Below are 284,012 nucleotides of genomic sequence, written 5' to 3' on the forward strand. Positions count from 1 at the left end.
TCTCGTCATTCCATTACGATGTGCTTAGTTCTTTTTCCGGACATTCACTGCGCCAGACACAAGCCGCATCCTGTTGCGAATATTTGCTCAGGTATGTGTTTTTTTTTTTTTGCCATCAAGCCGCAAGTTCGGACCTCAACTAGCCAAGCATTGCCCTTTGTGTTATCGCACAGATTTTCGCTCCTGATTTCTTTCTTGCCGTTCTGTAAATCTGCATGGTACTTTTCTTTCGTTTCAATCATTTGCATCCAATTTACCGTCTCCGTTTCTCTCACTTTCTCTTTAACGATTCCGGTTGTCCATCTGCCCTTTCAATTGCCCTCTACTTGGCTGTCCACCTTCTTGATCTCTTCCTCCATGCTGTGTCCACGCTTTTGAGGTACAGATACTTGTGAACTTTAGCCGCCCATTTCTTTTCATCCGTGTTCCTGAGTCTTTCTTCAAAAACTAATTTTCCTCTGCGCATCTCTGAATACTTGGACACTGAACCCCAATCCATTTTTAAGAAGAGCCACATCGCTCTCCTTAGAACCTGGCACAGTTGTTGCTAGCCAGACGCCGCAGTCGCACAGCGCTTTCCTCTCGAGGCTGCTGGGCTGTACCAGCGCTATCTCTAGTTTCCGCACCGCTGCACGAAAATGACGAGACACAGTGCAAACGCCAGACAGGCGTGACGGCACTGAAAATACTGGGCACGACGGCGGCTGCAACATTGGTGAGAGAAAGAAAAAACAGACAGTTCAGGGGACATCAAAAGTATCAAAAGAGAACGCTAAGAACAAGATGCCACATGACGATAAGAAATTTCATGCACCGATGCTCTGGCAGCCCAAGAAGCGGAAGAGTGTGAGAGACAGCAATGAGAAGAAAAGAAGACATAGTAGAGTGAAGAAAGGGAGCGAAAATCCAACGTATAAGCGCGCATGATCCAGCCTGATATAGCTGCCGAGAAGAAAAAGGTGAAAACCTGATGAATTAACGAAATGAATCTAAAACGAAAGCTCCGCTCGCAAGGAACGTCGTCGTGTGGGTTGTAAGATGTGAATGTCTAAGAAAAGAGGGAGACGTGGTAGTACACAAGGCTATAAACGAAAAGCAACTTGCGATGGGCTATATTGGCAACGAGAGGGAGGATGGTGGCGGCAAGTGAAAAGGCTTCGAGCGCGTCAGATGAAAAACAAGATAAAAAGAGCTGAGGCAAGGCCTCCGGCATGAACAAATACAGAGGTGGGCGAAAGAAAGATATAGAAGAAATGCGATAACAAGAAAGATGGGAACAGCGAAGCCCGATGACCCGCTAAGATTAAGACGGTAGAGGAGAAATAGAAGACGTTGCCTTGCGACAAAGTGCAGAAGTATAAGAACGTGAAGGCGGGAGGATGGGAGGACCGAACGAACGAACGATCAGTGGAACGGAGGAGGAGGAGGCTCGCTAAAATGATGCAATTGGAAGAACACGTTGGTAAACGGAAATAGAACTTTTACAGGTGCCGTAAACATCACTGTCGACATCCACAGCTAACACGCCTGCTGTGTTTATTCGAGGAAACAGCGCTTATATGACTGTTCGACTGTCTAGGTTGCAACACTGGGGCCAACAGAGACGCCATAGTGCTCCGGAAATAATTTGGCCACCAGAAGTTTGTTAACGTGCACTTAAGTATGTGAGCGTCTGTACATTTTGCCCCCATGGGAACGAACCTGACACGCTTGGTAATCGCACCTGTGAACTCGGTCCACATAGGTTTCAGCGTTCGTTCAACTCATTCTTTACGCCTAACATTTTCCTTTGCGTCATGAACGCATGGAAGAGGTACAATAAGCGCAGTTGGTATACGACACTTCTCGTGACTAATTTTTTGAGCGGTTGAATTATGCAATTGATGTGACTTTCTTCTACTTCTGACAGCACATGTCATATGAATTCACTATATGCACTTCTGGTCCTTGTTGGGGTCCAAGAACTCCTTCCTGAACTGCGCATGTTCCACGTTAACGTCAGATCATCCCTGAGGTTTGTTCTACGCCGTCCTTCGTTTTCCCTTCCTTCAATCAGGACCCAGTTCTTACGTAACTTCATCCACGCAGTGCAGTCGCATTGTTGTGGATAACGAGGCTCGTGCGGGACCCCGCGCCCAAGCATTCGTCACGGGGCGTTGTTAGGCGCATGGCACGCGCGACATTGTGACGACAGCGACGTCGGCGGCAAGGGAAGAGAGCGGGGGAAGCCGGCATGGGTTGACTGAAAGGCGGAAGGCGGGTGATGGAGCAAACCCGGGGAGGGGCGATGCTAATAGAACGAAAAACGCGAAAGCGACGGGGGAGCCAAGCCGCGCGCGGCCAGAGGCGCCACGAATTAAGGTCACGCTCAATGTATCCAGAATAAACTGGGAGCGAGCGAGAGAGCGGCGTTTCTCCAGCCTTTCCAACGAAAGAGGAAGAAACGAAGAGAAGAGAAGGGGAAGAAGAAACACGGGGGAAGTAGCGAATGGTGGTACGATCCTGGCAAAACAACAAGAACAGAAGCAAAAGACAGACTAAAGAAGAATTTGCACGCAAGTGTATACAGGAGGAGGTTGCGGCGGTATTTGCGCGTGTGTTTGTCAGGGGAAAGAGAGGAGCAAGAGGAGGAAAGTTCTGGCCATGGCGGTGTTAAATGGTGCTTGCGGCAATGGTTCGGTGCCAGGAACATCCTCGGCGTAATCCGCTGGCTACCGGTGGTGAAGCCAGGGGCGCGCGGTGACGAGAGGGTGGGAAAACGGGGCGGGGGGTGGGAGGGGGGAGGGAAGGAGGCGAGAGGGATGAAGGACTGTCGACGACAACACACGGCAAAGTTTTTTTTCCGGGACGACACAAACACGGAGAAGTTAGCGAGGAGCGCGACCCGGATCGAGACAACAAAGCACTTCTCGCTCGCCACTCCGCAGGGACACACGGAATCAGCCAGAGGAGCTGCGCACGCCGCACGATGGACCGAGAAGCGAGAAGCTTGTTCGTAAACTACGCCGTCCTCATCGTCCTGCTGCTAATCTTATGGGTACTCTACACGGGAGTGAGTTTCGGCAACTTGTTTTCTCGTCACCGTTATTTAACTCTTAAAGGTCCGCGGCTTTGAAGTTTAGAGAGATCAACCAAACTTTTTTTTTTTACAGAAAGACCACTCTCTGTCGTTCCCTAAACACACTCGAGTAGAAAAATCTGCGTGAACTTATATTTAGCGGGAAATAATGCTGCGAAAATGTCTCTCAATGTGGACCTTTAGTAGAGGCTGATATATACCTCCGGCGATATCTGGAAAGCTTAGTATTTTAGAAGAGGCGTCGCAATGTGCACTTGAATTTCTTCCTGTTCTGACAGCGCATGTTTTTAAGCATTGACTCTTTTGGTCCCCGTTGCGATAAGATTAACTACGTGGCCAGAAAAGTGGCCGCAACTACTAAACGGATGTAATATAATCAACAATTTTATAAAGCTTGAATTGCAGAAGAATAGTACTAAGCTTACCCGCAATACTGTGCGGAAGCGCCTATTCCCATAAGCGTGAGGTGCGTTTGAATGAAGTAAGGACATTATTACCTATACGAGCGTTTGAGGGTTAAACGGATCTTTATCAATTGCGTACAACATCGTAGTGCGCTCTCAAAAGTACATTAACAGCGGGTGAATTCAGCGCGGTTTCAACTAGTGCGAACTCTTGAAAACAAACAAAAAAGGAGAAAGAAAAAACACGGCTTTCGCTTGTTATTCACCAATAGGTGAACCCCTAAAGAGCACGCCCGCGTCTTCCCGAAGTACTGCTATATCGAAACTTTCTTGGTTTGTAATTTGAAGCGATGGTGTTCTGTGCCGAATTCATAATATAACTATCAATGTTCGTGATGCGCCCTGTTAATACCGCCCACTGGTACGTGTTCCGTGCGTTGTATACATTTTATTACCATTCCAACCGAATTGTTTGCCTCATGGGAAACGGTGATATCAAGAGCTCCGTACAAGTATATATAGTTATAGGAAACACCTAAATATTCAAATACTTACGTTTATTGCTCGATCGCTTCCTTTCGAGGATGTTGATGTAAGGAAGAAAAGAAGTGAAGATATGAGACGAAAACATTTGCGGTGCAACAGAAATTGTTCTGCGCCAGCGTGCGACGTCGTTTGACGGCGTGTCCGCGTCGTAGTATCCCAAGGTCCCGGTTCGACTCCTGCCAGGGCTACAACTAACAGCTCAGCCACATCACCTACGCTAAAAGGGGAATATCGCAATGCTAAAGTAATCAAAAGCGAAGAAAATATCAACAAGCTCTTGGAAGCCGCATGCACTGGTTTGCTACTAAAGGACGCAATAGCTGTCAAGTTGGCACATGCTTTCTTTATTAAGCATCGATCTTAAACCGCGGTGCGTCCTAAGATAACACTTTCCAACCCGTCAAGCAGATTCGCTTCATAAGCATAGCCGAAACTTCAGGCGATCGTCTGTTGCGCGATGAGCTATAAGCTGCCGTACCATATAGCCAATTGCTAATAAGAAAAGCAGCTGACTACTAATCCTTTAAACGGACTATCTACCGTTTTTCAAGGACATTCTATATTGTAGCACAAAAAATAAAAAAGTCTACCATTGGAAGTGTCTAAACGTGCAGTAGTTTCTCTGGAAAGGGAGCAGAAATTTGTAAAACAATATTTCGATCTGCGTGGTCTAGCTCTTCTTAAAACTGTGTACGAACGCAGACAACGCCGATTACCAGACGTCAAGGCAATATCGTAAGTCATGCATCAATACGCCACTCCGTTCGCTGTGACTCCGTTCGCTGTGACTCCGTTCGTTTGCACAAAGTGGCGCCATGTTTCAACACGCGCTATCTGGAAACAAGAAGGAAATTACTCTCTCGCGCAAAGAAAAGCTAGCAGAGGCGCGTAAAACACAATTTCAGGACATACAATATTGTATCCAAGCAAAATAATTTTCCTTGGGCGGATTTTTGGTCCCGTGATGGTACACAGACTGATTTCACTTTTCACTGCTTCACCGTCGGACGACGCGATATATATATATATATATATATATATATATATATATATATATATATATATATATATATATATATATATATATATATATATATATATATATATATGTGTGTGTGTGTGTGTGTGTGTGTGTGTGTGTGTGTGTGTGTGTGTGTGTGTGTGTGTGTGTGTGTGTGTGTGTGTGTGTGTGTGTGTGTGTGTGTGTGTGTGTGACACCCAATCTTCTCATTCCCACCACAATTCAAAGACAAGTTTGGAGCGGTAGACCAGTCCCTTCAACACAGGAATTTCAGTGTAAAATAATTTGTCACTAGCGGTCGAAGACAAAGTAACTATACCAGGAGCCCTCAAAAGAGGTGCATACGCCTATGAACAACGGTGTGCGTTTATCCATGGCCAGTATAGTTCTATTAGTTCCAGCTTGTTTTAGTACTTGTTATGCGATTCAAAATTAGTCCACAAGTGCAGTTTCCCAAAAAATTATGTCGTCAAAGCGTGCTTCTCCGCTATAACAGGCTTTGCAAGGAGAAGCCTACTTTACAGCTAATAGTCTGTGTATTAGTTTGAAGGTCTGAAATGTGGTCCTCCCGTTCCTGAAACGGACGGTTCAGCTAACTGCACATTCATTATACCGTGTACTAACGTTTGCTAAGAAAATAGCTTAAAAATTGTTTCTGAAAAAAGAAAGCTCGAATGTACGTCGGCATACGTGTTGGTATGGAATACGAACACGCCCGACGTATATTCCTTTCAAAATAAATTTAATATCGGCCTGTTGGGTCCACGTGCTTTAAGAAGCAAACGCGCAAAAAAAGACAATACCACAAAAGAAAATCCGCCTCAATTCCTGTGAAAGTGGATGTACAGCGAAGCTTTTGCCTACGTTACACAAGCACGACCACCACAAGCGATGTACGTCGGGTGAGCACGCACCTGTGCGGAAGTGGAGCCTACATCCTCATTCTTCTAGGCCTTTTTCACCAAGCGCCAGTGCATTACTGAACTATAAATGAATGTTTAATAGCAGATTTAGCCAGAAAAAAGGATCGCACGGCTTGCACGCAATCTGCATGACATGACAGCTTCGTATTGTTATTCGAATACATGAGGAAACATAATTCTGTTACGCGGAAACTCAAACACGGAACCTTCCAGCTGCCGTTTGTTTTGGGGTGAGCACGCCACGAAAAATCCGGGCCAACTAGAGGCTAACAGCTTCGCTGTAAAACGCGGAACACACAAACACATGGGCAGTGTGATTGCGTGCGCTGATTTCTTTACCCTGTCATTGTCACGCCTTCAGTTCTTAAAGAAAAAAAGACATAGTGGCTCCTCTCGCCAATCACTGTGCAGTGCACGTGCCGTGTTTTAGGCCAAAAGCGTGGCAGTTTGGGCGAGTTGATATGTCATGACTGTTTTAGGCTTGTAGCGCAGCTCAGGAAGAGCAACAAAGGAAGGAGGTAGGGGTAATCAAAGGGAACGGAAAAACAGAGTGAGCGCTAACTTCCAACTGATGGTTTATTTCGTGACACAAGACTACTTATACACTCGGCAAACCATATGACATCAAGAGATAACAAAGAAACCAAGCGACAAAACCGATAGTAACTAAGTGGTAACATATTCAGACAGCCTGTGGCTGCAGTCGGAGATACGCCAATTCATTGCTTGATAATGATAATGAAGGTGAGCTTACACATGCATGGCCCAGACCAATGATAGACTTTGCTTCGATGATTTCTCTTGTGAGCTGATTACGACTGCGACCAAGAATGACGCATTCCTCTAAGACAGGTTCGCAACCACACGTTTTGCAATGCTGCGCAAGAAACCCCCCAGCTGTAATACAATTCTTGGCATTGTAACCGTGTTCGCGCAGCCTGTCATTCAGGCATCGGCCTAGACGTCGCCTAGACGTCGCCATGTCAGTCAACCTTTATCAGACTAACATTTTTAAAATATTTCGATACGTGGATGATTTTTTGTTTTGTGTTCAGTGTTCTGCGGCTGACCTTGAGACTGAGGTTGCCTCGGTAGTGCCAATAGTCCAAGAATGCCTTGCGCCCCTTGACGTTACCTACGAGCTCCCACAGGATCATAAGATCCGGTTTTTGGATTTGCGCTTAGCTTGTTCGGATATTCATACGTGTTGGTACTATGAACCTCGTGCTAACAAACCACTTCTTCCGTTTCATTCTACCCATTCCAAGTTGATCAAGAGAGGCATTGCTAACCTTTGCCTTAATAATGCTTTGAAAAAGTCGTGCCACCATAGTGTTTCGTCTAGCTTTGCCTCGCAGTGCGAACGGCTTTCGCAGGCTGGTTATCCCGTGTCCCTACAAGTGTCAATAGCAGAACGAATTCTAAGAGAGCGTAGAAAAGACAACCAGCACGCAGATAATCCTGTAACTACTCGGGGTAGGACTAGCGTCATCCCTTATATTCACACCGTCTCACACAATCTTAAGAAAATCGCCCAGCGAGCGAATGTTCGTGTAGTGTTTTCTGCCCCTAACAAGCTAATGAGGATTTGCAAACTCACTAATCCCAATAAGGTAGCTCCTCTTTCCTGTGACAAGAACCACAAAAATAAGTTTGTCAATTGCGCACATTGTGTTGTTTATTGTTTTCCACTCAAGTGCGGAAAACGTTACGTTAGTCAAACTGGCCGATGCCTGAATGACAGGCTGCGCGAACACGGTTACAATGCCAAGAATTGTATTACAGCTGGGGGGTTTCTTGCGCAGCATTGCAAAACATGTGGTTGCGAACCTGTCTTAGAGGAATGCGTCATTCTTGGTCGCAGTCGTAATCAGCTCACAAGAGAAATCATCGAAGCAAAGTCTATCATTGGTCTGGGCCATGCATGTGTAAGCTCACCTTCATTATCATTATCAAGCAATGAATTGGCGTATCTCCGACTGCAGCCACAGGCTGTCTGAATATGTTACCACTTGGTTACTATCGGTTTTGTCGCTTGGTTTCTTTGTTATCTCTTGATGTCATATGGTTTGCCGAGTGTATAAGTAGTCGTGTGTCACGAAATAAACCATCAGTTGGAAGTTAGCGCTCACTCTGTTTTTCCGTTCCCTTTGATTACCCCTACCTCCTTCCTTTGTTGCTCTTCCTGAGCTGCGCTACAAGCCTAAAACAGTCGTGTTTTAGGCAGCAACAAGGAAAGCGCAAGAGAAGTGAAGAAACAGAGCACAGTCGAAGACCTCCCGGCTATAACCTGTCAAACCATGCTCGCTATATAGTATGTAACGCAGCCCCAACCCCCCACCACTCCCCGCTCTTTTGCGCACAACACCGGACGAGCGGGAAGACGGCGCCCATGAAGCCCGTCTTACCCTACCCTTCTCGGCCCACCCACTTACGCATTCCCTCAGACCTGCAAAATACGGCGCCGCGGGGCAGGATAAAATCTTATCGTAGTTGAACTTTGTACGAAAAATGATGGCGACGGCGACGACAGAAATACGCCTGGTTTGTCCCTACATCTGCTATCGTAATGAGAAAAAAAAACATGTATTTTCACTTATATGTCAGAAAGACACACAAAGTGGCACGATGATTACATTGGAAAAGAAAGCACCGGATCAGTGTGAAGAAATACCCAAGAAGATAAAGATATGCAAGACTTAAATACCCATCAACAGAGGGTAAACGAGCAAGCAAGCAAACAAACAAACTCGTTTTCAAGTGGAGATGAACACGGTTCTGATCTGGGTAAGTTGGAAGTGTAAATTAATCGCAGACAATTAGAGCACAAAGAACAAGAACCACGGGAACAATAAAAAAAGGACATTCGTTGTTTACACCTTCCTTTTAAAGCGAAGCTTCCTTTCCCTCTTCCCCCACTTTGCGGGTATTGACTACTGCTGTCTGGCCGAGTGAAGTCAGACAACACTGGGTATGCTCGTTAAAACAGACGTTTTGGCGAGTTGGTAAGACATATGGTAAGACAGAAACGACACGGACCAGCGCTGGTCCATGTCGTTTCTCCCTGTTTGTCCCCGTGAATACCGCGCTGTTCTGTTTCAAACTGGGTACGCGCCATCGAGTATGTGGCACAGATTACATGGGCTCCGAACACGCAACTGGGTACACTGGTTATGTGCAAATATAAACACGTGCCACTGAGTATGTAGCTATTCTTGGCCAGTCCCCCATACTGAGTATGTGCCGCTGTGTATGAGGCCGAACAGACGAGCAGAACAGCAGACGAGAAGTGAGCAAGTCGGCTGCAGAAGATTAAAGTCGGCTACAAAATATTGAAACATAAGTGAAAAGAGAAGTGAGGAACCCGCCGTGGTGGCTCAGCGGCTATGGTGCCGCGCTGCTTATAAGCACGAGGTCGCGGAATCGAACCTTCGCCACGGCGGCCGCATTTCGATGGGGACGAAATGCAAAAGCGCTCGGGTCCCTCGCACTGGGGGCATGTTAAAGATGAAAATTAATACGGCACTACGGCGTGCCTCATAATCAAAAAGTCGTTTTCATCAATAATTCAATTCAAGAGAAATGTAGAAAAATAAGTGAACAAAAAAAAATGTGCGCGAAGTTGACATCATGCATGAAATCGAGACGCTTTAACATTTTCCTGAACACTGAAGGCGGCTTCGCTTATCACAGATTACCACACACGCGCGTAGAATCCGTATTTTACTCGTCGTGGTTGTTCAGTGGCTATGGTGTTGGGCTGCTGAGCACGAAGCCGCGGGATCGAATCCCGGCCAAGGCGGCCGCATTTCGATGCGGGCGAAATGCGAAAACACCCGTGTACTTAGATTTAGGTGCACGTAAAAGAACCCTAGGTGGTCGAAATTTGCGGAGTCCTCCACTACGGCGTGCCTCATAATCAGAAAGTGGTTTTGGAGCGTAAAACCCCATAATTAATAAAATGCGTATTTTTTTTTTCTAATCGCTGTTGTGGTTTTCTTTTTTTCTAAGCTGGCTGCCTGCGACGGAGACGAAATAAATGCGCACAGAGTTGTTAAGAAATCAAAAAAGTAAGCTTCACATACCAACCACCATGATGGCCAGAATTGGCGGGCGCCTATTTGCGGCCGAGTATAAGCTTGACAAGCAAAATGCAGCCGCTGTCGTTAAGCAAAACGAGCCCGAAGACTTGTTTACACTGTTCCGGCGGCCTCCGCAAAGCTGGCGAGGTATGCGTTGTGGATGCCCGCGAACCATGCTGTTCGGTGAGCTTCAACAAAGCCGTATTTAAGGTATACACAAGCAGGGAATGCCGAACGCTAAACAAGCGGGAAACGATTTACCAAAGGTCAATATTCGCTTGCACAAAAAAAAAAGAAAAACGCTGACGGCGACGGGCATGTTTGTTTCCCCTTTAACAGTGTATCGGCATCCTCCTGTTCTGCAGTAGTTACGCATTCATATTTGGTGGACATACATACGTGACATATTTGCTTTCCCTGTAAGCGTATAACGACATTATCTAACAATTTAGTTATGCATCCTTTTGTGCCTTTTCAACTGTGTGCCATTATTCAGACGTCTGGAAAGGGGGTTAACCGAGGGGCCCGATCTTTATTAGTCATAAGAAGCCAACAAACACTGACACCAAGGACAACATAGGGTAAATTACTTTTACTTAATAAATAAATAAATAAACGATGAATTATGGAAATGAAAGTGGATGAAAAAACATATTTGCCACAGGTGGGGAAAGATTCCCACCTGTGGCAAGTTGTTTTTTTTCATCCACTTCCATTATTTCATCGTTTCTTTATTTCATTCATTAAGTACAAGTAATTTCCCCTATGTTGTCCTTGGTGGCAGTGTTAATTAGCTTCTTATGATGTTCAGACGACTGGTAATTTATGAAATGAATGAAATGAATTCTGGCGTTTTACGTGCCAAAGTCACGATTTGATTATGAGGCATGCCGTAGTGGGGGGACTCCGCATTAATTTTGACCACCAGGGCCCCTTCATCGTGCCCCCATTCCACAGGACACGGGCGTCTTGCATTTCGCCCCCTTCGAAGTACGGCCGCCGTGGCCGGGATTTGATTCCGCGATTTGAACCCATGCTTAGTAGCACATCATAGCTGCTAAGCCACCACGGCGGGTAATGAATGAATGAATGAATGGTTGGTTGGGATTGCTGCGCGCGCAAGACGGCAATCTCGAAAGTACAGTTGTGCAATATATTTGGACACACTGAGGTAGTTATGCAAACGGGTGTCTCCAGCCAATTGGCAGCCGCTTCCCTGTCAAGGTGCTGATTTCAGTAGCCTTGTTGTGGTCATTCCTGCGTTATGTGTTTCGTTCAAAGAGAACATAATGTAGTCTGTGATGAGGCATGAAGTGAAGCTGTGTACACGAGTGAGAAGCAGTGGTACATAGTCGCTTAAAAAAGACAAACCAAACTACAGTTCACAGCAAGATGAGACAATACGGTCGTCTAAACAGATTACCCGTGCGCTCGGAAATGTGAAGCGCGTGAACTAAACCGCATTCCTATTAAAGCAAATAAATATAATGATTTTTAATTCGCTCGTAAATGAATTCCACTGAATTTATTTACGAGCGTAAAGCATAATTTGAGCATTTATTTAGCATATCTTGAGCATAAGCATTTATTTGAGCATAAAGGAACTTGGAACTGTCCTCTTTAAAATATTGAAAATGCTTGAATTTCTCAAGAGGTATGAAATTTTAGAGCACATTCAGGACCCGAACTCCTTATGAGTTATATGTATGAGATTGGCAAGGCATAAAGATATACTTTATCAATCATAAATTTTTTGGAGAACGTCTAGACGCAAAAAAAATAACATTTTTAATAAAACGCGTTCCTTTAACCTATTGACTAAAATATGCGAAAAAAAATCATTAAATGTCTGGTTTTACGTGCCAAAACCTCGATCCGATTGTGAGGCACGCCGTAGTGGACGGGAGTTTCGGATTATTTTTTGCCGCCTGGCGTTCTTTAATTCGCCGCCATCGAAATCGACAACAAGTAAACAACGTGTCCGAATATACAGCTTGGTCCAGTATATGTATGTGCAACAAGGGCATATGGAACTCGATAGCATTCAAAGATCCCTGAGTGCTTCTCACGCTTCCTGGCCACTGCTGCTTATGTAGGTATTTGAACATTCTTGGCCAATACTCCATCGTAAAGGACAGCCTGGCAGCCTACGTAGCTTAGCCTCCCTTATGCCTTACCCCTTCTAATAATAAAGGTGACACTCAGTCACTCCATAATGCATATGTGCCACCGTGTAGATGCCCGAATCGACTAGCGGAACAAGGGGTAAGAATTGAAGGAGTCGGAAACACAAGAATGAAGAAGTCAGCTTCAGATACGTGAAAAAGCCGGCATAAGCCGATTATGGAAAAAGAAGTGAAGTGAAAAAAAAATGGTCTCCTCCAATCCGCGCTGTGAAGGTGGTTGGACAGCGAAGCTGTAATCGACAACTAGAACGAGTACCCGTTGCGACGTATAGGTGGAAATTAATCACGTGGCGACATTCACATCTACTCTGCCGAAGCCTAAGACGTTTCGACGGCCTGCGACTTCGCTTGCGCCGCTACTTCGTGCGTCTACAAAGAGTGGACTGGAGAGAAGATAAATTCGCCGCGCCTTCTATACGCACGCTGCTCTTCAGGAGTCATCACTATACGTGGCCTTCCCATAGCGCTAACACCACACAAATCAGTTGCTAGGCGGGTTCTCCTATTACATACGAAAGTGTGCTTACGTTACTCCCTGCTTCTTATGCTACAGTTAAGCTGCTGTCGCCACGATAGCTTGCGCAAATCTTTACCGGGAAACGTATGCGGGGAGCGCTAAGTGTTTCGCATTGCATGTAGGCTCAGGAGCGTTTTATCATCAATTATGTGGTTTGGATGCTTGTTTTGAGCTTCTTCTTTATTGAAACGTATGCTGTTCTGTATGTTGTATGCGTGATTCCAAAGAACGTATGCACGGTTCGCTTCACTTTGCCGAGTGCTTGTAAGATTAAATTATGGGGTTTTACGTGCCAAAACCACTTTCTGATTATGAGGCACGCCGTAGTGGAGGACTCCGGAAATTTCGACCACCTGGGGTTCCTTAAAGTGCACCTAAATCTAAGTACACGGGTGTTTTCGCATTTCGCCTCCATCGATATGCGGCCGCCGCGGCTGGGATTCGATCCCGCGACCTCGTGCCCAGCAGCCCAGCACCATAGCCACTGATCAACCACGGCGGGTCTGAGTGCTTGTAGCCTCTGCCTTACGCGGGTGTGAGCTATAGATGATGATTGTCTCTGTCGACGTTAGACTACGAAGAAATCCCGGGATCCTAGCCATAGACAGCTTCGCAGTAAAACAGAATGGGACCAAAGCGTGCATTGAGTGAGGAGCATCGAACTTACCATTCCGAATTTAGCGGGACTGTCCGGACGTCTGAGTACACGTCCCGAGTCCCGGCTTGTCCCAGTCGGGACGCGTCTAAATGTCTCGACATTTCCAGTTTTCTACCGAACTAATAAATCAGAATTCCTTTTTATAATGCCTGAAAGTCTAGTTGCACGCCTTTTTCTTGTTTTCCATTGCACTGTCATAAGCATAAAGGCGGCTTTGTTTCGCTTGTGGTTTTAGTTCTGTTGTAGGCCCTAGTTCAGTTCTCAGTACCTCTATCTGTATCGGTAACCATCTTAGGCAGGAAACTACCGCAATCTGCTTGCAAATCACGACGTAACAGCGCTGATAGAACCTTCACTGTTGCACGCACAGACTGCCGGCTCCTGGGAACAAAAGATTGAGGAAGTCGGCTACACAAATGCGAAGGGGAAGTCGGCAATAGAAGCAGTCGGGTATCGAGGAAGCGAAACGAACGAAATAGTTTTGTTCTATGTCACATTTCAACAGATTTCTTTCTTTCTTCTCTTTTTTTTCTTGCTGCCTTTAAATAAACACAGAACTTATACCGTCAGCGTCTGACTATTCAATCACATTGCCTAGTTTCTCTTTTTTCGTTTCACTTACGAAGCTTCAAAAGCGCGCTCAGGTAATGCATTTTGCCTTTGCCACTCGATTCTTGGCCGATATCCCCGCTACTTTGTACGCGCCATGGTTTCGCATCATAATCGTCAGTTTGAAAACCGTGCAAACAGGTGAAATCGTCACTCTGATCACATTGCACCGTCGTAAGCCCTTCATCAGGTCACGTTTCGAATCTTTCAAACTTGGTTCGAAGCTCAGCGCACGGCGTGTAAACATGCGCTATATTATGACCACTTTAAACGGTACTGCTACATGTCCATGAGAACAAATTCCTGGCTCAGAAAAAAACATAAATCGTAAAGCGCACTCGGCAGCTATACGGTAATGCGGATCGTAAATGTACACAGCAACGGATCATGAAAAGTATACGAGACACGGTCGTATCTCCAAGCAAACGAAAACTTTAAAAAAAAAGGAAAGGAAAGGGAATAAAGAAAGAAGAGGATCTGCGTGACCGTTATTTCTTACGAGCCTTGAAAGTGATGCGCAGTGCAAGAGAACTGGTTACGTGCGCCGCATTGAATAACTTTAATGTGAATTCGTGTCGCGTTGATATGGAGGCCGCCCCTACGTCGAGACGTTTGGGTCGATCAGTTTACATTTGCGTGGTGGCGTTGAATTCGCATAAGCGTTACGCTTCATTTTGGGGCATCAGCGCTATACGTTTGCTTAACATTGTATCGGATTTGCGCCACTTCCCACAATCATTGCACCACCGGCGTTAACGTTTGCGTAACAATTGCTTTTACATTTCCGCAAACAACAAAGAAAGCTTCATCTATCACCGATTCCCACGTAAGCGTGGGATACGCATATGTGGAAATTGCATTTATTCGAAAGAAAGTTCTTCTATCTGTCCCTGTGTTCCTTATATCTCCGAACATACGCGCATTTCTATGCGTTAACTTGGGTGTTACCTCTATTGAGGACATCCGGTTAAAGACGCTGTTTTCGATAGTCATTACATACGGTGCCTAGCCATTGCTCACCATATGTGGACACAGTCGGCATGGAAAACTAGCGACCGATTTCTTGAACACGCGGAAGCGTTTGTGAGGACGCTTTGTGTTGGTTGCTAATCTTGTTGGCTCTATTTCCCATGTCTCCGCACGTGATAAATAACTGTAAATAACGTAAAACGTTATGTAGTGAAAGTGCGCATAAAACAACAGGTGAATTCCAGAATACACGGCATCAGCATTGGTCAATGTCGATGTTAGCGCGTAATCTATCGGCTTGCGTGTAAATATTAAACGGATTCGTCTCTTTCTCTTCTTTCATTCATTCTATATGTAAAGAACGTGACTTACACAGTTTTGCTTTAAACCTTCTTGAGGACCTCGCTGGTATGCACACATTTGGGTTGAACTCGTTTACGTTGCTTGCGGAGCTGTTTGTCTTCGAGCGACGTAATAACATCCTGCGCATAGCGCTTTTAAGTGCCGTAATAAAGTCGTGGTGCGCAGAGCGATGCTATCCAGGTTTCGTACGTGAATGCACAGTCAAAAGGCATTTGAAAAGGATAAAGAAGGGAGAACAGAAACAAAACAACAACAACAAAAAAAAAAGAACGAGAGAGAAGCACACTAACGTCGACGCTGTAAAAGAAACGAAAAAACACGTAGCTAAACAGCGCTAGGAATGTAAGCACTTGCTGCATCCTGCCCCTCAAACAGCGTCTGGCTTTCTAAATATTGCTCGGACGACCTCGACGAGAACAGGCCAGTCGCGGTTGTGGGCGAGACGCGGGGTTCTTGAGAGACGCACCGCTTCGCGACGCAAGAGGTTCAGATATGAGGGGGGTAAACAAAAGCAATAAAACACGCCACTGTGAAAGTGCAGTGAGCATGCAGAAAACACACACACACACACACACACACACACACACACACACACACACACGCACGCACGCACGCACGCACGCACGCACGCACGCACGCACGCACGCACGCACGCACGCACGCACGCACGCACGCACGCACGCACGCACGCACGCACGCACGCACGCACGCACGCACGCACGCACGCACGCACGCACGCACGCACGCACGCACGCACGCACGCACGCACGCACGCACGCACGCACGCACGCACGCACGCACGCACGCACGCACGCACGCACGCACGCACGCACGCACGCACGCACGCACGCACGCACGCACGCACGCACGCACGCACGCACGCACGCACGCACGCACGCACGCACGCACGCACGCACGCACGCACGCACGCACGCACGCACGCACGCACGCACACACACACACACACACACACACACACACACACACACACACACACACACACACACACACACACACACACACACACACACACACACACACACACACACACACACACACACACACACACACACACACACACACACACACACACACACACACACACACACACACACACACACACACACACACACACACACACACACACACACACACACACACACACACACACACACACACACACACACACACACACACACACACACACACACACACACACACACACACACACACACACACACACACACACACACACACACACACACACACACACACACACACACACACACACACACACACACACACACACACACACACACACACACACACACACACACACACACACACACACACACACACACACACACACACACACACACACACACACACACACACACACACACACACACACACACACACACACACACACACACACACGAAAAAGAAATAATTCTCGGCTAGTGCGCGAGGAGCTGCCTTTTAAAACAACCCGAACCCGAACGTGCACTGGTTTTAAGGGGAAGCTTGAGCTCGGTAGCTTCTAAGTTAAATACATGGGAAAGGAGAAATCATTTTCATCGGCACCCACTGCACAAAACTTGATGAAGTTCGTTGCATTTAATGTAGTGATGTTAAAATGTAATGACTACGGAAAGCATATATATTTTTTTTTATTTAGGCCGTCGATTTCTTTCCCGATCGGATCGTTGAAAGTTGAAAAAAAGAAAAAGAAGAAGAATCAGGCACCACGTTTTCACCTCTGTAACTCAGTAATTATGACACCACAATTATGCAATTTACCTATTAAGACATTTAATGTAGACAGAATTTACGTGTTATACACCACTCTCAAATAGACCAGTATAATTTGTGAGTAGGACTATTGCGAAATCTTTGCAACCAATGTAAACGCTTCACGTGTAAGCAGCAAACTCGCAAATCAAAATTGTCCGCTTTATGTGCTCTAAGACATGTAGGATACAGAGCTGCGATATCTATTTTTAATGCAGAATTGAGCATGTGTAAACGCTGTTCTTCATTTTTTTTTCCCGAGACATGCAAACTTTTTAGCAATTTTCGTAAAAGGTATAAGCTCATAAATCAAAATTTTGCTTCCTCCAGCTGCTATAGAGCGTAACTTTCTCCCTCAAATGCAATAAATTTGGTTCATCATCGCTCGCTCCTATGGTTGTCATATAAGAGTAATTCTGCATTTTATAAGTGTTTAAGTAGGAAAATCCTAGTTGGCTTTGAGCTAAAACTTCCTCTTCAGTGACATGCGAAACGGCGGTGGCATAAGTACCGTTGGTGGCATAAGGACCGGCGTAGAACCGACCACTAACCTGCCGGAAATGGGTACAAAATCCTTCAAGAACACGTGGTGACATGAGTGCTCCTCAACCAAGAATCAGGATCCAGGATCCTGATATCTGCGTGGGTACCCATTTGGAATTTCGACCGGAGAAGCTAGCTCGACAACCATCAGGGCCAGAGCCGAAAAGCCTGGCTACTGCACGGTATGCCCGAAGCAGGGCGGAGAACCTAGGTAACTAGGTGAGACCTAAGTGCACTCGATCCATCCTAAAGCCCCTCTTTCGATTCCCTTTTGCCGCAAAGCGAATCTCGGCAGTCCAGAGCGAAAGCAGACATTTAAAAAACACGACAAAGACGCTTTCAAGCAAGAAAAAACAAACAACGCTATCCTAAACACGCGTAGCGGCGATCAAGTCATAAACAACATTACGACGAGAAAGTCGCTATAAGGAGGTCCTTTCTTTTTAATTTTTCACAGTGATGTTTTTGTTGAGACGGTAAAAAAAGGACAAGTGTCCGTACGTGGGTCCCTGGTTGTACGAATGATGAGCAAATCTTCGTATTCATATTTGAAACAGAACAGCGCGGTGTTCACGGGGACAAGCAGGGAGAAACGACACGGACGAGCGCTGACTTGCAACTGAAGTTTATTGCTTGGAACGAAGCATACATAACAGCTCCAATCAACAGAAGAAAAAAAACATACATATATTCACAATCATTCCTACACGCTGCACTGATTCATTTTACAGCAACTACTTATCACAGGGACCTTCCAGTTATACATAAGCAGCCTTCCTTCAAGTGAATCGCTGTTGCTCTACATGAGTCGCCCAGTGTGATCACCCCCATGACATCGTAATGACGGTGATGAGAGGAGACATTAGATGTTTTTCTTTACTAAAAAGGAAAAAAAATGCACAATCACTGGAGGGAGTTGAGTGACGAAGTACAGGAGGTAATTGAAGATGAATGATGACGATAAGGATAATGATGATCTCTTGAAAAAAAGGAAGCACCGCAACCAGTTTGACTATTGGGCTTAGCGCTCCAAGGTCAGACAGGAACTGCGAATTAATTTTGACCGCCTGGGGTTCATTGTGTGCACCTAATGCTTGGAACCCAAGCTATTTATGGCACTCCGTCCCATCGGAATGTGCGGCCGCAACCAGTTTGAAAACTTCAATTCAATTCCATTCAATTCACTTTGTTTTTCAACGCCAGAATGGCGAGAACTGCGAACAAAAAGCCTTTTTATTGCTCGACGTGGTCCGCGGCCCTTTTTAACAGGCAGTGGCGAAGCATAAGGTGAGGTGTTACGTACTCAGTCTACTCATCGCAGTGCCAGTAAAATGAGTGACAAGCATAACGCACATATATAGAATTTATACAAGTGAAACAGAAGCTGACATATTTACCTTGAAAGATTTGCACTCCAACCGCCTGCGGCACTGTGAATATCTTTTTTTCCCCCCAGGTTGCTAGCAAAAGAAAGGAAAAGAAATGAAAACGAACGCCTGCGGTGATAAATTCCGGTAGCCATTATCCGGAATAGAAATTAAGGTTAGACGAGTTGGTGCCCATACTGTTTCAAAAACTGGAGGAACGTGCGCAGCAACGTTCTACAGTGAAAAACACTTTAAAGAAATAAGGTAACCGGCGTCAAGAATCGCAAATATGCAAATAGCGCGCACCCCCACTCCTTTCCTCAAGACCCCGCTCGCATCGCGAGGCACGGAGCTGAAAAAAATAATAATAATAACGATAAGGAGAGAGAGAGAGAGAGAGAGAGAGAGAGAGAGAGAGAGAGAGAGAGAGAGAGAGAGAGAGAGAACAAGCAAACGAGGAGACTGAAAAATTGAAGACAGGGGCGAGACGTTGCGATGCGACGCGTCACAACAGAAACGTTAACTAAAGAAAAAAAAATGACTTTCAACTTACAAGTGGCGAGGGCGAGGCCCCCTTCTCCGTCAGAGACCAATCATATGAGAGAGATGAGCGCGCTCTCGAGAGGGCAGGCGGCGGTGCGAGCGGGAACGCTTGTCTGACTGCGGGCGATGGGCCAATCGTATTCCCAGATCGCCAACGAAACCCCCTCAAAACGCAGGCCTCGTCGGGTCTCCGCAGGAACGCGGCGAGGCGAGAAGGGGGGAAAGGGAGCATCTCCTCCACGTTCCGGGGGCTTGCCTTAAGACGGGCACTTGCGACGCTGCCGCATCCGCCGCAACGGATTGACTCCCGCGCGTAGTGCAGGGGCCTTGCAACTTCTGTACTCGCAGCGATGGCAGGAATAGACTCACGCGAGGGGCAAAGCTTATTAATCAACTACCTCATCCTGATCGTGCTCCTGCTTATCTTATGGGTCCTCTACGTCGGAGTGAGTACACAACCTTGGCTCGAAATTCAACGTTCGAGATGCGTATCTTACTTCTTTGTATTTGGCTTCGCCACCGATGAGCTCGCCTTAGGACGATTTCTTCTGGCAGCCGAGCTGTTCTCGCGAATTGTGCCGCTGATGCATGACGCACGCCTTGTTTGCCGGCACAAATATGGCAAAGATTTATCCTCACATATAAAGCTCGATCTTGATGCGCGAACATCTTTGTTCGCATCTTTACAATCGGGACAGAGCCCAGGTACTTTATGAAGCTTTTCGATGGTCACTTCGCGAGTAATATAATTAATCGTCAGGTGTGATCTCACTCGATGCCACTGTATGGAAGCTTCACTTTGTATTTGCACTCGCACATTGGATTGGCAAACAGGCTAGAGAAGCCCTTGGGAATTGCACAAGTGCTCTAACGTATGTAATAGAAGTATGGGGAGGTCTGGTGCTAGTGAGTTTCGTGTGCCCTACAGATTGTGCAAGAGTACCAGAGACAAAAGAAAAAAAAAGATTTTCTCGGTGCGGATTGTCTTACTCCTTCCTGTCTCTAACGCCACTTTAATCGAATTCGCGATTTAATCTTGCCGCGGCAGCTAGCCCTCGAAAGTGACTCATTTGTGCATTGCTTGATGTGTGCAGACAAGAGTGCCGTGAATATCGGTAAGCCTCGGTGCAACCTACGCTCTTGTTCACATGGGTTCACGCGGTTATATATGCCACTTGAAACAACGTTGAGTTGCAGTGCACTAAGTAAGGAAAACATTCGCATTAATAACGCACAAATCGTAGAACTGCAGGTACGTCCGTCTTCAACAGAAATGTTTCTACCCTCGTCACGCTACCGTGTGTCCCAGCTAACATAACGCCAAGCTGTTTAAAGAAGAAGAAAGAAAAAAGGAAGACTAAGAAATCACGGTGTAAGATACGATTGGGACAAGATTCACTTCAAACGCTTTAAATAAAGTTTATTACTGCTACATCTTTCACCGTGTTTATTAAATATTTTTTTTTATTTGCACAGCTTGGCTAACGTTAGCTGGGACACCCTATACATAGACAATACCAGCTAGAACATGAGGTTTCGCAATTCGTAGAGCATATTATGCAAGAAGACGTTTTTTTTTTTTCTGCCATAGTAACAACAAAAAAAGAAAGGTAGCGGACACCAATCAGTTTTTAGATCAATAGATCTGATGGACTCTTCTTGGAACACATATCTTCATGGAGCGCCGGAACGCGGAGACCTCATGTCTTATCAAAGTAGAAATGATGACATTGTTACGTAAAATTAAATTAGGCGTGAGACTATTTACGCGATATACCTACAAATCTGAAGGCCAAAACGCAAGAGGGGAGGGGGGGGGCAACGCGTTGTCACCTTCATGCAGTTCAGTATAGCCGCTATCTTTGTCGAGAGCTACGTTTCTTTTACACTCAAATTGCAAAAACGACTGGCTTCAGGGTTCCAGGCAGGAAATTAGGTGTGAAGATGCAGAACAGTAGTAGCATAAAAAAAGAATGTGAAAAATGCTCAATATTTTTCATGAGAAATTTGCTATAAATGGCCTAACGTAACGCGCTTATTACAGGGTAAACAACGCAGTTATGCAAGTCAACTCCGCTTTAGGACAGTCTTGGTTGCGACGGTAACAGGGCATTACATCAACACGAGAAAACGACGAAGCAGTATCTGCGACTCGCTGCAGAACTTTAGTCGCTGTCGGAAAACCTGAGCGCATTCATTTTGTAAGTGGGCCCGGACCCTGTCAAGCTGCTCCAAGGCAGCTTTTTGTCCCGGGCCTTTTTCTCTTGGAGAAATAAGTGAATCTTGAATCTGTTTGTCCACAGGTGTCTCCCCAATGTTCGGAAATCGCCTGTTTCTTTTGCTCATGTGGCTACCTTAAAAACTTCGCTTGGTTATATTTAGTGGATGACGTCAACCAGTTAGCGCGGTTTTGCAAAAAAAATGTCAATAATATAGTCTGCCCTTTTCTTAGTGCCCACAGCGAGAGGACAGATTGAGCACTAAGATTGTGCTCCGATGACAGCTTTATTTAAACACTACTATTGCGACAAACACCAGTCGAGGAACTCCTATTGGCCAACATACGATCCGATGTCGCCCGTTCTAGTGGTTACTACAGAATTTTTTCTGACGTATACGTATACATGCGTTGTCATAACACCGTGATACCGCTGACTTGGAAAAAAAGACAGGGCGCTTGTGGCCACATCTTGTGACGTTGCGCTCCACCACAGCGTGAAGTACCTCCGTTCATTTAGTGTGGTTTTGTGTGTTCAGCGTAAAGCAGTAAAGCGTAGAGGTGTCTGTAAAAGGGACACTCAAATGCATAAGCCTTCGTTGTCCGAGACTAATTCCTTCACGGTTCTTCCTTTCTTTTTCTTTTTACTTTCCCCTTCAGCCCCCTGGACGACACTGTTGAACGCAGTATCGTCGGCGAATTCGGTATCACATTTTATAACTACAGTGCTAACGCGCATACGTCAAGGTAAATCTCTGCACCGATGGTCGCGCTAACTTAGTCGTAACATGAAAACCACGTTCTGCAAAATGCTGGCATGATATTTGTGTCAATGGGGAGTTTAAATCGTCCATACACGTCGTACACAAGCAGTATTTGCGGAATGCCTATACGATGTAGGATTTGAGCAGCAGTGGAACCATTTTGTGATACGCAGTTTGACCAGAGCACACGCAACTATTGTTACAATGACGTACTATGCTTTACCTAGCTGCTGGCATAAACGCGCACCGGTAGTAACGCAGTCATTAAGATATAGTCGCTTCCCTTTTCCTTTGACAAGGAGGCTCGATCGCACGACACAATGAAATGTCTAACGCATTGTGACTGAACAAATGGTTTCAAGGTGTCGCTATCAGTGCTGTCGCTGTCGTCCACGTTTCCGGTGCTCCGATCCCGTGCAAACGGTAATTCGTATACCGACGTGGCTAAAACGCTCAAATGCAGTGCCCGAACTTTGGCATTAATCGCGAAGTGGTCGGTTTCTGTAGAACAACGGAGTCCCCGCAGAGCTCCCGCAATTTCCGCGAAGCCCACGCTTCGACCTCTTTCGTAACCTAACGACACCCGTGCTAACCGCGCCCCCTTTGTCTCCAGGGCGACGCCCGAAGTCACAGCCGAACCTGGACCCGTCCCACTCCCGTCCTATAGGCACCCCGTACCCACTGTCCTCCTTTCGGGTATGTGGAACCGTGTAGCGGTAACCACGACAAGACAATTTTTCACGGGTAGCGCGGCTGTCCCGTATCACGGAGCACAACGTGCTCCGACCAAGCGTAAGTTAGCAATCTTTCTTCTACGACTGTCCGGCTTCGCCTGCACCGTAAAGCGCAACACAGGTCTGGTTGCTCTTACCACCGAAGAAACAGCAACTGCGTAAATCATTCCCGTTTTTCTTCCTCTTCAGCTACAGAAATTCGGAACGAAACGTACAATTTGAGGCTTCTTTCTTTTTCAACGCCATAACGCGCTAACATTATTTATTTGGCTGGCTTAACTACTCAACAAGTTGAATGTAGAGTAACACACACAAAAAAGGAAGCAAGTTAAAAGGGAGCCAACGGTTCAAGCAATGGACAATGTAAAGGTTTTCAATGCACTATGCCAGCACAGCTTGTCTTGGTGAAGTACGCACTTTTCGCTCCTTGATTCACTGACCTCACTGACGCAGCTAGTGCTCTCTTTTTTGTCTGGTTTTTTTAATCAGACAACTACACATAAAACAAAATAAAAATTAAATCAACTTTATTCTGTCTAGAGAAACTGAGAAAGACGAGAGCTGGAAAAAAAAGTTCAGATATATCTATTTCAAAAGCTTCTAGTCCAGCAAGCAATAATTACTCGTTGGTTGAAAACAACGTACCACGCGTGTGAGTTGTTTTATTTTTTTTTCACATTAATTGAAGAGAAAACTTCTGGCAAGTGTTTCCTTTGTTGTGATCTAGAAAAAAAAAGGTAACGTTACGTATTCTTTGAAATGAAGGACAGAAATTGTGCGTACTTTGCCAGAGTACAAAGGCGAGAAATTCGCGCCCAAGTTCTTGCGACGAGCAACCAGACATGCTTGCTAAGGCCGTTTAATCGACTCGCACTTCCTCACACGCTCACATATGTGCACTGACGCAAGCAGCGAGACTTACAACGTCGTCATGACTTGAATTCTGACAACGCGCTTGGGCAAGTCACTTCGATCATTTCATAACTAGCTTCATAAGGCATTATTATTGCACAGCTTTTTTTTTTTTCAAGTTTGCATGTCCTTACTTTTCGTACTGTCATAGTTATAGTATTGCCACAGCATATATATATATATATATTTCACTTTTAGCTCCAATGTCTGTCGCCAAGCGCATGTTATATGCATCCCACTGACATGTCCTTATATGGCTTCTGCAATCTATCTCAGCTCTAGTAGCAAATGAAATCTCACACCCCTCTTCAATGTGCACGGAATAGAAACTTGTTACAACACTGACAGCGGCCTTGGTAGTGAGCGAGGCCAGAAATAGTCTGCTGGCAACAGCTAGCAGTTCTTTTCTTTTTTTCCCTCTGAAAGCAGGTCGATGTCAGAACTGCGTGCCTCTGTGCACCAAAGTTTTTTTGTCGGCCTGATGTCGCGCAGCTCTTTCATTTGCTTTCACTGATCGCAAAGGGAACTTTTTTTAACGAACCTGGAACTATTCAGGTAAGGAAGGAACTATTCAACTAGTTAGAGTAAGTTGGTGGGCTGAAAGTATTTGAAGAGAACGCCTCCTTTTCATGCTAAATCATTTTAGCCCAAACCTTAGTTGCGTGACGCGAAGTCGCCGATACTAATGGGAACTGCGAATAATGGTCTCAAGTAAAGTGAAATTCGCATGAAACGCAGATTGATTTCATAGCCTGTGAACATCTGTTTTTCTTGTGCAAGCCGTGCTTGCATATTTCAGAACAGCCCCCACATTGCCCTACTAACACCTTGCCCTCACACTACATAAGCCTGTAAAGCGTGCTTTGTCTGTTAGACGGAGCAGCGTACAGGCGAAGCCAACTTGTCAAAAACGCCTGTTGTTAGATAATTAGTGAACGGATTGCACTGGCTTTTATTGCAAATGATGCCCGTCCGGGCAGATAATTCTTCTTGTAGGCTTTAAAATATGCTCCAAGTAAAGCATAGAAATATTCTTATTAATAATAAAATTACTGTATTTAGTAACAATTACGAGGAGCACCGGATAAAGAGATGAGGTAGCTTGAGTCTATGAAAGCCCTTGTCACTACCCCTCCGTCCTGATTTGCTACCGCTACGACACAGAAATTCAAACAAATACAATATATATATTACAGTGGCCGCTTAACATGTCGATGTCATTCGGCAAGAGAGCACCAATATAATCAGTACGTTTGTTCGCTCCAAATTGCTTCATGTGCCGTCCAAAGGAAAGAAATCGAGCAACGATGTGTCGTCAGTCACAAGCAGCAGAAAATGACACCAAGCCACACATGACGAGATGGACTCTTCGTTAATCCCTATAATTGATGTCGAGGCGAGCTCGTCACAAACCGTTAAGGGGTCAAAGCGTTTTCTGTTACAAGCAACAGCATTTACGCCCATTCACTCGTCCCCTTCTGTGATCAGTTCGTCTTAAAGAAAGCAAAAAACAGTTTTGAGATTTACGGGTCCCATTCTTTCGCTGTAAAAGGGGTATCGATACTCGAGGCTGGGGACTCCCGCGGCCTTCGCCTTAATCCATATCGTTCCGTTGCAGGCTCGTTTAACGGCATCGGCAATATCTCGTCGCCGTGCTCGTTTCTACAGAAGGCGCCGTCGATCAAACATCAATCGTCTTTTCGCGTCGAGCACCTGGCAGAGCACGTCAAGAACTGGCACTCATGCTTCTGCGCAAAACGCTTGGCCGCGCACACTCGCTGAACCTTTGCAAACCCAAACAAGCAGCGGTTGGGAAACGGGGCTATGGCTGGTCGCGTTACGAGAGCCAAGAACGCCGGGCCCGCATCTCAAAATAAACGCCCTTCCACCCCTCCAATTCCCCCCCCTCCCCGCATCCTCCTCGCTTTTCCCTCCGCTATTCTTCTCTCGGAGAGTGGGCTGCGCTTCACGAAGCCCATCTGTCAGGCCGTGAACAGGCTAGGAGCGAACAGGAACGCCGAGGTCGCGCGGGAGCAAAATAAGACCGAGCAGCGAGCACGTCGCTTCGCTGCCCACCGTCTTCTACGGTGCTGCAATGTCAGTGCTGGCCCACTTCTGTTCCCTAGAAGCTGCAGTGGACCAGTTACATAAGTGGCGGTGCATGGTCCTCCGGAACGGGTGCTCGAGACGTGTGCGAGGCACCCGACATTCCAGAACAGTTACTGCTAATATGCTTTAACGATCCAAAGTTGCCTGGATGGTAAATTGCGCTACATAGTTCTGACAGAACGCACACGAAGGAAACACGGTCGCACACTTGAGGTGATGCGCAAACAAGTGCTGGTTACTAACATGTACAGTTGTTAATATGAACAATCGACTTGTGTATGTGTGTGTAATCGCGTTTTTCTTCGTGAGTGTTCTGTTGGAACTACGCAGCGCAAACTTCGCATCTGTGATAAAGGGCCAGCTAACCTATACACGTTACCAATTAGTCAATGTTACGCACTGGCTAAAGGACACAAAGGAGCGGAGGGCATCGGATTAAACGTAAGTACGAGTACCACATGGGCTCCTTTCTCTGCTGCTTCGGTGAGAACACGACCACCGTGGTAGGGATCGAACCCGCGACCTTGAACGTTACAGCCATTGAGTCAACGGTGTAGTTCGATTTTTCACAAGGAATGAAAATTGGGCTAGTTGCAATGGTATGCGGGTCCATTGCTGGCGTAATAGTGTAACGAGTTGTAATTTTCTTATACACTTCTAACTTACAGTAAATGAAAAAAAAAACATTCAGTCACCTTACTGTGGCGACGGCCGCTTCTTTTCGCGAAGCGATGAGGAAGAAGACTATTACAAGATAAAAAGAAAGAAACGTTGCAAGCTCAGTAAAGAAAACACTAAGAGAGCTGAATAAAATCGCATTAGGTCCCGGTGTGGTTCCAGACATTACATTACTAAATTGGCCCACTAAACAATAAGCTAAAAGTTCAGATCCTAAAAGCCAAAGCAAGTAAAAAGCCTGTTACACGCATTTATGGAGTGTTTCCTTGGGTTTGCTGGAGCACGATGCTCGAATTAAAAGATTATTCAGGACTCTGAACAGTCGTCGACTAAGCATGCGCGTGATTCGTTAGTACTTTTCTAGAAATTGGCTCGAGACCAGTAAACATTGCTCGAACCGTCAAGGGCACTCCATAGCAAGCGCGCCTCTATCGGTCTCCAGACTAGTCAGAGCCCAGAAGCTGCGAGCGAGTTGTGCAGACTGCAGAGAATAGTTTTTTCTTTGTCAGGTATAGTTTGCACGCGAAAGCTGCGCACAGCGATTCAGGCTTTGCGCACGGGCTGTACGGTGCGAGGGAAAAAAAAAACGGATCTACGACGCCACCTGCAGGAAACACGAAGGGACGATTCTCGGGTCCTCCCATTTTAGACTCGTGACACTTGGAGACAGGAAAAGTGAGGGGTAAACGGCTGGCGCCAGGCGAACTCTCTCTTTCTCCTTTGCCGTGCGAGGCTCTGGCTCTCACCCCGTTTCTAGGCCACTAAAAATATGAAGCGACGCGCTTCCGGTACGCATGCCTTGATGGCGGCTTCATGGAAGAGCCACTCGGCGGGACAAGCGGTACAGAATTGGGAGGAGAATGGAGTAGCATATATTCTTAGAAGATCATATATCTGCAATCCTTCCGTTGGAAATGATGGTGTACAACAAGGCAGAAAACGAGGACGGCAAGGTCACAGAGTCATTGCATACTTTGTATCTGATTAACACACACACAAACACAGGGAGAGAAAGAGAGAGAGAGGCACGACGGGTAACCAGAAAGGAAAGTACAGTTTGATACCCTGCAAATGGGAACTGGTGAGAGGGTATTAGGAAGATAAGAAAGTATATATATATATATATATATATATATATATATATATATATATATATAGAGAGAGAGAGAGAGAGAGAGAGAGAGAGGCGCAAGATCATAGCCTGTCCCGATCATAGCGCGCTCTCTCAGCACATGAGTATTCTCAGCAAAACGAGCACCAATTCAGGCTACAGCCGCTTGTCTTAAAGAAACTGTAGCAGTACCAGCAGAGCCTTTGCTGTTCTCTGCTGCGATGGTTCATGAGGTTGGCATTCCGAAATAGCTTGTTCCGACAATTGCCTTTCATCAAAACAAGCTAGCACATTTCTGAGCGATCGCCTTTCATTAAATAACGAGCTAAATGCATTACATGAGTTATGGAGCTTACGCGATGGATGAAAACACAGTTCCCTCACTTTTGCTGCTGACAACAAGCAACAAAAGTGACTCTGTGACCTTGCCGTCCTCGTTTTTCTTTCTTTTTGTTCCAGCGTATGCCGACGAGTAGCAGCCGCTTGTATCTGAATTGTGCGGGCAATTCCCGTTCGACCAAGTTTCAAAGTTCTTACACTGTTCCTCGTATACCATTTTATCTCTCCCTCTCTTTCGGTCTCTCTGCAAATCCATGACGATCACTCACTAGCTGCATCGCGAGACTCGCACTCACTTCACCGGCGCGTTCGCACCGTCGGTAGCTGTAGCTGCGACAGACGTACGGCACTGTACCTCGCTTGACAATCTGCAACGCGACTGGGGCACGCGGCACGATGGTGGCTGAAAGACAAATACTTTCATACTTGACATCCATGCAAAGAGCCGATACGAGGTACCTGCGGGCACAAAATCTTAGCCACTATATAGCCACAACTAAGACACACTCGCATATATACTAGAACACGCAAGAACTACGGTGTCGAACCTGAACAGAACAGGAACACACAAAAAAATGCACGTAGTCATTGCGTCAATTCCGATCATTCCAAAATACTTGGCTCCGGTCGCTTTTCCGGAAAACAAACAAACAAACAAACGAAAATCGTTCAACACCTTGTACAGTATAGAGTTACTGCATATATGCTAACTTTGGTAGCATATGCAGTAACTCTGGTACAGTATACGCACTGATGCCATCTTGCGGTCGATGGCAACCAAGCGGCGCGGACGAAACAAGCTAGCATTTTCGGACTGCCGTATTAGAGCGACGATCGCCAAGCAACGTGACCTGAAGACGAGGCTCAAGCGAATAACGATTAATATTAGAATCAGCGCAAGAAAACGAAATCACGCAATCAGACAAGACACACGTCAACTTGCCCGGTGTGCCTTACCGATTGCTGACGAACGAAAATGCTGGGTAGTTATTTATTTATTTATTTGTTTATTACTTCAAACATCTCAATCTATAGTTCAAGAAGGCCTTCGTAATGGTGGATATGCGTTAATGACAGAGAACCCCAACCAAACGCGTAGCGAGGAACAGATCGTGGTGATACGCCGTATAAGCGCATACACTCGTGTATATATACGCATCTCTGCATGCGCTCTGGACAACCAGTACAAATACTCGCGCAGCGCATAAGAGCCCGTGCAAGCTTAAAGCCGTTTTAAAGCCAAAGCGTTCGATCCAACAACGACGGAATCAAGACACGAGCCACGGAGCGGGGCCAGGGTAAACAGTGCGGTTTATATCCGGCCAGCGGCGCAAAGCTTTGAATGCGAATCCGCGGTGACGTTGAACTCCAGCTGGCGTAAACAACGCGCGGTGCCGCGTAAATACTCCGTCGACACTGGCGTTCCTCGAGAGAACGCGGAGGCGAAGGAAATTCTTGGCACGGGCGTCGCAATCAAAACACAAGGCAACGAGACCCGACTCCATCAAGCGGTGCGGGGTCGCGCCTGTCTTAGCATAGCTGGAGCACATGCTCCCTGGCGCGCTCGCTGCCGTGGAAAAAGAAAAGAGAAGGCCGCGCATTTAATTACCGGAAGGGGCGGCAGGTTCACGTCACATACTGATACATCACATAACAAAGTACTAGTTTCTTAAGTGGAAAGTGCGAGAACCATTTTATATATGTATAAACGATGTGGGCGCGCACACACACAGACACACATATGCAAAGAAAGAAAGAAAGAAAGAATGGCGGGAGGGGTGTTGTAGTAGCAGGTATATACGCAAACTCTTAACAGACATACATCAAGAATGGCGTGAGCTGATAGCAAGCCCCTAAAAGACCTAACGTAGTTTAAAACAGCTTAACGTCGTCCTAGCAACAAACACGCTGTGCGATATACGCTGTGGGGAGGGAGAGGAAGGGGTTGATTCGAATTAATTTCGACGACCTGCGGTATTTATTTGCCGTGCCCCAATAAGCACAGTACACGACCAAACTCCTGAAAACCCGCAATATAAAACCCAAACGCTGTTGTTTATAGTATCTGCGCACTTGGTCCACATCTGCGAAGTTTACCTTCCCTAACGTTATACTGTATAGTGACAGTGTGAATTCTTTTAAATACGCTTACACCCACCGAAGTCGCTGGTTGGTTATGGGGTTGCTGAGCTGACCACAAATTCGCAAGTTCGGTATACGGTAAAGAACCGCAGGTGGTCCTAATTAATCCGGAGTCCCCAACTACGCCGTATTCCCTGTCGGTCCCTGCGTGGGAGACGCCCACTGCGCGCTGACGTGCGTCCTGCAGGACCTTCATTAAAGTTTGTCCAATCCAAACCCCAACTATACAGCTTTCCTCATAGTCCAATTTACAGCTTCTGAATTTAAAGTCAAAATTTTAATTAATTAAATACGCTTACCAATATAACCTATAGCTTTGTTGACGCCTGAAGTGGGACGTCGACAATGGTTGTTCCCTCGCGTGTGACCGCCCGTGAATTCGAAAATTTTGTTATTTATTTATGGGCTTGACTTGTGTGGGTCGATAATTTGACTGACCCTTGAAGACGCACCGACGAATGATGTTTTTTTTTTTAATACTTAATTATCTCATTTGAATGTAAGTGTGTCGGTAACGCAAACACGAACTGAAATCGCAAAGGTCGGCTTCAAAGACGTCGGGCGGTCAAGAAACAAACGCAGCTAAACAAGCAGATAGAATCGTTCGCAAAGGTCTGGTTCCGAGTCGACGCTCGCCCCTCTTACGTGCAGCATGTCACGTAAGCCCTTCTGTTGGTCAGCAGCAGTATAGCATGCGTCCGCGCCAGCACTGTCCCCTGCGGCGTTCATCATCCTCCTGGGCCCCTCGCGGCTGTCGGCGCGTGCTTATTTTTAGCTGCTCCCCACGGGCGTGCGGCAAGAGACGACCTCAGAAATAACTCCACAGAGAATCGGCTCGAGCGGTGTGGTGTGGGCGGGCGGGACTGAATGCATCGTTGAACACCGTGCGACTGAGTACAGTTTAGGAGCGGAACGTGTGATATACGTGCAGCTGAGGCGCACTTGCCGCGTAAGAACACTTGCTTGGGTTAACACCTTTGGGAAATTCCGTAATTTCACGCGGGAAAGTTTCGAGAAAACGACGTGTGTTGGTCGACGGCACGAATACTTCCAACCTAGTGCTCTTCCATCCTAGCCTTCGACAAGGCCCAACGTATATCATATTTGATACTCTGACCTCGAAATGCTCGTTTGAAAGCGGGAATCTTAACGCAAAAGCCACAGTGGCGTTCATTGCACGCTGGGGCGGAAGTTCATTTGCCAATAGTTAATTAATTAATAATGAATCAAAATAAGATCACTGTTTGTTTGTTGTACAAGTACATCCCTATTGAAAGAGATAATCAGCCTTTATGTGGAACGGTGTTTGGGTTTTCTGGGGTTAAAGAACGCCGGCATGATACCGCGCACAAAACATGCTAAAAGGACGAACTGAACGTGAACCGTTCGGCATCGCGACCACAGATGTACAACGCTAATTAAAGCCTGCTATCGTTGTTACGCATGTGACTTTGCTCGCAAATGATGACGGAAGTGACACAAAGCAACATTTTTTTTTTTTTTTTTTTTACGTACGGTCAAACTGCCAACGCGTTCAGCATGTCCGAAAAGCGGGCGATAATGCTTCTGCAGTGCGCCTTCTGTAATTAGGCAAAAGCAGAACGTGCTATATGAAGCTCAATTAAATGTAACATGTCACAGCCCAAGCAGTTATAGAATGTTTTGCAATCGAATCATACTATAATGTTAATCAGATTACCATACCTAGGTGTCATGTTTGTACACAGCTTTTTCTAAGAGTTGTCGGGGCGAAACTTTGAGATTAGATATTGCTATCATATCAGATATGCAGCCACGTGAAGCCACGTGAAGGTTGCCTTGACGTGGATGAATTCAGTACCACAAAAAAAAAAAAAAAAATTCGAGACAAAAAAAAATCGCCGTGGCCCAAGCGCCACCGTCTATCATACAGACACGATTGTTCTATCAACACAGCTAACCAGGAAGATAACTGACTGCAAGCTAAGCACGAATTAGTAGACAACTCAAAGCGGTGGAATGAATGTTTGAGCTATGGGTTAACCAAATGACTTCTGGAAAAACCCACAAGGTTGGTGGTGTTCCTAGAAAGGGGAAGTTGGCATCCATTTCGGTATCACAATAAGTTTATTCGTGTCAACGTAGTCCTGTAGTTGGAAACTGAGCTGTCACCACCGACCCATTGTCGCGGGTATCATTACCTTGTTTACGCAAATTTTGGAGGTGCCATTTTGGTGCGATAATAGAGGCAGCGTACATGCTTTCTTCTAGTGGGTTTCTAATTGTCAGCTTTCTCTTTATTTGCCTGTGGAACATTGGAGAGCTTAAAAAACAAGAAACTAGCTGCTTTAGCAGCAACAAACTTCATTCAAATCAGTTCAGCGGTTGACAAATTAAGTAATTTCTGTATTTCACGTGTGTAGGGAACGTACGAAGCAAATCTCAAAACATTACCGAGACTGCGATTCCTTACATCTTACATAATCTGTTCCCTAATGGAGTCGTCTATTTGCAGTAAATAAATTAATACAACAAATTATTTATTAATTTGCAATGTAGAAAGCTTGCGCTATATATATATATATATATATATATATATATATATATATATATATATATATATATATATAGAGAGAGAGAGAGAGAGAGAGAGAGAGAGGGGGGGGGGGAGGGAAGCGGAGGTGGAGGGTATGGCGAAAGCGTGAGAAAAGCGTAGTGCTGCGAAAGACGGGCTCTGCGGTGACGACGATGGCTACGGGATGGCGCCAGAGCAGCGCGCGTAGTCTGTTCACCGATGACGCCACCGACACCATATATGGAAACAAAGCGCTGCATGAGCGGAAGTCCGTCTGCGGCGGCTGCTGTGAATTGCGCCCACGCGTCACCCACGCGATGCCTCTCGAGATCTCCCGATTAGCGAGGCAGTCGCGCCACAATTCGCCCCGTTTGCAACGTGCCGCACGCGACATATCAGCCGCGCCACCCAATATATGGGGAAATAAAAAACCCCTATAGAGCTGCGCTCAAGTATCACGTTAAGGAGTAGCGTGAATGAAATCGTCAGCCCAGGACCCGGCGAAATGAGTGTGTCTTGATTGAATCGCTTTACACTCTATAGGTCTACAGATTGTACAAGCAGCTTGCACGTACCGCGGTGGACTTACGCACGCAGACGTCGCCGCGCCTCAATTGCATCGCTGCTTATCCACATTCCACCTGGGCTGTGACCTCGCTACTTCAGTAAACAACTAAAAAAAATGAAAGCTCCACAATGTACTGCATGAATCTTCCTACGCAAGAGATACGAAACAGGCGCGCTGCATCTACAGTCGCGTTCAATATGGGCAGCAGCACGGCGGCCGTGGTGGAAGGGGCTCGAAGACAGCGTGGTGGCGCCGACATACAAAAAAAAAAAATTTTTGTAATAATAAATACTATTAATTGGAACGGTGTTCAGTTCTTCAATCTTTCGTATGACTACGGCCCCGTGCAGTCTTGGGCCCCGTGCAGTCTTCAGTATGAGCTGTACGTGAACGTGCGTACATAATCACCTAACTGCGTTAGCTAGATCGCTAGCGCTTGCCGAGCCCGCTTTCGGGGCTCCAGCAGCAGCGTCGCTGAGGCCGGTGTTATTTCGGACTCCCTCCGGGCCAGACCGTGCGAAGGGACCGCGCGGCGTGCCTATATTTAAGAGCCACCTTATAGAAAACACACGTGCGTTCGCGCACTGGATCGAAACAGAAGACGGCGGAGCACGGGGCTTGTAGATGCGCGCTCTTTGCGTCTCACGAGGCCGCCATCAAGACGGTTCCCGGCCGCAAGCTAACATTTATAGTATGCATGTGACGTCACATCCGCTGCTGTCGTCTGCTTCCGCTACCTTCCACCATCTTGGGGTACCTTAACAACAGGCGCGCGCATAGTTCCCCAGCATGGCGCTGCCGTAAACCGGAAGTCGCGGAGTATCGTTGAATGACGTACGTGCATACTATGTATACATGCGTCGCAACGCCTTCTCTCCTTGCATTCCTATTCGGGTCGGGACAGCTACGTCGCGATAATGGGAACATTACCCGGGCACACTGAACACGTGCCCACCCACTCCTTCCCCGAAATTTTTGTGTCAGAGAGTAGGATAGAGAAAGTGAGGAAGAAAGTTATGAAATTTAGTGGACAGCTTGGCCGGATGGGAGCTCATGTCCGCAGAGCTAGGAGACGAGGCGGAAAGACAACAGGGAGCGAGTCAAGATGATGCTGGTGATAGAGAGAAGCTATCGATGCATACCAAGCGCTACGTCGGCTTAACCATGGCTTAGAGCCGGCCACGCTAGTTTAGCGCACTTGCACACCACGCCCAAAGCTATACGATGTTAACTGAAAGCAATTAAACATATTTTCTGTTTACTATGTATTCTAGCTGGGTCCCAAATGATTTACCGTTACGGGGTTCTACTGCACTGCATGATCATTCTTATACTATTATTACGTATAATCAGAATGATGAGGATTCACAACAGATTACAATTTACTGGCTTAATGAAGAGAACATAAAAAAGAAAACAGCGCGCGATTTTTGTTTGCGAACCTCACTGTATACAGGTGTGAAATCTTTTAAACTACTTTCAATACCGCTCACGCTCTCTGGGTGCCCCGCATCGATCAATCGGTAACTCAATTTTACAGCTCTTTTTTTATTTATTTATTTATCTCGAGAAGAAACACTCGGACGCGTTTCGAATAAAGCAATTGTTGGCGATTTGATTTCCATCATCTGCTTGGAAGACGTTGAAAAACAGAAAACGTTTTTCTGTCCCTTTGAGTTCCACTTAAGCGAAGTCTACTGTACTACACGTGATGTATATAATGGGCTGCATTGAGACGAACTCATCGACGAGTTTCAAACGTACAGTGTTTAAATTTATAACGCGGTGCAGCTCATCGAAGCTGTTCCTTATATCAGTTGCGTTACTCAAAAGTGAGAGAGCCAGGATCGAGGCATTCAAACGCGAATCAATGCAGCCATTGTGCTATAAATGAACTCACTCTTTAGCACCTCGGCAACGATTCACTAAGACGAAAAAATAAAAAGGGACACTAAAGGGAGGCACATATTTCTGCGATAAAAGCAAAGTAGCATAGTAGCGCACATAACTGACGAATTTGCATTCTTGAATTTCGCGCAGAAGCCGCCCGACCTGTGATGTCAGTGTGACATAAAAATTTCACGGCACTTAGGCGCATTTCAACTATTTTTGTGCCGGGAAAGCTTACAACTTGATTCTGCATCGACTTTCCAATGCAGCGTAATCTTTCTCTATCAACAAAAACTGACTGAAACCGACACTCAAAATTCATGACGTCGGGAACGTCTGGTGTGAAAATGACAAGGTGGCGGTGCCACCATTTAATTTTTTTTTGTGCGTCCTTTCCTGCATAAGCTTTCGCTCATGGTAAGGGGCTTATAAAATGTAATATACCCTATAGCTCAATTTAACAGCTCTCTTTAAATGTTGGTTTAAATGTCACAGCAGCATCAAGAATTTAAGTAGGCATTGGAAAATTACTTGTCCAGAGAAAATCACACCTGAAGGTAAGGCATCTCTGCCTCAGTAATTCCTATCGAGGCAGCGGTGATGTCAGAACCTTCGATACCCTGCATAGTATTGGCTACTCTTTATGCCAAAGAAGCCTACCAAGAGTTGCCAACCTGATCTTTTTTTTCTTTCATTTTTGAAGATGATGCAAAACGTCTTTATTTAATTCAGCATTTATCTGGATTCAGCCTACCCCCACTCCAACCTGTTAACGTCAGAGCTAGCCATCTCAGGAATATATAAATCATGTCACTGCCTGTCTGATTTTTTATGCTTTCTGGCTTACAAAACATCTGCCTATTGGAAAATTTTCAGAACTGTGACCTAAAAGTATGGCCCAACGTTTTTCTTTTCTATCTTCTTTCTTTCTTTTTAGTGTTCCTTTAGATTCCCATAGCAAGCTGAATTACTGCATGTCTCTTGGTTCATAATAAATCATAACTGATCAATATTTATTTTTTCTCTCTCAAACAACTTGACAGCAGTCAGTGTAAAAATGCAGAACATCACTTGATGCAGCCAAATTTATCCTTCTTGTACAATTTTTCAGCCTGAAAAACTTATAGCTGTACACAGCTGTATGTTATTGTCAAAAAGTTGCAATGATGCTGTTGTTGGTGCCATAACAGGACAGTTCTGAAGCCTAACCGGAAGTTGCACAATGTAGTGCTGGTTGACTGTGCATCGGTTGGGATATTCAAAATGCAGTCATCTGTTCGGAACCATGTGAGTATAGCGTTACCATGGGAGCCACACAATCACTGGTCCCTCCTTGCACAAGACTCAAGAAACCACTGCACCTATGTTTCCCCAAGCCATCTCTCACACTACTGATTAACGAAATGTACTATACCTGGCGTGCCATTTTCCCTGGCTTATCTTCACTTACAATCAGTCAGACTGTTCACATTGCCAGCTCCTAGATAGCCCTCCTCTGCGACGCTCGTAACACAGTCGGGTTGCACTACACTAGTGTAGTGTACACTGCACTAGTGTTCACAACACTACCAGCTCCGCAAGTTATCTTCCTCCTCTACAATGCCTGCAACATATGCCCTGGTTACACTGAGCAACTGCACAATGCATAGACATTAAAACTAAACAATGTGATCATGCAACTGTTAGTAGTTCTGTGCTTTGCTCACATTGCTATTTCTTCATAGATTCATGATCACCCTTTTCACCAACGTCTAGTTGTCCCTGTACCTATAATCAGTTAACCACCCATCAATGCCAAGCTTACATCCAATTTGAACTCCAATTAATGTCGCCCTAATTATCTAATGTGATGCTGCAACTGAGTTGTTACCCATGATGCCATGTTCTACGGTTGAATTTTCTGGCTGAATTTTCTGGCGCCCAGCCACCACTGTTGCTGACATTTTTGTTCATGAGCTTCAACTCGCAGAGGGAGGTATTCTCAAAAGGGAAAGGTTGCAGGTTTGATTATTGCTTAATGGATGATTATACAAGCGTACTAGATAGGATAACACCAGTGACAAACAAGCACAGAAAAAGAGATGGAGATACGGACAGGACAGATTAACAAACATTTTACTGAAAAAACTGCCAACCACTTTAGCAATGCGAAAGGGATGTGCAAATCAACACTACGCACAGACCTGTTGACAATGCTTTCCCATAAATCAGCCATTAGCAGAGGTGGTCTGCAATTGCCTCTGTGAGTGTTTGTTACTGGTGCTATTTGTGCGACAAGTTTCGACCATCCTGCCCGTCCTAATCCAAGTTGGTATGCAATCTGCAGCAAACTCATACGTCTGTTTGATTGGCTAACAGCATCGCTAGCCACAATTAGTCTTTGACATTTGCATGGATAAAACTCAGTCTCACATAAGATGTAAAAAACAACAAAAAAGTGGCTGCATGTGAGCCTGCCATTAAAAATAAACTGTTGTGCTTTAACAGGATGCTGCCACGATTGTTATTAAAATATATCTCGTGCAGGTAGGAATGCTTCCTTATGTAAGTACTCGGCGTGGTGTGCTGCTGCATCAATTTTGAAAAGGCCCCCCTGAGTGTCTCTGTTTCATAGTTCTTGTGCTGATAATTCTTGAATATTGTATAAAATCTGTAACTGTGTATTAACACTTTATTTGTAATTGTGTTTCTTTCTTGTTTTGTTTTGCCCTCCTGCAATAGTCCCCATTGGGATTGGCAGTATGTAATAAATAAATAAATAAATAAATAAAAAAAAATAAATAAATAAATAAATAAACCTTCATAATACCCCAGTGTTCTTGTTGCACCAGCATGCTTTGTTTTACCATGAAAAATTAAAGCTGCTACTGGTCACTTTCTATAAACTGGAAGGCCAAATAGAGCAGCACATCTGTAAATTGCAAGATAAAAATGAAAAGTAGGCACTGGCACAACATGCGAAGGACACATAGACTGTTCTTTTGGCTCTTCCGAGAATGCAAACATCTGACTATGTTCATTGCATGGCTTTGAATAAATCTGAACACCAATTTAAGAAAGTCTCCCTTAGCCATAAGCACTGCACGCTATAGTATTTAAAATTCAAAGCCCTGAACAATACTTCTATTGCTTCTGCAATAGAAGTAGCATAAATAAATAGCATAAAAAAGCTTTAGGCTGACACCAGAAAAGTGTTCTTGTAATGACAAGGAGAAACTTTATAATAAGATGTAAGATGAACATCAAACTTGCCACATGGGTTGGTGGGTGTTTCAGTTCAGTAAAAGTAGCCACTAGAGGTCTTTTTCACAGGAAGTGTACTTGGAAGTGAACTATAACTCAATCAAGGATTGAAAACCTTAGCCACGTAGTCCCTTATACTGACTGCAATAAACTCTCACATTCACTCCACATTCATCAACCTGCTACTCCAAAATATTGTGGCCCCATGCTTGCATTTATATTTACACACTGTACCCTGTATTTTATAAGCATTTGTATTAGCTTGTATACTACTCAATGTCTTTTTATTTTATTTTTATGCTAGTTTGTATGTTTGTAACTTGTATGTTCTGAGAGTGCATGTACATATGTCTATGCACGAACACACTCATGTGTTTGTGGTTCCCTAGTGGTAGTGCGCGAAGCGAGAACCATGAGAACCAAAGATGTGGCACTGCTTTCTTTACTGGCATTCAGGTGTGCAAACATAGGAGCCCTTTATCTGGCAGCACAACAAACATTGCAAGTCATTTTCACTGGGAGTGACGTCTAACTAAAAGCCAGAAGTGCACAGTCTTGAGAAACAAAGCCATTTCCAGCACATATGGTCGTTTCGCTATGCACACACATCAGCTCTCTTGCAGTGAAGCATGCGGAAGCGTGCCATAGCACAACCGATGCCTACTTTGAATCCAATTCATAGTGCAAAGACATGTCAAGGTTCTTTGCTTGTTAAACCATGTTAGGGTCTGTAAGAACAATGGTGAAGAATGAGGGACGGAGAAAGGTATGCATAATGTATGCACCGACATCTCATGTGTAGTGCTGCAAGTTCATGTCCAACATACCACTTATGATGGCACACAATACACAATGGTTAGCGTAAATGCAGTGTTCTTTGGTGCGGGTCTTGCCTGCAGCAATATAAACCAGAACCAATCTGCCTGGAATGAAGCTTTGTCTGTAGCCTGCCCTCTTGCTGAAACATATATCCCTCCTATGGTCAATATTGCAACTCATGCTGTCACCCTTTTCTTTTGCAGATGTAAACAGGACACACGGACTCTCAAGCAGGTGAGATGTTATTGACTCTTAGACCTGTTGCACCACTCCCTGTACATGCATTGAAACCTTATTCACTAAATAGAAAGATAAGAAAGTAAAGATAAGGTGCCCGGGAGTACAGCCTCAAAGGGACACTAAAGGCAAATGTTCAGTCAAGCTAAAGTGATAGATTAGTGCTAGGGAATCTCTGAGGTCTCAATATTATCATGAACAAAGCCTCAATAATCGTGAAATTAAGGTAAATGCAGGACATGATTAGAGATTTCCCCCGGGACATTCAAGTAGTTGCCCGAGGATGAAAGCACTCCTCAGTTAAATTTTGTCACTAGTACTTAACCACTTGTTGCAAATAACATCCTTGTATTGTAAGATGAAATAAAATGCTACTTGCCTAGCTCTATTTCATTATTAGAAAACTTCCAGGCTCGCAAAACTCGCACAAACTGCAAGTAGCAGAGAATTCAACTTCCATGTGATGTCACAGGATGCCTGAACAGTCTACGCCACTTGATCAAAAGCAGCTGCAGCAGCGAATCCACTGCTCTGTCTCTGTCCACTGCTCTGTCCACTGATATGTCGGGCGCCGTTTTACTCACTGACGGCAGCAAAGGGTGGTGATGGCGTATGCAACGTCACCACTCCCTCGGTTTTCTGGTGGGAGATTTGAATTTCAAAAAAGGTATTCAGATACTTCAGATGTAAATTTCTCATAAACTGCTTTTCTTGGCCCGAAACAAGCGTTGCGAGGTTTCTGCAATCGTATTTAAACAGTCCACGTCGACTTATTATTTGCCTTTAGTGTCCCTTTAAGCGTGTCCAAGCTTTTGTAGACATCAAAACAAGTCTCTTTCCTGGGATTCTGTCATTAGCAACCAGTGCACTCTGCTGGGTCCTAAGAATGAATGAAAGCAAGCAGATATGAAACAAAGAGGTCTCCTTATCTTTTACTAAACAGGAGAGTACATTATTTTGGTTCATTACTTCATTAGGGAGAACCATTGGTAAGACTGCGCCGTCTGGAAATAAATAAGACATGTCTATCTCCATGCTCAAGCACATCGCCGCATGTTGTGTGTGCACAGCGGTAAAGGGTGCAACAAACATGGGTACTGCTAAACGTATTGGAGGAAAGCGAGGGGCTCTCCAAATGAAATAGTGAAGATTCCACAGGTCATCGATCTCACAAAAGGACAATATTAACTCGGTGGTTTCGATTACCCAGAGCAAAAGGGAAAGAATGTAATGACACTGCATCTTCAGTAGAATCCAAATCCATAATTTTGGTGGTGCTCTATGAAGCCACAGTGGCGTAGGTCACCCCATGCTCTACATTTGCGGGTGTGCACTAAAGAGAACCAAGATTTGCAGACCACGCATGAGTATCAACAAAAGCGCGCCACTGTGTCATCAGGGCACCCTGGAGATCACTGGTAGCCCAGGGGATTGATTTTAAGGCTCTTTGTAGTGCATTTATTTCGCACGCACTGGGGCAGCTGGGCAATGGTAGTAAGTGTAAGTAAGTAATGGTAGTAAGTAAGTAAGTATGGTGATCCAAAAAGTGAGTGTGCTTCATGCTGTGCGCTGCTTGTCTGATAAAGTTTCTCGTGTGCCTCTGAGTTGAGCTCAAATTAATTTAAATTGTTTTTTTTTCAGTCGCCGACGGATTTCATGGACTCCAAAAATTCAGACTTGGTGGACATTCCAGACTTCATAAATGTACAGTGCTCACGGAATGAAACGCGACACGGAGCATTTAGTAGAACCCTGCATACGTGCAAAGTGCGCGAGAGCACTATGTCATGCTGCAAGGAATTTGGTCACCGAAGGTGACGAGGACTACAATGTTAGTGTACGCGCCAAAATTACGTCGGTGTGACATGAACTGCAGCCGGTGGAAACGAAAGTATGCGCATTACTTCGCCCTAAATTGACGCATTTCATTCCATGAGCACTGTACCGCCAGGGTTCCCATAGATCTAATGCATTTTCATGACCAGTTTTTCGGACGAATTTAGACCCCAAAGTTCAATTTTCTGTACTACATCGCTCGTTCCGAGCCCTGCAACCCATAGAGGAAGGAAAGCATAGGAGAGGCCCTGGGCAGCACAGATGTGCTGGAGAAAGTGTGGTGGAAGTCATGAGCTGTTTTTCACAAAGGAGCACTGGGACTGGTACACCAAATGTCAAAGTTGCCATAGGAACCGCGCTCCTGAAGCTCTTGCCGCTGCTCTCAGGCTTTGAAAAGTGAGATAAGATTTTTTGGCCCGTGTCTTTCTCGCAGCACATTCTATTCGCAAGACAAGGTGACCCTGGAGCATGGTGTGTAAGCTTGAAAGTTGTGTTTAGGGTCTGAGTGTGAGCGTCAGCCAGCATCAGACATGCTCGAGTAATCACAGCACAGGTCTTCGTCGTCATGTTCAATGTGCCTAGGAAAAACACAGAAGTGAGTCTGCTTCACTGAAACTGTTACAGAGGTTTTGTAGGCTTTGTTCTGACACATATCGGCAGCCCACGCATCCGGCAACTCGTAGCAATGCAAGTTCAAAGCTCGCGTCTATCTGCTCCGGTGAGCTGACTGGAGGCGCAAAGGGAGATGGCACACCAACATGGCTGCATTTACGGCTTCAAAAACTTGATGTCAGGGCCTCTCCTATTTTGTTTTTTTCCTCCATGCCTGCAACCCTATCTTGGGGGCCGCCATGTTGGATTTTCCGCTGGGTTCACTTTCAGTGGCCCGCCCTATGGCCTCCAAGATTGGGAGGCGCACGCTTTCAAAAGAGTGTGCGCAACATTTTCCAGTCTCGGAGGACATGCTCGCTCTTCCTTGGCTGATGGAACGCTCCAGGGGACAGCACTTTTTCTTGTTTCTTACTTTTTTCAGTCAGCACTATCATCATAATCACCTTGTGCGGAATCCATTTTTGTTTTTAAGTTTTGATTGCTATCTTGCATGTGGTGTGCCTACAGGGCAGGCGTCTCTCGGAGACGTCGCATCTTTGTGTGTGTTTATGCGGCGTCGCATTTGCGTGAACGGCCCCACCTTTGCGAGTCAAGCGGTGTGAAGAAACGTGGCTGGTTTCTTCAATCTCCATGGCTATCTCCGGCAATTGAGATGGCCAATGCGGTGACACTTCTGTCAGACTGTATATGCAGGTGTCACTCCTGTACAAATCCAGGCAAATCTGATCCCCTCCAATCATAGTATGTTGCAGGGTATTGGTACAGATTTTTTAAGCTGCTCTAAGCCTCTATTTTTCTTGTGTGTGTGTATGTGTGTGTGTGAATGGATTTTTCGGATTGTTCAATTTTTCAGACTATTTTTCGGTCCCCGAGAGGTCCGGAAAATCGGTCGGTGTCTGTATGAATGAAGCCTGGCAGACGAAAAGTCACCTTGTTGGTTTTCCCCAATGGCCACTCTTTGCAGCACAAAAGGGACATGCCAAATGTGATCTCAAAATCGTAGTGCCAGGCCCATAAGGTTATCCAGCAACACAATGTGTTTAGCACTTGTGTGGTGTGAAAGCTTCTGCCCCGAGTATTACAGACAAGCTACAGAATGTGACATTACGACAACATAGTGTTACTGTCAAATGTGCAGTCTAACGATAATGTTACTTTATATGCCGCCCCTTCAACATTATGTGAACACTGCTAATAGGAAGGCTCCTCATGGTCTTTCTCATTACAGCAGGCAAGAATCTATAGTTAACGACATCTCAAAAAATGCTTTAATAGTGTCCCACATGAGCTCGAATTTACATAAGTAAAGACAGATGCATAGGTACATCTCTACTCCAATGTAAGCCAGTTGGCATGCAGGACTAATTCGCCGCTATCAATGTGATTTTCATCCAGCAGTGGCCATCCTCTGCAGAACCTGAGGGCTGCCAAGAACTGCAGTTCTGACAAGAAAAGATGAAGGGGGCACCTCTGCCAAGAAAGCATCGAAAGACGCACGCTCGCAAATTCCACTTCGATGGGGCCAGACATGTTGGCCTTGCATAGTACCAAGAACATTGTCAGCAGCACATAAATTTACAGGAAAAAACTAATTGGCACAAGCGCAGATAAGCCCACAGAGGAGCATCCACAGAGGAAGCAAGCGGCCTGTTGTTCATGTATATATAAAATGTGTGCCTTACACCCTACAAGAATGTTCTGTAGATAGAGTTCAAAGCAATTATCGCTTGTTCAACACATGCTTCTGCAAGACTCATTTAGAGGCCTCTTGAGACCACCTTTGTGCTTGGACATCATCAGTGTATGTATCGTGCCACATCTCTCATGTCAATAAAACGTAGAGGCTGTTGCGCCATCCCGCTAAGGTTGTAGAGAATCGACGTCAAATAAATAGGAGAGCTGAAATAAAATTTGTTACCAATGGTTATCGACGGTAAACAAATGCTGCTTGAATTGTTCTTCACCTAATGGAGCCCAACACTTGAGCTCTTCAAACAACCCATAAGTCACGGTTGCAAGCAACAGTGATGAAATCACTAGCCTGTAGAAACTCTCACTTGAATCTTGTGTTCCAGAATGTTTTAAGCCAGTTCTTCCTGGTGTAAAAATATTGGCAGCATGGCTCCTCCACAGCATCCTCCGAGACTGCTGCATAGGGCACAAAAGCCTCGTATCAACAGATAATCTTGAGGTTCACGCACCAGGCCAACATTTCCCAGAGGAGACAAAAGCGTTCCCAGAGACAATGAAGGCAAAATTCAGAACAGAAAAGTGCATGTCAAAATGCACAATTCACAGTGATCATAGAACATATCATTTTTTAGTTTGTTTTGCCGTATTTACTTGATTGTGACATGCGGCCAATTTTCACTCCTCGAAACTAAAAATGAAGTGCCCTTTATTTTGACATGCATCTCGACCCCGAGAAATTACAAATGTGATGCTCTTGATTGTTCAGTTAGCAGTACTTCATTGCGAGAGACATAGAGTTATGACAATTTGATTTTACTTGTAGAAACAAAATGTATGCATCCGAGCTGCAATTAGTCTGGCACCACTAATCATCACTGTTGGAGGCCTCTTAGTCATTGTCAGAAGCCCAGACCATCTTCGTTTTTAGTGCTGTTAATGGCACTCGAAGTACTGCATCTTGTAGACTATGGCAGCCTAACTAGGACGGTTTCACGCGTGCGATAGCAGCAGTGAGAGTGTAGCCCAAAGAAACTTCCAGTCACGTGCCTTATTAGTTGACTACACTACAACCAAAAAACGTGCTTTTGATTTGTTTCAATGTACACAAAGTCTTATTTTACATTTTCAGACAAAAGAAGTATGCATAACGCCTCAAGACTAATAATTCTTCTATAGCTTACGGCAAACTTGATAGGATAATTGTGGTTATGTACAGGAATAATGCACTCCTGCTACTCATCATTGCCTTTTTTGCCCACGATATTTAGCGGGCAACATCAGTGGGCAAAACCTGAAGCCATCCAGGACCCATGTTTGTAAACAGCAAAACTGTCTACAGCATCTAAAATCTGCTAGAGCCTAACAAAGTCGCAGAGTGGGCAAAAAGCTACTGTGGCTCCTATAGCTGCAACTACATGCAGGCTGGATTCGTTTGGATTGCAGGAATGTTCAATAACAATCGTGGTGGGCTGTCACTATTGCAATTTTGATATTTTACTTGAATCTGAAGTATTTCCAGAATAAAAGTGTACGTTGGAATCTAGTAAATACGGCAACAATCATCCCTTCAAGATAGTGGCCAGTGCACTATAATGATTGCGGCAAGTTTAGCTGTGCTGGTCCAGTACAAGCTTTACTAGCTCAAGCAGGATTACTTAAACGCGCGCCAGTAATGTGCAAATTCACAGCATTTCCTTGACAAAATTGCTTCTCAGTTTTATTTGCTGCTGCATTTGGCAGCTTGACCAATGTATCAATACGAATTCACAAGAGAATGCAAAGACCATAGCAGCAATGCTTCACTTGAGCCCATCTCTGGAGTGGCTGTTATTGTATACCACAGAGGAAGGAAACAAACCTTTACAACTGCTTGTTACAACTGCAGTACAAGCATGGACACATACGAACTTCTGTGCAATAGCCCAAAATAAAGCTCACATGTGCTTAGTAGACATACTCTTAGTACATACTCTTAGTAAAATGACACAACACTTAATAAAAACTCACGCACAAAGCATTTATTGATTCACACCAGGGTGCTCGCAAACAATTGTACGCATATGCACACACAAAAGTAACACCTTCAAACACTTGTTTAAAATTGTCACGATTAGATGCTTTGTTGAAGCACCATCGTGTTTTGTTACCCCTCTCCCTCCATCAAACCTGGGACACAGGTGAGCACGCACCTTATATATTATGTACACTTTTAAACCTCCCTAAGGAGGCAGACACCTCCAATAACCCAGAAGTTGAGTCACCAAAGCCGTCTCTCCAGCGTACTAAAGGGGGTATGGCTTTGGCTTGTCAGTGTGCAGAATTAAGAATCGAGATGGAATAGACATGCAAAAGAATAAATGAAAACGAACAATAACCTTGAAGAGAACCACTCTGAAACATTACAGTAGTGTGACATGGCATGTTGGACTCCATTCCCATGACAGCTGGCTTCACCTGGAAAGCGCACTGACAGTGTTGTTCAACTAACTGCTCAATGCCAAATCAAGCTAATCAACTTGCATGTAGAAAAGAACTGAAAATAGTGGATGAAATGCAGAGCGTAAACAACATTCACAGAAACAAGCAGTCACACCTGACCTGCCACAAGGTGCTCGTCACAGACGCTTGTTAACTTCAGCTGATGTCGTCTACACATCTTAAAATAGGAGCGCTAAGAGGAAATTTCAGAAAGAATATATTTAGATGCTATATTTTCTGTAAGGATACCAATCCTGTTTGAAGACAACTTGATGCGACCTATGAAAAAGATTGTGTGCACTCAGGTTTGCAAAAAAATTTCTTGATAAGGCTGACTACTTTCAGATCAGGCAAGAAAACACTTCAAGCTGTACAACAGACATTGCTGGTTATAAACAACTGTTTCAAGTGTGCTCCAAAGAAAAAAAATTGCCGCCGTCTAGAGGAAGGTATTGTGCTGAGTGCAAGGTGCTTTATACAACGCTGTCCAAGTTTATGACGCTGAAGTGCAAAGTGATGGCACATTCACGTTTCACTCACAACGCCACTTAACCTGACGCAGCTTCCCTAACAGCTTCCTGGTTTATCTTTTGGCACGAGTAACAGCTCTGGGCGGTCTTCAGTACATAAGCCAACATTGTAAAATATTTTGCAGAGGTAATATACAAATAACCTGTACAACATAATTCCTTAGTCCACGTGGCAGGTCTAGGCGCCTCAATCTATGTCATGGCATTAGGTGCTTTGGGTAAACCACAACATCAAAATATATGAGACTTGCACTTATTGATCACAAAGGAGTAAATACTTGTGATATGCATGCAGCCATGTTTCAAATGAATTGCAAGACGTGCACTTACTGTTTATGCACGAGCACATTTTTATGACACTCATCCCGCCATGATTCAATGTTTGGCAAAACGTGACCATTGACTCAGCCCCCAATACCCCCCAGGTATCTTTGCTGCATCTAACAGCTGTGTCAGAGCGTCACGTCAAGAACTGCTCCAAACTGAAGCTTTAAAGGGAATCTAAAGTAGGTTGGTATGCAAACAACCATATCCAGTTGAAAAAGTTGAGGCATCCCACAATAAGTATGACACATGCGCAGCATTTAAATTTATATAATTGGAAAAGCAAGACAACCTCTCATTAGTACAGCTAACTTCAGACAACGCCGCCTGGTCTATCCCCTGGAACCATGCGATGTAGCACTGTACAATGTGTCTTGAAGTCGAAAGGAAGTTGGTGCTTTTAAAAGGCACAAAAGTTTTAGTCATTCGCTTACTGCACATGCCCTCTGGTCCAGAGCATGCCAATGTTCAGCTGGGGGGAGGGGGGGGAGGAGGCGCTGTGACAATGAAACACTTGACAGTGCTATGTAGGGCCCCTTTATCACACATATCGTAAGTGCAGCATGTGACACATTCACATTGCAGCCACAGGCTGCCATACGGGGGCCGTGTGGTGGTTCTTTGCGAAGTGTGTCAAGTTCGACACATTAACGACGGCTGAACATCCAACAAGTGATGAGCTTTCCTCTGAGCCAAACAACTGTCCTGTACAACAAATAGATTATGACATGCAATAGCAGACTCTAGTCACAGACCCCTGAGAGCATAATTTCAAAGTCCCTTTTCTATGTACAGATTTGATGACGGGGCAGAGCAGTTGCAACCAGACCACAATTTGCATGACGCCATACAAAGAGGTCCACTTTGCAGAGCCCGACGTTGTTCGGTGAGAGTTTGATGCTGTCCTTCGACATATGACACTTAGTTGACACCATGCTTCCAAGAGTATAGGGACAGGGTGTCTTTAGCGAGCGCCGCCAGACCCCAGCCGAGGGGAGTTGTCACAGGGCACACATCCAGCACAGGGTTGGTGACTGGCAGCTGGTGAATGCGCTTGCCCGACGAAGCATCCCACACAAGAACCTGCGCAGATAGGGCAACTTGTACTTTCATTTCCTTTCACTGTACCTTAAAAGAACACGAGACAAAAATGAGGTTGTACAGCACCAACATCAATGTCACAGGGTATGAGAAAAGGAGGAGAAAGCACTGACTCGCAACTCAATTCAGAAGCATACACGTGCCAAAAGTGGTCAATTGGTAGCCGACAGCACCGACAGCTGCCTTCGCCAGTGGCCGTCGGCGCAGTCACCTTGTGTTTCGGAGGGTTGACACGGAGAAGAGAGAGAGGCACATGAGGCTGCCAATATGGTGTGCACGGCGCGCATGGAACGCAGGCAGGTGCGGAAGCTTGAGTCCTTTTACAGTGGAGCTGTTAGAACCTCGCTGGGTTTCTCTTTGCGTCCGCAGCTTCACCAAGCTGGGGCAAAGAGAGCCGAGAGAGAGCAAATGCAGAGTATAAAAATAGCATTGTGCAGCATAGAGATGCGGCGAGTGTGGGTGGAGCTTTGTAGGGGAGAAGGAGCAGCGCACATGTGAATGAGGAACGCGGCCAGAATGCGTGCCCTCTCCTGTGGCGCGAGAGGCAGTGGAGTCAGGCGATGAAGGAGGGGCATTCTTTTCCGGCGGCTGCTAGGGTGCCTCGATGTCCTCCTCGCCCGTTGCCCCGTACAGAGTGGAGACAGCTGCGGCGTCTACTGCAGCGTTGGCCACACGAATCACGGACGCTGTAGTAGACGCCTTTGGCGGACGCCATAGCGATGCATTGCCGGCCCTCGTGTGTCTTGTGTGTGGTTCGGCACTACTCCACTGGCCTTCCCCCAGCTCCACTGGTCTCTGGTGTTTGCAATAGCAGAGCCACGTATAAATTCTTTTTCTTTTCAGAGATTTCATGTTCCTTTCCTTTTGCAAGATCCAGTAGCCAAATTTATTTGCTATAATGAATAACACGGCATATGAACATTATAATAATCTATTTATTTTAGCATAAAACACACAAAAGTTCACGGTTCCACAGATACTCTACGTTACAGTACATCCGAAAAATTGGGCAGTCTGAAAAAATGAATGCATGCCTTTTACTGCCCCCCTGATATACATTGTCACAGCAACTAAGCATGCTAGCGGTATGAGCCTTTGCATAGAAGATGAAGACGCGCAGGAACCTGGGGACGGGAGATAAGAAGGATGAAGCTGGAATAAACGCAGACAAGGTGGATGCCTGTTTTGATGCAACAACAACAACAACGTGGACGCCCATTCCACAGCAAAGCTTTAAGTGTATTTTGTCCTTTTAACTAGGAACGCTACATTATTTTGGCACAGCCGGCAACTGACTCCAACATTTGAGTGGCATTTTCCTTGAGGAGACCTCCACAGAGAAGGTCTTTTTTAGGTACCAAGCTGAAAATAAACCAGCGGTGGAACTACCTCGTGAACTCAACTCGGCAGAACTCGTGAAACTGTTCTTGGAAAAGGCTTCCGTGGACACTGCTGAACCACGTCGGAAGGGTGCTGTGGAAGTAAACTTGCGTCTGGTGACCTACGACGAACTAGTTCTTTAACCGATGCGTTGAAAGGACTCTGGATCACGGACTTCAATGGAAGAGGTGAGCCTCATTTCGAAAGCTCTTCAGGCACAGCAGGAACAGATTATGCAACAGAACCAACTGGTTACATCACCTTGTAAGCTCTCTAAATGCTAAGAAGCTGGTGGCTAAATTTGTAGAACCCGATGCGTTCGGTGACATGTGTTAAAGTCTGGAAAGTTGGCTTGAATTCCATGAATATGCTGCTGGGAAGAACAACTAGCGCTCCGATGAGGACAAGATTACTAACATGCGCAGTTATCTGAGAGGTGTTGAATGCAAGTGGTACAATCTGCATTATATTGAAGACGATGACAACTCTTGGAACCAATGGAAAGAAAAATTCTTGATGACATTCCGAAACAACCCAGTACAAAGGTGGGATCCCACGCTTAATTTCAAATTCAAGCAGGGCTCCCTCATCAAATATTTCTTTGAGAGACAGCGCCTTCTAAAGCTGGCCGAGCCTATGCTTTCATCTGTTGTAATAGCCCTAATAATGCACGGACTGCATGCTGAAGTTCTGAAGCAAGGGCCAGTATGATCACTTAAAACTATAGACAGGCTCCTGGAGTACCTTCAGGATGTACCATCTACTTCAGAAGAAAAAATAACTACTAACTCAAGCAGTTGCTTCAGACAGACCGGCACAGGTTGGTCAAGCCGTAGTCAGCGAGAACTAAGCCAAATTGCAGGCAGCACAGAGAACTTGGGTTGGTGTGCTCCCAGAGGTTGGGTGAATAATGTCAATGACGATGCTCAAGAGTTTCCAATGACAAAAAACTGATAATCAAGGGTGATCAGTCCGACCCGATGACCACAACTGAGCAACTAGCTCTAACCTACATCACATTCCTATCAAAGTGGGAAACAGACATATGATGGCTTTGGTTGACAGTGGTGCTTCTGTATATGTAATAAATGCCAAGCTGGTGGATGCAAGTCACCTGCGTAGTGAAAGAGTGCTATGGGTACAAGGTTACGATGCAAAATTGACATTGCATAATCAGTGGGCCTCAGTAAACATCGAGTTCCGAATCATGAAATAAAGAGTGAAGTATTGGCGATAGAGGGTGTGACATATGACTTTCTGCTATCCAGACCAGATACAAAGAAACTGAACATCAACGTATACTGGGATGATGCGGTTTTAGTTGAAGCACTACCAAGGGTTGAGACACAGCAGGGTAGACAAGGTAACCTACGAGTTGTCAAGTGCGCGGAGGATATTGCAATGACCTACCCTGAATTTGTATGCATAGGAAGCCGTTCGCAAGTGATGAAGTCACACAATGTGCCTTTCAAACTAAATGACAAGACCGTCACCCGCAAATCACCTTATAACATGTCAAGAGAGTGAAAGATATGGTTGAAGAAACAATTGGAGGAGATGCTAGACGCCGATATAATCTGACCTTCGGTATCGCGCTTTGCCTCTCCCATAACAATTGTGCCAAAGGAAAATGGAACTTTCAGACTGTGCACAGACTACAGGGTTCTCAATCATCAGACTGAACTTGTACCATTTCCCATGCCAAAGACAGACACAATCATAGATGAGACAGGTTGTTGCCGACATTTTTCACGTATTGACTTGTGCAAAGGTTTCTGGCAGATCTTGCTAACTGAAGAAACAAAAATGTCTACTGCTTTTATCATGCCCTTCGATTTGTATGAGTATACCTGCTTCCTTTAAGCTGGAAGAACTTGTCAGCATGGTTCCAGAAGACACTGATTGAAGTCCCGAAGCCTTTCCACGGTGTCTCTTGTAACATGTACATAGATGATATTATCGTCTTCTCCAAAACAGAGGCTGTGCATCAGGAACACCTGTCTCAGGTATTAAATGCCTTGAGCTTGGCATACCTCAAAGTCAATTTTAAGATAAGTGCATTCTTTAAAAGAAAAGTTGTGTTTCTTGGAAGCGTCGTTGGTGGGACTACTACTAGTACAAAACAATATTTCGTCGAGAGGATCTCCCAACTGGTAAAACCATATGACGTCCACTCATTTCAAGTGTGTTGGGATTAGCAGGACATTGCGGACCTTTGATAAAAGACTGCCGTCAAAACTAGATGCCTCACGTGCCTAACGCAGAAAGAAGTTCCATTTAAGTGGAATGACAACTGTGAGAGAGTCTACCATGATCTGGTGCACAGAATCTCTGCTGACCCTATTCTACGCATACCAGATTTTACTTTATCCTTTGAGGTAAATACTGATGCCTGAAACTATGGACATGTGCAGCTTTGCATCAGAAATGTCCGGAAGCATCAGGCCAAAAAAAGCTACATATAGTAAGTTACTACACCTACACCTTCAAGCCGTCTGAATTTAACTACACCACTACTGAAAAGGAAGATCTTGCAGTCCTTAAAGCAATTCAATACGTAGAACGGCGAACTACTTGCAGCAGTTTGACTTCACCATCTCCCACCGACCTGGACGCCTTTTGACTGATGCCAATGCTTTGTCTAGACTGATGACACAATCCACCAAAGAACAAACAGAAAAAATCAATGAAGTAAAATTGTGGGAGGCACTGAACAACTCATTTTTATTGAAGCTCGGCATCAAGTCCGGCCAACGCTGGTTTCCAGGGTGCTTTATTTGTACCACAATAGCCAAGAATATGGAGGACACAACAGATTTTGGTGCATCTACAATTTACATGGCCTCACATGAACGAAGTTAATCAATACGTTCATTTATGCCATATTTGTCAAGTCAACAAAGTTAAATATAAGCAGCCTACGAATGCCATGATAATACCTTGTCACTTGAACGTGCCTTTTTATGCACCTGAAGTTATACACTTGAATTTTGCCAAGCTAATCAAGAAACAAGGAGTCAGAAAAATACAAGCTTTTCTTTGGCCATAGATGAATGCGCCAGGATGGTCGTGGCACGGGCAGGAAAAGAAGATGCAAATAATGTTATCTCATTCCTCGAACAGGATATCGTAAGGACAACCAGGACAATCGTATGTGACAACAGTCCAGCGTTTAAGAGTGAAAAACTAGCAAGAGGGGCTTGAGACCACAATATATATCAGATCAATTTCTGTGCTCCATACTACCCAGCGGTGAGTGGCCTAACACAGCGTGCTATACGAGATGTGAAACAGTACATCAGAATGTACAAGGTTCCCTGGTGGATGGAAATGCTCTTTGAAAGCAGCTGTAGAACATCAAAATTGCTCCTACACCAGTGGCTTGGGATGCACCCCACAGTTCGCTTCTTCAGGAGAAATCCCTATTCTGCAGGCAGATTGTGAGTTGGGGTGCTTACGAAATCACTAAACCAACTTCTCCAAGGTGACAATGAACTTTCTGAATACATAGTCGCTTATGCCAGTCCTGCCTTCACGAAACCTGAGGCCAATTACTCAGTAACAGAAAAAGAGTGCCTGGCTATCCTATGGGCTCTTCAAAAATTTCGCCCATACCTCTACGGTCAATGCTTTGACGTGGTGACGGATCATCACGCTCTTTGTTGGTTGTCTAACTTAAAAGAAGGATCGACATTTGGGCGAGTTGGTACTGGTTGAACATCTTGAAGGGGCAGCTCAAAAAGACGATGACAAAAGGCAGGAACACACAGGACAGCGCTGAAAGCGCTGTCCTGTGTGTTCCTGCCTTCTGTCATCGTCTTTTTGCGCTGCCCCTTCAAGATGTTCTAACTTAAAAGACCCGTCGGGCCGCCTCGCTCGGTGAGCCCTCCGAATCCAGGAATATATCAGTGTCGTCTATCACTCTGGACGCAAACACTCTGATGCCAATGCCCTCTCGCGCTTCCCAGTTACTTCAGAAAGCAGTACTTCTAGCTACAGACATGACATCTCACCACTTGACATCCTGGACATGGCATCGGAGCAACGAAAAGACCCATGGATCGTCATCATATTCAACCTTTTGTCAAATCCTCCGGCAGCTTCGGCACCTCGAGCGTTACGCTGACAGCCGCAACATTTCACAATCCGTGACGGACTTTTATACCGCCGCGACTACCACAATGACGGCCGCAAATGGCTCTTAGTAGTGCCCCGCCACCTACGACAAGATTTATGCTCCGCTTTTCATTCTGACCCACAGTGTGGTCACGGCGGAGTGTCAAAAACCTACACACGGCTTCACCTACGATATTATTGGCGAGGGATCTACACCTTCGTCCACAAATACGTATGCTCCTGCATTGTCTGCCAGTGACGCAAATGTGTCCTGCATCTCTTTACCACACCTCTCCAACCACTTCCCTGCCCAGCTCAGCATTCTGACTGTGTCGGCATTGATATATACGGGCCTCTTCCACCTACTGGCGCTGGCAACCGATGGATTGTTGTCGCCGTAGATCATTTGACATGGTATGCTGAAACCGCCGCCTTGCCTGCCGCATCAGCAAAAGACGTCGCCTCGTTCATTCTAAAAAAACTTCGTTCTTCGCCATGGCGCACCTCGTGAACTGTTGAGCGATCGGGGCCGCATATTCCTCTCAGACGTCTTGCAGTCACTCCTCTCTGAATGCCAAATTATTCACCGCGCTACTACTGCTTATCATCCACAGACCAATGGCTTAACAGAACGATTCAACAGAACTCTTGGTGACATGCTATGAATGTATGTTGCGTCTGACCACTCCAACTGGGATCTTGTACTTCCATTCGTCACTTACGCATATAACACTGCCTCTCAAGCCACTACCGGATTCTCACCAGTCTTGTTGCTTTACGGCCACCATCCCTCCAGCACTTGATATTGTTCTCCCATACCGGCTGGACCCTGCTTAATGCTCGCCTATTTCTGCGGTAGCTTAGCACGCCGAGAAATACTGACAACTGGCACGTTTTTTTGACACCTACTCAACAGTGCCTCCAAAAAGAACGCCATGACCTCAATCCTCCCCCTCACCCCTTCCCCGTCGACTCAATCGTGTGACTGAGTCCCACCGGTTGCTGCTCCTGGCCTTTTGTCCAAGCTCCTCCCGAGGTATCACGGGACCTACCGCGGGGTTGAGCAAACATCACTAGTTAACTACGTGGTCGAACCCGTATTGCCATCTCCCGATCTGCGTCGTCAGGGGCGAGAGACTTGTGCACATTGACCAGCTGAAGCAGTATTACGATCTGCCCACCTCTTCCTAGGTCGCCAGGATGGCTACTCTTCCATTCCGGGGGTGATTGTGGCGAAGAAGATCGGCAGGCTGAAAAGCCCTGTTGCCATCGTGTGGCTCGTACCCAGTTCGTTCGCTGGCTGCGCCCTACCTGCTGGTGCTGAGCTTTTCGCTGCTGCTATACAAGCCGAATAAACCCCCCTTACAGCAGGATTAACTGTATAACAATTCAGGATTGGGTGCACAACATTCCCAGACAGTTACCGGGACGGTGTTCTCATGAGATCACCTTTGGGGTTACGCTCATTTTTAGGAGACCTCACCTGACTCAGCACCTGACGCATCAGCATTCCTGGCACCATGCCAAGCTTGCCATCTTCTTACAGTGCCAGGAACACTGCTGGCCATATACATCGAGAAGTCCAGTTCAGAGTCACGTGAAACCTTGCGAAAGCAATTGTATTCCCAAAAGTGATCGTATGAGAACACTGCCCCTTGTAACTGGGATAATTAAACTCAATTCGCAAGACAGAGACATACTATCCATAGAAAAAAAAAAGAAAGAAAGTGTGCCACTCTGTGAATGGTACACAGAGTTCTGGTTCTTGCATGCCAAGTGCAATTACTCCTCCCTACCTGTTTGTACGACTCATCACCAGCTACAGCCCAGAAGTTGGCAGCATCATCAGGGTCAAGGCAGATGCACGATCTTGACAGCTGCACCTGAGTGGGACCTCCATTGAACACATGGACAACGTTGAAGGCACACTGGCTGCCTTCATCTGCCATCGGGAAGAGCATGTTGCATATCTGCACGGAAAGAGTGTTGCCTAGGTTGAACAAAGTGACAGAACTATTGAAATTTTACAGTAATAGAATGCTTAGTTTTACTTATCTGCATATACGTGCTCTCACTGTGAGGCATTGTAGAAGGAAACACAAAAACTCAACATATAAGAAGTATACACGGTTCAAAGCGGGGAACCAACAAAGTTCGCACGGGAGAACAAACATAATTCGACAAGTCGCACGTCCAACATGCAACATTTAGGACATGACACAACAGCATTTACAACAGCTTCTTTTTGTTTCAATGCAATGGTCTTCCGCAAACACTTCCCATTTGGCTTGCTCATACTGTCAAGAAACTAGCAAAACAATACCGTGGTCAAACGCTACAATGCGAATGAAGTGTGTCATTTTATTGCAACACGTCATTTTATTACAACACTTGTCAACAATGCGAATGAAGCGTGTCATTTTATTACTACTTTGTGACTGGGACAGTGTTGGGTTACCTCCATGACTTTCAAAGATAGTTTCACTTTCATGAGACTTTGCAAACCTGTCGAAGCATACAGCCTACAGAGCTTGGCCCAGCACCAGAACCACTGTCAGCTGCATACGTGGGCGTGTTTGGCCCATGAAAGTGAAACTATCTGATACACCCTTCTCTTGTGGCCCCGCCGCTGCTGTGGCCCCACTCTGCAAGCCTGCACCGGCTTGACTTGGCCGCCTCATTCACGCAATCTTGGAGGTCTCGCCTAGCTGCGTCAGCCACCACAGCGTGCCACAATGACAGATAGAAGTAGAGGCACTGGTTTCATAGCATGCCGATTGCCATTATGACTGAACTGTTACAAATCACCACTCTTTAGCTGAATTTCAGAGTCAGCGGCGAAAGATACGATTTCATGTAGTGTCAACGATATCCTCACATCAGTGGTACGAAGTGAAGCCAGCAACGCTTTCAAGTCCCCTCCTCCCCCGCAGCTGATGGTATCGTCGACAGTGGGATGATGCAATTATGACAAGCGCCGGCAGCGGGAAGCGAATGCTTTGTCTGCCTCTCACCTAAACAGATCTCCGAAACTCAAGATTACGCAATCTCCAGCACTAAACATGCAGCAAGATAGCACACAACGACACGCCATGTCGGCTCGCCCAGTTTTTGCACGCGCAGCAGGTTACCTCCAAAACAGTGCGGCCGGGCTGTAAATGTGCTCAGCCACACTGACAGCCATACACAGCTACAGCCACCCTAGAAAAGGAGATGCACGCCAACCTGCCATACCACCCCCTCCCCTCCCCCCACTTTTTTGTTATAGGATTTCATTATGTTAATGTTTGTTGTATTGAGGTTTAACTGTACTTACACTGGCTCCCATCGACTGCTGTGGCAGCAACAGTACAATGCATGTTGGTGATGAGTGAGCAAATGATATGTTTAAAGTTGAAAAGCTGAGTTAGTTGGCTCTAGTTGAGAGTAAATATTTTTCTGGCAGAAGACATGGACAAGCAAAGGGAGGACAACACGATGCACAATTAAAAATTTAAGTGAGAACAAGGCAGAAGCAAGTGCAAGATATTTGGTTAGCATTGTCAGAATTAAAAAGAAACATCATTATAATGTATGTAATTGGTGGCACAAACCTGCTTAGATGCAGTAGTCCTTGTCTCCTTTACCACTCTACATGCCTTTTTTTTTTTTTTTCTCTTCATGTAAGCACTGTGATGCACAAAAATACGACACTACAAATTTTAGCATACAGTGGTTATGATAACAATGCCCCACGCAACAAAGAATGCTTTAGGATATACAAAGCATCATAAGAAGAGGTAAAAAGAAAACTGTGAGGCCTTTGTCACATCCTGACCACAATTATAGACCAAATATGAGACAGACAACAGGTCACTCACAGAGTGTGTCATGTAAGGAGTCCTAGCACTTGGTCTGCAGCTCATCAGTAGGTGTCGTGTATTGTGCTCATAACTGATAGAAATGCAGTTGCCTGTGGGAGAAGAAGACAGAGGGCAATCAATAAATCAATCAATCAATCAGACAAGTCAATGCAACAACTGCACAATGAAGGAAACGAAGCACATGTTCACATTTTTAGACTTGCAAGTAAGCATCAATTCACTGACAACAAAGCTGAAAAGCTGCTCATTACCAGCTGATAAACTCAACTGAAACAAACTTGTGTTAACTGAACTGAGGTTCAGACAGTCAACACTCTACCAATGCAGATGGCCACAGGCATTGAAGCTAAAGTCACTGCTTCAACAGCATGCCATCACTTCTTCGACATGTTTTCTTGCACAACGAAAAAGAGCTGCATGGTTGAGGCCTTACAATGTGCCTAACCGAATTCTGGAAGCACTGTAAAAGATAGTGTCAGACAATTGAAATCCAAATTTATTAATCCTTTTTATCAGACAGCTGTTGAAAGTTGGAAACTGAGTCCGCCTTATCCGTTACATTTCTTGATCCATTCTTTCCTTTACACTGATGAGGACGGCGACAGTGAGCTGGTCAAGAACTAGGTGAGCTGAACTCTCAGCAGTGCTCTCGTGAACCATAGTTCAGTTGAACCTCAGTGATGCAGCTTTCGCACAGACACTCTGGTGCCTTGGAGGAAGAAAAAAAAGAGACTAGAAGGGAGCATTCCGAGTGAATAAGGTTGAGGAGAATTCTTGCCAGTCCAAGTGAGCCCAGCCTGGCTGAGCAGGATTTTGGCGAGTCCGAGTCCGAGTGAGCCCTAAGCAAAAAATATTGTCACGTGGTAGTGACTGTCAAGAATACGGTAGCAAAACTGTGAACTGCGAAACTAACTCTTTATTGGGCGAACCTGTGCCCAGAAAAACAGGCTACACTCAAAGCACAACGATAGCAGTGAACGCAGTCAGCGATCGACGAAAATCTGTTCAGCGGGTCAAGCGCACTGGCTTTTTACACAAGTCATCGAAGGTTCCAGAGTAATTACTGGCGCCCACGTGTCTTTCAGAAAGTGCTACACAATTCATGTTGCGCATACATGCAATCAGATTACACAAGGTTCGGTGACAAGAGACAGCAGATAGAACCATCGATAACATTCGAGAAACTTCGGATACATGCAGGCGCGACCTGCACTGAGCGATAACATTTGTTAGATGTTGAAACGCGGTCACCCAATAAAGATAAACAAGTACACATATCAATGGTGTGGCAGAAGAAGCGAGTCTTTTCCTCTGCAAAGATAGCAACGTTCTCGTTCACCAGCTGCGTGCGGGTTTCCAGCAGAGCTTGGGCTTGCTCTTTGCCAAGATGCTCATGAAGGTCTGCAGTAAGCCGTTGCAGAACAGGTCCCATGTAGTCAGGGTCAATGCTCGGTTTTGAAACCTCGTCCTGGCGGCGTCTTCTAAGGCGAAGTACACATCCCGCAGCTTGTCGTCGGAGTTCCAGTTTTTTAATGCAGCGACCCTTTCGTATGTTTCCAGCCAGTTATCCAGTCTTCAAATGATGATCCACGGACAGTTGGTGGTGGCTCCCTGGGCTGTTGCAGCACGATGGAGGACACTGGCGCTGCCATTGGGGTCGTAGACTTGGCCATGATCTTCTTGGTTGTCTCAGGTAGAAGTCCGTGTTCAGCGGGCAGCTGTTTTAGCCTGTGGTTGCTTGATGGTTTGGGACAACGTTGGTGTTTTCTTCGCGGTCCGGGCTTTGACCAGGACTAGTCGGGGTTGTTTGGCTCATGAACGGAAAGCACCTCTACCAGATGTCACGTGGTAGTGGCAGTCACGAACACAGTGAACTGTGACTCGTGACGCTAACTCTTTATTGGGCGAACCTGTACCCAGAAAAACAAGCTATACTCAAGGCCCAATGATAGCAGCGAACACAGTTGGCGATCATTGAAAATTTGATCAGCGGGTCAAGCACATCAGCTTTTATAAATAAGTCATCGATGGTTCCAGAGTAATTGCTGGCACATGCATGTCTTCCAGAAAGTACTACACAATTCGCGTCGTGCATACATGCAATCAGTTTACGCAAGGTTCGGTGACAATAGACAGCGGATAAAACCATTGATAGCACTCGAGAAACTCCTGATACATGCAGGTGTGTCCTGCGCTGAGCGATGACATTTGTTAGATGGTGAAATGCGGTCAACCGATAAAGATGAACAAGTACACATATGAATATAATTTGTGAGAGAGTCTGAGCAAGTCCCATTTATTTTGCCGACCTACGGCGCCACGTGCAGCAAGAGTGTCACAATATTTAGCCCAAACTGTCCTTGTTTCAGAAACATCAATGTCCTCACCTTCCCTTACTTTTTTCTTTAATGCAGGAAACTCACTGAGATGTCAATTGCCTGCTTCTTTCATTGCTAAAGGCTATAAGTATGAAGTTGTAAATTATGTAATACAATGTGAATGCAAGCGCTCTTTCTGACAAAAAAACAAAAACAAGAAGTGCACAAAAAAAAGGGATCCAGCACAGAACAGTGCAGTCGGTGTTCATATTGTTGGCATCTCAATGGCCGGTTCTGCCCTGCATCCTCAAGGCCACTTAATATAGTTTCACTCGAATACTATAAGGGATAACGAGTTCTTGCAGTCTAGAGGAAAATACACTGATGTAAATGGGAGGCTTGTGTGAATTGTGATTTACCAAACCACAGTTGTTGTTGAAGCTGACATAGTACATATTTTAGCACCTGCTTCATCGCAAACAGCTCAGATACCATGTTGATGACCTTACTCGCTCTTGATGCCAATAAAATGTCTGGTCTGTGGAAGGAACAAAAATACCACAGGAAGAGCTATGTTGCATAGAGGAGCCGTCAGTAAATATGTGCTTCGTAGTGGAGTACTTCACACTCATGTAGGCCAGTGCTGTGTGTAATATAGCTGCTTGAGGCATGTTCTTCATGGACTTTATTCCAGGGATGTACTTTCGAATGTGTAGAGGAAACAGATCCACGGAGGGAACTGTAGTGGCATGATCTGTGGTGCCTGTTTGAGAATAGCAAGTCGAATTTTGCCAACAGCGTGCCCAAATCAGGAACTGTTTTGTGTTCCGATATTACTCAAGAAAGGATTCTTGTGTCGGACTATGTGCTTTATATGTATGCGGGTCGTTTCCTGGATTCGTAGCAGCTTAAGACATACACTAAGCCTCAGCTACGGTCCCTATATAAGATGAACCCTTCAGAAGACTGCGACAAGCATGCAAGTTACTGTTATGTGCCGCTTCCAAGCTTTTCTTATTAGTTGAGGACAGTTGCTGCAGAATAGGAAGTCTATAGTGCAAGAGGCCATCAACATAAGCATTATGAAGCATCACCATTGACCGGCAGTTGCTACCCCACCAGGGTCCAGCAAGAGAAATAATAATCTGGAATTCACCAGAGATTAGCCCTCGTAATATTTTCACTTCCGGTGCCCAGCAGAGGTTACAATTGATAACGAGACTGAGGAGGTGTTGTAGGGAAGGGCTCGATCACCAAGTATCAGTGGGTAGCCATCCATACGCTTGCAAGTAAAGGCCATAGCAACGTTCTTTTCTGGTGATAAATGTAGCCCTCGTGATGTAAGATACGATGACATGTTGGAAAGTGCTCGCTGTAGTCACTGCTGAATTACTCAACGAGATTGTGACGCACTCCATATACAGATGTCATCAGCGTACGGCGTCATATGTAGCCCAGTTGGTAGGCTCTTTTTCAAGCAAATGGGAGTGGTGTTGAATAGTAAAGGGCTAAGGACTGCCCTTGGATTGTAGCGCGAAGTGACACAGACAGGACGAGCTCCTGTCTGCTCCTTTCTGTGTCCGTGTCACTTCGTGCTACAATCCAAGATCATGTTACCGTACCAACTCGCCCAACTTTCTATCCTTCTGTAAGGACTGCCCCTTGCAGAACTCCTTTTTTAACAGCATAGCAAGATGTCAGGCCTCCTGAAGTTGCCATGCAAAGCTGCCATCCTTCAAGATAGTTCAATAGCCATGTATAAAGGTGTTCTCCAAAGCCTACAGCTTCAAGGGCCTCAAGAACTGAATGATATAAAACAAAATCAATGGCGGCTTTGATGTCAAGGAACATGACAATTGGAATATGCCCAGTAGTTAGATGCTCTTCTACGGAGGAAATCAGGGATATTATATTGTCCAGTGCTGATCTACTCTGCTGAAAGCCACTAATTTCCTTGGGATGGATGCCTCACAATTCAAGGAACCATGTTATTCGCTTATGAATCATTTTTCTATTAGTTTCCCAACCAGGCACGTACCCGGGGGGGGGGGGGGATGGGGGGGTGGCCCGCGCTCCCACCCCCTCGAAATTTTTGGCATATCCCCCTCCTCCCCGCCCACGCCACTACTCCTCGCACACATTCCTAAAGCACTGCAAAATCAATTTTGAGACTTGACAGCTATTCGGCGATCAACATTTTGCTGCCTTTTCCACTCCTTTTGGATGGCGGTAGTTATCGGCATCTCTTGGGGTGTGAAGGCTAGTTTTCTCACCGATTCGGTGCCCGCGCAATTAACTCGAGATGCGTTCAATTGTCACCATGTATTCAATGGTTGTGCACATCGCTGTTGCTTCGTTAGTTCAACCTTCTTTGTTTAGACTAATCCAGGGACCAGGAAAGGGATTCGGTTCGTAGTCAGCTGGTTTGTATGCTCATGGAGCAAGCTGCGGTCGGAGAAAACGCCAGTTGCGTTTAACTTCTCATTTTGCTTCATTATTTCCTCAAGTGAAAACTTGCCGTGATGCTGGCAGATCCTCAGAACCATATACCCGCAATATGGGTTAGGTAAGGTGGAAAATAAAATAATGCAAAACAGCATCCATCATCAAACCCTGCAATAATCGTTAAACCCATAAGAAACATAACTGTAATCCATTACCTTGTCTGGTTTTTCCCTAATTGTACAGCACTTCTTGTGTGAAATTGGCAGATGGAAACAAGAGTCGCAAGGAATTGAGAAATTAAGCAATCTACTCAGGGAAAGAGCAGAGGCAACAGCCAAACAGGTATGAAAGGCGAAAATTAACACAACCGTCGTTTGTGAAAATATTTATGAATCAGCATCTGTTTATTTAAAAAGGAATAGAGAAAACGGCGCTGGAAGTGGAGAAGAATTCTGCATATTTTAAATGACAATTACACAGTTATCAGTCAACCTGCCTGACATAGCAGCTTCTCTGCTGTGCTTATGTAGGCGTTCTTGTAACCTTCCACGATGGGCGCAGTGCGTTTAGAACCTCAGCATCCTGCCCTCTATACGGTTGTATGGGACTGGCAGCCACGCATTGTTATGCAACTTCCCAAATAACAATGCGAGTCGGTTTTGGCACTTAACTTGGTAGAGCAGTAAATGAGGAATCTAAAAGAAGCTGCGATTTCCACAAATATATATTCCTCTACAATTCTTCTAGAGCTAATTCAAAATATGCTACTAGAAATCTTTATTTTACACTTTCGCTTCTTTACTTGTTCATGCCAGTGTTTTTCTTGCATTTCTTTTCTGCGCGAGTCCATTTGATGTGGTTCCTTGTTTTCCAAGTATTCACATTCACATTATTCACATTTGTACTAGTAAACGTACCCCCCTCCCCTCATTGGTATAAAAAGGTTGCCATATTTGTATAAAAAAGTGATGGGAAAGGCGCGCTACAGCTTGATAGCCGACTTTGTCGAGGCCGGGAGGAGACTTTTTGTTGATATTAGCTATAGCCGCTGAAAGTTCTTCCATTGTGAAGGCGAAATCCGTGCCATCCATAGAAGTTCACGTAGGTTGTTTGTCAGCTGAAGACGCTGCGTGTACCACGATACCCAGATCCAGAAATAAGCCTACAGTATTCTTCTCCAGTTTGTTTCACGGTTACTCCGTGTTAATGAGAGCGCGATCCCACGGATCGCACATGGAGATGACTTATGCATACCAGTTACCAGCTGTCGAGCAGGCACGTCTCGGCTTAAGCAACCTATGGATTCGCTGTCTCGTTTATACAAAGCAATTAATTATTTGACCCATCTGAACATGTTTGGATTTCCCCAATACAATGCTTGGTGCCGTAGCATTGCCTTTAGCTCTTTCAACGAGCACTACACTCTACCAAAGGTATCTGGGTTGTGCCCTTCCTGTATTTCATTATTTTTATCATTGTGCATCAGATGTGACCATATTGTATGACATCTGGTGTGCATGTATTAAATAAAGAAATAATGTAAACAAGCCCATTTAGTGCCACACAGAACTTGCGAGACTTTTCATTTAACTTTTTTTAATAGAAATTGTCAGTATTTAATAGTTGGTACGGTATTCAATGACTGTTTTTCTGGAGTATTCATATTAGATTTAAAAATTTCACTATCTGAATGCCTCTATAAATATTTATTGCTGCCATGGGCCAGGGAGCCCATTTCTCCCATTTCATGAGAAAACCTGCACGAGTTCTTGTAAAACTTCATTTCTAACCGGAACAGAACCAGAACAAAATCAGCGCAATGAACCTGAACCAAACCAGTATTTTTTAATTTCGACATCCTAGATAACCTTCAAAAAAAGGACTTCAACCCCAGAACATTGGCAAAAATGAGTACTGCTCATTACATGCTGACAAAGGGAGTAGCGCTGCTTCCTGGCATAGCAAGTTTCTCGCACATTATCTACACACATCCACTCCAACTCACACTCAAGCTTACACCCACTCTATCGCCCACATGTAAAAAATAAACTGGGCACAGTCCTGAATCAATGCACCGAAGCATGGGTGACAAACTACATCGAGAGCACTCAAATGTTTGAAGCTGAACCTTTCACAAGTCACAGAGTAAGCAAGTGACCAGTGGTAATGCGTCTTTGCTACAAGCTATTACAAAGTGCAGAACCTCTACGAGAGCCTGGCTGCTGTTGCTGTAAATGAGTTCAGTGCCAAGAGAAACGTTTGAAGTCTGCTGCTCTTTGTGTAGGAGCTACTTTTGAACTTCGCAAGCCTGCTTAGAATCATGACTAGCCAGCGCAGAGGCAGCAGCCAATCAGAGACTGCCTAGCATTGCAAACTGTGATATTTATTGGGCTGCTCATTGGTTGCACCAGCTTTGCAACACGAGATGATGCTAGACAACACCACATTTCTGCAAGCTTTTCATGACGCATATACTCATATTTCAAATGTAAAACCTTGCACAAAGGCTGCTCTAAACCATATGAAACTAGGCTTCCTGTGCACTCCAAGATTTCAATGCAGTTGGCCATTAACCCTTTCACTGTCGGGTGTTTCTGGCCGTGATGCATCCCCAGTGTCGGCTTGGTTTCGGGAATATCAGGGAACGAGCATAGCGATTCATTTTGATTATGATGACGATACAAATAACACAGTCGACGGAATACGCACATTTTAGTCTTCAGCAGGTGTCGCTAATAAACAAGATTGAGACAAATAAGGAACACACAAAAAAAGAACCACTGCTCTCAGTACTTCTTCAGAGTGTGGTAGATCCTGAAGTATGACTCCAAGCACAAGCTTTTGTCGCACTCGGCGCACATAACACAGGTGTCTTTCCTTTTCTTTTCCCCTCGAACAATGTTCGGACACACGTGACACCTCCACTGGGCGCGGCTCCCTTTGGCTTCGCTTTGAGGGACCATCTGGGGAAAGTGTCATGCTGCGAGCCTCGTCACCGCCCTGCTTTCCACCTCTTCTCCTAGCAGCATGGTACTCTTGTATCAGTTGATACACAACATTCAAGCGGAATTCACCAAATGTTTTGCATCCACCATTTTCATACAACAGGACGAAGGCATTTAGGAGGCATATATCCATATGAAAAAAAAAAAAACTTTTTGTTCCACTTGAAGCTCTTCCTAATGCTTTCAGCGAAACTTATCACTATGTCCGTCTTGCGACACATGCGTTCTTTCACTTGTTCTCATCTATGACCCTATCCACCTTGCCCGTGTCTTCGAGACGAGCATCATGCATCGACGTCAAGACATGTACATGCCTCTTGTCATGCCATTCGAGCGCAAAAAGAGTCTTGATATGAAACGAGTCCACTTCCCCTTTTTTCATCTTTTTTGATAAATTTGGAAGCCCCTTTCTGTTGGTCCGGAGAGTTCCACATTCGTTGTTTTTTTATCTTGAAGACAGTTGAACAATGCTGGACTACGGTACCAATTATCTACAAATAGTGAATGTCCTTTTCCGAGGTAGCCTTCAAGTAGTTCTAGAACAATACAGTCAGAGAATTCCAATTCTTTGGCCATGGTCAAATTTGTCGTGGCTCCAATATACACAATAAATTTCAGAATGTAGCCGGTTTTGACGTCGCATAGAACAAACAACTTGGCATCAAAGTGGTGCCCCTTTGAAGGAATGTATTGCCGAAATGACAGCCACCCATTCTATAGCATCATAGACTCATCATCTGTGCACAGGTCTTGGTGCGGAATTAGTAGGCTACTAAGCTTGCTCTAAATTGTTTACACAAATGGGCGCACCATTCTCAGCTGATCTCCAATATCTGTGGGGGCGCTTAGATGCAGGAGCTGCAGGAGGAACAGGAAGCAGTTCAACGAAAAAATGGTTGCGAAAAATGGTGTGTGCAACCAAGGGTTCGTGCTCCCATAGTCTTGCAAGGCATTCTTTCTGACCAGGCCCATCAGCAGAATGAGCGCAAGGAAACAGTACATTTCTGCCACATCTGTCTTCTACCTAAGCTTTCAGCGGCGACGGGGGTGCAACTACTTGTGCGTTTGTCATCAGTCGCGTGAACCGGTTCGTTTTGCTCACGATGTGTGAAACGATTGCAACATCGAAAAACAGCTTGGAATAATCAACTTCTTGCGAATCTGGTTGAAGAGTTGCGCTCGCGGACAGTCCGGAATGTGATGCGTCGCAAGGAAACAGCGTGGTTGAAAAATCGCTTTTCTTCCGCATATTTTCGATTTGCCGTGCACGCTTCCTGGATGACGGCCCCACCGTTTTAACATCAGAATCTGACGCTGCGGAACTTGCCCCTTCCTCAGATGAGAAGCTCTCACAATCCGAATCTGAGCTCGACTCGTATTCGGAATTGGAAGAGCCATCGCTTCAATCCACAGTTGAAGGCCCCCCCGCGGTCAGCCATCCAAAAGTAACCCCGTGCACGGAGGGAGCCCTTTCAGTGGTTCACACAACACAGAGAAATGGCACGTTGTGAAATGAACATGACAGAGATGGAAAGGGGATACAACAACCTTGTTTGCCGAGGATAGAAGCAAGCGAGGCCACAGCGAGCAAGTGAAAGCAGTGACCGAGTCCTGTTTCGGTCTATTGGAGAGGCAACAGCGTGCGCCCCTGAACTTGAAGCGCAGTAGCAGTCACGCCAACAGAAAAAAAAAAAAATTGCAAACCTGCGACAGATGGCAAAACAACCCTTCTATTAGAAATTACACCATGCCCTCCAGCAAAAAAAGGGTGTGCGCGGTCGATCCGTACTCTTCAATATGCATACCAGCTGTGGGGATGCGAGACTCTCCCGCATCCCCTGATACATTATTTTCCTGCATAGTTGTCGTCTCCTGTAATCCGGCTTCACCATGTTGCTTGACGACAGTGGTCAGTATGCTTGCAGTGTAGTACAAGAGATGGCACAAGTGTCGTGCTGCTAGCGCTACCTAACGACAGAGTTAGTCACGTACGACAAGGAGTAGGCTCTTCTTCCTTGGCTAGGGGTCGGCTCTGTGACGCGGACGTTCTGCGCGTGCACCAATCCATGCTTCTGTGAGACCGTCTCGCTAGGCCTACCCCAGAATGGACGAACATGATCGTTCAAATGCGCCATAGTTCACGTTACCGTACGCGCGAACTAGCGTTGGTGTCCAGCATGGGGCGAACATATCCGCTCATTATCCGGTCGCTGTGAGCCGGAATTCCGCAATTTGTCGCGCGCCCATCGACATGTTTTGTGGATAGCAAGTCGGCTAGCAGGCATTAGTCTATGAAAGGTGCAATAAATGCCCTTGCGATTGTTTGCACTACTCTGTTGTCGTTCCTTTGTCCCAAGAGCACGGGTGAGAACCTCAAACAATACAGTGCAGAGCAAAAACACAAGATTCCAGAATGATTCGACAGATGGCGCAACCAGTTCAAGCATGCCAGCTTTGTGCTTCTGCACAAATTTTTGAACGTACAATGGAGAATGTACTGGTACGTCAGTGACACTGCAGGGGGAGAAACTAAAAGATGTACAGATATGTCAGTGACAGCAAAAGGGTTAATGGCATGGCCAGTACGAATGAAATCCTTATGGGGATCAAAATAAGAAATGTACGTCTTGGTCTTCATGACTCAACTCCCGAATGGCCAATACAGTCGATCCCGGATATATCAAACCTGGATATAACGAATTATTGCCTATATCGAACTGTTGAAAAACCCCCTTGGGAATTCCATGCAAAAGAATAGCGCTATTGTTGGCGTATATAGAACTCCCGTGCCCCGGCATATCGATGTATCTAACTCCGTGGTGAGCTGCGCCCCGGCAAGTGCGCTTCTCCCATCGCATCCTATCCTCGCAAGTGCGCTTCTCCTCCTCACCATAATCGTGATGCCCGCGATCAAGCGCGCGCCGCCCCCGCACTCTGAGAAAAGGGGTGTGGGTAAAAGGCACGTGACGAGGAGCACATGGAGTGCGATTGGGTGTGAAAGGGAAGCGGGAGGGAGAAACCACGCTTACCGCAGATGCCCGTTTCCTGTGTTTTGGTTGGCTGACACTGCTGGCGCAGTGAGACGAACGAGGTCAGTGCAGCTTGGGCTTGTGGTAGTGCGGAGACGCGGAGCGGTGCCTCTTTCGATTCGCTTTGTTCCTTCTGTTCACGAGGCCAACGCGAAGGCTTGAGACTCGTGTGGTGCAGTGCGTTTTTCTTTCCACTTTTGGCACGTGTTCTGGAGCCATGGCCGTAAAGAAACGCAAGAATTTGGATTTTTCAACAAAGGCGGACATCATTCGACGGTGGAGGCTGGTGAGAAAAAGTCGTCGGTCGCCGCGGCCTTCGGAATTCCTCGCAACACCCCGAGTACGATAGTCAAGCACAAAGCCGATGATAAGCTGAAGGCAGTGCAGTCCAGTCGCCCTGGAGCATGTCATGTGCGCATCCCAACTTTTGACAAGGTCGAGAAGGCATTGTATGCCTGGTTTTTGGAGACGTATGCCAAGAACATACCTGTTGACGGCCCAATGCTCATGGAGAAGGCCAAATGGTTTGCTGTGGTCTTTGGAGAAGAAAGCTTCACTGGTGGCACTGGTTGGCAGTAGCGATTTAAGAGTCGCTACAGCATCATCGGAAAGACCCTCTCGGGCGAAAGTTAGGCGACTAGCACAAGTCACCTAGAGAAGTGGTTGTCCAAAGAGTGGCCAAATATTTCCGACAGCTTTTCGCGTCGCAAATATTCAACACAGATGAGACGGCACTGTTTTGGCAAATGCTGCCAAACAAGACTCTGCATCTGAAGGGCACTGCATGCCATGGTGGAAAGAACAGCAAAATGCGCGTATCAATTTTGCTTACTGCAAATATGGATAGGTCATGCAAACTACGGCCGTATGTTATCGGAAAGAGCAGGTCGCCAAGCTGCTTTAAGAACGCGAAAGGCCTCCCGGTTCGATACGCATCCAATAAGAAAGCTTGGATGACACTCGATTCTTTCGTTGAGTGGCTGCAGGCGTGGGATGCCGAAGTGGAGAAGTCTGGCCGCAAAGTTTGTCTTCTTGACAATTGTTCGGCCGATCATGTTGTCTGCCCATTAAAGCAGATCACCCTCAAGTTTCTGCCGCCAAACACAACGGCAAAACTTCAGCCTCTCGACCAAGGCATTGTGAAAGCGTTTAAGGTTGGGTACAGACGACGACTGGCGCAGAGGCTCCTAATCAACCTTCGATTACGAATCAAACTCAAGGAGGACCTCCTCGGAGCCATTCAAATGCTGGCTGGTGCTTGGAACGATGTGAAAAGCACAATTGTGAACTGCTTCCGCAAAGCAGGCTTTGTGGTAGCTGCAGACGACGGATGTCTTGACAGTGAAGATGACGACGCCGGATGCCTGGACAGCGAATTTTGCGAGTTCTTGGCATTCCCAGGTGCCATCCCAGACGGCGTTACAGCACGCAATTTCGTCAGCGCTGACAACGGCATGCAAGCTGTAGCGGATCGCGCTGATGTGGAGATTGTGGCTGACATCATGAGTGACGAGGACGCAGACTCGAGCAGCAGTGAAGGTTCCGACGAAGAGGACCAACCACCATGCACTGCAGCTGAACTTGCATCAGCTTTCAGCAGTATTCGCCTCTGTTGTGGCACAATGGAAGAAGCTGGCCTTTCTCATTTGGACATTGTCAACAAGCTTGAGGACAGCTTAATGAACTTGATGGTGCAGAAGAAAAAGCAAGCAAACGTCACAGATTTTTTTTCTTCCGAAATAAAGTGCTCTAGTCATCGCACTGTGTTTTTGTTTTTTTATGTGCCTCGGAGGCACAGACCGGTAAGTTCCCATTAGTCACGACATCGGGAAACTGCCTTGAGATGTGTGGTGTTGTTAGAGAAGCTTTTGACATGCATATTTTATATTTCGAATTATCGATATACCAAACTATTTCGCAATCCCCTTCAAGTTCGATATATCCAGGATCAACTGTATATTGTAGTACTCACCTTCCATGTGGAGAGGGTGCACCTTAAACGCAGTGTCAGCCTGCTTTTCGAAGAAGGAGCACATCTGAAACTGGGACACCAGCAGGCCTGACGGGCTTCTGTAGCAGAGAAATGAAGGAAAATGTACGAGCAAATGTATGAACCATTCCAGGTGTAATTACAGCTCAAAGGACTTTGAAGCGAAATAAAATGATAGGGAAATAAACAAAATAAATAAAAGGAGGCTGCGAGGCCAATAAGGAGGGAGAAAGGAGAAAAGGAAGAGACCACTTTTAAATACAAGCACAGGTGAATATAGAACACTCAAAAAAGTAAACATGAAAAGTCGTTATATAGAATTATCCCTTATGCAGAGGAATTTATAAACATTTTTGAAGCTGCATCAAGAATTCGAATCAATACAAACACAACAAAGCAAAACAAAGCTGCATCTAGCAAGAATCATGCCCACACCCTGATTGGCCAAGTCCACATGGTGGCAAATGGCTCTGTAAGCTGGTCTTTCTGCATGGACAGACCACTTTTGTACCCTCTGCTGAAAACCGAACACAAAACAAAAAAATCATGTAGGTCCCATGCCCTGTAGGAATTGGTGTAAGAGAGGCTTTCATGAGCTAGCAAGACAAACCGGAGCATCACAATAAGAAATGCACAGTGGATTTCAGCGACGGACATATCCTGTAACGTTAGGTCATCAGCCACAGCAGCATACCGTGCAGAGCAAAGCAAGTTTTATTCAGGAGCAATGTTCACCTTTGGGAATACTATCACCTTTGCGAGATTTCACGTGACTCAGCACCACATATGTCAAAGTATACAGCCACAGGCATTCTGGGCACTATGCAAAAATGGCAAGCTTGGCACAACACCAGGAATGCTGTCAGTTGTATACACTGGCATGTCCAGTGCCGGGTCACAGGAAACATCGCGAAAGTGATTGTATGTCCGATAGTGACAGTGTCTATTCGGCAAGACAGCTGACGATGATGATGGCAATGTCGGCCTCCCCCGCAACTACACGCTAAATCGCAGGGAGGTAAGCAATGAAAGCTTCACTTTAAAGCAATTCCTTCCACCATGATGTGCATGGCGTGCATCTTTTCTCCTTGCGGCTGTGTACCAAGCTAAGTCATGCCATGCCAAGAACCCCTAAAAAAATTTTGTGTACTGGTATTGTTGAGAACTTACTCTCTCGCCATCCATGGTTACTATCCTGTATTGGAAAGAGCAAGACGCTTGCTAAGCTGGCTCTGACGGTAGACTGTTGCAAATACTACACATGTGGTTTTTGTTTAGTATCGTATTACATCGCAGAAGCTATTTCAGGACGAATTTTCATTGGGAAAAAAATGCACGCATTAGAATCAGGTAAATGCTGTTTTAATTCATACTGAGTTACCCTTCTCGCCTTAAAATCTCTCTGGGCCAGGCCAAAAATAGGTGTTTTTGACAGAAGATGACGTGTGTTTGGTGCATTCACTGTACCCTAAGCATTGCCAAGACAGATACTGCCACTACTGTAGTCACCAGTGGAATCGCCAGTGCAGTCATCCATGTGCATGCTGACCAGCCAAGTTCAAATTATACGGCGAAAATCAATTTCAGGGTTGAAAAAAAATGTTTGAGCCCACAGAAAAGTGTGGGTGCTGGCCGGGACCTTCAGTCGGGATTGATTAACTGAAAAATTGAATTAACCAGAGTCGTATTAACAGAAGTTTATCGTATTCCTTTGAAGGCGAACTGAAACGAAATCTTGGGCAGCATGAAGAGCCTAGTTCCCTAGATACAGTGCAGCCCCTTTGCATGACCTATGAGATTGGCCGCTGCCCATGATGCGCTGAAAAATGTCGAAGCCGATGTGCTGGGACAAATGTCCTATCTGCTAACCATCAGGTGAACACGTCATCTGCTTAGGTGCTATTAAAGGCTGCTAATCACAAAATTTGACAATTACCAACCCTGCAACATTTACAAGATTACTTCAGTAGTATACACTACTCATGTATTACCTATTTAGCCAATGTGAAATTTGGCAAGTCAGTTCTGCAGAATTCCGCAAAGTGGAGGAAGGTTCATGAAAGTAAAAATTGACATCCACCTGCATGTAGCACGAAGCTACAAAGAAAACCCACACAGGTTTCCTTTGTAGCTTCGTGCTGGTACATACGGGTGGATGTCAATTTTTCCTTTTGTGAATGTGAAATTTTGTTGCATTGGGCTTTTGGACCACACTGCGCTGTTATGGTCTAAGTGGCACATGTACATTGTGCCATTCAATATCAGGCTGCATGTCTAATACGGCAAAGAAAACAAAATCTTTCACGACACCCGTGGTCTCCAAAGCTCCTGCTTGCCATTGTATGTGCTTCCTGTTGCATTAAACAAATTAGGTAGAGATGCTCAAACGTTTTTAATGCTGTTGTCTAAAAACTTCTGTGAACAGCTACACTTTACAGCTGCTACAGAAGCTGGCCTCTGGCAACCAACAAACATGAAGAATGTGAAAGCTATGTCACCTGTCTTCGGCACATGATGGCCCCTTGGGAATGTGCTGCATGGCCACCACGGGCTCATAGCGATTGGTGGTGGGCAGCTTGCAGACAGGCTCGGATGTCACGCGTATGTCGTACTTCAGCACCGCGCCGTTTCGAAGGCCCACGTAAAAGCAGTTGCTGTCGTCCTTGTCCCACGCACAGCTCCAGGCTTCCACAGGCTGGTGGTAACTGAAACACGAAGGTGTCGCCATGTCCCCGACATGATAAAAAGGCGTGGGATGTAATAAAGCAGTCTTTCTCATTCCAAGGATTTCAAATTTCCGGGTGCGTTTCAGGGAGCTCAACAAAGTTTGTGGCCGTCATACTGGAGATGTTACCATCTACAAATGCCGACTACGGAAAGGATGAGCAAGAGGCAGTTACGTAAAGTATTCATCCTGGATATGTAGTCAGGTGAATGTGGAACTGTAGGGAAGTGGTTTGTTCACATTTTTGTAGTCGCTTCTTGAGAAAATTGACACTAGTTTGATGTACACTGTTGTGTCGTCGGACAGCAAAAAGCACCCACGATGCGAGTTTTAATTACCATGAGATCACATAAACATCTAGGACGTTGAATCAACGTGCCAGCCCATTAGACAAAGTTGCATCATTATCTATACACTGTAATCAGTTTACACCATAACAAACATGAGGAGAGGCTCACTTTGTCTCCGTATATGGAGATGCTGCCTTCCCAACCTGAGTTTGGTGTTAAAATAAAAGACAGGTTTTCTTGCTTGTAACATACCAGTAAGGAACAAGAACTGAATTAAAAAGTGGTTACTTCCCTCTGAACTGTCTTCAGGTCTCGGGAGATACAGTTAAACCTCGATGTAATGAACTTAATGAAAATCTCGCTATAACAGAGTATTTAACCTTTTATAACTTCTTGTCCATAGGGCGCCATGTATTTGGAACCTCAATATAACGAAGTTTGTTTACACTCGATTTCAATGTAACGAAATTTCACTGCCGCCGTGAAGGAATACAGAGATAATAGATGGAAACTTCTGCAGAAGCAGATGGTAAAATGGTTGAATTAGAAGCCGCTACTTACGAACGCACCTCTCAAATCGCGCGCCGCACGACCAAGAGTGGCGTGACCATAAATTCAGGCAAGCACCGCGACACTGCTTCGCTTTTAACATTTTTCCCTATTTCTCTGGATGCATAGGGAGCACAATCGCGGACGATGCATAGCACAGACACGAAGCACCTGGTGTCATCTCGTGATGTGCTGCGTCGACCTGCAATGCTCTCCGTGGCTTTCACAATCGGTGCATCGGTGCACGGGTGGTAGGCACTGCGTGGCAATTTTCCACGCAGTGCCTTTCCACGCAGTGCCTTTCCACGTGGTAATTTTTGTCATGTCTTGACATCGTTTGTTAAAGGGAACTTCGCAACACAAATGTCAATCTGCATGGAAAATGCCGTATAGAAGCCAAAATTTTGATCGTTGTGTCTGACATACGGTCGTAACATATTGTTATAAAATTACAGCTCGATATAATGAAGTCGGTAAACCGGCAATTTGCATTATTATGTCAAAATCTTTGTTTATATGTTATATTGTTTATAAGTTATATATGTTATACATGTTATATCGTTATATGTATATTGTTTAATGTTATATCAATATTTTATACAAATAAGTACAGTCCCCGATGAATTTTATTACATGAAAAGGGCGGCAATATTTTCCTAATCATTGAACAACTATAAAAAGCAACTTTGAGTGAGAAAAAAAAAACACATCTTGTTGAATTTGAGAGTCGGCGACGAAGGATACAGTTTCAAGCTTTACCGACAATGTGTTCACATCACTCGTAAGAAGAAAAGCCAGCCGCGCTTCCCCGTCAACTTCGACCCGACGGCTGATAGTATAGCACGCAGTAGCATGAAATTTATCACTACACTCAAGCACTTCTGGCACACAGCAAGTGTTGTCTGCTTGTGTTACAATGTGCTCCGTGTTGACGTGAGCTGTGCGGTCTGTGTTGGTCTCAAGCACCATGGTTCGCCCTTGCGTTGCAAGCTGCAAACGTAGCGATCGGCAACAAGCCAAGCTGAAATATTGTGTCCCTTTGCAAGGTAAACATGCGAGCAGAGTGGCTGAAGCGCTGGTTGTTGTATACGATCTGCACAGGCATCTATGTCTTTGTGGTCGTTACTTCATGCCATAGGATTACTATATGCCACACTAGTGTTTCACTTGTCCGGTATTTGGGTAAAAGGAAGCGCAAGTGGACAGGGCTTGGGCATTTTACGGGATGAGCAGAGGCACAAACGTGAATGTCCTGCACGGTAGCTGCCTGGTGGTGCAGAGCTCAACTAGACACAGAACTAATATAGCAGTAAACGAGTGTATTCTACTTCACTACTGGTGTAAATTTTTGGCAGGAGCATAATCATGAACATGTCTCTATTTTTAATGTTTAAAATGTTTTGCACTTCGTTAAAGCAATATTAGCTTTGTTTGGCTGGTTAAGCTCTGCGCCAGCAGGTTGCTGGACTGCGCAGACCGATCAGGTCACTCATGTACATCTACACTAAAGCTCCTTCATCCCAGCAATAGTAGAATGGAGGGGCTTTAGTTTACGCCTCCATCCATCCGTCAAAATGCGCAGCTCGCCTGTGATTATCGTAATAACAGACACACACAGCGTTGCGACAGAATGCTTGCAATGCACGCTGCTTCAATAGCTCTAGCTTGGAATCAACTGCCAGGTGGCTGGCGAAGAGGTTGGAGAGGCTTTGCGCGCCTGCTTCAAGACAACCAGAAGTAGACGACATGATCTCCCATAATGACACAGAGCCAGTAAAGGCGGAGCTTAACCCCGATCACTCTGTGGACGAGTTGAGGAGAAAAAGCATGGCTATGGAGGAGGGTAACTTGTAATCATCTGTGGCTCTTTGAATAGGAGATGCTTCACATAAATTGTGGTGCGTATGTTTTACTGTAGCTGCACGCTACGCGTCTACAAAATTTGTCCGAGCAGTTTGAGGGACCCTTTAAAAGAGTACTGACACAAAAATTTTCTATCATGTTTTTTCTGCTGCGATAAGTAGCTAATAACCAAGTAAACAAGGCACAAAACATCACTGGCTTCACAGCGCGACAGGTAATTATCTAGTCTTGTTTGTAGTGACCAGTACAAGTTTCGGTTTCAGAGAGCAACAAGATGGGCCAAAGAAGGAACGTAAACACAGCTGGGCACATGATCTCACAAAACTAAGATGTGCGCACGCCAGGGCACGAGTTTCATGTTGCTAGTTCGTCTGCTACGCCTGCATGTACTTTGTGATGCCCTCGCCATCATCGTTGCCCTCGTTTTTGTTGTCCAGCGGCGACTATTTCCTGCAGATGGCAGTCACCACCGTATTAGATGTGGCCAACCACTTTTGATTGGACCCACTACAAAGCAGTGACTTGGAAAGTACAGCTAGCGACAGCTATCAACACAGTGCAGTCCACTTATAACGATATCAAGAACAAAAAATCCAGTCATTGTAACCGATCATCGCTGTATCGGGACTGCTGTGAAAAAAAAAAAGAAGGCTGCCGAAGGTACCTTCGTAGCTCTGAAACCAAATTTGCCACCTACGATAAAAAAATTTATGTTGTAGAAAGAAGGCTGTGAAAAATGAAACATTTATTTATACCTCTAAACAGCGAGTCAAGCGTTAGGTGCGCTGAAATAATCAGAAATCTGCACTTGCTTTCACGGAAGTTTCAGGTTATCAACCACGGTGTGCATCGCATCTAGCGGCTGCAAAAACATTGGTGGCTATAATTTAGCGCACATGAAATCAATGAGCGACTCTATCAACGACAGTACACTTTGTGTGAACATCGGGGTCTGTGTCAAAGACAGGCCACTATCAACAGCGCCACTGTCTGTCGCAACAATGATCGCCCCATCGGAGATTCTTCGCAGAACGAGGCAGCGCTGTCTGCACTCAGAAACTCCTCCATCGAAGCACCACCCATTTTATCGCCAGCAGCAATGTGCTCTCAGAGTTCAGTAATGTCAGTGGCTGCCACCATGTTGGTTTCACACATGGGGGTTTCAACCGGGCGCACAAAGCCCGCCATTTCCGTTCATCGGCATGGTCACTGGTTCTAGCCTTCATGATCGCAGCACTCGCAGTTTTTAGAATCGTCGATATCCTTGACTGCGCGAACTGGCACTTTGAGTCTTGCAAAATTTGCAGCTTTGTCTCAAGCGACACAGCTTAACGCTTTGTCGGGGCACCTACCACTGCTTCCGTGGTGCATATCCATGCTTGCGAGGAGAAAGGGTGTGCAGGCACGGTTTGCTTCTCGCTCTCTTTTTTTTTTCTTTACTCTTTCTTTTTTTTCTTTGGATACTCATTGGCAAAGCAGACAAGAAGCAGCTGGTGGCACCATCTTGTGGCACGCGGTGCCAACTTGCAATGTTCTCCGTGGCTATTGTAATCGGCGTGCTGGTGGGACATGCTGCACGGTAATTGCAGCAGATACGAACTCACGTTGGCAAACTTTTCACCCTGTCTAGGTTAAGGGGAACTTAGCAAAGCAAATTTCTCTATTATTCTGCATGAAAAATGCTGCCCAAAAGGCAGAATTTCGGTCGTTATATACAATACGTGATGAATAACATATCGTTATATATGTGTTCTTTTCTCAAAACCCTAATGCATAAGTTGATACTCTGAAGTCAACTGATTGCTATAACTGATATATCGTTATATGTGGTATCATGATAAGTGGACTGCACTGTATACGTATGCACCGCTACTAGTAGTATGAACCATTCGTCAAGGGCACTTTGGAAATGAAGCATATTCCGGTGTAGGACACCAGGTGGGGTAAAGGTCGGCACAGCATCAGACTTGGGGGTACGTAGTCTCGGTGGAAGATCATCGGACTGCTCTAAGCTCGGCGGGTTTTGTTTATGCCAGGCACGCTCAAAATGAAACGAGCAGACCTGGCTGCTTTTCAATGGAGTCTATTCTAAGCGTCCAGTGGCGAGCACGAACTTGGACCACTTCTGCAGCTTATCGGCACTGATGGTAGCGAACACGCAAGCCAGGTGAGCTGGTGATCGCTGGGAAACGGTATAGGCCTAGTTCGCTGGCCATCAGATCCGAGGCCGACAGCCCTTTCGATCAGTCAGCATCACGTAATAAAACCTATATTCGCCAAAACAATCAACGTCTGTACATTTATGTCGCTCATAAGTGACACTACAATTAGTTTCCCCAATGCCATTGGAAGCGATGAGAAAACACATTAGCCAGGCAAGCCACTTCGCGTAGACGATCGCTGTGGTGGCTGCGCTGGCCTCTTGCGAGTCAAAATCAAGCCAATGACTTACTATTTTGCACAACATTTTATAACACACGCACTTTTGAGGCCACTTTACTCTGCGAGTTATATTGTGTCAAAACAAATTTTAGCCGATTTTTGTGCTGCCGCCAGCAGTGAATGAGGTCAGTGTCACAACCCGGGAAAAAAAAGAAAAAGACACCGGGACTATCAGAGCGGTGAGAAACTTGCTTGCCGGGCCTGTCCCGACGGCAGCATAAACTCATGACGTAGGGTTTTCTCGGATGTTTACAATCCTTCCTTGATGTTGATGTCACGAGGCGCTACGTTTTGCGGTTGGCTGCGCGCACATACTTTAATATTAACTTTAAATATGTTCTAAGCTATATTCACCGTTGATATTTTGCAGACGATGTCTGCGTACCCACATAAATCAATCTCACACGTTACCTAGACTTCGAGATTTAGTGTCAGTACTCCTTCAAGTCGACTTCTACATCTAGCAAATATATTGTTACATGAGGTATCGTTATAAGTGGACCGCACTGTATTGTTAAAATCAGTATCACTTTAAATGGTTTTGTCTATGAACAGGGCATCAGTGATGTATCATTACTAAGAACAGCCAGCAAATAGACCCATAGAACTCACTTAAGCTTCACTATCTGATGAATCGGTAGCTCAATTCTTTTTAATTTTTTTTTAGCACTGATTGCTTATTGTTTATTTCAGTGCCTACCAACCGCTCATGCCTTGGCAATAGGTCACTAGCACATGCATGTGCATGAACATCATAAAATATGAACACAGAACTGCATTTCCACCAGTATCGGGGCTATACACTTCTGACACCACAAAGCGAGCTTGAGTGGTGCACTTACTGCCGCATGCGCTCTACAGCGAATGTCACTAAACCTTTCTGGGTGGCAGCCTGCCACCAATATTATTAGCAGGGAAGTGCACCTGCTCAAGGCAACACTGAGTAGGCCTATCTGGCAGGGGTGTCAGTTGTTGCCCCGACGAAGACAGGTTCCCGTGTCTAAATGTTTGCTTCAGCAGCAAACATCGCTCCTTCAACCTTTGTTGATCATATCATCTGTCTTCTTATGAACCTGTCTTGTGTGGAACTAAAGATTGAAGAAAATGAATAACCAACTTCTCCAATCAGTGAATTAGTTGAACCATTGTTCATAGTACTTACGTCTGAACAATCGCGTCGTTTATCATGGTAGTAAGCTTGACCGTCTTGTCGTTGGAGGCTGAGAGCACAAGTGCGTCGCGCTGATGGAATGCGATGTCCTTGATTTCACCCTTGTGTATCAAGATGTACTGGGATGACTTCAAGTCGAAGAGTGAAACCTAGCAAAAGCAGATACGAAAAGAGTGGGGCAATTTCAGAGGAATGGCAACAGTGACTAAGTGAATTAAATTGGTTCAGATGAGATTGTGGAGTTTAACACTCCAAGGCAACATACTGGCAACAAGAGACACCATATTGGAGCGGGGAGGGGGCCTCCGGATTAATTTTGATCGGATGAAGTTCTTCAATGTGCATCTAAATATAAGTATGCGAGAATTTCTTGTATTCCCCAGTGATTGGAATATGGCCACCATGGCAGGGAATTGAACCCATGACCTCGTGCTCATCAGCTGAATGCCGTAGCCACAAAATCACTACGGCGGATACGAGGTGAATCAACTCGAATCGAATATCTTCAGGAAAATGCCTGGGATTATTGTGCTGATGCATTAAGAGAACAGTAGCTTCTGTTTGAGAAGCTGTTTGATCAACTGGCTCGGATTTATTAATTGTGGTCCACAATTGCAAAGTGTACTTTCCTGCATTCCTAACCATTGTCAATATTTGCCCTGTAATTACATTAATTCATTTTTTCTTCCCTCCCATACAGCAGCAGCATCTAAACTGACTTCCTCAAGTTTTGCTCCAACTTTAACGACAGACATCACTGCAAGAAAGAGCACCACCCTTTAAAAAACAGGCTTGGAATCTGTCTGACAAATACAAAACCATATTTTCTCACAAATTTTTTCAATTATGATGGTGTTACCAGTTAGCAGTAATTGAATTTCGCTCCTGCAACACCTTCTTGACCATCCCTTTCTTGTGTTATTCCTACTGTGCTCAACACAGTTCTGCTGTGCCACCAACATGGAGCGATGCCTACACTACTGCGCCCCTTATCGTGCCAAGTTTTGGCCTCAGCACGGTCTCCGAGATTGGCCCGTCACACCACCTAATCTCAGAGGTAGTACTGCTCTCTGCTACTGCTGTATCAACGTATGGGAGGAAACACCTAGTAACACACATGTAGCCCAGAGTGACAAAGACACACATGAAATTAAGTACCTAATTTTCGCCTTTACAAACAACTTCCATGTCAAATAAGCTTTCAGACCAATGCTTTGGCCTGCTTAGTTCTGCTGATGCTCACATTTTACATGACATCACTTTTTTTCTATGGTTAAAAAATCATTCAACAACCTGTTCAAGCACAGAGGCATCATCTACCCTAGTTTTTTCTTAATGTGAACTACATGAAACTACAGCTTTTTCATGTGCATGCATTGGGGTGTTATAGCTTCACCCGCCAAATTAGAGTTATGTCATTCAGCATATGAGTAAAACCCATAGATTACAGCCGCAAGGAGTTTGCCGAATAGGAGAAGGGAGTATTCCTCGTGCAGTGGCATATCCACCTACCTTGCGAAGGCCGTACCCACTGAAAAGGCCACTTTTGCTCTGCGACACCACCAGCAGATTCAGCACCCCAGAGACAGCCAAATTTCTACACGACGTGTTGTTACCGAGGTCGATAGCCCGATCCAAAGTGAACTTGCCCGGAGACCGTTGGGAAGAGCTGCTCCCGGCGCTGCAGTCAATGTGACTTGAGGCCGAAGTCTCTAGCCTGCGAGTAGTTGCAGAAGCAGATCTATTAGAGGAATGCTAAAACACGAAACTAAATCAGTTTAGATTGCTAAGGTACATTATTTCAAAGGTCCACAACCACTTATTTACCATAAAGAGGTTTACTGCAAGCAGTAAAAATAACAGACAGACTTCCCTGTCCTGGATTCTACGCCAAAAACCACAGCATCGTCAAAGATTTCAAAACATTTTCACAAAGTGTCTTTGTGCATAAAAATTTCTATAGACATGCCAGGTTGTATTTGTGTCCTTTAGAAAGCACTGTAATTGTATTTTAAGCACGATGAACCAACTAAACCCAAGCAGGTGCTGTCAAAGTCCATGACATAATGTAAAGCTGGCACGGGAAATCAAATCAAACCAAACTTTATTCCAACATTTGGGATGCTGAGGGCCGTGGTCAAAAAGTCGCTACACCAGCTTAACTAGGACCAAAACCCAGTACAAATGGCACGGAAAGGCAAATACAGCAACGTAATGATGCATTTAGGGTAAACAAATAAATAAGAAATTGTGCATAATAAACCAAACAGTAATCTTGGACATATTGTGAGCACAGATCCAAAAGAAACCTAATTACAATGCATGGTGTTAATGTTAAAGGCATTAGATGGCACTATATTCCAATAATTGCAACATCATCATTAAGAGTAGAACATTCCACGTGGCGTCACTAGCTGTCTTCTGTATTTCCATCTCTTCTGATTTGCCGAGACTTTGGTCATGGTAACACTGGTCATTCCAATATTCCAGAAGGACAATTTACCAATCCAAGTTTAAATAAGGGTGAAAATTTGAGCATGTTGGCTTTTCATGTTTAGATAAGAGGTGCGAAAATTATGATATGCATCATTGTGCTTTGTGTGTGTCGGTCTACATGTGTAACCATTGCTACGCCTTTTATCTAAAAAAAAAAACAAGTTTGAATTATTACTCTTCTTTAGTGTCCCCTTTAAGTAGGTTTCATTAGCCATTTACGTACTGACGCTTCAAAAAATGTTACGCAGCAATGTCTACAAAATGGTCACTTAAGGAAGCAGCACACTGAACATTTCATTAGAAAAATAAAAAGCATCCTATCTATTCCAACTTGAGAATACGGAGTGGTCCTAAGGAGCCAAATGCAGTAATTAATAGGTACAACAATGGTGCAACGTTTTGAGAGGTTTCAAATATACACATAAAGAAAAAAGTTGGCAAAAAAAAAATGGATAGGAAGTGCAGCACACTGCTCGTGTTGCACATGTCCTATCCCAAGGTTGAGGTTTCAACAAGCCTATCTGCATGCAACAGCAGAAAACTGCAGTCATCTAGCTGCTCCAGTGGATAAAAGAGTCATTAGCGAGGGTATCATAAATACAGTGCTGCAGACGAGAGCATGCTTTTACCAAAACCCATTCTACCTTAATCTGACTGCGTACAATCTCAAATTCAGTGTGGTAGATTTAAAAAAAATTTTGTGTGTCTAACAAAGAAAGCCTAATGATACAATCACAACAGAAAAGAAGAAGCACACAGGAATTAACTTCAGCAGATGTAATGACAGTGCAGCACACCTCATTCTCTTCATGTTGGAAAACTCCGACTTGACCTTCTCGTAGTCGTTCAACAGCAGCTTGTACTTCTGCCGCATCAGCTCGGCATCGATCTCTGAGCGCTTGCGCTTCTCCCGCTCTGCATTCAGCTCGCTCACGACCTGGTCCAGCTGAATCGTGTCCAATGCCTGCACACAAACATCGTCAACACTTGATTGACGTGATGTGCAAACAAATATACATGGGCACCTAGCGACGTCCTTGACCAAAACAAAGACCACTCTTTTACAGGAAGTTCCCATCACATGTACCAACGTAACACAGCTGCGTGAAAACATTGACACTAAGTCGGTAAGAATATTGAAAAAAAGAAAGAACAAATGAAGTTTCTGCTCCCACATGGGAGCTTTGTTCACAAGGGTAGTGAATGTGAAAATGAAAGTGAATTTTGAAAAAAAAAAAAGAAGAAAATCTGGGGTATTGCAAGCAGCGCAACACCATACCCACTGGGCTACTGAGGCAAGTCATTGAAAGTGGATGGAAGGCCACTGTAGATAAGGCTTCCATTTGGGAGCCGGGATGTTGTTTCTTCCTTTTAACTTTCTTAGCTGGTAGCTGGTCGATGTCAGTGTTTTTCATAATTGTGCCATGGTCATCCAGACCAGACGACCTTTTGTCAACTCCCTAGATTTCATGCCAACGTAGCAACTATGTTGTGGAGAGGTCCATGTATTAAAAATGGCAGCTTATTAGATCTCTCCCCAAGCTGATGATGGCATGGCAACCCCTCTATCCCTGCATAGTATTCACATTTCCCCTTTCTGTAGGAGCTTGTTCAAAGACAAAGTTCTATTATGTGCCTGTACAATGTTTACCTTCTTGTAGACGCATGAGAGGGGGCAAAGGTTCTGACTTGTGTGATTACATACAATAGTTCATAGCGATTATATTTTTACTAGCTGACTAACGAAACATAGAATTACGTATTTTTAGACATATGGTTTTGGCACGGAAATCTGACTCCCAGAACGAAGCCTTGGTGGGTCTTCTTGCATAACACGAGCTGTTGTCACTACCTGTGCCCTCTGCTACTGCTTCTGAAATGGGCTTCTAGTTAATGGCTCTACATAGCAGCGTGTTGTACTCTGGTGGCCCAGGTGAACTCGTCCAAATTTCAAGTAGGCCCAACCCCCAATTTCAACTTGGCCCACCCCAGAATTTCCAGTTGACCCACCCGAAATTTCAAGTTAGCCATGCCCCAAATTCAGGTTGCCCCATCTACAAATTTCAGGTTGGCCCACCCTCAAATGTCACGTTAGCCAACCCCACCTCCCAATTTCAATTTGGCCCACCCACAAATATAAAGTTGGCCCACCCACAAATATAAAGTTGGCGCACCCACAAATATAAAGTTGGCGCACCCACAAATATCAAGTTGGCGCACCCACAAATATCAAGTTGGCGCACCCACAAATATCAAGTTGGCCCACCCACAAATATCAAGTTGGCGCACCCACAAATATCAAGTTGGCGCACCCACAAATATCAAGTTGGCCCACCCACAAATTGCAAGTTGGCCCACCCACAAATTGCAAGTTGGCCCACCCTCAAGTTTCAGTTGGCCCACTCCCAAATTTCCGTTGGCCCACTCCCAAATTTCCGTTGGCCCACCCTTAAATTTAAATTGGCCCACCCTTAAATTTAAATTGGCCCTCCCTTACTATAAGCTTCCCATGTATTTTCTATGGAGTCCTATGTATCCCTGTGGGTATTCTCTCCGATAATTCTTTATTCATTTAAATTGTTTCTAATCGCTTATAAAACTACCAATCATCTACATTTACACTATTACAACAATTAAATTGTGCATTCTTGGGCAGGTACAAGACATTACATTTTTCATGTGACGGAGCTGGAGCACTCGCCAAAGGATACTTACATGGATTAAAAGAAGTTTATGACAAAAACAATTTCATGCACACAAAAAATAAATGTATCATATATTACTGTAACTAAACTGCCTGACTGCAAGTAAGATAGTTATGTAAAATAAACAAAGATGTTTTTGCACAATTTTTGATCGGGAAACAGAAAACGCATTCGAGTACCGTGCGTATCTCGCAGGTGCCTGGGCCCACCTTTTTTTTGCCCCCTGCAATATGGCCGCCGGTGGCTTCACTCGCTACTGTAGGCGACTGCAACGGCTGCCACTCCAGAAGTTTTAGTATATAACCTCCTGGCATGGAAGGTGCAGAGCGTGGCACCAAGGAGGAGTCAGTGCAATGAGTCGTTGACATCGAACTAGCCAAGCCGTCGCGTGCATATGCCACTACTTTCAAGTGGCTCCCTCGGTGCAATGGACGTGTGCAGCTATAGTGCGCAGCAGTTGGAAATGGCCATCGCACTACTATATTTAAGGGTGTTGCGGGAAAGCTTGCCACCTGTCAGCAGAGCGCACGTGGTCTGGGGTGGTGGAGTTCGATATACCCATTTTACATCCGACCCAGTTCAAAATGAAGAATTAAAAATGCAGGCGATTTTCCAGGTAATGTAGAAAGTGTCCGATATATGCAATAATTTGATATATCCGTGTTCGATACATCAAGGTTTGACTGTATCTCCGAAAAAATCAAAATTTTTCACATAACAGGTCTTCCACTACAAAAACTTTACTTTAGGCAGTACAGTTGGGTGTGCCATGCGGCGAAGCAGTTCCTCGATGTGTAACAGAGTAATGTTGCATGTCTTGCAGTAAGCTTGTTTTCTGCTTGGTTTTCCTGTGGATGTAGCATTTCTTGCAGTTTCTACAAGTATCCATCTTGGCAGGCTCTCAAGCACTCCAAACGACAACAAAGACAGGCCGAAGCAAAACACGAAACTTAGCGAGCTGCAGCTGCCAACGTTCTGGGCTGGGTTGGAATGTCATTGCTCTCAGAGTCAAAGTCCAACGAAATTGCAGCATCCTCAGACTCACAGCTGCTCTATCCATCTATAAAATCAGCCACAGATGCAGTGGAAGTGGCTACAATCTTTCGAAGTGCACAGGCTCACCGCTTCCGGAAGCGCCCGTTTTTTATTTCTACTTTGATGATCGCGAAACTTCGAAGTGTGTATAAAAATAACAGGGGAAAGAAGGCAAACTGCTTAGGAAACAAAAATACAGTTCTCCGCCTCCATTTCCGATGGCGCAATGTGTCCGTGATCAGCGTGGAAGGTCTCGAAAGTGCTGTTTCAAACCATCGATAGCAGGCTAACAATGCCCCATGGGTGTGGCGGGTGAGAGTTAAAGTATATAAGTGCCAAATACACTCAAACCTCATTATAATGAAACGGGACATAACGAAATAATAATATAGCGAAGCAAAATTGACCTGCCAATGGTTATAACAAACTAGAGTTGTCTCCGAAACAAAAAAAAAAGACACCCGACCGTTACACGCCGAGTACATCGCTTTCTGTGGGGTACAGCACTCATTCACCGTGGCAGTTCAAAAGTCCTGCTTTCCCACGTAGAATACGCCATCAAACAACACTGGTCTTCCTCACTGCCATGGGTAGATGCGCACAAGCAGCAGCTCACTATCGCACTTGTCTACTGACCTCTCTCTCTTACTGCAGCTGGGTGTGGCCTCCGAGATCTCCCTGGCACAATCTCAGAAGCCATGCTGCGTGGCTACGCACGGCCACGCAAAAGATTCACTTCCCTCTCTCTCTGCGGCACATCACGCGGACTGACAGCTAAGCATAGCCTCCAAGATCGCATTGGCACCGGTGCAAGCCAGTGCAAGCTTGGAGGCCATGAGCTTGATGAGCCAAGCCGGCGCAGCAAAGTTTGCCTGCATCCTCGGTCACACAGCGGACCACTGTGTGTCACACGGTGCTCGACCACGAGTCGAGTGGAAGCGAAAGACCACCACCTTGGAACAGAAGGCAGCTAACAAAAGGCTGTCGCATCTGATGCTATGAAGTTGATTGTTGCACACGGCAAAGATTCATTGTTATTTCATTAAAATTTCATCACCTACGTGGCTGTGTAGCGGTTATGCAGGCCGCAAAGCTGTCTTCGTATTTCTAGTTTACAATTGTGCACCTCATTGGGCATACATTGCAGTAAAGGGCAATAATGGATATAACAAAGTAATTTTGGCTCCCACTTCAACTTCATAACAAGGTTCAAGTGTATTGTCATTTAGGCATGTATAGGCTCCGTTAAACAACTATCACTGTGCATCCAAGGATAAATGATAGAAACGCAGCCCACTAAACCTCAGTTTTGCAAAATTCCTTTTATTTTCTCTATAAAACAAAATGAGTCAATTTGTATGGTTACAAGATTTATCTCAAATTTAGTGTCACTTGACACTATAACGAAGTTGTGAAAGGAGCACTATCTGAAGATTTTTGGGTTTCGTGTTGAGCCTTTTCTCGCTGATAATTGGTTTGTATATAGTAAACGAACGCTTAGCATCAACCGAATCTAGGAACACATATTTGTGCTCTGGAACATTCGGTGACCCAACGCCCTCTGGAATTCCAGAATATACACTGGTCAGAACCTTTGACAGTTCTTTCAGTAACGAAAATGTGTGATTTTTGTTTGATTGAAGTTTTGAACTATCAGCAACAGGTACATTGGAAATGGTGGCGAACCTTACCTGAACATCCAAAATGAACCTCGCATTCGGTGTCAAGAGTTAAAAATGTGAAGTGATTGCACAAGTACACTAAGACGTCGCGTAATGCCACGTAGTGCAGTTCAAGCCCTTCTCAGAGAAACGTTCTCATCTGCTGCAAAGCCTTTACACCAGTGAAGTGTTTGTGCTACTAACTGGCTCCCTTCAACCAAGTTCCCCAGTGGATGATAACATTACAAGTAGAACTTGGTAAAAACACAGAAAAAGTTATTGTTAGGCTCTTTACATCCAATATTAGGCACACACATCGAAATAACAACAGCAAAAATAACAAAAGTACAATAAAAGTGCCATTAAAAATAGTTCTAGACCCATAATTCATGCTTCTATGTTAAATAGGGAGGTGAGGAAAAAATAGGCATATTGTCTAAATTTTCAGTCTCTGCTCATGACTATGGGAGTGGAATGTCTAAGCACTGAGAGTTCCATCTATAGAACTTGAAGAAGGCTGGCCTAGCAAAGGCATCTAAACAGAAATACGCACAAATGCACCTTTGGCTCCAACCAATGACAGGTCTTCAGGACACTGCAGGCTGCAGAATGCTGACACAGTTTTGCATGTGCTATTCCAGAAAACAATGAAGCCTAATGAGCACAAACTTTGGAATTTAGTTTTGTTTAGACTCTCAATTTTGCTTACTAAGGCTATGTTAATACTCCCCATAGAGTTTTCATAGACTCATGTTTAGCCTCAATACATTCACTTGGGTTAAAAGTTCACAGCTAATATCTAATAGTCCAACATCTAATAAATACCTGACAAAGTCTAATATTTGTCTAGTGATCAACCTTTTCTTTGTTGGCTACCAACTCAATATTGTCAGAAAATCTAAATATAGAGACGAGAAGCGATACTGGGGCTCTGACAGATGCCTTAGTCAAGCGCATCGTATTAATTTCGACGAACTGAGGTGCACCTAAACTTAAGTGCCCAGTTGTTCTTGTTAGGTGTCAATTAATAGCAATTTTTTAAAGTATGGTGAATAGTAATTATTATAGTCGAAAACAACTATACTAACCCTAGAAACTAATCAAACTGGATATTGAATTATGTTCAAATCGTTTACAAAGAAGAAACAGTCATTCTCACTGTTAATATTAAACAATGTTCACATCCTAGTGTTCACAATGTTACAAAATTTCTCACCATTAGCTTCTGTGCAAATATGGGGCGGATATCGACTCTCCTGGCTGGTGCATTACACTGGGGACACTTGGCGCGCTGTCCTCGAACCCACCTCTCAATGCAGCTGCAAGGGGAAAAAAGGGCGGGAATCATTTGTATTCAGCGTTCATTCAACAGAGTTTGTGTTCGAAGTCCCACAGCACAAACCGGGCACCAACCTCAGTCCATACAGATGTCCACACTTCAGGGATGCCAATCGATGGGTTCCCGATGCTGTCCAAGCTTCAAAACATATTGTGCAAGTCTGAAAAAAAAAGAAATAGAGGACATCCACTCAGCTCAATGCAAATAAACAGCTAAGGAAAGGCTACTGGTGATGGTTAAACAATGTCGCAACAGATCTTGCGCACGAAAGCGCGTTCATATTTTGGTGTTTGCCTGTGCCAGAGCCCCACTCTGAAGCCAAACTGGAAACGTTTCGCAAGAAAGTCCCACAAACACACGAACATCACAAATAAATGCACAGTTATGCCCTGTTCACACCGGACAATTTCTGGTTGGTGACATCGGCAACCGAAGCATCAACGCTGCAAGACAGAAAAACGCCCTCATTGCACAGATCAGTCCAAGACAGATTTTCGTTGACAGAAAAAAAAGGATCACTTGTCTCAAGCCAACCACACCACAGGATTAGGAGAGAACGGAGGGGACAGGGGACAGGGGGGTGGGAAGCAGCTCACGGTTGTAAACATCCAATTAGCCATTTGCAAATGGCACAGGCATGGCCAGTCACATCATTGTTTGCAAATATATTTGCTGGTATTCTTCGAATCTGTGCCATGGTTTATGTGAAGACAAGCCTGCAGGAGAACTCATGGAAGTTTCTTTTTTTTTTTGTGCCTAATTGCAGCTTTTATTCTGGCATCCTCTATTGTTTGCAACTGTTTCCAATGGGAAATAACACAGAAAGAAAGAAAGAAAGAAAGAAAGAAAGAAAGAAAGAAAGAAAGAAAGATTGAGAGAAAGTTATGTGCATTAAGATAGCTGTGAGTTAAGCAAGTGTGTGTGTTGGCAGTGTTGTTGATACGAGCCGAATTGGGCTTTCACCATGAATTAACGTAGCATTTTTTTTTTCTCTCTGTACTGTTGCGTTAGAGAGTATTATCATTACAAGTCCAGCCTGCTGTAAAATTAATTGGTCTGAGAATAAGTACATGGTTTATCCTGTGCTGTGCATATCTAGGTACGATGCGATACTGCTGGTGAGCGCGACCAATGATATGCACTACACCCGGCAACACAACCAAAGCTACGCGACTGCCTTCACTAGGCCAAGCAGTGCCGATGTTCTGCTGGCGGTTTGTAGGACCAGGAAAACCAGACACGGACACCGGAAAGCCAAAACTAGGAACAACAAGTAAGAAAATCCTCTTCCTAAGCAAGCTTGTTATTTGTTATGAAATTAATCTTGAACAACAAAATTTTAATAGTTTTTACGATTTGGTTACGCTACATAGCTTACAGTTCCTGCATTTGTAGACGTCATGCATATGCGCAGTAAAGAAATGTGTACTTCAGCTCTGTAGCTTTAGCTGTGCTCCCACAGAGAGTTGTCGCTGAGTGTACCTACCCGTAAGTGTAGTGACACACACACTGTTACCTCTGTAGCTGCAAGCGCGGCCGATTTGATGTTCTTCATTAGCATGCCATCGTTCACAGAGCGTCACGGAGCAAAATGAGAAGCCAACCACGAATTCAAAACAAACTGCGAGAGGCAGTCTCACAAGTTTACGAGCGTCTCGCGAAAGTTGACAGGCGGCAACGAGCCCTTCATCACGCGTGCAGCAAGAGATTCTGTGTGAACGCGTCCCTCTTATCGGCACAGTTCCTTGAAAGTTTAGCGGTGTGAACCTGCCATTAGCACATACACGCCTACTTCCCATAGCCAAACAAGGAAACAAGTTCCTCTTAAACCCGACGCCATCATGTGGCACTATCCTCCATTTCATACTTTGGAGGCTAAGCGGCAGAAGCTACACAGAGGTGGTGCAGTCACTGAAGTCTTACTCCACACGTTTCCTAGTGCAGTTTGTTTTATTATGTACAACACTTTTTGCAGAATGACTACTTCATATATCACAACTGCACTTCACAGACGTAAGGTTACGTCGAATTACATAGTATCTGTGCGCTTTTGTGCATACAATCTGCAACGTAATATGTTTTGGTCGTGAGCACTAGCGGTGCGCTGTCACCACTGGTTGCAGAAACGTGTCGCTCCACTCACTCGGCGGTGAATATGTTTGGATCTGCAACATCTTCAACACTACATTTACATAATGTCTCGCAACATTAATCTGTAGGACAATGCTACATCAAATTATGGGATGCATACCTACATCTTTCTTTCATATGTTACGCACTATTTCTTGATTGCAAATGCAAGCAGCGAGAAAAGTCTCTGTGCCTTCGTAATGTTGCCTGTTATGCACGAATGGATCATGACTCTACTAGCTTGTGCTGTCTCTTAACATAGCTGTGCAACTATGCCGCAGCCACCCACCACTGCTGCATGCATTATGCGGTCAAGTCAAACATCAGGAACCGCTATAGTTGACAGGTAAGAGGAACAAAAGAGATGCAAGAGAGTCGAGCATCCCCACAACTATGGCATTCATTGCAATTTCTGATCAGAATAACTTAAGGCATAGGGAGAAATCCCTTTACACACTTGAACAAAGTGTAGAACGGCATATGGACGACTACACAGAATGTGTCAGCAGGTGGCATTCTGCATTTAATTAACGCATTTTTGACAGCATGCCACATTTGTACAGACGGGAAATAAAGTTCGCTGCAAAATCGTTTATATTAAAATATCAACTGTGGTGTAGAGGTACACTGGAAACACAAGTGTACGATATTCAACAAGTATTGCTTTCTGTACACAGCTATGTTAAAAGTGCTTTTAAGTTTGTTTACTTACTCCTAGCTCAGTAGACTGCAAGAGAGACACATGCAATAACATACTTGTAAAACAGTGAATAATCTAGCAGCACAAAACATCTGACCACTGCAAATTTCTTATACTACAATCCACTGCACAAAATTAAGTGTGAATGAGACCGTTAAGACACAAGTGCAGAAGTAAATGCCTCGCAATCAATGACAGTCCTAAAGAAAAAAGGTCAAACAAGTTAAAGTATAAGCAATAATTAAAGTTAATTTCAATATTAGGTTTATATTTCAAGATCACACCTCATCGAATGATACTGTGCCACTCGCATTCCAGAGTTCAAATTTAATCATAAGATACAGCAACAGAGTAATCTTATGATGACCGTGACAATTCTGTAGGTCCTAACGTGAATATCTGCACATCGCAAATGAATAAAAATTAGCTGTTGACACTCTTTAGCTACATCTACATGTCCTGACTTTTTCGCAGTGATATTGAAGAAAAAAGATGTGGGAATTTTACAGCGTCTGTAAAAAAAAGAAGATACTTATTACGTTGCATTAACATATTAAAAACAAGCTACGTACAGTCGCCGACCGACTTTCCGGACCTTGCGGGGGCGAAAAAATAGTCTGAAGAATTGAACAGTCCAGAAAACCCGTCCATAAAAAAAAAAAAAAAGAAGAAGAAGAAAAAGAAATAAAAAGAAAAAAAGTAAAAGAAGAAAATATTAGGCTTAGAGCGGCTTAATAAATGTCTGATAATTCCCTGCCTCACACTATGCTTGGAGGCGCTCAGATTTGCTTGGATTTGTGCAAGAGTGATGTAGTCTCCATAAAAAATCTAATAACACCTTGCCTCATCATACTACATTCACCAAGTGTCACCGCATTGGTGATCTGAGATCTCTGTTGCCGGAAATCGCCATGGAGATTGAAGAAACAAGCCACGTTTCTTCAAACGATTTGGCTCTCGCAAGGGAACATGAGCACATGAGATGGTGCCGATCACACAAATGCAAAGCCACACGAACACACACAAAGATGCGATGTCTCCCAGACACACCTGCTCTGTCGACACACCACGTGCAAATAGGAACCGAAACTATAAAAATAAATAAATGAATAAAAATGGATCTCGCATTAAGTGATTATGACAACTGGGCTGAGTGAAAAAAGAAACAGTAAAAAAAGCAAAAGTGCTGTCCCCTAGAGTGTTTTGTCAGCCAAGGAAGAGCGGGCATGGCCTCCGAGACTGGAGAATGTCGTGCGCTCTCTATTGAAAGCGTGCACATCTCGATCTCTGAGGCTATAAGCCGGGTCACTAGAAACCAAGCCTGGCCAAACCAGCGGAAAAACCGACATGGCGGTGCTCAAGATCGGGTAGCGTGGCTCAGAATGAGCAGTTTATTCCAGAAAATGAAACTTTGGTCGTCTAAAAAATTGGTCACGAAAATGCATTAGCTCTATGGGAATCCTGACGGTGCATATATGAAGTCCGAAATATCCATCAAGTCCAAATGTTTGGAGTCCGAAAAATCTATTGGTGACTGTATAATGTACACAGAGAAACATTTTCAATGCTTTAGTTCCACTTGCAAAAATTTCTTGCAAAAAAAAGAAAAAGAGCAAGAAGAAACTACATTAAAACGATTAAGGGGCACCTGCAACAAAATTTCACCATGACTACTTCAGTTATACCCGTAATGAGTAATCTACTACTGAAGTGATATCGGTCAAGCTGCCCGACTGTTAGTTGTCTCATTTTATTATTAACAGTTTTTAAACAGCACTTAAGCAGACAGCATGCACAACTGGTGGCTAGCAGATATGATGTAAATCCCAGTACATTGCCTCCGAAATTCTCAGCGTGTCACGGGCTCCATTTAATTTCAGACGTCATGCCAAAGAGCTACCCCGATTCCCACCATTCTGGGTTCTACATAATTTCCAGCAAGCGGTCACGGCAACATCTCTTTCAATTACTGAAGCAAAGCACCCGTTTTTCCTAGCTTATTTTGGCGCATCCACTTGTATTTCAAATATCTTTTGCAACGAGGCTACTCTAGATCCACGTTACCCGAAATTAGGCTTTCTTAAGCAGTATATTTTATTGTAGTTTATGAACAGGTGATGCCTAGAAGGCAACAAACCAAGAAAGAAAAATAATTTTTTCACTGCCAAGTTTCGGTTTTCAGTACGAATTGCCTGGCTAAATATCCCTGGACAGCACTGAATGATGAGCAGTAAGCGTAATTTGTTGAGTTGGAACTGGAACAAAGGAAGAGGAAGTAGGATCTTCATGCGCGGCTTGTTTTTTGACAACACAGTTAGTGGAGAAAGTCGGACACAAAATCCCCAGCAGCAGTGGCATCACACAGGCAATGTAGAGCACATGCAAAGTGCACCCCTGTCTCATATCCAATGAGAGCCGTCTGTACAAGATGCACACAAAGCCGTAGGTGGCTTGCGGCAAAGCTGGCTTTTGGTGTTCTGCATGGTGTTTCCCTTAAGGCAACAAACCTGTTACTAAAAAACATTCCTGAAAAAAATATTTCTTTTCTTTTTGTTGGATATCTTCAATGGTGATATGTACTATTGCACCTTTCAATTGTAATGCCCTTCCGGTACTTTCATGCCTCATCCTTAAAGGGTTTAGGAAGCGAACACAGGTAAATTAGCCAGTTTCCTGATACTCACAGTTCCTTCTTCATCGGAAACACTCCGTTCATGTGCAGGCACTGGCTGCACTGCTTGTTGTTGCGGCTGTTGCTGCTCACTTGATGCAACTACTACTGGAACATCTACTTGTGGCATGCCATTTTCTTCGACTTCAGTGTCCGAATTACCTGGCTCTGATCGGGAGTCTGCAATAAGCCAATAAAGGGACAATCTTCTTACAAGGCAAGCAAGTGAGATCAGCTTGTATGCATTTCCGCTCTAACGAGCAACCCTGCTGTCCAGGGAAATCTCCAAGACTGGAAGGCATAACTAAAAATTGCTCTCGGGTCACAAATTGTGGTGGACTGTCAGTAAATGTGGCAGAGTTACATAGCCTCCCTCCAAAGCAAGTGCAACTAACCTGAGAGTTAAGGCTAAACTCCATGAGCGCGACTTTGTGCGCGACAGCGACGAGCGACGGCTTCGAGCGACGGATTGGGCCGTCACTTGAACAGATCGTTCGGTCTTGTCATGCGATCGCTCGGTTCTGCAAATCTAGAATTCGTCGCTCGTCACCCGGAAGTGCTATGAGCGACTAGCCAATAGTAGGCAGCCGGAACGGGATGTACATTAGCGAGGTACTACCGGTTTGCGCACGTGCGCGCTTCTCAGTATACAAACGGAACGAGCAAACTACCCAATTTTGATATGTAAACAAAATAAACCCATTGCAAGACCTTCAGAAATACTTTATGGTGCTTTGTAAAGCCAAACAAATCAACTTAAATAATTATAGCAAGTGCCATGCCAGGTTCGGCGCTAACTCGATCCCCTAATACCGGCAACACTGGAGAGCTGTCGCGCGAAGCGGTTGCTCGCTTAGAGTTTGACTTCTGGGCAACGAGCGAATGCGACAGCCATCTCCATCGCGTCGCTTGTCGCTGTCGCGCAAAAAATCGCTTGCATGGGGTTTATACTTTAAGGTGGTAGAACAATCTTTCATAAATTTTCTAGTGAGTCGTCGTGATTGCAGTAATTCAATCTTAATTTAGTGTGCACTCAGTCATGTGGCTGTTTTTCATTAAAAGTTTGAAATCATCAGGGCGAAGCACACAAAGTTCTAAGTCATTGGCTATAAATATTACGAGAAAGGAGACGTTATTCCTGCACCACCATTACCATAATGCTGCATGTCAAACATCCCATCAAATATGACAGCACACCTTCGGTAAAGTGGTGGTCTGTAGCAATATAAAGCTGATTGAAGTGAAATGTAGCCACAGTGGATGAGAAGAGGGTTCAGCTGAGCCACAATTCCAGATCCATGTTTTTTTTGTTTTTTTTTTTGTTTTTTTTACCTTTGCTACTGCTGAATGGCACTGGCAAAAATAGGTCACTACACAAATTTATGAACCATAACTGAAAGGGCTAACATTCTGGAGTTGTTCTGCTGCATGTGACGGCCACCATAGCACAAGACTACAGATTTAACTTCAACCACATGGGCTTCGTTAACATGCACTCCAATCGAAGCGTGTGAGCATTGTTGCACAAATGATAAGAGAAAAGTACATTTTGACATCGTAGGCATTGTGCACTTGGATCAGTGAAACCAGCTAACTCCCCCTTTATTTGAGAACTGCTGCATCCACATAACCTGCACTACTTGGCAAAAAAAAAATGTGGGATAATCTAACAGAATATCAGAGTTCCAAAGATTATTTAATGTCTCCAACACAACAGCGATCATAATGGAGTGAAGAGGCTATGACAACCTACCAAAGGGCAGTCCAGAAAACAAGCCACAAGCAAGGTTACCTGGAGACTGAGTTCGATCATCTTCATCAGGTAGCTCATCTCCACGATCCGTCCACACTTCAACAACGCTAGAGACATCTAGTTGTTCTGCTTCTGAGAGCACCTGAACGGATGATGAGTCCGAGTCATCAAAATCTTCCTGCAACAAAGCGACAACGTATAAGCAAGCATCTCAAGCAGCGATCCTGAAGAATTTGACCGTGTGCTCCAGTTTGTTTTGGTGTATGTGCTTCTTCGAAAGCATCGTCGAGAAATTCGAAGGCTTCAGTATGAGGCCAACAAGGCAAGGAACCGCCACCGTGCAATCGAACAGCTTCACCTGGCTAACACGTAACGATTAATGCGCTAGCCGTGAGTAGAGGCAAGATCGCCTGCTGATCTCTGCGAAAATAAAGAGCTCCCTTTAAAAAATGTGAAGAGCATATTTGTTGTTTTTATCTACAAGTTTGCTTAATACCATGAGAATATGGTCACTATATGGCCATGGTGGGGATATTGTAAACGAGAGTACGCATTCGACGGCCAAGTGAGTTGTAATAATTGTAAGAACGCACTACGCTGCGAGAAAGAGCAATTTTTTAAAGAAAGTGAAGAATATATTAATTGCTCTTCACTAATAATTCGTTTAGTCACGTCAGAATGTGGAGACATTGGGAACCAGAGTACGCATTTGACGGCGAAGTGAGTTACGAGAACGCACTACGTAGCGAATGGCATTAAGCTTCAATGCCATTAAGCATGTCCGTGTGGCACCCCGCGAATGACATTAAAGTTTAAGGCATTAGCCAGTTAATGTCATTTTCTGTGCCCATGTGACAGGGGTATTAGAGGGACAGAAAAAGCTCTTTACTTAAAGAGGGATTCTTGAGCTGATATGTATTCACCCGCATGCTACTCTGCAGGAAATGGGATGAAGGGAAACAAATGCCCCAAAAGCAGGGTGTCGAACTGAAGCTTACTGTTGTTCATGCTAGCACAAACAGCAGTGGAATGCTTCCCTGTCACTCCTGCAGAGCTTATTGAGCGGAGCATGACCTAGACTACTGAACTAGGTCATTTTTGCAGCCGAATGCATTGCGCACCATTAGCAGCTCCGGTAAACTTTTAATCCTCTGCACTTGGGCAAATACCATCACTACAGTGACAGCACAGTGACGACAGCGACTGCGAAGCTGGTTTCGAGTAGTCATACAATTGCTATTGCAATAGAAATAACTTGACAATGATAGAAGCCCAACCCACATGTTTCGCACAACGCACTGTGATGAGCAGGGACAAGCATGCCAGAAATTTCCTACACGTGACTGAGGCATGACCGACTCCGACGAGGAATAAGTGGGCGTGGTTTGCCACAGTGCGGTACTGCACACGAAGAGGGCGTGCAAAAAGGTTCAATCGGCAACAGGTCAGGCGCAATGGGTTTGGCCGAAGGAAGACTCGTACCAACATAATTCGGAAGATATGTTTGGCTCCCATCAGGAACATGTCTTTTTCGTCCGCTTTCATTTCCCTTTATCTTCTCATTTTTATGTTTCAATTAAAACAACAGGTAATTTTCCCTATGCTTTATATATCCCTATATATTCTCCCTATGCTTATATATTGGCTTCATTGTCTGCTGCCTTGATTTGTTAGTATTAGTGTAGTAATGTTGGTCTGTCACAAAGTGGCAACACCATGCTATTAGAAATTAGGGCTTTTCTGCTAGGTACTGCTTATCTGTGAAGTCTCAAGGAATCCAGGTAATGGCTAATATGTTTGTAAGTGCGCAGGAATACAGATGAAAAGTGGCCAAGATTTCTAGAAATTGAACAAAAGAACTGGCAGTCTTTTGAGTGAAGCCATGGGTGCCCTGCTGCAACTAATGGGACATGTTAGGCTCAGACATTCATGAAAGAATCATCTGGTGACTAAGTGTGTGGATTTTCCATGCGCAAAAAGTGTTAAATGGCGGTATTAATGTCACACAGCTCGGGCATCCACAATGTCACACGTCACATCAGGCATGCCCAAAGTGTGTAATCGAGAATAATTTTCAAATGCCAATAGTATTCTAATGTGCACTGAACTATCAGTACAAGGATGCTTGTCCATTCCAGATCCATCAAACCATCACCACTGCAACCAAGAGATAAACAACCCATGATTTCGTGCTCAGCTTACAGCAAACGAGGAACTGCCGCAGGTCATAACAAAAAAAAGTGAGAAAGTCCCCCGTGCTGTTTAAAGAAGTGCACGAAGCTCTTACGCATGCCTTAGCCTTCAACTGCACTGTATCTCTGAGTGCTGTGGCAAACGGGTCTGCACGATGAAGATGAAAGTGCAGCTGAGAAAATGTCACAGCACAAGTGGAGCAGAAGGGATAGGATTGTTCCTGTTTCATCCTCGCATGTATTTCCTTTACATTGTCTGTATTTTTCTTTTTTGGTTGGCAACAGTCACTCTGCAAGCTACATACCAAATGGGCAAACTCACTACCATCCTCAAAAACAAAAAAGAACTGTCTTGTTCAAATTTTTTACAGTATATACTATAGTAGCCTACTGGCATAGTTTTGGACAGCAAAGATAAGAGGTATAGTGTCAACATGCCGATATTCAAAATATGACCAAGTCGCACTATCAAATTGGCAAAACAACTTCTGTTGTAAATGACTTGTACATCCTGCACTTACGAGATCACTCATGTTGCCAACGTCCACTTGAACATGGATGCCAGTTGAACTGTTGGTTGTGCCTTCGTCAAAGTCGAGGAAGAGATCCTGGTCTTCATCCGACTGGTCGGTGACACTACCCGACAGATTGCTCACTGTGTCGTCACTGCCCGCAATTGACACGTCTGTTTCCCACTGGCTGCCTTCTTCCTCAGAGTCACCAGAAACATCCACATCAGACATCTCAACGTCTAATGACCTGCATTCAAGACACACGACACATCTTGCAGTCCACACAGGAGTGCAACAGTGACAGCATACCATTCATGGCCAAATGAAACAAGTTCTGCAGAAATTCACCACATGGAGATAGACAGATTCACAAAAGGGGAAGCCAGCATATGCATGAACATTACACAAAGCTACATGAGAGATCAATATGGGTTCCTCAGAAAAGAGGAAAGTCTTTACAAGTGAAGAAAAACTTGTGCCAATCCAACAGAATTGGTTGGTCAGGGCAACTGCTTTACCAAAAGAACGCTAGGGGTTGCTAGCACAGTGGCAAATTAACTCAAAAGTGCAGGAGCACTGATTAACCAGCCAATTCCTGCAGGCATTAACAAGGCGAAGGTGGATTTGAAAAAAAGTATTTAAAAAAATTATGACACCCCAAAACAATTCAGGAGCTATGAAACAGCATAGTAGGAGGGGGAGGAGGGAAGCACCCGAAGCCCTTCTGCATTCCACCGCCATTGGCATGCAGCCGCAGCAGCTGGAAATCGAACCAACAGCCTTACACTCGGCCATAGCCATCTAGCCATCATAGTGAGCAACATTCCTGACAATCCCCCCCCGTCGCTTGTCCGACCAAATGTAAGCAGTTATACAAAACGAAATTCCTTTTAACATGAAAGTGTAAATCCAAAAAACAAAGCCAACGAGGTTGTTGCAGGCCTGTAACATTTCCAAAGGCCTGTACAGCCTTTATAAATTTAGTATTCATCTTGCAAGCTCCTATTTGGAGCACTCCCAAAAATGAAAGTTAACACCTGTGAAACCGCCTGTAGTTTCCACACAAATGTTGCAAGTTCTCGAGGAGCTAGTTCAGATGAAACATGAGGTACAAAATTAGCATATACATTGTCAATGCCATGACGTATACATTTAATTCTGTACAGCGCCAGAGTTAGCATAGTGGTCGGTGAACATATGTTTGATTACATGGAACTAAGCATCTCGGCTTTCCTTCTTTATCATTTCTTTAGGGGGAGGGGGGACGCACAGAGGCTAAAGTGAAGGGTAGTGCTAAGGTTCGAAGTTACAAAGAAAGTATGTTTTATCAGTAAGCTTAAGTTCGACATTTCGAAATCACTTCTAAATTTAAAAAAAAATAGAGGATTAATGACCAGCAGGAAAATTAAAGCTTTTACATATTTAGGCTACTTATAGTCACTTGTGTTATCACACAACACAGCTAGGGTGCTTGATTCCACCCCTTAGACAGCTTCTAGTCTTTTTTCTTTTTGTTCAATATATAATAATGAATTGGCTTGCTGTTCCATAGGGCCTGTTGCTATGCCAAACTATTTAAGTGACTACACAGCATTGGCGCAAATGCCCACAGTTTACATTGACAGCAAAATGGGTACTCACATTTAACCACAATATTTTTTTCCATCTCTTGCCCTGAATTAACGGCAGGACGGTGCTTAATTTAGCATAGCAGGGTGCTTCGGCTATAAAAAGTGTAACTAATAATGAAAAAAAAAGTCATGCAACACTTGATCTCGGACAGGAAACAATAACTTCCCAAGATTTTTCTGTTTTCTACCTTATTTGCTCAGATAGCTACCACGACAATGTTATGCATGCTTAGCGTGAAACCCAAAACCTATTTAGGAGTTCCTACAATGTGCACTGACAATTTACGAATCCAGCCGTCCGTCACACTAGAACCCTTCAACAATTCAAGACTTGTTGAGCCAATACAAAAGAACAGCACAAGAAGGATATTTCCTACAGCAAACAGCGCGCCGCATTATCTAGCTACTTCAATGCGGCAATTGCTAATAATTTATTGCCTAACAGCGAAAATCTGCTGCTTGAATCATATCAAGACAGCACAACGTTCACCAATCACTGCCTAATACAACTGCGGCTGGTGAAGTGCATATTGCTAGCAATTTCTGCAAATTATTTGCTGTTGCTCTAACACTTCTCGCTCTTCGCCCGTACTTTGAAATATTTAAGCGCATGAAAGGATCGCTAGAGATGTCCGAGTATAAGAGCCAACTGAAACAATGGCCCCTAATCATTTCAAGTTAATGCTTCTTCAAAGGCTGCGCCTCCACGGTGCCCGTTTCAGCTAGCCAAAAACCGCTAACCATCAAGCGACGAATCTAAGCGCGCCGGTCCCACAGCAGTAAAAGCTATCGCATCCAGCAGCTAAGGGATGGACGCCGCTACAAAGTCGTCGGCAAGTAGGCAAGCATACATCAAGCCACCGCCCGCAATCCTTCACAGTATCCTATAAACAAAAATAAACGGTTAAGAAGGCAGTGTACAGATTATGCCAAAGATGGCCACTTTTCTTTGTATTTTGCACCTAACAAGCGCGCAGGCGAAGTGCGAGCCCCTTAACGCACCAATACAGTCTGAAACCCCGGAAAACAGCATCTCATATGGTTGAAAGGCATTTTTATGACAATATATGTGCGTAACACATGGACAATTTAGAGGTAGAACGAGTACATAGGCACCCATAATATATGTGGCACCAATAAGCCAAATTATAATATGCTTAGCACTGCAGCGCTGTCAATTCACGATGCAACCTAAAATCAAACATTGTGAGAAGCATTTCAACATACTTTTAGATAAATAAAGTACGACAGTAGAGGGAAAATCACTTTTAGTTACCTGTTTCGCAAGTAAAGCAGGCAGAGAGCTAGTCAGCTGTACATGACGGGGCCGACCTTTCTCAGCACCTATGCGAGCGAAGCGAAATGATAAACTTATTTACCTGCATGAAGTACGTCCGAATATGAAAACTAAAATCGATTAAAATCTCCAGTCGGGTTTAGGACCGCCCTGAAAAGTGCAAAGAGTGAAAAATGCAATTATGCGCCCGCCAACTCTGCAGAGAGTAAACGCGATCACTCTCACAGGCGTTTTGGGATGACAAACGCCTAACACAGCTATTAAAATTTGCGTTTGATCAGCTGAATATCGAGTTTCTCAGGTGGTACAGCTTTTTACTTGCTTGATCAACGACGTGACGCGAAATTAGCAGCTCAAAACAACTCTGTTTCAACTCGGCGCGTACTAAAGCGAGAACCAAACTCTACTGCCCAGGCGCAGCGTTGCCTGACTGGACAAGCAGTCTGCGGCTGTTATTATCGAAATGTGACTTCTCTTTCGCTTCACAGCAGGGGGACCCACGGTACGATGTTGCGTTGCTGCGTTCGATGCGACGTGCGATGCTTCCGAAAAAGACTACACAAATTGTTGCACCATGGTTGCACCCACTGATCTGAAGTTGCAACTTGGTAGAATTGCGTAGAAAGTTGCTGAATGTGGCTGTTGGCACGGCTTGTCATATGCGATCTCGCACGCAGTAACGTTGATAACGTCACCTGCCATTTCCATCACGCGCGCCGCTGTCGCTCTGACCACACGAGAGCAGGTTCTACCAGATCGGAATTACGCCACATATCTTTCTCTATGGTTACTCCTTCGAAAGATAATAACGTGCTGTAATTGTAAGATAGATGGATGTAAGAACTTTATTGAGGTCCATCGGAACGTGCACTATGTAGCGGGCCGCTCCCACGCCGGGACAGAAAGGCCTAGCTGGCCAAGCCTGTCCGCCACGTCGCGGGCCCGTTGGACGGCCCATAGTTGGGCTTCAAAATCGGGACTGCGTAGGGCAGCCTCCCACTTGGACGACGTAACGTCTTCGTCGCCCCGTAACGCGGGGCACCGCCAGAACATGTTTTTTTTTTTTTAAGTTGGCAAAGTCTGAGCAAAGCGCGCAAGTGTTTGAGGTTTGAATTTCGGATAGACCCGGTGTAAGAGAGCGGGGCTAGGGTACGCCCCGACTCGCAATAGTCTGAGTGTGAATGCCCGAGGCCGGTTCAGTTTACTATGCGGCGGCGGATACTTCCGCCTCCCCAGATAAAAGTACTTTGCGAGTTCGTTATACGAGGCAGAGGGATCCCTATTATCGGGAACCTCAGCGCCGCGCCACCCGGTAGCTACGTGGTCAACGACTCCTCGCGCAGCTCTGTTGAGGTTGGTCTGTTGTTGAGGCCTTTGATCCGTCCCATGTGAGCGGGGAACCAGAAGATCGCGTGTTGCTTGATTTCCTTGACCCGCACGATCCGCAAGAACGGTGTCGAGACAGCGTTGGCGAATGCTGGGACCGCCGATCTCGAGTCGCAGTATAAAAGTCGTCCTACCGTCGTCCAGCAGGGCCATTCTGTTCCGCAACCTCGGCCGCCGTCGTCCGGACCGTCGAGCTAGGCGTTTGTGATTTTCCCTTCTTGATCAACGCTGACTGTAGCGAACGCCTTTACGTCGGGGTACCGGGCTGCGTAGACGTAACAGCAACTCCGGGCGCGTGCACCGGCCGGCCTCTTTCAGCAGGGCAATCGCAAAATGTCACTGAATTTTAAACATTCGATTTCACTCAGCATGAAGAAACCAAGAAATAGCGTGCTAACTTGGGCTGGTTGGTACATGTCTGAAGAAAACGAGTAACAGCACTGAATAACGGGACGTGACTGGGACAGAAGAAGCGCTGACTTTCAATCAATATTTTATTTTGCACATAGCAATATATGACCATGCAGCGTGCACGTGAGATATATGAGGTTTTTTTGCATCGACAAGAAAGGCGATATATGCGTGAGTGTACCTCCACTCGATCCTCACGAAGGAACTCGCGTATCTTGCGCGTTGATGATGACAGCCATAAATTTATTTGTGCTGTTTTTACATTCTCCATCGTGGCTGTCTACCTGGCACTGCATTCCTACTATAATATGTTCTCCTCTCCTTCTTGCCTATTCAAGTCCCTGTGTATATGGCTGTGCGCACAATAAAATAATCGTTGAAAGTCAGCGCTTCGTCTGTCTCAATCACGTCCCGTCATTCAGCGATGTTACTCGTTTTCTTCAAACCAAGAAACTCAACCTTAATTTGGGTTTCGTAAAAGTAGGAGCGATCCAACGGCAGGGGTGAAGAAAGACTTGACAGGACTATCATGAACTTATAATTGCCTAAGTTACATGCGCTCTGCTATAGGGCCACCGTGATTAGGGCAAAGTAGAAGCAAGAACATCGCTAGTTTGTCTACGTACATGTTTGCAAGTGCTCCTAGAAGCTCTTGAACGCTTTTTGGACACCAAGGCAGGCACCGGCATCCTGGCGTGTTTCGTCCCAGGTAAAACTTTCGTTGTGCGCTCACGAACGAGCGCATATATGCTTGACAACCACGCGGTCAGCGTGCGGCTCCAAACATATGTAATGCACATGCGTGCAGATAGTGTAAACAATGCAGCTTTTTTTTTTTTTTTCAGGACTGTTTACGATGACCGCGATTTTTGGGTGAAAGAGCTTGATACGTAAAACGCAAAATAAGGAACTTATACCACGTGCGGCACAGCTAGTTAAAGGGCAACTTCGGCGTTTTTTTTTTTTAAACTATATTAGGATATTGTCATTTTCAAATGGCATTGATGGTCCTGTTACCGGTAGGATGGTTCAATTTCCTTAGAAATTCATCAAAAATTTTAAATAACCAATAAATGAGACACCGAAACGGTTAGCTGCTTTGTGTGACGTCACGTAGAGTCGATGACATCAGATCCTACACTACGATAATGTAAACAAGCAGAACACGTGCTAAACGCCCAGTACACGTGAAGCTAACGCCAAAGAAGCGAAACTGATGATGTCTCCTGACGACACAAGGAGCTTTTAGAGAGTTTCCGAACTATACAGCGGCTATGGCGGCTATTCAAGCGATGATTTCAGCGACAGTGGCGCTGGAGTCTCTGACGTCGCAAGTACAGGGTGGCCAGTAGAAAGTCAGGAGTCGGGAAAGCCACCAATCTTTAATATTCATTTTCAGGAAAACTAAATGACTTGCAGCCATTTGGCACAGGTAATCAGAGTGCAAAAGAGAAAATATATTCGGAATTAAGATCAGTGGACACCGAAAAATCGCCGAGCTGACCACTAAACGAGCATGAGCGTATGGTAGACCTAACTACTTATGCCATGCTCTTTTTTGATAATCAGGTACACTTAGCGCAAAAGGAAAAATGGAACAGAAGAGGTAATCAGGGATGGCGTATGTGTCGCTGTTCAATCAACCACTTTGGCATCCACTTAGGTCACCGGGTAAGCCCAACTTGGTGCGCCGCTCTTCAATGAACCTCTTTGACGCCAACCTGGATAACTGTATGTTCCACTGCGTATGTGCTGATGTTCATGGATAGGATAGGAATAAACTTTATTTGTCCAACGGTTATTGATGTTGGTGCCCGGGGCTAGGCTGCCAGGGGTCCATCGCCTGAGGAAGATCTTTCGAGATCCTCGGCAACGGCCCTGGCCCGCTGGACGGCCCACTCCTGGTCTTCGGGTGCCTCGCTGAGGAGGGCGGCTTGCCATGTCTCAGCGAGGCGCCCCGCTTCAGAGGATTCTGCTGTTGTATTCCCCCTTCCTCTTTGTCCTTGTTCCACGTGGCGTTGGCATCCCCAAAGCACATGGGCCATATCCTGATGTTCATGCAGTGACATCATATATATATATATATATATATATATATATATATATATATATATATATATATATATATATATATATATATATATATATATATATATATATATATATATAGCAGGCATTGCGAACTCTACGTGATGATCAGACAATTGTCATTAAGCCAGCGGATAAGGGTGGTGCAGTGGTGGTACTTGACCGGAGTGTTTACATAGCCGAAGGTTTCCGTCAACTGGGAAACTCTAAATTTTACAGAGAACTCCCAAGCAATCCTACCGACAAATTTGAAAGCGAAATAGAGGACGCCCTAACCACTCTGCGCAAGGCAGGGCAGATAACCGATAAGACGTTCAAAGCATTGATACCAAGAAACTGGCCCCGGCCGTTTCTACCTACTACCCAAAATTCACAAAATAAACAATCCCGGTCGGCCTATCGTTTCCAGTAATGGAACAGTGACTGAGAAAATATCCAGCTTTATTGACAGTCTCATTAAGGACATACCATCTTCATTCCCCTCGTACATTAAAGACACAAATCATTTCCTTCGGGAGGTATCAAACCTGACGGTACCGGCGGGGGGTTACTTGGTCACTATGGATGTCGCATCTTTGTACACCAACATACCTCACGCCGAGGGCATAGCTTCCGCAGTTTCAGCTTACGCTGGCTCCAGCCAACCTAGGCAATTAGATAAAGATACAGTTGAGACTCTTTTAAATCTAGTACTGAAATATAATCACTTTGAGTTCGAGGACAAGCACTATTTGCAAATCAGTGGAACCGCCATGGGAACGAAGATGGCGCCAAATTATGCAAATATCTTTATGGCATCTTTAGAAATACCCTTCCTCGCAAACTCGGCCGTAAAACCAATATTTTATAAGCGATTCCTGGATGACATTTTCTTTGTGTGGGCCGACAATGAACAAAGTCTCTTGAACTTCATTTCCAATTTCAATTCTCTGCACCCGTCAATCTGCTTTACGCACAACTTCTCGCAAGATAGTATTCACTTCCTCGACGTCACTCTGTCACTGAGTGGTGGTCGCATTTCCACGTCCCTATACAAAAAGCCGACAGATCGTCAGCAATATCTGCATTTTTATAGTAGCCACCCCCATCACTGCAAAACAGGCATTCCCTACTCCCAGGCCCACAGATACAGAAGAGTCTGTTCCGAATCTGCGCAATTTGAGCGACACGCGGAGGAACTGAAATCTGCTCTCATACGCCAAAAATATCCTCCAAAAATAGTAGACGATGCCATTGAACGCGCCCGCAGCTTAGATCGAGCACAGATAATGGGAGAAAAGGTTAGCAATAGCAATACACAATCAGATCCAAACTTGGTCCTCACATACACCACCGGTGCTCCGCGGGTCAATGCCATTCTCACCCGCCATTTTAATATTATGAAACAGAGCATCCGACTCACTACTATCTTCAAGCAGCCGCCTCGGGTTGTGTATAGAAGAAACAAAAATTTAAGGGATTTGTTAGTCAGGGCGAGGACACAGAAGTCAAACACGCCCAAGGGCTGTCGACCGTGTGGGAAACCTCGTTGCAAGGTATGCCGTCACATGACAACAGCAGACACGGCTGAAGCATCGAACTCGCCCTTCGTATATAAAATTACCGAAAATCTTGACTGTGATTCCAGTAACGTCGTGTACAAAATTCGATGCGAGGTGTGTAGGCAGGAATACATCGGCCAAACAGAGACCCCTTTTCGCCTGCGGTTTAACAATCACCGCGCGCATGTGAAAAATCTCCCCAATTTACCCTTCTCCAGGCACGTTCGGCTGCCAGATCACTCCTTTGAACGCGTGAGCGTTGTGCTCTTGCAATCTGGTTTCCAACACACCCGTGCACGCGAGCAGAGAGAATCTTTTTTCATCCATAAATTTGGAACGTACACTAAAGGAATTAATGAGAGTCCGGGGCGGCTGACGTGCCTCCGGGATATGCCGTGAAAGTGCATGGGAAACGCGAATACATGTTCTGTACTTAAAAATTGAGACGCTGTCTATTTACTGCTTGCTCACCCCTCCGCATGCGCCTCAAGGGCGCGAGCGTAAAACCAATAAATTCAGTTTCCTGGACCCTGCCACTGAAGTGGTCATTCTGAGTGACCTATTGCCCTTCTTGAAATACGCACGTGCTGACTTGATGGCAGTTGTCTGTTAAACGTTCAAAAATTGGACCACAAGGAGGCTATTTAACTCGGCTCCCTAAATCTAAGCCCATGGGCGCACTTGCTTTGCGAATCCCATGCATATATACTTTTTTGGAACTATATATTTTTTTTCGCACCGTAGCTGGACCACAGAGTTGCCGGAACGGGCCGTGCCTTGTATATGTGTACTGTGACATTGTGTTTCTTTCCACAAGTTGCCGCTCTTCTGTCTTCCTTCTGGGCCCCTTCTCTATTGTGCCCCCCGCCACCCGATTCAACTTGCCCTCTCTCCCGCTACAATGGCAGCCCACGCACTGGTGCTGCGGAGCGACCGTTTTCTCCCTCCTTGCCTCGGGTGCACGGGAACCTAGCTAGCTGCCGCTACCTCCCGCCCCCCTCACTCTCCGACTCACGCCTCCCTCCTCCTGTGTGCTTTTTTTTCTTTTTCTTTCCTTTTTCTTTCTTTTTCCCTTTTTTTTCCCCACATACCTCCTTGCTCTACATACATGTGACTCCGCCTTCTTCTTGCCCTGCATAGCTGCCAAAGGCCGCTGTAAATCTGCCAAGGCGCCGAAAATCAATCACTGTCACAACTGTTCCTCTCGGTTTGATGTATGTAAGAACGACCGGGCACCCGGTCTGGTGTCTTCACTACCAGGGCCGAACTGCCATTTTTTTGTAAACCCTGATGAAGATCGGTCCACCGATCGAAACTGTCGAGATTAAACACTTGTTCTGTTTACCTTGTAGCACCACTCAAGTTCTATATATATATATATATATATATATATATATATCTTTTTTCTCCTCGGGGACCTGGAAGACCAACGAAAACTCGTCAGCAGGGCCAAGAGGGCAGTCGAAGCCAAATGATTTCCTGTACTTCTCACCTCAGGGTGACACCGGGCCTCGCCAACACCACTTGTCTTCTAGGTGGTGCTGGCCTCGCACGGGACACTGTTCCCTCTCTCTCTCTCCGGCGCTCGGAGGAATCGGAGCCGCCCCGCGCGCAGACTTCGCGGCGGCGCCTTGAGCAGCGTGTGCATTTAGCGTCCCGAGAGGGGGGCCCGGCTGTTTACACACATTTCGATGGTGACAATACGGTGTGTAATAAGAACGCAAGTACGAGTTTTTTTTTTTTTTCGCCGCATAGATGGCACAGGGACGCAAGTTGGACATGTCACGCGCAAAATTACGTGAACTGTGGCTTCAGCGCATACGGTTCCGGCTCGACACTCGACTACTGTAACTCGACGTAGGATTTTAGCTAATTTGGTATGCTTTGAACTTTGAATGCCATCTGTGCATTAGTATATAACATGTCGTTTGGAGTTCGAAAGATACATCGTAAAGGAGTTAATTAACCAGGGATTATCGCATAATTTCCAATGTTTACCGGCGTACTGGCGACAGTATAAAGCCACATTTCTGTAAGAGTGTCATGTGTCAGCTATGAAAACCTGCTCGGTGGCCTTCAGCAACGATCGACACCCAACTTGAAATATGTGCTAATATCAGCTTTCTCAAATACGAATACCTAATCTTCGAATGCGAATAAAATGTCTAATAATCAAATGCAGATGCATTTTTCACAACTAAAGATTGTTTTTGACTGGAACATTACAATTGTTTTGAAAATTGTAAATACGGGCTGTTCATAAATAGACTCTCAAATTCAGTAATTCACACAGAACGTGTCCCAGAACACGTCCCAAGAAATGTCGATACCTCGAAGGGCAAGCGTGATTTAAAAAGATTTATGAAAACAAAATAAAAATATAGTGTAGGCTTTCAACCAATTCAAGTCTGCTTCTCTTAAAGAGGTCATGACACCAAATTTTCGAGCTTAAATTATGCATTGCATGTTAAACCGTGCGCGTCTTATAGCAAGTTGGCAAAATTTGAGTGCATTCGGTGCCGTAGAAAATTGGTATTTGATTTTTTTTATGTCGCAGTTGAACCTTAAAATCAGTCTGGTGACACTGAATGGTGACGAAATGAATGGGCACCCCCGGAAACGGCTCTTTCGGTTAACAGAAGCCGGACTCGACATGCTTTTGTGTGCTGCAAACATTAAAAGTGATTGCAGCAGCTGGAAATACGTCATGGCCCCTTTCCCTGTGCAGTGCTGTTGAGGTGTCCTCCTCTGAGAGACAGTTACGGCACTGCACTTCTCTTCCTCTCCTTCAAAAGTCACTACACACACACACACGTCATGGCCTCCAAGCGCTAGCTGTTTTGTTTCTGCATCTGCGTATCGGTGCATCTCTCGTCTGCTACTGGATTTTATCACGCGAGCGAAGGAATTGCGGGCGCATTTAAGCAGGGACGCCCTTGCTATGCATTTGGATGCTAGAATGTGAGAAGAAAGACGCCCGATGTGGTCTCGAACTGTTTCAAAGCAGACGACACAGAGGTGGCTCCTCAGTTCCTGACGTCACACAGCCTTGCCAAAATAGCGGTTGCTATCGGTGGGAGGAGTTGAGAGGCAACGATTTCGAAATGAAATTTCGTGTCAAATGTGCGCCGAGAGCCCAGGCTTTCTTGTTTTTCTTTAATATAAGCATATTTGGCGCTCTACTCTAAGTTACAAATATGAAATGACAACTGATGGACGACCATTTCATGGCCCCTTAAAAAAAATCCGGCATAACCCGTCTCACGAACACTGTCGACGGTATTAAGATTCGCGTTAAAGCGATGCAGCAATAGAATGTACTGCAGCGGGACTCCTCTGTCGCGTTTCCCTGTGGACACGCTGCGCCATCTAGCAGCGCCGCCGCGAAGCCCGCGCGTGCCCTCCGAAATGCATGGTGCGCTGGCCCAAGCGAACGCCGAGAATCGATTCCTCGCTGACCACATACCCGGTGGCAAATACCGTCATACCCAGGAACCCAAGTTGAGGTAAAATAGGTTCACATCCAGTGCAGATCGTGGCGCAGCTCGCTAAAGTGTCCGGCTGCGTTTTGTTTTTGACGCATTAACCAAGCTCTAGAGGTCCAATCAGTCAGGATTGCCCGCGGTGGCTGCCGCTATTCTAGCTCACTATAGCAAAAAAAAAGAAAAGAGGAAGCGCTAGTTCGATCGAAGTGACACGGTATAGATCCCCATACCCGAGGCTCAATTCACGAAACTTCACGCGCTTGAAATGCACGCTGGGTACGTAGTGCCTGCCGAAAAACGGGTAGAGTTGAGGGAACGTCGAGGAGTGTTGGGTAAGACACGCGGCAAGCAGTGGGATTGTTAAATCCGCCGTTTGGCGAAGTGCATAGAAACGCGGTTCGGTCGTCAGAATGTGTCGACTACCGAATTCACGTAAACGAAACCAAAGAAGCTTATGTAGCACGATGACGTTCGGAAAACGTCACGGACATTCCCGGCCATTACGCTGTCTCTCAGAGTTTGCGTGTTGGGCCGATACTGACGGGAGGGGAACAAAAGGAATGGCTCGATCCTCGGAGAGATCGCTTGCCAAATGGCTAGCTGCGCGACGTAAGTGTAATTCCTTTAACCACGTCACTCCATGCTTATTCGAAAAGAAATGATTACAACGTCGTAGTGGGTATGAGAAAGTTTATTGCGCTATAGATTAGTGGCCGAGTCATGAAAATAAAACGCGGCGTCCTGACAGGACGTAAAACCGATAAAAACTCAAAAGGAGCGAGTTTAAAACATTAAAAGTTCACTACAGCGAGGGGTTAGTAGTGAAGGCAAGAGTAAATCCGTCATTTTCAATGTAATCGCGTTCAAAGGTGAGCCGCGTCATCTTACTAACAGTCAGCCAACCGGAGACTAGAGAACCGTCCTCAGTCAAGGGCGAAGCAGTAATGGCGCTGTTGAAAAGGTCCTTCGCAGTGAACAGGCTCGTCACGTGAGCCCCGTTCCCGGATTTATCGAAGAGCGTGAATAGACACGTCCTCTGAAACGGCCATTCAAGCGGCTGGTTGTCGCCGTCCCCACGGTGGACCTTCACAGACGCGCTCAGTTCGACCAGCGTGATGCCGTCAATGCAGATGGTAAGCTGGACCCTGTAACCTGGAGCGATGACGAATAGCGGGCTTACGACGTAGTGTATGCCAACACGAATCTTGGAGTATTGGCATACCGTCCACGTGTACTCGTCGACGTGCTCTTGCTTCCGCGGACGCTCGAAGACAGCGGCTTGCGCAGAATCTTCGGCGCGCGAAGATCCGGTGAAGGCGACTGCTGTCAAACGTTCATGTTGTGTCAGGCGGTGGTTGATCGTCTCGATAGCGCCAAAGATGTCGCGCAACATAGTCCCGTTCACTTTCTTCACGTCATCCGCCGCCTTGGACGCGGTCCTGGTCGCCGTAGCTTCGATTAGCTCCAGGACGCGTTCGTGCGAAAGCTGAGTGGTCTTCGCCCCAGCTGGCGTTGCAGCCGCTTTCTCACCAGTCACGGCACCACCTTCATGCTCCGCGTCTCCGTTTCCCCTCTCGATCAAGGCGCCGGAAGAAGCTTCAGCTGAAGCCACGACGGCCTCTTCGCGTCGCTTGGCTTTCTTAGAGCTGGTCTTCCTAGTTCCCGAATGAGCGGTCTCCAGGTGACCGACCAGTCGCGACCTCAGCAGCTTTCCGGAGCAGAGGCCGCAGGTAACCTCGTAGCAGTCTCGGACGTGAGCCTCCAGATCTCCCAGGTTGCCGGTGTAGCTACATCCGTAGTCCTTGTTCCAACAGCACGCTACCAATCTGCTCAGCACGTCAACATCGGCGGTGGCCAAGGGCACGGCCCTGCGCGGGCGAAGCAGCTTCCCGTCCATCGGGCACCGTAAGGTGGTAGAAACCTTCACGCTTTCGAGAAAGCACGGGCCGCAATACACGTGCTTGCAGCTCAGGGAATAGTGCTCGAAAGGCACCACGGAGCACAGCGAACAGATAGGCAAGCCGGCTGGCAGCTGATCTACGAACCGGATGAGACGCCCGTCGAGAACATCGCTGAATCCTTTCAAAACATATTTCTTCGGCTCAGGTGCAGAGGCCATGGTAGTACGTACAGCAGCACGAAATCGTCGACGAAGCTCAGTGGGAATGAACGAGCAGTCGCGGTGCCTCGTCTTTTACGCCGGTGAAGACTTCGTCCGCGCCAATCAAATGCCGAGATGCTGAAGAAAGGAAAACATCTGCAGTGTTGCATTCTCGCAACGTGCACACGTGCACCCGCCCACGTATATGGCGAGCAACACGTAGATAACTCGTGGTTACTGCTTATTGGACTGCCTATACCGTTTCTTGCATCTCCTTTATGCATGATATCGGCGATAAAGGAAACTGTACGGCCGTATATCTTTGCTGGACGTTTCCGCAGTGGGTATGCGCCACAGTTGCTATCATGACACTTTTTGCGTCAATCGTTTTTCCGCGTAAGTGTCCGGCACGCTTTAAGTAAGTATTAAAGATCTCAAAGAAAACAGTTTAAAGTGGTAAAACGTTCTTTCAAAACTCAACTTTTATTCATTGAAATGAAGGTCAGATGTCATATTTCGAATTTCGCGCCAACGCGTGACCGTAGACAGAGTCTCGAAACTAGCTAGATTGAATCAGTTGAATCTTGCTTTGTTTTGTAACGCATTGCTGTCCTACTTTACCTATAATAAAGCCCGATTAAAATAAACGGCGTCAAAGTCATGGTCAAATTTCGAGCGACCCAGACAACACGAAATGTCCTAAGGACATCCCAAGCAAGCATTAAAGTCCAAGTCCAAAAAAGTAACTGATATGGATGTCCCATGGACTTCAGCGAACGGATGTCCAATGAACGTCCCTATAGATGGGCACATGCATGCAATATATATATATATATATATGCTTACTTAAGTTGTCTTTGTGAAATGATATGCGCATTAATGCGCATCATATCGAGCGAAAAAAATTATTTAAAACGAGCATATTATGCGCCATTCCAGTACAGGTACGTGTACTCAATCACGTTCAAATTAAACTTGCGTAAACTGCACAAATTGCATGGATTACGGAGGCGAGAACACAAGATGTCACTTATTTGCTGTAATTTTGCATATGAATTTTCCTTTAAAATACGTATCGTGCGATGGGCTGCGTTGGTCGTTTATTCACACATTTATTTATACCTCAGTCTTGCGCGCTAAACTGATTCAACGTACTTATATGCTCCGATGGCGCATGAAGAAGTTCAGCGTAGATAAACATTATTGCGGATTGAAACCGTCCGTGGGACAGTGAGTGAGTGAAGAAATTTTATTGCAAGTCCGGCGAGGACGCGAACTCGTCGCGCACCCGGCTAGTCCCACGTCGGGACCGCCAGGTCTAGCCCATCGGCCCGGTCGCGGGCACGCCGGACAATCAGGATTTGCTTGTCAAGAGCGGGGCTTCGCAGAAGCGAGTCCCACTACTCCTTGATGAACTTGGGGTATGTCGATCCACGCTCCCAGAGCATGTGCGCTAGAGTGGCGGTCTGCCCGAAGGACTGGCAGGCGTCGTCGCGATACACGTCGGGGTAAGCCTCGTGAAGAACGGACAGACACGGATATGTGCACTGGCCTGTAGAAGTCTAAGCGAAACGGCTTGCGCCCTGTTCAACTTGGGGTGAGGGGGTAGAAAGACCCTTCTAGACATGTAGAGGAGGAGGAGGAATAAACTTTTATTTTTGAAACAGTATCCCGGGGTAAGCACCAGTTCTACTCTCGGTGGGAGGTCTCCTCATTCCAGGAACCCTCTGGCCTTCGCTGCCTCCTTGGCCCTGGCGACGAGGCATCGTTGTTGTTCCAGGTCCTCGGAGACGAGCTTGGCCTCCCACGTTTCTATGAACAATTTAATAATCTCGTTGTGGGAGTAGCGGGAGCGTCCCTATGGCAGTAGGGAGGAGGGGAGTCGGCGCTCCTTACAGAGCTAGCGCGGTCGGTGAGGTCACGCGCATCCTCGTGAGCAGACTCATTGAGGTTCGGGGGAGCCCCCTAGACCGACCCTACGTGAGCGGGAAAAATTGAATTATGCGTGAGAGCATATGGACTCGAGCTGCTAAGAAGACGAGCAGCTTGCTTGGCGGTGCAACCCTTTTGAAAAGCCCTAACTGCCGTTTTGGAACCGCTATAGATCTCGGACGGTCGTGGGCCCGTGTGACGGACGTGCATGCACGCTTTCAACCCTTACAACTTGCAAAGTTCTCGGAGACGCGGCGAGCACTTTGGGTTTCAGTTATTTGAAAGCATCTTTTATTACATAACTAATTCTAAACAGGCAGAAAAAATAATAACATGAAGGCTTTGTTTTTAGTATTTAAAATACCTAACAGTTTCTTTTTACTTTTGATTTTATTATATGTTTTTTACGTACGGCATGGGGGCTATGGCTTTTCTGTTGCCATGGTTTCGCATCTTCTCCCATTGGCTCCGTGTTCGCGTAGATCCTGGGTTTCGCGCGCTTTCTCAAATAGCTTTTATAGTTGGGCTCGTGGAGCCAGTCTGCGTTTCAATCGAAGGTAAGTGTTGTCAATTGCTAACTGTTTCTGATCAGTCTGGCCTGCGGACATACGCGTGATGGCCTTGTTTTTCACCTTCTTTAGAGCTTACGGTTGGCGGAAAGCGCGCTATGGAAAGCGAATACGAAAGTAAGTTATCGTCGCATTTTTCATTCCTCCCACGCACGTTTACCGCTAGTCTGCCGCTTTTAATGTGCAGTCCGGTACTATACTCTCAATGTCACTCGCATAAAAAACACGCAGACGCCTCTTTACTGGCTATTGAGAATCTGAACAACCAGGAAAACAAGTGAGCATTTAGTCGCGTCAACATGGCGTCCATGTCGAGACCGACTGCCTACCGTCGCATCAGCCATGCCGTGCAGGACGACGTGTGCACGTTATTGGAAGCTGCTGGTGAACATATTAAAGCAAGGAAACTTCCTGTTGTCGCGTCCACCTCCTTTCGGCCAGTGGAAGTTCCCAAACCACCTCCGAACCTCCAAACCACCTGCGAGTGGCGGCATTTGTAGCGGTGCGCAGGAATTTTGCGATGTGGACAAGACTGGTGACAGCATTCATAGCGATCACAGCTTTCCGGTGGAACCCGGCAATGTGCTTGACAGGTGCCACAGAAGCTTTACACAGCAGGACACCGTAACGGATTCTGGCACAAGCACATTGTTGAAAGAACTGGACATTAATTCCATCATTGAAAGAAGACCTGCAACAATACAGCTTAGAATCGAATGTACCTCACGATGGCGTCACAAATTTTTTAAAGGTTCTTTGCTCGTATTCTTCCTTGCGTGACCTACCAAATAGTGTGCTGTAGTTACAAGACAGAAATTGATACTGATGCTAAGCCTGATTAATGATATGCTGTAGAATTTTATGCCAACTGTTTAGGACAATTTTAAAAAATATGAGTAAAACTAGAATCCGGTTAGCACTTCTCTATTACCAAGACATCATTTACGCTGCAAAGCTTCCAATGCTAACTGGATCCTAATTTAGATTTGAACAGTCGGATACAGCTCAAGTCTGCAGTGAAGCCGCAATGCCTTCATAACCGCCAGCCACTGTTCCCCTGTGAGGCTGCTTCAAACTTTCCCAGTTGCCTAAATAAGGCGGTAACCATAAAAATATAATTATAAGCACATAATTTTGCACGCTTTCACTCGTCCATTGCAGCGGAACGGTGAAAGGCTAATTCTTTACTGAACTGAAATAAAACGCTTGCTTCGCTGCTACTATTTATTGCCGAGTTTCACTTCAGTTGGCTAGGAAGTTTCAAAAGTAAAATGGGGTCAGCAGTGAAATGAACTGCACCGAAGACTTTTGAAGAGTGAAATGCTCAGACTCCATACACTTTGTCCATGTCTGTTGCACACGTCATCGCTTCCACCAGTGAAAAGAGTTCAATAACAGCAGGCGCTCCGGAGGTATCAAGTACGACGCCGTTTTGAAAAGGTCGCATGACAACGATGTTGTTTGCTTCTGTGATTGGCAGGCGAAGTAACACAACCCCGCATGGTCTGTGTGCCTTGGTTGCCCACTGCTGTTTTTTAAAGTTGTATCCGACTATAGAGAAGCTGGCATGCTCTCGCTTTTATTAGCAACTTGTTGCTGCACATTTGCTTGTATTTTAGATTGGAGAATGTTGAAACTTTTGCATCGACCAACTGGCAGTTTTAATCTTTCATAAAATTGTAAATATTTATGTGTATATATGCAAAAGCAAGCAATGTAGGGGTCAAAAGATTATTGTCTGTTTGGAGAGCTGCAATTGTAGTAGAAGTCTGAGGTTTGATTGTTGAAGAGGCCCGAACCTATGTACATGAAGCTACCTTCTACCCACCACAAAAATAATAGTTTGGGGCAAAAAATGCTTTGCATTAATGATGCGCTCAAGAATGCAGTCCTTGACTGCTGCTAATTATAGAACAATTTAACAGCACATTCTAGCAGCTTGTTATAGATGGCACACATTCTTTTAAATTTTGTGCTGTGCATTCATCTTTGGTAGGATGCAAATGAACTTTATTAACGATGATTCACTTTTACACGGAGCACACAAGCAGCAATTAACCCGGAACAGCACTAACAAGCAGTGCATTGTTCGTAGATCACTCACTTTTCTGGCAACTTTGCCATTTCCTATTTCACTTGCTTCAAGAAGTTTTTTGCATAAGCTTACTCGAAGCAAGAGGCCCTCTAGTGCCCTTTCACTATCGCAAGGCTTCCAAGGGTATGGTTGGAAATCGACGAGCATTACTCTGTTCGGGCCTTATTTGCAGTACTAAATATCCTAAGCATAACTGCGAGTCAGCCTAGTTGAAAGAAATTCATTTTTAAAAACACTTTGAGTGCAAAACAAACAGGGATGAAGAAAAGGAGCAACACAAAGATGATGTGTTGCTCCTTTTTCTTCGTCCCTGTTTCGCGCTCAAAGTGTTCTTAAAAACTAAATATCTGTTCACATTGAGCATTACTGTGAGGAGTAGATAAGATCCCCAGCATTATCAATGCCATCCTGTGAAACTTCAGCAATCTGTCTATACCTCAATTTTTTCCTACTTATGCTCGCTTTGCGACTGATTTTGGTTCCTTCAATACGTCCTGTGAAAGCCTTTTGCATGCATTTTTTGCCGTCTCATGCAGCTGCATCTTTTAACACTTTTCACACATTTTTGCAATTAACATTCTATAAAACTTGACCTAACATTACCGCAGCTGCACAAGAGTACAAGTTCGCAAACCTTACAGCAAAAATTTGTGAGAGTTGGTAGGCATGCACTATGCCCCATGTTGAAGCTTCAGTGTTTGCTGCAGCACGGTATTGTGGCACCATCCTCTTTGCACTCGTTGACTGCCTGTCGCCTCTGAAATTTTAATGCGCGTTTTACAGCAAAGCTGTTAGGGGGAGTTTTCCAGCTGTTTTCATGCGGCAGCCTGGCGGTGGTGTGGTCGACATCATTCAGCAAAGCAACCTGCATCAGAGTCTCTCAGTTTTTCGCTTTTAAACATAATTATCAGTGATTAAATATAAAAGTTACCTTGCATACACCTGGCATGAATAGGAACAGCTTCTTTGCGCAGTTTTTTTAGCCAGTAATCCATAAGTTTCATTGCCTAAGGAACTGAATAACTTGGCAGGTAGTCTCGGGCGAGGTAAAGGCTGCTGACAGAGAATGCACTGATTCCTGGTGCAATGATCGTTTTCTAGAGGTGGCTAAAACGAACTGTGAAGATATTTTCAATGCGGATGAGACCGCATGTTTTTATCAGCTCCTGCCAGACCGGACGATGCTCTTCAAAGGGTAGCAGTGCAAAGGAGGGAAGAAGTCGCATCTTTGCGTGACAGTCCTGCTCTGCTGCAATGCAACAGGCACGAAGAATATTAAACAGCTCGTCATCAGCAAATACACGAAGCCTCGCTGCATGAAAAACAATGTCATTACCGTATGACTACCATGCCAACAAACAAACCTGGATGACTAGAGAACTCTTTTCCGAGTGGCTCATCAAACTTACCGACCAAATGAGGAGGGATGACTCAAGAATTCTGCTGCATATTGACAGCTCTGCTCACACTGTGAATGTTCGCTTGACGCACATTCGCTTGGAGTTTCTGCCGCCAAGCGACACGTCCTTGCTGCAACCCCTAGACCAGGGCATTATAAAGAGTGTGAAAGCAGAATTTCGTAAGCACCTTGTGCAGCAGTTATCAAGCTCTGCCTAAAGCAGCCGACTGCAATCAATATTTGTTGGGCAGTGGAAATGCTCACAGGAGCTTGGTGGAACTTGAAGGCGTCCACCATTAGCAACTGCTGGCAAAAAAGCAAGGCTTGTCAAAGCACCTGTGCAGCTTGAAGATGGCCTCGAGGTGACTGACAACCCAGTAGACCTGTGGACCGAGGTTGTGGAACTGCTGCCCGTTGTCTCTTCCTTCGACGAATACATGGAGAGTGACAGCGTAGCACTAACGGCGACGGACCTGACAACCGAAGAGATGGTTAACTGCATTCGCGACGTCTCCAGTGATGATGACGACCCAAGGAAGACTGTGGGTCATCAAACACAGAAGATGAGATTGTGTCGAACTCATCATTTTCATTGCTTGGTGCAATGACATACCCGATGAGGTATTGTGCAAAGTGGAAAATACAGATGCATTCCTAATCGGTCGTGCATGCTGCACTTGCCAGAAGACAATAAGAGATTTTTTCAAATAAAGCAGCTGTGAAGTGAGTGAAACATTTTTATTTGAGAGCATGCTTGTCTGCAGATGCATCTACTGCCGAGGTACGTCATTTTCATTCCTAGGTGTTGCCACTGGCTTATAACCGCGAGTTTTTCATTACAACGATATTTTAAAACAGCGAATGATTTTTGGTGGTCCCACGTGATCGAGATTTGACTGTATACGATTTTGGGGAATTGAGAGCAGCCAACAATGCAGCATGTATGGGAGCAGGGTGGAGTCAGAATGCACTTGTGGCATTGGCAATAATTTCAACAGCCAGGAAATAAATACCTCGTGTGTTTCCGAAGCATGTGAGAACATGTATATATACAGCTTCACCGTCTTAGGTGAATCAGTTGCTCAGATCGGTGTATTACATCAGTGATAATATTTTTCTTTTCAGCTTTATCACCTTTTTCTTTTGACTTGACACACAAGAAGCTTCAGACAAGATGATGCAAGCCAGTGCAAACATTAGGTATAACATGCTATCATGGATCAAAACTGCACATGAAAATGTAGATGACAAATAGACTGACCAACTTTTGTAGTCTTGTCCTGCACAAAGAACCAAAAGCTGCCAAAAATATAAAGTGATGTACAAGGCTTCACAACCTTAAGCTATCGGCACTGCAATTTCAGCAGGAAATACACCACTTCAAGGTGAAAAAATAGTTTATGGCCAGGGCTCCAGAAAAAGAAATACAAGAGAACAAATTGGTACACAGAAAGATAAGATAATTTTATTTTGATGACATGATTTAGGGTCATTCCAATGGCGAGATCAGAACTTGATGAAGATGTGCGTTAGAATTTCGGCTGGCCACTGTTTTGATTACCTTCGTCGCGTGCCTCCGAAACCTGTGAATACAGAAATGCCGGTCATCAAGGCATAGTTACTGCAGCTAAAATAATGAAAAGGAATGTTGAAAGAGGTCAGCAGAAATTGAATAACTTGGCATCATGGGCCTCACTCATTATGTTCTTGCACAACAGCTCTGAATGAAGACCGAGTATTACCTCATATAAACGCATTGCCTATGGTAAAGACAGGAATAGGACATAGAATAGATGTGACATTGTTTGAAACCAAAAGAAGGGATTTCGTATTTTATATTTAGAGTTCAAAACAAAGCATTCACTTACCACTGGACGAATGTGTACCACTTGATGTCGAGGGTCCACCAAATGACGAAGGTGAGCCAAATGACGAAGATGAGCCAAATGTGCCTTCACTGGGGTAGCCATACGCAGTCCTGTAGCCTGCGTTACTGCAAGAATTAAGGATGGTAATTGGTTTAGTTGACAGATGGACATGATAAGAAAGTGCAAGAAGTGAAATGCTGTGCAAGCGCACTTGTGGACACAAGCTTAGGCTATATTCTTTAGCAAGTGCATGTTTGGGCTAGCTGTTCCACGAGGGCCACTTGTTCTACGAGGGTTAGGCTGCTACCCTGGAATAAATGTGCTAGATGGGTGATGAGTGGGTGCTAAAGACTAAGTTAACTGCCAAGACAGAAAACATGAGAATGATCAGGTCTATGACAGTTTGGAGCTATATCCTCAAGTACCTTGCGCACCCAATAAAGGTAATGGTTAGTCCATCTACATGTGATCCCGTTTTGTCGCATACACTTCTGTTGATCTAAACAACCAATGTGTGGTGGCGGTAATGTTCTTTAAACTTGGTGATACATGTGTGCACAATACAGTCGAGCATTCGCTGCTGCGGCACTTGCGGCACCACCATGTTTGACGGGATCTTTGATGTGCCGTGTTCTGTGAGCAATGGTGAAATAGCCATTTTAGAGTGCAGCTCTTAGGCGCCTGTTCTTGGGTTGAGCATTGGCGTCCCTCGGTGTAACAGAGCGACCACGTTTGTGCCACTGCTCGCGCATTCATCGTCGCTTTCTTCCACAGCTGGCTCCGATGCCATTCGTCACACCAGCATTCTCATACTGCCCCTCGCACTCATGCCGCTGCTGGCGCATTCGTTATAGTCTTCTTCCACAGCTGGCTCTGATGCCATCCATCGTGCCAGCGTTCCCATACTGCCCCTCCCTCAGCGAAGGTGCTGACGGCACTGGCCTATAGGCCCACTAGCAGTTGTGGCGATTTTGGTCTCAAATTCATTGCCTCAATATATCATGAAATGAAAACATACATACAGCTGCGCTTGAATTTTGCATTAGGGAGTATCGTAATCGTTGGGACACTTTTTCCTGTCTATAGTATGCTTGTTCCCAATAAATGACTTGAGCATCGATTTTGAGCTGGGGATAGAAACTCGGCATGACTGACAGCAGAATAAATGGATATTAGTTACTCTTCAATAACAACGACCCACTAGAAAATGCACACCATTCCACCACCTTGATTCGCTTTCAGAGCAGTCTCCAGAATAGAGTTTCATACAATTAGTAGAAGGAACTGTGCTGCCAGTGTATATGTGAGCTGCAAGCACGGCGATTCAGCCACCATGGGAATGAATGTTAGTGCACGGATTTGCCTAAACTTTGTCTTTCTGGCTTTAATTGGCCTCGTGACATTGCGAACTGACCATTTTGAAGAAAGTACTGTTTATAAATAATTAAATAAACATTATTATAATTGCTCGATGGCAGGAATCGAACAAAGGACCTCGAGCACAGAAGCCGAATATTGAAACCATTACGTCACGGATGCACAGACAAATGGGACCACTGCAATTGGCAGCGATTATGCATGTTCGCAGAGTCCTATTGACTTCTGCATTTAGAAAACTACACATTGCTCTGCAATTTTTGCTAATAAAGGCAGATAAAGTGTATAATAAAGAAAGCCACTAAAACATCTGAAGGCATAAGCACGAAGATCATACAAATCCATGTGCTACCCATCATTCTTATGGTGGTTGAGCAACAGCAGCGCCAGAGTTCCCTATAGTAATTATTGTTGGAAAATCTATGGTGCCCAGCACCTTGGCATAAAATTACGTAAATTTCACATTTATCAACAGTCTATCATGATTCGTGACTGAAGGGGATACAGGCTTATTAAGCAAAAAAGAAGCACAAGCTTGTTTCTCAACTTACTTGCGGTTTCCCATGAGATAACCCAGCAGGCCACCTGCAGCAGCCCCAGTCCAGAAGCCACCTCCCCCCAAGCCACCAGCAGGACTATAGCCAGGAGCTGAGCCACAGCCTGAAAAGTTTACATGTGTCACGCACAGCCAGCCTTCATGTGATACACTTTCATGAAGTGCAGAGCATTACAGTCCAAGCATAAAGCTACAGCCATTATTAAAAAGAATCCAAGCTTAAATTACAAGGTTTATGCCCTGAAGTGACAATCCACATATGAAAGGTGCTATAGTTTACTTTGACCAGCCCGCGTTCTTTAACATGCACGCAGAGCTCAGCGTCAAAACCATTCTTGCATTCTGCTTTTATTTATTTAAAAGATACCGCAGACCTTTCAATTTTAACATGAACCGGAAGCAAGAGTGGCGTTAGTTATACACAAAAAAAGAAATGCACAGATCGCAGAGTACTTATAGAGCCAGCTAAGTTATCGTGAAAGGGCCATTAAAAAGGGTGGTTAGTGCTTGTTTGAAGTTCTCACAAATAACCGCTTCTTACAAGTCACTCCCTCATTTATTATTCCACTCCTTAATTTCTAGCCTTCCAGCGGAATGCAGATGTTAATGCCGGCAATCAAGCCTGCAACCTTTATGCCCAGCCCCAGAATGCCATTGCTAATAAGCTGCCATAACAGGCAAAGGAGCCAAGCATCAGTTGCACTAGAGAAACAGGGAACGGAAGAAAGAGTGGGGAGTTCCAAACATACACATGTCCCATTTGCTGCTTTCACAGAAGAAAAAAAAGAGGGAAAGAGAGAAAGAGGCAGAGTGCTAAGACTAACTGTATGCATATCCAAAGCTTCACATCATGTCTATGGACGGGCACTGAATTCAGCCAACCCCAGGAATTGAGCAACGCCTGTGCTGCCTTCTGAGCTAGTCACACATGTGGCCACCATCTGATCACCACCTTGATCACCGAGAATGTTCTCGAGTCCAGGTGGCCTAACACAATCCGAAGTAGATGGCAACAGCTCCTGTAGCGACAGATGAGGGTGAAAGTCGGCACAATCCTCAAGTCAATGACTGTTGCACGCACCAGCGCTAATGGTACACTATTATGTGTAGGACAGGCCTAGCGTGGAAGCTTGGGCTTATTCGTGATTCACCGGAAAAAGGACACAGCGCAAAGAAAACTGACATGAGAGAGCGACACACACACACAGCGCTGACTTGCAACAGTTTATTCATGAAGCCATCAAGAAATAGATATATAGGGTGCTATCATACGCAATATCTGAATGATCGGCAAAAAACTTGGAACATCATTTGCAATGCAGATTTTCTTCTAGGAAGCAAATGTGATTTTTGCAGCCGAATACAGCGGAGTGGTATCCCGTCGACCTTGAGTCATCTGACATCGAAAAAATCTCAGAACGAACACGTTACAATCGCACTGATTCACAATAAAACCACTACCTTCCACACTGTCGGTGGGAGAAAACGGAATCCGCACATACCAGTGCGAGGAGAAGAGCGGCGCGGCGCGCTGGTTTGAGGCTACGTTTTTGCTTGCCGAAGAAACGGTCTATACTTCGACACACTGTGCTCCCTCATGGGTTGCAGAATCAAGCATCGTTCCTTTCTTTAGATCAAAATCATCACGCCGTCGGCTGTTCTCTTTGGAGTGTGTGTAGAACGATCCCCAACCCGCATGCTGCTTTGAATGGCTGCCTGCGACCGTCGGCGAAGCGGCAGGGGCACTTTTTTCCGCGCCATGCATTGTGGGTCGCCGTAGTCTGCGCGTGTTCGGATGGAGTAAGAGCCTTCTCAATGTCGGGCACGTCGTGCCGCATTGCCCGCGTCTGGTTACGTAGGCATAGTCACTGTAAGCAGGCTTCACCCCAAGGCACCTATGACTTCATTTGGAACTTGTACAGACAGCTCTAGTCATAGGTGTACATTTCATTTGCTTTACATTATGTGTGTGATACCATTGCAGGCACAGATCTTGCATCGGTCTGCCTCATCTGACTGCGCTTTCAAAAGGAAGAGTCGCTTGCCAAATTTCTTCTTTGTCCTGTGTTTCTATTCTAATCCAGCAGAAGACTTTTGCAGCCTGACATTCTGAGTTGGCTGAAGACATTTAGCCAGGAACTCTGCAGATGCCAAAACTCAGAAGACAAAAAGTTGTTACAGTGTGTTGCCTGAAGGCAGCACTCGTGCAACACTCATCCGTAAAGGGTTGACTCACCTGCACCCGTCTGATACTGGGGTCTGAAGCCTGGAGGTGGAGGCGTGCCACCACCCCCGCCGCCACCGCCAAAAAAGCCTCCTCTAGGTGAGCCTGGATAGTCGGGTGGTGGATCGTCATCATATCCTGGAGGGCCATCATTCAGCTGCCCTGGAGCGAGGCAGTTCCGGTAGATGACAAAGATGATAAAGGCAGCAACACCGAGGAAGAGGATTGTTTGGAAGGTTGAACCAGACTTGGAGTGGCTGGTGTAGGCTGAACTGGAAAGCAGAACAGCAATAATAAAGGCCAACTGAAAAAAATTAATAAGAATAAATAAAAAAATAATTATATATAACTTAGGCCAACTCTGTTATAAATTTGTAGTATCCGAGTCCTTTGATACTTTTACTGGTCATGAAAGTTCTCTGCTATGCTATGGGAGGGAGAGCTTCATATGCTGCCAACAGTGCACAGCGCCGCCACCAATTCAGAAGGGACACTCGGCAAGCCATGCAGCAGCTGGCTGGTGTGTTTGTGTTGTAGCAGATTTACGTGGTCTTTTTGCGTTTTAGCATGTGCAGAGAGGCTCAAAGGGTTCTCAGGAGCTTGAACAACGTCAAAGACCTGTTGTGTGCAGCAGTGTTGTTACAGCTACAGAGGGGTGGACGAAACGAGCTTCCAACCTTCGTGGAATCAACCACTGAGAGAAAACATCGCACAGACAATGCGATTGCCACAGCATCTGTCCTGATACATATACCGAGTGTCCCAGCTAACGTTAGCCAAGCTGGTAAAAAAGTAACGAAGAAAAACATTCAAGGCCGTTTGGCCCTGCTAAGGTAGATGACCAGTGGAGCTGTAAACATTATGGTAAAAAAACTTGTGGTAAAGACTTTATTGAACCACTCACTGTCACTTAGTATTGACAGCCACAGTGGCTTTGTGGTAGCATATACACTACTTGTCATACTCGCAACTGCAAGCACATTCTTTGATAATGTCAAATTGATGCACGTACGCCACTGGGTGATCAGTTGGGCCAGACTGCTGTGGCATCACAAATGATATGTCTGCAACACTAAATGCATAAACCACTCCCTTTTCCATCCCGACACATCCACATTGAAAATCACCGACGACCACCACAGGGGTAGTGTCACCACAACCAACCCAGGCAAAGTGAATAGCCATGTACCTTATGGGACTATGAGCCATTACATTTTTTGCTTGCTTATGGAGGTATAAGCCATTGATGATGACAGTTTTCTTCAATATGCTGTTCTGTAAGTTGTATGTGTGATTAGAAATAATGTAAGCAATGTTCGCTTCACTTTGCTGAGTGCTTGTAGCCTCTTTCTTACGGAGCTACGAGCCGTTGCATTTTTTGCTTGCTTAAGGGGGGTATGAGCCATTGGTGATGATAGTTCTTGTGTGCGGACATGAAAATTCTATGGTGCCCTAGCAAAATACAGCTCCGCTGTAAAAAGGAATAAGAAAACACAGTGCAAAATATAATTATGAGACCTATGATGTTCGATTGCAAGACTGAGTTTTTTTTTAATAATAATAATATAATATTTGGGGTTTTACGTGCCAACACCACTTTCTGATTATGAGGCACGCCATAGTGGAGGACTCCGAAAATTTTGACCACCTGGGGTTCTTTAACGTGCACCTAAATCTAAGCACACGGGTGTTTTCGCATTTCGCCCCCATCGAAATGCGGCCGCCGTGGCCGGGATCCGATCCCGCGACCTCGTGCTCAGCAGCCCAACACCATAGCCACTGAGCAACCACGGCAAGTGAGGTTTTTTTTTTTTTTTTTTTAACAGCTTGGCTAACATTAGCTGCGGCACCCTATATTTATTTGCACTTAACAGGTGTTGAAAGGTACTTCTAAAGTTGAAATGCATGATTGTCAGCTCTTGCCAGCCATTCAAATAGAGTTTCAGGCTCTGTTGATCTCGTTCAGCGAATGTTGGGCCTCGCTCAGCAGACTAGTTCGTGCAGCCACTACAGACGGACCTGAACTAAAGGATAAGCAATTAGGATGAAGGGACTGCTTTTGTAGTTCAGTTCTGGCCATAGCCATTTGAAGAGTTGTATGGTGCCCACATAAGAAGCAGGAAATGGTGACACTGCATCAGTATGTCATTTCTGCTGATCGAAGGCTGTCGGTCACACTTTCCGGTGCTTCTATGATCGAAATGCGACTGCATATACTGGTAGCCATGGAACAAGATTGTGCAATTATCGTACTTGGACGAATCTAACGCTCACCTTTGTTTAATAGAAGGTGCGTTAAATTTGCATGCACTTTACAATCGTAACGAAGACAATGGTTGCGTAAGCTTACAAGAAGTGTGGCATTTCTAATGCATTAAATATAACTGAAGATGACTTTATGTGGTCGGTAGACAGCACAAATTAGGCTCCGTCAGACTCCGATAGCGCTTAACCGCTGAGGTTCAGCTGTGTGCTTGTCTGTGCACCTTTGTATGGTCCATAAGATCGTTTCAGCACAGTACTCATCGACCCAGGTTCCGTTACTTGATGCGCTCGGTAGAATTGGCACCAGGTTATATTTTTTTTTACATTTGGGCGATAATATAAGTGCGCGTTACAGTTGGTGGCACGGTACAATCATGCAAATACGGTACCTCACATTCCAAACATTTGTTTACGCTCTCGCGATTCGCCAGCACCACACTTTCATTAGAGGTCATCAGCATAGCGAGGCACGAGCGGCAATTGAACTATGCCTACTCTGTGACGTAGGAGGCAAAATGAATGTTCAGAAAGCGAGATGCATGCATTATCTCGCTCCTGTAGGTATTGTTCACAACCTATAATGTTCTTATGCTGACATTTGTTTGCCTCTTATGCCAAATGGACAACAAGTAACAGCCCCCAAAATAATGCAGTGCGTCTCGCTCAGTTATGCGAGTATACAGCAGGCATCAATGTTTTCAAAGCAATCTACATGCTCTCTAACTGAATGCTTATACGCCACATAGTTTCCTTTAACAATACTTCACTGAGCAAACTGTATGCACAATGAGTTCTAAAAAAGAAACACGAGAACCAGCTGTCAATAACAGCCCTCCATCTCCCAGTCGCTGTTTTCAAAGAGACCCCTGAAGCCTCTGGCCACTAATATCATGCAGCTCATCTCGGCTAGTGTGATGAGACGACGCTCATACTGGCAAATCAGCATGTCTTGCAATAGTTTGTCATTATTTCGTGTCAGCGCTACACATTTTACACTGTGCTTCAAGTGAACAAACAACTGTGACTGTGCGTGCCGGTGTAAACAAATGCACCAATCGGATGAATAGGTATTCAAATGCGGAAAGTTGTGCACACTAACTGTTTCTTGCCGCGAATATGCTAAATGTCCTGTTGAGAATGAGGTCAAAAAAAAGAAAGTAGCATGCGTAGACAGCAGCGGCAGAAATTTCACGATGGCCATATTGGTGCAGGGGGCTGTTGTGTCAATGCAGTGTCGCATCAAGGTCGTTTGACTTGTGTGCTGATGATTCCACTCTTGCAGACACAGCTGTCGCAGGAAGTTGGCAGACCAAAATCAGTGTCATGTCAGCCTAGTGAAATCGGGTCTAAATCCATCTGCCTATTCCAAACCGCCAACATAAGCAGAAGACAGCGGTGATCACAGCCTCCTCGTATGCAGTGGCACCCCTAGCAGCAGCTGCTGTTCCTAAAGCAAATTTGGTCTGAAGTTTCGTGACCAACAGAGAAGTATCGAAGGACTCTGGTAGTAGATACAACGGAAGCAATCTTGGCAAGGCCGCAGGGCTAGTAATTGCATAGTTTCATTAACAGCAAAATTGAAACAGCACCTAAGCAGGTGACATGTGCACCTGGTGGTTGTCGCTATGATGCAAGTCACAGCACACATCTTCAGAGATTTTGTAGGGTGCCGGGTGCACCGCCGTATCTCCGAGGTCATGCCAAGGAGCCGTGTGTTCTAGGTCACGCGTCACGTTTAGCAAGCGATAATGGCAGCATTTCTTTTTCACTTTTTTTTCACTTTCAGAAATGTCTATTTTTGCTATAGTTTCGTGGCACCCCCGCACGTACTTCAAATGTCAAATTTGCATGTAGACTCCTACATGTCTACGCTATCTTAAACGACCTTTTATGCAGTCCCAAAATTTAGTTGCAGTTCTAAAAAGTTTTGCAGCCAATTTCAAATACTGAGAAGTATTTTACCGAGATATTTTACTGAGAAGTATACTGAGAAATACTTTCTGGTTCTGTTTGCTAGCATATTTTATACTTGCACGATTTATTTGCTGAAGCAAGAGGAGACATTCAATGTTTAGCAACAGGATGCATAGCTGCTGTCTGATCATCCACAAACTTTGCCACTGTATTTACGGCCATCGGTCTAGCCAACTTGACTGATGGCAGATGATGTCTAGTGGTGCTAACACATTAATGGCAATTTTCTCATGCCAGCTTGCTGCCCACCAACATGCTGGCCTATGACGAGGAATCTTCATATTCCAGGCATACTAACAGTAACCGGTGAATGTCAAAAACGCAGGAGAGGAACCTTAAAAAAGAAAAGGGGGTGGGAGTCGGGGGCATGATGCACCTACTCTTGGCAAATGCAAGCTCCAAAATACTGTTTCCCTATGAACACAACAAAGGTACAAATAAGAAGTGCCTCAACAGTTCTTCAACAATAAGCGCACTGTTTCATGCGCAATCTACACGAATGGGCACAATGAACAGGCATCAGTGCTAAGACAGGTCACCAAATGAACCCTACTCAAAAATGTCAGGTAGTTCTTGTCTGTTGTGCAAGATTGAAGTACATTAAGATCAGGACCATGAGCGAATAGCAATCAGGCCAAAGACAAGCCATGCAGTGAACAGTGCCGAATGAGATGATAAATAAATATGGCAACTTACTGTTTCCACGATGAGCCAGAACCATATCCAGTCTTTTCCAAGCGGTACTCTAACTGTGATAAGAAGCAAAAGTGAAGTACTTGAGTTTCATTTGATCCACTAAATCAACTACCCTACCCTCATATTGAAGGGGCTTTGTGAACAGCTTTTTCCCAATAACAAATACAAATTGGTATGTCTGTGTACCTCACAATTCCTTAATACATACAAATTCACACACACAATACAGGCAAGCATGCTTCGCCTTTGAAGTAACCTTTCATTAGCAGAACTAAAAAGATAGGACTCGGGCTGGTGTCGTTATATACAAGCACAGTGTTTTCCCCACAAGGTAACCTGGAGACACATATCTCCATTTTGACACCAGTATTTCGTCTGTGCATCTTTTTTTTTTGTGTTGTGGAAGAATAATTTACTAATACAGCTCAACTAACTTTTATCCTCGGGGCCCCTTTAAAGACCAGTTGGCTCCATGCCCTAGCTTTTTTTTTCTCAGTTCACAAATGCAGACTTGCTTCACAAGATGGTTCATGACTTGGAGGCTCTAGAATCAAATTATCAAAACGGGGAAGACCTCTTACACCACATGATCCTGCCAGGATGTAGTCATCATCAGCATAATCGTAGCCTTCGCATGTCACTTCAACAGTTCCGAACTTTTGAGACTGGCTCATGTCAGCTTTGCACTCCCACTGAAAAAAAAGAAAAGAACAGTTGGAAAGAAAGAAACTGGTAAATATCTGGGTCACAGGCGCCGACTGTGGAGAGGGAGGAGGGGGTTCTGGGGCCCGAGCCCCCCTCCAGAGTTTTCTAGAGGGAGCAGAGCGCCCCTCGGCGGTGCCGAAGCTCCTCCACACACACTTAAAATGTCATTACCAGAGTTTTGTCACCCACATCATTTGAGGTTTCTTTTGACTTGCCTCGACCTTTTCACTTAAAATTTTATTCTGGCCAATAGCTTACTGCATCACTGCTGGCGCGGAAGTGCATGGCTCTTAATTCATACTTTCGCTTTGTTCCTGCAAATTCTGACAATAGGAGGACACGCGCATTAGAAGCACTAGTGTATGCTGCCTCATCAGTAATTCTCACTTCAACATTGTTTTAAATTTCCTTTGTATACACCATGCATGTAAACAATATATTTAAATATACACACAAGACAAAGTTTATTACATTTTTGTAAAAAGAAAGAAGTGGCCAATTAAAATATTTTTTCTAAAGGTATGGATATATGCCTAGAGAATGAACATATGTTCACTTTCTTTCAAACTGCTTTGTGTGCTTTTTTGACCCCGAGGAAAACCTGCAGACTTCAGTGATCCCTTCCTTCGGCACTCTTTTATCAATGGCGTGCAAAGGGCAGGTGAATGATATATGTCTCAGTACTGCTTCTCTTTCCTGTAAGCAATGCTAACGACCCATGAAAAAAAGAAAATACACTTCTAATAATTTACAATGTTTATTAGGGATAGAAACATTGTCACTGGCACACAGAGGTCATAAATATATACAAGGTGTTACAATAAACTATAATTCACCCAAATTAAAAAAGAAAAGCAATTGCATTACTCAAAGAAAACCTAGTGCATATTGTTTCCGGTACAGTGGTGTAGCTGCCAGTAATTTTTTCGATACTGATAATTGTAATTAATTATCTAACTCAAGACATACTATCCTAATTATCAAAGTGTCAATGACAACATTGTTTACAATTTGCCCTTGAAATGTGGGTCCAACTATGTTGGTCAGAGTGGATGGGATGATGTCTTAATGACAGGCTTCGAGAGAATCGCTACAATGTGATAGAATTGAGGGGGGGGGGGGGGGGGTTGGATGCACACTGTCTAAATTGCATGCATAATCAGGCAAATGCCACAAAAACGCTAACGTATAAACCGGTATATAGTGCTTGTTCAATTGTCAGCAAAAGTCGTAATCAATTAACCCATGAGATCATCGAAGCAGAATTGATTGACAGGTGTGGTGATACCTGTACGTCAAAACCGTCTACCGCCCTTTCCAGCAAGGAGCTATCTTTCTTGCGCAGAGATAAGAATTTTCTGTGGGCAGCGCACACGCGTTGCATCACAGAATTTGCCATATATGTGGTCACTTTCTTTGAAATAAAACACTGTTGTAAGTCTGCGCTCATGTGTCTTAGCCTCTCCTCTGTCCTCGTCTTGTGCCCAAAAAGCTGCCATTCATGTCCTACCGTCAAGATAAAGCCCGCATTACCATGCCATACACTGTTGCTGCCGAAGTACAGAACCCCCCGTCCTAGTTCCCCTCCCCCGGTTCCTTGCACGCGATGGAAGATGGTACACTTCCTTCCCGCTTTCCTTACTTGTACACGAGAGATTGAGCCGCGATCGTCCGCTCACGCTCGAACGCTTTCAGTCACACATACTGGCATGCAGAGACAGTGTTAGCGCCCTTGGACTTTATATAGAACATCACGGCGACATTGCCGCCAATGTGCTTGGAGTGTCCATATAGTAGTTGCTACCGCCTGCAAGTTTTTGACATTTTTCCGCTGTACATAACGACAATATTACAAGACAAAGTTGCTAGAAGTTATAAAAAAAATTGTGTGTATTTGTCTTGAGGCGTAAAGTGCGTGTCTTTTATCTCAAAACCTAAAAATGGAACTTTCGCACAGTCAAACAACTTAAAAACACACATCATTCTCTGGTGCAGTAGACTGATAAGGCCTGTGACCGGAAGTTTCTTGGGGCCACATTCCTTCTGCTGTTATTGCGCGAGCGAAACTGTCTGTAAATACGCAAATAATGATCTGCACAACTCCAACAGGCCTCTGTTTCCTTCTATGATGATAGCGTGCCATTGGTTTTGATTTCAGTTTTCTTGCCGCGAAGCATCGATGGGAGGAGGGCTTTGCTCTGATGCATGGTTTGGTGCAGGCTTAGCACAATTTCTGCTAAAATGCCGTTTTGGCACAGGATGGCTCAAAGGCCTGCTCCCGGCGCAGTTTGGTGCAGCTGTTCCACCACCGAGTATACAGAAGGTGGTTCCATAGTCAAAGACTGTATCGGTATCTCCTATTGCTTTTAATCAGCTTATTTGAGGATTTATGATGTGGGTGGGAGTGCAGTGACGTGGTATTTTTCATTTTTTCGTGGCGTTTCTTTACCAGTCTGAAAAAATTGTATGGAATTAGTACGTCGCTGAAAATACCGCTGTTAGATGTCATTGGGGGGTGCCAATAAATGCCTTATTGACACCTTAACAGTTACGACAGTACTTCTTGAGTTAGATAACTAATTATAATTGCCTAACAAAATCTCAGTAACGAAAAAATTACTGGCAGCCACTCCACTATACTGGAAACAATATGCACTAGGTTTTCTTTGAGTAACACAATTTCTCTTTTTTTTAAAGTCTTGGTGCATGACGGTTGGGACACCCTGTATACACTCCGGACACCGAAACGAGGCCAAGCCAGATTCACTCAAAATCGGAATCAACAGCAGCCATGCTCAGCAGCACTTCTACTTGGACTCACAGAAAAAAAGAGAGATGCTGCAGTATTAGTGAAAGTGAAGTATAAAACAATTTCACGAAGGAAGATCACACCACTGAGAGACGCCAGATTTTTGGTGGTGTGAGAGGACTCGGGCTGTAAAGCTGAACTGTCTCCTACTATGAGGTCTTGTATATACTCATATAAGGCCGTCACTTCAGTGAACAATTCTTCGAGGTCACATGAAGTTTCTTCAAGCACAACTGTTATTAAAGGTTAAATACATATTTGGGGTCCAGAAATCTGCCGCACAACAACCCCCCACCCCTGAAAAATTAAACCTTCCTGCCTATGAGAGCCCAAAATATACATTTAAGGGTTCCCAAGAAACCACCTATGTAGATGCGGCCAAGCATACTGGAAATGACAACATGACTATAGCAGTAGTGGACTGCAGAGAGAATCATTAGGTCAGCGGTTCGGTCAGAACAAGCTTTGCAGAAGAGGCGGAGGAAGCAGCCGTTTCCCTGGCAATAGCATCCACCTCAACTACACTAATCATAAGCGACTCGCAGACGGCTGCGAGAAACTTTGCACAAGGGCACATATCAGAAATAGCAATAAGAACATTGGCTGAATACAAAGACCAGTGAGGTATGCGTATAATCTGGGCACCCCCTCACTCCCCTTTACCCGGTAATGAGGCTGCACACAAGACGGCTCGAACTTGCAGACCGAGCCTCTGCATCGACCTTGTCGAGGGGGGAGGAAGATCGGAGATTTGAAAGAATGACCAGTTACAGAGAGATCATGCAGCATTATAGACTAAGCAGGAGAATTACCCTCTAGCACACTGGTCATCAAACAAGTCCGGTAACAATGCATCACTATGCACCGGAAATTTATTCAGACAAATGTTAATTCCGTAATACCAGGGTGGACTTCAGCCACATGCTCTGGGCCTGCCCGGTGGCCCCCGTGAGGGTCGAATTCCCAGACGGGCGGGGATGGAAGGCCACGCTCCTCAGCTCCGACCCACAAAAAAGGCACGCTCAATCCGGCAGGCCGAAGATGCCGCCAGGGCGCATGGGATCATGGCCGACGACTAGGTTGATCCCCCCCGCCCCCTCCCCTGCAAGGGGGGGACCCATTTGTGAAATTGAATAAAGTTTGTTCTTCCTCCTCCACCTATGATCAGAGTCATTTCCTACCAAGTAATTCAGTGCATGTTTTTGTCATTTAATAACTGAAATTGACTTGACTGTGATCTGGGAAAATCTCTATTTTCGGCTGTTCTCTTTTGGGGATATGGTTAACTTCACAGGATTTTGCATGACTGGTATTGGCCATATCGGTGCCTACAGGCCAAGCATGCAGTCTTGACACAGTGATAAGAATGCTGTCACTTGTAGATGCCAACTCATACAGTCCTAGCTGAGCAATATTTTGCAAGAGTGATTGTATTCTTGAGAGTGAACGACCTAGAATATTGCTGCTGTCGAGAGGGAACAATGAATTAATTTATAGGCAACAATTATACTTGTAATCTAAGCACTAGAAACTAAGATGTTAATACGTATGTAACAAGTAGATGTCGCAATGTACATTTAGTCTCAGGGAATGTTTTTATGTGGGATGTGCATGTTGAGCTACTATAGCCTTTTGAAAGAAATGCTGGTACTTGCACAACAGCAGATTCCCCCCCCCACCCCCTCCATTTTATTTTAGTTCTCCCCAATGAGATGACTCACACACAAGTATTGCACTGGGCTCATTCTGAAGGCCCTCATCATGAGCTGAGGACCTAAACCCAAATTGTTACAACACAGCTCTATGATCTATGCAGGACAATATTAAACATCAATACAGGTTCACTGAACACGGCCTGTCAGTGCCCCTAAGAAATAAGGGATAAAACTGTTGTAATGGACTTCATGCATTTAGCTTTCATATTTCAAATTCAGGATGAATGTTACCCTTAAAATTTGTGCTCTATTTCAAGCTGCAATTTCTCTCATTGAAGAATAATTGTACCATAACTGGGAAAACGCACATTTGTGACAAAAATGAAACACGTGTAACAATATTGGGGCTGAACGTGAAAGCATTGTTATCAGCCAACTTGCAGAACTTGTTCACTGCAAGCTGAGCCGTACTTCTATAGATAGCAAGGTCATAAGACCTAAACCCTGTCTGGATGTAATCAACATAAAGTAAAACATAATGAATGAAATTCTTGTCTGCAGACCGCTAACTCTGACAATCATATGGGTGCAGCTAAGCACACTTTCCTTGGGAACACCACTTTTCTGAATAAAGCTTCTTGAAAGCACCTCACCAAACTGCACACAGAATGTGCAATGAATGAATGACCATTTTCTAATCTTTTCACGGGCCCTACCAGTAGTGCCTTCTCTGAGCCGTAGCACCAATAAAACGCTGTGCTTTCACAGAGGACCCAGATGCAAGCACAGTGGGAATAACCACCATCTTGTGTGCAAGGTTGTGGTATGTTACAACAGCGCCGTACCTTTCAGCACATGCATTTGACGAGTTTTCAGTGTCGCTGACAAGATGAGAGCACTTGGGCACAGTGTAGAAGGCGATCGAAAAAGTTTTTAAAAGCAATTATTAGCAATGATAAACAACGTTTGCAGGGCAGCAGAGGTCACACACTAAAAGAGCCAGGCCAGTTCATTCTAGTTCCTGTATTTTTGTGCAATGTTAATGAAATTTGGAAGGCAAGTGAGATAAATGTAATTGTTTAGTTTATAGTAATCATTTGATTACTTTCATGGGGTAGTAATTGGTCCCTGCTATCTATTAGGTACATTCTTGAATCAACTAATTGTAAACGGTTAATTTTTTTGTGCAATGTTTGTACAAGTCTGATCTGTACCAGCTTAAGTTAGCCTTTCCACTCACTGCTAAAATTTTGAGATGTTCTTGAAATTGCTCACCAAGAAAGGCCATGTAAAAGACATTATAAATGCAATGGTATCGCAAGAAGGGAATGACAAAGGAGTAAGAGAAGACAAGTCACCTGAGTGCTGTAGCCATCACTCCCTCGGTTGTAGCACTGAACCACGGCAGGTGGGTCTTGGCAACCTGCGCTGCCTCCGAGGCACTTCAGCTGAGGCACAGGGCTCGACCTGCGGCCTGTTGTGTACTGGCCATGCCGCAGTGTGAGCACTTCAACGTCCTTGAGTTTCACTTTCTTCCCTGTGAAGCATCAGCAAAGAAAAGGAAGAAGCAGATGGCACAATGTCCAAATGAAGCAAGGTGTTTTAAGAACATCTCAAACAGCACAGAAATGGCTGTCGCACAAAACAGTCAAGATATCTTTCTGTCAGAAGTGCAGAGCTCATCATCTCTCCATTGTGTCCGACGTACCCGACAGTGCACTGTCTCAACACATTGGCAAGCTGTTTTTAAATTGTGAGCATGGTGTCCAGAAACCTATTTGTGTCGGACAGCTTTGGAAGCATGGAGGAAGGAAAATGGCAGGAGGGAGCTTCGCACGACGCGATTGAAGCCACACCTGGTGGCCCAACATGTGATAGTATGTCAAAATGCGCAGTTGGTTTTAGCATTCCCGCTCTGCGGGCAGAGCCACGGCAGGGCAGCTGAACAAGCATGCACCAAATAAAAACTGGCATAGTGGAACCGAACACCTCAACAAATTTTAATTACTGCTCCGTGATGACGCAATAGGTCACATGTTGGGCCACTATTGAGTGAATGTACGGGCTTCACGGGGCATGCACTTGCCAACACTGGCTGCGTGATGTAATGCTTTAACTTTCTCCTTCCTCTACGTTTGGAAACCTATGATGAAAACATCCTAGCCTGAGATTGGCATCTGGCTAGCACCTTTGAACTGAACGAGTCCTGTTTGAGCGAAGATAGGTTGTTCTCATTTTTCAAGCAACAGCCGTAACAGGAAACTGAAAAATGTACGTCACACATCAGGTACATATGGGACGTGAATTGACTGTAGTTGCTCTAAATGAATGTAAAGCAGCATAGGTTAACATTGACAAGAAATACAGAGCTGGATAACGCAATAGAACATAGTCCTTACGCAATGCAACAAATTTACCGCAATGCACGCGTGATTAGGCAAAACAAATGGCGCATTCAACAAACGTGATAATTGTGGCATGGCTATGCCATTACTAAGGTACGTCCCTTGTGTGAAACTAATCCAGTGAACCAACATGTTACTTTTTTTCTCTGAGTGCTCATGACAGAACTATTTCAACAACTGAGGTGCGATCGGTGTCCCGCGACTTGTAGTACGTGGTACAATTAACCAGCGACATATTAACTGTCTCTCTCTCTCTTTTATTGACAGCTGTGCGACTTTCGAACGCTAGTACTTGCGTGCGTTATGTTACGAGGCACTTCTAGAAAGTTCTACTTCCCAAAGGCGCGTCAAGCGCCGCGCGTAACCAACATTTGCGTCTTTGTAGAGTAAACACACAGTCCTAAACATTACGTTTCAACTAAATCCTTGTTTAAAAAATAAAGCAAGGAAAAAAAAAAAGCCGAAATCGGACCGCAGGGCCGGTGACGGAAGCTCAGAATAGGAACGCGGCGTTTTCCTTCTGCAAAGCCACGACTTTATCTTCCGTCGCAGCGGTGAACCAGCTATGACGCATATTAGAAGCACAGACTAGAGAATAATGTACTCGCGCTTGAACCAATTTAACAGACTCTATGAGTGAAGCAAGCATCGGCGCTTTAAAAGCCGGCCGCTACTGCGGCTTTCGATGAATGAGAATATTTGAAAACTCACCTCCCCAAGAGTTTGCAGGGTTGATAAGTAGTAAAATGACTATGAGTGAGAAAGCTAGCGGCGTACACATGCTGAAAATCCGTGGTGACATTGCTCCGACGATAGAACAGACGTTGCGAGACGAATTTCAGAGTAGACCGCGGCACATAACAAAGCACCGAAGCTCTTGGCTTCCAACCAGATTTACCAAAAATAAAGAGCCTGCATCGCAGATATGCAATCGCTACATTTAAAACCGCTAAACACCAGAACGGCGCTGCCCGAGCGACACCGACATAATTTGCACCCAACACCACCGGTCGACACTGTCTACGCTCCGAAACTGCCCGAAATGATAACGTGTCCTTTGTTTTGATTCGTCTGCATTACGTCAGAATGACGTAAATGAACACGTAATAATCAAGAGAAATAAATTCCTGTTTCTGCTGTATTAAAAAAAAAGAGAGACTACAAAATAAGACTTAACATAGTCAAAACATTTAAGTTAAAGAATGAACTCGCTTTCAGCTTCAGAAATGTAAATATAAAAAAAAAAACTATTTATTTATTTATTTATTTTTTATAATAAGCTGCATGGTCTTAATTAACACGTTTAGTAATAACGCTTTAAAAAAATGTAAACCCATAAAGTTTCTATGCTATAACCAGGTGACGTCACAGCCGTCATGTTACGGGCATCGGCGAGAGATCCAACCATGGACTCCTCCATGGATCCAACAAAGGCAACTTTTTTGTTTTCTTTTTTTCACAGGAAGGTTAGCGCTAAGTATTGTACTGCACGATCTGGACCATACAATGCGATATTTCTGCGAAATTTGCGATACGAGGCGCAGCAGTAGCAGCAGAACCGAAACCGACTGAAACTGCGATGTTAATTTCGAATCCTGTGCGTTGTAAATCCAATCGAAGCCAAGAATAATAATAATAATAATAAAGACAAGTTTGCGCATGCGCACGGTGCTCTTCGATTGTTTCCGTCTTATTGCTGATAGTTCTATGCTGCTCTAGGCGTGTTAACTTTTGCATTTCTTGAGGGGCACGGCGTAAAAGAATGACCTCTCAAGACGCCGAAAACAAAGGTAAGTTCTTGCGACCTGCTATAGTGGTCGCGACGCTGCATTCGGCGCTGTTTTTCCGGCTTCACGGCTAAAGGTGCAGTCGGCGCTCGCGAGTTCGGTCATAGGTTAGTCGTCAAATAATGTTTCTTGAACTATTAGTTCCTTTACCCGTTATTTTTATCAGCCTTCTTAACATGAATTGTTCCGGCTTGAACCTCCTCTTTTTACGTTTTATGGTTACTTGTTCTTAGCGCAGACTGGATTTAGGGTAAGGCTAATCGATTCTTTTGCTTGTTATGTGATGTTTCCCTTGCTTGTGTAGTTTAGTATAATGCAGCACCTTCGCTTGTCAAAGTGCCGCGAACTGTTGCTTTTCGTAGCGCCGAACATTATTTGGACCGTGGTTTATAGGCCTTCGAATGCCATTCGTTTTGTCGGCATGCCTCAACGCTAGAGCAACCGGAATGTCAGTCACTGGTGCGACGCCATTGGCACGAATCATTACTTCTATGTGTAGCTTCTGAATGCTTATGCAATGAAACATTCCGCAGACATGGAGGTCAACGTCTTGGACGAACTCCTGGAGAATGCTGATGACGACGATTTGGCAGCGGAGTTAAACAACGAAGAAAAAAAAGTTGGTAAGTGCATCTTCCTGAATGCTTTGAAGTCAGCGGAACTCTTCGTTCCTTTGTTTTGTTCTCTTGGCGTTTCATACTTGCGAAGCGCTTTTGAAAAATAGTCCATGTCCACAGCAGTGTTAATGGAGCGCCAATAAAGGCGAAGAGGCGATAATGCGATGCCATGGTTGAATTCGTGTTGCATTGGGCTTTGCTACTGCTCGTGTTCAATTGCCATGAAGTTGGGATATTTCTCTTGACTGTCACTTGCATATCATCAAGTTAGTGCGCAATAGCTATGTTTTCAGTAAGTATTGGTTGGCACTACCTTTATTATGATACCACATTTGTTAGGTTGCTAAATCCACAAGTCTTCTGCTGAAACATGCCCCATGTAATGATGTGACAGTATAGAGTAGCTTTCAATCAACTAATAAAGTAACTTTTGTATCAGTAATGGATGCAAGCATATTGTAAATGTGTTATGCAAGAACCTTTAGGCTGTACAATGTTCTTCCCTGTACTGTAGACATCTCAATTCTCACAAGCATGAAGTAATGAGGAATACACGACATAAGCAAAGGTACATCATGGATCAAGAGCTGACGGAAGTGCACATAATGTTACTTAGAAAAATTAACTCTAGTTTATGTAAAAAAAGAAACGAAGACTGGAGCTCAACATAACACTGTGGAGATAAGCTAAGGTACTAAAAAAAAGCTTATTGGGGCAGATATTGTCGCCAAGTAATAGTGAACTTGATGTTGCACACCCATGACCAGCTGGTTTACAAAAGGATGCAACAAAAAAAAACTGGTACAAAAGAACTCAATCAGGACGTGCCGCTTTGGGTGCGCAAAATCTAAAATGCTGTAGTAGTTGTCATCTATCTCGTATCTCCTTTCTTGAAAACTCTTGAGTGCTACTTTAGTGTCCAGAATGCTATGATGTGCTGGTAACACGCATGTCGTTTGATCATGACGAGAAAGTATTCTGTCCAGCATGTGTTCAATAAAGGAAAGGCATGCAAGGTAGATGAAGATATTGCTTTGGGCAAGATATGCTGCAAAAGGTGCAAACCTTTCTTAAGAGGGCAGTGCAGCACTTCAAGCTCTGAATTTGCAGTGATCCCAGAATGACTAAGTTTTGAATTACCTGGAAACGAATGGTGGCACTGGGTGAGGCAGTGGAGTGGGAATGGAATGATGCAGTTGTGCTATCACCTCAACAGTTAAAGCAGAAGCAGGCTTGAACAAAACTAAATACAGACGGGTCTTTGGGACCTGCTACTGACGCCTGCCCTCACACTTCTTTGGGAATGCTAACACAGCTCGTTTTCCCCTCCTGGCACATGTTACGGAATACTTCTTTTCTGTTAGTCACACGTTTGCTGAAATATGGAGTGTAGGTTCAATTGCCCCTCTTTGCAAGAATGTGAAGACATATCTTCTCAGATGCTTTTTTTGAGCAACTAATGGTGTGTAAAGTGAAACACAGCCGGAGCTTAATTATATGATCACGGTTTATCTAAATTTCAGGATAAAATTTCTGAAAATATTCCGGCCAAAATGCATTAAGTACATTGCATTCTGCGTTCAGATGTCTTGCACACACCATTAGGCCGCTACAAATAATGTGAATACTAAGTTGCCACAGGCATTTCTGTGGCAGCGGCGTACAGTTGCAATGCTGGCATATTGAATTTTAATCTTCGTGATTATAGCAGAGACACTTTGCACTTGACAGGCTTTCATTGTGGCATGCAGTGAGCACTTTCAATGTAGCTGAAGGAACACGCTTGAGGTTTTGCACATTGTACAGTGTTTGTGTAACTGCTACCCTAATAATGAGAACTGAGTGCTATTACTGTAATATTACTGTAGTGCTTTTACTGTAATACTACTATATTAAAGGGCCCTTCACCAGGTCTGGCCATTTTAAGCTGACAAGCGCAGTGCATGCAATGCACACTCACGATCGTGTCTGCCAAGTATTACATCCCTGCGCGCCACAGAAAGTGCTTAACTTTCAAACCAAATGCCGTTTGCCCTTCTCCTCGTGGGCGCTGCACTCGCAACCGGAGAGTTGACGTCAATCGCACAAGTGCGCCTATGTACAGGCGCCGACAAAAGTGGTATACTCCACGCAGTGGGAGCTGGAGCAGCGGCACACTGCGTTGCGACGCCATCTACATTGACACGAGTCAAGCGACGCCTGCAGATAATAAAGGGCACCCATTGGCTGTCTCGATCCCAGATGCTGCCTGTAGATGGCGTTGCGATGCTGTTTGCCGTAAAGCCCCTGAAACTTCGTAAAGTAGTGCCACTCTCCTCCTCGGCCTTCACTCCTCCTCGTTTCTCCTTTCTTTCACGGTCCCTCCTCGACCATGGCGCCGCCTACGATGCTCGAGCGCAGCAGACGACCTTTCGCAGAGTGAATGCACGCATAGCAAGGCAGTGCTATTTAGGCGTGCACGTTGGCTTTCCAGCTCCGCGTAACTTCGTGTACAGCATAGAATATCTAGTCGGATGCTTATACAAATTCGGTAACGGCAGCTTTTGTTTCATTTTTTGATAACTATTTCTTTAAAAAGTACCTAAAGGAGTGTTAACGCTGTGCGTTGACGACTGCGAATGTATCGCGTGCCCTACAATTAGGTACGCAGCATTTGTCAAGGGCGTGTCGCAAGATCTTGTTGCGAATGGTTGTAAATAACACGTTTACCACCGAATGACAACCTCTTGGCTTACAGCAAGCCCTCAGCCTAAAGAATCCGCGCCGCCCTTACCATGTGAATTCGCGGCGCGTATCAGCTATGACGTACAAAGGCTGACGGAGATCACTGCCCTGGAGGTTCGAAAGTGTATTGCAAGCTACAGTGCCGCCAACGTGCGTGCTTGCCAATCTAAGCGCGCACAAAGCCTCAGAGGTGGGCGCTGGTGCTATTATGTTTCTCGTCTCTCAACGCCGACAGAAATACCGCGTGCCGATCATCGGGTCGGGACTGTGCGTACACAAGAAAATAAAATGAGTTTTTAGCATTCGTGCGCGAAGCGGGAGCGCGATAACAATGCTTGGCTAAATCTCAAACAAGACCACTGTGGCCTTCAGTAATTTTTTCAGGTTAATGACTTATCACGAATAACACTTCATCGTGCGTTGGTTCGTCCGTTTACTAAGTGACGTACGTGTCGCGAACCGAGTTGCACTGAGGTGCATGCATTGAGGACGGTTGCACTCCCTTCGAAGTAACATTTGCGAGACATGACTTTATTAGTGAAGTCATGATCGCGCGAAAAATCCCCCCGCCATGACGCGGCCGAAATTGCGACAAGTGAAATGATGTTTTATCCATAGGTTAAAATGATATGAAACGGCATTCGAGTTGCAAGTTAACAGTTTATTTTCAGCACAGATGCATTATAGATTTGCCTTTGCAGTCACAAGTCCGTGTGCACCATTTATTGTCTCATTGCGTAAATAAACGCACCAGCCTAAGAGTCCTACAGCAAGCGCGTCTCAATTAGGCATAGTGACTGTAGAGACTAATAGTGGCATAGACGAGCAAGCTAACGACTATATGAGCGCGCAAACTAAACGAGCGCGCGAACGAACGAACAAACGACTAAGCACGAACGACGACTAATCCAGCCAGCGAACGGGCGGGCGACCGCACGTTTTCTTTGCGAGTGCTCCACCGCCGCATCTTAAGCTTCGCACACTTTAAAGCTCACGCGAATTAGCACATACGTCTCAATTACCTATGATGCGGTCGCTCGACGACGAACGCACCGCGTAACACGGTTTCGGGAGAGCACGCATGCTTTTCATCGGTGCCTCTGTATCGCAAATCCACCGGGCGACTGCCAACGAGGAACACGAACAAATGTGGCAAACAAAGCTAGTCTATCTAAAGAAGGCTAGTAAGTAACCACAAAAGGCAGAGAGTTGCTCTCCTGAGGCGCTTTCATGATCGAGACTGAAATTTTATCAAAAGGACTGCGCTGAATCTTAAAATTTTCGTAATCACGTTATCGCACGCAACCTCGCGTGCCCGCGAACTCACGCCGGTTGGCGTTCAAAACGATTAAGCGCACCAAATATGACTAACACGACCACGTAGTTCGCATATAAGCAAAGCAGACATTGCGTAAAAATCATGTTAAAGCGTGCGTACAAATGACAACATGCACAGTGAACTGTGCAATATCTACTACGTTATTGCTCGCAGCACAATACGCAAGCCTGGCACATACAATATTCTGAGAGAGCCACAACTTACATCACATAGTCGCGCGGAGGAAGTTGGTCGGAAGTTCTCCCTCCCGATTTGGTGAAGCCATGTCTTTCTTCTTAACCCGTTGCGCTTACAGGACGGTATCGCGAACATATTCTTGCCTTTGCTAAAGCTATATTGGCATCCGAACGCGCAGCAGGTCATGGTAACAGAAAATTACGTGAAGCGACGTCGCACTTGCCACGAAACATCCTTCAAGGCGTTCGCAAGATCAAAACAACACAGAATAGGAACGTAAGGAATGCCGCCAACAAGCGCCGCTTCTCGAGCAAAGATGGCACTGAAGCGCGACTGTAAACAAACGAAGCCGGCGCAAGGGGCCACGTGATGCCATTAGGCCAATAGCGACGCGGCGTCGGCTTCGGGCAGAGCGCTGGAGGAGGAGGCGGCATTCTTCAAAGCGTGGCAGTACTTTACGAAGTTTAAGGGGCTTTAGTTTGCCGTTGCTCCGGCTCCCGCAGCGTGGAGTATACCACTTTTGTCGGCGCCTGTACATGGCAGTGCTGTGATGTCACTCATAGTGCCATGCAACTTCGAGAATTATTCAAGGCAACATCAGTTATTTGTTTAATCTGTTGCTTCAGTAGATGAATTAAGATTTAGAGAAATAATAAAACATATAAACTGAATGTCTGCATGTTTTTGCTTTACTTCATAGCAAGAGAGATGTAATTCCGTTTTGTCTGCTTGTTCCCACATTGTGCAGTCATGCGTACTGAGTAAAACTAAGTCATATTCTACTGTGTTCCAGCACCTGATCATGCTCTGTGGGTGTGCGCCACAGCGTTTGTGTTGCACTGACTTATACCGCTAGTCAGGTGTTCTTATATATATTGCGCAAAATCGTGTGCTGTGTGAAACAAGGCAAACTCGACAGCTCACGTGCAAAACCGTCGGAGGAAGTGTGCCGTGCAGCAAAGCAGCGCAAGGGACGAAAAGGTGGGGCCAGGGACATAATCGTCGCGCGAACCTCTAGCTGTCATATGTGAGAACGCAGGGAAGGAATTTTGTTTGTGGAGGCTAGACGGGGGCAAGTGAAGAGAGTGTCTATGTTGGCGGTGATGCTTGCCTCCTGAAATCATGGGTTTGCAGCACTGAAATATTTCTATCTCGGCTATTAATTAATCAATTTGAAAAATTATTGCGGTAGAACACTCCCTAAAGGGCATGTAATAACTTCCAGCATATAACCAAAATTTGCTATGGGGCCTGGTGAGGGGTTCTTTAACAACATGGGCTATAACTGTCGATGTCACATTTGGGGGAAGTTGAGCGGTTTTCTGGTTTGAGATAATGGAAGCAGTCTCCAAAAAATGGATGCCAAGCGGCAGTGATGCTCGGGCTCAAAGCAGGTAAAGAGTGTTTCTTAGCATCAGTGAAGTCACGTTTGCAGAAACCGTAGCTGAGCCAAGCAGCACTGAGAGTCCCATGTATCATTCTACTGCGAGGACACTATGTTCACATGCGAGATACAGCACGCCTCATGAGAAGTGCACTTGAAAAAAATAAGGATGAGCTTATGGTAGTTTTATGGTGTCCTATGATTCTATGATTATTAATTGACGTCTACGTGAACTTCCTACATTGGTTGCAGTGTCTGTGTGTGGTTGTGTTGTTCCCCTGCTCAGAATATTGCTTAGGTGGAGGCAAAATACAAAGGCATTCGTGCACTTAAATTGCAATCTGCAGCACCCCACTACATTTTCTCTTGTAGCCAGTGTGTTGCTTTGGGACGCTGAACACTATAATTTGCGTTTATGAACCTTTTTTTACATCCTGTAGCCTTTTGTGGACTGCTGTGACCTTAAAGTGTTGGTGCCTACCGACGCATTACAGCCTTGGTCTACTGGATCTGTCTGCTTATGATGCATCATCTGTATATTCCAACATCTATAGGTCCACTATATAACAAAACTAATCAGCCCATTCTAGAAGTGAGGTGGAAGCAGAAACGATTAAACCTTTTCTACTCCGTCACTAATAATTTATTTGCAGTTTTGCTGCGTCTCCATCTTAGCTGGCTAGTGCTGAATGGCTTCATTTAGTGTGAGTATGAACTGGCAGTGCATCCTTAAGTTTCTGGTTAATTTACACTGCAGAATAGACAAGGACAGTATGGTAGAGACATGGACTAGTGCTTTTTCTTGTTGACTTTCTCTTAAGCATTATGAGCCCACTAGACCAGCAACAAGTATTATGGAAGGTGTCTAGATGTCGTGCTAGATTTACAGAACTGATGCTGCCGCATAAACATCCTTCACTATCTAATCCATTTGCACGAGTTATTGATATTTCTGCTGTTTCTCTAGTTGCCTTGCTGCATCCCTTTTATTCTTGATGTTGAAAATTTGTGTTCTTTTTCTCTAACGGTTACCATTTGCTTTTATTACTATTTTTTCTTGCTGTACACATTTTTATTGCAAGCAGCTAGATATCTGCATCTTTGCAACTGTGTATTTTTACATTTATGTGTAGTATGTTTTGCTCAAATTCATGTTTTTTTCTTTTCAACCAGTGCTTGCCGCTAAGGTCCACTATACAGGTAACCAGAGATGTAAAGCTGGCCTCTAGCTTTTCACCTAGTTTCCTTTTTTGTACAACGCATGAGTATTGTGCAGTAACGAATTCAACATCAAACTACAGGAATTTCATGCTTAATGACGAGCAATCTTGTATAGTCATGAAACATGCCATACAAGCCACATGACAGTATATTTATTTTAAATTTTTTTCTGTATTGGGGACCTTACTCAGAACCTTCTGTGCTTGGTTCATTGTACTATTTGAAATAGCCCTTTAGCAGGTGAAAACTAAATTAATTAATCTCCCTTCTAATTAGCACCATGACATATGCTATTGCAGGTAAACGGATGCCTTTGACACCTAGTACACCGCCGTCCACAAAGGCCTCTCTAGCTGCTGCTGCTGCCGCCAAAAAGAACTCTGCCACTGCTAAGCCTGTCAAGAGGGTAGCTTCAGCTGATAAGACCTCGTCTCAGAAGAAAATGTTGCCGCCTTCTAAGGCCCCTCCTTCCAAGCCCACTTCCACACCTAAGAAGAAACCTCCTGCCAACGTACCCATCAGTTCGGCCTCAGTCGGGCCTTCCACTTCTGCGACTGTTTCTTCCACAAGTTCTACGTTGGCTCAGTCCAAGAGTAGCTCCCAGCCGAAGCTGGTTAAAAAAATACCTGTGAGTGTTCTCCTTGGGTTAGTGCAACTTCAGCCCGTTGGCTGTACGTGTGGCCACAGTTGAACCATTGAGGATGTATAGAATGGGAATTTAACCACCCCCATCAGGCATGGTGTCCCTTCAGGTGTTGTGCCTGTTGCAAGTTTAGTTCTGGCATTTCTGCATCATTGAAAACATGCAAAAGCGAGCTTCAGAGCATCCAGTACTGGTTCCACGCATGAACTTGAGAAATCAGCTTGGGTGTTTAACCGCAAAGAAACTTCTTTGCAACAGTTACTGCATTGGTTAGCAATTATAGATAATGAAGAGAAAAAACAAGATAGAACATTGATACGGCTGCGTTGCCATTTAATGTGCTGCTTCTTGGGCAGAGCTTTTCACAACATTGCCTCCTCCAGTTCTGTTTGTTCCGTGCTGTAAGTGATCCATAATTCGTCTTGATGTGCTGCAGCAAACAAAGATTGCTGCCAAGTCTCCCACAACTGCTGAGAAACCTGTGGTGATGAAAGCCAAGCCAGTGGTGTCAGCAACGGGAGAGCCAAAGATGTCTGCTGAGGACCTCCTCACAGCTGAGCAAGCTGCTCAGAAAGGTATTGGCAGTAGCCAGAGTTTTTAGCCTTTAATTTTAGCCTTTTTGCATATTTCGTGCAAGAAACAGCTGAGATTGTACCAGTATAGACAGTAATATTGAGCAATCCACCTTTTCCATGTTCCTGTGCTGCCCTTGCCGCACACCGCTGGAAACGTTTTGGAAGGGTACCGGGGGGGGGGGGGGGGCTTTTGCTGGTTGATTTGTGTACCTGTCCCCATGTTGAGTGTGTGTGGGTAGTAGTGCGTTTTGTGGTTCGAGATTAATTAATAATGGCATCTCCGGGGCAGCTTGTTCCTGGGTGAGCAGGCCTGAGTGTGCTCTTGTGCAAACAGTGTGGCCGATAAAGGCACACTGAGTTTTGTCTGCCGCTGTGGCTGCCTTGGAGCTTGTTGCCGCTGATTCCTGCTTTTGCACCTCGAATTTTGGATTCATTTTACACATTCATTAAACATATTGCATATTCAAGAAGTCTTCGAGCGCAGCCTTCCAAGTGCACCTTGGCTTCGCCAAAGCGGTGCATTTCTTTACATCGACATCCGCAGCCACAGGTCGTTGTTAGCTTCGGATATTCCGGAAACGGCTCATCACTGATACGAAGTAATGTCAAAACGTAGCTAAAGATATCTGCACGCCTAAGCCACGCTGTTCCACCCTGAAACAAGTCGATATGAGCGGCTGAGTCACTTAAGCAACAGCACCTGTGACCCAGACACATATATTGTGAGCTGTTATAAGTGATTCTCGATTTTTATTTATTTAACCTCGTCATACTTACAGCTTGCGTGTGCCATAAAGTATTAGCAGAGAAAACTGTGCTTAACATAAGGGCTCATTTATAGGCCGTGTAGCTGTATTGCGAGGATGCGGATGCCATCATGGTCAAAGCTTGTTACATGAATCCTTTCAGCACAAGTCCACAGTGTGGCATCTATCTCTTACCCAATGTGGGAGCTGCCAACATGCTCTCTCTCATGAGCAAACATAAAGACTATGTTTTGTTCGACCCTTCGAAATTGTGTGCTACTTACCACTCGCCGTGAGAAAACAGCCACATTAGTTATCTAGTGCACTTAAGCGCAGCAGAGAAATGAGGCGCCGGGAACTCAATCGCAATATGAGGGATAGCCTCCAAGTTTGGCGCGTCGTAGGCATCCAAACTGGAAGTAGTAGCATCTACGCGAACATCCAAAATCAAAAGTGCACTGCGCGCCACAGTGACGTTCAGTAAGCGGAGCGTTGTGGGCATGCCCCGCTTCGCCGTAGCCTTCGCAGTGCAAGGCATTGAAGATGGAGTGGGAGCACCGTGAAGAGGATCAAAGGCAATATTTGGTTGCCAAGAGCTCTGCTTCTGCTGGACACATTGAAGTACTTTTTCCTGCAAAATATTTCTGGAGTAGTCTATATTAAAATGAAATGTATTTCTCGATTTCAATGAAGTGTTTTAGGGCCCCTTTAAAGGGGATTCTTTAACATGACATCTACCGTATTTACTCGCATAATGATTGCACTTTTTTGTCAGAAAAATTGACGCAAAATCAGGGGTGCGATCATTATGTAGGTTAAATTTCCCACGAAAAAAAAATTTTTTTTCGTCGTGCATTTGCTCCGGGACACCAAAACAAGAATGGCAGCAGGCGGAGCAAGCCGAACGCGATTTTTTTTTCTTCTCGTGAGTACATTGCGTGCATTGAAACAGTTTCTTCCATATCAGTAATGAATAATACAGTTAATATCTGCAAGTTTGTGGCAATAACATAGCCATGTCCACTTTGAGGGGACAGAAACAGATGGGCGCGCTTAGCTGCCAGTGACATAGAAACACATGACCGGCATGCTGCAGAAACTGCGGCATCTGTCTTCACTACTATCCTAATACGGCATGTTTCTGCTAAGGGTGGGTGAATATCTTAGCTGTGTCGGCGTATGAATAGGGTACACTTTTAACGTATCAGTGCAAACATGGCTACTATCGTTGAGGCTCGCAATTTGTTGCGTGCCCACGAGTGCAGATGAGAATAGAAAGGCGCCTTTTTTGTTGTTGTGGACCACAACCATTATAAAGCCTACACATAATCAAGGCAAGTTTGGTTGCACCTTCTTTTAGTCGTGGATGTGCAGAAAGTGATGAAAGTAATGAAATGAGGCATCTACTTAGAATGTTTGGTGCGTGCAGACCGCTTGGTTTGTCTTGAAGAGTCGTTCTCGTAGCCTTCGACAGATGGTAAGCGCGATCAATATTAGCTAGACTTGGCACACGACATGTCGCTGCGGCAAGTTCGGGGTGTGATCATTACACTGGAAATAAAAAAAAATAGAATTTTGACAACGAAATTCAGGGGTGCGATCATTATGCGAGTAAATACGGTATATAGAAAATAGTGAGTGACTTTCTGTGTTACATACTTATTAAAAGCTTATTAAAAAAATAGGTGTTAAAATGCAGAATAAGTGTTCCCTGTCATAGTGGTACAGAACACGCACTCATAACGTAAGTTGATGCTCTTGTGTTCTGGCACATCGTCGTGGCGACTGTAAAATTAAAATTCTAGTTTACTACTGGTGGTTTGGTTTTAATGCAGTACTGCTTAAAGGGGCCGTGAACCACTTTTTATCGAATTGAGAAAGACATTTGAAGTGAAGATAGGCTATTTCAAAACCACTTCGCGCAAAAAGTACTTCAATGCATTCAGCAGAAGCGGAGTTATCGGTAATCAAACACGGCCTCAGCTGTGCTCCCCTTCCTCCTCCAATGCCTTGCACTGCGAAGGCTATGGCGGAGACGTCACCGTGGCGCGCTGTTCAATTCCCGATTTGGTGCCTATGCTGCGCTAAACGTAAGCCAAACGTGGCTGTCCTCGGAGAGCCGCAGTGCGCTTAGCCACTGGACTTGTGGTGGCACCTCACGGCGGCCGCGGTGTAGTCGAGCGCAGTGACCAATAGCAGTCGCGTATTGGAGTGTGCTTTATGACGAAATAGAGCACAGAGAAAAGAGTGAGGATCATGGGGCTCTTGAAATGAGAGCGTTTGAGAAAAAAGTGACTTCGCGCTCGGCTTGCGAGTTCCACGAACCCCGTACAACAGCAGAACTTGGCTGAGATGTTCACAACAGCATATGCTACCTGCGGACTATGTTATTACACCGAGGGGTGGTTGAGGGCCCCTTTAAAGTGCAGATTTTTGGAGCTCCTGCAGTTTACATTATAAGGAGTGCATGCGATACTTGCCCTGACGAGGTTAAAACAAGTTCTTCCTAAATGAGCCGTATGCATTTATTGTATCACAGTTGCTGTTAATCTCGTACTGTAATTTAACCGAAATCTTATACTCGCTTGCACATGAGATAGTACATAGGCAAGCTTTAATAAAAGTGGTGTGTGAATAAATATGCACTAATAGCAGTTTAGTGAGTGCTGTTTCCTACTATAGGGGTTTAGGTTAGGATCACTTATGCCATTTTGTTAGGCATATGCTGTGCTTGCTTGCTGAAGAAAACAAGGGTGAAGTGCTGAAGTCCACCAATGCTTGCTAGCATTTGACTCTGCCGTTGTGTTGTGACTGTGCCGTAGTGTTGATGTTGAATAAAACTATGTGCTCTACCGTCTGGCACATGTCTTCGAGGCCAGCACTTTCAGGGCCCAGATATTGGGGTGCATCCATTCGTGTGCTGTATTATAAGGACGGATGAATATTGCTTGATTGTTCAGTGCAGGTCTGTAATAATTCCAGGTGTATGTCTGGGCCATTCTCCACTTGTTATTTTTAGTGGCCAGTCCCACTAATAAGTGGCATGGGGGCATGCAAACAATCCTAGTGCCAAAAGAATAAGGAAGTATGTGGCTTTAGAATAATCTTGTATATGTTATGTATGGTAAATGCAAGTGCTTAGGATGGTAGAGGGCATGTTTCTTAAAGACATTTAGTTTAGCCTACAGGAATGCAAACCTAACGAAAACAATGGACAGTTGCACCATTTCGGGCCTTGTGTAAAACCTGTCCAAGCCAAGACGGTTATTCCATTAGCATGCATCTTGCTGTTTTTATACCAATGCTTTCCGATCACATCTGTGGACACCAAAATTACCGGATAATCTCACAAACTGGGCATGTCAGGTTTGCCTTTCTGAGGCACCTTATCGCTGTTCGTAACTTTTATATCACACCACTTATTTCCAATTCAAATGAGTTTACAAAAAGCGGAAGCTTAATTCACCATTTATTGGCATGGAATGATAGCAATAGCGCAGCCACCAAGACAATTCACACTGAAGCTGGAACCATCATGCTGTCATACTTGACAGCATTTTTTCTTAGTGTATGCAAACATTGTGCATGTTCAACTTGCCAAGTAATGTATGGTAACATAGCATACATGAGTCATGGAAAGGCAATAGAGCATGCAGTGTGTGGGTGACCTATTTCTTTTTATATGTAAGGCATTGACATTTGCTTAAAGGAGTCTAATAATCATTGCAAGAACTGGCCCATTATGTGTCAGTCCCAAGCATGCCAAACATGCGGGTGTTTTATAGACTTCCTTCCCCCTCCCCTTTCCATAACTTTTTGCACCCTTTCTGCCTTGCCAAGCTCTCACTTGTGATAAGACTGGCCTATTGCACTTCCAGAATGGTAATCTAGTGCACCTTCGCACTTCTCTTTAATGGTTCTCTTGAGGTAAACAGTAAATACTACTTTTTCTTGGTTATTGTGTTTACGTGTTTACCTGCACAAAATCTGACTGTCATGTTGGCCTTGACAGGAATGGTGATTAAGAAGACAGTGGCGAAAAAGATACCAACCACACATCAGACACAGAACAAGCCAATCAAAAAGGTTGTGGCCCCACCAAAAGCAGCTGCCGTGAAAGTCTCTGAGACTACGTCTGCAACAAAAGTGAAGCCCGAGAAGGTGGCTGTTACAGGTGGGTGTAATGAATGTGACAAGGGCCACTTGTCGCATGCTCTTTTTAAGAAACTAACACCTGTTAGTGTGCTGCCACATTGCGAATCAAATTGGCAAATATTTTGTAAGAGTGCCTTACTGGTGACCCTGTAAAGTTGCTTGTAGAATGTGTTTTGTATGCGAGTCCGCAAAGTAGATTGAAACTGGATTACCTTGCTGAAGAAAGATAGTATGTGGTCTTCTCCATAGTAATCTTAGGGGAAGGAAAAACAATGTTGTTAAGGTAAATGCTCCGTTATATTAAGGCATCATTTGCAATAAAGCCTTACTATTTATGTTCATTGCGTCAATTTGCCTTCTTGACAGCTCCCAAGCCAGCTGCGGTCTCCCCAAGTGTCGTCGTAGCCTCAAGCAAGATGCATGTGCCAGATGAAGACCCAGATCGACTTCATGTGACGCCCACCGCGGAAGAATTACAAGTTGCGGAAGAGCCTCTTCCCCCACCACCTATGGTCAGTGGAGGCTCCTCGTCTAGTATGCACACACGCACTTTGGACCCTGTTGCGAGCTTTGTCATGGGAGGTGGCTCAAGTCACATGAGCTGTGTCTCCGAGGGCCGAGGTGGTGGAAATACTACAGCCAATCCGGACTACGACACCAGAAGTGAGGCATCGTCTTCTGGCCATGAGAGCTGTTCATGCAGCCTCGGCTCTAGCACTTCGAGGTCACGGTCAGTGTCCAGGTCCAGGTCACGCTCCAGGTCACAGTCTTACAGTGGCTCATCTTCAGCGGCTTCAGAACCAGGTGAGCACTCTGTGAGCAGCTTGTTGGGGGTGGTTATTGAACTGGGCTGTATCGGGTGGATACACTGAATACTTCCCGTGTAGCAGAGATCACTTTTACTAGCGGTGCTTTGTGACTATAGTACAGATAATATATGATATGTGAAATGAGCAGACTTTTTCATCCATCCAATTTATCCTGAGCAAGGTCATGGAGCTCCCCCTGTAGTGTACCATTGGAGCTTAGAGACTCAAATTGAAAGATTGGGTGATGTGAGGAATGAAAGAGGGCTGCAGAGTTAGAAATACCATCCATGTGATGTATGTGGATAGTGTCCTGGCCTGATATTCGCCATCTTGATTAGGTCAAGTTGCTAGGTATAACATAATGCAGTTGAATCTTGTTAATTCGAACACTCTTAATTCGAACTTCCGGTTTATTTGAACTGACGCCGTGGTCCCGTCAAAGTTATGTGTATTCCAATGGGCGAAAACGCCCAGTAATTCGAACGTGTAAGCATTTGCAACGGTTAATTCAAACATACCGCACTCTGAAAGTGCTCTCAGCAGCGTGCCAAATCGCCTGGCGGCGGCACCTCCGACCAGCATTGCTCTGCATACCTGCCAACCCTCACGATTCGCCCGAGAGACTCCCACTTTTTTTACAGAGCTTTCCCATTGTACGATCACTGTCTTATATCTCCCGAAAAGCGGTCTCTGTTCGCGCAATAATGGTTTTTGTGAAACCAGCACTACGGAATCTACAGCCACATCGTAATCGTCAGCATCACCAACAACGGCCGCACTAGCACCATCGGTATCATTGATTAAGCAGCCGACTACGGTGCCTAGTAAGCCAACCGAAGCGAGAGCCAATGTAGCTCTTGCATTTCGTGTATGCCTTCCTCCATGGTGCATCTTGTTGCTGCTGCTTGTGTGTAGTATTAGTGTTCGCTCGGCCGTCTGTGTGTGGTGCACAGCATAAAGTTAGAATCCTCGTGTGCTTGATGCCATGGTGCTATCAGAGCCCAAGAAAAGGTATTTGCAGAAGTTCTTGCGATCTTATACTTCCGAATTTCCGTGCTTTTTGAAATCAAGAAAAGGAGAACATTTTGCATATTGTACAACGTGTGGATGCGACGTCAGTGTGTCTGACAGTGGCAAAGACGACTTGAAACTGCATGTTTCTACAGTGAAGCACCAAAGCTATGTTCGAACCGCTGAGCAGCAAGACAACATAGTGAACTTTCTCTGGAACAACTGCGACAACAGTGTCATATGTGCGGAGTGCCTGTTTACGGGATTTCTCCTCGTACACAACCTACCCCTTCGTGTGCAGGCGAGCCGCGAGTGGAGGAGACCAATAAGAGTGGCCACTACAGTGACATACGCTCTATTTGTACTTGCGTCTGGTTCAGCCAGACTGCTTGTTTCGCACTATCGTCTGCTCTCGTCAGTTTACGCTCGCGCTTTTAATTATCTTGGTATGTCTTGTTTGGGCTTGTTTTTTTACAATGATGTGTCTAAACTGAGATGTCCTGATCAAAAGTTGTTGGAGACCGTGCACCATATCCATTTCTGTACGACAAGACAGACCCTGAATACAAGGACGCGAAGGTGACGCCCAGTACCTCATTCTCGTTGTCTTTTGATCGCGGCGACACCGCAACAGAAGGGAGCACACCAACATGATTATGATCAGTGGCAACAACTTTGTCATGTTGATAAGACATGACTCGCGCTAAGAACGCAGGATGGAAGAAGGTAAACACAGTACCGATCTGTCAGCAGACGAAGGGAAACATGCGAGCACGCAGAGGGAAGCAGCAGCGGAGGCCCAGTCCTGGCCTCGGCAACTCCATTGCTCCAGTGGCTGTAGGTGGCAGAGGCAATTAGTGCTATCCAGCAGGCTGGCAAGAAAGCAAATCTACTTCCCTCCTGCCCTTCCTCGCAACTACGCCCCCATAACTCCCTCATCTTTGACGGTCTTCGTGCGCGCGCGCCTCCGCGTAGGCGCTGGCGCCGCCTGCCCCGCCAGCCCAGTGCCAGCTTGGCTTGCTCTTTGAAGTTTCATTTTCTGCCATTATCAGAAGGCGAGCATTGGCCACCGTAAGCAGTTTCATGGTCCTCGCTCGCCGTGTGCTTGCAGGCCTCAGTATTTCACAATTCGCACCGTTCGTGCATCGTGCTATGGTGCATGAGTACTTCAAAAAGCAAGTCCTTCTTTAATTGGAACTTATCCCCATGTCACTGCCACAGCTTAGTTGGGGTTCATTAAAAAGTTAGTTAAGCCTGCAATTATGTTTTTATCAGCTAATAGATTTGTTTGCTGAACAAACACCCATATGATTTAAAAGTGGTAATTTGAATGTGCCACTTTAATTAACCTGATTTAGCTTGTGCCTTTACTGTTATGCGGTTTTACTTAATGTAGATTGAAGGATTTGTAGTTTCATTAGGGACTGTAACAAATCCTTATCTTAAAGCAATTGGAGTAGGGGGGTTTCCAGGTTAGCAAAATGAGCATTGTATTCTTTTTCACTTGGTTGTTTGCTTTCTTTGGTACATTTTCCCTGTGAGTTGTCAGTGACTATCGGGATTCTGTTGTGGCTAAACTTAGAGTGGTGACAAGAACAAGCTGGTGCAGATAAATAAGGTTAAGCCTGTTCTACATCTCGTCATGACCTTGTTGTTTGTGTGTCTTTGACTGCATTGCGTTGACTGTGTACGTAACATTTGTTACTCTTTTTTAGGCAATCGTTCACCAAGACACCATGTCTCTCGCAAGAGGCGTCATTCTCCAATCATCTATGACAGAAAGAACAGAAGTGTGGAGAGTGAGTGTTTCTGGCTTTCTAAACCAGCGGTCTCAAAGATGTCCTGTTTAGTTTGTGTGGCCTACCAGGAAGCTTCTTTGGGCACTATGAAGTGATGCTCAGGTGGTACTTTAAGATGATCCAGGAAGCATACTATTTTTTTTAGTAAGGAAATATTAGGTTGAAGAGAAAATGGAGGGTTGGGGGGGGGGGAAGGGCTGATATATTTATCGCATCAAAACACATGTTCAAATGTGCATCTAGAAGTAACCATGTTAACATGCAGCTTGAAAGAAGCTCTTTTGCAGCCAGTAATGGTGTTTTATTTAAGTAAGGAGGGCCTTCACACGGCTTAAAGGGATACTAAACAAGAACAGTGAGTTGTGCTGCCTTTGTAAATGACAGTTCCTCTTTAGCAAATAGGCCACTTTTACCTCTAGAGTGTTTTTGTTAAGCCAGGAAGAGTTGTGGAAATGGAAAACAGTTGGTGATGCTGGCCTGAATTTCCCTGCATCAGATTGCCATGATGTCATTGAATCTGAATGTATGATCGGTTCTACTTTCTTATTGCTAAAAGAATTTACTACAATACAATTCAAGTACTAAAATGGCCCAGATATTAAAAGATGCTTTAAAATTGGCAACATCATGCTGTAATATCGGTGCTTCGGTTTCAATGTGAAGTTCAAGAAAGAAAGTTTGGCACTCATTTTTTCTAGTAATAATGAACGTTCTTCCATCCAAATGAAATAAAGCAGTTTTGAAACAATACATCACCACTACAAACTGATATAACACTGCAGTCAAACCTCAATATCAGGAACCTCGATATGACAAAATTTGCAATGTAACAAACTACTTTCATTTCCTGATTTTATTTCCATTCAAATGTTATTTTTCTTTTTTGCATTTTAACAAAGTAAATTTGTGACACCGTTTTCATTTTGACAAAGTTTTCAGCCATTTCAAACACGTACTTGGAGGCTGTATGGCTGGAGAATAGAGCAAAATACTAAAAATGTTGGCTGAGATGAAAATTATTTGAAAGCGTCCTTCCATATATATAAAAAGTTTGAGTGGCAAGAATTGTGCAGATTCCACGCACTGTGGCAAACTGTTAAGTAAAGCATTTTGCAGATTCCTGACTATCTGCATTGTTTGGCGTTCTGCAAAGTGATGGCAAGTGGACTAACGTGCTTACGTAAATTGAGAAGTTGTGAGTGCACATGTCTCTCTACAGCAGCACGAACATGACCCCGTTGAAGCCAATCATACTGTGGCAATGCCATGATTTCAATGCCGGCTGTTCGAAGTGAGCTTGCGACATGGCAATTGTTGGTTTCTGCATAGTGGATGAGCGCAAGTGAGAGAAATGTGGATTGGGACGTCATCTGATCAGGTTGTGCAGTCATGTGCCTATGGCTATGTCATGTGGTGTGTGTTAAAACATTTGTACCCAGTCTAAGAAGTGTTAAGACATGATTAACTTTGGCGATCATCAAGTTGGTACGTTACAGTTTCTACATAGTGTAAACTGCTACGAGGGAAGTGCTGGGGAAAGTGGGCCGGTACCAGAGATAGTACAGTCTGACAAGGCGCCTCAAAGCACAAGCTGTCACACCGTAAGAAGGCAAGGAGGTGGCACAGGATACATGCACTGAGTTTCTCAAAGAACTGGCTGCCTTTGAAACGAGCGAAGTATGCTTGCGATTGTGGCCTAGTGGTCAGAGCATCGGGCTGCTGTGCTCCAAGGGATTCTACCGCCGGTCTGACAATTTTCTTTTTATTAATGCGAGGTGAGACAGGAACCTGCCTACCTACCACAAAGTGCCAAGGATAGGCTTCGAATTAAAACACGATCAAAGTGCCCGCTGGGATGCGATACGCAGGAAGCACTGCTGCGCCAGTTGTCGTGCACAATTTGTGGAGGCTGCGGGACGCACGGCAGCTCGGAGCGCACGGAGAACCATGAGAGATGACTATTCCTTCAGTTTAAGGGGCGTGAGGAGGGGGGTGAACGTGCAGTAATGTTATCAAGCTAGGGGGGTTGTGGCAATGGGGACAGGAAACTCGCGCCTATTTGCCCTCTTCCCCTAGCATGTGTATCTCCTCTTCTGCCCTTGCTGTGACTGCATGGCTGTCCATAGATAGGTTACGCACTGTATCTTGTAGGTAATCTGTACCAGTGCAAAGGGCAAGCTGACATGGTTGGTACCTTGATGTGCATTGTGTTCCCGCATATCTAATGTTGGCGGCGGGGTAATCTCAAGTTTCGGAGACATGGTTTGAAGCATTCTTTCCTGTTGTTGCAGTGAGTGTTCATGGTTATAGACTCATATCTGTTCGTTTGCTTTAGTGTGCATGTCAACGATGAAACTACGAACCTTACTTTGTGTCTATTTGACATCACCATCTCCGCATTTCTGGTAAAACTGTGCCATTTGTTTCTCTCAGTACAAATATGCGTAACTTTTTACACTTTAGTTCTTTAATTGTGGGTCCCATTGTAAAACTGCTGTGAGCGCTAAGCATGGTCAGTCATAGACCCAAGATTTACGGCGGTGCTCGATGCAGAATGTGTACATCTTGGACACCGTGAGCCACCCCAATGCATTGCTCTCGGAGCAATCGGCACCGCACACATTGGCACTCACAACTGCACTATTGTGGCCTGACCTTCTTGCGACATGTTTTCTAAGTGCTTACTGACAAGATACTATTCACCAGGAATGTTCTGGAAGTTTGCGGAATTACAGTAAAACCTCATTAATTCGACCCTCATTAATTCAGAAAACCTGATAATTCAGGCTTGTCTTTTGGTCCTGGCAGGAGTATGCATTGCAGTGAAACTTCATTAAAATGGAGTTGCCCCGAGCTCGGAAAAAGTATGTACTAAACGGTAGTACTGCTTAACAGAAATAGGATGAGATCGCCCACTTACCTGTCAAAAACTGAACTCTGAGAGAGTGTGATAAAAGGGCAAGAAACATTCAGTATTTATTCATTTCATGTGACATAAGTCTAGTTTTCGTTTGATGCCGTGGCGGCCTAGCAGTGATTACAGCGGCCTGAAACTCCCTGAAGCTGCGAGCCAGCTTTTCTGCCTGCCCCCTCTTCTCGTCAAGCACGTGCATGAGGCAGACATAATGCGCAGCTTCTGCCAATGTCGGGCATGAATCACCCGTGCTGTCGCTTTATGTGTCGTCTTGATCACTGTCGTTAGGCGACACTTCGGCGTGGCAGAGGGAACAATGGCGAAAAGTCGAACCTTGGAAAGTTGAACCTCGGAGCCGACATCTTTTCGCGGTCCCAGCAGCACTGCTGAGCATCTTCTCCTTCGCACCTACCGTAAAAACCGGAATATAAGTCGAACTTTTTTCAAAAAACCATTGCGAAAAGTCAACCCTCGTCTTTTATACCGGACATTGGCAGAAAAACTACGAAAGTCTTGCAACAATGGACGGATGAAGTAAAGAGCCACCTTCGCCATGGCCATGAGCAGCAGCGCGGCGTGGCGACATTGTGGCACTGCCAACTTGCGTTTACATTGTTACAAAGTTATACTGGTTACAGGCTGCTTTTTCACATTTTGTTTCAATATGAGCGGAAGCCGACGGCAATTCATCGTCGCCTTCAAGAAAAAGTCGACAAGGTGGGTGGAAGCCCACGGCGACCTCGCGGCACAGAACGAATTTGGAGTATCCGAAAAGAGCATTCGGTGCTGGCGGAGGCAGAAGCAGTAAACCAACAGAAAACGTCATTTCGTGGGCCGACCACAGAACTGGAAGACAAGGTTGCGGAGTTCGTCCGGGCGCTGCGTTTAAGATCGCTGCCTGTGACTGCCGAATGCATTCGTTTGAAAGCGGTAGAGATTGCGCGCATCTCTGGACTGGGCAGCGAGAAGCACTCGTCATCAGACTCTAGTTTGGACGACTCTGATCAAAGGCGTTGCTCTGGTTCGTAGTAGCGATGGCGCACTTTGTGCCCTTCTGTGTACTGTACACCCGGCCAATTTTTAACAGTATCGCGCGACCATCGACCCGCATGTTTGTCAGCACCTTGTCATCACGGCACAGAGCGGTGAAATAGCGAAAGTAAGCGCACGTGTACACATGCGCATGTCTCGTTTGTTTCACCGCTCAGCGCCGTTAATAAGGTGCTGACAAGCACACGGGTCAATGGTCGCGCGATACTGTTAAAAATTGACCGGGTGCACATGCGAGTAGCATTTAAATAAATACTGTCACTATTGTGCATGAGTTGCATTTGTTTCAAGGTAAGGGTGTCTTTCGGTACTTTTGCCATTGAAAAAGATTTTTTTCATTTTTAGAATTTGTTAGTTGGGGAATCGACCTACATTCCGGTCCGACCTATAGTCCGGTTTTTACGGTAAATGCCACACACCTTAGTGAACGGTAGACCCCCCTCGCATGCGAGCACCGACTTCGGGCCACATTCGATAGCACAAACAATGTCCAGTTTGTGCTTTTTGAGCACCCAGTTTTTGTCCAACCTTTGGCATGGTGCGAATCCTAGCTTGCACGACACCACAATACAAGCCACCACTAGCCAGCCACAATGCTCTCTGGCTTGGCGTCGAAATGATGTTGATGTTAATGTGGTCTCACCCTTCTAAGTGCCCTCTGCATTTGTGCTTGGAGGCCGTTGTGATCTCTAAGGCTCATTCTTCTGCCTGGTCGACCTACTGCCGTGATTGTGATACAAAAAGTGCAAAAGCTACGTGTTAACCGATATGTACGTAATAAGCTGGTATGCTTTATGTGGGTGCAAAGTGCATTATGTTCAATGGCTGATGAGTCGGGGATGTGACCTTACACTAAGATGAAATTACTGTTTAAGGGGGCTCAGTTTAATGAGGTTTTACTGTATCTAATGCGATGAAACTCGTTAATTCAGATGTATTTGGCCGCACCTCGGTTTCAATTCGGACAACTTTCCCAGCTCGGGGAGTGCTCGAGCGTCACAAATGTGTGACGCAAAAGAGCAGACATGGTGTTAGTGCATCGCTAGTCCGCATCGCTATAGTCATTAGTGAAAATAGCATGTGACTGACAGCACCGCCAGAACGCTTCGTGTCTATCTGTGCCTTTAAAGCCTTTATCCTTGCGTTTACCGCCGCGCACAGCACCATGTTGTCCACGTGCCTCCATGGCTGCATAGTTGCCATATATAATTGCATTCATAGCGGCCGTGGTTTTGTCTACGACAGTTGCATCAAACAGTAGTTTTGCTTTGACTCGGTGTGCGCTTTGGCTGCATGCCTTTGTGACTGCGTAGTCGCCATCCATGATTGCGTTGATAGTGGCTGTGGTTTCGTTCGCAGCAGTGGTGGCAAACAGTGGTTTCATTTTGACTCGGTATGCGTGTCAGTCGCGTGCATTCATAACTGCTTAGTCACCATCGACGATCGCGTTAATAGCAACCACAATTTCGTCCGCAATTGAAGGAAATGGTAGTTTCGTTTTGACTCGGTGCATCGGCTGCGGCTTCGTCCGCAGCGGTTGTGGCAAGCAGTAGTTTCGTTTTGACAAGCTTTTGAGGATAAAGAGCACCGGCTACAATGTAACGGACAGCGGACAGCCCACTGGCGAAAAAATAATTTGGACGTGTGCGCGGTAGTAAAAAAAGTCTGTCTCAAATGAACACGCACACCACGGCCGTGCTGTGAAGGAAATCGCGAGGCCTTCGCCACTGGTAACGCTAATCAGCCATGAGATGACAAGTGCAGCTTACACACTGCTTTTGTGCAAAATAGAAACATGATTGGCCCATTCATTCAGTGAAAAAAAATGTGTCTACATCGTAAGCTTTTGTTTGTTTTCTTGATACCCTCGATAATTCAACATTTGGTTAATTCAGACATTTCTTTCGGTCCAGTGAAATCTGAATTAACGGTTTTACTGCGTTTTTACTGTTGAAAATTTAAAACCTTGAATTAACAAAATTCACGATTTAACGAAGTTTTTCACTGCAAGTACCGTATCTACTTGCATAATAATTGCACTTGTCTAATGATCGTAGCCCTGAATATTGTCGTCAAAATTCGATTTTCTTTTCTTTCCCATGTAATGACCGCGCCCCGAACTTGTCGCAGCGATATGTCATGTGCCAAGTTTAGCTAATGATGATCGCACTTACCATCTGTCGAATGCTACGCAAACGACTCAAGACATACCAAGCGCTTTGCACGCAATAAACATTCTTAAGCAGATGCCTCATTTCATCCATTTCATCACTTTCTGCACTTCCATGACAAAAAGAGGTACAACCAACCTTGCCTTTATTATTTGTAGGCTTTATACTAGTTGTGGTAAACAACAACAAAAAAGGCGCCTTTCGATTCCTCTCGTCTGCACTTGTGAACACGCTACAAATCATGAGCAGCAACGATAGTAGCCACGTTTACACTGATATGTTAGAACTGTACGCTATTCATAAGCCGACGCTTGTAACACAGCTAAGATATTCGCCTACCCTTAGCAGAAACGGGCCGTATTAGGATAGTAGTGAAGACAAATGCTGGAGTTTTCGCAGCATGCCCACCATGTGTTTGTATGTCACTGGCAGATAAGCGTGCTCATCTCTGTTTCTGTCCCCTCAAAGTGGACATGGCTACATTATTGCCGCATACTTGCCGATATTAACATTATTAATTACTGATACGGAAGAAACTGTTTCAGTGCATCTAATGTACTCGCATGAAAGAAAAAATTGCATTCGGCGCTTTTGGCTTGCTCTACCGGCCGCCATTTTTGTTTGGTGTCCAGCACTGTTACAGCGGGAACCGCCTGTTTGTTGACCTGTTGTCATCCTACAGCAAATGCGGGATGAAAAACATTTTTTTTCTTTTCACGGGAAACTTAACTAGCGTAATGATCGCACCCCTGAATTTGTGTCATTTTTTTTTTTTTTTTTCAGAGAAGTGCGATCATTATGCGAGTAAATACGGTACAACTTATATCGAGGTTGGACTGCTCTTCAATGCCCTTACTACGCTTTCATGACAGATTGTGAAAGACGAGCATCAACTTTGAAAATTGCTGTGCACTGAGTTCACATGCAAACCATAAGAAAACTCCGCAGTTGTGGTGGCTGGTAACTCGAGCATTAATTTGGTAATCTGCAGCACAAATTTATTTGGTTTGTTGATAGCTGACAAGTGGCTTCTTGTTTTCAGGAACGCCAAAGCGGCCACGAGTTTCTTCATCTGTTGGAAGACGAGGTGAGTCATCGTCCCCCGAGTCTGTTGATGATTTGTGGTAACCTTTATACTGGCGAGATTAATTAGGTTAAAAGTTACGCACATAATTATTACAATTATTTGAAGTTGTTGCATTTGCTAAAGAGAATGCACCGAGAATCTTTTGATTCCCCTTACTCCCTCAGTCGTGGTGGCATTCTAATGTTGAGTACAAGGGTTTGATTTCCATTAAGGTAGCTGAATCCCAGGAAAAATTAAATGCAAAATGCTTATGTGCTTAAATATGGGTGCACAATAAAGTACCTGATGTGGTAAAACAATCTGTATTCATGCACTGCAATGTCGCCTATAGCCCACTGTACCTTCAGTGATTGAAATGTGCTTGCTTCAGAGTGTGTGGCATCTGTCTGTGGCCTGTTGTTGGCTATATGGGCAGGCATAAAGTTCAGTTCATTGTGTGTTCGAAGAAACGAACATGTGATTAAATTTGTGCTCCGCTGGCAGTCATTGGGCATACGTAGTATTTTAACCATTGGCTTGAATGCCCACAGGAAATATGCTACATGCATGTCCTGGGAGAGGCATTTAGTTGATTGTTCCTCAGCGCTAGTTCATAGGCAGTGCTAAATACAGTGGTGTTATGCACAAGACTGAAATCGAAGCATTCTACTTTCTTGCAACAACTGTGCCGCCTTTTGTTAGGCCTAACGGGGCTGAATCGGACTTTACGAAAATGCCGCGTAATGAAATACGTTGTTGTAGAGGTGAGGTGAGACTAAGTGAAAGGCAATTTTGCCATTCACCAAAGGCAATACCTGTTATAGAGATCAAAAATGTGGTCCTCACTTGGTACGTCTGTCAGCTTGTCATCAAAAATGCCACTGAGCAAAAGAATTATTCTTGTCTCTGAGTGAGATCACTACTTTCTGTTGGCCTCCACTGCACTGCAGTAGTTCCATTGAAGTGATGGAATAGTGGGCGCATGCTTTGCCGAGCAACTGAGCTGTTCATTTGCAAGTTAGCTTTTGACTTGGAAATGTTCATCCATGGCATGGGTGGATGTTATCAGAATCCATTTTGAAATAGGTGGTGGTAAATGTCACGAAACTTCTTATATTTACTTTCCTTCTGCACTTGTTGGCCCTTAGTACCTCAGTTTGTGTTAGAATACCATTGAACCTGATCGAAGTTTATTTCTATTTAAGCCTATTCTTTATCTTCCCTGGCTTTGTGCTACCAGTATCTCAAATTTTTTTTTACTGTTCTCCCTTCCAGATTAATTTTGCTTACCTCCGCTATCCTTAAAGCACGATACAGGGTTGCTAAGTCCTCGACCACTGGCTGGATTCTGCTGCATGCTGAGGAAATAGGCCTTATAGTGTCTGTTGTTTCTACGCACTAGACACCATACAGCCTGCAGTATGTTCCTTGGACACCCTGAACTGACTTCAACCAGCAGTGCAGTACCCTTTGAACTATTTTAAATCATTTCCATGACAGGAGTCGACTAATATGCCTGAACTTCAGTAACTCTTGGAGGACACTGGGAGCAGTGCCTGGTTACAAAATTTTAGCTCGGTGCTTTCCTCTGCTTTGTCTGGCAGAGTGCTGAGTAGAGAAATGCTTAACACGTTCACTACTGTGTGGGTGACAGTTGGGTCACGGCAGTTATTTCCACTGTGCAGCTGTGCTGGGCTTTCCTGCAGTGCGCAAGCGACAGCTTTGCTAGAAATCAACAGAGAAGAAGAAATTCTTGTTGCTTCTGATGTGACGCGTCGTGGCTCCATTTTGCTGCACCTTGAAGCATCAAGAAAGCACAAACCCTTGGTGACTCGCTGATGGGTCATTACGCACAGGAAAAGGAATTTCAAAAAGAGCCGCCGCAGTGAACGTGACATACAGGAGCAAGTTTGCAAGTTTCATGTAGTGATTTGTGCAGTGATGGACCAGTGGTGACTCCAGTTATGGAAGCCACTTGGCACAGCGTGCTTACACATTGTTGTGCTATCTTTTTTTTTGTTGCAGATATTTCTGAGCACGCTGATCAGCACCTCATGAAGTACTTCTTCCGGAACGCCAGGTTCTTTTTAGTGAAAAGCAACAACCACGAGAATGTTGTGCTCTCTAAGGCCAAGGTGAGTTGCTCGCTGCACCCGCTATTGTGGCATAGTGGCTTGGGTGTTGCACTGCCAAGCCCGAGGTTGGGGGATCTAATCTCAGCCACGGTGGCCACATATCGATGGGGGCGAAATGCAAAAACACCTGTGTACCATGCATTGAGTGCACGTTAAAGAACATCAGGTGGTCCCATTTAACCCGGAGACCCCTCACTACAACGTACCTCATAATCATATTGTGGTTTTGGCACGTAAAACCCCGGAATTTAATTTAGTTGCTCACTGTGAGAATCCTGGATTGTATGGCCATTTCTTTTATGTGCTCACTAACTTAAAAGTGTAAAAGGCAATATGTTAGAACCTAGCGGTCTGATGTATGACAAAACACACCAACTATTGGTTTTAAAGGGACCCTGAAACGCTTTTGACGATTTTCTACAAACGTACTGGGTCGTTAGGGTAGGTCCTTCTGATCATTAATTGACACATCTAAGTGCTCCGCGTAAAGCGTGTAATTTATTATAAGGTTTTAAAAATGCACATCGCTGCCGATCGTAGCACACTGCTTGGCGGAATTTTAAGCCGCCCCTACCCATATGACCGAAATCACCCATACGACGTCAGTGGGGCGAGCTATCTGATTGGCTGACCAGGGCGCGTGATCAATAATTTTTCCAACTTTATGGTAAACAAATGATCTTCGTAATAGTTGGAATGTTAGTTAATTTGTTTTTATAAAAAGAAAGTAACATAAAGAGAATGCACAAGAACAATTTTTCAATACACTTAAGCACTTCCGGCAAACAGCAATGGTCGTCTGCTTCTGTACAACATACTCCATTTTGACGAGAGCTCCGCGGTCAGAGTCGGTCTCAGTCTTTTCGCCAGCACTATGATTCGACTTTGTTGCCTTGTGGACTGCAAACGTCGCGACTGGCAATATGTCAAGCTGTGAGATCGTGTCCCTCTGCAAGGCAGCGTACGAGCGAACTGGCTGCTGCACATCGGACTGCCGCTATCCGATCGGCGCCAGGATTTGCGCGTTTGTGGCCGTCACTTTACACCGGAAGATTACTAACGCAATAGCGTTTCGCGAGTCCGGTATTAGGGCAAGCGCAAGGGAACAGGGTCTAGCCGCTTGACTGTGCCGTAACGGGATGAGCAACGAGATGAGCAGAAGGGCATGGTCTGCATGGTGCAGCCACCTGGTGGCACAGAGCTCAACCATACACAGTAGCAGCAACGAAGTGTATTCTTCTTTGCTGCTGGTGTGTATTTTTCGCAGGAGTGTAATCATCCACACATTGTTTTTATAAATGTTTAAAATGTTTTACACTTGGTTAGAGCAACATTAGCGCTTTGCTTGGCTGGTTAAGCGCTGCGCCAACAAGTGTCTGGACCGTGCAGACCGATCAGGCCGCTCACGTACGTCTACGCTAAAGTTCCTTCATCAGCTTGAGCTCATGCCTCCAGTCATTTGCCGAAATGACCAGCTTGCCTGTGGTTACCGGAATACCAGACACGTTTGGCGCTACGACAGAATGCTCGCAACGCACGCTGCTTCGATAGCTCGCGCTTGGGGTCGACGGCCAAGCGGCTAGCGGAGAGGTCTCGCACGGGCGGGGGCGGGCTCCAAAAGAACCGGAAGTGGACGATGTGACGTCACATCGTGACGCAGCACCAGTGAAGGCGGAGCTTAGCCCCGCTCGCTCGGCGAACGAGTTGAGGAGGAAAAACATGGCCAGGGAGAAGGGTAACTTCTAATGGCTTGTAGCTCCATTAATCCGTAACGCTTCACTTAAATTGTGGTGTGAATGTTCTACTTAAGCTGTACCCTACGCGTCTACAAAATTTGTCCGAACCGTTTCAGGGGCCCTTTAACAAGTTTCCAGCAGGTACAGGCTTCAACATTGGGAGCGTTTATTTTTTCTGAAAGGTTGTCCTCAATGGATTTTGTGGCTTTGTGTTTCACACTTAGGTGTGATGGAATTTTTTTTTTTTTTTAGTCAGTGTTCAGTGACAGGAATTGTCTTGTTCGGCTTTCTTTTTCACTGAAAATGAGAATTAACCGCATTTGTGACAGGATGCTTCGAGGTTATCCTGTCTTCTCTGTCCAGTTTTTGTCATGCATTGTTTTGTTGTTGGCGCTTTCAGCCACATTTGGCCCTTAGCACTGTGACAGATCGTGTGTTGTCATCATTCTATGTTGTACGTGTTTTCTGGCACCATTTGCAATCTATGGAAAACCTATTTAGTGTGAACAACCAACAAAAATTAGCCCTCAAACCGTAGGTTGGCAAAATAAACAAATTTCTCTCGTGCTCACTTCCGAAATATATTCTTTGCTTAGGGATCACTCGGACTCGCCAAAATTTTGCTCAGCCAGGCTAAGACTAAGGCTCAACAAGATTCTGCTCAACCAGGCTTACTTTGACTTGCTACATTCTAATGCAATGCCTCCTAATTAAAATTGCTGATGAAAATGAGGATGGCACAAATTGTACTCTGAAAGAGGGTACATAAATGTCTGGGTGTTTGTGTCCCTGCTACGTAGTGATGTAGTGGATTCTTTTTCTTTCTACTTTTTTGACAGTAATGATTTGTCTCATGCAAATTTCTTGAACAGCCTGATGTTTTCTAATTAGACTACATGTGAAATGCTCCATTGTATTTCTATAGCTGAAGTATTTTGTTAAAGCAGTGGTGTGCTATTAAAAAAAAGTAATACACTAAAGCATCTGCTCTGTGCTGTCCAGAATAAAACATTAAACCTTGTGGCATGCTCTTTTCTCTTTTTAGGGGGTGTGGTCAACACCGCCTCAAAACGAAGCTAAACTGAACCAGGCCTTCAGGGTAAGTTGTGCCCAAAGATCTCAGTGTTAAAAGGATGAGAAGAAAGGGGTTAACCAAGGGGCCCGGTTTTTATTAATCGTATCGTAAGAAGCCAACGAGCAAAGACATGAAGGACAACATGGAGAAATTGCTTGTAGTTGCAAATTGAATTAAAGAAATTATAAGGTAATGGAAATGAAAATGGATGAAGAAACAACTTACTACAGGTGGAGAATGATCCCACGTCTTCGCATTATGCGTGCGTAATGCGCACACGGACGCGTAATGTGAAGACGGGGGATCATTCTCCACCTGTAGTAGGCTGTTTTTTCATCCATTTTCATTTCCATTAACTTACGTGTAATTCAATCAGTAAGTACGAGTAATTTCTCCTATGTTGTCCTTGGGGTCTTTTGTTTGTTGGCATCTTACGATACAGTGTTGAAAGGAACACTTAACCAGTAATAAAGCCCGTATAACTGGAACATTTCCTTGCCTTTATCGGAAAGATGTGGCTATTGTAATCAGCTTTACTTCTGCTTACACTTAAAATTTTTAAAAATTAGTCTGTGGGTCTTTATGCAATTTGTCAGCAATAATCAGTGACAGAATACTGACTATTGGTTTTAATAGCCGACTATGCTGTACATCCTAGATGCCCGGTTATTCAGTTGTAAAAAATTTAATTTTCTCCTGTCGCATTGCAGGAGTGCAAAAATGTCATTCTGATCTACTCGGTTAAGGAAAGTGGCAAGTTCCAAGGTGAGTGCTTTTTTGTCAACTCCGTTTTGCTGGTGATTGCTGTTTTTACAACAATATTTGGAGCTATATTTCTAGAAAACTTGTGGCTTTGTACAGTGGTCATTCAAGGTCCGAGTAGCTGACTCGAGGTGCCTAGAGTAACAAGGGCTTTCTATGCAGCACTGAAGCATTTGGTGCATGCTGATCTTCAAGGGCATTAGTCTGATGTTTGCATGTTGCTACTTGAGGAATAGTGAAACCTCGATATAATGGACTTCAGTGTAATATTTGGCGTAACAAGTCGTTTTACTTATCATCGAAGGCCATGCAATTTTGACCTCAATATAAGCCAGTTTGTCTACCCAAGATTTTAATGTCATTGTTACTACCCCTGAAAGAATGTGACATAGCTTCTGTTGAATTGAAAATACCATATGTGCCAATGTTAAAATGGTTTGTTTCATGGTTAGTGGATGCACCACACTTCGCAGAAAAAAAAACATTGTCAGCAGAAATGTTGCAGTTAGCGACTTGGATCGTGCTCATTCTGGTAGGTGAGTAGCTAGAGTGTCGTGTTACTACGGAGCCCGAGGTTGCAGGCTTACCGTATTTACTCGATTCTAATGTGCCCTTGATTGTAATGCGCACCCATTTGCCTTGACCTAAAGAAAGAAAAGTCCTTTGCAGTACTGGGCACCTCATTCTTTCGTACAGGAATACAACTTTCTCTCATTTGGAAAAACAGATTTACTCCCAATACACTAAAGTTGCAATAAATAAAAAAGTCATAGTTTCACCCGAAAGGCAAAGCATCGATTGCGATAGCAAATTAGTAGACAGTGATATGAAAAGTAAGGATAGTTGTTTTACAGGCCGTATAAACTTTTAAACATTCGCTTACTGACTAAATTCACAAGCACGGTGTCACGTGCCCACAAGCAAACATGAACACGTCCCGCGCAATGACCACAGAAACTCTTCTTCAGCGGTAGCAGGAGCGAGTGAATTATGAAGCAAATTGGCCGTTGTGTGGCCTCTCGCCTCAATGTGAACTAAGCGACGAAAGCTCAGTGTGGTGCGCCTAGATGCATAGACACTCCATTGCAGATCACTTTCAGGATAGGTACCGCTTGGCCGTGCCATACGTAGCAGCCGCCGTAGTAGAACGCATCTCCTATTTGCGCAAGTCCCATATGCAAGTTTTGAGAACTCCGAACGGCCATGATGCGGCCCGATTCTCGTCCGTCTCCACGCACATTATTACTTTCCTTTCCATGAAGTCTGCATGTCCTTGCAGTTGGCCCCTCCATGCTGATAGCGCAAATGCAGACGAGGACAAAAAGGACGGACGATGCAACACATACTACAGCACATGGAGGAAGCTACGGCCGTATCGTGTACGAGGTGGCCATTTTGAAATGCTGATTGCGATATGGTAACGCAGATTTAGGGTAGTACTCGAATCTAGCGCGCGGAATTTTTGAACCCGTTTTATCGGGAAAAAAGTGCACGTTAGTTTCGAGTAAGTACGGTAATCCTGGTCGCAGCGGCTGCTTTCCAGTGCGAATGAAATGGAGAAATGCTTGTGTACTTAGGTTTAGGTGCATGGTTAAAGAGAGCCCCAGCTGGTCAAAATTAATCTCAAGTCTCCCACTATGGTGTGATCATCTGTAGAGCGTGCAATTTCGCTCCCCGTCTTCACTGTTATCCAGGCTTTGCACGTTTAGCGTCGGAGTCGAACCACGACTGCCCTACAATCCAGTGGGTGCTGCCGCCCGGTCTGAGTGCCAGGGCTCTGGGCGGTGTATTCCAGGTGGACTGGATCTGCAGGTAAGGAACAGTAGTGATTTGTTATCGAATATAATTATGGACTTGGTTTCATCACATTTGCAAAGAATTGTCCCACCTTAGGTGCCGGTTAGAAAATTGTTTCATTATAAAAAATGCAGAGAGGAAGAATAATAAAACTTTAAGAACACACACAAAAGAAATGTTTACATGCTTAAAGCACTATACAGTTGAGACCCATGATAACGAATTCTCAAAACAACGAAATATTTTCGTATCCTCGGAGAACACCCATAGGATTCAATGCATTTCGTATTTCTCGACAATGGAATGTCGCTGTACTACATTTACCTACCCACGCAAGGCTAGCAGGCTTGAAAATGTGCTCAAGTGCAATTGCTTTTCCCTAAAATTTCGTAAAATACCACCACATTACCGCCACCGCACACGCCGCCATTTTTGTGTACAGAAACAACCAAGCACCAGAAATGATCGTGCCGTAAACACTTCATGGTCGCCATCTTTGTTGATTGCCCGTTTGAAGCGGCAGTGTGTTGCTGCCTACATGAGACGACGGTTTTTGCACTCGTAGTACAATGTGTAATGTGCACCTTGGCAAAAAAAAAAAAAATGCAGCAAGAACAACGAAATTCACATCCCATGAATGTGGAATTGCTGGTGGCGCTTGAGATGGTGGTCACAACATGGAGTGCCACACACCGGGCCACGATTGAGCAATCGTCCGGGAACACTCATTCGTTGCTCAAAGAATGCTGGATTTGGTGCCCCCCCAACAGGCATCGCGTGCGGATTCGGCGCCGGACTTAAATTTGCATGAAGGAGCCGTAATCTTGATCTACTGCTTTCGGGTATACGAGATACACCAGACGTGTTGGCACCTACGGGCAACAGCGTGCGCTGAAGAAATGCTGCTGGATGCATGGAGTGCTGTTGCTTGAGTTATGCAAAAGTGATCGTACCTGCGAAAGCAATTGATCGAGAATACTGATCCACCATGGTGCTGATCGATGTGTGTGGTGTACTTTGTACTGTCGGCAATGTGGTTCTTTATCCTCACAAGCTTGCCCAAGAAGGCTAGCAGAATTTTCACAGTAACGTTTTGTTCTGTGATGCATTACCTATCTGTACTGTCCCATTTTGCAAAAACTAAATTCTCGCGAAAGTGAGTTTTTTTCATGTTCCCCTCCGATTTCATTATTGCGTGGTTCAACTTAAAGGGAAGCTGAAGGGTTTTCCAGAAAAAATGAATGAAGAGCTGTACGTAATGGTTTTCAACCCTCCGAAATCGAATATCACATCGAAATTGTGCGAAAGAAAGTGCAAACAGATTTTATTTCGACGAAAAGTGCAGCAGCAAACTCGGGACCGCTCGCGCGCCTTGTTTGCGCCTTTGATTGGTCTGGCGTCTCGTGACGTCAACAATGGTGTTCGTCCGAACCAAGCGCTGCGGCTACACATGAAGCACCGTGCAAGGTGTTTGGCGCTGTTGTTTTGCCGAGACGGTAATGGTAAATTTCGAGAGCTTGGGTTTTTCTGAGGAGTTCGGCGTTGCTTCCTGCATGTACGAGCCGATTGCGAGTAGCCGGCCTCTCGAAGAAGCAAAAGATGCTGGTAACAAGCAGTGCTTTCGACCTGAACGAAAGCGAAGTGTTAGCATCTCCTCGTGTTAGAAATGTTCTTTGGTATGTCTTTTGCAAAGCTGCATTCACCGATCCAGTGAGTTCGTTTCGGGTCAAACAACTGTACTATTATGTTCCTGCATGCCTCCTCGTGGAACATAAGCGGGGATGCGATCGTCGGCATTTGTGTGCTGCTCCGAAGCTGTTAGCAACCTACACAGACGGTTTACATGCGGGAAGAGTTTTGCGGCTCTTGTAGCACGTATAGTGACCTTCATCACCGCGTCATCCTCACACTACTCGCCGTAAAGGCAGTGAATTCCGTTGGCTACGTCAGACGGCCGGTTTTTCTATGTGCGTGAGAGAAGGGGGAGCGCAGCATCCTGGCGTGCACCGGCTTTCAAACACATGCAAACTTTACACTTGCACTGCATTATGGTAGCTGCATGTAGGCTGTTTCACAACACACGCGCAAATAGAAAATTAATGGCTTTTTGCGACGAAACCTGCGTCAAGGGTGGAAGATAAACATGCACCTTCTGTTCAGCATGCTAACACAATGAAGCTAGCAGTAAATCAAAATCCAGGTTTGGTCGAGTTCGTGTATTCAAAAGGTCTTTCAAGACCAGTTGCCATCCGTCCGCCCGCAGCCGTCCCGTCTTTGTGTGTTCGTTGCCCCGACCTTTTCGCGCTGCGTTTATGAAGCCTGCTAGCAGCAAGTCATACTCTCACTCATTCACGCATTATTGATAAACTCTGGTAGTAATCGTCGTCACGGAACTGGTTAGAGTGCAGCACTGTTGTTCTTGAGCGCTTGAAATTATTTCGATTCACAGCATCCTCGCACTTAGCTGAAAGCTTCTTGTCTTAAAGGTCGTCGCGGCCGCTGTTGTTCGTGCAACCGTCGATTGTTGTTCGTGCAAACAACGACGACATGATAGGCCCACCACTTCAATTGATGCTACGCACCTCAACTACCACTCTACATACACACAAAGGAATGCAGGGTTGAGCAAAGCAGGTTATGACGGCACGCACGCAGAAACAAGCACGGTCAGGCACGGTCGCAGAGACTGCGAAGGAACGGAACACCAGACCTGACGTCACTGTGCCGCGGTTTCCGGTCTCAGCTCGCATCGTCAGCAGCAGCGCGCGGCGCCCAACGGGGGCGGAGCGACAGCGTAATTTTAACTGACGATTTTGTCGCTCCTAAGTGAAAAATCTCCCCGAAAATTTTACCTGCATGGTTTGTAAGGTTCCCGCATCCGTATATGAGCGTCTTATTGACTTCGACAGACTCTTCAGCTTCCCTTTAATGGTAGTGTATGAGGAGCATTCATTAAGGCTGGCATAGAACCAAAAACTCTACAAGAACAGTTTTATTTCGACCCAGCCTTCTTTTTTGTTGACAGTCATCGACAGTCACTGTCAGTAGTTATTGTCAGATAAATTCTGCCGCAATATTTTTGTACTTGCAGAGAGGTTTCTGTGGCAATAAAGGGAAAGCTACAGGGGTGCAGCTTTGTACGCATGTGTTACTGTGCCAACTAGTCTGGCAGTGTTTCGCAGCGCTTGTGGTTTCTTGGAACACATGCCAAATTAACGCACCTTCCACGTATGACTGTTTTGCGCTTACTCAAATGCGGAAGAGAAAAAAAAAAAACTGAAAAAGAACTCAAATATAGGGGTGGGCGAATATTCAAAAAAATCTCTATACACATCTTTGCAATATAGAAACATTTTAATAACATAACAAACTTGCAAGACAACTGAACAACTCATTCTTGGTCGGCTATCCTCCTGAGCTAACTATAACTAGTTTAGGAAGTGCAGCCGCATTGAATGAACCCAAAGAAACTTGCTCCAGTGACGCTGACTGTGAGGTGTGCAGCAATGAGGCATGCTTCACTGCTGCACTTATTGCTTAGTGGGGCACACGAGCTGTTGACTGAACATCCGCAGTGCGCAGTGCCCAGTGAGGGCATGAGGTCACTGCACTCTGGTGAGCGTAAAGGTTTGTCTGTAATGCCCCGCAAGTCTGGGTGAAGTTCTAGGTGAAGTTTCCTCTGCGCCAGTTGGCAAACTGGCATTTGATGTGCTCATATAGCTGTGGCTACAAAGGCAGCACAAGAATGTGCAGAGGCAGTTGCCAGAAATACATGGCAAGCACAAAAAATTAGACCAGTTTCACCATACTTGCCGTCTTTGTTGCCTGATGCGTGTGTACTCATTGTTGCCTCTGTTCCTTACAGACGTGAGCTCCCTTTCACCAAGACTGCCCATCTGTACAACCCATGGAATGATGGAAAGCAAGTCAAGATAGGTCGTGATGGACAGGTAATATAGGCAGAGAGGATTGCGTCATTTCTTGTGGTTGCTGTGTGCAGCAAAATGTATATGCAGAAAGGGTGTAGTGGAATAAGGCAGTGACGATCAGAAAACAAATATAAATAATATATAATAAACAAACTAATAGAATGTGTGATAAACAAATTATATACTAAACCGATGAGGCAAAAAGAGGGGAAAGATGGACACGTGCACAGATGTGTATATATTTTCTCAGGCAAAATAAGTCTTCAGTTGTAAGTCAGCGCACTCTATTTCTTGACCTGTTAGTGCTGTTTTCGTTCTAAATACACATGCCCTTGCTAACTCTTCTGCAAGTTGGGTAGCCCAATTAGCCCCATTACACTGACTTCTTTCCTTGATGCCTTGCTGTTTTGTATTGCCCTCCATGGTAACCTTCATTCAATTGCCTTAAAGAAAATTGGTGCTTCTGTGGGTGGAAATACAAATTAGTCTGGCCATGTCTTCTACTTGCTGCTGGCAGTTTGCAGTTCACGAAGAACTAAACTGAACATAAAATTTTGTGTGCGACTGGATAAAAGAGCATTTTCGCTACAGTCGCCGACTCATTTATTGGACTCCAAAAATTCGGACATGCTCGATTATTCGGTCTGCTTTGTGGCACCGCCATTTTCGCCATGGACCATAATGTATAACAACTGCCGAAAGTTCGGACACCTTGCAACATCTCGTCTGATTTTTCGCACACTCCTTGAGCCAACTCGATCGAAAGCACCATGCACCGACCCTGACTGGTGCATGGTTCTTCTTGCTGAACGCCATTTTTGTTTTGAACGGAGCCTCCTTGGTGCCCCACGAAGTGGCGCTACTGCAAATCTCCGCTCATCATCGTTTCTGCCTGGTTCGTGGCTACAGCCATTGCTACAGCAGTTCTGGCCTCAGCTTAGTAAGCCATGTCAAGTTATTCCAGCAGCTGATTTGTTTGTTTCTTCGTGCACGACGCTGCGAGTAGGCGACGTTTTTCGTTTGTGTGAGTGGTGTCGGTGTGACAGCACGGCGATGTTTGCTTTGTGTGCTGTTTCGAGGTTACGGTGATATAATGCGGCATACAGAAACATAGCGTCAAGTGTCTTAACTGCACCGACAGTGCCCGCGCAGACTGCGCTGGGAAATGCTGGCAAGCGGGTGCCGGGAGGCCTAGGATTTGTCGCCTTCCGATGTGCTCCCTACTGACGCCGAAAATTTTCTTCCGAGCATTGCGATTCCGGACACCGTCTCATCTGACAGTTTCGCAGGTGCTGACACCGCTGTACTGACATGTGCAGAACTCGACAACGGCGCGATCATTCGTCAGGTTTCTGCTGCACCGCCGGACGATGACGCCGAGCCGAAAGATGATGCACCATGCACTGTGCTGCCGTCGCGTGCGGAGTGTGTACAAGCAGTGACTGTGCTTAGAGCCGCCTATAGTGACCGTACGACCCTTTCCGAGATTCAGGCTTATCCGATAGCATGTAAACGGAACAGATTTCTTCAAGCCTACTGCTGAGCCCGAATAAGTGCGTGGAAATAAAGGATTTAGTTTTTTTTTTTTCTTAATCTGCTTTTTCAGACACCTGTTTATTCGAACATTTCTGCAATCCCCGTGATGTCCGAATAAACGGTCGGCGACTGTACTTGGCTATTCCTCATGCAGATTTTTGCCTGTGCCATCTGGCTTTATGTGTTCGAGCCATAGGGTTCTGAAGTTTGACATTCGTGAAATAGATAGGCAGTCTTTTTAATAATATAGAAAGCTTCATTACACTCAAAGCACTACATTTAAAATGTCCATCGGATTGTCTCCATTGATTCATCGGCTAACTAGAACCTCCAGTGGAAGCAGCGACTAAGTGGCAGAGAATCAAAGGCACTAGGGAAGGTCGCAGTATGCATGCAAAATCTTCCCAAGTCTTGCATCTTCAATTAGGTACTTCCAGAACATTGTTGCAAGCTTGTGAAATTTCTGAAATGTTAGTGTCAAGGTTCCCGTAAGCGATCGAGTGATAATTGTCCCATAAGCCATAACACTTACAACATTCTTGCATTTTAAAAGAAAAAGTAAGGAGCCAAAGATGGGGGGGGGGGGGGGGTAAGGGACAAAATTGCAGAAAAAGTTATAAGTGCTCATGATGCTACGTCTTGTCCCAGTCTTTTCTGGCACTTTTTCTTTGTTTTGAAATGAATGCGATCCCACTTGCTTTGCTTGTTGTACCTGTGCACATGCCTGCATGGCTTTTATGGCATTAGACTGCTGTATACACACTGTACCAGTGGGAAAAGGAACACATTATTGATATTCTATCAGTGATCCTTGCAGAGGTGTACTTCAGAATGTCGCTTGTTGTTGTTGGTTGCGTGCAATTCCACTCGTGGAGCCTATTTTAGTTCAGTGTAGGAACTAGAAAAATCATTGGGCTTTGTAAGTAAATCTAGCGTTCCCTTTCACGTTGGTGCATCATGTTATGTGCGGTTGCCTTGCACACAGAGCCAACTCTTGCTCTTTCGTTGTCTGCTCACACTCGTAACAGGAAATCGAACCTCGTGTTGCTGAAGAGCTCTGCCAGCTGTTTCCCGTGGACGAAAACATCGACCTCCGCAGTATCCTGCGCCGCCGGGGCCGCTCGTCGCGTAGAAGCCCCACTCACCGCCGCCGCACCCCATCACGTCGTTCCGCATCGCCCTGCGGCCGTGGCCACCGCCACCGCCATGCTCGCACCGGCGGAAGGGATGAAGCTCGTTTGCATCTGGCGAGGTTAGACCTGACGCCGGGACGCTTGTTGCTGTGGCGGTGCTGGACTGTGCACCACCCGTGCTGCTGTGGGACTCTGGAGGGCGGCTGAGCATATTTCAAGGCTCCCCTTGTTTTGGATGAGTCGGCATATGCTGACAGAAGAGTCTGTGCATTGATGGCTGATGAATAGGCCAGCTAAAGAAATTAAGAGCTCGCAAGCGACAACAGCCCTTTGACAGCAAGAGGCTGTTTGCAAAACCTGTCAAGTCTGGTCTGAACACCGATTTGAGCTGTGCACCTAGCTATCAATGTATCGAACGGGAGCCTTTGTGTTACGCCAGGATGATAAGGGTAGATTAAAACACTTTTTGTGACGTTTGCAAGAATTAAGGCCCAAGAGAGGAAATTCAATTGGGCACCTGTAATTCAGGGACTTAGTTATCGTAGGCTAGCAGTTCTGTATAAGCTTGCGGAAAGGATGGAATTTCGGCAGGAAGAGTGAAAGGAGGTGCCCGTGACCTTGGTTGAGAACTAAAACTCTGGTGTAATGTCATTTAGCCATCGGAAACTGCACCCACCAAAGCGCATAGGAATCGGCAGAAGCTGAGCTTAGCAGTGGCCTTCTTTTGGCCGAGAATTCTGCCTTAAACATCTTAAATGCATATTATAGAATGAATGCAGCGCATAAGATAGAAGCTGCTTGCGCATTTCTCACCATTTGCCCTGTTTTTCTTTTCCACCTGTTACCTGGAGTGTTGCCGCCGCGGCTCCAATCCTGGACTGTGTGCGCGGTGTGAGGGAAGTGCTTCCATCGTGACACCGATTGTCACAAGGCCCTTGCCCAGCTGCTGGGACTTTTACCACGGCTTGTGCTGTCTTCTCTGGAGATGATGAAGTTTGTCGTTGTCGAGGAAAGTGATGTGAGGTGGGAAGGAAGAGCAGTGCTCACTAGGTCAAGGATGGGTGGTGGGCCGTTGCATGGACTACTTCTGCGTGTTCGCCCAGAGAGAGGAGGAAGGAGCTCAGTTCTCTGGACTTGCGGCATGGTGTGTTTCGCCGGCACCAGTGTGCAAGGATTCTGCCGGGGAGCTGCTTAGTGTGCACCCCTACCCCCCCGTACCAGTGAACGCGTTTTGTAAGGAGGATGTTTGTGATGAGGACTTTCGGGCGTGACGCGAGAGGTCGTGGGACGGGGGTCGCTAGGAGAAGTCGACTATAGCTTGAGGAGTTGCTGCTAGCAAGCTTGAAGAAATTGTGTTGTGTACTACGTGCGGAAGGGAAGGGAGGTGTGCGTGCTTGGACTTTTTCTATGAGAAGGTTGGGGTCTCACCGAGCCAACAGACCCCCATTTGAAACCAGCAGCAGGCTGGAGAAAAAAAAAGTATGTCGTGTTTCCCCGTGCTGGAACTCTTTATGCCTACACTGCCCACTATGGGACACTCAGTCGAGATCTGTGCGCGAGTGAGACCTCAAACGTGTGGGACGTTGTGCAGGTCGCTTTTGCGGTAGGTGCGTGCTTTCTACCTTGATCCATTATTGGCACATCTTGTTTTTTATTTTTTGCTTCATCGTCTACATCCTGTCAGGTCTTATAGCGGTGAAAAGAGGGCACCTAATGGTTCTTTCATTTTTCCTACTTAGGTGACCTAACTTCTTAAATTTTTTTTTTTTTTTTTGCTTTGTTGATGTACAGGAGTGACCTGTGCAATTTTCTGAAGAATAGTTTAATCATTGCAGAATTTGTAATTATGCCTAGTTTGTTATAAAGGATATCTTTAAAAGCTGGCTTGCTGAAATGTCACTTTCAGGTCGTACTGTAGGCATGAGTAATCGTTTGTTTGGAGCTTAAGGTAGCATGTTTGTTATGGCATAGCAAAACATTGCCATAATATACAGATAGTATTGAGAAGTATGTAACTGTTGGTACAAGTGCACTTGGACATTCCTCTTCTTTTCTCTAGTTCAGACTGCGTGGCTCTGCACGTCAGTAGTAGATTAGATGCCCAGACTGTATTGGTGCTAACTTTTTAGCATTAGAAAGACGTGCCTAGGTCATCAAATGCACTTGTCACATTTTAGTTTGTTGTGCCCGCCTGGAAGGTAGCCAACTACAAAAACTGATGTAGCAGGCTTATTTCTTTCAACATCTTCTTTCCTTTTCCTGCCTCTTGGCTGTTGTGATCTTTGCCCTCTTTCGCAGGTGCAACGTCACGTGCGGCTGGTTCTAGCAGTGCGACGCATGTAGGACGCTTTTGTCGGTAGTGTTGGCAGCAGTTTTCAGCTCTGCTGTCACGCAATCTTGGCATACATGTGACAGTCTCGGTGATTGGTACCTATGCTTGTGTGCATGTTTAACCTGCCTTTGCTTCTTGTGCCACTTGTTACTTTCCAGGGTGCATAGTCGCCGGTCCAGAAATAGCCATGGTTCACATTCTCCACGACCGAGGCACCGTAGGGAAAGTTCAGATGATGGTAATGTCTGTCTGTACATCGTCATAGCGTGAGTACGCTTACTCGTGTAAGGTAGCTTCAGAGCTGCCCAGATTTGGCCAACCTGCTTGTAACTCGGTGCATTTATTTGACAACGGAAATTTTTGGCATGACTTGAATTGGGTGTATATGAGGGTCATCAAATAAACGACTGGAACAATAGAAAGAGACAGTGCTATATAGTCAGTGATCAATGAGTAATATTTTGAGATGTGAATGATCCTTTTGTAGAAGTTTGTCATGCTACTGCGCTGTGTTTTGTATGCTGTTGTCGTGCTAATCTGCCGCTGGTGACTGAAATCGGGATATCACCTCTGCCTGAGCTGCAGCTGATTTGAGGTCTGCAGCAGGTTGCAGCAAATGTGTGAAAATTTGGAGGAAAGTTGTGAAATTGTAAATAAATTAAACAGAAAATTGGTTGCCATACACTTTTCATTATTGCCACTGTAACTATGTAGTGATGACCAGCGGAAGAATGTTTAAAAATAAAAATAGTAATTCATTGCTTATTTTGGATCGTTTGCAGTACACTTCCCATCATTACCACTGTAACAAAGGATGGCTGGTCAAAATAGTCTTCTTCATGCATATTGCATTGGCCTGCCCTCAACTGCCTGCACCATTGCGTGACTATACCATTGCTTATGATGTTTGTTCCATAGACATTGAACAACTGCCAATGGATCTCTGCTGGGGTCAACTTCTTGGTATTCAGTAACATGGTCTGCCATAAACTTCTCACCAGACAGGAAAGTGTATTAAGCACCCGTTTCCCCTCTCCCATCGTGCATCAAGGGTGACTGGTGAAAAAAATTTTCTGGTGGTAGTTTAGCATGACATCTGCATACAAAACTGTGCTACAACAAATTCCTATGGAAGGCTTATTCATGTCTTGAAAAAGTGCCTATGCATTACTTTTTCTGACAACATAAGCTCTTCTTTTTCTAATGTCTATGCCTCATTTGAAAGTTATTGGAACTTACTTTTTGGATGCCCCCTTGTATCTTGTACTTGTTGCTTGGGTTCACTAGTGAAGCTCTTTTTGCATCTGTTGTGAGGGCCTGTGTAAGTCTTTGGCCGCATTCGTGGCAGTGATTGACAAGAGATCGCGCGGTCGACCACGACTGGCGACCAAGGAGTTACTGGCACCAATTGTTATTGCGCTGGCTTGTGTGATCTGCATTTTGCCACACCAAAATGTGTCGCCTTTCACATCTGCTCCCACCAGCATTGCCACATTAAATAAGCATCATTTTGCTGCTGCACCGTTGTTTGCCTCGGCAGGTTTGCGAATGCAGTCAGGGAGCTGAAAAATTTAGCAGTAAGCGACTGGCTGGAAACAATTGCTTGTCGAACAATGTGACCATTTGCAATCAGCATGGTCACTTTAACTCTGCCAGTTGCTGTTGGGAAAGAGCCCTTAGCATTAAGCAGAAGTGGCGTGCTGAGAGCATTTAGCAAGAGGCGAAACAACGTGCTGAATGGGATTGCATAATTTCTCATCGATTGCTAACATGTTCGTTAGTTTGCTGAAATTTGTGCATTTTTTCTTGCATGTTTTTGTCATCAGAAATATGAAATTAAATCTATAATAATGCTTTTCGGAGACAAATATGGAGACTGCATGGTATCAGTTGGCCATTGCGAGAAAGAGGTGGGACAGAGGGGCTGTAAGCTAAAGCTTTGTGTACTTACCTGCACGAGAGACCGTGGCCTTGTGCTTCACTGCGAGAATAACCACTTGAACATATTGCTGTTGTCTTGCGTTCTCCCCCACTTGTTTAGGTTACCGCCTGGCTCGTCGTGGGAGGTACGGTCCTGATCATGAGTTAGTATCTGGCCTTAGTCTTGCATTGATCAGTTTGTGTGTGTGCGCAGGCTTTTAGTCTTCAACACATATGGGCAGGGCTTAGAGTAGTATATATGTCTTCAGGTGTGGACACTGCACAACAAATGTATCTTGGGGGTTGTTTCTGGTGCATTACCAAGAGGTCTGAAACTGCGAATACGATAAAGATACATGCATATCTTGGTTATATTGTCACGCTGTTGTGACAGGGAAGAATAAGATTGTAAATTGTGATTAACTCCTTAATAGGTGAACTTGTGTCAAGAAAGGAAAACGACACACAAAACACGATAGCGAGTGCAGTTGTCAGCCATCAAAAATGTTCAGGTGCGCCGGTTATTTATACACTACTAATTGCTGGTGCTCACATAAGTTTAAGGATGTACACTGCTATTTGTTTTATCCATGCAGTCTAATTATACAACGATTCTTTTGCTATAAAATTGGTGACAATATTCGAGAAAGATACAGTACAGGAAGGCGTTTTGTGACAAGTGATAACCTTGTGACGGCGGTTAGCCGGGAAAATGCGGTCATTGGAAATGCAAACAATGTAAATGTGTCAATATGCTAGTATGAAATTAGGTATACCCATAAGGATGTGCCCGTTATCTTCATACTAGAGATTGTCTAGACAACCATGTGGCTCAGATATAACATTTGAGGCATCACATACCAGCTGTTTACTCAAATGTATTTTTTTTTAATATCTTACTGTTGCACAATTATGTTGATTGTTTTCCTGAAAAACCCTTTTCTCTTTCATTATGTGGAAACGGCAGTAAACATATCCCTGATGCATTTTTGGCGTTGCTTTGCCTAAGCATTAATGTGTCCATTTCGCACTCACAGTGAACTGTACTTTCTACTGCTGCCAATTAAAAGATGTACTGTGCGGTTTGCAATCACACCACAAAAAATTGTAGCTATCATGTGGTGCGAAGTGATGCAAGTCAATGCTAACCTCAAGATATGCTGGAGATAGTCTCCACCTTTTGCTTGTTACCCTTTATTAATTAGGAGGAAGCTTTCCCTTGAGAGCATAAGTACATATGAATAGAGAAATTATGGAAATAGTTTTGCTTCGCATCTGCTCTACTGCACTTGGTGAGGTTGTATTTTAAAGAAAAGTCAAAATCCACCGACTGATACAAGCAGAATTTTTTCTTTGCCATCGGTTAACAAGAACGGTAGAAAATTGCAAAGCTTAAGAAAATGAAAGCATCAAGCTTGCAGCCCTGGCAGCACTGTAAAAAGCAAAATGACACTTCTGTAAACCTTATTACAGGGCATATGTGAAATTCTGCGAGCGCGCTTCCCTCCATAAGTTGTGTGGCCCACACAAGATGCCTTCCGTCGCAGTAGATGCAGTAATAAAGCAGAAGTGAATGAGCTGGTGCTGCTGTCCTTTTGGTAGAAGTGTTACAGCACACGCACGCCTAGGAAGAATTAGGAGACAGGACAGAGGGCTTATGCAGAGAAAAGACTGGCGATAATTGAAGCCTGCGTAATGGAGAAGGCTGGTACCTGATGTGTTGGTGCATCAACCGTTTTCTCTCCAAGGAAGGAGCACGTGCACTTATCGATAGACAGAGGATGGCCTTTGTGATTGCTAGCAGATGACGGCAGTGCAGTGGCATCTTCCTTCAGTAATCTTCATTTTATTGTTCTTATTTTAATCGGTCATCTTGTATTGATATCTTGGTACTGCCCTCAATAAAACTATTAGTTGAAAGTCGGCACACCCTCCTGTCTTTCCGTGGCTTTTATCTACGTGTATATGGGCTGTAAAGTGGCTATGAAAAATGCATCACCAGCTACTCTGCCAGCAAAGATCACAAAAGACCCACCTTCTCCCCTACTAGTAACTTGCTGCCTGCTGGCTTACCCTCGGCTCTAGGTGCGGGAAGAGGGAGGTTTGCCTTCTCGTGTAGGGCAGCCAGATTGTATGGGAAAGCCTACTTCTGCATTTTGTTTATCCCATATTGAGACATCTAAAGCGGCCAGAATTGGTGTATTCTACAATATTCTTAACTACAGCATAATTTGGGAGTAGCACTTCTGCAAAACCCTTGTAATCATTGCAACCTTTTTGCATAAGTTGTAAACTTGTACATCACATTTGTCTGCTTGAGCCGCTTTAAAGGAACGCTAAAGGCAAATAATGAGTAGAAATAAAGTGATAGATTAATACTTGAGAACATGTAAGGCTTTACATGTTATCCATGACAGAGATTTAGTAATCAAGAAAATAAGGTAAATGCAGGACAAGATTTGAGACTCCACCGGGACATCCTACAACTAGCTTGATGTAGCAACTCCTCATTATTATTCTGTCATTTGTACTTAACCACTGATAATAAAAAGGTTACTGCATATCATTATAACACGAAAGAAAATGCTACTTGTTCAGTTCTTTTCGATTCTTAGAACATCTCATTGACGTTACCCTTGGCAAGGACGTGGCAGCTGGGCAAAAGGCTGCCCACGCTCTCTTGTATTGGTAGTTTCTGTATTTTGTAGTGCTGCGCTTGGTCTCCTGGCTTGCGAAGCTCGTAATAAAGAGGCAACCACATGCATGCGATTTTTAAGCGATGCAATAGATGGACCCTGCTTTACTGTCTCATCTCGCTTTAGGACAACTATATACGTAGACACGACGTTAAGAAGAAAGTGACAAACTTTCATTGTCTGAATTGGTACGATCGTACAAAAGAATGTCAGACTTGATCAGAGGCCAACGTTTCAACCGCAGGGTATTAGATGTATTTTAAATGGGCCATCGTCACCAGTCAAAATGCACTCTATGCCACCAGTGGTAAATGATGTGCCATCTGACAGCTTGGAATCAAAACGCTTTCGCGACTCCATGGTCTATGAGATGGAGGCTAGAGCAATACGGACCCTTTAGGTGCAATTTTTTAAGCTAAGTGTTTTTTGCACAAGACGTGCTATGTGTGGTTTCTGGAATTATACTTTAACAGTTCATGTTGGCATAATCTTTGAATGCAGTGTCCCTTTAATAGATGCATTTTACAGAACTGAAATATGAGCTTTTGGTGCTAACTTAGATTTGTAAACTTTATGGTTCGATTTCTTTTAACTTGCGGATTTTTGCTAAATTTTGTAAAATGTAGGAGGCCCTAATGAACATTCTAGTACCAGCCCATAGAATTAAGCTTTCTGACGTAGACAAATTTAATTCAAATTGGTTCAGTAGCTGTCTAACGGGAGCACTTATGTTCTGTGTGTATTTGAATAGGGAAACCAGGATTGGCCTCAAGCTAAAGCCTTCTCTTTACATTGAAATACATTTATTTTTTCTCTTCCTTTTATCTTGGTACTTGCCTTGATAACGGCTGTAGCATTGCCTTTCTCAAGTGGCTTCCAAAGTGTGTACAGGGTGTCCCAGCCAGCATTAGCCATGCCTTTAAAAGAAAAAGGAAACTGGTACAATATACTATTATAAAACTTTCATGCTGTTCGGTCATCTGTCCTCTTTGATGACCAACATAACTTACGTGTAGTAATCATCTTTGTAGTTACAAAAGATAACTAGAAAATTAAACAGACAACTGCTTGGCTGACATTAGCTGGGACACCCTAAACTTGTGAATGCTGTCCCAAGCTGTCCATTTCAGTCGCAGTTGTATGTTGTCTCTTCATTGACCCCGCTGTATTCGGTTACTGATTTGAGTTGTGCAAAAAACGTTTACAGGATGCCCATGGACAGATATCCCGTCAGGAGAGATCAACCTTCTATGAATGGGGTACGTGCACTGGAACAACTGCCTTTGAACAAATTTCATTGAGTGGGGTGTTCCTGCAAAGAATTTAAATGAAGCCTAAGAGATCCTCCAGTGTCAGCACATGTGCATCTCCCATTTGAGAAGATGCAAAGAAAGTATGATTCGTACACCTTGAAATTCTTGACAAACCCTTGAATTGGGAAAAAGAGATTCAAGGGCCCTTAAGACTCCTTGAAACTAAGTGTGCACCTTGAATACCTTGAAAACTGGTGTTTGGGGTGACCTTCAAACATCCAGAGTAATGAACTATGCATAGGGGCTACGCCACAGACTTTGTCTGTTGAGAAAGAGTCCTAGATGATTTCTTTTGAGAGTGTCACTAAACGTTTTCAATGTGGCATGTCCACAACTGCGGCTTTGTTTAAATTGCCATTGCCATTGGAAGCTAGATGATGCCAAATCAAGTTTGTTTTTGTTGTTTTGCTAGTTGGTTCACATCGTAGTCATCATTGCTCCATTTTCGAGTCCTAGGCTCTAAATATGCATGACAGAAACTAAGTTTCAGCCATTTGGGTTTAGCACAACGAATATCTTTGACTGAAGCCGGACACTACTAACCATTGTGCCATCAGGCGATTGATATCATTACAATGGGAAAGCCAACTTCTAAAAGCCACCTGAACAGTTTGAAGTGTTTGTCCAACCCAGCAGTTACTTGGCTGCAAGAAATTGCAGCTAGGAAGGATATTTCGCTATTCTTCAGTGTATGGGTATGAATAAGGTTTGTCTTCCCGTCCTTGACTGCTGGCCTTTGGCATCCTTGAAATCCTTGAATTGGTGTAGAATTTAGTGTTAAATGTTCTGTACAAACCCCGAGAAAGTGTTCATTGTAAACCTGCAAAAGGAGAAGCAAGGTATTGTGGTCAAAATCCGTGCCACCCTGGTGGGCGTTCTGCTGTAGCAGTGTCGTTGCTGGTATCATGTTCTTGCAGAAAGTGCGCAAGACAGCTAGGAGCAGGTCTTCCTCAGCAGTGACATTAGGACGACTATCGTTTCCTGCAAGAATTATCAGCGGGAACTCTTGATGCTGTGATAGTTCAGCTATCGTGGGAATGATATGTATTACATGGATTTGCCTAATCTCGCTGCACTCGAACGAAGGCCCCCAAAAGTTGAACTTAAAGGGAGTAAGCTCTATTGCTGACCCAAGTGAAGGACGTATGGCGGGATTTTTTAGAGAAGTCATGCTATTTAACTTGAATGTTTACCATGGAAATGCTACATGGTGCAACATAAATGTCACTGCTATTTGAAAGAAGAGTCAAACTAACTTGAGGCATCTTGTCCATGTGCTTGGTGCAAAATGTGTAATATTTATGACTGTTATACTTGTTTTATGTTTCTTGTAATTCTTTTCATCTTTCTTTCTTCTTTTCCAATGTTTTTTTCTTGCCTGATATCTCTGTGCATGTAGAAGTCTTTCTGGGAGATGCACTTGCAAGTATGCTTGGCATGCTTTCTTATACATTTCTGTGTGACGATTGCCGAGTTTTTGCGTTTCATAAAGGCTTTACTTGAAATCTGAGGCAAACTTTTTGGTTCAATGGAAGGTGTGAATTAAAGGTTTGCAGGCTTGCAGAGTTTTGGTTCTCGACATCATGCTCTTTGTTGACTAGTGATAACACGACACATGTACATATACGAATGCAGTTTAAATTGTGCTGATGTAAAATAGGACACTTCAAATTTTCTAACAAGACAACAGTGTTTACTGAAAACAACTGCATGGTGATAAATAAAGATTACAAGAAAAGGTGTGGGTTAAGATTGGAAAAGGAGGAAAGAAGCACTGTTTTCACACAAAAGTTTATTCCTAAACAGTCAATTAATTTAAAAGTCTTATCCCATTGATCTCGCATAAGCAGGCTGAAAAAAAAAAAAAAAAAAACTGCTAACTTGACGGACATCAACTGCCTTGCACTGGTGTATAAATGTTGGTTGTACAAGTTAGCATGCAAGAAGCAATTTCTTGCGACAGCTCAGTGGCCATTGTTCAGCATACCATGACTTATTTGAGAGGGGACAATTTGTGGTGGGTGTAGAACTCCAGAATCAAACAAGAATGCTCAGTGATAGAAGCACAAATTGTGTGTGGAGTGGAAGTTATAGTAATTGTAGGCCATTCATGAAAATTAAGTTGGTTATGGTAGCATATGCTTGGAACCATATCTGCATCTGCAGTGCACACTTCTGCGTGGACACCTGCTGGCCCGAAAGTTCGTGCCTGGCCTTGCTCTGTTGCTATGCCCAGAACAGCAGGCTCCACTGTGCCTTAGGCCTGGGGTGGCACTTGGGCCTAAGCAGTCCAATGGGACTGGCAGGCCAGACATCAAATGATGCACAAAATTACCATGACTTGTGTTAAGTTGAACCTCAGTATGTCGTAAATGTAGAATGTTTTTTACCAATATCAGTGTGTAATGAATCTATGCTCATAACAAGCATCATATATAATGAAGGTGTTATCTTTTCATTATGAGGTTTGGTAAAACATATTTCTAAGCTGCTGGCTAGTTCATGCTAAAACTTGACCCACAGGTAGCGTTTTGCCATGCATTTCATTTGCAACATATTTGGATGCAGTATTCAAAAACGTGTGCCAAGGTGCAGCAGTGCTATATTTCGATTGTCAATGGAACGGTAGCGCCATCTGTGGCTGCTGCGAGATGTGGCTTGTGCCATGTTTTACCCCAACAGTGGCAGGCACTACTGTTTCCTTTACTCAGAAAATTGTTTTACATATTTGTTTTAAGTCATTTGCTTGTTCAGACCAAAGCATGGCTTAAAAATTTACCTCAAAGGGCTATCCATGTTAGAAATTTGGGCTTGGAAGATCCAGCAGTATAGCCACATAACCCTTTTGCACCTGTTTTTTCTTATTTGCACTACATTCTGCCTAAACCCATACTTCAGACAGGCAGCAGCAGTGATGCTCCAGTTCTCACTCTGCTGGGGATGTCGACTGCAGTTTTGATACTTTGTAAAGTGCCGTGTGTAATACTGACCTGTCACTGTTCTTTCTTTGCACTTTAGGCGAAACTGACAATTTTTGGTTGTAGCAATATCACCCCTTCTTTTATTTTAAATCAATAGGCTTACCAAGACTACCTCAGGGAGTACCACCATCATCAAAGACCACCCTTGCCGCCAATGCCATATGGGCCACCGGTAGGGCTTTCTTTTTCTCTTTTACAGCATCACGTCAGGGCGTTTGCAATAATACTTTCATGCTACATTCTGGCACTGTTACAGACAAGTGACATGGCACAGTGAGGAAGTGAAGGAACTGCCATGCTGTTGTGTTCATGATCTTGTAGTTGCAATTCTCCAATTGCGACAAATTATGCTGGGCATACATTTTCCAATATCAAGGCCCATACTCGCAAAACATATCTCTTTTGTAAATGCCATCTGCCATTGTCCATTACAATCATGCCAAAGGCGTTGTATCAACGAGCAAAGCCATTTTGTAATAGCTGAGGTTCTGGTGCTGCACTACGTGTCGGAAATGCAGTAACTTGGAGCAAGCGGCTGCCAAAGTCCTGGAGCGAGTGCTCGGATTTCACTAATCTGATCCTGCCAGCAGAGATCAAAAATGCTACGTTTTGGATCTTGACTTCATCTCTTCATGTTCCCATAACAACCAACCTCTGTCACACACTGTGTGGAAGCGACATGCTTCTCGTCCTATTTGTGCCCGAGTCCATGCTCGGCAGCGGAGCTAGTGAGAGTGATCCGGTGCTTAGCGAGTTGATCCGAAGGGACCAGTGGAAAGTGCCAACCTGCTTTGGATCGACCAGTGAAGTATGGTTGCGCCGCCGCAGACCAAAAATCCTGCTCTAGATAGACCAGTGAAAAACGCCATAAATCTGTCTGTTAGCTACACATGTAGTAGATTATCTTGTGCTCTCAAAGTATGATGTGCTCAGTTATTCAGAACTCTTGTCACCATCACCTACACAGTAGGTGCATTGTATAATGACAAGTTCAGGTGCTTGGCATCATGCCATGCAATTTTTTTGACATTATTCGCACAGTGGCATGTGCACAGCCGGCATTAGCTTGGCCATCACAATATTACCAGTAAGGTTGTTTTTTATGGTGCTAATGCTTCCTCAACACATGGTATATTCTAGTACACTGCATCGAAAGGACACACGGCCTACCGTTGTATTGTTTATTCTGGTCTCAGTCCAGTGGACATTGTCTGTGAGCCACAGTCAAACCATGAGACAATCACTCTCACATCTAACACGAGCTTTTTTCCCCCCGATAAAACGGGGTCCAAAAATTGCATGCGCGTTAAGATTGAGTGACTCTAAATCTGCGTTACCATATCGCCATCGGCATTTCAAGATTGCCGCCTCGTACGCACTTCGAGCCTAGCTGTGTAGTACGTGTGCTTAGGCAATGCCTCCTTTACGATAGATACCTGCCGCATGGTCCAGTAAACCCAGTTCCATCCCCTCTCCCTTTTCATGTCTCCCCGAAGAGGCATCAAGCGTCGCTTATGGCAAAACCTAGATCTCTTGCAACCTAGATCATGTGATATGGCCTCCGAGGCTAGCATGGCATCTGTTACCGTCTCGGAGGCCCGCAAGAACACTCGCTAGCAGACACCCATGCATATTGGCGCTATGAATGTGCCAGCAGAAGCATTTGGCCGCTGCTGCCACCGCCGCCGGAAAGTGAAAATGCAACGGGTGCCGCCTCATGGAATTTATGCAGAACTAGGGGAACCGCTGCTACAATGGGAAAGCGAGCGCTGTGGCAAGCATCTAGTAAAGGAAGCATTGGCTTAGGTTAGTGCACCATCCGTCTTCCCGTTTTCTACGTTTGCTCTGTCAGCATGGAAGTGCCGACTGCGAAAGCACACCAAATTCATCACGGCAATTAAAGGGAAAGTGATCACGTGTGCAGACATGGATGGAAATCGGGCCGTATCACAGGCGTTCGGAGTTCCTGAAACTTGCGTGCGGGACTGGTGCAAACAGGAGAGGCGTTCTAATTCAGCAGTAGTGCAGCCCCTATCTTGAAAGTGATCTGCGATGGAGACAGTCTATGCATCTAGGCGCACCATGCTGTGTTCTCGTCGCTTAGTTCTCGTTGAAGAGAGAGGCTGCACAAAGGTCAATTTGCTCGCTCCTGCTGCATCACTTCATCACTTCATCACTCCAGCGTTTTGATAAAAAGTTTCCGCGGTCATTGAGTGAAACGTGTTCACGTTTTGCTAGTGCATGCGTGACACCATGCTTTTTAATTTAGAAAGCGAATGTTTAAAAGTTTATGCGGCCAATAAAACTACTAACCTTACTTTTCGTGTATAGCTGTCTACTAATTTGCTATCCAAATGATGCTTTGCCTTTCGGGCAAAACGGCGATTTTATTTATTGCAACTTTAGTGTATTTGTATTTGGTGTAAATCTTGGTTTTTCCAAATGAGGGAAAGTTGTATTTCTGTATGAAGGAATGAATTATGCAGTACTGTAAAGGAATTGTTTTTGGTCACAGCAAACTGGTGGTGTACGTTACAGTCGAGGTTGTTTTTTTTTTCTTTTAGTGATGGAAAACGAGTACGCTTTACGATCGAGCATGCATTAGAAGCGTGTAAATATGGTGACCAAAACCACCTAGGTAGCCTGGCCCACATTACTCCGTTTGTCGTGTGCATCCAGCGTTTGTTGCTGTGTGTATTGAACAGTCATTTTGTTGCGTAGCTTTCAAATTGATATTGACCGGAATACAGGCTGTATACATGCAAGCGTAGGTGCATACAGAAAAGTGTTGATATGCTTTTATGGCCACTTTTGACCATGCTAATTTTTTGTACTCCTGATTGTATTCAGACTTCAAGGTGATCCATAGTAAGGCCGTGAAATAGCTTGAAAGCTATGTACTTGTACCATTACTAATATTAAGTTTGGTGAGGTATGGGTATCCAAGAGGATTTATTTTTCAAAGCATGTCCTTTGCCTTGCCTGCGCATTTGGTGACATGGGTTTCCAAAGTTCTGCCATGGCAGTTCATTCGTCGCTGTTTTCACCATCATAATATATTTGGTAAAGTGGTTGATTAAAGGAAGAGTAAAAAGATGCTCAATCAGTTCACAGTGAAGTAGTTTTTGAGAAGTCTATTTTTGTTAGTATTGCAGCGGTAGTTAGATCATTAGAAGTGAAAACGAAGGCCCAAGTTTCATTTTTCGAATTTCGCGTTAAATTCCCTAAGTATGTCAGTGTGATATCGCGAATTGCAAAGTTTCAAAATTTTTGTATTTAGACTTTCTTGGATAAGTTGATATTCTCGAAACTTGCTACGTTGAGTCCTTGGCTCTTTTAAAATACAATGTCATCCATCTTCACAGGCAAAAAGGTAATTACAGTAGAATCTCATTAAGCAGAAATTACTTAAATTGAATTATCGCTTAAATGAAACATTCTTATGTTTGGTTGGTTTTGTATAAAAGAAAATGAAAAAAGAAACTAAACGGAACAACATTTTGTGCAACTCCGGTTAATCTGAACGCAAAATATTACTGAAAATGAAGCTGTGAGCCTAATTTCAGTGGCATCGCGACAGGGACCATTATATTGCCTTTTCGTGTTTTCTCACCATTTCTCTGTGTTGTCACTAAGGTGGCTTTTGCTTTCTTTTGTTGGTGTCATAATTAGTGTGGCTCTGTCGGGATTGTGAATTTTTTTTTTTTAACAGTGTCTGTGAGCTAAACGTTTCCTCAGTGTTTTCAGTGGTGGCACAGAATTCCAGCACAATGCGTTCACTCTTGAGAATGGAGACTGAAGTCAACAATGACTTTGAGAGTGATTGTTTCACTAAAATGGCTATTTTCTTTGCCTAAATGACTTTTTTTCTTTATGTAATTATGTTCTATGCTCATAGTTCTAGTCAGCAACTGTGTGCAAGTAGAGAATTTGTAAGCAGCAGCTTTGTAATCAAACTGCTACACCTTATTGTCTGCTGTTGGCGATAAAGCATTTGCCCCTTTCAAAAGAGCATCTTGTGTACACTTGAGCTCTATCTCTCAGTAAATAGAACTCCTTATAAACGGAACTTTCTCCCCTGGTCCCTTGAAGTTCCTATTAACGAGAGTCCACTGTAGACCTGAGCAGACACCATCAAGATCCATAAAGTCTTGCCAAGCTGGTGTGAAAACTTCAAAACAGCATCGCCACTTTTCTTTCATTTTGCCTTTTGTGGATTTTCGAGTCTCCTCTTACAGTAAGAATGACCGTCTTGGTATTGTAGAAATGTAATTTGCTAATAGAGTGAAACCTATTTTGTCTTTAGTATCCCTTTAACCTCTCATTCCGTATTTTTTAATGGCTGCATACTGACAACGTTCCCGTGTAGTCACTAAAGGGTGCACACTGCTTTACGATATGCACATATTCATGTTATCGCCAATTTCATTGTAAGAGGAAGAATTCAAGCTTTCCTTCTTCTCCTTGCTGTAAATGTTATGTGGACTGTCGTGGCTTCGTGTTTACTAGCTGTTGATTTGACATAAATGTTCCATGTTTCTGCAGCCGCCTTTTCCCATGGATGCCATGCCGTACCACTATGACCGAAACATGCATCACATCGACTACAACCATGGTGTAGCATCACGAACTTCAAGGCAACCAGAGAAGCGATCGGTATGCGAAGCAGATTAGTGTGGCTCTGGTTTGTCGCCGCTTTTAGTAATTGTTGCATTGTTATTTGACACGGTCGTTATAGAGCCTTGAGTAAAGAAAACTTGGTTAGACTTGTAGGCATACTTTGTTGGAATATTCTCAATGTCTAGTTGCCAAAATGTTACTCATTACCTGAGAAAATTGTGGCCGAAATAATGTTTGTTTCGTGCCTTGTCATGTGTTTTGTGATATTACAGGTTGATGTGGTCGGTTCAGTAATTTGTAACTGTATTGAGTAATAATAAAGCAGCTCTGATAGCTTTGCTAAAATGCCTGTCACAAGTGCATGTTCATCAGCCATTGAAAACAACCATTGAAACCTGCAAATCAGACTTGTTGTGTCTGCTTGTGCAGTAGAGCCAGCAATGCTCGCAGATTTCAACAGTTGTTAGTTTTGAGCAGTTCGGCATGCATGTGTGAGAAAGGTATTGTGTGGGAAAGGCTTTACAGCCACAGCACCTATTAACTTTTCTTTTCTTCCTTCTCATTCGTTTGCAGTATGAAATGACGGTCGATGACTTCATCAGGAGAACAGCACGACCCCCACCAAGCCGTGTCGAGCGCCGATATCGCGAGCGACGGTGAATGGGCACCACCCCAGTTGATCTCACTGAAGAAGACCATTGTACATTCATCGTATCATAGTTTCCAACTCATCTTTATTTTACAGCCTCAGTGGCCTGTCAATGGTCCAGAGGTTATTGTTGTTGCTGTATGCAGCCTGCGAATTCTTACAGTGCTGCGTTTGGCGTGACCCCATCCTCCGTAATGCTTTGTACATAATGTCCGTTGTGCATTTGCTGCTGCATGTCAAAATGAGCAACATGCAGACCACATGGTGTGTCTGAGTGTAACATCTTTGTTATGTGTTGAAGACAACTAACATTGAAAACATTGACTTCCTGTTATTTTTGTATGTTCCTCAAAAAAACCCTGTCCAGAACTTGTGCACACTTATGAACCCCAGAAGGAATGTGTGTTATGAAACAATAAAAGGGCTGACGTGTATAATCTCTACTCCTCCTTGCAGTGGCTCCTCTTATCTAGTTAAGCTTCACCTTGTGCAGCATCATGTCAGCAATGTGCTAAGCAAGCAGTGTGTGTATTTAAATAGCATTGTTGGATAATAACGTTGCTGCAGTTTTCAAAGTTTTGCTTTAGCATGACGAGTTTCATAACAAACTACTCTTGGGGCAGGCACCCTCTGTTAAAGAGACGATCTGCAGCGTGGTGGCGGTCAACGATGACTGACCGCGAGCAGCTGTGCTCGTCAGTGTTTATTTGGTTTAGTGACCAATGTTGCCCACAGAGCCTGGTGGGCTAATGAGGATTACACCTGAGGGGGCATCACATGCTCGTCACGCCCCTTATCACCAGTTTGCGCAGTTTCTGCAGCATTGCCTGCTAAGTACGGAACGGAGTATAGTATTTCTACATTCTCTTTTTACTCCCCATATTCTTGCAGTGTTCTCATTTTGTCACACGTTTGGGTGAACTGGACTTCTCTGCCTGTAATTCTCTCTTGGGTGTGGTGTGTTGACAAGAGAGGTGCAAGTCAGGTGCACATAATTGAATTATTGTTGTTTTACTATGTGCCAAAACTACGATTTCATTATGAGGCACGTTATAGTGGGAGACGCCTGATTAATTTTGACCTCCAAGGGATAGTTAAGGTGCCTCCAATGCACGGGACACCGGCGTTCTTCCATCTCGGCCCTCATCGCAGTTCGGCTGCTGTCGCCGGGATTTGATTCCGCGACCTTGCTCTTAGCAGCTTAACACCATAGCCGCTAAGCCACCACAGCAGCTCAGGTGCTCATGAGGGGGTCACTTCAGCGGAACATATGCCTGTGATTGTGTGCCATATAAAGAGATGCTCAGGTGAGGCACTTGTCGGAACTACACAGGGCTACATTCACAGCAACTCACTCTCGCCAAAACCCGCAAGTAGCATGAGCTGATTAGTTGACTGTGACAGCCACTTGGTGCCAACACCTGAGCCAAGCCTCTATGTGAACAGGACATCCGAGGACACCTAAGCACTTCTTGCGACTTGTGAATGTGAAAGCATTAATGTGCAATTAAACGCCGCTGAGCGGTCAGAGTTTTGCGATTAAATTAGCGCAGTTTACTCTTTTGACACAGTTTCTACGTTAGCATGTTGACTGTAGACCGGAATCAACTGGGCTATATTGCTGACATTTCAAGGCAGCGTCTTTTCGACAAGTTCGACATTTCGACAAGTTCAATTTTCTTTCTCAAGGCGACATATGCACTCCACGGCACAGTATATATGGTACGTTTTGTCAAGTGAACTTGTCCTTTTCAAGGCGACATATGCTCTCCTTGGCACAGTACATATAGGTATGGTACCTATATATGCCGAGGAGAGCATATGTCGCCAGGGAAAAGACAAGTCCACTTGTCAAAACGTTGGCTCCTGCTCTCGCCTTGTTCCCGTGTTGCTCATGGCCAGAGGAAGTAATGCTGACGACCCTGTACACACACACACACATTGGGTTGTCACCATCGTGAAGGAAAGACTAAAGCTTCTCCGTACACGGTTTCACCGACGGCGATGGTGGGTTGATGGAGGGGCTTTGGGAAAGACGTGCGTGCAAGTGCATGCACGTAAACAGTCAGTGGGCCGTGCGCTTTAGTGGAGGTCTCGTTAAGTCTTGTGGCGTCCTGACCTGTACATGGCGTGTTCGCCCTGTCGAGTCTTACGTGATTCCGGATTCCACCAGAGCAAAATATACGAAAAAGAACGCAGCACAATTCAAGAAGCATGTCATGCTGCGATATACGAGCGATCCCGCGCCTCAACATAGGGTCAAGAAACAACTGCTGTTGTCTGGGTGGCTTTAGGGGAGTGATGCATCGATCACGACGGTGCTGCAGCTCGTAAGTGCCAAAAATGGATAATTAGACGTATGTCCGTTGCGCACATTCCGAGTGACTGGTGATGAGAGCTGTGGCACTTAACTGGTGTGCAAGTCGGTGAATTGAATGCCGTACTAAATTTTGCATACTTATCATGCACCCTACGACCAGAAATTGTCCACATAGACGCATTGCTTGCATAATGGCACGCAGCAGTATAGTCGGCGTGTCAAATTTCAGTGAAGTACCTGACTGTGACGCGAGTGTCCAACTATAAACGTGCTGTGCTTTGCCTAGTGCGCGATCGATCTGAACTATTGCCTCGTTCATTCCTATATCCCGGACCCTACGTGTAGGGTAGCAAACCGGACAAAAGCCTAATTACCTCCCTGCCTTGCCGTTCAGTGAAGGAACGCTGGAAAAGCAGTACAAAACGTAAAGGCTTCGTGCAAGTTCCATAGCATCGACTGAAGTGGCGGTCTCCAGTTTCAGAAGGCGCCCATGTAGATGCACTCCGCGCACGGCACGCACCCCCCCCCCCCCCCTTCCCTTAGAGCGCTATAATTATCCACTCACGGGCACACATTAAGGTTCAATGACAACTTGCTGATGTACCGCTATGGCCCCGTGCATTATTTCGCAACAGCCCGTGCGCAGCCATCGCAGCCGCGGGTTACACAGCCTCTGCAACAGCGAAGGCTCGACGTACACGCAACGAACCCCGCGTCGCTAGCCTGGAGAGGACATCGCCTGCGTGCGAAGCTATGATACGCTTTCATGTATACGTGCCAGCTTGTTTGCCGTACGCGCTGAAACGCCGCAGTCGCATTGCGGGCATACCGGAAGAACAGTCCGTCACAAACGGTGCGCGGGATGGCATGGTCGTTCAATGTTAATTCATGTGCATCTCGTTTGGCCCGAGGCGCGCGCTGGGGGAAACGCTGCAGGCGCTACACATCCCTCGACGCTGATGATGCGGCGGTTCCCCCGACGTTCTGATATCGGCGACGAGCCGGATTAGGCAATGTAACGGGCCTGACTCCCTCCCACCGGACGTCGTTGTTCCGGACGACATTGAGTCGCGTCATGACAGGAGGGCGGCCATTGTTCCCCCAGCAGTGCCGCACGGGGATCGGGCCAGAGCGCTCCCAGTGAGCAGTCGATATACCTCGGATCGGCCGACATACGCCGCCTCGTGGTGCGTCTGTGGTAGCGTACTCTGGAAGCGGGGCGAAGAGCCGGAGCGTAACCGTGCCGAGGACGTGCGCCGTGCCCGCCGTGCCGGGCGCGACCGCATAGGACTGGCTGCTCGCTGCCTTCATGGCGCGGGACACCGACGGCAGTGGATTTGGTCGATCTCACACGTTCAGACTGGATCGGACAGCTTCGACGGCCAGCACGAGCTGCTGGGAACGGCTCAACATGCGTGAGTATACGTACATGAGTTGTCGGCACGTGGTCCATGTAGTCGCTCTAGTAACGTCAAGTCCTCAGACCTAAAATCCGTTCCTGGAGCCTGACGATTGCGTTCTCATATCGGAGTGATATGCAGGGAGGCGGCCTTGATATCGTGGCTCAAGCGTGCCGAGCGAGGCCGATATGACATCGTTGCCATGTTGATTATAAGGGCTAGCGCAATGCTATGCCTAACTATGGTTCGACGTTGAGAGTAGTAAAGTTAACAGCAAGCTCGTGCATTTTAATGTCCAGATGTTCTTGTAAATTTTCAGAATTCCATTTACGTCAAGCTTTTGTATGAAGGCGTCGAAGCTTTGTTTGTAGATGTTAGAGCTCTGGGTGTTCGTTGTATCGTGGATTTAATTCCTCGTCTACAATGACAATCCCATTTAACGGCATAATAAAGAAAAATGCGTAGATATTCCAGTGGAACAGCTTGTCATAGGAACAGAGTAGGAAAAGCTGTTGGTGAGGCCAAAGGTCCTCCGAACACGAATGCGAGAAAAGCAGAATGACAGATCAAATCTCGCAAACTTCTCGGTAAACCGTGGTTAAGTCATTCCTGCGGAACATAAGCAGAAATCTGCAGTAGCAGCATTCTTGCACTCTATTTGCATTTTTAGAGCTTGAACAGGCTTATTACTGGGGACAGAAATGGAGGGCAAAATTCACATGTTGGAATTTCGCGCTCAAATTACGGGCGCCGGTGACGTCATTGTTTCGTCGCAGGTTTCACTGTGCTTAAATCTGCGCATTTTGGGTGTTTTTTGCCGCGGAAAATGTTCTCGAGTTGAGCATTTATTTTCAGTTGGACACAGTGTGATTGCTATTTTACTGGTGAACAATTACCCACGCGAAAAGCAACGCTGCTGTAAACGTCACGGCTAGATATTTGTGGGAGAGATTCAAGGTGTCATCGCTTCTTTGCCTGCTTGATAGGTCCATGATGCCTCATCCAACGGTAGTTTATCAACCAGGAAAGGAACTCTGGGTAAATTTTCATGGAGTTGCCCATCTGAGAAGAAAATACAACAAATGTCCTTGACTCGGCATCATCACCAACGGCTGGCGCAGGTGCAGGCACGTTCATTGTGCAGAGGACTTTCTGAAGTGGTGGACAGTTCCTTAAATGAAGCTGTTTTTTCCTCATTGTGTAGACGTTAAGAGCATTCCACACATTTGGAATGTCAAGCTAATTATAATATAGTGTGTGATTCGCGTGAACGCAAATTACAGTAAACGAGACATTTCAGTCCTCTTCGAGGTTTCTTTATGCCATGTCTTTTGTACATACGTGCTGTGTGCGCGCATTGTCGTTCTCTTCGTTAACGCGCAAACACCTCCTTCCGCATTTTCCCGCGGATGTCCAGAACTGTGAGCTCGGAGTTGGAAGTTTGGAGCGTTTTTATGTATAGCCGCATTTCGTGGCCATCATCGGGACGTGAAACCAGACGTCCTTATACGCTATAACGATGACTAAGGTGACCCATATAGAAGCCCAATTTATCACCATAGCTTCGCATAGAGTCGAAGATGTGCGTTGGATCTGTCGCATTTTTTCGCTCTCTCTAAAAGTCGCCCTCTTCAGAGATACTTGTAAAGCACTGTCCGTTTCATATTTACTGGCGAAAAATAGGCCTGCATGCCCAATTTCGATATTTGCAGGAAGCCGTAGTGCATGTTATAGCTAAGCTGTGCGAACGTCATTTCCTGCGTCGTCGGCGCTTTCAGGTGGATCATATATAACGTGCTAGGCGAGCTGCCATGCAAAGAGATTTTCACTGAAAAGCTGGTCTCTCCCCGACAGCGAGCATATCGAAGACGCACTTGATCGTCGGCTTCGTGGCGTTCTTCCTGGCCTGCATGATCGTCATCTTGGTTGCACTGGCCGTGACGATAGCGACACACCGCTACTTCTACTACAATGTGGGTCCCGCGGGCTCGGCGGGAGGCGCTGCGGGTGGCGGCGGCCCCGACGGTGGAGGTCCCGGACCATCCGAGCCGGACCTTGTCACAGACATCCCCTGTCCCGTACAGGTCGTCGAAGGTGAGCGTCCCGTACGTCAAAGAGAGTCCACCTCTTGAACGATGTCGGAGAGACCTAGCTATAGCAGCGCGATCGGCGTCGCTGATCGCAGCACGATCGAAATCGCGTTATACGAAATATCTCTTCATTCGAAGTTGTTCCCGGGTTCCGGCCGCAGTGCATGCATTTTAGAGCGGATTATTGGAAGCGCAGTGGCGCCCGCCTGTAGTACGAAGCGCGAAGTGATAAATTCGAACGGTGCAGCATACCTGGCGCTTGCGGCGTCAACCTCAAGGGGAAATGTGGGCTGCGAAGATCGCTCCACCACGCGGCGACAGCATTTTTTTCATTGTATTTTCTTTTATTTTAGACCGGGGTGTTACATATTGACCCTTTTCGTGAAGATCCCATGGGCGCTGCCATGTTTGATCACGTGGTGACGCGTCCATTGCTTGCCTGAACTGCCTCCGTTGCCTCCGCGTTTACAATGGCTGTGTATGACGGTGGTGCGGCTTAGCAAACCTCTGTTTCGGGAGATATCATAGACGGTGACTGGGTGGGCGGCACGAAGATTTGGCCACAGCTTCAGAGAACATGCATTACGCTACGTCCGAACGGCGCGAGCAGCGTATATATGGTGCTTGTTCTAAACGCGGGGCTAAATAGGTACTCCAAGCTATCCAAACTTTCCACTCATGAATTGAATCAGGGTTAGTGTGTTTTGCTCTTCGTTCTTTATTTGGCAAATATTTTGAAGCAGCGGCTTGTCACATTTCTGACTCAGTAAATTTCTTTGGCGCGGTCACTAGCTGATTATTTCTGCCTAATCGCTCGGGGGTGTGCTCAATTCCAATTAGATTTGTTCTTGCTGCACGGAAGTCTTGAAAGGTAGCCGTTTTGTTCATTGTGATAGATTTTAGCAAAGATGATTTATCGCCAGCAACTCGCTTACTCTTGCGGACCGTCACGAAACATTCAGCTTCGACCATTCGTGCGCTGTCGGTGTAGTGCGTCATTTATTGCCCATATATGGTGCCTATATATTCAAATGTGTGCCTACTCACTTTTGTCACGTTGGTGATAGAGTGGGCGTAAGATTCCGTGCCAGTTGGGGTAGAAGTGTGTAGATACCCTGCGCGAAACGTGCTATGACAGGAAGCGGCGCTACTTCCTTTGTCATTGTTTAAGGAGCGGTACTCACCCTTGCGGACGTTCTTGGGCTGAAGCACTTTGTTTGAAGGTTAGCGATACAACTCTGGCGGATGAGCAAATTTCTGTGGCCTCGAAGAAAGCCGTACATCTCGAAGTGCCAGTAACACTAACGGACAGTCGCAGCAAAGGTCCGCGAACTTGGCTACGCAGAGTCATTCCATTCCTTAATATGCCAGTCACTATTTTTGCAGCCAACTACTGCACATGTCTTCAATCCACATGATTTAATCCAGCATGATTGGATCACAGTGCGTTAGCGAAAACTCAGTTGCATTTCCAACAGCTGATCGCACAGAAGCAAGGTGGAAGCTGTAATGGTTTCGTATTCATGCGCTGTCGCTGAGGCGACGTGCGGCGCGCCGCCGATAGCGCCATCTCGTTTCTCCAGAATAAACTGCTCCGCGAAGACGGTCAATAGAATGTGATCATGGCCCACAGGCGATGCAGCTTCTCACGTGGGCGCCAGCAGCAGGATTTCTTCAGTCCACTGTCATGACCTTACTATCGAGTGCGGATGTGTTTCAGGACGCGTTTCACGAGCTCCCGTGCTATTGGAGGGCACGTACGTCTCACCTCGTTGTGGCTATTTGAAATCATCTCCGTTTTTAAGGAAATGCTGCTTATAACGAAACTCGTTTTGATGACTTCGTTATAACGAGGGTTTGCCGTATTTTCGTTCCTCCCCCAAATTTTGGTGGCAGACTGCGAGAAGCACGGGTGCAAAGCAGTGCCGGATCCCGAGAACGGTGGCAGCACTCGCTGCTTTCTGCTGGACGACGCGTTCGGCTACCGGTACCGGCACACCACGTACGGAGACCGGGAGATCAACTACAGCCTCACCTACGACATGGCGTCGCAGGGCCCTTTCTCCGAGGACGTCATCAATAACGTCCGTGTCCAGGCAGTGTTCATCACCGAGGACACGCTCAGGTTGCGGGTGAGTGAGTACATGAGCGGGACCTCTTCGCTCGCTCTGCCGTGTAGCTGGCCACCGAATGCTCATTCCCATGCACGGCTCATTCCCATGCACTTACTTGCACGTAGAGCTTCTTATTCTTGCCTATAGTGGGAGCACTGGAGTGGCGCTGAATAAATCGCTGAAGGATTCGTTCGACATAAGCGAGGAGGGACTCGAAGTGTGCTTTTCTTCGCCGTACCCTAGACCCCTGGCGTTTGCAAGTTTGGCTTCGGAGTTCTTTCAAGGGACCATGAGGCAATCGCCAGATGTAGACGTTCAGGATGCAGTCAGAGTTGTATTTCCTGGATTGTTTGTAATCTCGTGTTCGTGTGTTCTCATTGTATTGCACATATTTTGTCTGTCTGTCTCTTTATTGTGATAGCAATTATATGGACACCCCAGGCGCATTTCTGCCGTCGGCGTTGCCATCGTCGTGAGGTACCGTATGACTGAAAGCGTGTGAGGGTGAGTCGGCGAACGCGGTTCACGCGCGTGCGCGAGCGAGGAACGTGGCCTGGGTGCGTGCCCTCTCCTGTGGCGCGCGAGGCAGGGAGTGAGGCGAGGGAGGAGGAGCATTCTTCGCCGGCGGCTGCTACGGTGTCTGGATGTCCTCCTCGCCCGCGGCTCCGTACAGTGTGGAAACAACCGCGGCGTCTACTACGGCGTTGGCCACGCGAATCGCCAACGCCGTAGTAGACTCTTTGGCGGTCGCCGTAGCGACGCATTGCCGGCGCTCGTGTGTCTTGAAAGCGATCTGCGACGTGGCTAAAGTGCGCACCCGCGCGGGCCTCATCTTCAAAGCGATCTGTGATGTTTGCAGAGTGCGCGTATAGTGCCGGTAGCTTCGTATGCGCTGTGCTTTCGACGTTTCGTTCGCGCTGAAGCGAGACATGCATGAAGGTCAATTCACTTGCTGCTGCCGCGATTCCTCACTTCGAATTCTCTTTCTTTCTTTCTTTCTTTCTTTCTTTCTTTCTTTCTTTCTTTCTTTCTTTCTTTCTTTCTTATGTATGTTTTTCTCGTGGCACACGCAACGTGCGGGAGGGCAGATCCACGACGAGGACCGGCAACGTTACGAGGTTCCCGTGTTGGACGACTCGCCGCTGTTGCGCAAGCCTCCCGCCGTGGACAAGAACCGGTTGCGGTACCTGATCGAGACCAACGAGACGAGGAGAGGGCGCGCCAGGCTGAGGGTGCTGCGCTCGGACAACTACGTCGTCATGTGAGTCGACGCTGTTTCACCGCTCGGCTCTTGGTATCCGCAGTATAGGGCACACATTAGGTCATGTCAATTTTCATTCGATTATAGTGAGCCTTTTAACCGCCTCAGGAGCTAATTACGGTAAGAAATTTACCTGTGATCTTCAGTGCCTCATTAAAGGTATATAAAGCACGAGACGATGGGAATCTTAAATCATTTGATTTATTTTCTCGTTATACGCACGAAATCGCACATAAGCGTATGCGCATGGGGAGGGGGCATCACTTTACGTAACAAAATAACGTACTAGGACATAAGGAACAGAACAGAACGCATACTATAATAACAAAGAAACAAGGAAAACAAAAACAAAACAAAGATTCAGTGGATAGCGCAGTGCTTAGTGCAGACAGAAGAAAGGCAAAATAATAAAACAAGTACATCAGTGCGTCGGCAAGATAACTTAGAAAGCAAGAAAGAAAAAAACGCGCCTTTGGCGAAGAGGAGAATTGGTATGTTTCATAACTTTAGGATGGCTGGTTAGTTAACCTTTCCTGGAATGATTTAAGGTCGGTGCATATCTGTATTCTCTATGGATGGCTATTATAGAGCGCGTTATTGCGTCCTCCGGGTGGTACGTACCGTCAAACACGGTTTTTACAATTCACCAACTTGCCAAACTTTCTCGATTCCGCTGAAGTTCACTTGTTGCGTCGCGCCGACGTTCGCTGGACGCTGGTAAAAAAATCGAGTTCACGCCGCGCGCCCCCTTGCCTCGTCTCGACCCATGCAGGCTGGATTCGTGGCACCTCGTGATGACCGAGCAGTTCCTGCAAGTGGTGCTACCTTACAGCGGCGACCAGCTGTACGGATTCGGAGAGAGCGGCCACGAGCACATCAACCTCGCGACTGGAAGCGGCACCATGTTTTCCAGGCGCGTCAGTGACTACAGCACGCTGGCCAGCGCAAACACGGTATGCATCCTCATAACTCGCCGGAAAGTGTGCATGCTATTCACTGGGGACGACGCACTTTCTCCCTTCTTCCTCGGTTTGCTAGCTGCGGTGTTCGTGCTGTGCCAGCCATAGATAGTCTCATCTTTTTTTTTTTTATTCATACTTTCAGCACAAGCCAAGACAGGAGTTGCGGTTACATTGCTGTCATCAAACTAGACAAAGTACATGTTTAAACAATTCAATAGAAAGCAATCAGGATAGGAAGGCACAGCATATAAACAAATATGAAGCAATAAACAACATGAGTTACAATTAACAAGTTATAGCACTATGTTGGTCTAACGAAAAAGTAATGCGCCAAAACAACAGCAACCAACAAACAGCTAACAATAAAACGTATGGATTATTTATGTATTATTATACTAATGGCGAATCCCATTGTTGGATTTGGGAAAACACTTTTCGGAGCGATATATTTGTTGCTTAACTTTATTTTTTTTTTGTGGGGGGGGGGGGGGGGACGAGACTGTTTCAAGGGTAGATCAAGAGCGCCGGTTGCATGTTCCAACGCCATATCTGCAGCACCTGTGGAACAGAGCTTACTGAACGTCACTGAAGGTAGAGTATAAATGCAACTCCAGAGGGGGCCGCGAGAACGCCTTCAAATGCGAGATAAACCGCTACTTCATGATAGCAGAGTTTACAGAACTCTCGTTTACTAAGTGTATATGCTTAAAGCGGTTCCCAAGCTGCGGAACTTACGAGCTCGTACATGCATTTTTTCTTCGAGGACTCGGAGAACTTCGCCGGCGTTCACCCGTTCTTTATGAACCCCAAAGGAGACGGAACAACATGGGGTGTTCTCATTCTCAACAGCAACGCGATGGGTAAGTTACGAACGTCGCTGTCTTGCTTTGTGAAACTTCGTGCAATTTTTTTTCTTTTTTTTTCGTGTGGTTATAATCTCTTGATTCCAGATTTCTTTGTGAGTGCTAAAAAAAAAAGAGAGAGAGAGAGAGAGAGAGAGAGAGAAATTTTCGCTGTTCTTCAGGCTAACATCGCTAAATTAGAAGACTTCGTTGTACCGACTCTATTTATCGGTATCGGTGCGTCGCGAATTCGCGACGTTTGGCATTTAGTCCGTCTTCGGCCATAGGAGCTCAAAATTTATGTAGCTTCGATGCAAAATCAAGAATGTCTTTTTTGTTTCTTCCTCAAACGCTCTTTAGCAAAACTCATGAGTTTGGTCTTGCTAGTGGCAAGCTTGTCTGCACACTCAAGCCTCTTGCGATGAGGCGTCTGCGATGCAGAAAGACACAACAAGAGCGTTGCTGCATTTTATACGACACAGTACAATACTTTATTGCTGTATAATGTGTATACACTTTATAAGCAAATCGAGGGAGTAAAAGCTCAGGAGCTTGACGGGTCCCGGTTTCCTGCAGGGCAACCATTGGCGACAGGTAGCAATGAAACGATGGAGTAAAAGGCAAAACGTGATACGCAAACATGCCTTGTGTGCCACGTAATTTGCTCAAAAAAAAAAAAAAAAGAGAGAGAGAGAGAGAGAAAGAAACTCGCGCGGCTCTTTTCCGTGTTTCGCGAGCTTTCTTTCAGGCTTGGAAAAAGAAAACTTTTATGTAGCACTTATCGAACAGTAGAAAGCTGGATCGGGAATTTTTCGGCATGGCCTACAATTTTCTCATTGACACCTTCGCTCTGAATATAAGATTTGGGCTGGGGAATTATAAATTGGAACTAATTATGTAATTAGGCGAAATACAAATCTGACTTGCTCCAGGCAACGGCTAACTGCGTTACCTTGGTTCCGTCCCTCTGCGTGGCATATTGTTAAATGTTGGCACAAGTTATTTGGAAACCCAGGATATACAGTGTGCCAGCCAACGTTAGCCAAACTGATCAACGAAAAAAAAATTGTAATAAAGGAAAATACACGGATAGCATAGATAAAAAATATCTATGTCGCTGTTTTCAATTTTGCTTAATATGGCGAGCAGTCTGTACTTTAGCGTTTCTGTTCTCGAATCAGTGCGATCTGTCTGTCCATCTTCCAGGTTTCAGGGTGTCAAATACACGGGCAAATTCTTTCTCAGGCCAGCTAAGTTACTTAATGCGTTTGTTTTATTTAGTAATCTGAATCTATAGAAGCAACATTTCTGAAATTATCTGGTTTTTCACTGGATAGTAAACGTGCATGCACCCGCTGTGGTGTTGCTTAGCGGCTACATGGCCTTGCGCGGCTGAGCTTGGGGTCGCGGGATCAAATCCCTGTCGCAGCGAACACATTTCGATCGGGAAGGGAGAAAAAAAAATACTCCCGCGTGTCGTGCACCTGGTGCATGTGAAAGATCATCAGCTGGTCAAAAAATTATCCGTAGTCGACCGCTGCCGCGTGCCTCATAATGACATCATGGTTTTGGCACGTAAAAAGAGCTCAGAATTGAAAAAAGAAGTGTCAATGCAACGTATAGCATGCAATACGACGCGTACTTCACGTGCTTCCGGGCTCGTATCAAACGTGCGCACGTTATGCATTGAACAGATTACACGGTGACCCCGAGCGGGAACATCGCCATTGCGACCACGGGTGGAATCCTCGACCTTTACTTCTTCGTCGGCTCCACGCCCACCCAGGTGGTTCAACAGTACCAAAAGGTAGGAGGCACGCCGGCGTTGCACCTTCTCTCAAGCGCACCTCTGATCTCAGTCGACTGCCTTTTTGATCCGACCCCCGCGGGGAACCGCAAGGTGATATCGAATTATCCGAAAGGTCGAATTAACCAGCGGCTGCAAAACGGACCAGTTCAAATCTTTTTTCGAGAGCGAAAAGGAGATACTGAAGATTTTCTTTCTTGACTTCGATGGACAGCGCTGAGTAATTGCCACGCGACGCCATTTTGAACGGACGGCGAAGACTATGTGGGCGCGACACGACGGGGAACAAGCGGGACCGTATGGCTTTACGGGGGAAGGAGCGTCAGCCACTGAAATATAACAATAATAAGAGAAAGACAGCGGCTTCACGCCCAGTGAAGCAGTAGTGACGTCTACTGAGCTTCTGGTGTTTTCAAGGTTTCAGGAACCATTGCTCGCATAAAGGGAGTCGAGTAAAGCGAAGCGGCATGCTTTCGCTTTCGAACTATATACGAGTTTTCCTACGGACGCAATGTATTGTTAAAAGGTCGCCGGGACTTTCCAGCTCTTTCGAATTAAGCGAAAGGTCGAATGATTGGGAATCGATATTATAGATAGGTCTAGCGACGTTCAGTCACTCGTGTGCTAGCGGCGTTTCTCTTAGAAGAGGCCCCCTTCCACCCCACCTGGTTGGTTTATATATTAGCGTTTGTGAGCTATTGATGCTCAATCTTATCTGTAGTTTCTTCGTTTTCAAATAAAATTTAAAATAAATCACCTGTTCAAATAGGATATTTGTATTCCTTCGGCTGGATACTGAAAGAGGCGGACATTATTTGCACAAGAAATTGAAACACATAATCGACGAATTAATGAAAGCTTGATTAACAACCGAGTTTCTAATTATTTTGCGGCATACGTTGCAGTTTATGAATTGTAGCCGGTGAGATCGCGAGGCGAACTTGGAACGAACCCAGAGGATGACACCAGCTTCGATATATGCGTTCTCACGGTATGCGACGATATGCATTGGTGTTCCAGTTATTCTTTGTCCTGCTAGCCATAAAAATGCCTTTTGGTAAAAAAGTAAAGAGAACAGCAACATAATTTACTGCAACTTTGACGGTGCTTATCTCAAAACTGGTGCTATACTCGCGAAATTATATCTTAATGGACGGGCCTACTGGCTTCAATTCGTAAATTAGAATATGTGTCCTAAAGCAATTAATTTAAAAGTTGGTTAGAAAACTTTCGCTAATTATTCAAATATGCATTACGAAATTTTTGTGCAAATAACGTCCGCCTAATCGAGCAATCCAGCTCTAAGATTAAAATTCCGCTATCTGTCGCAGACGATTTTGAGAATTTCTGTAATTTCTGCTACTCTAAAGATGTAAAGTATAAAACCTCTGAAGTTATTCGCGTTTGCTTTTTTTTTCTCGAATTATTTGTTTCGTTTATTTAAGCAGGTGTTGGTGTTCGCGCCTTCTAGTGCTGTTTTTTGTAGCCATGGTCTTCTCTATTTTCTTCGTAAGCCAAGTATAGAGTAGCTGGTAGAATATTGCTTTCAACATCTACATCTGGACTCTGGTTGGCCACCACGTTCTTCCTAACTGCGACTGCACATTACAGAGAAAAAACGATGTTTGTGAGATTTTTACCAACAGCATTCGTCAGATACTCACGACAGTTGCCTTTCAGCTCGTCGGACTTCCCTTCATGCCACCGATCTGGGCACTGGGGTATCAAGTGTGGATGACCAATTACACGTCGCTCAACGAAGTCAAGGGCGCGGTCACAGCTCTTGACCAGGCTGGCGTGCCCAAGGTAAGATCGTAGGTCGGCAAATAAAACAGCACTCGCACTTATACTCACGCGCAGGCACACATAAAATGAACATCAAAATAAAAAACAAACAGTGGTTCTGCACCGGTAGCTGTGGCCAGAGTCGCGTGTGCCGCAGTTGCGCCGGACAGCCATATCGATCATAGTGTTTCCCGCTGACCTTACTAGAATGGAACTGTGTCGAAAGGAGTCACAGGAGCATAGCATTGCGCTGTCTGCGCTGTTCTGGTAGCCGAGTAACATGTTCGCTGCACATACTGCAAAGAGCGCAAGTTGAAAAAGACTTTAGAGAGCGTTCACTCGAGGTATTCTGCAGGACGTTCAATAAGGTATTTGCCATTAGGCGCTTATCGTATTGCAACTCGACCTGTTTCTAACGAACGGTGCGATGTACCGTTCGATGCAATGTGGAACAGGCACGGCATCGAGCACGTCGAAATGTAGGCGGCGCAAACGCAGTCAGTGTTTCGTTATCCTGCACTAAACGCAACGTAGCTTTGAAGAAGTTCGCATGTTTGTTTTATGCTAAGCAACCGCAGAGTACAAAAGCGACCGCCACCCGAGGAAGCAAACATTTTTTTCCGCGAAGGCGACTGCACCGTACGTAGCTCGAGTGCTTCGAGGATCACGTGGGTGTTTTACACATCACCGCTTCTCTTCCCATGCGAGAACGATAGGCCGCGATAAGCTACCGGCCGCCTTTTTAAGCAGGAAATGCTTTTAGCGCCCGTTGTCGGCGACCTTCAAGTGACCACGAGCCAAAAGCCAGAGCCGTTATCCGGGCGCTCAAACGAGAACATCCGGGCAAGTTGCGAGAACCCAACGAAATCATCCGGTCAACCAGAAAATGCGATCTCTGGCTCCCAACCCTTTGTATAGGGCCGCGTTACGTACGCTAGATACTGCCCACGCAAGTTACAAAAAAAAAGCACCGCTTCCGAATTCTTCGTAATGTTTGTTCACTATATCACTCAAGCTGTAACTTCTAGTACGCTGAAGTTTTGTCATTTCCAATAGCCACGTTCAAAAGGCAGATACAGGGCACTGTATACTTCATTCTCATCTTTTGGCGCTAAGACAGAGTTGCCTGTGCTCTGTTGAACGCCAGTGGTCCGTGAGTTCCGCGGGGTGGGTTTCGCGTCGCCTCGAGAGATGGCGCCGCGCTGCGTGGCGCCTCCTTCAGACGCTTTTCTTCTAGCTGGGCAGTGCACTCTGTCTTCCTGGTGTCTTTCGCTGCTTGTCGTGCCACCTTCAGCCGGTTTTCTTATTCTAGCTGGGCAGCGTCTGTATGGACCAGTGCACAGATATGGTGTGGCAGGGCGTGTCGTTGCGAACATGCACTACACCCATTTTAAGGTTGTGGCTAGTACCATCCCCAACCAATCTGCATTGCCGGTTGCCATTTCATGCTTACATCTACTCTCGATCACGGGAGCGCCAGCAATTTTTTCACATCTCAGTAGAACTCATCATTTTGTTTTGTAGCTGCCCTTGACGACCCCTGCATGAAATGCACAGCGTTTCACGTATCGTTATTTTTTGTCTTTCACTATTGTTGCAGCGAGAGAAGGGCTCATTTTTCGCCAGCGAAATAACGCTCTCTGTTTTCTAGGATGTCATCTGGCTGGACGTCTTCCAAGGTTCAAAAGCGTTCACTCTGAACTCCGCTTTCGGCGGTCTTCAGGCGTACATCCGGCAGCTGGCAAGCGTGGGCATTCAAGTTGGCCTGGTCACAGTATGTCATCAGGCATTAATTTGTTTGTTACAGTTGAACCCGAATGTTAGGAACCAATTATTTCTTACTACACGTAGTTCAATAAATGTATTTATTTCTTCATTCTTCACTGGAGACAAGCGACACACGCATATAACGAACCTATCTTAAGAGTTAATTTAGGCCCGTTATAGGGTCGTTCAGGTATATCAAATGGCCTGATTTTTAGCACATGGATCTATGCATTATAGCAAGGTTGAACTGTAAAAGCCTTTCTTTTCTTTTTTTCACGGGGGAATGTCTCAAACATTAGTCAGGAATGACAAAAATATACAATAGAGGGCATTACGGAACCACAATATTTCCTTTTACAGATGTTTCCTCTTGTGATAAATCGTTATACTTATAGTGTTTGCGATAGTTATGTCATTTTGCCTGAAGCCACTTGCACGTCATTATGTCTAATCACATAGAAAAAGAAAGACGAATAAAAAAAACTCGTATGTACAGGAAGTATAGGGACAGAAATCTCAGAAGTGATTGGCGTATTCGCCAAGCCACCATGAGCTGCAGAATAGGTACATGGAATGCAAATAAGTCACGTTCAACGCGACGCGTTTGCGGGGGGGGGGGGGGGGGGGGGGAAGGGGAGGTGGGTAAGTTGAAACTTGAGTACATATGGATGCTGAGGAAGCTGGTTAATATTCATGGCATTGAAAGACAGGCGTGTTGACACAGACGCCAATAGGAAAGACAGGTACAACACAAGCGCCGTAAATTAAATATGCACCAGGAAGCAATGAACTGCATTCTGTATCCTTGACTGGGAAGACGCGCGTTAAAGGAGCACCAAAGAGAAACACAAAACAAGTTTAAATTAAGAATACATATTCAAAACTCCGTTTTCATTAATTTCGTAATAATAGGTCATTTAAAAATAAAATGAAGGAGCGCGGATACGTCAGTGTGACATCAAAAGTTGCAGTATATTTTTCGTATTTGAGCCATCGTGGCCGAGTTAAAGTTCTTGAAACTCGGTAGGCTCACCTTTTGGCTAATTAAGAATAGAATGTAGTCTACCTTTACCGATAAATATTTAAGTAGGCTTAAGCCATGGAGGAAGGAAAGAATTAGGCGGGAGCATTGCACAACACGACTGAAACCAAACGTGCAGGCCCAACACGTGATCGTCACGTCAGAGTGCGCTGTAAGTTTTAGTGCTCCCGCTCTGGCAGGCAAACCACGGCAGAACATTCGAGCAAGTGCGCATCGATTAAACAATACCGGGAACCAAACATCCCCGGCCAATAGGCTGTCTCGGAGGTCACGTGTTAGGCCGAAACTGCGAGGGAAAAAGCGAAGGGAATGGCTTCACCAAGGACAGCTGCGGGACGTAATGTTATCACCTAGTTTATTTCCTGTCTTCATGGTTCAAGCAGGTGCCGTCACAATTTGTGACGTCATGACAAGCTGGTACCTTAAAAACTGGTGCGAGAAGGTAAATGCGTCGCCAGTCGTTTTCTTTTTTTTGTGTGTGTATGTGTGTCTTCTAGCTTATTAAGCCTCCTCTTGCGGTAAGAGTGGTGTTTTTGGTATTGAAGAAGTGTAATTTACTAATACAGTTCAGAATAATTTTGCTTCTTAGCGCCGCCCTTTTAACTTCGAGCGTTCGGGTATCTAGGAATGTTAACCGTGTTTTTTGATCGCCTACTAAACATACAGCGCTGACAATACGTGTATGAAAAGTTGGAGTTAGAGTGAACTAAGCAATATACTAAAAACGATCGTAATCATTTTTATCAGGGATGTTTTCGTTTTCCAGAATCCGGCTATTCCTGCCGACAACGTTACGCGGTACAGCCCATACACAACGGGTCTCGAAGAAGACGTGTTCGTCAAGACGGGATCAGGAACCAGCGGTTCTGACCCTAACGCTGTGCTTTATGCGAAGGTATGACAACGACTTGCTTGGAAACTGCTTAACTGCTATGGTCTTGGTCATGCACGCACATTTGTAATTATGGTGTTCGTCTGGCATGGGTTCTCGTGATACTTAGTGTCTGCGTTGGTTCGTGTCATTTTTTTCTGAAGCCTCTTGTATGTCATATGTATAAGCACGCAAAAAAAAAAAAGAGAGAACGCGAAGGAGCGCCGTCCAGCTCCAACTCGACTGACCAGGAGGCCGCTGGACTCCTGGACTGAGGGTCCACTGCAGGGTGGAGGAGCTACACTCGCTCGCTTTGCTTATTTATTATTAGTTTATCATTAACTTATTATTTTGTTACGTATTAGCTTATTAGTTTATTTTCTCTCTGTCTCTATTTCTGGCAGGGGCTACCGACCGGTCCTTCAGCCTTCCCAGATTTTCTGAAGAACTCTACTAGGCAGTGGTGGAGAAACGCCATCCTGGACTATCAGGAATCCACCGCCGACTTTGACGCAATGTTCCTCGTAAGTTTGCTGGGCGTCTATTGTGTCCTTATTGACGGCTCTTTCCGCCGTGAGCGAAAGGCGCTGGCTTATTACGCCGAGCTGCGCGTGCAACGAGTAAGGTTTAGCTCGGGCCCAACTCCGATGCCTCCTATTCAAGTACATGCAAGATGAGAAAATGCTTTTACGAGACAGCCCTTGAAGCTATTTCAATGAAGTTCGTTGCATTTGGGGTAGAAAGTTAACTTCTAGTAACTGTGAGATGCAAAATTTTGATTTTAGACCTCGAATGTTAGACGAAAATTATCTCGAAATATGGTAAGTTCAAAAAAAAAAAAAAAAAAAGATGAAGCACGAAGTCTACGAATCCTTAGCTTTGTGCAAAGGACGTATATCGCAGTTCAGTAAACTGCTACTGATATGTATAGATGGCGGACGAATTCGATTTATGTGTACAATGGGAACGAGGCTCTTGCAAAAGTCCTACTGACATATTAGTGGTATGTATTTCAGAGCGGTGTGTAATATGTACATTTTGGCCTATTTAAATCTATTTTTAGGCGCTGTTTACATAATTACCATATCGTTTTTTTTTTATTGCTGTGTTACAGAGTTGAAAACTTGACTCTGTATTTTTTTGTTTCGATTGAAAACTTGGAGGAGCTCCCACCTGGGAGTGCCTCCAGCTGAGCTGGGAGCGCGACCGAGATCCGACAGAAGCTCGATCACGTGGCTAGTCCGATTGCTCCGGGAGCAGCGAGAACATTTGGCTGGGGCAGGCTTTCTCAGTTTCCCATCTTGAGAGCGCTCCGCATCACTGCAAACCCACTTGGAGTGCGGTGGGAACCAGTCGCATGCATCGCTAGATTGCCGATTCACCCCGTACCCACACACTAGGCATCTTGGCCATTGGCGTAGCCATCGCTTAGAGCAAACGCCTTTCCAGCGGGAACGCGTCGGAAATGCGTTCCATGTGGTTCGATCGTTCGGCACCGCAGAATCGGATTTGCGATTCGCGCTCAGAGGCGACGATGCTGAGGCCGGAGGCACATTCGATCGTGCTACCAATGGCATCGAATCTGTTAAGCATGAATCGACGCAGAGCGCTTTTTAGACTAGAGATTAAAGAAAGAAAGTCTGAGCGTGCAAGGAAGTTCCTAGGCGAGACGGACACAGTGTAACGCTAATAACGCGATTCAAAAGAATAATAAACAAAAAACCGCTAACTCCTCTTTTTAGAATTTGGGGGTAGCTTAAATTGCAAATTTAGAGGCATTCAAATTTTATTGCACATCATTTTTTTTAGATATTGAAAATCGGACCTAATTCAGGATTTCTGTCGTCGCATTTCAACACTCAATTGCCTAGATACGAGCGTCGGAATTCGATGATAAATATCTCGAACTAGGTGCGATTTTTAAGTTTCTTATTATAAAATAGAAGTCAATTAAAATGTTGCTGCCTTCTAATTTGCCATATAAACAGTACTCCTAAAACTATGATAAAAAGTTAATGAAACTTTTGTTAATTAGTCTTCTGAAGCTCACGTTATTAGAGACAAATGTCCGCCTCGCCTATAGGAATTCCTCTGCAAGTAAGCCACGCTCGCTAAGCTCTGTAAATCTTTATTGACCATTTCACGGCGATTCTGTGGGCGCTGCCATGTTTGATCACGTGGTGACGCGTCCATTGCTTGCCTCAGCTGCCTCCGTTGCCTCCGTGTTTACAGTGGGTGTGTATGACGGCGGTGCGGCTTAGCGAACCTCTGTTTCGGGAGATATGGTAGACAGTGACTGGGTGGACGGCACGAAGATTTGGCCACAGCTTCAGAGAACATGCAAAAGCGCTTTGGAAGCTGATTAAGCTATGTCCAAACGGTGCGAGCAGCCTATATGGTGCTTGTTCCAAACGCGGGGCTAAATAGGTACTCCAAGCTATCCATACTTTCCGCTCATGAACTGAATCTGGATTAGTGTGTTTTTCTCTACGTTCTTTATTTGCAAATACTTTGAAGCAGCGGCTTGTCACGTTTCTGACTCAGTAAATTTCTTTGCTGCGATCACTATCTGATTATTTCTGCCTACTCGCTCGCGGATGTACTCAGTCCCGATAGATTTGTTCTTGCTGCCCGCAAGGCTTGAAACGTAGCCGTTTTGTACATTGTAATACACTGTAGCGAAGATGTATTACCGCTAGCAACTCGGCTTACTCTCGTGGACCGTCACGAAACATTCAGCTTCGACCATTCATGCCCTGTCGGTGTAGTCCGTCATTTATTGTGCATATATGGTGCCTGTACATTTAAGTGTGCGCCCATTCACTTATTGACACGTTGGCGATAGAGTGAGCGTAAGATTCCGTGCCAGTTGGGGTAGGAGTGTGTAGGTACCGTGCGCGAAACGTGCTGTGACAGGAAGCGACGCTACTCCCTTTGTCATTGTTTAACGAGCGATACTTACTCTTGCCGACGTTCCGGGGCTGAAGCAGTTTTTTTGAAGGTCAGCGATACAACGCTGGCGGATGAGAAATTTCTGTATCCTCGAAGAAAGTCGTACATCTCGAAGTGCCGGTAACACGTACGGACAGTTGCAGAAGCGGTCCGCGAACTTGGCTGCGCAGATTAATTCCATTCCTTAATATGCCAGTCACTATTTTGCAGCCAACTATTGCACACGTCTTCAATGCGCACGATTCATTCCGGCATGATTAGATCACAGTGCGTGAGCGAAAACTCAGTTGCATTTCTGACAGCTGATCGCACAGAAGCAAGGTGGAAGCGGTAATGGTTTCGTATTCGTGCGCTGTCCCTTTGAGGCCACGTGAGGCGCGCCGCCGATAGCGCCATCTCGTTTCTCTAGAAGAAACTGCCCCGTGAACAGGGTCAGTAAGAAATCTGTATAGCCTAAAAAAAAAGTCAGTCAGAACGCATCTTTCGGGGATGGTTATCTACGTTAATGCGAGTAGCACCAAGGGGTGGTGCATATGTAATTTAATGACGGGAAATTAATTGCTGACAGACATTTTAATCATTATATTTATGTAATGCAAGTATGGAGTGTGAGTTGTTAGTATAGCCAAACAGCAACAAGCGGCAAAGTTATATATATAGATATACATACGCCAAGTTGCTTAACTAAGCTAAGGATACTAATCGCGATTAAACACCGTGGCTATGGCCCGCCGCAGCCTAAGCGGTTCGCGTCCGTTATTTAGGTCGTGGTTGGGAAATATCAACTTTCGTTTGAGTGCGTTACCAACTGAGTGTTTGTTTTCCTTGCCTGTCCCGTTTAAGAGGCTGAATGAACCGGCCGAGTTCAGCGGATCTGCTTCCTGCGAGCGAAACGACGTGGGGTGCCAAATGTGTCCTCAGAATCGATGGGAATACCCGCCGTATGTACCAGGTGAGAAGGTATCACTATTTATACAGTATTTATTAATTCTAATACGTGTCGATTCCTTGCGCACATCTTCTAATTTGATCTAGACACTTGACATTGTCCCCACAGATGCCGTACTATGACATCCGTGTCCCTGCAAAGTTGAGCTGGGATCTTAATATTCATTTTCATACGACTGTGGCTCTTGCTATTCCGTTATTTGTGCGGCATGCTACCGATAATTTCTTGTGACTCACCAAATTATTCCACACAACGAGCTTCAATTTAATCTTACTCGCGCAGAGCACAATAATCGAGACAAAAAAGAAAGAGTGACTCATACACACAGCGCTGGGAGTCAAGACTGAAATATTTATTGGCGTTGCACGTGATATAAATACCTGCGTCAGATGAATATTCGAAAAACTAAAGATCCAAGAACAAAAAACGTTGTTGTGTTAGTTGAGCCAGCACTTAGTGTGCGTGCCCATTCTTCTTTCTTTTCTTTGCGTCTAGCCTTTTGTACGTTGTACGTGGAAGATCATGGATCACTAGCTCGCCCGATTTCCACCACCCTAGCACGCTATAATTTGCCGGAATGAAATATATTCATAAATTTTGTACGCTTCCTTACGGAAGCACTTGGGGGTTAACAGGTCAAAAAGTCATCACCTAAAGTAAAACTCCACCTTCATCATCATCATCAGCCTGGTTACGCCCACTACAGGCAAAGGCCTCTCCCATACTTCTCCAACAACCGCGGTCATGTACTGTACATGAACACAAAACTCCACCTTAATTCATCTTAATACACCTTGCTCTTATATGTACCAACCTTAATGCACCTCAATCCACCTTAATCCCCTTTAATCCACCTTAATCCAATTTTGGGAGTGGACCAGGTTGTTGTTTTTTTTTTTTTGGGGGGGGGGGGGGGTGAGGATTGCTTCGATCGTTTCGCATGAGAACAAGCAGTGACAAAAAGTTGCGTGCGTGCCTTCATGCACCCATCTTTTATGCCATCGTTATGAACTCTCGATATGCTCACCGTTCTTCATTTTCCTATGCACAGCATCGTTTAGAATACGAAAAACACATTCTATTCTGTCTTCCTATTACTGATTTTTTTTGCAGTTGCTCGTGGCAACCGTCCGTAAATAAGCCGTTTATTTTTAATTAAGTCGCCTACAGGAACGAAGAAGGCAACGCAACGCAGCTTCATAATGGCACCCTCTGCATGAACGCGGCGTTCGGCGAAAGGCTGCGATACAAGCACTACGACGTCCACAGCATCTACGGTTGGAGTCACAGCATGGCGACGCAATGGTAATAAGATGCTGCAAGATAGGCTGCTGAGAAGTTAAGATGCTGATAAGCTACAAAATAAGACAAGATGCTGCATGATAAGCTTTGATTTACTGCGGGTGGGATGAAGTCGAGTCCTTAGATCCGCGTAAACTTTCACGGTGCACTGCAGATTGCAGACAGCACAGCCTCCGCTTCCCTGAATTCTGCCATATTGCCATGGTCTTTACCGAACCGCAAATTTTTAAAACACTCGCATTGAAATACCCCCCTCTCGGGCACGAGGTCGCGGGTTCGATTAACTTTCCAGTATTGTGCATGTATGCTTTCCAGTATTGTGCAGTTCTGACCACTTAGATGACAGTTTGATTGCAATTATATGCTGGTTTGTGAGTGCTGTCTCGGCTTACCTGTCTTATATGCTTGCAGGGCGCTGACCGATCTCATCGGCGACAGGACCCTCGTGATTTCTGAATCTACATACCCTTCAACTGGCCGGTATGCCGGACACCTCGTTCAACTGCCAGACTTCGGAGAATGGTCGGGCCTAAGGAAAGCCATTGTGGGTGGGTAACCATTGGCTGTGCTGTCGGCAAAATAATGATCGATACCCCACTATTTATTTATTTTTTGTCTTGCAGCTGTCCTGGAGTTCAACATTTTCGGGATCCCCTATGTAAGTTGCGATTCCCCCTTCCGGTTGCTTGTCTGGCTTTATGGATGAAACTGCACGGTTTATTTATTTGTTAGCGGAACTATAACAACGCGAAAACACACAGAAAAAAAAAAAGAAAAACTCGGGGACACGCTGCGCTGCATGTGTGTCCCCTTGATGTGCCCTGTGTCGCAACTGACAAGTCGCAACTGTCCCACAGAAACTGATGCACTTCAACGTATTGACGCTGCCTCCCATTTAATTGACTCTAAATGATTTTAAAATAAATTCTATCGTCAGATATTTTGGCGGCCTTTGTTAATGTACTTCCTCGTTTTTTTTATTACGATCGAGAAACTGCGGATAACCGATAACGTCCTATTTACATATTTGTGGTAAGATTCAGTGTGGTTGCGTTCGTATAAATTATGTCAGCTCCTAAAGTCCTCTTTGATGCACTTCTCGCAGTAGTGTGGTACTTTATTTGCAGTGCAAAGTCAAGGAGTCGTGAAATCGAAGTTTCATTTTTTTAACCTTTAGATTTCTTGGAACTCTGGTGAAAAAATCGCTAAAGGTTTGACAGGAAGCCTTAACTTAGGGCCAACTCCGACTTCCCCATTCAAATGCATGCAAAGCGCGGAAATGCGTTCTCATCAAAGAACTGATGGACCCACTTAAATAAAGTTTATTGCATTGAGGGAACAAGTTGGATTCTCGCAACTCTAGGAAGTAGACTTTATTTAGGACCCTCCGCTTTTTACGAAAAATTGCCGAATCTTGGCAAAATACACGAAGCACAAAGTTTACAAATTCGCAATTCTGCACCAGAAGCAGACATCGCAATTCTGTAAAACTGCATCCGTTAATACATCTAAAGGGGACAAATTTTATTAAAGAATTTACAGATTACATGAATGTGTTACAATGTTTACGAGAGTTTTGCCAAAGTGCTACTCTCAAATTAGGGGTGTATTTGAGAGCAGCGTACCGTGCATAAATTATATCCGTTTTAGATCTCTTAATACTGTAAGAGCATTGTACAATAGTGTGATATCGTTATTTATTACTGAGTTACCAGGTTGAAAAATTGGTAGTTGCGTATTTTAATTGTGCAAATTTCGTCAATGTTTTTTTTTTTTTTAAGTTGACGGCTTAAGTAAAAAAGAAATCTGCTTCCACAGTCGTTAGATTTTAACGTTTTCTTTTAAACGCAACAAACGTATACAATTTGGTACAGTGAATGTAGCGTAAATTGATATCTCCGTTCCCATACACGTATTCAGATAGGAGCTTCCGAGGTTAAGCTTTCGGTTAAATTATAAATCTGCTCCGAATAATTGGTACTTTAAACGTGACAAGCTGGTTGTTTGAAAGCCCAGCGTAAAAAAAAATTTCTCTGTTCGCATGTACTTTACTTGAGAACTCCCACGGGAACACGTAGCTCGCTCTTGAACTTCTGTGCAGGTTGGAGTCCCCCTCTGTTCGGGGAATAGCTCCACACTCTTGTGCCAGAGATGGATCGAACTTGGGGCCTTCTTTCCCCTTGGACTGGACTTCAGGATGAAACGTTCAAGTGTAAGTACCGCACGGCTCAGAATCGGCAAAACTTCCTTTTAAAACGGAATCACCATTTAAGCCTCTGAAAGGCATAAAAAGTATTGCCTTTGAAACAGTTACCCATGTTCCACTAGAGCCTGCACCATGAAAATTTTCCGCTGTTTGACAGAAATGTCAGTAGCTTGTAATGAGCAAGACGATAGAAAAATAAAAAGAAAACGCTTCAAAGAGGGGGAGGTTTAATGATTGTTCGTGTTATACGAAGGTACGGATGATCCCAGTTTCAGTCATGCCTAATCGATTGTATATTACTGTTCTGTCTGGCACAGGCAGACACACTTTCCATGACACCCGCGGCCCTTGATGCCGTCGCTATGAGGTACAGTCTACTGCCTGTTCTGTACGCACTGTTCTTCAGGGTCAGCTTCAGCGGCGGAACGGTCGTGAGGCCACTGTTCTTCGAGTAAGTTTCAAACAACTGTTTTCTTCGTTTGCGAAGCGCGACATTGAATGTCACGCCTGAATAAAATTTTTAAAAATGAGCCTTTCTTACACTAGTGACGAAAGCTTAAAGGTCCGAACTTGTGACATCTTAAGAAGTAGCAAGCTCGGACTATATGTCACAATTGTGACATATAGTGCCGCTGTGTCCAATCTGACAACAAAGGCATCAAAAGTGCATAACATTCGTGGTCAAGAATATTTTATGTTGTTCTCACTGGAGCTACATTTGCGCCAGCGATCACTCTACCACTAGTGTTTAAGCTGTTGTGCGAAACCTGGGCTCAAGTCAAAGATGCACACGACGTAGGATTGCACGCGACGAAGACGTGAACAAAGCTAGCTCGTCACGCGTTAATGTTGCCCTGTACCATTGCCACTATTCTTGGGAAGCTTACAATCATAGCATTTTACTGGTACTAACACATGAGACAGCAACTTGGAGGTTAAGAAGCTCGACAATAGGTCAAGGACCGCGCAACGTGCGATGGAACGAGAAATGATAGGCGCAGCTTAACGAGACTGGAATAGTGCGACGTGCATTATAACGAAAACGGGGATAGGCGATATCTACATCGCTGAGTTTAAGAGCTGGGGTTGGGCTGGCCATACAAGGCGTTGGGTAGATCACCGTTGGCCGGTTATAGTTACGGAGTGAGTGAAGAGTACGAAAGTCAAGATCGGCAGAGGCCTAGGTCGCGCGATGAAATGAGTAAATTCGCAGACAAACGATGGCGTGAGGTGGCGCAAAACGAAAGTGATCGCTGGACGATGCCTTCGTCCGGCAGTGGACATACCATACGCTGATGATAATGATGCGTAATGGTTCATTCACGTGTGCACATGCGGCCCTGATTACAGCGGATTATAAGACGGCTTATTAAAGCAACCTAAAATAGACGTCACAAATGCCGCAGCACAATACGGTTGCAGCATTTTAAATCGGTACGTTCGTGCCGGAATGTACGATGCCACTTAAACATGAAATCTCTCTCAAGCCGCTTTTTATTTTTTTCATTTTTTTTTTCAAAGGTTTCCGCTGGACAAAGCCACCTATGCCCTCGACGAACAGTTCATGTGGGGTTCTTCCATCTTATTTTCTCCAATTTTAGACAAGGTAGGGTTACTGTATTGCTTTTCTGTTTCGTCATAAGGATGGCGTGTTGTAATACCGAATGTCGTCCACACTGCATCACGCTATCGATCGATAGTGATTACCGATAGCTATTTATCGATGAAAAGCAAACCGGTCATACTGTTGCTCGAATTTTCTAAACACATTGAAATTCTCATCTACAGAGTGCCAAAAATCATAGAAAAAGTTCACCAAGTTCACCACCCATTTTAGTAGCGCGAACGAGAGGATCATGAGAATTTCGATATATAATTTTCACAGAGCATGGATTCAGATTGTAATGATAGCCCTGTTTGTAGCTGAGAGAATTCACTTCGGTTATGTTTCTTTTAAACGACCCAATGATATTTTTTAGTCTTGTAAGCCAACAGGTTATTTCAATGCTTTGATATCAATAAAAAGTAACTAAAACGCGTAAATATGACAAGGAAAAATTCGACCTAGTATCAAATCACGTTTTTAAGTTAGCATAGAGTACGCCACCGGAGTATTGTACTTTTGCAGGACGCAACTACTCAATCTTACTACCTCCCGCCTGACGTCTGGTTTGACTTCACGTCGGTGAGTACCTCAGAGCATGAACGCCCCCTGCTTTGCATACATTGGCACATGTCAGGTTGAATTTTTTAGCAGTTAATAGCCAAGAAGAAAGGACAAGCTTTCAGCCAGAGGAAAGCAGGCAGAATCTTTTTTCTAGCAAACAATTTTTCGCTTTAACGATGTTGGAAACCTTTAACGTGTTCGTTGCGCATTCTTCGCTACACATTTTGAACTCAGTGTTCCCACTATGTTTAAATTGAGTGGGTGTTCAAACTTTGTACGAGGTTCTCGTTTCTTCCAGTACCGTTGGTCGTAACGCTCTCTCTCGTTTCACACTTCATCAGCTTTACTAGTATTTTGTTGCCGTACGTAATTGCTGAAACGTCCTTCCGCATCTAGGCAGTCGGTAGTAACTATCTTTACGAAAATTGTCATTTAGTTTCTGTTTACACATTGATGTGTTTCTGACGAGTAGTCAGAAATGTAACACAAACTCAACAGTTAGTTATTCTTTTTTTTTTAAGTTTGTAACGGCCACTCAGTAGAGAATAGTCATCAGAATTTATGCTGAGAAAATTACAAACATGTTTTGCTTAATTACTGATGTATGAACACTTGATTACTTTTAACATCAAATTTACGTCAGCGACTGAGGTGACAATGCACATGAGGTTTTTTGTAGATAAAAGTGCTCAGGTTTTTGTTGTATTGGCCGAGACATATAAGCACACAAATATTCTCTAATCACAAACAATGTAACCTTATTAAAGAAGCACCAAGCGGTAATTTTTCAAGAGCTTCTAAAACTGAGCTTGGAATTTTTAACAGTAAGGGTAATCATCTTGCAGCGGGGAATATAATTTCCCTAACCTTGGCCGGCGCGTATACCTAGAAAATGCGTTTCTTCATAACACCGTCGTATGTTCAATGTCATAGACAAGAAAGAGAGCAATGTTCGATGACAGGCACAGTGCAACGTATGATGTGCGATACCCCCAAGGCCTCCATTGTGCGAAGTGCATTGTTTTTCAGCTGTGATACGACACGTAACAAAACGTATGCTCCTTCTATTTGCGCCGCTACAGGGGTTGCGTAAAGACGGATCCACGGAAATGAAGAGCCGCAGTGTAACGGAGAACTCGACACTACTCGTCCACGTGAGGGGAGGGCAGGTGCTTCCAGTTCAGCCCACACTAAAGAACACCATGGACAGGTAAGCTATCTCATCGCACTTTCGAAGTGCGATGGGTTGTATGTGAATACGAGTTTCTAGCGCATCTTAAGTGGCACATTCGAATGTTAACTGTAGTTGCGATAGTGTTCTCTTGTGCACAGTTTTCTTCACAGAGAAGCCACGACCACAAAGTTGTGTGAGGTCTTAGGTAAAGAATGAGCGCCTCTAGAGAGCGTCACTTGATCTGGAGCGATACACCTTAGTAGAAAGCAGCATAACTTTTCTACAAACGTAGCAGCACTTCTAGTGGCATTTTTTCACGCGTGCCGATGTTGATCGTAACAGTTACATGGTTGGGTTGTAGTGATTTGCATGAGAACGATCCTATGACGTAATGAAAGTACAGTACGGCGAACGCATCATGGCCCACTCAGAATTTATGTGTATGATAACACGAAATTGCCAGTACTTTCATGAGGTAAACGCTTCATATAAAGCTCCGCCTCCAAAGGATGCATTTTAATTGTCTTGTTCGCGTTTGGGTGCCTTTTTTTTTTTCAGGACAAAAGTTCCGTATGACCTTTACGTTTACCCCAAAGATGGATTCGCGACCGGTGAGCTCTTTGTCGATGACGGCATATCTCAAGGTAAGAATCAAAAACTTGTAACGATATGGCTCAAGCTTGGCACAGATAGAAATGAGAAAAATCTAAGCATCCTAATGCAAGTACGAATTGTGCTTGGTGTACGCAAGGTGTAGTATGAAGTGCAGCAGCAAGCCTGACTGTTGCAACAAACTCTGCTTAAGCGATTCACAAGAGATAAAGTAATGAAAAGTAATAAAGCACCCGCATGGCATCCTTCTAGTTACAGATCCGTCTTGTTGCATCTTACTAGAAGCGTCTTACTAGAAGCATCTTACTAGAAACCCATTCTTGAAGTCACCAAAGCTAGCATATACTCCTACGCCTCCGCTCGTAGCATATTGGCATTACAAATTTTTTATTAACTTTCTAAGGCTGGCCTTTTATATACGAAAAATATTTTTCTTATAGCAACATCTAGCTTCGCTATTAAGGTTTCTCAAGTGTGTTGTATGTTTGATATTAGTGATGTAGACCACCCTGTTGGCCGGCCCCGAGGGACGCCACTACGGATATATGTTTTACACGTTTTATTTTACGGCATAGAAATACGACTGAAAATCAGTGAACTCGGCTTCGATTTACCTTACACATACTTAATGGGCAAAAGGTGCAACAGAGGGTGCCTTGGCTGGTGTATACAGACGACATCATCACACTATAGGGACATGGTCAGAGAGTTAGAGACTTGCTAACACATATGGCAATGAAGTAACATATCTAGGCCTTGATTAGCACAAAGAAATCGAGAACTATAATATTTAATGAAGGGGCGAGTAATGACGCCGTAATAATTCAACAGCAAGTCATACCCACAGTCAAGCAGCATAAATAGCTGGTTGGATAGAAGACGGAAAAACCTGCTCAAACATTCACCAAGAAGATCATGTGAGAATGAAGACGGAGGGGAATGCGACAACAACTAAACATAGAGCATTTCAAAGCTACAATAGATATGAGGTGATGTAGGGAATGCATAAAGAGGCAATGGTGCCAACGCCAACGCACAAGAATGACATTCTGTGATTAATATCAGAGAACTTGTCGAGATTGGCGGTTGAGTGTGCCGATTAGAATTGGTGCCCACGGTAAAACCACGAATTAGGCAGTGCAGGGTGACATGGGTTGGTCTCAGTCCGAAAAGCGCAGAGCAAAACTGGTTTTCCAGAAATACTCAGGAACGTGGATTAAAGGAAAGGAGCGGATAAAGTGCGCAAATACGTGTACCTCAAGAACGTAGGCACAGAATGACAGAAGTGGTCAAGAAAGTTTTCGACCAAGTGCAGGATAGTTGATAGCGTAAATAGACAACCATGAGTCATAAAAAAAAAAGTCACAGAAACAGAGACGGTAAATTGGTTGCAAAGGATAGAAACAGAAAAGACCACGTAGATTTAAAAAAAAAACTGCAGCAAATAAATCTGAGAGGAAAAATATCTGTTATAACGAGCTGGCTGCCTGAGAACAAAAACATAATGAAGGAAGCACTCACAAGTGGATGAGGCATGTGTCTACATGTAACAAAAGTTCGGAGACGACCTAGCGCATCATAATAGAATTTCAAGATTTTCACCCACCTAGACCTGTAGGAAACGTCCGTATTCCAGAGTGTGAGACCGGGCTAGTTGGTATTCCATGCTGAAGTGACTAGCGCAAGAGTGGACACGGGACACTAAAAAGGCGACAAGGACAAGCACTTGTCCTTGTCGCCTTTTTAGTGTCCCTTGTCTATTCTTGCGCTAGTCACTTCAGCGTATTCCAGAATCGCTGGGATTCAAAGCGAATGGAAGCATTAACTGGTCAGCAGTTATTGAGATGAGCAAGACATGTTTATAGTATTGGTGATAAAAAACATGGGGACGACGTCGATAGAACCGGGGTTGTTATTGGCATAAGTAACTGTACAACATGGAAATATATATATAGAAGTTTGAGCGAAGAGACAAAAGATCAAGGTAGAATTAAGCGAAATGCTAGACAGCAATAGATGTATATAAAACCTAATTAGCTCAGCGAGGTTAGGCGACTGTCGCCGTCCCGATGCCAAACAATTCATCTGTCATCATAATCATAATCATCATCAAGAACACCGCGTCGTAAGCAATAAATGTGTTTGGGCAGATGTGCCACTGTGTTTCAGTCTTTCATACCTTTTGGTAAAAAAACTAGAAACAATAAATAAAGCCAGAGCTGCTCACTCAATTCCTCACTCTACCCTGTGAATGCGGGTAGGTTATTTTTGTTTCTGTGCAACTAGTTAATCTTTCTTAATTTTTTTTGCATTTTCTGTGTTCATTCAGGAACCGTTGAATCAAACCAGTATGACCTCTTCAGTTTTATTCTAGCTCAGGTAAAGTGACACCGCTTTTTCTGTCTTTTTTCATTTTTTGACGTGAGGTTCCGTATTTTTCTGAACAATCTGAGTTACTCAAGGAAGTAGTCATATTAATGCGTAATGCTTACTTTCAGAACCTCCTACGTGTATCGATCAGCCATTTCGGGAACGGGACGCGACAAAATGCGACGGTCAGGAACATTGTGTTCTTCGACGTCGACGCTGCACCATCGAGGGTGACGATGAACAAGAACAGCCTGTCTCAGAACTCGGTGCTCCACGATCCCACCAAGAAGGTCAGCATGAGTGCTCTGTTCTGTAGCATCTTAGCAAACTGGTTAAGTTCCATCTTAATCTCTGTAGGAAATTATTCACGCACGCACGCACGCACGCACGCACGCACGCACGCACGCACGCTCGTTTCAGCTAGGAGGGCGGCGAATTGGGCTAGTTCGTTTTTGATACTTAAAAGTGGTACAACGCATATATGAAACGCGTGTACATACTGCTGATCTCTCGATTTTTTTTTCGTGTTTGTCACTATACAAGCACCCGTTTGAAGCCATAAATTTCAGTTGGCAGTGAGCGGCCTGTCCGCATCCTTTCCTCCCTCCTCCTCCTATCTCGTTTCTCGCTGTATCACTTTTAAGATGTAGCTAGGAGCTCGATGTGAAGCTGTCTTCCGCATCCTATAAGCTTCAGCTTCAGCTTAAAGGTAAGGCATTGCAGCGACAATTTTCTCGCTTTTTTGTATTGACTGCGATCTACTATTTACAGAGCCTGACGGTCACGGTGAACCTGCAGCTACGCTCTCTCAACAGTATGGCTACAGAAGCCGTTCTGCAACTCTACTGACATAGTCGACGGCTCCGAGAGTCTAATCAGTGCCATGCCCAAGAACGAGCTTTAGCGGCTGGCGCTGTTCGGGGAACGAAACAAAGAGTTCCTTACAATACTACATTGATAGAAATATGGTGCCGTCGCCTGTGCGATTTTCGTAACGGACGCTGTGACATTCGAATGCCGAGATATGAAAGATTCGGTATGTGCTGCATGTGATTCGACGTGATTCGTTGTGATGACTGAGCCAGTGACACCTTTTTCTTTATTTCTTTCTGAAAACGGATCTTCGTAGAAAATGTGGCTCACCCACTCGTGCTAATGCTTTCTCGCATGTAACGTAACAGATAAACAAGGAAAACGAAAACCTATTATGATCGAAAGTTGAAGCCCGTGCACAATGATCGCAGAGCTAGTCTTTACTCCACGGTTGACATTTTGATGTGAATATGCACCATATTGCAATCAGTCGTTCTTAAACAGTTGCTTACAATACAAAATCAGCATTTTACATACCGTTTTCGTGGAGACTAATCTATCGGGGACAACGCAACACTGATCACTATCACAATGCAAAAAAGGGTGAGGCGTGCAAGCAGGACACAAGAGAAGTGGACAACACGAGGGCGTTCGTGTTGTCCACTTCTCTTGTGTCCTGTCTGCTCGCCTCACCTTTTTCGCACAATGAATCCTTACCAACTAGCTCAGCTTTCTGTCGTTCCGCTATCACAAGCGTGATAGTTATCAGTCCAACACTGATCACAAGTGTGTTGGCCCCTCTCCTTTGACAAGAAGGTCAATCCTACACTCCCCCTAGCCGGCATTCGCATGCGTACAACGGCATCGTTGCGCCATTTTCCTACCCGCGTGATTGCAAGAAATTCTGCTAGAATGTAAGTCGTGACTCAGATCTCGAGTCTCGCCTGAACATCTTGAGGTAGCAGTAGTTGGTCCGTTTCTCATTGGAATGGCCAACAGCCCCATGTGCGACACACATGCGATAAGACGCTCATACAAATTATCTGTGTCTGCTGGCGCTATAGTGCCGAGAGGCAAATTATCTGCACAGTTATTTGCTGGACCGACTGGATAATCGTCCGCTGTCAGAACTAAAAGTTGTAGGCCAGTGCTTCCAGGGAAACTCCGTGCAGAAGACTTTAATCGCTCTACTAAGAATCCTTCTGTATAGTGTACGCGGTTACATTGTTTGTGCTTGTGTCTCTGTTTTTCTGTATCTCTCTCGTCTTTCATTAATTCTCTCTTTTTATCCCCCTGCTCCTTCCCCCCGTGCAGGCTAGCCAGCCGGAACTACCTCTGGTTAACCTCCCTGCCTTTCTATGCATAATTTCTCTTTCTTGAGGCGGAAGAAAATGCTTTTGTTTATATTGCAGACGGAGTAACGTTTAAGCGAACAAATGAGGAGTGTTGCGTGTGTTGCCGTGAAAAGATAAAATGAGGGTGGTGTGTGTGGAATGACAGGTGACATATTTACTGCCTATCCTTGTTATTCGCGGGATGAAATGTGCGTTTTTCTGGAATTTCGTGGCGTTGAAGCGCACGAAATATTTCATTTGCTTGAGTGTTTGCGTGGGAATGGTGCCGATGCGTTTTTTTGTACAATGAGCCATGCATAACGTACGGTGGACTCTAGTTAAACGGAACTTCAAGAAATCAGGAACTTCCGTTTATCAGGAGTTTCTTTTACCGAGAGGCCGAGCTCAAGTGGACACAAGGTGCTCTTTTGAAAGGGGCAGTTACTTCATTGTCAGGAGCAGATAATAGGTGTGGCGGATCTCATTGCAAGGATTCCTCTTACGAAGTTTCTACTTGCTGACTAGAGCTAGCAGCACAAAGCATAAGTGAAAAAATATAGTGATGTGGCAAAGAAGAAAAGAAAAACCGTTTCTAGTGGAGCAACCACTCTTGAAGTCTGAAAACTTTGACCTTCGGCTCCAGCGTGATCGCATTGTGCGTTCATTTTTGTGCCGCCATCGGAAACTCTAAAAAAATCACAACTCATTGATGTTGCCAGCACACACACACACGCAAAAAATAATCACCATTGCAAGCGAAAACCGTTATAGAGCCACACTGACAACGGCACCAACAAAAGCCAACAAAAGCCGCCAGGAGGTTGAAAAAAATAGTGGTTCTGTTTAACATGCTTATTGCATTGCTTTGGTGCAAAATCAACCAATCATACAGCTGCCATTCTGTTTAAGCGGTAATTTCTATGAAGCGATTTCCGTTTACTGAGATTCTGCTGTATAGGTTTATTGTAACGTAGGGTGGCGATTTCTGTCATCGTCCTGAATTGCCATTTCGAATGCTTGAGCGATGTGGGTAACGTAATGTATCCGTTAGATAAACAGAGGGATTTACCTCAATGGGTGCCCATTTTTATGGAATAGAATTTTCCTGCGCTGGTGATTACGATGTAAATAGTTTCAAAGTGCAAATACATGAGACAGTCCAGTAAATACTTGTTTTTGTGTGGAAACGAATGCGGAAACAAGTGCTTTATGTCAACGGCAGCTTCACTTCAAATTATGTTATGGATAGAAGGGAACGGATAAATAGGTTCGCATCATAACATGAGTGTGCATGTCTGTGCGTGAAAATGCATCATAAGCCACTTCTTGTTTTCAGCGTCATTTAATATGGTCACCTAATATTCTTATTGTTGACTTGTACAGTACTACTGTGCATCTTCATATCTTCTTATTAGTGGTTATCTGCGCGCCCTCTTACGTGTGGTATCGGAAGCGAAATGCTTCGTTTTGTCTGGTGAACATACTTGTTTGCATGGTGAACTCCTTGTCGGTTGTCTGTTATCGTCGATAAATGTTTATGCAAATATTTTTTAGTGACTTAGGAAGGCGGAAACAACAGGTGGTGTGTTCGAATCCCACTGCCAGCCACCAATGTTCCCTGAGACAGATTGGAACTAACAATCACCACGAAGTGCCAGTCGGGCCCTTGTTGTGCTTAGCGAAGTTCGAGCCAGAAAAAAATAAAATTCCCGCCATGTGGAAGAATGTTCTTTCGCTAAACGTGCCGTGTCAAGAACGAGTGAAAATAAATTTTATTGAAACTTTTGCTTCAATTGCAGGCCTTTTGGTAAAGCTGTGAGGTCAGTCTATAGAATGTATTTAAAAAAAATTATTTTCAGTTATTGACCTTTTATGAATCGACAGGCATCCAGAAATATTATGTAGAAATAATGATGTCTGTATTGGGTCTTGTTTAAAACTTATAGCGAGCTTCTGTACTGCCGCCAAACGTTTTGGAAAGCGAGACAGAACTTTTAGCTCGGACTCTCCCTGTTCAAACACTAGTGCTAGATAAAAAGCACGTGTAGCATACCTGATTAAATCAAGCAGGCTAGGCGACTATTTGTCACCGCCCCTTTTCAAAAGGGATGCCACTAAATCATCATCCTCATCGCATGTTTCTCAGCGAAAGTTCACCAATACGAAACCATTACCGCTTCTGTGCGATCAGCTGTCGGAAATGCAACTGGTTGTTCGCTAACGCACTGTGCTCCATTCGTGTTGCAATATGTGGAACGGTAGAGAGAAGGCGTGTGTTGTAGTTGGTTGCAAAAATTAAGAAATGGAACTAATCTGGGTTCAAGTTCACGGATCGCTGTTACATAAAGACTACCTGTGTTTCCGGCCCTTTGCGATGCACCGCTTTCCTCGAGGATAAAAAAAATTTCACTCATACGCCAGCGCTTTATCGCTAACATCCAAAGGAAGGGCTTGAACCCCGGAACGTCGCAAAATGTGAGTGCCACTCGTTACACAGTGTAATTTTCTACACGCATCTACCCCAACTCATCCGCAAAATTACGCCCACTCTATCGCCAACGTATCAAGAATGAGTGAACGGGCGCACACATGAATCAATGCGCCGAAGCATTGGTCACGTTGACTACACCGACAGCACACGAATGTTCGAAGCTGTACGTTTCGTGACGGACCACAGAGTGACTGACTGACTAGCGGTACTACGTCCTTGCTACAAGCTGTGACAAAATCCAGAACATGTAAGTTCCAAGCCTTGTACGCAGCAAGAACAAGTATGTCGCGACTACGCACACCTGCGAGCAATTAGGCAGCAAATTAAATATCAAATAGTGACCGCACCGAGGAACTTTACTGAGTCAAAGATGACAAGCCGCTGCTTCAATGTGTTTGCCAAATAAAGAACAAACAGCAAAACAGACTAATCCTGATTTATTCCATAAGCAGAAAGTTTGGACCCCCAGCTTGGAATACATTTCTAACGCCGTTTTTAGTACAAGCGCATATATACGCTGCTCACGCCATTTGGACAAGGTCTAATGAGCTCCGAAAGCGCTTAGGTGTCCTCTGAAGCTGTGGCCAAAGCTACATGTCGTTTACCCAGTCACCGTCCACGATATCCATAGAAACAGGTTTGCTGTGCCACACCGGTGTCATGTACTCCATTGTAAACACGTAGACAACGGAGGCAGCTCAGGCAAGCAATGGACGCGTCACCACGTGATCAAACATGGCGGCGCCCATGCGCTCGCTGCGAAAAGGGCCAATACAATCCGATCGGGGAACAACGCCCCAAAGCAACACTGAGGATATAAAAGCTGAGGCAGAGTGAAGGGGTCCGAATCCGATTTGATGGCGTAGGGTTCATAAGCCGCAGTACACTTCTAAATAATGGGTATAGTAAACAACTAAACATACTTATTGTGAAAAAAAAAGCACTTTGACAAAAGATAGACAAATAACTATATATACTTAATAAAGAGCAGTATGGGTTTAGTCTGTCATATAACATGGAAATATCTGAAATACAGGATCGAAACAAATACAAGGCTCTGAAATAAAAAAAAAAGCATATCGTAATATATGAGGTTGAAAAATCAGTGTCGCAACGAGCAGGTGAAATCTAAACGTAAGAGGCAACGAAACAGTTTGCCATTTGCTCTCACATGTAAAATAAGATAGCCTCAGAATTCTGAAAGAATAAAAATAAAGAAAAAGCAAGAAGAAAGGCACAAAAAGAGAAAATTTTTAACTCGTTAACAATAGTAACTACATCGTTATCAATATGTGAGGTTTCTGTCAAATCAACGACTGTGTTCTTAGTGCGAAAAAATTAGCGTGCGTTTTTTTTGCGGTGATTTTCAAGCAATTTATTCTTGACCAATTTAATACCTATGTAAGCGAATCATTTGCTAAAGACGCCAACCTATCTGGCTTTATACTCCTGAAAAAAGAAGTGCTGTATCATCGGCATAGCGAACCCATTTACAATTTGTAACAGAGCGAAAAAATGTCGTTTATATAGACAGTGAATAATAGCAGCTCGAATATGCTACCTTAAGGCACTCCAGTGTTAATAGTTTTAGGCTGTGAATTGAAATTACAATTTGAGATAAACTGACTTCAGTACTGTAGATGTGGACGCAGAAGGTCGTTCGACTTCCCACGCACGCCATACTGCTCTAGTTTATACAATAATACATTATGTTGCACGAAATCAAAAGCTTTTGAGAAGTCAATATATATACCTAATACAAGATTTCTATCTTCAAAGGCATCAAGTATAAATTATTTTTAAGAAATAAGAGCTTGCTCTGCAGATCTGCCTTTCAAGAAACCATATTGGGTCATGGAAATTAGAGTGTTCATTTAAAAAGCCAAGAAAGTCCAACGTGCATAATCTTTTCCAATCTGGAAGTAATCTGAATAACACTGGAAGTATAGATATCGGCCTAAAATTTCCTAGATAATTTTTATCACTCCCCTTGTGAATCGCAATTACCCTCGCCGTTTGCATCTTTTGCGGAAAACAGCTAGTTACGAACACGAAGTTATAAATTAGCGTCAGGATAGGAGCAATGATGTCTACGACATATTTCATAGGGCGAGTTTGCATGTCATTTGCGTCAGGTGTTCCTGAATTTTTCAAGCTGTTGAATATTTCGATAACTTCAATCTCTGTTGTCGGGAAAATCATACAAGAAAATGCACTAGTTCCCCGAATAGGATGCGAATTTACATTGTAAGCATTTTACTTGCCTACCACAACAAAATGGTCGTTCTGGTCCACCTTTCATGGACCATTTACGCACAGACTTGAAATTGCACAGTCAGCCTCAGGGTTAATTATGGCCTTTTAGACGTTTCTTTAGCAGCTAAGTATTGTTGGCCGCGACAGAGAAATAAGTAGAAGAGTACTAGTCCTTGCGCTCTTAAGTCTGGCATTCAAGCGATTTCGAAACGATTTAAAATTTCCCACTTCCTAGGGTTTCTGTTCTTGATAAAATCCCTCTAAATGCGTTTCTTTAGTTTGATTTGGCTGCGTAGATGACTGGTCAACCATGGCTTTTGTGACTTATTACTTCTACAGCGTACAGCATGCGGGAAATGTTTTTGTACAGTGTTAATAGGTAAGTAATGAAAGTCTCTTACATGCAATTTGAGTCATGTCTTGCAAGAACATGGCGCCAAGCATGAGCTTGGACATGATTACGAAACGCCGTAAGGAAGCACTGTTTATATCTTGGAAACGCCGCGATGACTCAAATGTTTGCTTGATTGGCGCTGCATGTTATATGAAAGCAAAAATGGGAAGTTGGCCACTCATACCGTTCGCAGTTGAATCATTACAGAGAACTTTCTTTTAGTGTTCGTGATGAAAAGATCAATAAGGGCAGTTGATAAATGTGTAATGCGAGTAGAATTCACAATAGCGTTCACAAAGTCATTTGACTGCAGTAACGATGACAAGTCATTCCGTGCCGTTGAAATCTTTAGCACGTCAGTGCGCTATGGTCACCAGCAAGGAAGAGGATATATTTGTTGACCCGAATGATTAAAAAAAATGTCTTCAAGAAAACACAAAAAGGCATGAATATCGGCATCGGGCGGGCGGTAAACAACAGCAAAAATATTGGACCGACTACTCATACTCAAAACCTCGAAGTCAGCATTTGAAACAGAAAATTCTTCAGTGCTCCCATTTAGTCCAGTCTTAGCGAACAACGGTACACCACCTCCCTTGCGTTTGGAGCGCTTTAACACAAAGCTTTTGTAGCCTATTTGAGTAAATAGGTTTTTTTTTTTGCTCCCACGAAAATGTGGGCCTATCCCGGAGGCAGTGCAAAGAAGCGGGCAGTGCACAGTGTGGTGCTTCCTCAAAAGACATCACATGTTACGTCATCAGGTGACATCCTCACTTGACAATGACGTCATCGCGTGATGTCACGTTTGGCGTGATGATGTCATCATATTATGTCATCAGGAGATGTCGCTCTGTGATGATGCCGTAATCACGTAACGTAACGTTTGTCGTGACGATGTCATCCCGCTACCTACGGTGTGATGAACGTGGTACCCCGTTTTGGTGAAGTGCTTATCCTTACCGCCATTCCAAAGTGGAATCAAGATTTGCACCTGAAGTATGACCATTGCGTCTTCTGTGTGTGAATGTCATTGTGCCTGTCATTCTCAGACTATGCACAATTGGTGAATATTTTATTAGGTTACATGTTGCTGTAATAAATACCACGAAAAAAAAATTGGTTTTATGGCGCCGCGGAAAAAACTTTGGGCTCATGATTGTGGGGCCCTGGGTTTGAATCGCGTCGTGACATTCGAATATTGTTTAAAAGTTGCTGCATTATTATTTTTCTTGGTTCACTTCTGCCGCGCACTTATTTTTCTCCCATGCTTCACCACCGCGCATGACACGGAGCGCTCCTTCGAAGGGGTGCGAAGCGGCCCGTTGCACAGCCGCAGGGTGAGTTGGGTGGGGGCGTCAGGTAGGTGCCGCTTTAGCGGCCGAAGAACAATGAATAATGACACGTCAAGTTGTTATTGTGCACCCCCAGTGAGACGAGCTAACCACTGACTAGCGAAACTCTGTGCACATATACTGTATATGCGATGGAATAAAAAGGGTCCCCTCACTTTAAATACGTGTGGAGCAGGCACGTAATAATAGTGTATATACTATTATGACGGGCGCCCTCACAGTAGTAATTGCCGATTGGGCAGTCCTCAACGCGCATGGATTGCTTCGTCCGCCCCCCCCCCCCCCCCTACCTGCGTGTACGTTAAGAGGCGGGAACCCCAGCTCGGTGGAATAATAAAGTTTTCAATCAATCCAATCAATCAATCAATCAAACAATCAATGCATATTGGTTATGTGCCATGGTTTGAGGCCATAATTATCATCGTCATGTAGTGAACGTGCCACGTGCTTTTAAGGAAGAAGGAAGAAGAATAGACAGAGGCCGCTTCAGTGCTCAGCGGTGCCGACTTTTCTACGAGGTTCCACTCCGGCTGCCGCTGCCCGCTCCCTTTGTTTTTCTTCCTCATTACCGGGTTTATTCACCATTGCACCGCTGGAACAATTCAGCCTGTCATGGGTAAGAGAAAGTATATTTTCTCTTCCGTGCCCTTGACGTTACCCTAAATGAAGGGTTCATGAAGGCTTGGAGGAAGCTAACAGCTAGGAGTGAGGGTCATGGCATAAAATTGAAGCCAATAAACATGCGGCAGAACCCACCTCACGATGAATGTCGACATTCATGCGATTAACATTGACGCAATGTGACAACCCACCGTATCGCCAATGCCGAAACGTATATGCAGCCGGGCCCATGTCTCGCACTTCCCATTTTAGCCACTGCGCCATCTAGCGGTGCCACCGCGAAATCCGCCCACGGCGCGAGTACGATTTCGCCGAGTTCCGCAGAAATCTTAAAGGACGTTTTAGAGCGAAGCTGTTAGTCTCAACTAGTTCGTATTTTTTTCGTGTTCGCGTGAGAGACCTTTGCTCAAACGAGAATGTGGGCCGATCCCGAAGACAGTGCCAAGTGGGCAGCGCACACTTTGCACTGTCTCAATGCTGCTTCTCCAAGAGCCATCGCATGACGTCAAGTGACATCCTCACTTGTCGAAGAAGTCATCGCGTGATGTCACGTTTGACGTGACGCCAACTTATTACGTCATCAGGTGATATCGCCCCGTGCGATACCGTTACCACATAACGTAACGTTTGACGTAATGATGTCATACACGAACTTTAGTTCGATCACGGCATCACGTGACGTTTGACGAGATTACGTAGTCACGTTATGCCATCATGGGCTGATCCCGGAAATAGTGCAAAGAATTTAAGCGGGGAGCGCTCAGTATGCTGCTTCTCCAAGAGGCATCACACGACGTCATAAAGTTACATCACTTGACGAAGACATCATAACGTGAAGGCGTTATGATGTCTTCACCCATAACGTAACGTCATGGGCGAAGTTCGATGTGATGACGTCGTCACATTACGTCATTAGGCGATATCGTCACGAGATGATGTCGTTATCAAGTAGCGTTTCACGTGATGGTGTCGTCACGCGATGTTTCAGGTGATAATGAAATCACGTTTCCTCATCGTGTCGAACGTGACGTCACCACTTGGTCACATCGGTTTCTTCCTAACTCATTTTACTTTTAAACATTAATTTAGTTCAATAATGTACTTGTGCAACGGAAAGCATAGAAAACGAAAGATCCATGCTGCACTTCCAGACACTTGCGTGCGGGCGTGACGTACGTCGCCTGCGGTGGTGATGTGTAACGTCGGCAACGTACAACTTCGCTGTACAGCCACGTTTACAGGGTGGAATAAGAGGCGAATTTTTGTTTTCATTATTGAGGGGCGCTTTCGCAGTGGCACCTACACAATTACCCAAGTTGGCGTCAAGAGGTTCATTGAACAGCGGAACATAACTAGGAGCACATACCCAATGACCCAGGTTGATGTCGACGAGGTTCATTGAAGAGCGGAACAGACCAAGTGGCACGGACCCAGTATTCGAAGTTGCCATCATATATATGTTCATTGAACAGCGGCACATACTGTGAGTGTCCGCGCCTGTACTCGACGTCGCCGCCCGCCGTAGTTACCGAGGGCCCACATTGATGGCGAGCTATGCCCGGTGAGTGCCGTTGTTTGCCAGTTTCCTTTCCCCCTGTGCGCAAGCGCCGCGTGAGCGCGTACTCTCGCCCCGTCTCGCCCCGTCTCGCCGCCGCGTTGGTTTCGCATGCTTCTGGATCTCCGTGTTCGCGATGTCTCCTTGTGATTCCTGTTCGTAAAACTCCGCGTTTGTTCGTACCTACGTCGCCTTTCTTCAAGCCCACCATGCTCCAAGCACCATAATTCCCAGTGCCACATACCCAGTGACACAAGTTGGTCCGATGGTTGGTTTCATACCCTGTACCCTCACCACAACAGCCCGATGCGCTATACCCATTAGACCATGCATTACCCAATGACTCGAGTTGGCGAGAAAGCCGTTACGAACACCCGTGGATAGATACGTAGATACATAGACAGCTACCGAAAACCACGTGAAGTACCCTAGAAATGGTAATTGAATTAAACGTATAAAATGTCATGTCCATGTTAGTATACTCTAAGAACTACGACAAGGGTGTTAGGAAATTGCTACATTGGCGGCGCTACAGTCTGGCACTAACCTTTTAGTTTGGCGGCAAATTGGCTGTGAAACGTTGACACGCGGGACTTAGTTATGGCTATCACGTGTCTATGTCACGTACTGATTTACATTTCAGATTCGGACCTTTTGTTGGAAACGTCGGATCGTAAGTTGGGCGCCGATCAACGGCAACCTTATGGCCTTTCCTTTTTTTTTTTTCGCTCAAAGAGCGCGTTTAAACATATTTACATTATGATATTACATTCTGATGAGAGACCTTATAGTCGCGTTAATTTAGGCCAAGAGTCAAACCTCTTCAAGGCAAAAAACTCTTCGAAGGTTTTTTACAGCTCGAATCTTGCGTAAATGATTGCATGTCCTGATTTTCAGGTCTGATAACACTGCTAATGAAATAAGGATCGTGCAGAATACCTATTGGGATGCTACTGTATAATTATTGCCCCGGAAATAACGAAACCCTTGAACTAGACCTACTTAACTATTGGCAAACTGCATTCTTATGTTTTAATTGTTTGGTTTGTTATATTGTTGTTTTATCACGTTGCTAGGTTCCGAGCAGTTGAATAACAAATCAATACCTACTCATCATACCGTGTTGATGAAGCAGCGCACTGACCAGGACAAACCGAAGAGACATAAGAATACACACGACACTTGCTGCTGGCGCAACTCGCAATAGAAGACACGCATGTGTCGTGTATTCTCGTGTCTCTCCGTCTTGCACTGGTCAGTGCGCTGCTTCACCAACAGGGTATGATGATTAATCACCAACCCGACCATCTTTCCACATTACTGAACTTCGATACTTACTCCTATGTAATTCCTTCGGGGAGTTAAGGTGAAGATAAATGAAATTTTAGGAAACGCGAGCACTTCCTATGCTATTGTTGAAATTCCTAAACCGTCAAAGACAGCGGCGACTAAATTATGCTATACAAGACCCGGGGCAGTCTCCATAGCGCAATTCAGTCGTCGCTGTCTTCGATGGTTCTTGTTTTGAAGCTTTGATGGTGTTTGCTTTTATTGACTGAAGGATCGGATGTGAGGTTACATGTTGTGCCACTGGCCTTCGCGCGATTGAGTTGAGCTGCTGAAAGTTTTGTGAGATTCCAGTCATCAACATCTGCAAGAGTACATCGACGACTTCACTTTAAGTGCAGTGAGTGTCACTGAGGGGAATACGTAGTCTATCTTGAATGCTTTGTCGTCAGGCCCTACGAGATGCTTCTTTAGCGGCTCTCTTTTTCCCCGTTCCAGTGGATCTCGGCGTTGAAGATGAGTAGTCACTTAGGCCTAGAACGAGAGGTCAAAATAGTGCAAGACGACGATCTCCCTTTCCTAAGCTTATGTGAGGAGCTCTTCATGCGTCCTTGCCGTGAATGATGCATGGTGGAAGAAAGTGCATTCGGATAGCTCCCTTCACTCGTCCTCACGTAGGAAACCTTTTCGTTCCCTTTATACGCGCCTTCACCGACCCCGTCCCCTGCTTTTTTCCCTTCCAGTGGATACCGACGTGTCCGGTAAGTAGCCACTTATCGTAACTTGCTTGAAAGCCGTGGATGATGCGTGGGGGAAGAAAGTGCATTCTGATAGCTCCCTTCACCTGTCCTCGCGTAGGAAACCTTTTCGTTCTCTTTATATGCGCTTTCTCCGCCCCCCTCTCCCCGCTTTTTTCCCTTCCAGTGGATGCCGACGGGTCCGGTAAGTAGCCACTTGTCGTGAGTAACTTGCTTGAAAGCCATGAAACTCACACGTATTAACTACACCAACGCGGAGTAGTGCTTCGGCTCACCGAAGCTATAGATACGGTTTGATTGTCTGTCATAGCGGGGCGAGTGAGTGGTGACAAGAGCAGTTAGATTACTTTAAAACGAAGCCCTTCAGACATTAAATATCCTTCCTATGCACGAAATGAAGAGAAACGGAGAGGCCCGATTCTGGCTCGTCTCAGCCACTTAAAGCCAAAATAAAGCACAGGGAAAATTAACAGTGGCGCGCAATTAAAACGCAGAAATAATAAGAAATAGATCAAAACAAAAGTCTACGAAAGCACATCTTGGTACCAGGGGGTGCCGACACCGCACCTTGCGCATTAAGTTTCGACGCTCTACGGGTAAGCTGCGGCTGTCCTCACTTGCATTCAGCTTTCTTACAGCTCACTTGTGTACATGTAGCACACCACACCACTCGCGATAGAGTCGGCTAAGCTCTAAAAGCAAAAAGAAAATCGTTACTTTAAGAGGAAGCTTTAGCTCAGGGCCAACTCCGACTCGGGCTATTCAAGTGCATGTAAAACGCAGAAATGCTTTTATGACAACCAACGGATCGAGTTAAATGTGTTGCACTTGAGAGAGACAGTTAGTCAGTTAACGACGCCACATATAAATACCCTAAACAAATATTCATTTTCCACCTAACTGTACGAAATGTACAGAGAAAAAGCATAATCGACGATCAAAAATATTTTGCGGCAGAACTTTTTTAGCGATATGGGGGCAGCACCGAGCAGAATACTTGAAGTGGGCTTCCCCCTAAGCCACCTGGATCTTCCGTTTGGAACTTGTACAGACAGCTCTCGTCATGTGCAAAGCAAAGGTTCAAATAGCGTTTGCTTTACATTAGGAGTGTGATACCGCTGCAGCCGGAGACCTTGCAACGACGTGCTAACTTGGGTTGGTTGCTACATGTCCGAGGAAAACGAACAGCGCTGGACAAACGGGACGTTATTCAGCGCTGTCTAATTCACGTCCCGTTGCCCAGTGCTGTTACTCGATTTCTTCATCTTGCAGCGGTCTTGTTTCTTCTGACCGTGCTCTCGAAAGAAAGCGAGTCACATGCCAAACTTCTCCTTCCTCGTCCTGTGTTCCTGCTCTAATCCAACAAATGACGCTTGGTGCCTGTCATTCAGTGTGTGTCGAAGATACTTAGCTATCACGGGTGTACGACACACACTGCTATTTTGCCGCTGTTGCCGCTGTCTGTAGAGCCCCAGGCCCCGTCAAGCTGCTCAATGGGCAGCTTTCTGTCGGGTCCATTTTTTATTGAGGAAAATAAAAACTGATTTCTGATTTTGATTCTAAACACTCCGAGCTCTATACCGAAACTGAGTAAGGAAATCCTTTTGTGCGTGTGTGTGCGCGCGCGCGCATATGTGTGTGTGTGTGTGTGTGTGTGTGTGTGTGTGTGTGTGCGCGCGCGCGTGCGCGCGTGCGTGCGTGCGTGTGTGTGTGTGCGTGCGTGTGTGTGTGTGTGTGTGTGTGTGTGTGTGTGTGTGTGTGTGTGTGTGTGTGTGTGTGTGTGTGTGTGTGTGTGTGTGTGTGTGTGTGTGTGTGTGTGTGTGTGTGTGTGTGTTGGCTAGGCAAGACTCATCCATAAAGGGTTAAATTCTAGTGACTTTCGAAAGCAGGGTTTGGATGCAGGGCCTAATATTTTTTACAAGAATTGCGAAAAGTTGCTTTGCTTGAAAGAAGTAAAGCACGAATTAATGTATATGTAGCTATGCACGGAAATCAGATATCGCAGTTCCGCAAACTGCATCCGTTACAGCATCTAAAGCGGACAAGTTTGATTAATGAAGTTACAGCTTAGGTAAACTCATTACAATGTTTACAAAGCTTTTACAATCGTCCTACTCACGAACTAGTGCTAAACTTACACGAGGGTGCGTAATGCATCAAAATGGTTCAATTTAGATGTATTGTTGAGTAGTGTTCACAGAGGCGTGATAGGGTTTTTCATTGCTAATTTACAGCGTTGTAAAGTTGATAGTATAGTTTTACCCCGCAGGGGCGTCTGCGTCAGCAGGCGTTTGGTGTGTTGCGACACCACGTACCCGAGCACGTGAGGGTTGGGCCCTCTCGCGTTTAACCGTGCGTGGCTATGCCACGCACGGTTAAACGCACGCATGTATTTACACAGTAGCTATCGAGCCAGAGTTTCCTCTTAACGTGAATTCAAAAGATACACAGTAAAATACGTCACCCATTTTCTTCTGTAACCTGCCGTCGGTCGGAATACTCGACTGGAGCTTACTTTATGACATCGCGGTTCGCGGCAGGCTAGGCGGCACTCGTCTGAGTGTTCGGCCATGGCGCACTTTGGACTTCAGAGTCAGTTAGAATAATTTATTTATGTCAGTAGTGAAGTTGTAGTTACAAGAGATGCATATACAGAAAGAGGTGCCCTAGTTAGAAACTCAATTGCAACCTATCCTGTGCATGATGACAATGATTTAGCGCATAATAGCAATGACAACACACGAAAATTGCAGCGATAAAATTCAATGAACTGTTATAACATACAACTGACCAAAATGCAACGTGTGGCTGTAAATAAATCATTAGAAAAAAAAATCAAGGATGTTAGTTAGACTAGTTACCTCACTGTCTAAAGTGGAGGAACAAAGTAGGCCAAGTCACTCTCCCCCCCTCCCCCCCTAGCCATAATATCGAAAGCGGTCACTTTCGGCTGCAAAATGGGAAATACAACAAAACAACAACTGAGCCAAGATTTTCTTTCTATTTAGACTTGACAAGTAAGTAAGCCTTTTCTTTGTTACGTATTCCCTGCTTGGGCACCGAGGATTGTCTTTCGTTTCTTGCGGCGACCCGCTGTAGCGGACAACGCGTGGGATGCGCCATAACACGCTCGCATTGCGAACAAGGCTGGCGCTGAGCAGTTCACGGTCTAACTACATTTGAAAACACAAAATTAATTGCGAGGAGTGGGGTCGAGACAAAATATTATGATCAGCCACGCCCAATGATTGCGTGCCTTACGGCTTGAAATTGTTGGATTATCAAATACCGGAACTTTCGGATCTCTGTCCTGAGATAGTTGACAGAGCGTTAAAGCCTCAGTCTCTTACAACCACCAAAAAAAAAAAAAAAAACGAATAAAGCCACTTGCAAGTCTGACTATCGAATTTGGCTGTGTAACCTTGTTGAAAATGCGGAAGCCATTACAATACCATTACGACAGAGACGAGCATTTTTTGCAACAGCATGTGTTCCTTGTGACGCTCTTTGTCTAATTCATTTTTAGGATGATTGCGCATAAGAGTTACACTAGCACATTCCTTGGCAGGAGCTATAACGGCAGAGATTTCATATTTTGAACAAGCGAAAGCCATATATTGAGTGATGCGTACCAAAAGTTACAATTGTGTTGGTTAATTTTGTGCTGAGAAAATTGCTAAAAGACTCGATTTTGTCCAATTTCTTGTGCGTTATGCAAGACATTTAGTTGGTTTTCCTGATTTCCTCGTTAAACTGTGTGAGGCACGATGTTTATATTTCGTTAAAGTAGAAAACAGGTCCCGAGTGACGAGCTGTCAATGTTTCATCTGTGTACGTGCATTACAGTCATTGTAGAAAGTTAATTATTTAAGAATTTCAGGGTGTCATACTGCCGTTTTTCGAAATGTGTGCCAGACTCCTAAAACAACTGCACGATACACGGGCTTCAAGTTCTGTAAAAGTAAGCATAATTTTAAGTGTAATAGTATTGCGTTACGGAAATTTCACGCTCTGGCCCTAAATGGAAACATTGCAAATAAATTCTGAATCCTCATTCTATCCCTATTTTCGTCTGTCATACGAAGTTCCCACTTTGTTTTTCCGGCGCCCTCGATGAACTAATGAAGGCACTTTGTTTATGTTAGGTGAAAATTTGGGGCCCGGTACAGGTAAAGTGTAGGCGTGTTTGAAATTGATGCGTTAATGCGCCTTTTACAATAAACTACGCATGCAAATGTTCCATAGCGCTGTTAGTGTGTTTTATGGATATATATATATATATATATATATATATATATATATATATATATATATATATATATATATATATATACAAAGCGAGAGAAAGAGGCTCAGATGGTTTTCGGCTTGTTCCCCGGCCCCTTCCCTCTCCTCGATAAATAGTCGATACGCCTCTGGTTTGACTGTGCAATGTCTGAATCTAATTGCCACATTTTTATGTCTGGGAACAAATTTTTTTAAAGCACCTATATACTAGCGAAATTAAAGGAAAATTTTCCTAGTATTGGTACATCTAGGTGCTAGCTAAAATCCCTAGACATGCTTGGTTTCCTTGCGTAGTAACGACGTCTTACTCCTCCCCCGCGTTTCGTCCCGCTCGTAGCTAATGTCGTCCGCCATGTTATGAGTTCTCGTTACCCATGTTATAACTTCTGCAACAAAGGATTTACTTCTCTTTCGCCGCTTACAGCAGAAAAACCGCATTCACGTATTTTCTGACGCCCTAATCGTCTGACTGATATTGTTATCTATTTCATAGCAAATGATACAACTGGTAAGTATATCCCGACCCGCACCGTTGCTCGAAAACTGCCTCAAGATCACTTGAGCCCTCGGGTCCTGGCCGAGAACACGAAAAGAAATCTAATTTCGGTGTCTAAATTGAGTGTGCATAAATTGGCGCTATCGTATGTTTCTTGCACCGAGACTCACTTAGGCGATGGTAAGCGATAGACATCTCTTGAAAATAAACTTTTTCGCCACCTTCTAGTTACTCAGAAGTGTTACTTAACTTCCCACTGGTGAAACAAGCTCTCCGTCGATATCTTGCAAACTGTATCGCAGAACGCATTCGTTGATATCGTTCGAGAACTATAGATTGGTTTGGTTCGATGTGTATTCTCTTTCGTTACCCTATGGCTCATTTTCACTAGGAAGTGCTATCAATGCTACGTTCTCCACACTACATGGTCATCTGTCATTACTTCGTTTCCTCATTTTGTCAGTTTAATTGTAACACTGTCTCTCGCGTGTCACCACTTCGACTATTTTACCCCTACCTTCACCTTCATTCGCCCTCCTATCACCTCTTATTCCGTAGCGTTGTGCAGTCTCGGGATTAAAAGCGATAATAGAGTGTCTTAGCTCACAGTGTTACGTTAGATAACCTTAGCATGTGCCGCCTCTCGCGGAAACTTGGTTGACATCCAGAAAAATAAAAATTCAATAGCATACTGCCATTGTCTGCTGTGCTAGAACAGCGAATCAAATCACGGATGCGGTGAAGAATTCAGCGCATCACCAACGCTAATGTTGTGGCGCCATCCGCTACGCGGTAATCAAAACACTTATCCGGCTCGGTACCGTCGCCTCAGACCTACTTGCGTCAGGAAAAGTAGCTAATCTCATTAACAAGGACAACACATTGATGATGCTTTGTCCTCAGCGTTAGATGAGACTAAGCGGTGGCTGATTTTAGCATTTATTTCTTGCTGTCACGATGAAAAGCATGTGGAAAGGACGAATCCGGATCTGAGGGGCCGGTCTGGGTACCGCCATATTGTTATGCAATCACGGTAACGACGATGGCCGCCGCTACTGCGTCGTAGGGACATTTAGCTTGTCCGCCATTCCGGCAAACGGGTTGTTTGGGCGGATTGCCCGAATGGAAGGCAAACCGCCTACGCTTGCCGGAGTACCGGACGAAGTAAAATTCTCTATTCCGTCTCCTAAAAAGCCCAACAGCGGAACTACCGGTTATGGTGCGAACAGCTAAGACACTAAAGAGAATACGCGCATTTTGGACGCAGCGCGTTGTCTGCGATGTGAATATTAAAAATAAATAAGTGCACAGGTTCCAATGTATCGTAAAACATTCTAAAAAATGCGATGTGCATCGCATACGCCATGAGCACCAGTGCGCCTGCCAAAACCGAAATCACGTGGCCCGCTCGAGCCCCGCGCGGTAGTGGTTTAATTCCGTTTCATCGGTCTTGTCAGACCTGGGGCGCGCATCTTTATTCTATGGCGCGGTATTCTGCGGGTTCTGTGATTTACCTCAGCGTATATGTATACATTGCGTGTGACATACGTCGTTCTTTATATGTGTCAAACGGGGCGCGCAAGATCGGCGATACCAGGGCTACGAGGCCTGCGGTGTATTGAAGAGCACCGTCGCGAGCCGTGTGTGTACTTTATGTGAAAGCTACGCTGGGGAGAGAGTTTCCCCCTAAGTGCGAGTTAGTCCGGACGGGACTATGCTTGTACCATCCGAAGTCGAGCTTGGCTTCGGCTGGCAGCGCTTTAGGGACGTTTCCAAATCCACCAGCGACAGTGTCGTGTTGCGAACTGGCATTGCCAGCGAAGCTAGAAAACGCTTCCGAGTGGATGCTGCCCTAGCTGCTGCGCAGTCAAGTACAGAACAACTACGCCACTTTCACTTTATAAACAACATTGCTGATGACACTGCCCTGTTCACCTTTCACCGCATATGTGCATCCAGTGTAAAGTTTCCTGGCAAAGGTTTGAGATGGGTTGCATAACTTAGTTCCCTAAAGTCATCTTCGCATTACAGCAGTAATACGCGGTGAAGCATACGGAATGTATTGTGGTGAAACATAACAAAAGTGGAAGGGAGCCACTTCGCAATGTATTACGAACTAAAAATGTGCAGAAACAATCGACGATAATTGTCAATGTAAGCGAATAGCCCGAACAAACGAGTGAGCGAACATTTATTTATTCAGTCCGACCACAAATCGTTGCCTTTGATATACAAATCAGCTTCTCAATGGGAGCATTATCTCGTGGTTAATTAAGCAATTCTACGCACTTTTTATCGGGCTACAAAGCTTTTGATTTCATTCAAGCATAAGTCATGTACAATCACTATCCTAACCGCTGTCATTTTCTTCTTCTTTTTACTCGCTGCTTTTTACTACGCGAAAGAGTACTTGGCGGCGTTGCGGTCTCTCTTAAAGGCGCAACGCCGACGAAACCAGAGCTCAAATCGCCACGGCTTTGTCAAAAATAGCGCTTAAGGCTTGTCAGTACACTTATTAGGCGTCTCGGTACTCGCGCTGAGACACGAGATGGCGGGTGCGCGCTTTTACAATTATAAAACACATACTATGTTCCGTGACAGTGGCAATACGTTAAGTATACTTCACCGCGAAGCACATTCGTGCTGTGGAAAAGCTGACTTTAAAAAAGCGAATTATGCAGCGTTTTTTGGGAACTCTACATCCGATAAAAGAACCCGTTTTGATTTCTTCCATGAGTAGAAGTCTTCAAACTTCCGAATGCGATCGATGCGCAGGGTCCCCTTGGCGCGGGCGCTCCAAGTGTGCGATGCGACCACGATACGGCAACTCAAACGCTACCGCCAAGAACTTAAGTCAGCGCAAGGCTCTTTTTTTTTTGTATCCTTCATTAGAAAGAAGCAATGCTTTTCTTTTTGCAAGGGGTCTTAGCAGTAATTACTGTGTTCGTAGCATATCAGTGTTTTTTTTATAATGAATCGGAACTTCCGCTATTGCGCTTTTTAGGAGACGGAATGAAGCGCCGCTACCGCCACGGTAAAAACAGCTGCATGCGCTCAGGACGTCTCGCGGTATACCTTATCACGGTATCCTATCACGGATCACGCGATCTTAAAGGTGTCTCTTGCCACAATGAGAGCGGACATTTTGGCGAGTTTATAGAGATGCATAGCCGAAAAAACAGCGCAACTTTTTACACGAACGAAGGCAGAGTAGACACACCCCATCGCTATTGTGTGTGTACTCTGCCTCCGTCCGTGGAGGAAGTTACGCTGGTTTTTTCACTACGCGTAAGCAACACTGCAAAGTACGCAAAACCCATTTATTCTTCATACTATGCAAACTTTATTTCGTGTAAGGTCATCGGTGCGATCTCCGGCCGCGGCGGCCGCATTTCGATAAGGGCCGACGTCAAAGTGGACGTCAAAGCGCGGACGTCAAAGAATTTGGGGTGGTCAAAGTAATGCGGAGTCCACCACTACGGCTTTCCAGTTAGTCAAGTCGTAGTTTTGGCATGCAAAAACCTAATAACTGATTTTTAAGTCTCTATTTCATTCACGCTTACAGAGGAGGACACGTAAGTACTGCCGCTGACGAGACTGTAGCCCGTTTGGAGCGAGCATATGTTGCAAGGGTGCACTGCGCCCGATTCCGCTCGGTAGAGTTAAAAACGCGAAATTTAGCGCGTATCACACTGTCCTTTGCAATAGCACTTTCTTGTCGTTGAGCACGATCAGTCGCACATTTATTGCTAATTGTTGAACGTCTCGTTATTATTTGAAAGAGGGCCGCGGCCTGCTTGTTCTCTTCATGAACGAGCTTTTCTTTTTCTGTTTTTGAAAAATAAGAACTGGAGATCCGCCAGTTGCCTTCACTCAAGAAGTTCACGTATATGTGACGCCTACGGCAGAAAGGATGTTCCACATCCGCCGCCAAGGTTTGTGAGTGGTGGCCACACACGCACACTGCTCCAAACCACCGTCAGCTGCACTTCGCTCTTCGAATAGGCAGGAAGTTTCGAGGGATCTCCTGAACAATACTTTGCAATGGGGTGAACGCGGTGTTTAAATCGTGCATCCGAAATCTCAGAGGTGTGACATAATGAGAACGCATTTCTCTCGCAGTTACAAATAAATCGCCACTGACATTTTTTTGTATTACTCTGCTTGTTCACTTGTTCAGGGATGATGTGTTCTACATCACGCTCCTCGTCACCTGCTGCCTTCTCTTTATCGTGCTTCTGTTAATGAGCAGCCTCTACGTGGTCACCAATATACTCGGTAATGGTCTATTATTGCCCACGGTGCGGAATCTTGTAAACTTGCTAGATTGCAGTTGTTCACAGCACGTGCGACGATGATTTAAAGCGAAGATTTCTTGACGGTCACTCCATAACTATGAAGAGCGTGTCTTACTGAATAGCTCAACACATGACAGCACATTGTCCCAGTTATCATGCACCGAGTTAAAAAAAAAGAAATAGAACTAAGAACATGTTGTTTAAGTCTTGCTGAGAAAACGTCTGTAATATTTTTGTCGCTGACGTCCAATTCAATTAAAGTAATTGCCTATACTTTCAATTGTTGTTCTAATTGTCAAGATGTCAATGACGCCGTTGTAGAGAGTTGTAAGACACTGTCAAACTGTGGCGTCTAAATCAAGGTACACATCGCGTTTACATTTTTAAATCGCGAAACTTGCATAGACGCGGTGGTTCCAGATTTCGGTCTAGGTATACCGGTAGTGTCCAAATCGTAACTTGTCGAGACAGCTTCCTCAGAGTTGAAGCCGGTCTCGTAGGCTATGGTTCCGCATACTGCTGATGCCGGAAGCGAGAGCAATATCTGGGAAAATGTCGTGACTGCCATATTCTGTCATCAGACTGCCAGGTGACTGCCATCAGCTGATCACCTATTGCAAAAAAAAAAAAAAAAAGAAAACCTATTTGGCAGTGTCTTCTTTAGCGAAATGACGTCGCGTGCCCAACTCTGTTTCGAGAGGGTTTCAAACGAGCTGCGTGAGAATGCTCGTTTTTGAACACGACGGCTGAACATTCCTGATTTCCTTTTTAGCGCGCTTTCGAGTAGAGGAGTAATTACGAATACGGCGAGACTGAATGTTATAGTCCAGCGTCCTATAGCGCTGTACGTTTTTACGCGCTGTGAATGACTTATACGTCCTACCCTGGCACGCGCTTGCAGATGACGACGACGACGACGGCGACGATGTGGTCTACAGTACAATAAAGTTTGCGACAGATGGCCCAGTTGCTCCAAAGACCACCGCACTGGTGAGCTTATATCGCTCGTAACAGGCGTTAGTGACCATGCCATCGGAAATCTCGCAGTGCAAAATATTCAGTTTTATAATGCGTCTCGCGAACTCTGCGTGCGCAAGACGGAGTGTGAGATTTAACAGTACGCAAGTGCACATTGTATGCGATGCAAATCCGTGTGTGTTAGAGGCCGTGTAAGATGCAACTACACATAACTGCACTATTTTCAGATGCAGCTCCGTGCGTGCGTGTGTGCGCGTGTGCGTGCGTGCGTGTGATGCAACTTCAGGCCGTGGTACAGTGTGCAAATACAGATCTGCGTGTGTGAGATTCAACTGCAGGCAACTACAGTGTTTACAGGTGCAGATCCGTGTGTGTGACATACAATGTGACATAGAACTGCAAGCAGCTGCAGAATGCGTGCATATGCTGATCCATGTGTGTGTGTGATATGCAACTGTCTGCAACTGAAGTGTGTAGCTACAGATCAGTGTGTGTGCGTGTGTGTGTGTGTGTGTGTGTGTGTGTGTGTGTGTGTGTGCGTGTGCGTGTGTGTGTGTGTGTGTGTGTGTGTGTGTGTGTGTGTGTGTGTGTGTGTGTGTGTGTGTGTGTGTGTGTGTGTGTGTGTGTGTGTGATGCAACGACAAGCAAGTGCACATTGTTCAAGTACAGATCCTTGTGTGTGTGAGATGCAACGGTACGCAAGCACAAAGTGTGTGCACATGCAGATCCGCATGTGTGGAATTCAATTGTAGGCAACTGCAATGTGTGCAGATTAAGATCCGCGTGTGTGGGATGCAAGTGCTGGCAAATGCAGTATGTAAAGATTCAGATCCGTGTATGTGTGATCCAACGGTACGCAAGTGCACAGTGTTTACAGATGCAGATTCATAGGCATAACATGCGACTGCGGGAAACCCGCAGTGTGTACAGATTCAGATTCGTCTGTGTGAGATGCGACTGCACGCAACTGCAGTGTGTGCATATTGAGACTAGTGTGTGTGAGATTCAATGGTACGCAATTGTACTGTGCAGTTGCGTACAATCGCATTTGTGCAGTTGGCCTGCGTCACCTGCTCGTGCTTACCGGCGTCCAACGGGTGAGCACGAGCAGATGACGCAGGCCAACTGCACAAATAGGCAAAAGCAGTTCGAGGATGGCATCGGTGCCGCATTCCCATGCCCACTCAATGGACTAAATGCCGCTTGTCCTCGCACGCAGTTCGTGTCAGTTAGCGGCTATAACTCTAACAGCTCCTGTAACATCCGGCGTCCCTCAAGGATCAGTTCTGTGCCCTTTACCCGTCCTCATATACATAAATGACCTATACCCAATAACGTTTTCTCCACCGTAAAGTTGCTTGCTGATGATCGCGTAATTTACCGCGAAAGATTAACAACCACTGATAGTGTCATCCTTCAGGCAGACCTAAACAGGGTTTCTGCATGGTGCAATACTTGGCTGATGAAACTGAATGTAACCAAATGCAAAGTAATGAGAATTCCCCGGAATTTTAGTAATTTTCCAGCTTGTATACTCTTAACAACGCTCCGCGGTTGTCTCAAGTTTCCTCGTACAAATACCTAGGCATCCACATTACCGAGAACCTTTCATGGCAAGTACACATAGACCACTATATCAATAGCGCAAGTCGATCACTTGGCTACTTAAGGCATAATTTCTCGACTGCCCCTAGCAGTCTAAAACTCCTACTTTATAAAACATTAGTGCGTCCTAAATTGGAATATGAATGAAGGGAAAATCAGACATCCACCCGTTCGTAGCAATTGCTACAAAGGAAACCCATACGGGTTCCTCGAAAGAAAAGCCTCATAGTTGAAGAAAAATTCGTCCTGGTCCGGGACTCGAACCCGGGACCACCGCCTTTCCGGGGCAGCCGCTCTACCATCTGAGCTAACCAGGCGGCTAGCAGATGGTAGGGCGAAGTCGAATTTGTCGACAACACGAAGCAATTTGTAGCAATTGCTACGAACGGGTGGATGTCTGATTTTCCCTTCATTCATTACTTCTCTCCACCTTGCGGGTTTCCGCAAAACTACTACGTCAAACACTTGCCTTTGCTTCGTGTTGTCGACAAATTCAACTTCGCCCTGCCCAACTTCTCCCAACTACCCCGGTCATGTACAAATTGTGGCCATGTCGTCCCTGCAAACTTCTTAATCTCATCCGCCAACCTAACTTTCTGCCGGCCCCTGCTACGCTTCGCTTCCCTTGGAATCCAGTCCGTAACCTTTTATGACCATCGGTGATCTTCCCTCCTCATTACATGACCTGCCCATGCCCATTTGTTTTTCTTGATTTCAACTAAGATGTCATTAACTCGCGTTTTTTCCCTCACCCATTCTGCTCTTTTCTTATCCCTTAACGTTACACCAATCATTCTTCTTTCCATAGCTCGTTGCGTCGTCCTCAATTTAAGTAGAAACCTTTTCGTAAGCCTCCAGGTTTCTGCCCCGTACGTGAGTACAGGTGCCAAATGGCGTCAACTCCTTCAGAAATGTATGGCTGCTTCCCCTCTTCATGGACGTGGCTTGACACTTGTCGCACCAGTGCGAGAAGCTGGGGGGGGGGGGGGGGGGGGTCGCATTTCCTTGGTTCCACAGTAAACTTGGGGCCGAGACTGAGGGCACAGGTGATATCAGGAGGCACGGGGGTGTCTTCAGGCGCGTGCACTGAAAGCTTCATTATTGCAGATTTTTCTCTTCATGACGTCAGATCGTGGCACTGGTAGTTACTGAGCCGAAAAGAATTCCGTCGCTTGGTCGGCGATGCGCTGGAAATCATTTGCGTGTGCAAACTTCAGTTGCCGAAGCCTTGCTCAAAAAACTTCGGTATGCGACCATTCGATTCGTTCTACAAAAAAACGTGTTATTTTCCCCCGTGTTTTGTCGATCAGATTCATGTACTATAAGTTTACCCTTCGTTAGAAAAAAGAGCATCGATTGCGAAAGCAAATTAATAGACAGGGATACGAAGTAAGGATAGATTTATCGTCCATATGAACTTCTAAACATTCGCTTAGTAGTAAACATTAGTAAACATTCACGCGCTCACAGAGAAATAAACAAATTTCGCTCGGACACTCGCTGTCAAAACGCTGGCGTGAAGAGTGGCAGAAGCAGCGAGCGACTAGACCTACGTGCTTCCTCACGCTTCAATGTGAACTAAGTGGTTCGAGAACACAGCGCACACGAAGCTATCAGCCCTCGGCCTTCCTAGACTATGTACCCGTCATAGATCGCTGTCAAGATAGGACCCGCACGGCCTCGCTCAGCCGCGTCATACGCAGCCGCCGCCGGAGTAAACCCCTTTCCTGTGCCTTGCGTGCAATGGGAAGACGGCACCCTTGCTGCCCGCCTTTCTCCTCAACGCGCGCGAAATCGAGCCACCATCCTCGGCTCACCTTCTCACGCTTCCACTCGCACCCACAGCATACGCTGAGCGGTCACGATGTTGTCGTACTTGGACATCATACGGAACATGACGGCGACGGCGAAAATGTCACTGGGGTGTCCATATAATTGCTGTCGCTATAAAATTGCAACCGAAAGAGGCTAAACAAATATTTTTTTATTTATCATTCGTCTATGTTGTCCCATAATACAGAAATCCAAAAAAAATGTTTTCTTTCTGCAATGCAGATCACTGCTAGGCAGAGCGGGGCTACAACTCCGCCTCGTGCAAATACGCCATCGGCGGGTCGTGCGATACCAAAGTCTATCATTAGCGCGGTCGATTCGTCGACAACGCGCATTGTGACGAAATCGGCCCCACAGGCAACGAATGCCCATGAGAAGACCCCTATTTACAATGGGATGACCGCAGCACCAAATCGGGCGACTACGACAACAAAAGCTACAGCGACGCTGCAGCCTCCGCCTCTGCCGCCAGGGTATCCACCCAAGATGACGAAAGCTCCGCCGCCACGACGGCCACCCAAGATGACGAAAGTTCCGCCGCCCCGATTGCCACCGAAGATGACGAAGCCTCTGCCGCCAGTGTCTCGACCCAAGGTGACGAAGCCTCTGCCGCCAGGGTCTCGACCCAAGGTGACGAAAGCTCCGTCGCCAGGACCGCCACCCAAGATGACGAAAGCTGCGCCGCCAGGACCGCCACCGAAGATGACGAAGCCTCTGCCGCCAGGATATCCACCCAAGGTGACGAAAGCTCCGCCACCAGGACCGCCACCCAAGGTGACGAAGCCTCTGCCGCCGGGATATCCACCAAAGGTGACGAAGCCTCTGCCGCCGGGATATCCACCCAAGGTGACGAAAACTCCGCCGCACCAACCGCCACCCAAGGTGACGAAAGCTCCGCCGCCAGGACCGCCACCCAAGGTGACGAAAGCTCCGCCGCCAGGACCGCCACCCAAGATGACGAAGCCTCTGCCGCCAGGATATCCACCCAAGGTGACGAAAGCTCCGCCGCCAGGATATCCACCCAAGGTGACGAAAGCTCCGCCGCCAGGACCGCCACCCAAGGTGACGAAGCCTCTGCCGCCGGGATATCCACCAAGGGTGACGAAGCCTCTGCCGCCGGGATATCCACCCAAGGTGACGAAAGCTCCGCCGCACCAACCGCCACCCAAGGTGACGAAAGCTCCGCCGCCAGGACCGCCACCCACGGTGACGAAGCCTCTGCCGCCGGGATATCCACCAAAGGTGACGAAGCCTCTGCCGCCGGGATATCCACCCAAGGTGACGAAAGCTCTGCCGCCCCAACCGCCACCCAAGGTGACGAAAGCTCCGCCGCCAGGACCGCCACCTAAGGTGACGAAAGCTCCGCCGCCAGTATCTCCACCTAAGATGACGAAGCCTCTGCCACCACCACTGCCACCAAAGACGACGAAGCCTGTGCCGCCGCGACCGTCACCCATGACGACCAAGCCTCTGCCGCCACCACTGCCACCCAAGACGACGAAGCCTCTGCCGCCACCTCCGCCACCCAAGACGACCAAGCATCTGCCGCCACCACCGCCACCCAAGATTACGAAGCCTGTGCCGCCAACTCCGCCACCCAAGACGACCAAGCCTCCACCAGCGACAACGCCACCCAAGACGATGACGCCTCTGAAGACGACAAGGCCACAGCCGAGGACGACAACGCCATCGCCGGCGTCACCAACGCCGACGACGACGCCTAGCGCAATGACCACGTCGGAGCGTAAGTCTGAAAAGCTGATTATTCCAACAACATACTGTAACAATTTGCTTTTCCCATTAGACAATGCTGTCTCACACTTAAATTGGAAATTTCCATCACAAAAATTTTATCTATGAAAAGGCAAGGTCCCTTGTCACATATAAGGACTCCGTCCCTTATATCTCATATATGCGAAGAAGCTGAAGCCCTTGATACTTTCTCATAAACCTGTCGCCGATTTGCAAGCCACACAAGAAAGTATTTCGGAATTTAATTCCGACAATTTGGTATTCTTTTTAAATTCTCAATATTACTCTTCTTCGTGGCCTCTGCATTAGGATTTAACCACAGAAACGTACGACTAGTCACCTGCTAATTCCGTCGTGACACAAGGACAATATCTGGCTATCGACACGTTTTCCTATTAAGGAGAAAGAACCTTTCTGTAGTTTATTAGTCTACTTTATAATTTTGGTAAAACTTCCAATTTATCTTGCATTTTACTTTCTTCTTTGTTTAATTTTCTCTCCTCCGTTTAACTGCAGCATTCTTGAAAAATGTTCCATAGCGTGTACGCGCGATAATGTAAGGCATCTCAGAAAGACGACACAAAAAACTGCATGAAATACACTTTGGTGGCTGTCACTGTCAAAATGCCGTGCCAGAAATTTTGGTGTGCACCAGGTGGTGAGAATCGACATACAGCTTTCAAGTGGTGTAGGTGTCGCTCGCTGTTGTATTTTGAGCTTGCTGTAATGTGCAATGATTTTGATGCGAAAGCATCGAACGGCCCACTGAGCGAAAAAAACCAGCCTCTGTCGTCTGGACAAGCTAAACGGCACCTAAATTCCCATTGGCTCTGACGCCACGTCGCGAGTGCCCCTCGACGGAGTGGAGAGGGCGAAAAAGAAACGCTTGCCTAGCGTTAGCGCGCCAGGTATTGCGTGAGGGGAGAGGGCATCGCCACGACGCCACGTCACACTCGCTTTCGCTCTCGGAATTCTGTGTTAACCACGCGTTTATCGTCCGCGTAAGGTCTCGCCTGCGTTCTAACCGCACCTCTGTAAAACCAAATCGAAACATGCCAAGCGCGTCAACGCGCTCGCTACACTCTCAGGCAAAGTTACACCCTTTGGGGCGTAGTTACACCCTTCGGGGTGTCTGCCACACAACAATAATCGTCATCTGCCTTGTTTGCGTTTCCTGTCTTGAAAACGCCGCTCCCGCTACTTTCCTGTAGGGAATGCCATGTCATGCTGATAACGCGCATGCCGTTCGTTACTGGGAAGTACCGGGCTCGCCGCGTTAAAGAAAAGAAATGCGGACAAGACAGATGACGATTATTGTTGTGGCAAAAGGGTGTAATTTTGCTTAAGAGTGCAGCCCGCGAGGAGTTCGTAACTCGAAGGACCGCTCAGCGACTTTCAGTTGAACACAAATGCTTTCGCATTCACAACTCATAAGAAGTGCTTAGGTGGCCTCGAACTTTTTTGATTAGGAGTAAGAATGTTAAGCCATGGGACAAACCAGCCCCCTTAAATGTGTGGAAATTAATACTGTGCATTAAAGAATGGACGTATAGGGAGGCGGAACAGGCGGAATAACACTTACTAGCAACAACAGGATTTTACATCTCCTACCGGGCCTCTTTCGAGGGCTTAAAGCTGCTGACCCGGGACACTGCCGATTTGCTGTGCCACACGCAGTGAGCCGTCTAGAGTGTACGAGCCAAAGGTACTCCTGACAACTCATTTTGTTCGAGTAACTTCAGATACTATTTTTGACTCCGTTATGGAGAGTTACTGGAGTTTTAGCTTGTCTGTGAACTCCTTAGAGTTTGAGGATTAGCGGACCAACGGAGCCGTGGACTGCAGTAGCAGTAACTACAATGCGTTTGAAACATTCGTGCGCTTGTGTGAGTATTCTCGTCATAGGACAATCATAAAACTATAACAAAACGACTACACGTTAACAGTTATGTGACTAGCTAAAATTCTCTGCTCTATTCCCGACGGTGTGGGTTTATCCTTTCTATGGAGTGCATCCATTACGCGTGTGTGTACCGACGCAGATCTAACGTCCTCTGTCGAGAACTGGGGGAATCTTTAAAAACGGCGCAAATTTAGAAACAAGGATATAGCAAGGGTACGGCTCTCTTTCTGTACGGTTCATTTCTTTCTTACCTAATCTTTCGCGCGCCAAACATCGTCAATCATGCACAAACTAGATCAACATCTATTTTGACAGAACAAGAAGTAACGCCGGCAGTGTTGTTGCCAGCAGTGCCTGCTGGTAACAGAACTGTGAGCGTTACTTTTTGGGTTATTTCGAGTGTTACTTCTTGCAATGTGTGTGTGTGTGTGTGTGTGTGTGTGTGTGTGTGTGTGTGTGTGTGTGTGTGTGTGTGTGCGCGCACATACCGCCGGTGGCATCGATCAGATAAGCACACCGACGGGTATAGGAGGGCACAGCACGCGCGGTAGCCGAGGTGTGCGTGCATGCTTGCGAGTGAGTATCTGTGTATCTCTTGGTGCGCGCGCGCGCGCGTGCGTGTGTGTGTGTGTGTGTGTGTGTGTGTGTGTGTGTGTGTGTGTGTGTGTGTGTGTGTGTGTGTGTGTGTGTGTGTGTGTGTGTGTGTGCGCGCGCGTGTGTGTGTGTGTTCACAACGCATTTATAAAACAAAGAAATGTGCTCGCGCATTACTAACCCGGCGCTCCCGCACTCCTAACAGGTCTTCAGAGTCCGCAGAAGCTCCTGAAAACATGCTTAGCCGTAATATCTTGGTACTCTAAAGCACGCAGTCGTGAAAAGCTTCCACCTCCCCGATTTGGGGTTGTTTCAGCCTGACTTAGTTTGATTTTATCAGTTCGGTTTTACTGAAGAATAATTCGGACATAGGTCCATTCATAAGTTCAGGACATAGTCGGTGACGGTGACTTTGCTTCAGCTGACGTGTCCGAGGAGTGCAGGTAATCAGATGCATCTGTTTAACACACGAGAAATGCGTACATACGAAAAATTTAAGTACATTAAACGGTGAACACATCTAAGCATCTTCTTAAATAATATGCGTAAAGTATACAGGTTGGAGCATTACCAAATAATACAAATAGCATGCAGCAATGTAACAGGCTAATATAGACTAGCGCTAAACGGGGAAGTCGTTCGACATAAGAGAGTTCGAGACGCACCATCACCGTTAGCACCTTCGCTGTTCATAACGACAAAGAAATGCTTACCCAACTTTCAACTCTCTCTCCTTTACGTGGGCATTATGTGTACAGCTCGTTTGCGTGCTGTTACGATATATGCCTCTGAAAACTAGCGCCACTAAAAGCCAGCGCTGCTGACGCTCTGAACGAGAGAACTGGGCGCGCTAGGTCGCAGGCAGTCGCAGCACGCGCTTCGATTGAAACATGGCGTGCGTCTCTTTTCTTCAGGCACAACGATAACACATACCAACACGGCGTACAGGCAACATAAATGTTTCGTGCCCGCAAACATTGCTAAATGAGTAGTCTATAAGGGCGATAACAACAATGCAACGAACCGGAAAACTCTTCATCCGCCTCCGTTATGCTTTTCCACCAGTTTTGCGGTTCTGCGCATTTCTTCGAGGTGTTCTGTGCAGTATCTAGGTCAATCTTCAAGGCGTAGCATATGCAGTAAGTAGTGGCGCCGGTCTTGTTCGCCTTTCGTCTGTACAAGCGTGTGAACACGCGCTCGTCTTCTAATACCTGGTCACCATTTCCGTGGCAATCGTCCGACAGGTCCGGGCATACCTCGCTACACTACCGTGTGTACGGTGAGCTACCTGCACACCGGCCTGCCCTTGCCCCTGAGCGGCGAGTGCGACATCATCTACTACGACTCGCTGCTCCTGCGCCCGGAGGACACGTTCATGGGCACGTTCACCAACGCCTACCTGAAGCCCATCTTCGACGCCGCCAAGGAGAGCAACGTCAGCCACAATACCGAATTCGGGATGTCCGTGCACGCACCGTGAGCTGTATTGATAGCTTCTTCTTGCCGTAACCGATAAACACATTATACAGCGACGTCAGAGAGAATCGATAAGTTTAGCTGCATTAGTAAATTGCGCCCGTCCCATAAAACCTGGTTGGTTGTCCGCTCGCTGCTGCGTAAGGGAAACGGGCACAAAAGATTAACAAAAAATCGAGTCTCCCCGAGGAAAGTTAGCTGTCTGTTAGGATTTTATTGATATTACGCGGGCGAATGAGAATGTCCTTGCCCATATGTTTTATTAGCGAAAATAAGGTAAATACAGGTGATTACAAATGTGTGTGTTGTTCTACGTACACCCGTGTGCAAAAGTGCACGAACCAGGGCTTGCGAGATAAAACTCATTTTCTCCTCAAACTCGGATCCACTCGGGAGGTTCAGACTGTGCCCGGTATATCTTTCTTAAATATACGACACTCTCGATAAAGTTCTCACGCGCAGGACATACGTTGGCATCTGCATAGCACACCTGCATACGTGTCTTCCATATATTGCGGAGGCCTAAGATCGTGGTAAAGTTATACTTTACGGCCCTCGAATTTTCAACTACTAGAAATCTGATTTCACATGGGCCTAAGTGTAACACATAGTCTCCACACCGGTTCAGATATTTGCCCCATCGCAGCACTGAGACCGGCGAGGACGCCTGTCGTTGGACGGACAGGATATTCCGCATAGACGTTGGATAATGCGGTGGCATTATGGGTCATCACGTTTATGAGCCGCGAGCTGAGTGTAGCAATTGGGAAGCAGTTTGTCGATAGCTGCTAATGGTGACAAGGTCAGTGAAGACGTAGCCTTACAATCACGTGAAGTACAATGCTAGGAGGTACTCGTAGATTATCGTAGATGCGCTCGTATCAATCCGTCTGTCTCTTTGTAAGAGTAAACAGCAAATTGTTTACCTGATTCGTCCACGAGGAAATGCTGCGATTGGCAGTTGTTTGCGTTCCATTTTAATGTTACTGGCTTGCCCAAGAAGTTATCACATTCGAAAAGTCGCTGAATGTTTTTGTGACTTTGGTTAATGGGTTCCCTAACCAAATCTTTAATGGCTCTCTGCTGTGCTTCGCAGGGCAATCAACGACTTCTCCACCGAGGTCAAATCGGACGCCGGCATGCAGCACTACAGGGAACACTGGCAGCACAAGGTATACAACTGGGGCGTCCTCAACATCCACGAGATCATTCTGAAGAACACCCCTGACATCCTCAAGACCTCGCTCATCGTCCTCAAGGTTAGCCGTGGGGAAAAAAATACAAAAGCTAATCTTTCTAGGCGAACCCTCTCAAGCATTCTTCACCGCGGCGGCTTCTGCTGCTGCAGCTATTTTGTCGAATAACGCTCGCACAAGACAGCACTCGTATAACGTAGTGGTTTGCGCCTAGCCCCACCTGTGCTAGCCTTACAGCCGTCCCGAGGGGCCGGCTGTGTTCTCTACCGATTTACACAACGAAACGACAAACAATGCCTAAATATCGTCAGCGCAACAAGTATAAGTCTTTAAGGATGTAATGCATTTAATAAAGCGAAGCCTTCTAAGTCTTCTTTCACGGAGTTTGGCGCGTCTATCTGCCTTGGTTCGGCTTCTTGCCTGCAGTATGATGTGCCGGTCCCGGAGCTGGCGGGGCAAGAAGCTGGGTTGATCCTGGAAACGGTGTGACGCAAGCCGGGCCGACCCAGAGGCAGCGTAATGCATGGTCGCGTAGATTACGTACAGGTCGCGTGGTGGGGGTATTCGCGCGTCTCGCTGAGTTGCTGGAGTACGTAATCGCTATCACGCAAAACGCCGTTGCAGACAGTGACAGTGACAAGAACTTTATTAGAGTGTCCTGAGGAACTTGATTGGGGGGAACCGAAGGCTCCCCGATCAAGTTGGTGGCTCCGCCCACGACGGGACAGGGAGATCGTGACTCTCCGCGACGTCGCAGGCCCTCTGGACGGCCTGTAGTTGGTTTGGGAAATCCGAGCTCTTCAGCAAGGCGTCCCACTTGCACTTGTTATGAAAGTCGGAGCCCGCGTTGTACGGGCACAGCCAGAGCATGTGGTCGAAGGAGCAGCACGCGTGGCCGCATTTGGAGCACGATTGCGGAAAGTTCGGGTCTATCCAACTAAGCGTCACATTACAGACACAGCAGGAGAAAATTCCCTCGCCTCAACCCGAAACTGAACAGGGCTCAGGCTGTTACTTTCAGGCTTTTACAGACGCCGTTGCAGAAGAGAAATTTTTTTTAAAGCATTTCATTACCGCTTCACAAATGCTTCGTTTCACGTAGACTTGCAAGTTGTGAGTTAGAGCAGCTTACTTTTTTCTATTCCTTGTTTCCAAAATTTCGCTACACGCAGCGGCATAGGGAAAGCGCGAGTTAAATGATGCTGATTACGCGCTTATCCAGAGGCCGGATGCACGGGCTGGGGTATATGTTCGTCTATATTTTCCCTTTAAACCCGTGATAATATATGCGTTGTTCTAGGTATAGATGCGGCCGATTCCTTACGCCTCTCGCAGAAGGACGTTCTGTGGAAAGACGTAAACTAGTCTTACGTTCTTAAATAGTTACTAGGTAGTTTTAGAAATGGCGAACTCGAGCGTCCTTGCATACCCAAAGCGCCACGGCACTGCTTGCTTTTCTCTGCTTTGTTGTTCTTTCGTATACCGTTTTGCGTTGTTTTGTATGGCCGACCCAATTCCTCCGAGGATTAATGTCCGTTGCTTTTTCTTTGCCGCCACCTGGATAGAACTCTCCAAAAAGAATTTCCTTCCACAAATGTAGAGACCGCGTCTGAAGGGTTAAGCAGTGCGAGAGGGCGAGGATGGTGAGACTTGTACACAAAGGATTAGCGCTGGTCCTTTGTGTGTGCGTCTGTCTGTCTTCGTCCTTGCGCTATGTCTAAAGTTCTAGCAATGCGGGGCAGCATTTCTAAGAAAATTTTGGATTTCAAAGCACCTTATTACGACGGTTGTGCGACGAGAAGGTAGTAAGTCATTTTTGATATGTTCACGGCAGTACACATTAATGAAAGGAAGCTAGTGATCCGGCGTAACCTAAGCTTGCGGAATACGAGCCTATGGTTCCGTTGCGATTGCCATGCGGTGCTATTCTACGCGCCGCCATCTTTGACGATTTGAATTTATCACGTGGCTACTCGCAGGAGCTGAAGGACATTGCTACGGCAGCGGGCAAGAACGCCTCCATGGTTGTGGGCCTTTTCTGCAAGGCCACCGGAGGATGCGATAAAGTGTCCGAGTACCTCAAGTAAGACTCCGCAGTTCGACCAATTAAATCGACAGGCTGTCCTGTCACCTGAGCGTAAAAGCAGACGGACAGACAGATAATATAGGACAGGACATGAGAATACAACAAAACAAAGCACGGACAGACAGACAGACGGACGGATGGACAGACGAACGGAAGGACAGAGATACTGTCATTTTAGCAATTTTTTTTGTATCAATTGATCCTTTCACTTGTGCAGCGATGAAATTTGAACATTTTAAATAATTTTAGGGGATTTTTAATGGTTGTTCTTACCGCATCATTGAAAGAGTCACAAATTATTCAGTGTAATAAAATTTTGAGATGTCAATTGCTTGTAAAGTTAGGCATAAAAATACGTACATAAGAGGAGTGACATAAAAACACAAACGCCGCCTAACTTTTCGAACCTCGAATTTTTACCGACTCGCTCAACTTCTACTTTCTTAGTTGCTGATGTTGACGCCACCGAGTCAATAAACGAAAAAAATATATTAAGGCTGACTGGCAGTCTCTGTCTGTGATAGCAAAAATTTTACGGTGAATGATATACTTAAAGAGCTCACCTGGCATACCCTAAACACCTCTAAAGGCGGATACTCTGCAGAGATGTCTGTTAAAAACTAGTAAGGATAAATCATCGTTATGAAATGTTAGAGGCCTCGCATTATACTCAAAGGGCCGAATAATACGACGGACGTCAAGGAATACTGAAAAACGTTTCCACTCCCTATATGACATAGGTCAGAGTACGGGTACAGGCAGCTAAATACGGGTACAAGCCAACACTTTATTCGATATAGTTCGCTTCTGACACGTGGCCATAACGCTGGCATCACATGATGCAATATCTCCCAGCATTCTCTGACGCGAGCCACGTAAAAGGGCATAACGTCAGATTCTGTATTCCAGAACGATATACCTCCCGGATGCTATTGTGGTCTTGGGGCACATTTCTTTCCGCGACAACAACATCACGGACTGCACGATCTTGCCCCTTAGCTGCTTTAAGGACCCGTTTGTGCGATACAAGAACCTGTCCTACATGCACTCCATGGTGAGTCTATAAGTATTCTGAAAAGATGTTTTTGCAATTAGTATTATTAGGATAAACACAAATGGCGATGCATCATGCAGTTTCTACGTAAGACATATTTCGTGGTTGTGTAACGCTGCAGTGCTTTATCGACCATTGCAAAGACGAAAACAAATGTGTTCGATTTGCTGGTGTCACGTACCAAGACACCCGGTGGGACATGTTCTACGGTAGCGACAGTAATTGCTATTGCGCTTACTGTTTACACTCGAAACAGAAAGTTCCGTCTGTAAGCGCAATGCCCTGTCGGTCGCCACGGCAACGATGAAGTAGTCGATTTCGGCGTATTGATAGTTACGTCTGCCGTATGGCTGACATCTTCTAATAACGACGACCACGTTTAGGCTGTGATGACAGAAAAACGCCGAGCTTACGGGTGGAATTGTTTTCGTAATTATGACGCCGTCTGTAGTCATACTAGGCGGCGTTCTCGGTGGGTCTCTCATGGACAGTATTTTATTACATGGAATTGCTGTCTATGCAAACTCTCTCACCCTCCTGCAGGGCCGACGGGTGGGCAGGACAGGGCAGGGCAATGCAGGGCAGGGAGGAGCGTGCAGGCAAGTGGGCAGGTGGGCTGGCAAGTGGGCAGGTGGGCTGGCAGACAGGTTGGCAGGCAGGCAGGCAGGCCGCGAAACCATGCCTTTGCCGCCACAAGATCGTTTTAAACGTGGTCGCAGTCATGCTGCTGCTGTCACACAGACGCGCGCTCGCGACACACTGCTGGATCCTTCACAAACAGGATGGTACACCTGGTAACGCTTTGCAGAACCCTAAGCAATGCCGGATGGCTGGCACCTGCAAAATGCGTCTCATGTGGGACCTGCGCAGTTCTTTTTTTTTTGTGAATGCCACAGCATTTATTTGCGCATCCCTAACACACGCCGAGCGGGACATGAGTCCCGAGGTGGCTACCGCCCTCTGTCGGTGGGCGTCTGCTTGGCACTGGGTAACTGAATAGGCACAGCGGTTAAAAAAAAATCAAATCTTTCTAAATTGCATGAGAACCACCTTGAAATAGCACGTAAAGGGACGGCACAACGGAAAGGAAGACGACCACAGGCTGTACGTCTGTTGTGTTTCGGTTGTGCCGTCCCTTTGCGCGCTATTTGAAGGTGGTTCTCGTCTAAAAATACCAGCTGGCGCAACATTTGACTCTTTTAAAGTATCTTTCTAAACTAAACGCAGTTATAAATTTGAATTTGATTTATGTTTGAAAATGTCCCGTTTGGGAACATCAAAAAAAGTTAGAGTACTGTGATAATTATAACGATTCAGATTCCTAAGTAGTTTGATTCTTTCAATGAGGGCCTACGGAAATAGTGAAACTGCACATAAACCTGAGCGTTACCACCGCAGAGCTGAAACTTGCCGAAGGTCTTCCCGAATGGGTATTTTTTAAATATAAATGAATTCTAATCGATAAGTGCGTTATTCTCTTTTTTTTAATGCGAATAATTTTTTTTGTTTCACTCTGGGCACATCGCGGCAGGCGCTAGATAGGTCGGTAGGTTCCTGTCTCGCCTCGCTTCACTAAAAAGAAAATAGTGTGCGACCGATGGTGGAATAGAACCTCTACCGTGGAGCACGGCAGCCCGATGCTTTTGAGCTTAGACCACAAAATATTTTTTTTTTTCATTATTGCCTTGCTCGGAACATTACAACAAAAAACTGACGTTATTGGTAAAAATAAAGGTGACAGCCGCTCTGAGGCGAACGCAAACTATTAAAAAAATTCATATGAATCATCGTATCAAATACATGGATCCACTCGGGAGGTTCAGACTGTGCCCGGTATATCTTTCTTAAATATACGACATTCTCGATAAAGTTCTCGCGCACAGGACATACGTTGGCATCTGCACAGCACACCTGCATACGTGTCTTCCATATATTGTGGAGGCCTAAGATCATGGTAAAGTTATATTTTACGGCCCTCGAATTTTCAACTACTAGAAATTTGATTTCACATGGGCCTAAGCGTAACTCATAATGCATGGTACGCTGGACGATGTCCCAGAAAAATATGGTATCCCGACAGTCTATGAGGACATGTTCTATTGTTTCTTGTTTCTTACAAAATGAGCATTCATTGGACCAAGATATGAATAAGCCCTTCTGTTCAAGCCAGGCTTTTACAGGAAGAGTACTACTATGTAGTTAAAGAAATGACCTTGTCAATGACTTGACTAGCAATCTCGTAAATCTCTTCAGTACATTTTGTCCTTGACCTCCACTGTACACTAAAGGATACATGGATACAGGAAACATGGTATTCATCAGGTCCTTGTACAACTTCCCTTTAGTTACCGTGCTTAAGTATTCCATAGCTATCTGCCCTTGATCCCTAAAGAAAAGAAACCGCGACTCAACCGGCCGAAAAAAAAAAGTTGTGCGAGACCAAATCCTCCATTCTTAACTGAATGCAAAAGATTGCACCGACTGGTTCTCTTCCAGCTGCACGCCCAAATGAACACAGCAATGACCCGGTGAAGTTTTTTGCACGTTGACTCGCGATATATGCGAAACGTTAATTAGGCACTACACTTCAGACAAAAGAAAAGTGTTACTACGTATTGCAAATCCGGCAAACAGACAAATCGCGACCTTGCCACCTGTTAGCTTCTTCCTCGATCATATCCTTTGCTCGTTCCACGGTGCCTCTGTGCCTCGATGACTGTCAAGGTGCACTGCAATTAAGGTACTGACTAGGCAGCTGACACCACTTTCACTTCGCAAAAATATTCTGGCTTATCATCCCAATTTCCGTGCCAGGCACCATTACACTTCTGCCAGTTTATCTGAGATCCAGTTTCTTTACAATATTTTTCAATTACTGATACAAACTCTCGAATGCTGCCTGTGTCTTAGCATAACACCGGGACATCATCAGAACACGCGACGACCTTCACGTGGGCCGTTTGTAGTACGTAGCCAGCTGTCACTGTTTAAGACAGAGAAGCACAGTGGTTCAAGATGTACAGCAAAAAGCAGGGGCGACAGTGGGTATCTTTGGCGCCTACTTGAACGCACGTTCACGATATCTGACGCCTCATTGCTAACCAGTGTAGAACACAACAATCGTCATTTCGTATGCCCGCGTCGTATGGCCGGCGCAGATATGCTTTTGCTGTCGTACGATCATCTTCGGCGTGGTGCTCGGCGTGCTGCTGTCGTCACAAACACGTGACCCACACACACGACTACTAAATTTGCACAAACACATTGGCTGATCGGCAAAACGGTTCGCGGAACTCGAAACAATGCTGGATAGCCAGGTACCTGCAAAAGGCCTCGCATAACGTCGATTCCTACTGTGCGTGAGTTCTGCACAATTCTTTAGAGATTCAATCTTTTTTTAATTGCGGTGGCCATTTAGTTACGCTGCGTCGAGCGCACCCCCAGCAAGGAAGGGCGCTGGACGTCTCGGTTGCCTCACGACCCGCATTTCTGGGCCTCGACATTCGTCAAATCGCGGCGTTTCACGAACCGAATCTGCGCAGTTAGCGATGAGGAATGTTGTTGTGATGGACTCCGGGCTAACGTTGACCACCCGGGGGTTCTTCAGCGTCCACCAAACACAATACATGAGCGTTCTTGCATTGCGCGGAATGCGGCCGAAGCTAATGGAGAATCAAACCTGCGGCCTCTAGATCACTTTCCTTCATCAGGCTCTCTAGCCTCGAAGCTGCCTCGGAGTTGTGGAGGTTAGATGACTCGTATGCAAGTATGAACACACTGCAATACATTGCGGGCCATTGTGATGCAAGTAGTCACATTGTAATGGCATGTCAAGATGTTCATCGAGACTCTTCCGTTTGCAGTATAAGTCCACCTTCCAGAAGCGTTGAAGTGCAAACCTGATTGGAGCGGAAAGATTTGTTTAGGGTATTGGTAGAAATAACAGCTGCGAATACATAGCTCAAGGGTCTTTACAGGCATATGTACTTTCAGAATAGAAAGTTAAGGTAGGCGGTATGGTAGACTGCAAAAGTTCGGGCAAAACTCATCTGCAGTGTTTATTCAATAACCGAAACGCGTGATGTATGAAGCGTGCACTGAACCCGGAATTATCTCTCGCACTTCTCTCTGTACAGGCTGCGCCATCTGGCGGTGCCGCCGCGAAGTCCAAGCACACCAAGTGTCACGTAGACCGTAACCTATGTTGGTGCCAAAGAGGTTCATTAGAGAGAGGCATATACCCGGTGGCATATGCACATGTGAACGGCCCGCATTTGTAGGTTCAACTACCTTTGGGATCAGCCCACATGTTTAGACTGCACACAATATTCTGGATAGGCGCATATTTTTGGCTATATAGTTACAGATAGCCGGAAACAAATTTGATCTAACAATGCCAAGAATGTTGTTCGCAATGACGGGTGCATTAACGCCGGTTGCATTGCTGGACCACACCGTCAGCATTTGCCACCGACACCTTACAAACGACCTCAAATGCGGAGCCGGTTGAAGGTGACGGGAGAAACGAAACTTACGTATAAATAAATAAATTAGTCAATTGAAGAACTAAGTAAGTAAATAAATAAATAATCGCGCAGACAGGGTGGGTTTACGTAAGACAACTTTTATTTCATAATCATTGATGTTTGCGTTTCAAAGCGAAAATTCGGTATTCCGACGCACTCGTGGTTGCGCTTGAACACGCCAACGCTGAAACGGGGTTTGAGCACGGCCGTGCTCAATACGCAGCAACGTTGGAACGTGGCTTGCTCGCTGCACTTTGATTGACATTTCATACCGGTCACGCCGTCGTAGGCCGGCCTTTACCATCACATGAACGCCGCTGCGGAGCTACCCTTAACGCCTTCGCAAATTTAACGCACATTACCTGGCAGTGAGCTACGTTTCGATCCGCAAAGTGTAAAGCGTGCCTGCGCGCTCGTTTCTCGGCTCTCCAGACCGACGCCGTGAACACGGTTAAGCACCTACAAGTGACGAAGGGCCTCGACACCATGTACGCCCTGTCGACGACGATGGCGGGGCGTTGGTACAAGCCAAGGAAGCCGGATAACAAGGTTAAATTTCCGGGAAAGTACCGCGTCGGGTTCAAGTGCAAAGTAGGGGACTACCCCCAGAAAGCGCACGTACAAGACGTAAGTCCCGTTCGCAATTCCTCGTAAACCTTTCATTGAAAACGTTTTTACTTCAGTGTTTGTGTTTGTGTACGTGCGTGCGTACGTGCGTGCGTGCGTGCGTGCGTGCGTGCGTGCGTGCGTGCGTGCGTGCATGCGTGCGTGCGTGTATGTGTGTGCGTGTGTCCGCCACTGCTTTCCGGCGGGGCGGTTTTGGCTTCCTGCCCTTATCCCGCTTCGGAACCGAGCCCTGATCGAGGTGCTCGCGTCGAACCGTCCACCATTACTTGGCGGAACGGCAATCCTCAACACGTTTTTTACTTTGGGCAGTTTCTGTACCACCACTTACCTCTGCTTCTGTTCACACTTGAGTTAGTTTGCTAGCTTTCCGACCTGATTCCCTATAGCTTATAACTATTATACTTTAGGCACTATAGTCGTGGCCCAAGCACTCGCATCATTACAGGTGTAGTCGGTCCCATGCATCTGCCCCGCCTACCGACTCAAACCGCGGTTCTCCCAACGGGTAGGGACATGTTCGCACTTCGTGCAGTGCACGTTAGGGATCCTCTTCTCACCCATTACTAGTACTGACACCGACGTCATATAGTGGCGCCGCCGTAATCAAACATGGCGGGCGCGAATTGGCACCCCTGTGTCGCGCTACCCGAGTCCCGTCACTCCATTTCTCGACCCTAAGTGCCAACGGGCGTCATAACCAAACAACCGTCAAATTTCTTCAACGAATCGCCCACCTGCAAACTTACAGCTCCCGATAAGCGCAGGTTTGTGACCCGCCGTGGTTGCTTAGTGGCTATATGGTGTTGGGGTGATAAGCACGAGGTCGCGGTATCAAATCCCGGTCACGGCGGCCGCATTTCTATGGGGGCGAAATGCGAAAACACCTGTCTACTTAGGTGCACGTTAAAGAACCCCATGTGGTCCAAATTATTCCAGAGTTCCTCACTATGGCGTGCCTCGTAATCAGATTATGGTTTTGGCACGTAAAAACCCCATAGTTTTTTAAGTAAGAGGTTACTATACGAATATGCTATACTACAGCGGGTGTCGAACAGAAGTGTTTAATAGGCTCAATCTTCCTTAGTTGTCTTTCTCTCACTGTCATCTTTCAGGTCTGCGGCAACAAAAGCTTCGAATATACCGAGCACTTTCAATACACGGCATTTCACGTCACCGGATTTACCTTTGACAAGAAGGAGGGCTTTACAATAACCTTCGAGACGGAAGAATCACTGGAAAAAAAGGTAAGCCGGCCATAATGTTTTCGGTGAAGCTACAGAATCTTCGCGTGCCTACCACGAACCTACTTCTATTTCGAGTCGCACCGTAGCTTAATACGGACACCTGAGAAAAAAAAAGAAAAGAAAAGGAAACGAAAAAGAAAATCAGGTTTGCGGAATCTTTCAGAAACAAGCCAATTTTCAGCGAGGTTGCTTCTTTCCAGCAGTTGCATTAAGGGATCGCTAAAGATAAGCACTTAATCAGTTTCGATTGATAAATTATTCTTGAAGAATTCTACCTTCGTTTATCTTGCAATAATGAAAGGAAAAAAATGACGATCAGAGATTCATTCGCGAATTTCGAACCGAAAATCCCGGAGCCGATGCGCCAACGTGACGTCACGGATTGCGAAGCAAATTTTCGCATTTCAGCCGTTGTGGTTCAGTAGATGTCCTCAAAAACTTCCTAAGCTCTGTTTTCGGCTCTTAAAGTACAACGTAGTTCATTTTTATCGATGACAATTTAACTAGACCCGAGAAGACGGCGTCAGAAATTCATTACGTCACAGCGATGTGGCGCGGGAATTTGAAGGCGGCGTCGCCAGCCGCCCTTTGTTCTTGCGTCTTTTGTGGCTCAGCAGGCGCCTTCTCGCGACGAGAGTGGCCTATGTGGTACTGTGGAAGCGCAATTTTCCTAAAGAAGCTCAAATAATTTCTCTTGAATGTCCCCTCAAGAACTTCACTTGCATATGGTTACGCTGCACACTTTAAAAAAGGTTGACCGCGTACGACTTAGCCGTTTGAAACATTGCACGCATATATAGCGCTTTCAGGTTTGGACCATTGCGACCACACGACGGTCCAAAAAAGGCTACGAACCCTCGACCTCCAATGGGAGTCGAACCCATGACCCGAGGTGTTAATTAGGCGAAGTTAATTAAGACACATTTAATTAATATTAATTAGGACACTCGCACCCACGACCTTTGGTGGGAGTCGGAACCACGACCTTGCGTTGTGCGCACCTTGCGACGAACACTGTTGGTCACATGACGTCGCGGCGCTTCTGTTGACGTGACCGCAATGCTTTCGCATTCATCCACGTAGGGATAAATAAGGGGGCCTTGAATCTTTAACTTCACATGCACATCAACCATACCCCCTCCCCCCACCCCGCTTTCATCAAATTTCAGTACAGTTCTTCCAATATAGGACGAACATTCTACGTCAATCATTAAACACACTTATAACGCATTGGATAGAGCACTTGCTAAATTAATCTACTGGAAATGTTGTTATGAACCGACGCACTTTGAACTTCGCCTTCGCACCACCACGTGTCTCGTAGAGTTAATCCAGGACATCGGGGAGACTTACCACATGCCTCGTATAGCGTCTGAAAGTACAGACTAAGCAAGTATTCTTTAAATATTTTGCAACGCTCACAATTCAACCAGACCTGTTAAACATACCCCGCGAGTCATCTCCAGCGGGGCGCCCACTTGCCCCGAATGTCAACTCGATGGCGCATGTAGCTTGCCTTGGATATTGGGAAACATCGAGCATGACGACCGTATAACCTGTTTAAACATTTTCGTAAGCATGTTTTTTTTTATAAAGTCCGTTATTATTTGACGCTCTAAAACATTTGGCGCACATGATCCGTAATATGACCCCTATTCTTCGGAAATGCCAATTCTGCGTCACGCTCACGCTCACGTTCTTTTTTTTTTTTCAGGATAGTAAGCAAACTACTTACGCGGTTCGCAAAATGCGCTTGCAAAGCTTCGGAATTGTCGTGTATTTTTCCACAAATGTTGTAATAAACCACACCCACGATATCATGCAGAATATGCTCCCTATTTCAGCCAAATATACATAACCTTCCTGGTTTAGTTCACCGAGCAAACTGGTAAAACCAACTACGCGAATCGCGTAACCCAGAAAACTATGGATAAAACTAGTATTTAATGGTTTTTTAGAAAGCAGACATTTGATTTATGTGCACATTAACCTTGGGAAACAGAATACTCAGCCAAACGTAAAATTCCTGGCACCGTCGCCACAAGTGCAGTGGGGAAACTTGTGTTTCATATAACTCCTCCTAACTTGAAGAAAACGAGGATTTATAAATTTTTATAAGGCACCTCATTAGGCCACGCTTCAAAATTAGCCTGCGTATCCGTCTTAAAGTTCCTCCCATTTCTTCTAAACTTAAATTCTGTGAATGATCTAGTTCTCGTAAGAAATCATGAAAACACTCCTGTCACGTTTTCGGGTGCATCTGTATTCGCTATAACAGCCTAGCTGCAAAATAATCAATGTAGCGAATAAATTTTGAATAATGGATTCGCTGAACCAACCGCTACTGAAAACTCGCCCCGGCGTATTGAGAATGGTAATATGTGCTTCGCGGTAAGTTTCCCGCGCTTATATTAGATAAGTGAGAATTTTGAAGTATCATACTCAGCGTAACAAAAAATAAAATAGTTATAACGATACGCTCCGTTTTGTCGGTTTAACGTAAACAGAGCGGCGACGTGGGCTTGTTGGTTGATCATCTTGAGACGAGCGAGTTGTGGAGCAGACAGGGAACAAGGATACGAGGAGGCACGCAAAGGATACACGCACGCAGCGTTTCGTGCGCGTATATCCTTTATGCGGCTCCTCGTATCCTTGTTCCCTACCCGCGCTATACAACTAGCTCCTACAAGGCAACGTTCCCATTGACCTGTGCCTCGTATTAGCGAGTAAAGTGATGGCTGCCGAGTGAAATACAAGTCGTCCCGTTCTTAACGCTTTGCAGTTCTGTCTCACCTTGGACAACAACACGCAACTGCTCATCGGAATCGCCGTCTACGACGTCAATTACGATGCCGCACCCAAGGACTGCGAGCAGTTCAAGGGAGCCTCCTGGTCTCGGCTCATGTGGGTCGAGAGGATGCGCAAACTGCTCAGAGTTGCCGCCACGTACGACTCGGGGCAGTTTGTCGCTCGCTGCCTGTACGGTACGTGCTCGATGCCACTGTGATCATCACTATTATCATCATCCTACTTACATCCAACAGGGCCAAGGCCTCTCCCCGCGATCTCCGACTGTCCCCGTCCTGTGCCAGCTGTCACCGCCTTATGCCTCCAAATGCCGCCTTATGCCTCTCTGCCATCCTTGATTGCCGCTAGCTTTCTCTTGGCACCTATTTTGTAACTTTCATAGGCGTAGGCTATTTGCCCTACGCGTTCGATGTCTGTCCTCTCCAACTCCATTGATGCCTCAACCAGAATAGTGGCTACCCCTGTTTGCTCTGTAGTCCACATGAATGTCTACCTGTCTCTTAAGGTACGACCAACATTTTTATCGTTCGTTGCGGGGCTCTTAGTATCTTCTCAACATTTCTTGCTGCAACTCCCCCCCCCCCCCTCCTCCCCCAAGTTTGTTCCCCATGTATAGGTACCGGAAGAATGCAATGATAGTACAATTTCCATTGATAGTGGTAAGCTACTTGTCATGACTCGGTAATGCCTGCCGTACACACACCATTCAGTTTTGTTCTGGTGTAAAAGTAGTACTTATGATCAGGGTCCCCTGTGAATGACTCACCTGCTTAAACGTACTCTCGCACAGATTCTAGACTGTCAAACACGAATTCTCGTTTTCTTGCAAGGATATTGAAAATTGCCTTTGTCTTCTGCTTTTAATCTTCAGGCCATCTCTTAGGCTTTGTCTGCTATGGACCTCAATAATTTGTTGCACGTCATCTCCATCATAGCTATGCCTTAACACGCCATAAAATCAAAGTGAAGCACAACGCAATCGAGAACGGCAGCGGATTACGTAGCGAGGTTACTGCACTGTTTCGCGGCATACTATATTCAAGTAAGTTCGGCAAGATCTCGGACGAACTAATTGACAGCCGGTTTAAGATTCATTCATCGACATACAGTCGCGGACAGAATAAAATGGACCACGGCATCTCCGAAAACGTTCAATTCCCGAGCAGCCTGTAGCAGTAACCAGTAAAACTGCCCACGACAACGTTGTTAGCATATTCTAGTCGAGGTCCAAAATGCAAATACCAGATTGCGTTGTGAGGTTGCGGAGATATTCAGCTTTTTCTTAGATATCATGGTCCGTAATATTCTGTCCGCGACTGTACATCCTATTTACTGTCCCATACATAACGCCAAAATACTTTTCTTTTGCATTGAGTGAGTACACTTGGCCTAATGACGATTTCCAACAATCATTCTATCCGATTACAGTTCAAGATAGGAATTCAAGACAGCAACCCACTAATTGCTCTTGCTGCGTTGCTGGCTACCTTCAACAATCTTATAGGCGAAGAAAGTTTCACTTTGAAAGGTCTCCTCCACCAGGGTCCCATAATGTGCGCTAAGCTGTCAGTACATTCCTTCAGGCGCGAATTAATCTAAAATTTAGTTTCATCACATTTCTTGCACATTCAGAATCGTAAAAGCACGCTGCAGCAGAACTGGCCAAGAATTTTCAATTCTTGAGTGAATTCCTGTCACGCTTGCAAAATTTGGACTCCGTGGCCTAGCCCTTTAAATAGAACGTTGAGATATTAGGAACTGAACTATTTAATGTCCAGCATGCTTGGCAAACACCGGTACTGCCACTTAAAGAGATATGCCTCATGTTAAACATAGTGAGATGCAATGAAAGAACTGAACTCACCGCACAGTGACAAGCTGTCACCGACAGCAGAACACCCAGAGTTGTATCTTCCTGCTTGTCTCACTGAAACACTTCGCGCGTTGCTATTAAAATGTTCAGGAAATATCCAATCAAGACTGTCTCAAGATGTGCACATGCATGAAACAATCATTTTCTTCGGTGATCTTTATGTTGCTGCGCTATGAAGGTCCCTGAACGTTTTAGCATTCTGCCGTCGCCGCTGAAGCATGCACCGCGACTCTGCAGTCGTCAGCAGTCGATCGCGCCATAGTATCACTCGATTGTTGTCACGAGGTGTGGTCCCGGGTGGAGTCTTGCGCTGGGATCGCTGAATCGAAGTTTGACGCTTATTCGTTCAATCATCGTGCATTCATTAGTAGAGCGGACAAAGAGAGAGAGACATATGGAGAAGGAAAGCCATGGAGTTCAACTAGTGCCGTTTGTGGTTGGCTGCCCTACATTTGGGAAAAGGGGGCAAGGATGAAAGACACTTGGGAACAATGGGGGACAAGAAAAATAATGAGGCAACCAGTGTGAACACACGCCGATGAAAGTTCCGTGACATTCATTGGAGGCCACACTGTGCAGTCGCTTTCGAGAATAGCCGTAGCGCTTTCTCCAGCTGAGGGATGGCGCTGTGGTCAACTCGGTGTAGTGGATATAGAACTTCTAGTCGAGGATCGTTTGAGAATAAGAGGATAAGAGTGATATGCCAACCCCGATGGATGGGAGAAACAACCTCTAGTCGAGGATCGTTTGAGAATACTAGGATAAGAGTGATATGTAGTAAGTGTGGGGTCGTTTTTTTACAACTAGGAAGCTTGCGGCTCAGCTTGTGTGACCGCCGAGAAAGAAGCTGTGGCTCACCTGGGTTCTGATACTTTCTTTTTTTTTACAGATATAAAATCCAAGACGAAGATAGCTGCCTACCGGGCGCTTCCCACCCGTGCCATGTCTCCAGGGCTCCGTCGAACTTTTTCTAAACCGATTATTTCGTGACATAATAACTGCATTCGTTTTTTTTATTTGTTACATTTAATCATTCAGTAAATGACACGTTAATGTCTGCCGCTTTTCTTCATTCGTGTACTGCTGAAACCACGCGTTTCTTTACTCGACGACATTGCGACGGTGAGTCCCTAGAGATAAATATAACTCGGTGCACGCCACCTAGGGGCGGTAGCTTCGCGCACTTGGGTGTCGCGAATATGTTCGATATAAAATAATAGAGAGTTTTAGAATAGGGGCCCCAATATTTTGGGGCCCCAAAGAGCTTTGCGGGTGTTAGCGTTGGGGCACGCAGGAGTGAAGAGCTTTAGAATAGGGCTCTGCGTTTGCGGATAGCGTCTTGCGCTGACAGCGCCACTACGGCGTCAAAGAAAAGCTATTAGAAATAATTAAATAAAATATACCATTTTATGATAGGAATAGTGATTTTGACTTGCGTGTATTCGCGTTTAATTACAATTTAGAGGTTATTCTTCAAGCAGCAAACAACTAGTTGCGCTTAGTTTTGAGCAACAAACCCAACTTTACGTGCCTTCACCAGCCAAGCTTAGACGTGTGAGGCCTACGAGCCGTAAAATCCACACTCGAATTCGGAATCAGAGGCGTCTAATGAATCAATCTTCATAACACACGCTAGTTGAGAGAAAGCGATAACCACAGTCACTTCTCCTAGCTTGCGAACTTCACGCGTTACCGCGAATCAAACCCAGTTTGGTGCTAGGTTAGAGCCGTCGCTTCGATGGGTGCCGTCATGTTTGTTGACGCAAAGCTTTTGGGACCGCTATTTGGGCTCCCGCTAAATCGGTGAAATAGCGTTCCCAACGCGAAACCCAAACGCAGTTTGCGTCTCGCGCATGCGCAGTGGCTTCAACGCTATTTCATTGGGGCCCCAAAACGTTTGGGGCCCCTATTCTAAAACTCTCTAATGTATTAAAAGAATAAGCGCATGGGTTCTCGCTCGTGATTACGAATAACTCCCCACTTGCCGCGGATGCGTAATGCGTGGGTAACCCATGCAACGAAAGTCGTATTGTTATTGCAGTCAGAGCCCACGACGAAGTCGCATCAGGCACAAAAATGCCTTCCTTACATCCGATACGTCTCACGCTAATATCAACAAAAAGCTTTTCGAATGTTCTTTGTTATGTGTGATACCATCACCATTACTACCACGACCAGACTAATCCGGAATAATTTGGACCACCAAGGGTTCTTTAACGTGCACGTAAACCTAAGTACATGGGTGTTTTTTTCATTTCGGTCCCATCGAAATGCGGCCGCCGTGGCTGGGATTTAAACCCGCGACCTCATGCGTAGCAGCCCAACACCGTATAGCCACTAGGCAACCATGGCGGGTGTGCTGTTTGAAACGTACCAGAAAAGAAATTTAACGTGCAGTGTGCGCAATTAGCATACACGATGGTAGAAAACAGCCAGAAGTCGCAGACGTTGTGTGCGTACTACTTTTCTTCAACTGCGAGACTTTTCTTTCGAGGAATCCGTATGGGTTTCCTTTGTAGCAATTGCTACGATTGGCTGGATGTCTCATTTTCCCTTAATTAATAATCTGATTTGAAAAACTATTCACAGCGGGAAATTTCAGTATGAATTACCAACCCACCAAACACGCCGTCGTTTTGAAACAATCTGTACGTTCCTTATTCTGAAATGCAATTCGAAACTTGCACAAAGTGCACTCAAGGATTACTGCAGGGAACTTTACCTTTGCCGACGTATCGCCTGGTTTTTGATCCTATTCATCGTGTCACCAGCTGCTGAAAATGTGCCGAACGAGGCATACGCTAAGGACAAGAAAATTGTGCCGAGCGAGAATTTATATCCACATGGAACGGACGTGACGGCATCTATTTGAAATAAAGCTTGTTTAAACGGTATACTACTAACGGTGATGCGTAGAACTGTTTGATTTCATATATGCAACGAGTAAATTCACGCAGTGTTTATGTACAACCTTCACCTCCTACAGTCTTCTATTTGTGCACCACACCGTTCAGAATCATTCCAAGATGCAAACACCAAATCGGGGCTATGCACAGCGTGAGACGCCTTGGCAGCGGTGTCACGAGAATGGAGGGCGATGTGCGATGCCTGTCGAGGGAAGATCGCTCATGACAGGTGTGTGCACAGAGATGTAGGAGAGGTTTGTAATCCCACCTATTCGGCATACGTCCGAAGCATTTAAAAGTGACAGCCGCCGTGGTTCGGGATCTCGGCGTAGACGGTCATCGAGCGCCATGTGCCCTCTGTTGTGGAGGCTACGTGAGTATCTTTGGAGAGCGATCTCCTCATTATTGAAGAGAATTTCTTCGGCATTCGTCAGCGAACCTAGTTAAAAGGAGGAACGAACGAGTTTCCCTTGCCCATACTGCGTTAGCATTGGGACCAGAGTATCGTATAAAATTGTTGTGGACGGTCCTTGAAACATTGTGCACAGTATGGACCTTCAGCCTTTCGTTCACATTTGAATTCAGTTTTAACTTGTCACGTCATTGTTTAAGAAATAATGCGAACCCCGTGATTCCCTTTTAATATGTTAACATATAATAATGCTACTATTACTACTACTATTATGAAAGATGAATATATAATAATAATAATAATAATAATAATAATAATAATAATAATAATGCAAATCAACACAAACAGGCCGATCTAAGCCTCGGTTGGCTTGTAGGACCGTGCCGATGAATATGATACACATGGCAAAAAATAAAACAAATTGATGTGGCATGTAGAATAAAGAAATGAACTGAATGACAAAAAAAGGAAAACAAGATAACATTTGGTTATTCTACTCAAAACAAAAGAAATTGAAGTAAATATTACGGTGTAAAATGTTTGGAAGGTAATTTCACCATAGCTCCTTTAATAATTCTTTCAGCGCGCTTGTCGATGTCGCGTTAAAGATTTCATCTGGTGACTTGTTAAAGATGTCCGGCACATATATACACAGTATCTGGCAGAACCACACCTTGTGGCTGAACGAGGAACTACATAACGGACGTGTTTTCTAAGTTCTCTTGTGACGGCACTTTTTTGCTTGAATGCGGAATTCCGGAAATGTTTGACAACAACTGTTTCTATAAGCAATGATCGAAAATTTGCTAGACCAAGTTCACGGAAGATATTTGCAACTCTTAATATTGGGGGCTTGTAGGCAACGTTTTTATGAATATCTTTTTTATAATCCTGTCTACCCTGCATCTCCAACGATCAGAACATAAACCGAAGACTGTAATGCCGTATCTCAACACGCTGTAGCCCAGTGCATGCACAATTATCTTTTTTACAGACAAGGGTGCAAAACATTTGATATTGAACAACAGCCAAGCGACTAACTCAGTTTAGAACAAACGAGTGGTAAGTGATGTTGCCACGATAAGTTGCTATCGAAATATATTCCGAGATAATTCACACAATTCACGTATGAAGTAGGCGCACGTTTACAAGAGACGCAGTTTGGCTCATGCAAGTAGAGAGGCATGTTAATTACAGTAGTCTTTAATGGAGAGCGAAAACAAACAAGTTGGGTTTTTTGGGCATTAACAATTGTATTATTAGTGAACCAAAGCATTGCATTGTACACGTCATTTTGCAACATTTCAGTGGACATTTTTTAAGAAAGATGTTTTGCCAGTAACACAGCGTTGTCAGCATACTGGAACACGAAACATTTGGAAATTGCCAAAGAAAAGTCATTAACGAAGATGTTAAACAACGGCGATAAAATGGACCACTGAGGGGTCGATTTTATCAGCTTTCAGCGACAGCTTAGAATTAAAAATGCCCTTATCATCGGTATCGACGACTTGAAGTCTGTTGCTGAAGTAATTTTCGAGAATGTTGTAAAAAGGCCCACGAAATTCCCAAAAATGCACTTTTCTTAACAAGATTTGATGATTCAGGGTGTCAAACGCCTTCGCTACATGTAAGAACACTCACACGTGAAAGATTCTGATCGAACGCCGAGAACAGTTCATCTGAGAATTCCTCAAGCAGTGCCACAGTACCACGCCCTGAAACAAAGCCAAACTGTCGATCATTCAGGATACAAAATTTTTAAGTTAAGAAGACATAGCGTGGAAAAGAAATTTTTCATAGACCTGAGCAATAACCAGCAATATAGGAATTGGCCAATAGTTTTCAATATTATTTTTATTCCCTGACTTGTGTAGCTGTAAAACAACTGCAGTTTTTAGGCATTCCGGAATTTCGTCACCTTCCAAAAAAGACCATTCAGTATATGCAGGATAATATCTGCCAGCGCATAGAAATTCCTTCTGATGGTGTGTAAAGATATTCCATCATATCCAGTGGGCTTGTTAGGACGGAAGCTGAGAATAATTTCTTCCAGGTCACCCCTTCAAATTCTCGGAAGAAAAGCTGACGCAGATGCGGGTTGCCCTAACAACCGAGTGTTTGTGGACGGAGAGACAGCTCTTAGGGACGCTCTTACAAAGTGCCTGTTGAAAGCATCAGCCACTGCTGTGGGAAGTTGCGGAAAAGCACCGAAAACAGACCATTTACTGGAACTCACTCCTCTGAGATGATTTACCAAAGACCAAGTTTTGCTTACATTATTTGAAGATTGTTGGAATTTAAAAAAGTAACAGCGTTTGGCGCCACTCAGAAGAGCAACAACTGCATTTCTTCCCGAATTGTGTTATCGCAGTGCTTTGTTTGTCAGATTTCTTTTGCAGTGTTTCCACAAGGTGTCTCGATACGGAATAGAAGCAAGAATTTCTGTGTTCATACAACAGTGACCCTTTATTATCGGCTTAGCTATCAGCCGTGTGCAATGTAATTCAAATTTTTAAAGTTGCGTGCAGAAAATTTCATACACTTTTCCCGACGAATCTTCTTTTGTTAAGGATGCCCAGTCAAGCGAAAGGATAAGCTTAACAAGCTTGGATTGATTAATAATAGGGACAAGGCATTTGCGCTGTCCAGATGCAATTCCGACCGACGGCGTTCCAGACCCGACTGGTAATGCAAGACGGCATGCTACAAAGTAGGGGTCAGCCAACCTTTGTAGAATAGTACATGACCTAAATGACCAGCTGGGATCTCTGACCGCTATGTGTTCTAAACAAGATTGCACTAGGCTATTATTAAGCAATTCCGCTCTAGTGCGAGCTCCAATTGTACATTGCAGACCATAAGCGCACAACGCAGATAAATAATCAGTCACTTTTTCAGCGCATAAAGTGTTGATATTGAAGTCTCCGATCAAGCAGAATTGGTCCACTGAGCTCCACTGCCGCAGAGATTCATCAAGCTCTACAAGAAAACCGTGAAAGTCTGCATAAGGGTGGTTGATAAAGCAATAAGATATGCACAGAAAATGACCTCATACTAACTTTCACCATAATAGATTCAGCATGTACAAAAGATGCATCAGCAGAAGAAGCTTCACAGTAGTCGTTTACAAAGAGAGCAATACCTCCGTCACGACGCCCGCTTCATGTAACAAAATGTGCGGAAAAGCCCTGCAAAGTAAAGGTATCAAGGCAAGCCTGGAAAACATTGATTTGTTATTACAAAAACTTCTACAAAGCCAGCTGCCAACTCAACCAGAAATTTAAATTCGTCCCATTATTTCGTCAATCTCGTGAAGCGCTTTTGCTTCTTTTTTCCCATCTGCTCTAATCTGTTGATGGAAAATAAATCGTATTGTTGTCTTCTGTATATTGTTCTTAAACCTTTCTCTTTCATTCCCTTGGCTTAGTCATACCATAGCATTCACACCTTGCGTTAAGTAAAGATCGAATGAGCACCAGACAAACGTGAGTATAATGGAGGTGTGCAATTTCCAGGCATACGGTTATCGTCGAAAGTTAATCATCAGCCTATTTTATGTCCACTGCAGGATGAAGACCTCTCCCAGCGATCTCCAATTACTTCTGTCCTGCGCCAACCGATTCCAACTTGCGCCTGCGAATTTCCTAATTTCATCACCCCACCTAGTCTTCTGTCCTCCTCGACTGCGCTTCTCTTCCCTTCGCATTGCATGGCCCGCCCAGCTAAATTTTTTTTCTCTTACTGTCAATTAGAATATCGACTATCCCCGTTTGCTCTCTGATGCACACCGCTCTCTTCCTGTCTCTTAACGTTATGCATAGCAATCTTCGTTCCATCGCTCTTTGCGCGGTCCTTAACTTGTTCTCGAGCTTCTTTGTCAATCTCCAAGTTTCTGCCCCATATGTTAGCGGCGGTAGAATTCATTGATTGTACACCTTTCTCTTCAATGATAGTGGTAAGCTTCCAGTAGGGATATGTCAATGTCTACCGTATGCACTCCATCCCATTTTCATTCTTCTATAAATTTCCTTCCCCTGATCAGGGTCCCCTGTGGGTAAATGACCTTGGTAAACGTGCTCCTTCAGACTCTAGAGGCTGTCTGGCGATCTTGAACTCGTGTACCCTTGCCAGGCTATTGTTTGTTATCTTTGTCTTCTGCATTTTAATCTTCAATCCTTCTGTTGCACTCTTTCTGTTAAGGTCTTCATTCATTTGTTGTAGCCCGTCCCCAGTGTTGCTGAACAAGACAATGTCATCTGCAAACCGAAGGTTGCTGAGATATTTGCCGTTGATCGTCGCTCTTAACCTTCCCAGTTTAACACTTTGAATACTTCCAAGCACGCAGTGAATAGTATTGGAGAGATTGCGTCTCCTTGCGTGACCCCTTTTTTAGAAGTATCTTCCTACTTTTCTTCTGGAGAATTAAGGTAGCTGTGGAATCTGTACTTTCCAAGATATTTACGTAAGCGTCCTGTGCTCCTTGATTATGTAATGCCTCTAGGACTGCTGGTATCTCTACTGAATCAAATTCCTTTTCGTAATCTATGAAAGCCATATAGAGAGGCTGATTGTACTCTGGATTTCTCGATTACCTGATTGATGACATGTATATGAACCATTGTAGAGTATCCTTTCCTGGAACCAGCCTGTTCCCTTGGTTGACTGAAGTCCAGTGTTGCCCTTGTTCTATTGGAGATTATCTTGGTGAATATTTCATATAATACTGGAAGTAAGCCAATGGGCCTGTAATTTTTCAATTTTTAACGTCTCCCTTTTTGGGGATTAGTTTAATGTTGGCATTCTTCCAGTTCTCTGAGACCTTGGAAGCCGATAGACATTTCGCATAAAGTGCCGCCAGTTTTTCAAACATTATGTCTCGTCCATGTTTGATTAAATCGACTGGTATTCCATCTCCTGCCGCTTTTCCCCGTTTCATGTCTTGCAAGGCCCTTCCAACTTCGTCGCTAGTTATAGGGTCTCTGTAACCTGTTCATTACTGCGTCGAATAAATGTATCATGGCTCCTCTGGGTACTGTACAGATTAGTATAGAATTCTTCCGCTGCTTTTATTACATCTTCTGATGATATTGCCCTGCCTATTTTTCAATGCATACAGCCTGGCTTGTCCTACGCCTAGTTTTCTTCTCATTGATTTCATGCTGGACCTACTTTTTCCTGCTTCCTCAGTCTTTCTCACGTTATAATTTCGAATATCACTTATTTTCGCTTTGCTGATCAGTTTTGACTGTTCCGCGAATTCCATCTAGTCTCTTGAGTTGGACACTTTTGATCTTTGTCGTTTCTTCATTAGGTTTTTCGTTACTTCGGAGAGTTTACCTACATGTTGCCCAGCTGCACATCATCAGCCTAGTTGTACATCCTGATGAATTGGGAAAGAAGATAAAGTATTCAACAAAAGTGGTAAAAGAATTCCCTGTCGTACGCCTCTCGTCTGTTTATATGTACCTGATGTCACCCCATGCTTGAAACAAAAAGATTCGTTATCCGAAAGGAACTCCTATATCTAGGCCACTATCTAGTCTGGAACAGCACAGCTTGCTAATCTAGAAATAAAAATTCCACGTTTGACACTATCATAAACCTTTGCAATGCCTAAAGTTACTAATGCTGGGACATCTCATAGTCCTTACGAGTCGAATAAGGCTGTCTAAATCAACGTGAACTGACCATATGGAACACTGATGTCTAAATATTTTTCTCTAGCACAGTATACCCTGCGATAAAGGAAATTATTTGAGCCGGACGTGGATTACTTTTACAATTATTTTGATTACATTTCCCTTGCATTCTCAAGTTTCTTTTCTTTTCACGCAGTGCTAGCACATGCCCGTGAATGTGGTGGTCAGCTGATCTAGCGACACAGCAATAGCGATAACGTAGAGAATTTGTCCTGGGTGACAGCAGCCGTTCTGCCTCTTAGCTTGCACACTGGGCCGGTATGGTTAAGTAACGGGTTATTTTTCGTTAGTTTCGTTGCTTACTGTGTTCGCTTCTCTTTTCATTTTAGGTTGGAGTAACGCCTTTTACTTTGGTACATTTGAGACGGCGCTGGTGTCCAGGAATTCTCCTGGACATGGGTGTTCGCCTTGGTCAACCCCTCTTCAAGATGAACTGCCTCTAAACCTCTTTCTCCGCAGATGCGTGAGCAGCATTCCCTTAGCGCTGCAGGGTGCCCTTGGGTGGGGACTTTGCCAGCTTGAACAACCCTAAGGCTGTCCAGGAGCGACTACATGCGGTGGCTCCCGACTACCAGAGTATCACTGATATCCGGCAGTTTGGTCGAGGCCGGACAGTGTGCAGGTTGCCAGACCAAACCTGTGTAGCGGACCTGCCCAAGTGTTCCTCGTTTGCATCCGACCCGGTGAGTGCGTGTATACAACATCTTGCATGCGTAAAGAGTATCGTGCGTGGCGTCGACTCGAAACTGAGTTCACCTGAGACCTTGGAGAAGCTCTCTGTGGCCGGACGTGGTAGCTGTTTACCGCTGAAATCACGCTCCGGATACTAAGGGAGTCCCCATGGAGTCGGTGATTGCGACTTTCGCCGGTGCTTCCTGTCCATCGGAAATTAAAGCGTCGCCTTTAGTGTTCACAGTCGATCCGCTGGCGTCACGTCCCCTAGAATGCTGGAATTGCTGGTGATATGGCTATAGTGCTGGCGATTGTAAATCTGCCTCACGATGCTGCACATGTGGTGAGGGTCACTCTAACAGTGATTGTGTGGCTCAAGATGAGGAATGTTGCCTTTGTGGTGGATCACACCCCGCTGGCTATTCAAACTGTCCAGCTTGAGTACAGGTATTAGAAATAATTGCCAGAAGGAGGTGCTTTACTAGAGTTCCGGCATGTCGGGCAGTTTTTTCTAGCCAATGCACATTTTCCTTCAGGTGTTCATGACGCGAACCCTTTGTATACTATAATTACTACTTGTAGAAAGGATATGTTACTAGCGGGGAACATTAACTCCCATAGTAATTAATGTGATTTAAAAACAGATTCGAGTGGCACTCGCTTGTCGGGCTGGTCCCAGGACAACAA

General features: G+C 45.2%; 6 protein-coding genes, 3 long non-coding RNA genes and 1 other non-coding gene across 15 annotated transcripts; 6 read left to right on the top strand and 4 right to left on the bottom strand.

Annotated features, from left to right (window-relative positions):
• Positions 1-2,835: 2,835 nt before the first annotated feature.
• On the top strand, positions 2,836-44,294 carry LOC126517955 (uncharacterized). Of its 2 annotated transcripts, none has more exons than XR_007596312.3 (4): positions 2,836-3,052; positions 36,811-36,907; positions 39,886-39,916; positions 43,763-44,294. It is a non-coding gene; the product is annotated as an uncharacterized lncRNA (long non-coding RNA). The 2 variants fall into 2 exon arrangements; XR_008609850.2 differs by lacking the exon at positions 2,836-3,052 and adding an exon at positions 19,746-20,047.
• Positions 44,295-46,055: 1,761 nt separating this feature from the next.
• Positions 46,056-102,231, bottom strand: LOC126517959 (E3 ubiquitin-protein ligase rfwd3.S-like). 2 transcript variants are annotated; one of them, XM_055064805.2, is made up of 15 exons: positions 102,119-102,215; positions 101,780-101,847; positions 98,882-99,119; positions 96,208-96,346; positions 94,429-94,595; positions 88,989-89,074; positions 88,792-88,894; positions 82,972-83,138; positions 81,191-81,395; positions 79,670-79,827; positions 73,137-73,343; positions 70,621-70,718; positions 57,849-57,940; positions 55,785-55,958; positions 46,056-48,474 (listed from the first exon to the last, which is right to left on the bottom strand). In XM_055064805.2, the coding sequence occupies exons 3-15, from the start codon at positions 99,101-99,103 to the stop codon at positions 48,313-48,315; spliced, it is 1,980 nt and encodes a 659-aa protein (XP_054920780.2). In that variant the 5' UTR covers positions 99,104-99,119; positions 101,780-101,847; positions 102,119-102,215; the 3' UTR covers positions 46,056-48,312. The 2 variants fall into 2 exon arrangements, with proteins under 2 accessions (XP_054920780.2, XP_050023745.2); XM_050167788.3 differs by having other exon boundaries at positions 101,780-102,231.
• Positions 102,232-111,384: 9,153 nt separating this feature from the next.
• Positions 111,385-112,994, bottom strand: LOC126517398 (uncharacterized). Its single transcript, XM_050167109.3, has one exon. It carries the CDS (start codon positions 112,828-112,830, stop codon positions 111,514-111,516), a length of 1,317 nt encoding a protein of 438 aa, XP_050023066.2. The 5' UTR covers positions 112,831-112,994; the 3' UTR covers positions 111,385-111,513.
• Positions 112,995-115,211: 2,217 nt separating this feature from the next.
• Positions 115,212-134,422, top strand: LOC129381740 (uncharacterized). Of its 2 annotated transcripts, none has more exons than XR_008609863.2 (3): positions 115,212-115,301; positions 115,386-115,430; positions 134,187-134,422. It is a non-coding gene; the product is annotated as an uncharacterized lncRNA (long non-coding RNA). The 2 variants fall into 2 exon arrangements; XR_011891222.1 differs by lacking the exon at positions 134,187-134,422 and adding an exon at positions 119,933-120,193.
• Positions 120,251-138,389, bottom strand: LOC126517828 (store-operated calcium entry-associated regulatory factor-like). Its single transcript, XM_050167630.3, has 8 exons — positions 138,053-138,389; positions 136,295-136,473; positions 130,349-130,459; positions 129,768-129,820; positions 124,845-125,104; positions 122,604-122,712; positions 120,676-120,800; positions 120,251-120,390 (listed from the first exon to the last, which is right to left on the bottom strand). The coding sequence occupies exons 1-8, from the start codon at positions 138,141-138,143 to the stop codon at positions 120,365-120,367; spliced, it is 954 nt and encodes a 317-aa protein (XP_050023587.2). The 5' UTR covers positions 138,144-138,389; the 3' UTR covers positions 120,251-120,364.
• A 615-nt stretch (positions 138,390-139,004) lies between these two features.
• Ythdc1 (YTH domain containing 1) lies at positions 139,005-194,586 on the top strand. Of its 2 annotated transcripts, XM_055064834.2 has the most exons (21): positions 139,005-139,131; positions 139,662-139,751; positions 146,890-147,218; positions 147,670-147,808; positions 152,567-152,728; positions 153,076-153,513; positions 156,245-156,328; positions 163,506-163,550; positions 165,555-165,664; positions 168,446-168,499; positions 169,186-169,240; positions 170,932-171,049; positions 174,900-174,984; positions 177,528-177,751; positions 180,123-180,202; positions 182,006-182,048; positions 185,788-185,839; positions 187,293-187,319; positions 188,972-189,046; positions 193,420-193,530; positions 194,068-194,586. In XM_055064834.2, the coding sequence occupies exons 1-21, from the start codon at positions 139,104-139,106 to the stop codon at positions 194,152-194,154; spliced, it is 2,436 nt and encodes an 811-aa protein (XP_054920809.2). In that variant the 5' UTR covers positions 139,005-139,103; the 3' UTR covers positions 194,155-194,586. The 2 variants fall into 2 exon arrangements, with proteins under 2 accessions (XP_054920809.2, XP_050023368.2); XM_050167411.3 differs by lacking the exon at positions 187,293-187,319 and having other exon boundaries at positions 139,006-139,131.
• Positions 194,587-202,765: 8,179 nt separating this feature from the next.
• Positions 202,766-230,076, top strand: LOC126518104 (sucrase-isomaltase, intestinal-like). The gene is made up of 21 exons (XM_072285584.1): positions 202,766-203,328; positions 204,101-204,281; positions 205,054-205,150; positions 206,827-206,939; positions 208,620-208,745; positions 210,376-210,498; positions 212,300-212,428; positions 212,809-212,928; positions 216,200-216,308; positions 217,466-217,610; positions 218,019-218,155; positions 218,231-218,265; positions 219,709-219,819; positions 220,131-220,264; positions 221,335-221,419; positions 221,942-221,998; positions 223,063-223,190; positions 223,713-223,798; positions 226,096-226,145; positions 226,265-226,426; positions 226,908-230,076. Exons 1-21 carry the CDS (start codon positions 202,955-202,957, stop codon positions 226,983-226,985), a joined length of 2,580 nt encoding a protein of 859 aa, XP_072141685.1. The 5' UTR covers positions 202,766-202,954; the 3' UTR covers positions 226,986-230,076.
• Positions 230,077-247,734: 17,658 nt separating this feature from the next.
• On the top strand, positions 247,735-253,086 carry LOC140213963 (uncharacterized). The gene is made up of 3 exons (XR_011890892.1): positions 247,735-248,058; positions 248,980-249,068; positions 252,717-253,086. It is a non-coding gene; the product is annotated as an uncharacterized lncRNA (long non-coding RNA).
• Positions 250,904-250,978, bottom strand: TRNAS-GGA (transfer RNA serine (anticodon GGA)). Its single transcript has one exon. It is a non-coding gene; the product is annotated as a tRNA-Ser (tRNA).
• A 2-nt stretch (positions 253,087-253,088) lies between the features above and the next one.
• LOC126518304 (uncharacterized) lies at positions 253,089-274,692 on the top strand. 2 transcript variants are annotated; one of them, XM_072285152.1, is made up of 9 exons: positions 253,089-254,238; positions 257,988-258,219; positions 259,316-259,478; positions 261,395-261,498; positions 262,411-262,555; positions 267,514-267,708; positions 268,821-268,952; positions 271,735-271,936; positions 274,523-274,692. In XM_072285152.1, exons 1-9 carry the CDS (start codon positions 253,161-253,163, stop codon positions 274,621-274,623), a joined length of 2,352 nt encoding a protein of 783 aa, XP_072141253.1. In that variant the 5' UTR covers positions 253,089-253,160; the 3' UTR covers positions 274,624-274,692. The 2 variants fall into 2 exon arrangements, with proteins under 2 accessions (XP_072141253.1, XP_072141254.1); XM_072285153.1 differs by lacking the exon at positions 267,514-267,708.
• The last annotated feature ends 9,320 nt before the right edge of the window (positions 274,693-284,012 follow it).

Source organism: Dermacentor andersoni, chromosome 11 (genome assembly GCF_023375885.2).
Source record: "Dermacentor andersoni chromosome 11, qqDerAnde1_hic_scaffold, whole genome shotgun sequence".
Classification (NCBI taxonomy): domain Eukaryota; kingdom Metazoa; phylum Arthropoda; class Arachnida; order Ixodida; family Ixodidae; genus Dermacentor; species Dermacentor andersoni.

Excerpts from the sequence above, each read along its gene's own strand:
- LOC126517828 (XM_050167630.3), bottom strand. The coding sequence starts at position 138,143 with ATGTCACCACGGATTTTCAGCATGTGTACGCCGCTAGCTTTCTCACTC. Across the intron at positions 136,474-138,052 it reads CCCTGCAAACTCTTGGGGAG|GGAAGAAAGTGAAACTCAAG; the intron begins GTGAGTTTTCAA and ends GATGCTTCACAG. Across the intron at positions 129,821-130,348 it reads TCCTGGCAGGATCATGTGGT|TTAGAGTACCGCTTGGAAAA; the intron begins GTAAGAGGTCTT and ends TTCTTATCACAG.
- LOC126517959 (XM_050167788.3), bottom strand. The coding sequence starts at position 99,103 with ATGTCTGATGTGGATGTTTCTGGTGACTCTGAGGAAGAAGGCAGCCAG. Across the intron at positions 79,828-81,190 it reads GTGGGTACGGCCTTCGCAAG|GTTTCACTCTTCGACTTGAA; the intron begins GTAGGTGGATAT and ends TGCTTTTGCTAG. Across the intron at positions 57,941-70,620 it reads GCACCCTCTCCACATGGAAG|GCAACTGCATTTCTATCAGT; the intron begins GTGAGTACTACA and ends CTTCTCCCACAG.
- LOC126518304 (XM_072285152.1), top strand. The coding sequence starts at position 253,161 with ATGACGAAAGCTGCGCCGCCAGGACCGCCACCGAAGATGACGAAGCCT. Across the intron at positions 259,479-261,394 it reads CCTCGCTCATCGTCCTCAAG|GAGCTGAAGGACATTGCTAC; the intron begins GTTAGCCGTGGG and ends GGCTACTCGCAG. Across the intron at positions 271,937-274,522 it reads TGTCGCTCGCTGCCTGTACG|ATATAAAATCCAAGACGAAG; the intron begins GTACGTGCTCGA and ends TTTTTTTTACAG.
- LOC126517398 (XM_050167109.3), bottom strand. The coding sequence starts at position 112,830 with ATGGCCTCTGCACCTGAGCCGAAGAAATATGTTTTGAAAGGATTCAGC.
- LOC126518104 (XM_072285584.1), top strand. The coding sequence starts at position 202,955 with ATGCGCTGTGCTTTCGACGTTTCGTTCGCGCTGAAGCGAGACATGCAT. Across the intron at positions 217,611-218,018 it reads CACAGCATGGCGACGCAATG|GGCGCTGACCGATCTCATCG; the intron begins GTAATAAGATGC and ends ATATGCTTGCAG. Across the intron at positions 223,191-223,712 it reads CTAAAGAACACCATGGACAG|GACAAAAGTTCCGTATGACC; the intron begins GTAAGCTATCTC and ends TTTTTTTTTCAG.
- Ythdc1 (XM_055064834.2), top strand. The coding sequence starts at position 139,104 with ATGACCTCTCAAGACGCCGAAAACAAAG. Across the intron at positions 174,985-177,527 it reads AGATAGGTCGTGATGGACAG|GAAATCGAACCTCGTGTTGC; the intron begins GTAATATAGGCA and ends CACTCGTAACAG. Across the intron at positions 187,320-188,971 it reads TCTGGGAGATGCACTTGCAA|GCTTACCAAGACTACCTCAG; the intron begins GTATGCTTGGCA and ends TTAAATCAATAG.